Here is a 248468-nt window from a genome sequence, read left to right as displayed (position 1 = left end):
AACCATTTGCCTTTCACACCAGTGTTGGGGAAAGTTACTTTTAAAAGTAATGCATTACAATATTGCGTTACTCCCTAAAAAACTAATTGTGTTAGTTACTTTTTATGAAAAGTAATGTTACATTACTTTTGCATTACTTTTTCTCACCTGGGCTGGGCTTCCTTATTTTTTTAATAACAAGAAAAAAAGTTCTTCCTGGAAAAGGAAGTTCAACACTCTTATTTCTAAATCTAATATAAAGTAATTTTTGCTTATTAATATGGTTGAATTAGATCATGGAAGGTCAGCAGCAAAGACATTGGTTAATAAAGTGAGATTAAATACAAAGTATATCTGTGTAATTTAATATAGTTAATTATTACAGGTTTGTGTAAAATTCAGAGATTGTAATTTCACTGTTTTTATTAATTTTGAGGAATACTGAATGTTTTTGTGCAAGTGAGATGAGTAAATGCATGTCCACATTTAGTCTAGAACTACAATAACCATCATGTTCACACAGCGCACACAACACCTCTGCACTTTATTTCTCTCAACATGGGGACAGGAGAGCTGTCAGTCAATAAAGGTGAAAATATTACTTGTTACTTATTTGAAAAAGTAACTTGGATATTTTGTTGTAGAATGAAAAAGTTATGCGTTACTTTACTACTTACTTGAAAAAGTAATCTGATTACATAACTCAAGTTACTTGTAAAGCGTTACCCCCAATGCTGTTTCCCACATACAACAAAGACAGATAAATAATAACATGACAATGGCAAATATCCTCTTCAGCTGAGCTTCAATCAAATCTCAGGTAGACTTTTGACAGACATTAGAAACCATCATAACTGAAACCTATGAAACATCAAGGTCCCCAAAAACAGGATAAACTCAGCTGAAGTTTACTGTACTGTTAATGTAGTGATTGTGCTGAGCTGCTTGCTTCACTGAGATTGCTGGTGAAAAAAAATAAATAAAAAAATAAAGATTTTAGTAGATTTTATTCATGTACATTTATATACAATAAACTGCAATAAAGGTCACCGTGACTTCAGTGTTGATGATAATGTCTCTATAGTGGCTCCATTTTCACCAAAATTCATAGCTGCCAGTAAAATAAAACAGACAGTAACATACACATTGCTGCTGACACATCTGTTCAGAAGATTGACTAGTTCAAATAATATTACAGGTGCTGGTCATATAATTAGAATATCATCAAAAAGTTGATATATTTCACTGATTCCATTCAAAAAGTGAAACTTGTATATTATATTTCAAATGTTTATTTCTTTTAATTTTGATGATTATAACTGACAACTAAGGAAAATCCCAAATTCAGTATCTCAGAAAATTTGAATATTACTTAAGACCAATACAAAGAAAGGATTTTTAGAAATCTTGGCCAACTGAAAAGTATGAACATGAAAAGTATGAGCATGTACAGCACTCAATACTTAGTTGGGGCTCCTTTTGCCTGAATTACTGCTCACAGAGGTGATTGACATTTCACAACTGGCGCTTTATTCCTGATGAAACTCGTGTAACTGTCCGTTGCAAATGTTCACAGGTGTAAAGTCCAGGGGTCAGAAAGTAAAAGTCCTGACATATTTTTTATTCCACCCACTGAAGCGGTGTTAAAGTTAATGAGATAATTACGTGATAAATTGAGTGATGATTGACCATTACTGAAGACACCTGATGTTAACAAGCAGAATCACCAAAGGAGAAAATCACAATTTTTAAGCCACCATCGTGGAGATGAGTGTTTGCTTTAGTTGAGCTCTTGACCCTTGACTTTTTAACATTAGATTTTGTTTTGGCTGTTGTAACAGCCAGACAAACAAAGAAAAAAAAATGATTAGGTGGTGTTGGTTATGTTTTTACGTAGTAGTTATTTGACATGAATCACTGAGCTCATTTAGAGCCCAATCTCTGAGTTAGATTTACATTATTGATTACAGCAGCACTGTGATTATACAGCAGAAGATCAGCTTTTCAATATAATCCAAAGGATTTCACAAAGGCTGTTCTGAATAAATAAAAACAACAACTTTCTTTTAGGCACACACAGACATCAAGAATCAGCGTATGAATCTCAACAACGGCGACAAGCAACATATTCTGATAAACAGATCAACTCTGAACATTAGAAAAAAGCTACTAAAAAGTCACATAAAAACAGAAAAAAAAAAATAGTGACAATAAAGGAAATTACTAAGACAATTAAGCTCATAATTTATTCATGCAGCAATGCATGATTGGAGCCATGGATGAATTTTGATTGGTGGCTCCCAGAATGTACTGCAACATGCTTTATTATCCGCACCACTGTTGAGATTCACAGGCTGATTCTTGATGTCTGTGTCTCTAAATGAATGACTTTTTTTTTTTTTTTTTTTTTGGTCAGAACCCCACCTGGTCATTTTTTCTCTTTACTTGTCTGGCTGTTATAACTCAAATAACAGCCCAAACAAAATCTAATGTTAAAAAGTCAAGGGTCAAGAGCTCAATTAAAGCAAACACTCATCTCCACGATGGTGACTTAAAAATTGTGATTTTCTTCTTTGGTGATTCTGCTTGTTAACATCAGGTGTCTTCAATAATGGTCAATCATCACTCAATTTATCACTTAATTATCTCATTAACTTTAACACCGCTTCAGTGGGTGGAATAAAAAATATGGCAGGACTTTTACTTTCTGGCCCCTGGACTTTACACCTCTGAGAAAATGCCAGCATAGGCCGATGGATTTTACTTTCACTTTGATGGACACCTTCCTCGTTTCTCAATATGCGTTCTTGTGGAATTGTGAAACGTCATCAGTCGCTGCCCAAGTACTGTTCCAATTCAAAGGATGCGTTCGAAACCACATAATCCCTGAGTAGATACTTCATTTAAATAAGTACTAATGCTGTCTGCGTTCCAGACGAGGTTGGGCGTGGGAATATCCCAAATTAAAAATCCCACTTCAGACCTCACTGAATTCCAGTCACTCATACGTCAAGTTTACATGTTGTCCACATGATAACATGCATATCGTGTTTTTGTGTCAATTATTGCAAAATAGAATAAAAATAACATAAAATCGCTTTAAAAACAGCTGACAAAAAGCAAAAACGAAGGTAACATTACATGGACTTATGCTGCCTTCACACGCTCTCAAAATTGCACATTTTTGAATGCGATGAGCTTTTAATCACGACTTCAGAAGTGGGAATTATAAATTTCTGACAGGACTTGAAGGCAGCATAAATGTCTAATGTTAAAGTTTGTTTTTACGTTCATATTCATTGGAATCAGGACGCCCCGACATCTTGGAAGTGACGTCAATTAACGTGTCTCGCTGAGGTCAAGGTTGATCGATGTATGATGAAATCCGAGAATTTCTGAACCACACATAGGCTGCAACGTCATTGCACCTTTTGAGGTGCAGAAAGGTATTAAAGACATCGTTAAAATACTCCACGTGACTACAGTGGTTCAACCTTCATGTAATGTAGCGACGAGAATACTTTCAGAATACTTTGCGCTGTTCATGTGAGAACCACAACGCATGCGTGTGATGCTGATGCAGGAGCCAACCTATAGGCTTGTTCGAGATGCATCGGCGCTACACAGACCGATCAGCGCTGATGCATCTCGAACAATAATGAGATACCATTCTGATGTAGAACCGGGAACCTTTGTTCACTACATAAACAGCGTAGGAGACTGACAGCGTAAGAGAAGAAATTGTTGAATAAAGTCGTTATTTTTGTTTTGTTTTTGCGCACAAAAAGTATTCTTGTTGCTTCATAACATTAAGGTTGAACCACTGTAAGCACGTGGACTATTTTAAAGATGTCTGCACTACCTTTCTGGGCCTTGAAAGGTGCAATGACGTTGATGCCTGCAGTATGTGTTGTTCATAAACCCTCGGATTTCCTCAAAAAATCTTGTGTTCCGAAGATGAACGAAGGTCTTACGGGTTTGGAACTGTGTAAATAAATTATTTGTGCTAACTAACCAGATAGCATCAATGATCGAAATAATGTTGAATCAATGTTAATGTGTCAACGTTAACTGCATTGAATCAATGTCACTTTTGCACCTGCAATTAATGTTGAATCAATGTTAAAATTTCAACAAAAAATCAACGGTAATGGCATCGAATCAGGGTTTAAATTTGATGTTGGTTCACATCATGCTTACACTCTCAGAAAATGAAACACAACTACAAATGACTTAAAGCTACACAGCCTGAAATCAACTGAAGATAAAAGAAGACAATCAATCTCTCAAGATCTCAGCAGAAGTTCTTTTTGAGAATTAACAGAGGTTTAGATGTTGATGTTTTATTGAAAATGTTTGGTCACCAGTTTCCTTGGTCAGTGTTTCCTTGAGTTGGGCAGTTTGACATCCTTCATGCCGCAATGCATGCTGGGGGTCATGAGTTATGTACTATGGTGGCTCCCAGCATGCATTGCGGCATGAAGGATGTCACCATTGTTGAGATTCATATGCTGATTCTTGATGTCTGTGTGTCTAAAGTTTTTTTTTTTTTTTTTAAGTTGCACTTTAAAAGTGAAGATTCAGAATGTCTGATCTGTAGCTGGAAAATATCATTGGTGAATGTTACTTAATAAAAACAAATATGCACTTTTGCCTAGGAGAACAATTAGTAAATGACTTTGCTTTATGATGGTGAAATATATCACTCTATCATTTTGTTTCTGGTTTTCTTTACAACAAATGATGTGTTTTGATAAACACTATTACAAAGACCACAACCTCACACAAAAAGGCAAAAGTCAAACTGCCAACTAAAGGAACCACTGACCACCAAAATGGTGACCAAACATTTTCAATAAAACATCAAGCATAAACCCTGCCATTAAAAATTAACTCATAAACCGCTCATTAGCACAAAACTCTGAATATATACAAAAATAACTACATACGAACACACTATTTCAATTTCAGTGACGGCTGGTTTTCAGTGTCGGTTTTATTTGGTTGCAAGATTTCAATGAAAGTTCTTTTTTTTCCATTACGAGATTTCAATGACGATCAGCTTTGCTCCATTATGATATTTCAAGGATGGTCGGCTTCGTTTCTTTGCGAGATTTCAGTGACAGTCGGTTTTGTTCCGTTATGAGATTTCAACGACAGTTGGTTTTGTTTCGTTACGAGATTTCAAAGACGATTGGTTTTGTTTCATTGCAAAAATTCAGTGATGCTTGGTTTTGTTTTTTTACTAGATCTCAATGGTTGACGGTTTTGTTTTGTTATAAGATTTCAGTGACGATTGGTTCTGTTCCACTTCGAGATTTCATGGTCAGTTTGTTCAATTATGAGATCTCAATAACAGTTGGTTTTGTTCTGTTGATGTGCTGTATGGACTATTTTACACCAGGGTTACAGCCTTTATACAATACAGCGTATTACAGCTGTACTGGGGCATTGGGACCCACTTAAGCCACCGGTTGATCAGACCCATTGGCCTCCCTGACGGTTGGTTTTCAGTGTTGGTTTTATTTGGTTACAAGATTTCAATGACAGTTATTTTTTTCCATTACGAGATTTCAATGACGATCAGCTTTGCTCCATTATAAGATTAAGGATGGTTGGTTTTGTCTCTTTTCAAGATTTCAGTGACTGTCGGTTTTGTTCCATTATGAGATTTAGATGACAGTCGGTTTTGTTTCATTCCAAAATTTCAATGATGCTTGGTTTTGTTCCTTTACGAGATCTCAATGGTTGACGGTTTTGTTTTGTTATGAGATTTCAATGACGATTGGTTCTATTCCACTTCGAGATTTCAATGACAGTCGGTTTTGTTCCTTCATGAGATTTCAATGACAATGAAATTGTAAAAGTATTTTACAATATTAATGTTTTTCTGTATTTTTGATGTATTTAGAGTACTTCCAAGTAAGTTGTAAGAACAACATGAAGTATTTTATCATTTGTGATGTGAAACTAACTATTTACCTGCATAGTATGTGTGTAATGTAGGGATTATTTTTGCCCCAGGGTTACACCCTTTATTCAGTACAGTTTATGGTGACTCTACTGGGGCGTTGGGTAGTTTGTGCTGTATGGACTATTTTACACCAAGGTTACACCCTTTATACAGTACAGCATATTGCAACTGTTAGTACCCACTTAAGCCACAGGTTGATCAGACCCATTGGCCTCTCTAACACCTCTTCCAGCAGCTACCCAGTCTCCTAGAAGATCTCCCATCCAAATAGAGACTGAGCTCAACCCAGCTTCAGAGGATGTGCAAATGAAAGCTTCAGGTTGACCGCTGCAGAGCTTCTCAAACATCTTTCCAACCATAGACCCTCGTAGACATATAAATCTCAACAATGGTGACATGCTTAACGCCTCAATGCATTCTATAACAGACCATTTTTAAAAGAGAGATCTCAATAAGGTATGAGACTGTTATGAGATTTCAATGACGGTCAGTTTTATTCGGTTACAAGATTTCAATGATGTCTGTTTTATTTGGTTATGAGATTTCAATGACGGTCAGTTTTGCTGGCTTTTGATGTTGCAATGACGGTCGGTTTTGTTCCATTCTAAGATTTCAATGACGGTCGATTTTGTTCCTTTATAAGATTTCAATACCACTCTGTTTTGTTCCCTAATGAGATTTTAATGACGGTCGCCTTTGTTTCTTAACAAGATTTTAACGATTGTTGGTTTTGTTTTAATGATGGTCAGTTTTGTTCAGTTACGAGATCTCAATGATAGTCAGTTTTGTTCAATTGTGAGATTTCAATGAGAGTCAAGTCTGAAACAATTCAAGCTGTTGGTTTTGTTTTGTGACGAGATTTCAGTGACGATTGGTTTTCAGTGTCAGTTACGAGATTTCAAAGATGGTCGGTTTTCAGTGTCGGTTTTATTTGGTTACAAGATTTCAATGACAGTTATTTTTTTCCATTATGAGATTTCAATGACGATCAGCTTTGCTCCATTATGAGATTAAGGATGGTCGGTTTTGTTTCTTTGCAAGATTTCAGTAACGGTCGGTTTTGTTTCATTATGAGATTTCGATGACAGTCGGTTTTGTTTTCGTTTAGAGAGTTCAAAGACAATCGTTTTTGTTTCATTCCAAAATTTCAATGCTGCTTGGTTTTGTTTCTTTACTAGATCTCAATGACAGTCAATTTTGTTCCTTTACGAGATCTCAATGGTTTTGTTTTGTTATGAGATTTCAATGATGATTGGTTCTATTCCACTTCTAGATTTCAATGACGGTCGGTTTTGTTCCTTCATGAAATTTCATTGATGTTCGGTTTTGTTCGATTACGAGATCTCAATGACAGTCGGTTTTGTTCTGTTCTGAGATTTCAATGACAATGAAATTGTAATAATATTTCACAATATTAATGTTTTTCTGTATTTTTGATGTATTTAGAGTGCTTCCAAGTAAGTTGTAAGAACGACATAAAATATATCATTTGTGATGTGAAACTATTTTCTTGTATAGTATGTGTGTAATGTAGGGATTATTTTTGCCCCAGGGTTACACCCCTTATTTTCTGGGGTTTATTTTAACCCTTTATTCAGTACAGTTTATGGTGACTGTACTGGGGCGTTGGGCGGTATGTGATGTGTTGTATGGACTATTTTACACCAGGGTTACACCCTTTATACAGTACAGCTTATTGCGACTGTACTGGGGCATTAGGACCCACTTAAGCCACAGGTTGATCAGACCCATTGGCCTCTCTAACACCTCTTCCAGTAGCTACCCAGTCTCCTAGAAGGTCTCCCATCCAGATAGAGACTGAGCTCAACCCTGCTTACCTTCAGTGGGTGTGCAAGTGAAAGCTTCAGGTTGACCGCTGCAGGGCTTCTCAAACATCTTTCCAACCATAGACCCTCGTAGACATATAAATCTCAACAATGGTGACATGCTTAATGCCACAATGCATTCTATAACAGACTATTATTAAGAGAGAGATCTCAATACGGTATGAGACTGTTACGAGATTGCAATGACCATTGGTTTTGCTGGGTTATGAGTTTTCAATGACAGTCAATTTTGCTCCTTTATAAGATTTCAGTACCACTCTTTTTTGTTCCCTAATGAGATTTTAATGACGGTCGGCTTTGTTTCTTAACAAGATTTGAATGATTGTTGGTTTTGTTCTGTTACGAGATTTCTATGATGGTCAGTTTTGTTCAGTTACGAGATCTCAATGATGGTCAGTTTTGTTCAATTGTGAGATTTCAATGACAGTCAAGTCTGAAATGATTCAAGCTGTTGGTTTTGTTTTGTGACGAGATTTCAATGACGATTGGTTTTCAGTATCAGTTACGAGATTTCAAAGATGGTCGGTTTTCAGTGTCAGTTTTATTTGGTTACAAGATTTCAATGACGATTGGTTTTCAGTGTCGGTTTTATTTGGTTACAAGATTTCAATGAAAGTTATTTTTTTCCATTATGAGATTTCAATGACGATCAGCTTTGCTCCATTATGAGATTAAGGATGGTCGGTTTTGTTTCTTTGCAAGATTTCAGTAACGGTCGGTTTTGTTCCATTATGAGATTTCGATGACAGTCGGTTTTGTTTTCGTTTCGAGATTTCAAAGACGATTGGTTTTGTTTCATTCCAAAATTTCAATGCTGCTTGGTTTTGTTTCTTTAGATCTCAATGACAGTCAATTTTGTTCCGTTATGAGATTTCAATGACAATGAAAATATTTCACAATATTAATGTTTTTCTGTATTTTTTAATGTATTTAGAGTGCTTCCAAGTAAGTTGTAAGAACGACCTGAAGTATTATTATTGGTTTTGTTTTGTGACCATTTTAATGACGGTTGGTTTTCAGTGTCAGTTACAAGATTTCAATGGCGAGATTTCATTGTTTTATTCCTTTATGAGATTTCAGTAACAGTCAGTATTGTTTTGTTATGAGATTTCAAAGACGTTCAGTTTTGTTGCATTGCGAAATTTGTGAAAAAATGTTAGTCTGGTGTTAAATGTGAAATGTGAACTCCCCATGGAGTCTCTCCGCCCCCGACACTGACAAGGAACAACATCAGTTTTTGTTTGCAGATCTTTGCATAAACCACACAAAGACGTGTCAGAGTGTGAACACTTCAACAAGGTGAGGTGAATTAATTTTATAATGTGTTTAATAGCAGATATAGCTACTATTAAACCACAATTATTAACATTATAGCAGCATTGCATACCGCATTGTGAAAAACTTTTCTGTTTAAGTAGCCTACATAACACCAGTTATTTATTTTATTTATTTTATGTAATAATTGAACTGCATTACACAATTTTGAAAGTAAACAAAGAACAAGTATTTTAGACTAAAAGCATTGTTTTGCTTTATTGATTTTTGAATGCAGGTTATGCATTTGAATCCATTACCAAGTAATATGAATGGAAAAAAATTGGACAATCTGGTCTTGCTTGTTTTTATTTTTTACAAAATCTTGTCACTACAGAATAGATTAGTGGTTGATCTCACTCAACTCACTGTAAGTGTCTTGGAGGATCTTGGAGGCCTTTCTGTTGCTACAGAGATCTTTCTACTTTTAGTTCTGTGTAAGTGACCAGCAGATGTGTTTTACCCAAACTTTATGGTTCATCTTGTTCTTACATTTTTTCATGTGCATTTCTTTTCTGTAATTGTGTATTTCATTTAAAAAAATCACTACAAATCTTTCTTTAAACTACAAGTGCACTATTGTTGGAGTAAAACCTCTTCTATTCTTTATATTCTAAGAAAAAAAGGTATACAAAGGCTGTCACTTGCCCAGTGATAGCTTTTGTACCTTTTTTCTGAGAGTGAACTTTTTCTTTTTTTTTTCCCATCAGGATCATTATGAGAACCCTGTATAATTTGTCCAACCTGAGAGAGTCCAGGTTTGGTCAGCCGCATCCCAGACACGGTCTGAAGTTGCTGTGGTGGTTTGCTCATGATTGTGTTCAGATCGACTCCAATGGTCGTATGATTGCTCTGTGCAACCCTGAAAATGGAGCTTTTGGTTTCCACCGATTCTATAATTGGGACAAACTTCTTCCTTACTCTAATCTCCCGTACTATGAGGTGGGCAACCTGAGCACCACTAGCTCACTGCCACGGTATGTCACTGAGAAATACACAGGATGGTTAAGTGAAAGCAACACTGATCGCATCATTGTCTCCTTTGACTCAAGGTGGAACAGGTTTGACAGCATTTATGTGACACGACACTCAGATGTGGTGAACTTTGACCAGAATCACACTTACTGCATTAGCATTCATCTTCTGAAGGAAATGAAAGGGTTAAACCGTGCAGAATTCCTCAGAAAAACTATGAATGATCCAAATCCTAATCAGATATATTTCAATCACAATTCCAACATACACTCACAGTTGACAGCTTCACTTCAGTCGCTGCAGAGTCAAAGGTCACCAGACTCTTCCTGGAATGACTGCACTCTTTGTGCTTTTTTGCTTCTTGTGCTGGTCATTTTTGCCTTTTCATTTGTATTTTTCATGAAAAAATAGTTTGATTTACAACTGTTTGTCCAGCAAATTTTGAAAGCAATCATTAAAATGCACATAAATGCTTGTCTTTACATAGATTTACAATATGATGTTGAGCATTCCATGTTTCTTTTGAATGATCCTTGCAATGATGAAAACAAATAATTAAAATGTATAGGGAAGGACAAAATGTAAAACTTTAAGGTTTGATATTAATATCAATCTGAATATTCACTATAACTATGCATCCTCTCAATAGTTATACAGACATGGTTTATTGTAATTAAGCTTCTCTAGATCTGTGTTTAAATTTGTTGTGTGACTTATTTCATATATCCTGTGTAGTATCAAATCTCCAAAAACTAATTGATTGTATGTGTTTGTGTGATGAAATATAAATCTTAACTCATTTTAATATGAATAATAAGACAAGACTTAAGTTATAGTCTCAGACTGAAATGCATGTTTGAGCTGTTTTAACTGCACTGACATATCTTAAAATATGTCAGTGTCATTGATTTGTCTCAAGATGCACACCAGTAATGCTTTTTTTTTAGCATGTATATAAAAGCTACTTAAAGGCCTAATCCTGGCTTAGTCTAAGCTCTGTCTGTGAAATCGTGCCTATAACTGTTTGTCAAGATCAAGACCTCTGATATTGAGCAAAAATTACCATTGCAATATATATATATATTTTTTTTATTTATTTATTTTTTTACAGTGAATGAGCAAAAAGTCTGGAAATAAAAAGATTACTGCAACGGCAAAGTAAAGAGTAATGAAATCAAATATGATTCAAACTATGTCCAGTGTGTGTGTGTGTGTGTGTGTGTGTGTGTGTGTGTATGCAGAGTGTGTTTCCTCCCTTGAACACACTCACACTGCTGTCTGTCTGCTTCAGTTTCTGTTTCCTAGATAGTCAGCTGACCTCTCTCTCCCTCCCTCCCCATTGAACTACGGAAGAACTGAGGTGCTTATTATTTATTCATTTCTATGCTTCTGACTCACATTTGCATTTACTATTTAACCTCTGCTCACTGTGAATTGGTACACAAAACCTCCTCTTGGGGCTTGTTGTCACAAAAGACCAATATGTTTTAAATGAATTTAACTTTTTTGTTGTCCCAAAAGGACCATATTAAATTAGTTTCACTTTCTTCCTGGACAATAACCTGTTCAATAATTACAGTCATAACTTAAACTTTTACTTTTAACACTGGGAAAACAGAGAGAGAGAGAGAAAAAAAGCTGAATAAAAAACAACTGGAACTTTTTTCATTTCTGCAGTCTTTAACAATTACCTATTTTTTCATTCTGTTTATTTAGTAATTTAAAAGACTGGCCAATTATTTCTTTTTCAACTTTAGGTTGAAATTCACGAGTCTCAAGTTGAGTTTCACAGAAATGTTTCTCTAATCGTCCAAGTTTGTGTTTTTCACCGCCCACTAACAGACACATGAAGAAAAAAGTGAGCGCGTGAGCTGCACAGACGCAGATCTCCTCACAGCGCGTGAACAAGGTACAGTATGCTGTGTTCTGTTTGTCTGATTTGTATTGCTTTTTGTTACTGAGACCAACTTTAATTACATCATAGGATCATTTTACACAACGGATGTTGCCGTTATTAAACAACGCCAAACAGCTGTGCCGTCGAAAACTTTTGCGCCGAAATCCTCTCCGACTTGCAGTCTGTAGCCTATCGCAGATGGGCTGTAGCTACTGTGGGTGTGTGTTTAAAGAGAAATGAAACCTACTGTGTCCACTCGTTGGTCCAGTAAAACAGACTAGATTGAAACTGGCTGTTAAATAAAATAATAATATAATTAAATTTGGTCTTACTGGTTCTCCTTTTTGACTCATTTTATTTTGTTTACTTGTTTATTCATAATATACAGAATATAGTATACAGAACGATTCACAGTTGAGCTCAAGATCAGACTTTTGGAGGATCTGTGTTTGGTGCAGTTTAAATTTGTTTTACATTTTCATCTACCTGCACACTTGTTTAAGTGATCAATATCTGAAGATAGATAGATAGATAGATAGATACTCACAGAACACTTTTTAAATATGTGCCAAGTTAAAAGCAAATGAAAGAAATATTGCAATTTCAGTCTTCTTCAAGGAATTTGTGCACTGTAAAACTCAATAAGTTCAGAATACTCAAAACATTTGAGGAAACTTATTACCTCAAAACATTTAAGTTAACTAACTTAATTTTTTTGTGACAAGTGGGGCGGGGCTGAGAGCCGTGGAGGTGGAGCAAGGCCGGTGTGGTGCACAGGCATCTCTCGTTAACAAACACATCACTGGCATTCCTTCGCTCCCACAGTTCTCAGCCTCGCCCCGCTCAAGTACATATAGCTAATTTACATAAACATCACATTCAGATCTTGGTTAAATGTTAGTTAGCAAAAAACACATGCTATTATAACTATCAAAGAGACTGTCAATATATACTTGTATGTATGTAATCAAACAACATACAGTATATGTGGTCTTAAAAGTTTTGCAGCCCATCCTCAACCTAACCACACGGTCTACTCTTCACCAGAATGGTAACCCTACAAAACTAACATAACAGAATCCACTGTCAATCCCAACATAACACAACATTAAACACTAACTTATGTCTCCTTATGTTAATCTTATGCAAAAACACACAAAATAACACTTAATTTCAACATTTATACAGTCTGATGCAAAGCATGCTGGGAATTAGAAATCTGCTGCAACTCAACTCAATCATATTAAGTTAGTGCCATAGTGCCATGGGCAAAGCATGGGCAAAACAATTTAGTTTACTTGAAATATGTCAGTGCTGTGAACTCAAAAGTAAAAGAAAGTTTTAAATACTCATAACAGTTAATTTAACTGAATTAATTTGTTTAATTTAAGTTTGTCCTACTCAAACGAATTAAGTATTTTGAGCGTTAGGGTTTACAGTGTGGTCAATATGCACAATAATTGTTAACTGATTTATTTTAGTGCTCTATTATGGTCCCTCTGAATTATATTATATTATATTATATTATATTATATTATATTATATTATATTATATTATATTATAATATACATGTTTAATATATAAATAATATAAACATCTATAAAAATATTTTCATGAATACATCTTAATTTAATTATTTATAGTACATATTACACCACCATACTTGTAATAAATAGGCTATAGATAGTAGTATATATTCTAGATAAAGTCCAGGTAAATATTATTTTTACACTGTAGTACAGTCCTATTTACTACTTTTTTTCTGTCACTGTTTTCTAGACACAGAATGGTTCGACTGAGAACACTGAATGAACTGGCCCATCTGAGAGACACTGAGTTTGGTCAGCCGTATCCCAGACATGGTCTCATTCTGCTGTGGTGGTTTGCTGATGAATGTGTTGAAATTGATGAAGACGGTAATATGATTGCACGATGCGACCCCGAAGATAGAGATTTTGGTTTCCATCCGTTCCATAATTCAGAAGAACTTCTTCCTGATTCTGGCCTACCTTACTATGAATTGGGCAACCTGAGACATCCAGGCGCAATGCCTCATTATGTTACAAAGAATTACGAGCATGATGTGCCTGCGAGCAACGCAGATCGTATTGTTGTTTCAGTCAATTCAGACTGTAATGACAAATGGTTTGACAGGATTTACGTGACACATCACTTAGGGCAGGGGCGCTTCGATGAGAACTGCACCTTCCGCATCAGCCAAGGCCTCATTGAGATCATTCAAGGCATGGAATGGTCAGATTTCATTGGGGAAGTTAAGGTCAGGCAGCGCCGTAATCGGCGTGGTCGTCGTTGACCTTGTGTTATGTGTGTATGATTATCTATGCAGTCTGGATCCTACAGACACTCATAACTGAAATCAAACATTCCTGTTCATCCTAAATAAATGCCTTTTACAGCAAGCGTCTTCCTGGAATTTTCACAACCAATAACAAATTCATTAATTTGAATTGAGTATATTGATTTGGGTCATATAAATGGTTCATTTGTGCCATCACTTTGTGCCGGATGAGAAGCTTTATGATTCTTCATGTAGCTCTAATTAATAAGTTGCATTGTGTTCTGTCTGTTTACTTACATGTTTATTGTTTAATTAATTGTGTCTAATTTGCATTAAAAGAAATTGTTCACTCAAAAATGAAAAATCTGTCATAATTTACTGACTTTCAAAAACAAGCCAACCCAGAAAATATTCACTGCAGTAAAAAGAGTGACATTTAACATAACATTTAATATTAATACATAATAAGGTTAAATTGTATGACACTGTGGCTTGTGGGTTTATATCAGCTAGGTCACATGTTCATGTCTATCATCTCATGCTCATAGAGTGCTGCAGGAATCATGTATGTTTGTAGGCCCAAACCCAGAAATGAGTTAGCATTATAGCACCTCCGGTTCCATGAAGGACCTTCGTCCTGAAGTCAATGGGTTTTTAGTTAAATGCCTGAAATAAGGTTTGTGGTGAAAACAAGCTTAAGATATTTTCACGTTTAATCCTACAACATAATACCCTCTTGTGATTTTGTTAAAGCTTTTACTTGTCTTGATAAAGGTGGTTAATAACAAGTGTCTAAATGGGACTACAGAAGTTGTAGGGACATTAAACATTATCACACTGAACAGGTAAACTCATCGACTCACTATCCCGCTTTCACAGCCTCATTGTGTTTATAATTGCACTCAAGCAAACTTTTCTAACTCAAACTTTGAGGGAAAATATTTTTAAATAAATACTGAAAGAGCTGTCAGAAGCTTAATGATGGTCTAAGTCATTCGACCGTGGTCAGAATTATTGGCATCCTTGGTAAATATGATCAAAGATGACTATAAAAATAAATCTGCATTGTTTATCCTTTTGATCTTAAATTCATAAAATTAGCAAAATTCTAACCTTTCATTGAAGGAAAAGAATTGAAAGTGGGGAGGGAAATCACATTATGAAATAAATGTTTTTCTCCAAAACACGTTGGCCACAATTATTGGCACCCTTTTATTCAATACTTTTTGCAACCTCCTTTTGCCAAGATAACAGCTCTGAGTCTTCACCTATAATGCCTGATGAATTTGGAGAACACCTGACAATAGATTAGAGATCATTCCTTCATGCAGAATCTCTCCAGATCCTTCAGATTCCCAGCTCCATGTTGGTGCTTCTTCTCTTCAGTTCACTCATTTTCTATAGGGTTCAGGTCAGGGGACTGGGATGGCCATGGCAGAAGCTTCATTTTGTGCTCAGTGACACATTTTTGTGTTGGATTTGTTGTTTGTTTTGGATCATTGTCCTGATGGAAGATCCAACTGGATTTCTAGCCGTCAGGTTTTTATGTTTTATCTGTTGGTATTTGATAGAATCCATGATACCATGTATCTGAACAAGATGTCCAGGACCTCCAGCAGAAAAATAGGCCCACAGCTTTAAAGATCCAGCAGTATATTTAACCGTGGGCATGGGGTACTTTTTATCCATGTGTGCACCAAACCCATCTGGTGGGTTTGCTGCCAAAAAGCTCTTTTTTTTAGTATCATAATTAATTATAAATATTTGGATCAGTTAATAAAATTAACTTAATGTAATAAAATTAATATTACAATCAATTAACCTGTTTGGCCAATGAACACTCAGTGTTAATTGTTTATTAATTCTAAGAAATGTTCATTTCCAGGTTATGAGAAATAACAATCTTATGTACAGTACTGCTCAGAGCATGTAGTCAAGATCTGCATGAATAGGGACTCCAGTATGAGCATGAAACACGGACAACTTTACGTGTGACATGAACAAGACTTTATTAACTGGACTAAACACTTAACTACTCTAACATTCACACACATACATGCATAGTTTACCAAAAGAAAGAGAGAGCTGAAGCAGAGTACAGGAAAGCAAGAAGTTACAGCATTGTTTGAAATTCAGCAGATCAACAGCCTTGAGCAAACTATCAGTTTAGTTTTAACAGGCCCTTCTTTAAAAGAGGTAAGGATACTTAATGTATCAAATAATGAGACTAAGTTTGATACTTGCATGTCTCGCTCATTTGAATTAAAACTGTCCTGATGAAATCTTTGCTGATATTGTCTTGATGAAAGAGAACCAGTTGGATTCAGAGGATCTTTGGTGAATGGAAGGTCTAGGACGAAGCCTGGCACCCTGTGACATTCATCCACTTTCTCCTTGCTCATCTTGCCCTTCATGGCTACAGTGAAAGGAGTCTCTTCAAATAAAAATATTGAATACATTAGTACTCCACTAGGTGGCAACAAGTGACTGTTTAAAAATGATTTTTTCATTGAATCATTAATTCAAGAGTCGTTCAAAACGGTGGATCGTCCATTAACTAAATAAGTATTTATGAATAAAACCCTGAATTAATTAACTTTTAAAAAAGTGATTGAATGAATGATTCAAATTAATATAATTTTAAATAAACTACAACATGTTGTCCTGTAGCTGCCTGAATGTATTTAATTGTGATCACTATTTAAAAAAAAAAAAAAAAAATTAAACAAAACTGAATTATGTGGCTCTAATTTGAAGGTGAATGTCTTTGCTTCTGTGTTTTGTACCTGAGTGTGAGACGCTGCTATTGCTATTAGCTGTGTCTGGTGAGTTGTAACAGGACTCGCGGCTGGGAGAATTAAACACGGTGCATTCCCTCAGATTGATACCATGTTGAAGCAAATGTTCCATCATATTAGACGTACTTCCTCCCTTACACGAAATGTCTTTACTACATGTATTGCATTTGGCAATGCAATCATCCTTTTTCACAAAGTTTAACCAAACTTTCGAACGTTTCCTGCGGTCAGTCAGTGCCGATTGTAATGAACTGCGCATGTGCGTAATGAGATAAGGTCCTTGTCACAGGTCCTGGCAGATACAACTGTAAAATGCTCACTGCCGTTCGCCGTGTGTGAATGACAGGAATCGATAAACAGAATCGAAATGCGCATCATCATATCGAATCCCCGGTTCTTTGAAATTTGGAACCGGTTCTAAAATGGAACCAGTTCTTGATACCCAACCCTATGTCCGGGGCTCCATAATTTTTAATAAAGTTTGTGCGATTTCTGTCCCTCCATTGACATCTACGCTTCAAAAAGTTCATAAAGAGATCGTAAAAGTAATCCATATGAATTGAGAGGTTTAGTGTAAATTTTCTGAAGAGACTTGATTACTTTATATAATAAACAGATTTAATTTAGGCTTTTATTCACTTATAAACATTGAGCAGCGAAAATAAACAGACGCTCAACCGAACCTGCTTGACGCGCAAGAACAAACCTCATTGGTTCTTGCTGTAACTCAAACGTGCTGCGTAACACACAAGAATGAACCTCATTGTAATTTAATTTGTTCATCATATAAAGCGATCTAGTCTCTTCAGAAAATTTGGACTAAACCGCTCAGTTCATTTGGATTAGTTTTATGATCGCTTTATGAACTTTTTGAAGCGTCAAAGTGGTAGTTGCATAGCTGTTAATGGAGGGACAGAAATCTCTCAGATTTTATTAAAAAGATCTTCATTTGTGTTCTGAAGATGAACGAAAGGCTTATGGGTTTGGAACGACATGAGGGTGAGTAAATGATGACATAATTTTCATTTTTGGGTGAACTAACCCTTTAATGTAAATCCCCTCATGATCCGTCCCACTTGCTCTAGTGTGTTCCTGCATCAGTTTCTCTTTCCACACTGATGATCTTCTGTTCATCACTAAAGTTACAGACACACACATACAACCTGTAGGACAACTAGTGTGTGTTACTATAGAGTAGTTCTTTCATTAGTTCAGTGAACAGCAAACATCCATTGTTATAAATGACGCAGTCCGTGCCAAAGACAGCTGAAGTCCTTTATGCTATACATTCTAAAGCCTGTATTAGATTACAGTTAATCCCTCATTTACAGAGCATTGTTGTAACATTATATATATATATATATATGAAAAATTATGTATTAACAATTGATGTTTGGTGAGTTATTGACAAAATTCTGCTGGTTTTCATCTTTTAAAAAAGCCATATAACACGTATATGAATATAGAAAACATATAAAAGACACCTTTGATACATGGATGTCAAAGTTTATGGTTTTGAAAGGACACACCACAGTATTGTCAGTCTGTTTCATTGTGTTTTCCAGCTAATGAGCTGGAAATTTTCATTCTTCATCTTCATCTTCAAAAGACACCAGAACTTAAGACATCTGTGCAATAAGAGGTTTTCCCAACCAACAAACATATATATATATATATATATATATATATATATTTATGTATATATATATATATATATATATATATATATATAGGTACATCTACAGATTTGTTTAGATATACATACTATAGATATAGTTTCTACCTTGTTTGCAATTTCCGATACGGATAACCAAATACAATGAATTCTTTGTGTGTGTGTGTGTGTGTGTGTGTGTGTGTGTGTGTGTGTGTGTGTGTGTGTTTGACAGAGAGATTTGCATGTTTCAAAGGTGTCTTTTATATGTGTTCTATATTCATATACGTGTTATATGAGTTTTTTAAAAGATGAAAACCAGCAGAATTTTGTCAAAAACTCACCAAACATAAATTGTTAATACATTATATGTATATATATATATATATAATGTTACAACAATGCTCTGTAAATGAGGGATTAACTGTAATCTAATACAAGCTTTAGAATGTATAGCATAAAGGACTTCAGCTATCTTTGGCACGGACTGCATCATTTTTAACAATGGATGTTTGCTGTTCACTGAACTAATGAAAGAACTACTCTATAGTAACACACACTAGTTGTCCTACAGGTTGTATGTGTGTGTCTGTAACTTTAGTGATGAACAGAAGATCATCAGTGTGGAAAGAGAAACTGATGCAGGAACACACTAGAGCAAGTGGGACGGATCATGAGGGGATTTACATTAAAGGGTTAGTTCACCCAAAAATGAAAATTATGTCATCATTTACTCACCCTCATGTCGTTCCAAACCCATAAGCCTTTCGTTCATCTTCAGAACACAAATGAAGATCTTTTTAATAAAATCTGAGATATTTCTCTCCCACCATTAACAGCTACGCAACTACCACTTTGACGCTTCAAAAAGTTCATAAAGAGATCATAAAACTAATCCAAATGAATTGAGCGGCTTTTCTGAAGAGACTCGATCGCTTTATGCAACCGTCTCATTAGAAAAACATACCTGTGGCAACGTTTTTGCGAGTCGCAAAATACGTACCAAAACGTACATATCACTGCAGTTTCGATGTGAAATGTCCGCTGAGTGGCACTAAAAGCATGTTCATTTTTTTGCCGGAACAGATAAACGTGGTATGTTTTTAATCATGTAGTGACAACTTGCTGATCTAATGACTAGTTTTATACAAACAAGATTTTAAGTTTGTGTTGGAGCTTTTCTAGAAAAACAACAATAAAATCTTTAATCAGAAAAGCTGAGTGAGTTTTAAAACACACTATAAACTAAACACTTTAAAACTGCTGCAAAGATTACTCACACAATCAGCATATGAATCTCAACAATGGTGACATGCTTCATGCCACAATGCATTCTGGGTGCATCATGCAAAACTCATCCGTGGCCCCCAGAATGCTTTGCAGCATTAAGCATGTCACCCTTGTTGAGATTCATAGGCTGATTCTTGATGTCTGTGTGTGAGTAAATCTAACCATATTTTAAAGTGCTTAGTGTACAATCTGTTTTAAATGTTATTTAGGTTTTCTGATTCAAGCTGTGCTGGATCTTTACTAAAATCACAATAAAAGAAAGCTAGTAAAATATTGCTGGGTAATGGTTATGAAATTTCCAAGAAGACACTTGCTGTTGAAAGCATTTATTTAGGATGAACAGGAATGTTTGATTTCAACTTTGAGTGTCTGTAGGATACAGACTGCATAGATAATCACACACACATAACACAAGATCAACGACGACCACGCCGATTACGGAGCTACTAGATCTTAACCTCCCTAATGAAATCTGACCATTCCATGCTTTTAATTTTCCTAATGAGGCCTTGGCTGATGCGGAAGGTGCTGTTCTCATCGAAGCGCCCCTGCCCTAAGTGATGTGTCACGTAAATAGTGTCAAACCATTTGCCATTCCAGTCTGAATCGACTGAAACAACAATACGATCTGCATTGCTCTCACGCACATTGCGGTCGTAGTTCTTAGTGACTCGATGAGGCATTGTGCCTGGATGGTGCAGGTTGCCCATTTCATAGTAAGGTAGGTCAGAATCAGGAAGAATGCCTTCCTTGTTATGGAACGGATGGAAACCAAAGCTTTTATGTTCTGGGTCGCATCGTTGTGCAGTCATCCTGCCGTTGCCATCAATTTCAACACATTCATCAGCAAACCACCACAGCAGACTGAGACCATGTCTGGGATACGGCTGACCAAACTCAGTGTCTCTCAGATGGGCCAGTTCATTCAGTGTTCTCAGTCGAACCATTCTGTGTCTAGAAAACAGTGACAGAAAAAAAGTAATAAATAGGACTGTACTACAGTTGTAAAAATGATATTTACCTGGACTTTATCTGTAATATATATTACTATATATAGCCTATTACTTGTGTATATTACAAGTATGGTGGTGTAATATGCATATTTAATTTATTAAAATGTATTCTTAAAAGTAATATTTTTATAAATGTTTACATTATTTATATATTATATATTACATATAATAATATAATATAATACATATTTTTTTATTTAAAAGGGACCATAATAGAGCACTAAAATAAATCAGCTGTCATTCCCTTAATAATTCCTTAATAAATTCTTAATAATTTTCCTGCATATTGACCACAAACTTTAGTTCAAATTTTAAGTCCTTGAAGAACACTGAAATTAGATGTAATATTTCTTTAATTTGCTTTCAGCTCATATTTAAAATGTGTTCTGTGAGTATCTTCAGAATGTTTTTTTTTTTTTTTTTTTTTTTTTTACAGATATTGATCACTTAAACAAGTGTGCAGGGTACAGATGAAAATCAAAAACATGTTTAAACTGCAATTGCTCTGTACTGATATAGGAATTAGCCTAAATAAAACAAAATAAAAGGAGACAAAAACCAAATGTAATTATCTAGGTCTGTTTTATATTATATTATTTTAAATCTAGTCTGTTTTATTGGACCAACAAGTGGACACAGAGTAGGTTTCATTTCTCTTTAAACACACACCCACAGTACAGTAGGCTATACTGCATCTGTTTGGCGTTGTTTAATATAGCGTATTTAAACGGCACCATCTGGCGTAAAGTTTAAAATGAAGTTGGTCTTATTAACAAAAAGCAATACAGATCAGACAAATAGATTGAACAGAATACTGCACCTTGTTCACGCGCTGTGAGAAGATCTGCGTCGGTGCAGCTCACGCGCTCCTTTTATTCACCTTCATGTGTTAGTGGGCGGTGAAAAACACACGTAAAGAAACTAACTCTGGAATTTCATGGATGGGAGGATCAGAAAAACATATTTGTGGAACTAAATAACACAAACACATGAATGTCAACCTAAAACTGAACAAGAAATAACATGCTAGACTTTTAAATTAGCCTATAAAATTTTATTTAATGAAAATAGGCTATACATTACAGATGTTCTACACTGTTAGACCTTGCTGTAAAAAACATTCTGACAGTAACAAACCATTTTCCATTAAAACAGTAATATACTATAGAAAACAATGCATTCTAGATAATATTTGTCATTTTCGAGAAAGTAGCCTACAGGAATATACTGTGAGTTAACATCGCTCAAAGTCGACACTCAGAGGCTGTGTTCTAAATCACACCCTATACCCTCATTCACTACTCCCTACATTAGTTCACTAATATAGTCCACTTGACAGAGTGAATGAAAAGAAGAGAGTGAATTCAGACACTGATGAACACCTGATAAGCAGAATCACTGAAGGACAGAGAAACAAGAACAGAAAAAAGAGGAGATAAGCAGAAACACAAGAACTACAACTGACTTCAGCCACACTGAGTGTGAAACCAGTTCACAAACCAGTTTGATATTATTTCTTTCATACATGTACAGAAGTTCTTGTTGAGAATTAACAGATTTGGCTGTTGATGTTTTATTGAAAATAAGAATTTATTGAAGTTTGCAGTCACCATCGTGGTGACCAGTGTCTGCTTTAGCTGGGCTCTTGACTCTTTAACATTAGTTTTTTGTTTTTTTTTTGGCTGCTGTAATTGAGTGTTTATAAAACACATTTGTTATGGCAGGAAAAAGCTAACATGAAGTTGATCAGGTTTTTTGTCTGTTGTGAAGATGCTGTAATCATCTTGGACATATGTTCACTGATCTTTTTCTGTGTCTAGTCTTTGATTTAACCGGTATTTTATGTTTATATATAATACTATGTCTGTGATTCAACAGCTTAAGAACCAGCAACATTTCAGTAATCAGTTATTTAAAAGAATATTGAATTCATATATTGTATAAAATATTTTGAGCTCCTGCTAACCTTGGACAGCAGAGACATCAACAATCAGAATATGAATCTCAACAATGGTTCATGAAGCTTCGATGCTTTATGAATCTTTTGTTTCGAATCAGTGGTACAGAGCGTGTATCAAACTGCCAAAGTCACGTGATTTCAGTAAACGAGGTTTCATTATGTCATAAGTGTTTCGAAATTTCAATGGTTCACCACTGGGGGGCATGACTTTGGCAGTTTGATACACGAACCACTGAGTCGAAATAAAAAGATTCGTAAAGCTTTGACGCTTCATGAAGCAGTGTTTTAAAATCGGCCATCACTAGATATGGTTAAATAAAGTCATTATTTTGTTTTTTTGGCGAACAAAAAGTTTTCTCGCTGCTTCATAACATTCAGGTTGAACCACTGTAGTCACATGAACTGTTTTAAATATGTCTTTAGTAGCTTTCTGGGCACTGAAAGTGTTAATTGTCTTGTTGTTAATGGAGGACTCACTGAGCCATCGGACTTTATGAAAAATATCTTAATTTGTGTTCTGAAGATGAACAAAGGTCTTACGGATGCGGAACGACATGAAGGTGAGTAATTAATGACAGAATTTTCATTTTTGGGTGAACTAAGAAAGGCACTTTCAGTGTAAGGCACTATATTTATTTTGGATGACCAGGAATGTTTTATTTCAACTGAGTGTCTGAAGGATCCAGACAGATAAACACACATAACAAAAGCTCAAAGATGACCACGTCGATTATGGCACTTCCTGATCTTAACTTGTCTAATGAAATCTGACCATTCCATGCCTTGAATGATCTCAATGAGGCCTTGGCTGATGCGGAAGGTGCAGTTCTCATCGAAGCGCCCCTGCCCTAAGTGATGTGTCACGTAAATCCTGTCAAACCATTTGCCATTCCAGTCTGAATCGACTGAAACAACAATACGATCTGCGTTGCTCTCACGCACATCGTAGTCATAATTCCTAGTAACATAATGAGGCATTGCGCCTGGATGTCTCAGGTTGCCCAATTAATAGTAAGGTAGGCCAGAATCAGGAAGAAGTTCTTCTGAATTATGGAACGGATGGAAACCAAAATCTCTATATTCCGGGTCACATCGAGCAATCATATTACCGTCTTCATCAATTTAAAAAAAGTAAAACTAAAGCAGACTGCTTTCACCTGTATGGAAGCAACTGCGAGACAAAAAGTCAGAATGAGATAAAAAAAAAAGTTGCAATTGCTTCTTTTTTTTATTCCCTGGCAGTGGCTGAAACAAGCTTCCATTAGGGAGAGGTCAGCTGACTATGTAGGAAACAGAAACTGAAGCAGACAGACAGCAGTGGGCGTGTGTCTAAGATAATATGAGCAAACACACTATGCACTATGGAAATTCAACATTTTCCATAATCCCAATTGGTTTACAAATTATACAGATATAAGGAACATGTAACATACATGTATTTTAAAGCATGTTGTGAGATGGAGACCTATTAAATATGTTTGATTGAGTATTATAACATAAACGTATCAGTAAATATTGATCATTTATATGCATGTGCGTATATTCCCATCTCAGAAGTCTTGAACCTCATGACTGTCTAATAACTAAAAAACATTCAATAATATTATACATCTATTAAACTTATATCCAATTGGAGACAAGCTGCAACACCCAAATGCAAAATTAGCACAAAACAAACAAAAACAAAACCACCAGTGGATAAAAACTATATTTTCATGTTTTAAAACAAGACAATAATAATGAGCAACAGCACAATGACACACATCAGCACAGCACAACATTTTGCACAGACATTAGTGGATTGATATAACCTTTGACGCTGAAAGCGTTCAGTCTGCATTGACTGAGATGTATGAATGTAAAAAAGTTTAGAATCATTCAAGGTTTTTCTGAGGAACTCTTCACGGTTCAACTCTTTAATGGTCTTTATAAGATCAATGCTAATGCAGTAAGTGCGATTCTGGTCAAAATTTCTGATCTCCTCATCTGAGTGCTGTGTCACATAAATGCTGTCAAATCTCTTCAACCCTGAGTCAAAGGAAACAATGATGCGATCTTTGTTGCTGTCATCTAAATATCCAGTGTAATCCTCAGTGACATATTCAGGCAGAGGGCCAGTGGTGTTCAGGTTTCCCACCTCATAGTATAGGAGATTAGAGAAAGGAAGAAGTCTCTCCCTATTATGGAATAGACAAAAGCCAAAATCTTGACTTGCAGGGTTGCACTGAGCAATCATACGACCATTGGAGTCGATCTGAACACATTCATGAGCAAACACATTCATGAACACATTCATGAGCAAACCACCACAGCAAGTTCAGACCGTGTCTGGGAGGCGGCTGACCAAACCTGGACTCTCTCAGATCAGATAATTCATTCAGAGTTCTCATCATGTTTCTGACACTTCTGCTGAAGAAAAAGTATTGGTTTTACTTCAAGAATAGTGCACTTGTAATACAAAGAAATGTTATAATATGTTTTTAATATAAAATATAATATACAGAAAACCTGTAAAGTGTAAAACCAATAGAGAACATTCATTTAAAATCAGTTAATTTTATCATTAAAATCAGCAGAATTTGAACACTTGTTACTCATACAATTCTACAAATCCTCTGCTGTGTGTATGTTCATTTATTAAATATGTGTGCTAATTTAATAGTGTTTACAGCTATCAATTAGAATGTAGTACTCTCAGCACTGTTTAACTAATTGAAATATTTTCAATCAGCACAGTACATCCTGTTGGGTCCTACACCGACAAAAACTAAACAACATCCAGAGAGGAACTTCAGAATTTCACTTACACGGAACTACAAGCAGAAAGATTTCAGCACCAGTGGAAAGACTGATCCTCCAGGACTCTTGCAGTGAGATAAAGGGTTTATCTGTAGTGAGTCTATCTATTCTTTAATGTAAAAGTAAATGTCTGGAATCAATAAAAAGCACTAGATCACTGGGACCGACTGCCTCATTTTATGACATGACAACAATGGATGTTTGAATGTCACTGAACTAATGAAAGGATCTATTCTATATAGTATCACCCACTACAGTTGTTGTACAGGTTTTTATTTGTGTATATAGTGATGAACAGAAGTTCATAAACAAAAACAAAAAATGCAACTTGTTCAGTTTACTGAACCCTCTGGTTTTGTTCGGTCATTTTAGACCGAAAAAAATAAGTATTATACATTTTTAAAAATCGTATCTTCCTCGCAATGGTACAAAACTTGGTGACTTTTGCGGCCTTTGCTATGTGTTCACACAAACAAAATTGTGTACAATCTACAAATAAGCCACAATGCAGAAAAAAAGCACACAGCAGTGAAGGCGTGCAACTCTAAAATATCAAGATTGCAAAACAGACACACCTACTCTCGCATACACACACCTATGTTACGAGTGTAACAGAGCATAGGTTTGAGAATTTGTGAAATAAATTTAATAATGCACCCATAATGCAGAAAAAAGCACAGCAGTGAAGGGGTTAAACTCTAAAACATCCGAAACAGACACACACACACACACACACACACACACACACACACACACACACACAGTTTGAGACTGTCAAGCATTCCTGAGAATCAAGCATTCCTGTCATTTTTGGTACATTTTTATTTAATTTTGATGTTCAAATTAGGTTATGGGTAACAAAAAACCTTTCTCTCTCTTCTGGTTTGACTGTTATCATAATGCAGATGTTGGCAAAAACTAGTCTTTGATCACCTCTAAATATATATCCAAATGCAAAACCTAATAAAAGCGAAAACACTGTTCACAGTTACTAGGGAATAAATAGCCCATACAGGCATCTAGTGGCTATACCATAGTATTACAGATGATTTTCTTTATTTTTTCCACCAGGTGGCACTAATCTGCTTCCATTCAATGGATTTTAAGTATACCTTTGCTCCATTTTTAACTTAAATAATCTGTGTTAATTGAAAAAATATTATAATGTGAGAGGAACGTGTCCCTTAATATTCAGATAAGTGGTTGAATTTTTTTTTTTTTTGTGATAGTTTTTTAAGGTTGTACCTTTGATTCCCCTCAATCTTAAATATTTTTTCGTACATCTGCAGGAAATCATTAAAAGAATAAAGTGAAAACATGCAGTGCTCAACATCATATCTTAGATTTATAGAATGATAAAACATATTTCTCACAGATTATAAGTACATTTATTAATTTAGCAGACACTTTTATCCGAATAAGACATTTGGGTAACACTTTAGAATACTGTTTCTTACTTACTGCATAACTAATAAGGAATTACTGAAGAACTAATAGGTAATTCTTCATTAACACTTAAGTCACTACTGTTAACTACTAAGGAAGATGTGTTAACTAATCAGTATGTAATAGAATTTTATGATTTTGTTAAGTAACAGTTAGCTAATCAATAACTAATGAATTCTGAAGAACTACTATTAATTATCTACTGATTAATGTTCAAGAAAAATAACTATGAAGTAACTGCTATGCTGCTGCTGCTTTTATTGCTGCCGCTGTAGGTTATTGCTGCTGCTGCTGCTGCAGAGTAAGTACGGGACTTGCTACTGCTAACACATACACAACACACTGCTGTGAGCATGTAAGACATGCTGCTGCTGTACAATATTGCTTACATGAATTACCTGTAGCAGATCTATACAGGTGGAGCTGGGGAAGGTGGAGGGTTTGTAAAAGCACACTGCATTGCTAAGGCAAAGGTTGAATTAAAGGACCTATTAGCCTGCCCGTCTATAGTTTCATGCCAGAAAGTCTCATTATTATTATACACAAAAAGAAAATGAACAATAATGTGGAAATCACAGTACAGCATTCTGCACAGAAATTCTTAATGGATGAAGGTGACCTTTGACTCTGATAGGGTTCACTCTTCACTGACTGAGCTGCAGATGGAAACTGTGAGGGTCTGCAGTTCTGTCCTATAGTAATCTGATAAGAATCATTCAAAGTTTTCCTGAGGAATTCTTTCCGGCGTAACCTTCTAATGTCCTTTATGAGTTTAATGCTAATGCAGTAAGTGTGATTCCAGTCAAAGTTCGCCTGATCTGAATGCTGTGTCACATAAATCTTGCTGAATCGTTGAGTGGACCAATTTGAGTTAAATAAAACAATGATGCGATCTGTGTTGCTGTCATCTAAATATCCAGTGTAATCCTCAGTGACATAATGTGGCAGAGGGTCAGTGGTGTTCAGGTTTCCCACCTCATAGTATGGAAGATTAGAGTAAGGAAGAAGTCCATCAGCATTATAGAATCGACGAAAGCCAAAAGCTCCATTTTCAGGGTCGCAGCGAGCAATCATACGACCTCTGGAGTCGATCTGAACACAATCATGAGCAAACCACCACAGCAAGTTCAGACCGTGTCTGGGAGGCGGCTGACCAAACCTGGTCTCTCTCAGATCAGACAAATCATACAGGGTCCTCATGACAATTCTGCTGAAAAATAAAATGTGAAGAACAGGACAGGTTTTACTTCAACAATAGCGCACTTATCTATCTATAATTCAGTCGGCTGGTCTGTTTTCGTGGACTAACAAGTGGACACAGTAGGTTTCATTTCTCTTTAAACACACACCCACTCAACAGCCCATCTGGAATACAGATTGCAAAGCAGAGAGAATGTCAAAATAAAACTACGTTATACGTCAGAGCTATTTGGTGTAGTTTAAAAAAAAAAAAAAAAGGATATGTAAACAGCAACATCTGGTGTAAAGTTTAAAATGATCGTATATTATAAAAAGAAAAAGCAATCAAACAGAAAACAGAATACTGCACCTTGTTCACGCGCTGTGAGAAGACCCTTGTCTGTGCAGCTCACTTCTTCTTTTGCTCACTTCTTCTTTTTTGGGTGATTATCAAAGGAGGATCATGACACTAGAGACGCATGAATGCCAACCTAAAGTCGAATAAGAACGTCTGTCTTTGACAATACCTAGCCTATTAGGCTAATATAAAATTAAAATCTATAACTTTTACAGAAGTTAAAACGTTTGCTAATGTAGTATTTGGTTCTGCTTTTTTACTGTTGGATTTGTTTTGTTTTTTCTCAAAGTGTTATTAACAGATGGTTTTTGTTGTTATTGAAAGAGTGTTACTTTCTACAGCTGCGGAAGAACAGATGAATAACTGGGAAAGTGAAACCAAAGCAGACTGACCGTAGCGTTTCTGTGTAAGATGAGAAAAACACGTAGATATTAGTATATTCATAAAGACATTGTGTCATGCAATTTAACTAATATTAAATATAAACTGGTGTTTAAAATGACCATCTATGTCAGTATGTATCACACTATTTTACTAGAGGGGATATAATTAATTTAACACATAGGATATTGGCTTAGGTACAGATGAGTTTTTTGTATATCAGTTCACATTGAGAAGAGGTTAAAGATTACCTGCATGTATTTGTAGAATCAGTAATTCAGGGTAAAATGAGTCTGAGGTGAATAAATAATAAGCACCTTAGTTCTTACATAGTTCAACAGGAAGCGAGGGATAGGTCAGCTGACTATCTAGGAAACAGAAACTGAAGCAGACAGATGGTGGGCGTGTCTAAGATCATATGAGCAAACACACTCTGCATCAGACACACACACTGGACAAAGTCTGAATCATATTTGATTTCATTACTCTTTACTGTCCCATTACTTATTTTATTTTATTTTATGTCCAGGCTTATTGGGCATTCTCTGTAAAAATACAGCAATGGTAATTTTAGCTCAAAATCAGAGGTCTTGAGTTTCACAAATGTATCTAACAGTTAAAAACATACAACAATAATATTGTTAATTTGGGTGATCTTATTTCCTCACTGGTGAACTGGAACTGGAACGCCTGTTATTCATAAAATTCTACAGATCCCTTTCATGTTCACTTATTCAAATTTTTGGCTAATTTGATTAGGTTTTCAGCTGCCAATCAGAGTGTAGTACTCTCAGATCACATTCATGTGCTTGTTTAAAATCATTCAGCAGATTTTCTCTCAAAATCAGCAGAATATATTGGTCACTTACACAGAAATACAAGCAGAAAGATCTCTGTAGCAATAGAAAGACTGATCCTCAAAATCTGAGTTGAGTGAGATTTCTGTAAAAACAAGGAAATCCAGATCGGCTGTGCTATTCCATCTAATTTGATTCTAATTTGTGAATTATTTTTTGTAAATAAATAAATAAAGTCTCTTAATCTGTAACAATTCAGGGCTCACTGTGTCTCTGGTAATTTGAAAAAGATTGTTGTTATCCAGCAATTTCTTGCGTGTAGCAGCTTCACAGTGTCTCGTGTGGGGTCAAAGACGCTGCTAGATGTTTAGAGCATTCTTGTTTAGTTCATTCAAGATAATAAACCGACTCAACCCGAATGATCGATTTTTACATTTGTTAGAAGAAAATGTTGCTAACAAAACCTTTTTTATTGACCTACTTAGATTCTCAAGTGTTTGTCCAAAACTTGTTCAAATGTTGTCCCAACTATCCAAATTGAGTTTACATTCAACAATGTTGTGCCAGTTCCCAGCATGCATTGCAGCTTGAAAAAATTATGTGGTAACTATTATATAAAAATGATTATTGCTTTGCATTAACCGGCTTGATTTATGCTGCTGCTGTTGTCACTGTTATTTAGCTGTCATATGTTTCATAGTTCATATTTTTACTGAATTACAATGTTTGAGATTTGTGTTAACATGAGACATGTGATGAGGTATTTTTATTGCAGTTTTTGCAACTTATTTGCCTGGGTGAAATGGGTGTGCCTCCAGTTTTAAGAGGCAAATGATGTTCATGTCGTGAAGTTAACTTTGAGAATCAAACATGGAGATGAAGAAAACAAGGATTGTAGCTGCTTTCATTGCTAAACATTCTTTAGCTGTCTTGACAAGAAGTTTTAAATTCAAAAGACTACCTGTACTCATCAGATGAACAAAAGTTTTTAAGTTGACTTTAACTCGAGTGAATTAGTTGAGTTAACTTAAAAAGTTGAATGCGATAAGGTGCTTTATTTTTTTTAAGTTAGCTCAACTATTTTATTTACAGTGTACATTATTCAAATTACATAATTTGGACACAGTCATCTCTAATAACAGATTACTCTAAATTGTAATATGTATTGTGAAAAGCGCTATACAAATAAATGTGAATTGAATTGAACTGAATGGACGACTGTGTGAGAGAAAAAAACAATGATGAAATATTTAAAGATTTAAAATAGTAGTAAAACATTCAAGGAGCCAGTAATTAAAGAGCTACTCTATAGTAACACACATAGTTTGTTGCGTCTGTTGCTATAGAGATGAACAGAAGATCATCAGTGTGGAAAGAGAAACTGATGCAGGAACACACTAGAGCAGACAGGACAGTTCATGAGTTATATAATGTCTTACTCATATTCAGAGTTCATATAAAATATTCAATATATATGGGCTATTATTCACATTAAAATGTATTATGATTTATTAAGATTTATATTTAATGATATTACATGTATATTGATGGCACTTATGGCAAAGTAAAAGACAAGCTGAATAAAAAAACTAAATCACACAAACACAAGTCAATGGTTTTTGGAGTTTTAATACATTCTCTGTTTGTATATGTCAAAGAATAAGCACAACAAATATGAAACGAAATTACTATAAATCAGGACGTAACCGCCGAAGACATTGATTGGAGTGTGTCACGCATTATTTCATTTTATACAATAAAAAGACAATAGCAGCAATAATGAGCAACAGTAAAATCAAGACACAAATCAGCACACAGTAGCATTTCTTACTCAGACAGCAGGATTCACTCTGCACTGGCTGAGGTGTGCGTACGACTGTGGTGTCCGGTCTTGCTTGGGAATAGCCTCCGTTAATTATGTCTATGGCCAAATACTCTGGAAGATTGGGTGGTTTTGGAAGGATGGGTTCTCTGAGGAATTCCGTACGGCTCAAATCTTTAATGTCCTTCATGAGTTTGATGCTAATGCAGTAAGTGTGATTCTGGTCAAAATTCACCTGACCCGAGTGCTGTGTCACATAAACATTGTCAAATCTGTTCCACCTTGAGTTAAATAAAACAATGATGCGATCTTTGTTGCTGTTGTCTGAATGTCCCGTGTAATACTGAGTGACATAACGTGGCAGTGAGTGAGTGATGTGCAGGTTGCCGACTTCATAGTATGGTAGTTTAGTGTAAGGAAGAAGTCTCTCCCTATTATGGAATCGATGGAAGCCAAAAGCTCCATTTTCAGGGTCGCACTGAGCAATCATACGACCATTGGAGTCGATCAGAACGCATTCATGAGCAAACCACCACAGCAAGATCAGACCGTGTCTGGGAGGCGGCCGGCCAAACCTGGACTCTTTCAGATCAGACAAATCATACAGGGTCCTCATCATGTTCCTGACAATTCTGCTGAAAAAAATAAAATAAAATAGTGCACTTTTAATGCAATACATGTTATAATATTATGTTTTTTTAATATTAAATAATTGCAGAAAACACTGCAAAAGTAAAACCAAGAAGGAGCATAAATCATTTTGTCATCATTCAGGACTTCATTTAAATTAGTTAATTTCATCATTAGTTAAGTCTGCAGGATTGGAACGCCTGTTCTTCATAAAGTTCTGTAAATCCCCTGGGACCTCATTCATAAAACATGTCTATGCACAGATGTGAACTTAGAGTGTGCATTCACTAGAATCCATGTGTTCATTTTTATAAAAACAATCTTTGACGTGTAAAAAGGGCCACATCAGGGTCTTAGCAGATGTACGCACTTTTCCTTGTGGCAGGGTAGTGTCGGAGTACTGCAGGTAGGCTATTTGGAAATCTAAGCAATTCTTGCTGCTCGCCATTTGGACGTTGACCTTTGCTCTTTTATATGTTAATGACATTAGGGGGCATTTGCAAGTGGAAGATCTGAAACCATTTAGCTGTGCACAATTTCAAGATCATTTGGGATTTTTAAATTTCACTTTTGGAAAAGAGGCGTATGCACGTTTTTTGTGCCTACATTCGTTCTTTGAATCACATGTACGCACTTTTGAGAAAATGTAGGTTGGGTTCTACGCAACATTTTATAAATGAGGCTCTTACATTTTCATTTATTAAATATTTGGGCTGATGGTGATGGTGTTTTCAGCTACCAATAAGAGTGTAGTACTCTCAGCTCTGTTTAACAAATTTGAATCTATTCAGTTGTTAAGTCTGGCGTCACGCGGCAGCGCTTCTGGGTCCAAACGCTCTGTCTCATACCACAAGAAAACAACGAACGGTGCTAATATACACACATGATGTGGTGTAAAGCTACCAAAAAATTATAATCATAAGGTTTATCTCCACACCAATATCCCAGATGGCCAGACAGTGATTCATCTTATAAATTGTTAATATATTAATGTCTGTGATGCTGTAGACTGTAAGTATTTTAAATGTTTAACTTTTTAAAATGTTAAATGTTTAATATGAATAAATAGCGCTCATAAACGGCCGTCGAGATGGCATTCTCAATGAGTCGAGGCTTGGACCCAGAAACGGCATTCCTTGTGTCACGACTTAACAAGCGGATTCAGCAGAATTTCTCTCAAAAGTCTGTTTTGACAAAAACCAAACAGCAGCCCCACACAAACTGGCATATGTAGTTTAAGAGGACTGTCCATAGGCGTAATGGTTTTTATACTGTGCAAACTGTATATTACATCCCTAACCCTAAACTGAATTTCAAAAAAATGCAGTTTAGTATGTTTTTAAGCCATAAGGACACAGGAAGTGTCCTCTTAAACCGCCTTTGCCTTGTAATACACATGTAATTATACGCATTTGTGTCCTCAAAAACCACATGCCAGATCAAGAGGGACTGGCTAAAACACATTTACAGATACTGTTAACTTACAATGAGCTGAGAAAAACTGATCCTCCAAAATGACAAAATTATTGCAGTGAGATGAAGGGTTAATCTGATTCACTGATTCACCATATCTGTAAAAGTATAAACACAGATCAAAATCAATAACACACACACACACACACATATATATATATATATATATATATATATATATATATATATACACACTATATATAAAATATTAAAAAATAAACATAAAAAAATGATGCACCTTACCTTGTAGCAATAAGCCTTATTAGATCTTTGGCACTGACTGTCTCATTTATATGACATGACAACACTGCATAGAAACTACTCTATCGTAAGTAACAAACATTAGTTGTCATACAGGTTGTACTTGTGTTGCTGTTTTGATGAACAGAAACTTATCATGCAGAAAGCGAAACTTATGCAGAAACACATTAGGGACTGTTCATGAGGGGATTTACATTAAAGCTATTTTAGATTCAACTATAAATTCAACTATAATGTCTCACTCATATTCAGATTTCATATTAAAGTTTCACCTTCTGTCTGAAATATTTATCTACATCACTGTAATAAATCATCAAGAAAATCAAGTGATAAATATCCAAAGCTCAGCACCATATCTTAAGTTTATAGAACAAGCATATATTTATAATTATATTTAAACATACTTATCATAGATTATAATAATTTAACATCCAAATAAGCCATTTGTCCAAATGGACACAAGCTTCATAATTAAAAACAAACTGTGAAAACTATGGCTGTGTCCGAAATCACTCCTTATATCTCATTCACAATTCGCTGCATTACTTCATTAATATAGTGAGTGAATGAAAATGAGTGAGTGAATTCAGACACTGAGTGCACTGGAAGGGCTGCTGCTTTTGCATAGTTTTTTTTTTTTTTTTTTTTTTTTGCTTGCTGTTTAATTCCATTTGAAATTTAGCAAAATGGCAGCTCCTGTAGTAATTAAAATATTTATCTTGAATCGGTCATGGAAACTAGCATGTATAAACCTTATTGAACTATTTAATAATAAATTAAAAAGCAATTTATACTTGTAGAAAATGATATTATGCTGTAGCCACATTGGACCAGCGGTTTGGAAAATGGATGGATGGATGATTCAGCCGCAGGCTCCATTTGAAGGGCTGCAGCAAGCAATTATATGATCATTGGAGTCAATCTGAACACATTTATGAGCAAACCACCACAGCAAGATCAGACCGTGTCTGGGAGGCGGCTGACCAAACCTGGACTCTCTCAGATCAGACAAATTATACAGGGTTCTCATCATTCTTTCTGCTAAAAAAAGAAGTAAAGAACATGACTGGTTTTACTCTAACAATGGTGCACTTGAAGGCTAATGCAAAGAAGGATATTTTTAAAATCAAACAATTACAGAAAAACTGCAAAATGCAAAACCAAGAAGGAACGTGTAGTGAGAACTAAAACCAGCCGAACTTTAATTAAATCAGCTCATTTTCTCATGAACTCTGCATAATTATTCAATATGACTTTGATGGGAGTTTTCAGCTACCAACAAGAGTGTCTCAGCTCACGACTAACATATATAAAGCCATTCAGCAGACTTTCTCTCAAAATCAACAGAATAAAGTTTGTGTCCTAGACTATGAGCAAAACACATCTCCTGTCATTTATCACTCACACAGAAATATTTAAAAGACTAAACCTCTAAGAATATTGTTGACATGCAGAAAATTTTAAGTAAAAACAAAGAAGTCCAGATCGGCTGTGCTATTAGAGCTAAGTTGATTCTAATTCATCATTGATGTTTTTTTAAATAAATAAACATATAAGGTCTCTCAACAGGGAATACTCTCACCGTGTCTCGGATAATTCTGCATTTGAAAGGTTGTTGTATCCAGCAGTTTCTTACATGAAGCAGCTTCAGTGTGAGGTCAAAGACGCAAATCCTAATCTGGATTTGTAACTGCAAGCAATAATAATCAGCTATATGAATGCATAAAATGAATCCACCCTACCCTGCAGAAGTGATGGGAGTGTTTATATTCTGATAATGGCTTTTGAGGGTGGAGCAAAGATAGAAACTGAAACTGATGCTGCTCCATGCCACATAAGTGCATGAGCAGAAGAACAGGCAAATGAGTTACGTGGAATTAGTATAAAATTTGCATTTCAATATTTTCTGTTTGTCGCTTCCCTTTTAACACTAAAGTCATATTGTTTGATAAATCAGAAATACTCAATAAAGAATGAAAATCCTGTCAATCAGCCCCAGTCCCCCTCTCATTCTTCATAGGCATACCTATTTTCAAGAGCATCTGATATTACTGAAAGAGATGCATTTAAACAAACAAAAAAAGAAGTTAGAAGTATGAGTTTCCAACGTCATTTTATTTCAAACCAAGCCAGAGAAATCACATAGTATTTCATAGAAATGAAAGGAATTAGCAAATGAATCAAAATTTGTGATTATAACAGAAGACATAACATGATGATATCATAGTGACGGGAGAAGTGAGGCTTCAGCCCTCCCTGAACTATGGAGACAGAATCGTTACAATATTCTAGATAAATAGATTATGATCCACAAATAAATTTAAAGAGATTCACAAAAAATAATCATATGCACAAATAAATAGAATGACATCCACAAATATGTCAGGAATTTCACAAAAAAAAAAAAGAATCAAATTCACAAATAAATAAAATGAGATTCGCTAATAAAAAACATATTCACAAATATGTTCTGAATGAATGGAAAAAGTTGTATTCATTTGATTCTCAACTAAATTCTCTCGTTGTCTTTCTATTACTCACAACAATATTAACATTGATTCTTACAGTTGTACATTTGGTCCTTCTAAATCTTAAATATTTATTTACATCATTGCAACAATGTATTTTATTCTACATAATAATAAACATGTAAATGTATTTAAAATCTTTCATTCAAATAAGCAACTAATCCAAAGGAAACAAAATTCAGAATAACAAACAGCAGTGGATGAAAACTATTTCAGTTTAAACCATAAAAAGACACTAACAGCAACAATGAGAAACAGTAAAATCAAGACAAAAATCAGCACACAGCAGCATTTCTTACTCATACATCTAGTTTCACTCTGCACTGGCTGAGGTGTGCGTGACGGTCTTGCTTGAGCATTGGGCATTACATTGTTAGTCATGTCTATGGAACAATGTTCAGAAGGATTGGGTCGTTTTGGAAGGATGGGTTCTCTGAGGAAATCCTCACGGCTCAAATTTTTAATGTCATTCATGAGTTTGATGCTAATGCGGTAAGTGTGATTCTGATCAAATCTCACCTGATCTGAGTGCTGTGTCACATAAACACTGTCAAATCTGTTCCACCTTGAGTTAAATAAAACAATGATGCGATCAGTGTTGCTGTTGTCTATATATCCTGTGTAATACTGAGTGACGTACAGTGGCAGTGAGCCAGTGGTGTTCAGGTTGCCCACCTCATAGTATGGGAGGTTAGTGCGAGGAAGAAGTTTGTCCCAATTATAGAATCGGTGGAAGCCAAAAGCTCCATTTGCAGGGTCACAGCAAGCAATCATACGATCATAGTCAATCTGAACACATTCATGAGCAAACCACCACAGCAAGATCAGACCATGTCTGGGAGGTGGCCAACCATACCTGGTCTTTCTCAGATCAGATAATTCATCCAGAGTTCTCATCATGTTCCTGACAGTTCTGCTGAAAAAAATAAAATAAATAAAAGGTGCACTTGCAATGCAATAAATGTTATAATATTATGTTCCCTTTCGAATGGGAACTCACACTGCGTCTGACAAGACACCATGACCAGTGTCTGAAGCAAATATACAATCAAGACAACCATATTGTCCGGCGACAGCCTGTGACGTAATCACTGGTGTGACCGTGAGTATAAATGGGTTTAACAGGTAGCCCGAGTCACAGTGTCTTGTTCCCCTTCTCAGGGAACCATGGTTACATTTGTAACCTGAGACATTCCCTTTTGAATGGGAACTTGCACTGCGTCTGACAAGATACCCACTCCGTCATGCTGAAGAGAAGCACGCCCTATCGGCGGTGCTAAGCACTGAACAAGCTGAATGCCTGAGGAATACATCATCCTCTTCTTTGTCTTCAGAAGCCATTTGTTTGAAGCGTGTACAGTAAGCGACTTTCATTCTTTTGCTATGGAGTCTGGCGGTGCTAAAGCATTTAGGAAGTGTGTTGATCCATGTCCTCATTATTTGACACATGATGATACACAACCTTTGTGTTATGTGTTTGGGCGAAGAGCACGCACGCTCAGTCCTCGAAGGGGCTGTTTGCGTACATTGTGAGCGACTTCCTCTAAAGAATCTCCTCTCTTGTTTGTCCCTTGACTAGATTAGATCTGCCTTGGAGGCACGAAAAAGTGAGAGTCGCTCTTGGTAGACGTGCAATTCCTGTCTGGACATAATCACCCAACTCTCGTGAGCCATCCATTTCTTCCCAATCCACACGGAGATCAAAAAATCCTAGAAGAAGCCATATTCAGCCCGCAAACGTCGATTTCAGCATTCTGATTATGCGAATATCGAGGGGATGCTTGAGCGCATATACATGTTGACGCCTCCTATTGAAGAAAAGCTAGCGAGCTATCTCTCAAAAAGGGGAAACTTCGTCACTGCTCCTTAGAACAACATTTTATTTGAATGGCAAAGCATACATGGCAGCGGGTCAGGCTGAGGCTGCTTTGCACACCATGCTGGTGTTGCAAGCATACCAAGCTGATCTGCTGAGGGACCTGGACCAGGGTCAGGGTCTTACCTCTGATGCAGTGGCTGAGCTGCGCCACACCACAGATTTAGTTCTCGGGTCCTCTAAACAGACTGTTGTCGCGATTGGCAGGTCGATGGTGGCGATGGTGGCCACGGAGAGACATCTGTGGGTGAACCTTGCTTAAAATGCTGGGGCAACACAGCTTTTTCTGTGGCTGGTCCCACTTTATGGAACAAAGTGGGACCAAACCACATTAGGGTTACTTCTGCCTTATCTGCATTCAAATCTAGTCTTAAAACATATCTCTTTTCATTGGCTTTTAATACATTGTAATGTCTTGTTTTGTTCTTCTATGCTTTCTTTAATAAACTAAACTGAAACTGAACCTTGCTAGCATTCAGGAGAAAGAGAAGGGTTTCTCCTCAATGTGCCGGTTTCACCTTCTGAACTGTTCGACACATCCGCTGAGGCGGTGGTCGTTAAGTTTAAGGAGGCGAAGGCATGTACTGCAGCCTTTAAAAAAGTTCATACCGCGCCGACTTGGGTCCGTACCCAAGTGCAGGTTTTAGGGCCTGTTTACACCTGGTCACTTCATGCGTTTTCATTCGAGATGGATGTAAATCCAATTGCTCAAGCCACTTCAGGAGGTGGTCTGGGACACATTCCAGTCAAAACTGATAAAGTCTAAATGCATCTGGCTGTTGAAACCACATATGTAAATTTTACTCCTCCCAAAAATGCTAAAATTTAAAATTTGTGCGAGCGTGTTATAGGCTAAATAACATGTTATAGCCAGATATGACAGCGCTACTGCATCACCGCAGATGAGCAGCTGAGTATCTCTTCAGCAAGCCAACCCACAAACTGCCGCAAATGAAACTGAAAGTAAGTCGCAGATGTCAAAACACAGTCATCTTCATTAAAAGTACTGAGACTAAATGATCTTACCAGTGCTATTGCCACGTTCTCTCCTATTGCGGTCTTTGATTTTGAAATAAGCTGATGATCAATAAGAAGCAGCTCATATTTGTTGCTTTCGGTGATGTGAACTCCATTAAATCAGCATATAGCGCGGGAATTGAAAATCGGATTTATAACCGTTTCCCACATACATTTATGTGGGCAAGTGTAAATGGAATCTTAGGCTCATGACCAAAGACTGGGCCAAAAGGCTAGTGTTGCCACTCGCGCCCCTCCTCCTCTGAGGAGCAGAAGAAACACGATCTAAGGGAAGTGATTCAATCAAGATGCTCTCAGTGCTCTGGATTTGATGAGGTTAAATAACTTTTCCTCCTTCCCTTTGAGGGCTATAACATCTGCCCTCATTCTTCCTCAACCTAACATGAATGACGCACAAGAACAAACTTCTTCCGGAAGCTCATACATGCTGCGTAACACACGAGAATGAACCTCATTGGTTATGCAGCACGTTTGAGCTTCCGGAAGAGGTTTGTTCGGTTTGTTTGGTCTCATTTGAGGCTCATTTAAAGCCCCTATTGCTGTAATTAAGCTATCTTAGGTCAAGCATTATTTCGGGCTGCTACTCTTCTTGATTGAGGAGGTAGGAGCTTTAGAGCATTTCACTGTGGGGCTTATTGATGGTAGGCATCTGGTCTCCATCCATGTGTGTGTATTTTAGATTGAAGGACCCTATCAGGCCATCTTGAGATGCCCACAGGGGAAGCTGGTAGGTATTCCCTTCGCTTTAGAGGGTCATCATGTAGAATATTCCACTTCCCTAGAACCTTTTTTGGTCCTGGGTGTCCCCTTCGGGCCATGCAGGGTTTCTCCACTCAGAGGGTCGGTTTGCTGAGTCTCTGCTGTCCAGGACTTCCATCTCTAGATTCCGGTTTGGTAATGCCTGTTACTGTTGCAACACTCTCTCATCAGAAGCTAAGAAACAAATAGGTTGTTGACTGAGCATGCCACTGCAGTAGGGTTATTGTAAGCCCAGCTGTATTCCCTTAAAGGTATCTATTTGTAGGACAAATGATCCCAAGCCTTAAACTCTACAGCTGGGCCATTCTTCTCATTTTACCTGCGGGAGTTTCCTGTCTAGGGTTTGTAGTTTGGGCTATGGCTGTAGAGAATAAAAGTCACAAGCAGCTGCTGGTGTGACCTCAGGGGATTCTGACCCTGACTTATGAGTCAGGACGTACAGCTTATTCAGTGCTTAGCACTGCCGATAGGGCACACTTCCCCTTAGCATGGCGGAGTGGGTATTTGTACCCCCTAGCATCTTGTCAGATGCAGTGCGAGTTCCCATTCGAAAGGGAGCGTCTCGGGTTACAAATGTAACCATGGTTCCCTGAGAAGGGGAACAAGACACTGCATCTCACTGCCATGCTTCGGGCTACCTGTTATGTCTTCTTCAGACGAAGAAGTGGATGACATATCCTCAGGCACCCCTTTATACTCACGGTCGCACCAGTGATTAAGTCACAGCCTGTCGCCGGCAAATATGATTGTTGTGTTTGTATTTGTTTCAGACACCGGTCACAGTAAGGCTTTCCCCCTAGTTTCTTGTCAGATGCAGTGTCTCGTTCACCTTATAAGATGTTTTTTAATATAAAATGTACAATTACAGGAAATACTGCAAAATGTAAAACCAAGAAGGAACATAAATCAGTTCATCATCATTCAGGATTTCATGTAAATTAGTTAATTTCATCATTAGTTAAGTCTGCAGAACTGGAACGCCTGTTCTTCATAAAGTTCTGTAAATCTCCTGCTGTTTACATGTTCATTTATTAAATATTTGGGCTAATGGTGATGGTGTTTTCAGCTACCAATAAGAGTATAGTACTCTCAGCTCTATATATTTAACAAATTTGAATCTATTTAGCAGAATTTCTTTCAAAAGTAGCACATCAAAGTCTGTTTTGACCAAAACCAAACAGCAGCCCCAAGAGGAACTGGCTAAAACACATTTACAGATACTGATTACTTACAAAACACTGAGAAAAACTGATCCTCCAAAATTATTGCAGTGAGATGAAGGATTAATCTGTAGTGCACTGATCTACCATATCTGTAAAAGCATAAGCAATAAGCAAAATCAAGCAAATGCAAAATCAATAAAAAGTGTGCACGTGCGCACACACACAGATATGTACTGTATGTAAAGTATATATGAACATATTAAAAAAATGATACACCTTACCTTGTAGTGAAACACCTTATTTAGATCTTTGGCACTGACTGTCTCACTTATATGACATGTCAACAAGACATATTTGCTGATGTCACTGAACTAGTGACAGGAACTACTCTATAGCAAGTAACAAACATTAGTTGTCCCACAGGTTGTACGTGTGTTTCAGGTGGAAAGCAAAACTTATGCAGAAACACATTAGGGACTGTTCATGATGGGATTTACATTAAAGCTACTTTAGATTCAACTATGTCTTACTCATATTCAGATATCATATATTCATTTTATTATTCATTTTATTATGTTATTCATAACTTTTATCAACAACATGAGATGTGATTTATATTTATGATATTATTAAACATAGCCTTAGCACTGTTTTTTTTTTTTTAAATGATCAGCTCCCTCGAGCTGAAATATTTATCTACATAATTGTAATAAATCAGTAAAAGAATCAAGTGATAAACATGGAAAACTCAACATCATATCTTACATTTATAGAATGATGAGCATATATTTATAATTATATTTAAACATACTTTTCATAGATTACAATAATTTAGCATCCAAATAAGCCATTTGTCCAAATGGAGACAAGCTGCAATACACAGCTTCATAATTAAAAACAAACAAAACAAACAGCGTGAAAACTATATTTTAATTATTAAAAGCAAAGAAAACAGCACAAAATGAGCAATCATGCACAAATCAGGACAGTGTAGAATTTTGCACAGACAGCCACAGTTTATGGATGTGACCTTTGACTCTGATAAGGTTCACTCTCCACTGACTGAGCTGGAAATGGAAACTTCTATAGTAATGTAATATGATAAGAATCGTTCAAAGTTTTCCTGAGGAATTTTTTAACTCTTTAATGTTCTTCACTAATGAAGTAGGTGCAATTCTGGTCAAAGTCTACCTGACCTGAGTGCTGTATCACATAAATCCTGTCAAATCGTGGAGTGGAACAGCTTGATTTAAATAAAACAATGATGCAAAATCAGCAGAATAAAGTTTGTTGGGTCCTAGACTATGAGCAAAACACATCTGCAGACACTGATCACTACACAATAACAGAAAGACTGAACCTCTAAGAATATTGTTGTGAGTTGAGTGAGATGAGCGGTTAATCTGCGAGTTTGAATAAAATTTTAAGTAAAAACAAAGAAGTCCAGATCGGCTGTGCTATTGGAGCTAAGTTGATTCTAATTCATTATTGATGTTTTTTAAATAAATAAATAAGGTCTCTCAACAGAGACTATTTAATGCTCTCACCGTGTCTAGGATAATTCTGCATTTGAAAAAGGTTGTTGTATCCAGCAGTTCCTTACATGTAGCAGCTTCAGTGTCTCGAGTGAGGTCAAAGACGCTATATAGACGCTCCTGTTTTGTAACTGTAAAGCAATAATAATCAGCTACATGAACACATAAAATGAATCCACCCTATGCGCTGCAGAAGTGATGGGAGTGTTCATATTCTGATAATGGCTGTTGTGGGTGGAGCAAAGATCTGCAAACAGAAACTGATGCTGCTCCATGCCACATATTTGCATGAGCAGAAGAACAGGCAAATGTGAGTTGAAAGTGGAATTAGTTTGGTATTGTTACAGTTCCCGTCAGTTTTGGACTCCATCTCCCATAATCCTCCCTGGCCCTCACCTGCACTCACTCCACCACTCTGTTATCATCCGCACCTGCAAGCCATTTACACTTCATCACAGCAGTACATGAACACACTACTCACCTCCCTCAGTTGTCCATTCTCGTTTACACGAAGGACTCCTAATGCTTACCTCTAAAGCTCCTGCAATTCTTACCGTCTCAACTCAAGCGTGTTTCCCTTATCCTCCTGTTCTTGTCTGTGTGTGAGTTTACCTATCATCATGATTCATTCATCCAGCACTTCAACCAGCAACTATCCACGATCCACAACCCTGCAAAGCAAAGGACAGTATCATTATTCCTATTATCACTTATCAAAGACTGCATCTGCTTTTCACTCACCTGCTTCACTGTCATTTACTGCTGTCAGTCAATAAACTACCACCTACTTGCATTCCTGTTGTCTCCGACCCTTCTGTCTGTAACAGGTATACAATTTTCATTTTAATATTTTCTGTTTGTTGCTTGCCTTTTAACACTAAAATCATACTTTTTGATAAATCAGAAATACTCAATAAAGAATGAAAATTCTGTCAATCAGCCCCAGTCCCCCTCTCATTCTTCATAGGCATACCTATTTTCAAGAGCATCTGATATTACTGAAAGAGATGCATTTACACAAACAAAAAAAGAAGTTAGAAGTATGAGTTCCCAACGTCATTTTTATTTCAAAACCAAGCCAGAGAAATCACATAGTATTTCATAGAAATTAAAGGAAATCAGCAAATGAATCAATTTGTGATTATAACAGAAGACATAACATGATAATATCATAGTGACGGGAGAAGTGAGGCTTCAGCCCTCCCTGAACTATGGAGATAGAATCGTTCCAATATTCCAGATAAATAGATTATGATCCACAAATATGTCAGGAATTTCACAAAAATGAATTAAATTCACAAATAAATAAAATTAGATTTTCTAATAAATCAAAAATACAGAAAAACTTTAATATTGTGAAATATTATTACAATTTAAAATAATGGTTTTCTATTTTAATATACTTTAAAATATTATTTATTTCTGTGATGCAAAGCTGAATTTTAATAAGCCATTAGTCTTCAGTGTCACATGATCCTTCAGAAATCATTCTAATATACTGATTTATTATCAGTGTTGGAAACAGTTGTGCTGCTTAATATTTTTTGGAACCTGTGATACTTTTTTCAGGATTCATTGATGAATAAAAGGTTAAAAAAAACAAAACAGAAAAGTCTTTTCTAACAATATAAGCCTTTACTATCGCTTCTTATCAGGAAAAAAAAAATGTAAAAAAAATTTAATTTTGCTTTCAAAAAAGAAAGAAAAAAATGACTGACCCCAAACTTTTGAACAGTAGTGAATATTGTTACTATTTTGTAACAATGTTTCTATTTTGGAAAGATTATTATTGTTACAAAATATTTATAACCGCAGAAAGATTTCAATACACACCATGTTTTAAAACCTGTGCAGTCAGACCCACTCCAAGCAGGACTCGAACCCGGGTCGCTGGCATGGGAGCACAGGCGTAATTTGCGGGTGGGATGGGTGGAATATGTCCCCACCACTTTTTGCCAGGGTCGATATTGTCCCCACCACTTTTTGAAACATCCCCCTCTAGTTGATTAGCAAATCATTTGTTTGTTTTAAATGATAGGTGATCTGGCGCTGGGATGTGTTGTTTTTGAAAACAGCTGTTATCAGTGGTGCAAACAGTGTTCTCTTGGCGCTCGTGCACACTGTGGAATAAACATATGGCAAGACTTTTACTTTCTGACCCCTGGACGTTACACCTCTAGCTGTGTCCCAATTCAGGGGCTGCACAATTCGAAGTGCATGAAAGGGGTGGGGCCTTTGAAGTGGAGGAAGGTCTAACTGAGGTGCAGGGTTGCCAGGGCTGTGCAACAAAACCATCCCAAAAGTAATGTAATCACGGCAACGGTATAAAAGTAGCTCAATTTCAGACTTGGCAACAATGAGCCGAGTGTCGTTACATGGCCTAGCAGCTGTGTGACAGCTGACAGTGGATGTTTGTGTGTGCATTTTAAAAAGGGAAAGGGATGCAGAAACGTTTTATGACTTTCTATTAGGTTTTGTGCTTCAATGCTTCAATGCCGGCGCCGTCGGGACACCAGACTATATAAACAGGTAAAATATGTATGGTTAAATTGTGTAATGTCAGTTATATATCGTTAGCAACTACTAGTTAACCTTGTTTATTTCTTATGTTAAATGTAACGTTAACTGTGAAAATATATTTTCACATTTATACATTTACTCTGTATTTAAAGGTGCAATATGTAAGAATTTTGCAGTAAAATATCCAAAAACCACTAGGCCAGTGTTATATATTTTGTTCACTTGAGTACTTACAATATCCCAAGTGTTTCCAACTATTTGTAAATCGTGAGAAAATTGCAATTTTAACCAAGGCTCTGGGACGTGTGAGGAGTCGCCTGTCAATTGCGTCATACCCGCGTTACCCTCGGTTTCCGGTTTTATTTTGTAGAAACCATGGAAACGCCAAAGACGCTTTAATATTTACATGTTTTAATAGGTAAGGGAACAACTGTTTTGATGTATTTATAGACAGAAAAACTAATTATTGTTATATAGCTCAACACGTTTAGTCTTATTGTTTAAATCTAATTTTCTTGATTTTTTGTGAGTACCATGCTTTACCATGCCTCAGAGAAAAACACTATGTTGTGAAGTAGCTAACATAGCATAATCAGATACGGCTTTATTTTTAGTAACAGTAATACAGCATTTTCTCCATCATACAATATGTTTTAAAATTAATTCCATGCCATTTATCAACACAAGCCATCCAGCATTTAATATGATATTCTAAAATCGATCTATCTTACTGCAGTGTGTAACAAGTGTCTCACAGCAGCCACCGAGCGAACGCACAGAGTAACATAATAACATCATTTTCAACACACTGAAATGTATCTAATATGATAAACAGAGCTGCGTTACCTCATACTCATGACCAGAAAAGCGGAAGCGGCGCCGGCGACTGTGACATAAGAAAAGTTCCACTGCTCACGGCATGTGTTGTGCAATCGCTCCAGCGGCCTCGTTCAGCTCCCACAACACTCGGTCCTGCTCTGCTTCATACTACAGTAACATTAATAATCACATCCATGAACATGATTTCTTCCCAAGTCCTATCCCAATTATTTTCCACCAGCTTGTGAGTTGAAGACCACATGTCCTAAGATTCCGCCCTCAAACTTGGCATCATCAAGCTACGCCTTTGTTTTGAATAGGCCTCTAGCGACCTCTAGCGGACAGAAAATTTTACATATTGCACCTTTAAGTCTAAATTTAGAGCACAGGACTTAATATTTAACTTTTTATGAAAAAAACTATTTATGAAAAACTGACGTTTTGGACATCATGGATATTACAGTTTGATTTAGATATTACATATTGGTGAAAAAATATGAACAGTATATAATAGAAACACTAAACATGTTTAGTCCCAGACTAAAATGCATGTTTGAGTTGTTTTAACTAAAAGAAACTTGCACTGACATATCCTAAAATATACCTGCTGAGCATGACTATTTGTAACAGGCAAGATAATTGCAAAGCTAAGTTACCCAAGACAAAATTTGAATGGACCACAGAACTGTTTTGCATGTTGAAATATTGTATGGTTTGATTTGAGTATGTGAGTTAATTTCTTTTATTCTTCCTTCTTTCTGAAAATATCTCAGTGACATGGCAGCCGTCGATTGAGTCAGCCCTGCAAACCTGTTGGTAGACAACACAGTGGACAGTGGAAATATGCACTCAAACACTCTGGAAACCATCCCAGGTGATGTCCCACCAGCAGAGAGGCCTTACCAGGGTCTCTAATGTGGAGCCCATCCAGGTCCAGCAGCTTCACCAGGGTCTCCCTGCTCAGCTGAATGAAAGTGTACACAAAAATGTTTTGTTCTGTTTTATATACTGTTAATTAAAAATGTTATGTTGTTTTTCTGGTGTTAAACTTAAGTTATGTTGTAAATAGTTGTAAAAGGTACTTTAAGTAATGTATAGAACAATGTATTTTAATGTAAAAACATTTAATTTACATGATGAAAAAATGACTGTATGGAAGAATGTTTCATGTAAAAATTATAAGTTGCATAAAAAAATAAACAATGTACAGAACACTTTACTTTTATTTACACATGTGAACATACATAAAACATTTTACAGAAATTACTCTGGCTCATGTGCAAATAAATTAGATTACAAAAATAAATAATGTATACAACTTATGCATTTCATTTTTAACGTACATCACAAAAATAAGCTGTAGAGAAATTAGGCTGTTTCTTTGAAAGTGACTTTTTTTTTTTTTTAAATGTATATTGACAAATTTCAATGTACCCATTTTTTGCACTGTTTTCTCTTCTTGAGAAAACTGGAAAAAAAAGTGTGTTTGCATCACCGTGGTGCGATGAGGGCCGACGTAATTCGAAAGTGACTTTAAATGCACTGGCTGCGTCCGAAACCTACTACTCAGTGAGTAGGTACTTAATTTCAATAAGTACTTACTGTACCTTTATCTTTGAAAATTGTTATATGCTCTTATTGCAGAAATGTCTTGCGTACTGGTGTCTTTTAAAGATGAGGAGAATGAAAAGCTCATTAGCCTGAAAACAAACCGAACCAGATTGACAATGTCGTGGGTGTGTTCTTTAAAGACAATCAAATTTGTCATCCCTGCTTAGGTGGCAAGGCAAAGTCTGTTTTTGTCAGCCCAACTTCTTTGATGTAATATAGTGAGTGGAATAAGTTTTCTTTCTCTTTGTATTTTATATCAATATAAGATTATCCAAATCAATGTGATAAACATGTTAGAACAAAAGTAGTTACATTATATATATATATATATATACACACACACACACCAAATTTTGATGCATCTCTTAATGGAAATAACATCACAACATTTATTTCCATCAAGAGGTGCATCAATTTTTGGTCAAGATCTTGTATTGACAATGCAAGAGGTGAACGCTCTGTAAAGTCTCCTCCAGCACATCCCAAAGACTTTCAATGAATTTAAGGTCTGGACTCCCAACCATTCTTTCACACTTGGACATCCTGGAATAATGATGTGATGTGTCATGCCATGATGTGTCATGATGTGTCTTCCTACATGGTTGTTTAACCCCTTAACTGTCACGGTCCCCCTGGCGGGTAGGCCCCACATGGGTTATCCCAGATCTCTGTCTCTATCTCTTAGGTCCACACTCTTCAGTGTGCACACTACATGCTGTTAAATGTAACACTGAATCAGTGTTGGAGTTAATGAGATAATTAGGTGATAAGGAGCAGAATCCCCGAAGGACAGAGGAACAACATGAAGTACGACTTACAACTTTCTTCAGCCATAGTCTTAGATGAACTGAAGATAAAATACATTAAATCTCTGAAGATCTGATTAAACAACTCCACAAACAGCATTACCAGCTTCATTTATTACTAACCAGACTGACTTTATTTCTGACATACATCTACAAAAGTTGTTATTGAGAATTAAGAGAGGTTTAGATGTTGATGAGTTTTTGAAAATAATAGTTTCGTTTGATGTCACCATTATTGAGGTCAGTGTTTGCTTGACTTTTGGTGAAAATGGGCAAGCAAAAAGATACCTACCAAAAGTGGTGCAAGGAAGGACAACAGGTGAACCGGCATCAGGGTCATGGGCACCCAAGGCTCTTTTATCCACATGGGGAGTGAAGGTTAGCCCTTCTGGTCCAATCACACAGAAGAGCTACTGTAGCTCAAACTGCTGAAAAAATTAATGCTGCCCATTAAAGGTGTCAGAACACACAGTACATTACAGTTTGCTGCGTATGCCCATGATGTGCCCATGATGACCTGTGTACATCTCCAAAGTGCCTACAATGGGCATGCGAGCATCAGAACTGGACCGTGGAGCAATGGAAGAAGGTTGTGAATGAGTCACATTTAATGTGATTGGATGGTTGGGTGCGTGTGTTTGCTCCGTTAACCTGGGGAACAGATGGCAGCAGGATGCACTGTGGGAAGAAGGCAGGTGGAGGCAGTGTGATGCTCTGTTTGGACCTGGTATTCATTCCCTAATGGCAATGGCCTCTTTCAGAAAAATAATGCCCTTACAGAAAAAAACACATGAATTTCCCATGTTTTCCACATATGCAAAGTTCTTTCATAGATGGCACAGGCTAATTGGTTCATTACTCTGCTTGCAATCACATTCTCTATAGGGCACAGCTGATTGTTTCCTGCTGTATCAGTAGCCAATCAGCTCGCTGCTCAACCTACAAATACTTGGTCGGCATTTGCTGTAGCAGTTGCAGCTCGCTTTCAGAAACCCTCCATCTTCCCCAGCTCCACCTGTATGGATCTGCTACGGGTAATTCATGTATGCTATATTATACAGTAGCAGAAAGTCTTATACTTGCTCACAGCAGCGTGTTGTGTATGTATAGGTAGCAGCAAGTCTCGTACTTGCTCTTCAGCAGCAGCAATAACCAACAGCATCAGGAATAACAGCAGCAGTGTAGCAGACACCAAGACCAAACATATCAACATTGTTATAATCCATTTCCACGCCATACACTCCGAGAGCTGTCATGACAGAAGTGAAATTCATGTGTTTTTTCTGTAAGGGTACACTCTGCCACACTGCAAAAATTGTTCAGGAATGGTTTGAGGAACATGATGAAGAGTGCAAGGTGTTGCCCTGGCCTTTAAATTCCCCAGATCTCAATCCGATTGAGTATGGGATGTGCTGGACCAATAAATCCTCACAACTTGCAGGACTTAAAAGATCTGCTACTAATGTTTTGGTGACAGGACACCTTCAGAGGTCTTGTAGAGTCCATGCCTCAACGCGTGAGGAGGACCTACACAATATTTAGGCAGGTGGCTGATCAGGGTATATAGAGAATGTTACAACAAAGCACTGTAAATGAGAAATGAACTATCATCTAATATATTACAGATGTTCTAGACTATACAAATGTAGCATAAAGGTCTTAACTACATCATTGATAAAAAATTATATTTGCTGATTTTATTCTGAACTAATTAAAGGAACTACTCTGGTAACACCCTAGTTGTCAGGTTGTACGTGTATGTCTGTTGCTGTTAAGGTGATGATACATGGGGCAACTTTTTGAGCAACGTTGCTTAGGCACTTTCCCATTGAGAATGAGCAACAAATTTCTATCTGGACACTTTAGATCGGTGGTGGGCAATTTTTTTGAAATCGTCCAATCAGAATGCTGACAGCCAATCATGTGACCGGCTTGGACATTTCAGAAAAAAACTCAAACAAGTTGGTGGGCTCTCACCTGCAGTGGAGCGAAGAAAACGTGCGTGAACATATCTTTTTATGCTGGTAAGTTGTCATGTGTCAACCCAAAACAGGGAATTTATCTTATTTAATGCTTAAAATACCAACATATGTCCAATTGAATGTACCTAGGCTGTAATATAGCCATCAAATGTTTTCAGTTATTTTTAGTTCTCCCTTTTCCCATTACAAATCAGATCAGAAAGGCATTTATATTTAATAAAAATAAAGAAAATATTTGAAAAGTTGACATAAAGTGCCTAACAATAAAGTATTTATTGGGTTGTCAATAGATTTGCTTCTCTGTGATTAGTTGCTGCCAACTGTCCGTTACCCTAATTAGTTGCCCTGTGCCTCACCAGGTTGCCCGTTGACGGCAACATTTCTCAGCAAAATTGCTCAAAAAGTTGTCCCGTGTATCATCACCTTTAGTCTACTGCAGAATGAGTGCAATTATTGGGTTTATAAAGCCAATTATAAACCCAACATCCACACTGTTATACAATGTAATCCTATTATATTGAATGTATGTAGTATTGAATGTTATATTAATAACTATAAATTGAAATCACTGTTTTTACTGCAGTGAAAATGTTCAGATTTGACTTATTTTTGAAAGTTTGGTGAGGGTAAGTAAATGATGAGAGAATTTTCATTTCTGAATGAACAATTCCTTTATTGCATTGAAAATAGACAGAGTTAATTAAAAATAGAACCCAATGCATCTTAATAATCCTGAGTAACGACACAAATGATCCATTGACATGATCCAAATCTATTTACTCATTTTAAAACAATTAGTTTGCTATTATAGGTTATTAAAAGTCCAGGAAGGCACTTGCAGTGTAAGGCACTACATTTATTTTGGATGAACAGGAATGTTTGATTTCAAACATTAGTGTCTGTAGGATCCAGACAGATAAACACACATAACACAAGCTCAATGACGATGACGACGAGTACGGCGCTTCCTGATCTTAACTTGTCTGATGAAATCTGACCATTCCATGCCTTGAATGATCTCAATGAGGCCTTGGCTGATGCGGAAGGTGCTGTTCTCATCGAAGCGCCCCTGCCCTAAGTGATGTGTCACGTAAATCCTGTCAAACCATCTGCCATTCCAGTCTGAATTGACTGAAACAACAATACGATCTGAGTTGCTTGCATGTACGTCGCTGTTGTAATTCTTATTGACTTGATGAGGCAGGTCGTCCCGATAGTGCAGGTTGCCCACTTCATAGTACAGTAAGTCAGTATCAGGAAGAAGTTCTTCTGCGTTATGGAACAGGTGGAAGCCAAAATCTCCATCTTCAGGGTCGCATCGTGCAATCATATTGCCGTCTTCATCAATTTCAACACATTCATCAGCAAACCACCACAGCAGACTGAGACCATGTCTGGGATACGGCTGACCAAACTTGGTCTCTCTCAGATGGGCCAGTTCATTCAGTGTTCTCACTCGGGTCATTCTCTAGAAATAAAAGAGTAATAAGGAATGGACTACAGTGTAAAAATTACATTACAAAAATTTGCAGCCTGGACTTTATCATACTATGAGAAGACACTGACACGAAATGAAAATTTCATTTGCTTTCAGCTTGGCACATAATTAAAAATGAGTTCAGTATAACTTTTTTCTATCTTCAGATATTGATCACTTAAGCAAGTGTGCAGGGTAGAGATAAAAATGTAAAACAGAGTCTGACGGTGAGTTCAACTGTTAGTGAATTGCTTCATATTGATTTTTATTAAAAAATAATAATAAGAGGCAAAACCATGAAACAGCAGAACTAGTTCTCATTTTAAATCAGTTTATCTGAACTGTAAAATCATAAAAATGATTAAACTAATTAACAGCACCCTAAAGCCAGGAGAGACTAGGCTCAATTATTTATTTGTTTGTTTGTTTGTTTAACAGCCAGTTTCAATATAGTCTGTTTTTGTGGACTAAATTGACACAGTAGGTTTCATTTCTCTTTAAACACAAACCCACCTCGACCGTCCATCTGGGATACCGATTGCAAGTGAGAGATGATTTCCACTCAATAGAGTTTTTTTTTTTTTTTTTTTTTTTTTTTTTACGTCAAAGCTGTTGTAATAAAGCATATATAAACAGCAATATCTGGTCTAAGGTTCAAAATGGTCCCATGATAGGCATATAAACAAGCATTCAAACAGAACACAGCATACTGTACCTTGTTCACGCGCTGTGAGGAGATCTGCGTCTGTGCAGCTCACGCGCTCACTTTATTCTTCATGTGTCTGTTAGTGGGCGGTGAAAAACACAAACTATCCGACACTAACACTGGACTTCCTTGGATGAATATCAAGGGAGGATCGGGTTTTTTTTTTTTTTTTTTTTTTTGTGGAACTAAACTACACTAGACTCATGAATCTCCACCTAAAAATGAATAAGAAATAACAGGCCATGTCCTTTAAATTAGCAATTAGCAAAATTAGCAATTAAATGAAAATAAGCTAGCTATATAATTGTTACAGAATTTAAAACGGGTACTATTTCTTTGATTCAGTTTTTAGTATTTTTTTTTTTTTTTTTTTTTTCTCACCGTGTTAAGATGTTTTTTGTCTTTATTGAAGGAATGTTTTTTACAGCTGCGGAAGAACAGATGAATAACTGGGAAAGTGAAACTAAAGCACACTGACAGTTGGGTGTGTCTATTGATGAGAGATGAGAAAACACTTAGATATTATTAGTAGCCTGTATTCATAAGGGCATAGCGTCATGCAATATGATTAAATGTCGCACTGTTTTTCTAGGCTATAGGTATATTTTGAAGTCAGTTTCTGTATTAGACACTGTGACTACAAAAAGTTACATTTTTAACTTTCAAAAGATATTTCATTGATTTAACACAAATTGGCCGTCTGTGACAACATGCCCCAAGAGTAAAGAGGAGTTTTGTGTACCAGTTCACAGTGAGCAGAGGTTAAATAATAATTGCATGTCTTGCAAAAACGTAATTGCAAAAATAGAGTCACTCAGGTGTGAATAAATAATAAGAACCTAGTTCTTCCAGTTTAACAGGGAGAAAGTATGGAAGTTTGTTTCCGCCATGCAGGGATGGATGGATGGATGGATGGATGGATGGATGGATAGATAGATAATTTGCAAAAAATTAGAAGGTCTTCAACTAGATCTTTGGCACAGACTGCCTCAATTTTGTGACATGACAACAATATGTTTGCTGATGTCACTGAACTAATGAAAGGAAGTTTTTCATTTTATTATATATTATTCTTAACATTTATTATCAACATTGGATGACAACATTTCACCTTGTGTCTCCCACAATCTTAAATATTTGTCTATATCATTGCAATAAATCATTAAAAGAATACAGTGATAAACACACAGTTCTCAACATCATGTCTTAAATTTACAGAAAAGCAAACAATACATTTATATTAAAACACATTTATCTTAGATTATATGTACATTTATTCATTTAGCAGATACTTTTATCCAAATAAGACATTTGTGATCATAAAATGAAACAGAACATGAATAATAGCTACAGGAGAACTGCGGCTTTTTGAAATATCCATTGCACTGAACTATTGATGGCACTCGTGGCAAAGTAATAGACATTTTTGCATTGTTAAATTAAAAAAAAATAAATCACACAAACACAAGTCAATGGTTTTGGGAGTTTTAATAGTTCACAAATTCATTTTTCTCTCAACATTCTCTGTTTGTATTTATGTCAAAAAATAAGCACAACAAATATGAAACGAAAGTACTATAAATCAGGAAGTAACCACCGAAGACATTGATTGAGTGTATCACGCAATATTCAGATTAATATCAATATTAAGATTGATTCTTATAGTTTTACATTTGGTCCTTCTAAATCTTGAATATTTATTTACATCATTGCAACATTGTATTTTGTATAATAATAAACATGTAAATATATTTAATTTCTTTCATTCAAATAAGCAACTAATCCAAAGAAAGCAAAATGCAACAGCTTCAGAATGAGCTAGAATAACAAACAGCAGTGGATGAAAACTATTTCAGTTTAAACCATAAAAAGACAATAGCAGCAACAATGAACAACAGTACAATCGAGACACAAAATTTACTCATACATCTAGTTTCACTCTGCACTGGCTGAGGTGTGCGTGACGGTCTTGCTTGAGCATTGGGCATTACATTGTTAGTCATGTCTATGGAGCAATGTTCAGAAGGATTGGGTGGTTTTGGAAGGATGGGTTTTCTGAGGAAATCCTTACGGCTCAAATTTTTAATGTCCTTTATGAGTTTGATGCTAATGCGGTAAGTGTGATTCTGGTCAAACTTCACAAGATCTGAGTGCTGTGTCACATAAACACTGTCAAATCTGTTCCACCTTGAGTTAAATAAAACAATGATGCGATCAGTGTTGCTGTTGTCTATATATCCTGTGTAATACTGAGTGACGTACAGTGGCAGTGAGCCAGTGGTGTTCAGGTTTCCCACCTCATAGTATGGGAGGTTAGTGCGAGGAAGAAGTTTGTCCCAATTGTAGAATCGGTGGAAGCCAAAAGCTTCATTTGCAGGGTTGCAGCGAGCAATCATACGATCATAGTCAATCTGAACACATTCATGAGCAAACCACCACAGCAAGATCAGACCATGTCTGGGAGGTGGCCAACCATACCTGGTCTTTCTCAGATCAGATAATTCATCCAGAGTTCTCGTCATGTTCCTGACAGTTCTGCTGAAAATAAATAAATAAATAAATAAATAGTGTTCTTGTAATGCAATAAATGTTATTATATTATATTTCCTTTCGAATGGGAACTCGCACTGCATCTGACAAGACACTACGGGGAACGCCTTACTGTGACCAGTGTCTGAAGCAAATTCTCGTTATTTAACACCTGATGATACACTCGTGTTTCATGTTTGGGGCGAAGAGTACGCACGCTTAGTCCTCGAAGGGGCTGTTTGAGTACATTGTGAGCGACTTCCTCTGAAAAAGCTCCACTCTTGTTTGTCCCTCGGCTAGATTAGATCTGCCTTGGAGGCGCGAAAAAGTGAGAGTCGCTCTTGGTAGACTAGACGAGCAATTCCTGTCTGGACATAATCACCCAACTCCTGTGAGCCATCCATTTCTTCCTGATCACCACATGGAGATTGATGAATCCTGGAAGAGACAGCATTCAGCCCGTATCCATCGATTTCAGTATTCTAATTATGCGAGGGGATTATCGAGGGGATGCGTGAGCGAGGATGCCTCCTATTGAAGAAATGCTCACAAACTATCTCTCAAAGAAAGAAATGTCATCACTGAAAGCAAAGCTCTGACCTTGCCATCCAAGCCCCTTAGAACAACATTTTGTTTGAACACCATGCCGGTGTTGCAAGCATACCAAGCCGATCTGCTGAGGGACCTGGACCAGGATCTTTCCCCTGATGCAGTGGCTGAGCTGTGCCGCACCACGGATCTAGTTCTTGGGGCCTCTAAACAGACTGCTGCCACGATTGGCAGGTTGATGGAGAAACCTGGGTGAACCTCACTTAAAGTGCTGGGGCAACAGAGCTTTTCTTAAATCAGCAATTACAGAAAAAAAAAGTATTTTAAACCACTTTAATGCTGTTATTTTTCTGTTATTAAAACAGACATGTTGGTCTGCTTTATCAGTGTAGAAATGTTTTCTGAAAACATTTGCAATTGCTGATAAAGAAGCAACTGAACAAAAGTCAAGGGTCAAGAACTCAACTACAGCAAACACTGATCTCCATGATGGTGATCTCAAACGAAACATTTTCAATAAGACATCAACATCTAAACCTCTGTTAATTCTCAATAAGAGCTTCTGTAGACGTGTGACAGAAATAAAGTCAGTCTGGTTAGTAATAAGTGAAGCTGGTAATGCTGTTTGTGGAGTTGTTTAATCAGATCTTCAGAGATTTAATGTCTTTTTTATCTTCACTTCATCTAAGGCTGTGGTTTTCAGTGCTTTCAGTGCTTGTTCACAGCAGGTGTTTGAATGATTGAAAGAATGTTTCAGGAACATCATACTAACCTTTAAATAACATTCTACTAACATTAAGAAAACTGGACAATTTTCATGTTCTTAGAATGTTACAAATAAACGTTCCTAGAATGTTGAATTTTAAATCAAAATTAAGTTGAAAGAACGTTTGAGGAACATTATACCTTATAAAAAAAAAACGTTCCTCTAACGTCAAGAAAACTGGACGTTTTTTACGTTCCCAGAACCAACACTGAATATTTAGAGAACGTTCTTATAACAAAATTCTGTTAGCTTGGTATCTATCTATCTATCTATCTATCTATCTATCTATCTATCTATCTATCTATCTATCGGCTGCTCTGTTTTTGTGGACTAACAAGTGGACACAGTAGGTTTCATTTCTCTTTAAACAAACACCCACTCAACAGCCCATCTGGGTTATAGATTGCAACGCTATTTGGTGTAGTTTAAAAAAAAAGGATATGTAAACAGCAACATCTGGTATAAAGTTTAAAATGATTGTATATTATAAAAAGAAAAAGCAATCAAACAGAAAACAGAATACTGCACCTTGTTCACACGCTGTGAGAAGACCCTTGTCTGTGCAGCTCACGCGCTCACTTCTTCATTTGTGTGTTAGTGGGCAGTGAAAACACACATGAACACTGGACTTTTTTGGATGATTATCAAGGGAGGATCAGAAAAACATTTCTGTTGAACTAAACTACACTAGAGACGCACGAATGCCAACCTTAAGTTGAATAAGAACGTCTGTCTTTGACAATACCTAGCCTATTAGGCTAATATAAAATTAAAATCTATAACTTTTACAGAAATTAAAACGTTTGCTAATGTATTTGGTCCTGCTTTTACTATTGGATTTGTTTTGTTTTTTCTCAAAGTGTTATTAACAGATGGTTTTTGTTGTTATTGAAAGAGTGTTACTTTCTACAGCTGCGGAAGAACAGATGAATAACTGGGAAAGTGAAACTAAAGCAGACTGACCGTAGCGTGTCTGTGTAAGATGAGAAAAACACGTAGATATTAGTATATTCATAAAGACATCGTGTCATGCAATTTAACTAAAATTAAATATAAATTGGTGTTTAAAATTACCATGTAGCCTATGTGTCTGTCACACTCTTTTACTCCAAATATTTAGACTTATTTTTGAAAGTCGGTTTCTGTAATGGGACAGTAAAGAGTAATTCAGTGTAAAATGAGTCTGAGGTGAATAAATAATAAACAGGGAGAGGTCAGCTGACTATCTAGGAAACAGAAACTGAAGCAGACAGACAGCAGTGGGCGTGTCTAAGATAAAATGCACTAGAAACACACACTGGGCAAAGTCTGAATCATATTTGATTTCATTACTCTTTACTGTCCCATTACTTATTTTATTTTATTTTATGTCCAGGCTTATTGGGCATTCTCTGTAAAAATACAGCAATGGTAATTTTAGCTCAAAATCAGAGGTCTTGAGTTTCACAAATGTATCTAACAGTTAAAAACATACAACAATAATGTCATTTTGACACATATATTGAATTGATATCCAATGTGCTGTTCATCTTTGAATATTCACACATTTTAATTTGCAAAAAATTAGAAGGTCTTCAACTAGATCTTTGGCACAGACTGCCTCAATTTTGTGACATGACAACAATATGTTTGCTGATGTCACTGATCTAATGAAAGGAAGTTTTTGATTTTATTATATATTATTCTTAACATTTATTATCAACATCGGATGAGATTTCACCTTGTGTCTCCCACAATCCTAAATATTTGTTTATATCATGCAATAAATCATTAAAAGAATACAGTGATACAGTGATGTCTTAAATTTACATAATAGCAAACAATACATTTATATTAAAACACATTTATCTTAGATTATATGTACATTTATTCATTTAGCAGATACTTTTATCCAAATAAGACATTTGTCCAAAGAAGACAAGCTGCAATACACCATTTCAAAAAAAAAAAAAAAAAACATGCAGCAGTGGATAAAAACTATATTTTCAATTTTAAAAGCAAGACGAAAACTGTAAAAATGAACAATAACATCAGCATTTTGCAGCATTTTGAACAGGTGTCATTCTCAGTGGATGGATGTGACCTTTCACTCTGATCGAGTTCATTCTTTGACTGAGCTGCAGATGGAAACTGTGAGGGTCTGCAGTTCTGTTCTATAGTAATCTGATAAGAATCGTTCAAAGTTTTCCTGAGGAATTCTTTCCGGCGTAACCTTCTAATGTCCTTCATGAGTTTAATGCTAATGCAGTAGGTGCGATTCCAGTCAAAGTTCACCTGACCTGAGTGCTGTGTCACATAAACGCAGTCAAATCTGTTCCACCTTGAGTTAAATAAAACAATGATGCGATCTTTGTTGCTGTTGTCTGAATATCCTGTGTAATCCTCAGTGACATAATGTGGCAGTGAGCCAGTGGTGTTCAGGTTTCCCACCTCATAGTATGGGAGATTAGAGTAAGGAAGAAGTCCATCAGCATTATAGAATCGGTGGAAGCCAAAAGCTCCATTTTCAGGGTCGCACTGAGCAATCATACGACCATTGGAGTCGATCTGAACACATTTATGAGCAAACCACCACAGCAACTTCAGACCATGTCTGGGAGGCGGCTGACCAAACCTGGACTCTCTCAGATCAGACAAATTATACAGGGTCCTCATCACGTTCCTGACAATTCTGCTGAAAAATAAAAGTAAAGAACACGACTGGTTTTACTTCAACAATAGTGCACTTGTAATGCAAAGGAATATATTTTTAATATCAAACATAAAATTACAGAAAAACTACAAAAAGCAAACCAAGAAGGATCATAACAAGCACTAAAACCAGCCGAACTTCAGTTGAATCCTCTTATTTCCTTACTGGTAAACTCTGCAGAATTGGAACGCCTGTTATTCATTAAATTCTACAGATCTGATACCCTTTTTATGTTCACTTATTAAATATTTGGGCTAATTTGACGAGGTTTTCAGATGCCAATCAGAGTGTAGTACTCTCAGATCACATTCATGTGCTCAAAATCAGCAGAATAAATATTGGTCACTTACACAGAAATACAAGCAGAAAGATCTCTGTAGTGATAGAAAGACTGAAAAACTCTTGCATTGAGTTGAATGAGATTTCTGTAAAAATAAGGAAATCCAGATCGGCTGTGCTATTCCAGCTAATTTGAATCAAATTCATGAATTATTTTTATAAACAAAAAAACAAACAAAGTCTCTCGACCTGTGACAATTCAGTGCTCTCACTGTGTCTCTGGTAATTTGAAAAAGGTTGTTGTTATCCAGCAGTTCCTTGCATGTAGCAGCTTCACAGTGTCTCGTTTGAGGTCAAAGACGCTGCTATATAGACGCTCATAACCTGGTTTTAATAATAAATCAATAAAATTCAGCTACATGAACACATAAAATGAATCCACCTGACCCTGCAGAAGTGATAGGAGCATTCCTATTCTGATAATGTCTTTTGTGGGTTGAGCAAACAGACCTGCAAACAGAAACTGATGCTGCTCCATGTCGGATATTTGCATGATATTTAATATAACGCTATGACACGAGTTTTATAGCCTTCAGTTATAATAGACATATTGTACCCATCACAGAAAGCGTTCTACATTTTTAATAAAACATTGTTTAGTATGTTTTTAAGCCATTTTAATTATGAGGAATTACTGTCCTTATAAACCACATTTACATTGTAACACCAGAGTAATATCCATGCCATTATACAAATTTATGTCCTCATAAATCATATAAACACACACACACAGAAATCTCAAACGGGTCTCATTAGTTTGGTTTAAAATGTACATTTTAATCTTTTGTTTGATGTTTCCCTCAGACAGACAGCCTAAACATCACTTTATTTAGTGACATTGAATGTCTGTTTTATTTTACCTATAAAAACTTGCTTTTAATTGCACATAGTTTAGTTTTTGTTTTTTTTTTCAACAAAGAACAAAAATTGTGCCAACCAGCGCCAGTCTCCCTCACATTCATTTGTTTTCAGTGGCATCTGATATGATATAGGCCTACTGAAAGAGAAGATTCATTTACACAAACAATAAGAAACAACAGTTCAGAGAATCAATGTCCTATATAATAGAAAAGAAAGAAAACCAGCAAACAACTCAAAATTTGTGATCATAAAATGAAACAGAACATGAATAATAGCTACAGGAGAACTGCGGCTTTTTGAAATATCCATTGCACTGAACTATTGATGGCACTCGTGGCAAAGTAATAGACATTTTTGCATTGTTAAATTAAAAAAACTAAATCACACAAACACAACTCAATGGTTTTGGGAGTTTTCATAGTACACAAATTCATTTTTCTCTCAACATTCTCTGTTTGTATTTATGTCAAAAAATAAGCACAACAAATATTAAACGAAATTACTATAAATCAGGAAGTAACCACCGAAGACATTGATTGGAGTGTATCACGCAATATTCAGATTAATATCAATATTAAGATTGATTCTTATAGTTTTACATTTGGTCCTTCTAAGTCTTGAATATTTATTTACATCATTGCAACATTATATTTTATATAATAATAAACATGTAAATATATTTAATTTCTTTAATTCAAATAAGCAACTAATCCAAAGGAAGCAAAATGCAACAGCTTCAGAATGAGCTAGAATAACAAACAGCAGTGGAGGAAAACTATTTCAGTTTAAACCATAAAAAGACAATAGCAGCAACAATGAACAACAGTACAATCGAGACACAAATCAGCATACAGCAGCATTTACTCAGACCGCTGGATTCACTCTGCACTGGCTGAGGTGTGCGTGACGGTCTTGCTTGAGCATTGGGCATTACATTGTTAGTCATGTCTATGGAACAATGTTCAGAAGGATTGGGTGGTTTTGGAAGGATGGGTTTTCTGAGGAAATCCTCACGGCTCAAATTTTTAATCTCCTTCATGAGTTTGATGCTAATGCGGTAAGTGTGATTCTGGTCAAACTTCACCTGATCTGAGTGCTGTGTCACATAAACGCAGTCAAATCTGTTCCACCTTGAGTTAAATAAAACAATGATGCGATCAGTGTTGCTGTTGTCTATATATCCTGTGTAATACTGAGTGACGTACGCGACAATCATATTAGCAGGTCTTCTTTGTCTTCAGGAGATTTTTGTTTGAAGCATGTACAGTAAGTGACTTTAATTATTTTGCTGTGGAGTTTTGCGGTGCTAAAGCATTTAGAAAGTGTCCTCGTTATTTAAGCTAAAAGCCTATATGAAATGCCATAGAGGTAACATGAATGTTCAGACGCTTTGCATCACAGAAATACATTATATTTTAAAGTATATTAAAATAGAAACCCATTTTTTTAAATTGTAATAATATTTCACAGTATTGCTGTTTTTTCTGCCTGTTTGATATACAGCATGATGAGCATGAGACTTCTTTTAAAAACATTATAATAGTAATGTGTCCAATCTTTTGACTGGTACTGTCATTTAAACTATAATAGGCCTATACAAATTTTTCTTCACATGATGTGCAATAATACGTGCATGCATGAGATCACAAAAATCATGTTTTTTTTTTGTCAAAAGTGGACATTATATTAACTTTAATACAATGACTGACGGAAAGGGCTCATTATGCGGGTCATTATGCAGGTCATTATGCGGGTCTTTATCTTCTCAGGTGTGAATCACAGCATTATTCATGAAGATTCACGCCTCCATGCATACTGTGTTTCTTGACAAAAAGTGTCTTACAAAATTTAAATCTCTATATTGTTTTATATGAATGAGTAGGCAGGATAATTTTTACATCATTTTGAAGCAAAAATTCTAGTCTACAACCTCCAATACCCAGAAGTCTTGTGAACACATATATAATATTTGTTTTTGTTTTTTTGGCCTTATTTCAGTGACTTAAGTTTTTTGTTTTTTCAATAACCACGCATAAACTTTATTCCTTCAAAAATACAAACATGTACATACATGTTGCTCACATATTATGGTAGCCTAGTTCGTGCTGAATACAGTGTAATGACACCTTTTCCATTAATATGTTTATGAACAACTGAAAAAAGCACAAATGTCAGGGCATGTCAAAACTTCTCCAGGGCCCCAAATCAGCCTCAGACCCCAGAGGGTTAACAATTGATGATACACTCATGTTTAGATTAGACCTGCCTTGCAGGCGCGAAAAAGTGAGAGTCGCTCATGGTAGACTAGACGAGCAATTTCTGTCTGGACATAATCACCCAACTCCTGTGAGTCTTCCATTTCTTCCTGATCTCCACATGGAGATTGAAAAATCTTGGAAGAAACTGTATTCAGCCCGCATCCATCGATTTCAGCATTCTAATTATGTTTGTTGCTCACAGACTATCTCTTAAAGAGGGAAACATCATCACTTAAAGCAAGGCTCTGACCTTGCCATCCAAGCCCCTTAAAACAACATTTTGTTTGAACACCATGCAGGTGTTGCAAGCATACAAGCCAATCTGCTGAGGGACCTGGACCAGGGTCTTTCCCCTGATGCAGTGGCTGAGCTGTGCCACACCACGGATCTAGTTCTCGGGACCTCTAAACAGACTGCTGCCACGATTGGCAGGTCGATGGTGGCGATGGAGAGACATCTGTGGAACATCCTTCCAAACCGCATTAGGGTTACTTCTGCCTTATCTTCATTCAAATCTAGTCTTAAAACAAATCTCTTTTCATTGGCTTTTAATACATTGTAATGTCTTGTTTTGTTATTCTCTGCTTCCTTTTATCTGTTATCCTATGGTCTTTTTATTTTTGTATGGTACAGCACTTTGGTCAGCCTTGTTGCTTTTTTTAAATGTGCTTTAGAAATAAACTAAACTGAACTAAAACTGAAACTGAACCTGGCTTCCTTCCTAATCATATGAATCAAGCGGTTTAGTCCAAATTTTCTGAAGAGACTCGATCACTTTATATGACGAACAGATTTAATTTAGACTTTTACTCTCACGTAAACATTGATCAGCGAACATAAACAGAAGCTCAACCTAACATGAATGATGTACAAAAACCTTCCAGAAGCTCAAACTTAACCAGTGAGTTTCATTCTCGGGTGTTACGCAGCACGTTTGAGCTTCATTTCGGTTGAGCTTCTACTTTTGCTCGCTGAAGATGAACGAAAGTCTTACAAGTTTCTCACCGTGAGGCGTTTCCCCTAGTGTCTTGTCAGATGCAGAGTGAATTCCCCTTCTCAGGGAACCATGGTTACATTTGTAACCTGAGACATTTTTTAATATAAAGTGTACAATTACTCATTAGTTAAGTCTGCAGAATTGGAACGCCTGTTCTTCATAAAGTTCTGTAAATCCCCTGTTGTTTACATGTTAATTTATTAACTATTTAGACTCATGGTGATGGTGTTTTCAGCTACCAGTAACAGTGTAGTTCTCTCAGCTCTATATATTTAACAAATTTCAATCTCTTCAGCAGATTTTCTTTCAAAAGCTGCACAGCAAAGTCTGTTTTGACCAAAACCAAACAGCAGCCCCAAGAGAGACTGGCTAAAACACATTTACAGATACTGATTACTTACAAAACACCGAGAAAAACTGATCCTCCAAAATTATTGAAGTGAGATGAAGGGTTAATCTGTAGTGCACTGATCTACCATATCTGTAAAAGCATAAACACAATTCAAAATCAATAAAAAAAATATGTACTGTATATAAAATATATATAAACACATTTAAAAAAAGATACGTCTTACCTTGTAATGATACACCTTACTTAGATCTTTGGCACTGACTGCCTCATTTATATGACATGAAAACAAGGCATATTTGCTGATGTAATTGAACTAGTGAGAGGAACTACTCTATAGTAAGTAACAAACATTAGTTGTCCCACAGGTTTTACATGTGTTTCTGTTTTGATGAACAGAAACTCATCATGCGGAAAGCGAAACTTATGCAGAAACACATTAGGGACTGTTCATGATGGGATTTACTTACTTTAGATTCAACTACACTTTTTCAGATTTCATATCATATGTACATTTTATTATACATTATTCATAACTTTTATCAACAACATGGGATGCGATTTATAGTTATATATACATGATATATTAAACAGCCTAAGCACTGTTTGTTTTTTAAATGATAGAGTGTTGAAGTTTAACCTTCTGTCTCCCTCGAGCTGAAATATTTATCTACATAATTGTAATAAATCATTAAAGGAATCAAGTGATAAACATGCAAAACTCAACATCAGGATAAGATATAATTATAAATATATGCTCATCAATTCTATAAATGTAAGATGCATTTATAGAATTGATGAGCATATATTTATAATTATATTTAAACATACTTATCATTGATTATATTCATTTAGCATCCAAATAAGCCATCTGTCAAAATGGAGACAAGCTGCAATACAACTAAAAACAAACAAAACAAACAGCATGACATCTATATTTGAATTATTAAAAGCAAGAAGGAAACAGCAAAAAATGAACAATAATGTATAAATCAGCACAGTGCAGAATTTTTTCACAGTCGCAGTGGATGGATGTGACCTTTGACTCTGATAGTGTTCACTCTCCACTGACTGAGTTGAGTGAGATTGACTTAATCGGTGAATTTGAATAAAATTTAAAATAAAAACAAAGAAGTCTATTTGAAGTCTAATCGGCTGTGCTATTAGAGCTAAGTTGATTCTGGTTCATTATTTATGTTTTTTAAATAAATAGTCTCTCAACAGGTAATGCTCTCACCGTGTCTCTGATAATTATCCAGCAGTTCCTTACATGTAGCAGCTTCAGTGTCTCGAGTGAGGTCAAAGACCCTATATAGACGCTCCTGTTTTGTAACTGTAAAGCAATAATAATCAGCTATATGAACGCATAAAATAAATCCACCTTATAACCTGCAGAAGTGATGGGAGTGTTCATATTCTGATAATGGCTTTTGTGGGTGGAGCAAAGATAGAAACTGAAACCGATGCTGCTCCATGCCACATAAGTGCATGATGATCTAGCAGAATAGGCGAGTTAACTGGAATTAGTTTGGTATACAATTTGCATTTTAATCTTTTCTGTTTGTTGCTTCCCTTTTAACACTAAAATCATATTGTTTGATAAATCAGAAATACTCAATAAAGAATGAAAATTCTGTCAATCAGCCCCAGTCCCCCTCTCATGTAGGCATAGCACCTGTTTTCAAGGGCATCTGATATTACTGAAAGAGATGCAAAGAGTTCAGTGTCCTTGGAGAATTATGTATTTTGCCTTTGATAGGGATGACCAACAATTGGCACAATTTGGCAGGTTTCCACAATTAGAGAAAGAGCCAAGAATAGAAGGACTTAATAAATCTTACCAAAGAGTGAAGTCACTTGGGTATTGTGAAATAGCATACTTTTATGGACTTTTTTTCATGACTGTTCCTCAATAATTCAGGTTGCCTACCTCATAGTATGGGAGATTTTAAATGGGCACAGTGTGTTTATTCTGTTTTGATACAGATACAGATAAAGTAGCACAGTAGATTACATTTATATGAATGCATTAGTGTGAGAGCGATTGCGTGTGTGAATTAATTCTTCCTAGTCTCTCTACTAATAGTGAAGCTGTGGGTTTTAGTTAAGAAATATATGCTAGAACCTTTTAGTTTCTAAGCCATTTTATTGATAAATCACAGAACAGTGTTGACAATACATTTCTGTGCTAATGAATGATTCTGTGAGCGCGCGCGATCTGCATGTGATGTACGCGCTACTGTCTGTATGTGTGTGTGTGCATTACAGTGCAGCAGCGCATTAGTTTAGAATAGCGATTAACTTACGTCTACATTACAATAAGCTGTTTAAGCATGCATTTACCCAATCAATATTAAGCATCCAGATGGTATAATCAAACATATCTTGTGTGCTCTCTGAATATGCATTTATTTGTCATTTACTGTTGGATATGGAGTGTAGCCTACTTGGAGATTTCTTATCCTGCTGCGCCCTCTATAGACCAGCAACTAGTCGACGTCAAGTTTAAAGCGTCATGGCAGAGCATTAAAGTCGACTAGTCAATTGACTATATGCACGGTTACTTCCTGGTTGTCGTTAAGCCAGCTTGGGCATTTCCGGTGAACTTTCATTCTGTACTCGCTGTATATTGACACAAAACCATCAGTGGTTGACTTTTTAATGTTGTATTCATATTTTAATACAGTTATCACATTTACCTAATTTGCCAATAATCCGGTTTTATTGATTGCAATAAAGACTAAGCTAATGGGACTGTTTAAGAAATGCCATGTCTGTAATTAGACAAGCACACGCATTTTTTTCCAGCACTTAAAATGTTATTTTTAATGTGATGACCACAAACATTATTTGTTCATCCTTCTGAGATTGTCCCCATTTTAAAACCGAACGTTTCAAAATGTAGAAAATATTTGATAGAAAACACTTATTTAAAAATAAAAAAAGACATTAATTAGCACTATAACCAGCAGGTGGCGGCAGAATAGCATTTATTAGCACATAAATTAGCCATTTCCTTTAATAGTTTTTCACTTAGTTTCACTTTTGAATAAATATTAAACATTATAAAATAACTAGGTTTAAAAATATATTTTGTCAAGGTGAAGTATGAAGCACTCACAAAATCTCATGAAAAACAAAAACTTTTTTTGTGAATGAATTACATAGAAAGCGAGCACCGCGCTTTCCCTTTATAATCAAAGCAGCTGTCAGTCAGTGCACCGCAAGCGCAATGATTTTGGCACAACTTGTGAAAACTCAAATTTTATTCAATGAATCTATCTATAGTGCACAATAAATATTTAATTTTTGATGCTTTTTTCACACGAAAGAAATTGAATTTAGCTGAGGAGAAATACTGAGGTACGTCTTTATTTATTTATTTTTTTTATGTTGTCTTACGTTTGAATAACTAAATTAATGCTATGCCTGCCTATTTAAGTGACTATATTCTGATTATAAAAGGAGTATTACACTATTGATGCTCAACACAACATGCAGCAAGTGACATTTCACCAGAAGTTTTCCAGCTGGCTTATATTATTAAGGAAGTTCTAAAGAACGCTCCTTGCATATAGTCAATTAGTCTATGCAACCCCTAATCTATAGTAACACACATTAGTTGTCCACCAGGTTGTTCATGTGTGTCTGTTGCTATAGGGATGACCAGAAGCTCATCAGTGTGGAAAGAGAAACTGATGCAGGAACACACTAGAGCAGGCGGGACAGTTCATGAGTTGTATGTCTTACTCATATTCAGAGTTCATATTAAATATTTAATAGTATGATACACATTAAAACATATTATAATTTATTAAGATTTATGGTTCATGATATTAAATGTATATTGATGGCACTAATGGCAAAGTAATAGACAAGTTTACATTGCTGAATAAAAAAACTAAATCACACAAACACAAGTCAATGGTTTTTGGAGTTTTAATACATTCTCTGTTTGTATATGTCAAAGAATAAGCACAACAAATATGAAACGAAATTAAATCAAGACATAACCACAGAAGACATTGATTGGAGTGTGTCACCCAATATTCAGATTAATATCAATATTAAGATTGATTCTTATAGTTTTACATTTGGCCCTTCTAAATCTTGAATAACCATTAAAAAGAATGCAGTGATAAACATGCAATGCTCAACACTGTATTTTATTCTGTATAATAAACATGTAAATGTATTTAATTCCTTTCATTCCAGTAAGCAACTGACCAAAAGGAAACAAACTGCAACATGCAGCTTCAAAATGAGCTAGAACAACATACAGCATGGCTAGAATAGTTACCAGCAGTGGATGAAAACTATTTCATTTTTCACAATGAAAAGTAAACAATAGCAGCAATAATGAGCAACAGGACAATGACACAAATCAGCACATGGCAGCATTTCTTACTCAGACAGCTGGTTTCATTCTGCACTGGCATGTCTATATATACTGAAGGATTCATGGGTTCTCTGAGGAAATCCTCACGGCTCAAATTTTTAATGGCTTTCATGAGATGAGAGCTAATGCGGTAAGTGTGATTCTGGTCAAATCTAACCTGATCTGAGTGCTGTGTCACATAAACACTGTCAAATCTCTTCAACCCTGAGTTAAAGGAAACAATGATGCGATCAGTGTTGCTGTCATCTAAATATCCAGTGTAATCCTCAGTGACATAATTTGGCAGTGTGTCAGTGTCCCCCAGGTTGCCGACTTCATAGTATGGGAAGTCATTGTAAGGAAGAAGTCTCTCCCTATTATGGAATCGATGGAAGCCAAAAGCTCCATTTTCAGGGTCGCACTGAGCAATCATACGACCATTGGAGTCGATCTGAACACATTTATGAGCAAACCACCACAGCAAGTTCAGACCGTGTCTGGGAGGCGGCCGGCCAAACCTGGACTCTTTCAGATCAGACAAATCATACAGGGTTCTTGTCATGTCCATAATAATTCTGTTGGAAAAAACAGTGCACTTGTAATGCAATAAGTGTTATAATATTGTGTTTTTTATATATATAAAATATTAATAAATTCAATAAAAATAAAAAACATAAATCAGTTTGACTTCATTTAAATCAGTTATTTTCATCAAGTCTGCAGAACTGGAACGCCTGTTCTTCATAAAGTTCTGTAAATCTCCTGCTGTTTACATGTTCATTTATTAAATATTTGGGCTAATGGTGATGGTGTTTTCAGCTACCAATAAGAGTATAGTACTCTCAGCTCTATATATTTAACAAATTTGAATCTATTCAGCAGAATTTCTTTCAAAAGTAGCACATCAAAGTCTGTTTTGACCAAAACCAAACAGCAGCCCCAAGAGAGACTGGCTAAAACACATTTACAGATACTGATTACTTACAAAACACTGAGAAAAACTGATCCTCCAAAATTATTGCAGTGAGATGAAGGGTTAATCTGTAGTGCACTGATCTACCATATCTGTAAAAGCATAAACACAGTTCAAAATCAATTAAAAGCACACACGTGTATATATACATATATATATATATGTGTGTGTGTGTGTGTGTGTGTGTACTGCAAGTAAAGTATACATAAACACATTAAAAAAGATACGTCTTACCTTGTAGTGAAACACCTTATTTAGATATTTGGCACTGACTGCCTCATTTATATGACATGAAAACACTGCGTATTTGCTGATGTCACTGAACTAGTGACAGGAACTACTCTATAGTAAGTAACAAACATTAGTTATCCCACAGGTTTTTACATGCGTTTCTGTTTTGATGAACAGAAACTCAGAAAAGAAAAAAATAATTCGAAATAATTCGGAAAGAAAAACTTATGCAGAAACACATTAGGGACTGTTCATGATGGGATTTACATTAAAGCTACTTTAGATTCAACTGTAATGTCTCACTCATATTCAGATTTCATATTAAAGTTTCATCATGTCTCCCTCGAGCTAAAATATTTATCTACATCATTGTAATCAAGTGATAAACATGCAAAGCTCAACAACATCATATCTTAAATTTATAGAATTTGAGCATATATTTATAATTATATTTAAACATACTTATCATTGATTATGTTCATTTAGCATCCAAATAAGCCATTTGTCCAAATAGAGACAAGCTGCAATACAATTAAAAACAAACAAAACAAACAGCATGAAAACTATATTTTAATTATTAAAAGCAAAGAAGAAAACAACAAAAATGAGCATTAGCACAGTGCAGAATTTTTTCACAGTCGCAGTGGATGAATGTGACCTTTGACTCTGATAAGGTTCACTCTTCACTGACTGAGCTGGAAATGGAAACTGAGCATCTGCAGTTCTGTTCTACAGTAATCTGATAAGAATCATTCATAGGTTCTCTGAGGAATTTTTCCTGGTTTAACTCTTTAAGTGTGATTCCAGTCAAAGTTCACCTGATCTGAGTGCTGTGCCACATAAAGCCTGTTGAATCGTGGAGCTGACCAGCTTGGTTTAAATAAAACAATGATGCGATCAGTATTGCTGTCGTCTAAATATCCTGTGTAATCCTCAGTGACATATTCAGGCAGTGAGTCAGTTGATGTTCAGGTTTCCCACCTCATAGTATGGGAGATTAGTGTCAAGAAGAGGTCCATCCATATTATGGAATCGATTAAAGCCAAAAGCTCCACTTGCAGGGTCCCACTGTGCAGTCCATTAAAGTCAATCTGAACACATTCATGAGCAAACCACCACAGCAAGATCAGACCGTGTCTGGGAGGCGGCTGACCAAACCTGGTCTCTCTCAGATCAGACAATTCATTTAGGGTTCTCATCATATTCCTGGTTATTCTCTTGTAAAAATGTAAAAAACACGACTGATTTTACTCTAACAATGGTGCACTTGTAATGAAAAGAAGGATATTTTTTTATTATCAAACTTACAGAAAAACTGCAAAATGCAATAAAATTTTAAGTAAAAACAAAGAATTCCAGATTGTCTATTACAGCTGATTTGATTGAAATTCATAATTTATGTTTTTAAATAAATAAAAGGTCTCTCAACAGAGACTATTTAATGCTCTCACCGTGTCTCTGATAATTCTGCATTTGAAAAAGATTGTTGTATCCAGCAGTTCCTTACATGTAGCAGCTTGTGTCAAAGACGTTATATAGATGCTCTTAATCTGGTTTTGTAACTGTAAATAATAGCAGTAATATATAGCAATAATAATCAGCTAGATGAACACATAAAACAAATCCACCCTACCCTGCAGAAGTGATGGGAGGGTATTTATACTCTAATAATGCCTTTTGTGGGTGGAGCAAAGATCTGCAAACAGGAACTGATGCTGCTCCATGCACATAATTGCATGACAATAGCCGAAGAACTATGACAGGCAAATGTGAGTTGTGAAATTAGTTTGGTATCAAATTTCATTTTAATCTTTTCTGTTTGTTGCTTCCCTTTTAACACTAAAATCATATTGTTTGATAAATCAGAAATACTCAATAAAGAATGAAAATTCTGTCAATCAGCCCCAGTCCCCCTCACATGTAGCACCTGTTTTCAAGGGCATCTGATAGCTATTACTGAAAGAGATGCATTTACACAAAAAAAAAAAAAAAAAAAGAACAGTTTGAAGTATGAGTTTCCAAAGTCATTTTATTTCAAACCAAGACAGAGAAATCACATATTGAATAGAAATGAAAGGAAAACAGCAAATGAATAAATATGTGTGATTATAAACATGAAATAACATAATAGTGACGGGAGAAGTAAGGCTTCGATTCAACTGAACCAATTGAACTGAACCAAATGAATCTTCGGGCGCTCGAAACTCTGCACGCTGACGACATCAGTTGGTTAAAGTCCTGTAAATGCATTCTAATCAACTTACATGGTAAAAATGACTCGAGATTCACTGACAACCACACGTTTAATACATTTAATACCACCCCATCCTCACAGCACTTACATTTCAAAACAGTAGGATACAACGAAGCCTCGTTTGCTGAAATCACGTGACTTGGACAGGTACGTGCTTCGATTCACACAATCGATTCATAAAGGCGCGATTTCCCGCACATCACTAATGAATATTTTAATCAGTTTAATGTAAAAGATTATATTAAAAATATTTCTATAATAAAATGAGAGTAGATGAATGGCAGGCTCTTTATATTTAAAGAATGGCACACCAGGAGTCGTTGTTAGACGGCGTCTCGTAACTCTGACTCTGTAGTCTGACATGTTCCTCTCGGGTGTTGGTGACCACAGAGAGATACTGATCTCGACTCATGTTCTGGATGATCTGGAGGAGGCCCTGACTCACGCGGTAGGTTTTGCTGCTGTCGAATCGTTTCAGGTCGCTGTGTTCAGTCACATACACCCTGTTGAAGCTGCCATTTTCGTCCAGACGCACAATAATGCGATCCTTGTTACTGTCAAGAATAGGCCTACTGCGGTTGTATTTTGCCGTGACATAATCTGGGAGCTGCTCTGCTCCTGGATAATTCAGGTTGCCCACCTCATAGTATGGGAGATTCTGAATGGGCACAATGTGATCCTCTTCTTCAATTCTGTTGTGGTACTTGTGAAAGCCAAAGTTTCCATTCTGAGGCCTGAACCAGGGGACAATTTCACCATTGCTTAAGTCTATATAGTCATGAGCAAACCAGTACAACAGGTCCAGGCCATGTCTCGGCCACGGCTGACCGAAGCCGGAGCATTTCAGCAGGGGCAGTTCATTCAGGGTGCTCACCACCATGATGGACGACTGTGTGAGAGAGAGAGAGCCAATGATGAAATATTTAAAGATTTAAAATGATAGTAAAACACAAGGAGCCAGTAATTAAAAAAAAAAAAAAAAAAAAAAATCAGTGCCTAAGCATAAAAACATTGGACTTTTTCATGTAAAGTTAAAATCTAAAAGTGCATTTTAGATGCTGTAATTGGTCACCATTTTTATTTTCCACCACTTTTAAATCAACCTTTTTGGCTTTTTTCATTTCACTGTTATGACCATTGTACAATTCAATACAATGCATTACTAAGAAATTAATTACTGTAATTTAATTACTTTCCCCTTGAAAAAGTAAGGGATTACTCTTAATTTTTCTGTAGCTTAATTTAATTACAGTTATTTCTGATGTAATTGCATTAAATACTATATAGACTATAGAACAAATGTAAAACAATAGTGGATTTAACATCAGAATTTCATCTGATGTTAAAATGTATGTTTTTAATGTAACCTTCTCCCTTGAAATACTTTGGTTAGTTCAAGAATAATTTATGCAATTTTGTATTTATTTAAAATTAAAAAGCAGTTCAAGCCTATCCTTGTATTGTTCATCTGGTCTGATATGAGATTGAGAAAGTAATTAGCAACAATCTAATTACACCGTTGAAGATGAAATTAGTAGCTATTATTAGTAGTACTTAGTATTAGTAGCTACAATTTAGTGTATTACATATATATATATATATATATATATAAAATTCAATACAATGTATAATACAATTATACAAAACCATATGAAATTGTTTTCAACAGTGCAAACATAAGACCATAAAATTGAGATATTGAGAACATTCAAAATACTCATTCTCTATCATATATTTTTTTTTCTTTATCAAAGGCCAGTGAGAGCATGATGCCAACTACCTATCCCATATCCCACTGCTTCTCAGTATCTCCCTAAAGCATTGGAAGAGAAGCACATGGGTTTTAAGCAACACAAGCATTTAAAATACTGTCTTTATGGACAACACAAGTATCTTAACTTGTATACCTTGTATGGTGAAGATCCTCCAAGTTTCTTGCAGTGATCTGGTTATTGATCTGTAGTGAGTGAAGTTCACCGTCTCACCGAACAGCAGAGGAAGATGCTGCAGCTCATTTTAAAATGATCCCTTCAGGACACGCCCCCTTTGAAAAGCTCAGAGCTGGGAAATAGAAACTTAACCTGTGTACTAGTTTTCAGATCCCTGAATAATGCAGTGTCGGTCTTATTAACTAAACCAAACTATTAAAACACATTTACATTAATTGACAAAATAACTAAAATAATACATATAGCCTATATAGAAAACATTATAATATACATTATTTATATTTATATTCTACAGTAATTTGATTAAAATTACTAAAACAAAACAAAATAAATAAAACAGACAAAAACACAAGAAATTTACTAAAATGAAAATACTAATTTAAAAACAAACATAGGCCTATGTGATGTGTTTAAGCTTGTTCCTAAAAAGATAAAAAAAAAAAAAAAAAAAAAAAATTAAGTTCAAATCTAATTCAAAATATATTATTAGAACTAAAGTAATAATAATAACTTGTGTGCATTGAGTTAAATGTTATAAACTTTTTGTCAGTAGTAGGTATTACGACTTAAAACATTTACACAAAGAAACCGGTCAAATTTAACAGGGTAAATGTGCAATACATGATTAAAAGAAGACAATCATATCCATCAATTTAAGCATTTTACCATGACACATTTCATTGACTGTGATGGGCAAGTGTATTTTACTCATTTACTGCTCTGATATGATTTATATCAACAGATTAAAAATGTATTTTACACTAATGAGGAGTTCAGAGTTAAAAAATTCCAAAACTAAAGGGCATTGAACACACTTTGACCAATGAATTTCAAAGACTTTTCCAGACTTTCACAATTAATTAAAATTCATTTTATAGAGAATATGGGCGGTTTGTATGTCTAGCAGTTTTACATACAGTACTAATCCTTGAAATTAACTGATTTAAATAATACTTCTTAGTGTACACATTTCTCAAGACTTAAAAAAAAAAAAAAAAAAAATCCAACTGAGGAGTATCTAGCAATATTTAGCCAATGAAACAATTTGGAGCAAAAAAAAAAAAAAAAAAAAAAATTCCATGACTATAAAATCACATGAGAATCCTGCTTCTTGTAAAAAGGGTGGCGGTCCTCCAGAGCAGAAGGCAGGAAACCGAAACTTACCCACCAACTGCAATTCCATTCATTATCTCTAAGAAAAATACACAAAATATGTAAAGTGTGACACTTCATAATGACAGGCGTGACAGACTGTTGTGTGTTTGACCGTTTCCTTTTCAAACCAGCTTTTATTATTATCATCATCATCATCTGCACCATGACGACAGTCAAGAGCAATTCTGTGCCGTAACACAATGATCAGAGGCCAAGAGAGGGACAACACAAACAGGACAAACAAGAATGAAAACCAGCGGTAGTAAGGAAAAACTTGAGAAATGACGGTCAATGAAAATAAATCAAATGATGACAGTTGTACAAATAAAAAGAGACTGCAAACAAAGAAAACTGTAATGATTACAAACAGCAGTATAACTGAATTCACGGCCGTTTTAACGGAATAGGACAATGATGGGATAGATGTACATATATATAAAATTTCCATTAGTCTGGATCCATTAAAGGACAATAATCAAAACACATCTTTGCTATGGGAGAAAACAGATGTGTCATCGCTTCCCATATCAAAAAGACAAAAAAAACCAAACAAAAAACAGATAAAAAGTCCAAATAATTGTGTTGAACCCTCAAACTACATCAAAATTACCATCATAATTATAACTCTAGCTGTCAGTTTCAGCATTAGAAGAATTGGTATTATTAGTATGAATATTTTACTTCAGTAATTGATATATATACACAAATATCGGCAATGTTTTTGCATTGCTGTATTCTTGCTTTTTTCCCCACGCATGTGTTTTAAGTACACTTGAAAATAAAATGTGAGTTTTCTTTTTTGTTTCACTGGAATATACAACAAACCCCAAATACGTTACTCATGATCACACACACACACACACACACACATACACAGAGTAGTTTGAGAGTTCTCCCTTGACCTCACATGCCCATTTGAATACACTCAGTCTCACACACACTTGAGCGCCTCAGTTTGTGGACACCGCAGAACCATAAAGCATCTGTGACCAGGCTAAAGGAGAACATTAACAAACAGGTTGTTCCTTTGGTGTCTCGTGCTCTACACATCACTTGTCGGTTTCAAACACTGAAACTAAAACCAAGCAGTGCAACGTGTTCCTCTGGCTACATTGATGCTTTCCTGAAAAGACCAGCACAATCCCTCGTGAGGATCAGCAGATATGCTGTTCTGTAGGTTATGGACAATTCTTTAGTCAGTTTAAGTGATTTTAGTGGGTGTTAGAGTATCAGAATGAGGCTGACACGGTCCTCTCAGCTTCTAATGAGGACATTACAAGTGTGATTGGTTTCAAAGGAATAGTTCATGCAAAAATGATGAAAATTGTGCCATTATCTACTCGCCCTCGGGTTGTTCAAATACACATATTGAGTTTTTCTGTAGAACAGCTGTCAAAAGGACCAAAATAACGACTCAAAAGCACCATAAAAGTGATGCATACGACTTATATTTCATTATTTCAAATAATACGATAGCTTATTGTGAGGAAAGACTGAAATTTACATTGCTATTCAATGATAATCTTCACATGTGCCAAAGCTCATTTTAAAAAAAAAGGTGCGATTTGATGGTCATTGACTCCAAAACCACTGGTTCTTGCGTCGTAATTAGTGTGCCAGTCGAAATTCCTTGCATCGTATAGATTCAGAAGACTTGGAATATATAGCGTCACAGACTCCTTTCATGATACTTCTATCATGTGTTTTTTGGTGCTTGACAAAAGAGCTGCAATAGCAATGAGGCTGTGAGTAAGCAATGACAGATCTTTCATATTAATGCGAACTACTTCTTTAAAATCCACAAACCAAGGCGAGCTCTTAAACTACGTCTCTCACGCAAACAAAGAGCACTACAGCGCTTCTCTAAACTCAATCACACATTCGCTAAGTCACACACACATACACAAGAGCAAACAGGCCTCCATATCCCCGGGATGTTTAAGAAGGTGACGTCCACAGCCTGAGGAAGACGTGTGGAGCAGGAAAGGGATTCAGAAGGATGTTTTTCTAACGCTAGCGTCTACTGAACCATGAACCCTATGCTTTAATAACCCCGTGAGCACGAGGAATAGAGAGCGACACACAGTGGACGGTGGTGGGAGAACATTCCCGAACCATTTCGATGTCCCTTTAATGTCCACTGATTAGAGCACGGCTGGCAAGAGTGAGAACGTGTATCTTGATATACTACGATAGGAAAGAGAGAATGGGGGAGCTGACTGAGCTTTCGTTTGATTTGTTTTTTCTGGACAAGGGGAAAGTGAGGGTGTTGTGGGGCATGTGCGTGATTCGGATCAGAAGATATCCGGGCAGGAGTCCCAGCTGCCCTGCTCCTTGGCCTCCCAATATCCCCCTCTGTAGATGTGTGTGGGCTCTCCTGTCGCCGGGTCGACACGTCGCTCGAACCACATCGCCTTGTAGTTGTCCTGATGACCGCCTGATTGAACACGGACATACAAAAGCAAACAAACAGTCACTTAATTAAAGAATAGTATGTACAAGAGGGTACAATTAACTCAACAGAGCCTTTGCAGTCTTTTCTACAGAACAGACGACTAATATGGCTTGTTTTCATTGAGCGGAATGGTTCAGTACAGTGCGGTATGCAATTTTTGCCACTTCCATTGTCAGAAGTTGTGAATGGTACCCTAATTCTGAACCGTACCCTACTACTTTTTTGGGACCCTTCCATTGGGGTACCTAGCACAATAGTACCAGTACCAAAAGGGTGGAGCTACACTCACTGCAGAACGTTGATTGGTTGACAGAGGATCGTCATGTGCGCATGCTACAAAGGGAATAACAATACCGTAAACACAACAATAACAATACCGCAACACAATGTGTATTTTTCGGCTGTTTTTCTTTGCGGCCTTCAGCCTTTGCTCAAACAAAGCTGCTGCATGTCCTCCATTGTTTATTGTCACTTTCTTCTTCACGCAAGAATGACGTTGATCGCTACTTTCTGGCATACCCCACACCTTATCAAGTAAGGGGGTACGGTTGGCAGTGGAAACGCAAGCCGGACCAAGGTTTACCATCCCGAATCATACTGAACTGAACTGAGCCGTGCCACTTGGTGGAAACGAGCCATTAGGTACTATTTCAAATGTAGCCAGGAACTTATAAGACAAACGTTGACTAAACTATCAAATCTAAACTTACACAATCACCTACAATCTCTGATTCAACACATTTCGCACTCTATGTTAACATAACAGGCTGATAAACAGGAGCTAAGAAAAGCACATGGTCAACATAAGAGAAAAAATAAAAATGCGAATAGGGAAACAAATACTGGTAGAGTTTAGAGGTGGGCGGTATGACCTACATTTTATATCACGGTCCAAGTTATATAGTACAATTTTATATTATAGCAAGTGTAGGATATATAACAATGAAGATTTTTTATTTTTTTTTTGATAGACATTGCACGCAAAAATGTTCTATATATTACATAATGTAGTAATGCTCATTTCTGCACAATCCCATAAATAAAGTAAAAAATTAAATTAAAAAAAAAATGCATAGTGTATATAAATATACACACTATGTGTATGTTTATATTAGTGCTGTCAATATTAACGTTAATGCATGCGATTAATTTTTTCAATTTAACGGGTTAGAAACGCAATAAATTTTCTGTCATCCTTTAGCTTGCATTATATTATATGATCACGCTATCATTCATTCAAGTGCTATTAAACCATTCAAGCACAATAAGACGCAAAAAAAAGAACTTAAAAAAAAAGAACTTAGTATTGGTGCGCTTCTGTGAATCTCCTGTCTGTGTGACAGTCACACACGAATCGAGTGCACAGAAAGCCACTTCAGACTGCTCGCTGGCCGCATTGAGCTCTCTTTCGCATGTGAATGGATAAAAACACAACAACATTATGTCAAAATGCCTGTTTTGCTGAGTATTCTCATTAAGCAGTCTTAAAATGAGTTAAATAAAGTCTTAAATGAACACAAAGGATTGTGAGAAAATAGGATTCAGATCTGCGTCATGTGTGACAGGTCTTAAAGTGACAGCAGCCTAATAAACCAGCTACAGCCTGCCATTAATGTTAATCAAAGAACAAAAGAAAAAGGAAATCAATCACTGCTCTTAACTGAATAACTTTTGTAGCTTTAATAAAAATGAATACAAATCTAAATCAATAATCTAAATTATACAGTTAAGACTATGAAGTGTTTGATAACTTTCTGGATATTTTCTACCTGTTAGATCAAATATTTAAAATATATTGTCTTTATGTTGTTTTTACATTAATTTGGAGATTAAAATTATTATATATAATTAATATATATAAAAATCAATTAAAAACTTCAATGTTAGGTGTGATTAATTGCGATTAATTACAGAAAAATTAGTCATTAGTCTATTATTAGACTAATTGCAATTAGTCATTGCAATTAGTCATTTTTTTAATCGATTGACAGCACTAGTTTTATACACACACATATTATATATATATATATATATATATATATATATATATATATATATATATATATATATATATATATATATATATATATACACATATATACACACACACACACATCTTTTTACTTAACATTTTATAATATATTTTACAAATAATATTTGTCTATATAAATCACAAATATAAATTAATCTGTTGTTACAGGTGTGCATATATTGGAAACAATCTACATGAAGCAAAAAACAAACATAATGTCTGCACACTGATATAACTGCTGCATTAAAAAAAACTGGTTTATTGCAATGTTTCGACCATCAGGTCTTCGTCAGGCACACCTGGTCGAAACGTTGCAATAATCTATTTTTATGGAGCAGTTATATCAGTGTGCAGACACCAAGGTTGTTTTTTTGCTTCAGTTTGTCTTCTCTGTCCTGCACCTGAGCCCTGTTTGGATTTGAGGAATGTGCGCACCTCTTTTGTATTTTCAATCATCTACATGCTCACACTTGAGAGTGGCATGACGTGTCAAAATTAAATGGTTAAACTACAGTTTTCTGCTTGATCACACTGCCCAGCTCTATTAAAGGTGTGAGATGGAGGGGCTGGAAGGGTTTTGGGTGGATGTTACTTGCTTTTGACCGGAGCTCCAAAAGGACCCTCCACTAGAGCGAGACAGAGCACAAAGTGAGACAGTGCTCACAAATTCACAAGTCAAAGTCTGACCACACAACTGCCATTTTATAATGTTGTGTGATAATATGGGTGGGTGGGTAATGTGTGCAGTTTCATGAGATAATACAGTTTATCAGTGTATAAACCTTGTAATTGCAACAGTTAAAAGGATAATATGAATATATTAACACAAATTGTAGATCTTGTGTTGTGTTGTTAAAAAAAGAAGACTTAATTCTAATGGTCATGAAGAAATACTGGTAGAGTTAAGAAGAACTAAAGTAAAGTACTAAATCATGAATGTTTTTGGTGCCAATTTTTCCCTTCTTATATCTGCTTAAAATTTTAAATAAATGTATGATCTGACCCCTTTAAACATGCAGCTCTAACAGCCGTAAACAGTCTGGCTTTGTAACGATCTACGTGAACTGTGTGGTACTTGCTTGAGTACTCCGGTGGATGTGAGCCGTGCAGTGTTTCAGCTGAAGATGCACAGAGTTGAAGATGGAGGGATGCAGGCAAAGAGAAGAGGAGTGAGAGACAGGTTAGCATGCACCGGAGGAGTGAACTGAAGAAATGAAAGACTAATGGGGAATGGACTTCAACAATGACACTCTAAAAAATATTGGGTTATTTTTTCTACCCAAATCCTGGGTTGAGTCTTTTGGGTCATTTTTTTAGGGGGGTTATTTTTCCAGTGTTTGAGTAGTTTTTGTGTAACCCAGATCCTGGGTCAGACATAAAAACCCAGGGGTTGAGTTATTTATCGCAGGCTTTTTACGACCTCTTCAGGAGAGAGCAGAGAAGCTCCGTCAAATTGGTGAATGCCTTCGGTAAAATACAGGTTTAAGTACATTTGATTTTATCTAAAAATTCCATTATTGCTCTGTATATCCTTTAATTTTATGCAAAGCAACATACAGGGGCGCGATGTGAGTCACAGTGATTGAAACGCCTGATGCCTTGCATAAAATTTTATGATTTTATTCAAAAAGATACAGAATATAAATACTTAGGATGTTAAAATATGTTCTCAGAGTTGTACATTGATTATTTATGGACAGGTTATGGAGTCAGTCACAGCGTTTTTCAGCTACGAGTGAAACACAGGTGGCGGTCTGAAGTTAGAGCAGTTCCCCTGCCGAACACGAGCCATCTCCTGCACAAGAACCAGTGCCATTACGGTGGAAACGGGTTAACAGAGACTGGTCGATTGCACTTGAATTACTTCTAAATGTTTCATTTTTACTTCTAATATTTGTTAAACAAGCTTAAATGTAGGCAACGTATTAAAAACAATATAAATATGCTATACTATAAAATATGATTGAAAATAAAGGAATTATCATGCAAACCAGAGGTTGTGTGGAGTATTTAAAGTTTATAATCCGTAAACATTCATTCATATATGAAGGGGGGGAAAAAAGGTAGTGTTATAGTAAAAACGAATCAACCCATTATGCTGGGTTAAATAAACAACCCAATTTGCTGGGTAAAATGAACCCAACATGTGTTCTGTCCTGTATTTACCCAGCCCTTGGGTTGTTTTTAACCCAGTGTTTTTTAGAGTGTAGTCTCTGTCTATATAGTGCTGCAATTTATGCATTCACATTGCCCACTAGTCAAAGTTAAATGTATGCATCATGGAACTGATTTGAAATGCTTGTTTAAAGACCTATCATGCCCTTTTACAAAGTCTTGATTTTGTTGTTGGGCTCTATTAGAATAAGTTTTCATGCTTGAATGTTCAAAAAACATTATTTTTTCACATTTTTCACATTGTTGCAGCTCATCTCATCCAGTAACGCTCTGTTTAGTTCCTGTCTATATAAACCCCCTCCTTCTGAAAAACTCAATGTGCTCTGATTGGTGGGCTGGACCAGTGTGTTGTGATTGGTCAACCACTTCGAGTGTGTATGGGAAATGTCACGCCCTTACCATAACCGCAAGTTTCAACACACTACTAACTAACTCAAACAGGCCTCGCTCCTTTCTTTTGTGTATGCCTTAGGCGGGAATTATTTAAGTGAGACTACAATGGAGGTGTTTCAGGGAGTTTAGACACAGTGTTACTGATATAGAGAATAACTCCCTTTGGAGTGACTTTGTGCTTTGTAACTTTTCAGACCTTTTTCATGAGCAACACACTAAAGAAAGATGAACATGCCAAAAAGCATAATAGGTCCTCTTTAAATATGCATGATGCAAGGAGAATTCAAATAAAACTAAGTAATCAAACTAATTGTGAAAACAGCCTAAAACAGACTAAATGACACTGTGCAGCAATGGTTTGTGTTGATTCTGCTACTTGCTTGAGAGCGAAAGATCGGAGGAAGTTTCATCCGTGTCAGCTGATGGAGGGATAGACAGATGGAAAATGAAGATGATTGGATGATAAACGTGAGAAACAGTGATTAGGGAAAGGGATGGGATGGTACTTGCTTTTGTAAGTGGTCTCAGAGGGCTCACTGGCAATCTCGACTTCTTCAGCTGATCAGAGTTGAGAGACGAGCAGCCAAAAATTAAAAGTGGGGATGCAAATTAAGACAAAAACAAAAAAAGAAAGAATACAATGAGTGAATGGCATAATGGAGGCGTGGAAAGTGCTCCTATTAAAGGGATAGTTCACCAAAAATAAAAATCCTGTCATCATTTACTCACCTTCTTCGCTCCATACCTCGTATGACTTTTTCTTTTATACGTGGTACATAAAAAGTGGAATTTTAAAGAAAAAAATGTGTTACAAAACTAGTTTACTGGACATTTTTCGTAAATTAAAAAATGGTTAATTACAATAAAATAATCGTTAACTGAAATTTTATTTCAGCTAAATTTTATTTAGTTTAATTCGAAGTACTAAAATTGCAAAAAATGTACTAAAATTAACCAATTTAACTTACTAAAATGGAAAATAAAGATAAAAATTCATTTTAAATAATATATATAAAATAATAATAATAATAATAATAAAAACTAATTCAAAATATTACTGCAATGCAATAATAGTATATTACTGCTACTAAAATAATGCTGTTTGGAGCTCAACAGCCTGAGTCCCTTTCTTTGATTATATGGAAAAGCTCTACGGAAGGAAAAAAAAAAAAAAAGTCATACGAATTTGGAACAAGATGACAAAATGCTCATTTTTAGGTGAACTATTACTTTAATAATATGCAAATAAGCACTACTACATTGTGTGTTTGTGTGAGATGTGAGAAAATTCAGAAGGCGACAATTAAAAAGAGAAAAGATAAAGGGAAAACGAAGTAGAACAGGAGTACTTGCTTTTTAGAGGCGAGTCAGATATGGAGTCCTCAATGAGAGCTTGAGGGAAAGACAGAGACAGACACACGGGAGTGAACGAGAGACGCCGAGAAGGCGGAAGAAAGGAGGAGAGACGTGTAGAAGGACAAATAAAAGGTCACTTTACCCCCATCTGCTGGCTCCTTACCCTCTTCCGTAGGGCTGGCGGTGCGGTTGGCCTCTCGTTCTCTTTCTCGGCGGGCGGTGCGCTGCTTCTCCTCCAGTCTTTGTTTCTCAGCGTTGGCCTCCTCCCAGCGGCCCTGCTCCATCAGACGCTGGTCCGGCCGCCTCCTGCTGTCTGTGGGAGCAACGCCCTCCTCTGGCTCGTTCAATGTCAACGCCAGTGTTGAGAAGTAGTACATGTTTTCAGCGCCATCCCTGTATACACAGTAGAGAGAGAGGGCAGAAAAATGCAGAATTCAGCTGAATTCAGTCTTGAGCATCACAACTTCATGTGTCAAAAAGCATCAACTAAATACTAAGCCAAGGTTGTAACTACTCATAAATATTAATTAGGCAAAGGTGACATTACTTCATAACCTTCCTTGGAAGTCTGGTCATGTATTCTAATTAATATTCATTAATTAAAGGAATATTCCATGTTTAATACAAGTTAAGCAACTGACAGCAAGTGATAGCATTTGTGGCGTAATGTTGATCACCACAAAAAAACACTTTAAAGCAGAAATGTGAAGCTTATAATTTTATAAAATCACTTGAATAATCAAGCATGTGATCAAAACAAGAATCAAATCCGGTTTATTCCCCAGAATGTGACTATATATTAATAATAATAATATTAATAATAATAATTCATTATTTATTCATAATATTTTTATTTTATTATTTACTACTGTTACTACTGCAATAATATTGTATTATAAAATAAAAACAGTATTTAATATTATTTTTCAGTATTTCAATAGTATTGAGAAGAAGAAGAAGCAAAAGAAGAAGAAAAGTTGCACAATTCTGGAAAAACTGAGAATGACTTTTTTGTTTAAAATAGAGATCACGATTCTGAAGACAATTAAACAAAATAAAAATGTACTAGAGGTTCTGACAAAATGTTAATTGCTGCAGTCAATTTAAAAATATAGGAAATATCTCATTTTTGAATGAATTGAATTGATATTTTTTAAACCAGTTTGAATGAATGATTCAATGACACTCATAAAGACTTCACTTGTATTTCATTACTGTATGAATCAGTGTTTTTGAATGAATCTTTTGAATGCTTCAATGACAAATACATTTTTGTAACAGTCACTTGTCGCCACCTACTGGTGTAACGAGTGATTAATTCTTCTGTAAAAATGTGCATTAAAAAAAACTTCACTCAGATAAGTGATTTCACAATAAAATCATGTTAACTTTTTCCTTTACATCTTGTGGCTATACTTTTGAAACATTAATTTAATGTTTATCAATCAGCCCCATTCACTTCCATCATTAGTGCCTCACTGTAACACAGATTATTGCTTTTTTTTTTTTAAGGAAATGAGGAACAAATGCTGTTAATTGAGCACAACAGAATATTCTTTTAATTGTATGTGTTTGGGAATATCTTACGGCAGTGGAGTCTTCCTCCACAGCTCTTTGGCTTTGAGAGTCTGATAGACGGTTTTCTGTCGTCCGTCGGCGCCGTTCTCCCCCCCTCTGCTGCTCTGCATCACACGAGAGCATTCCATCTTCTCGTCCCATGTCCCAGAGAGAACATAGTGCGCTTTCCCATCTTTATCCGTCACAACCCCTGTGACCTACAAAGAGAGGCATTGCATAAGAAGGAAGTGAAAGCAGACATCAAATAGAGAAGGATGGAACAGTCCAAAAAAAAAAAAAAAAAAAAAAAACATGAAAATGTTCAGAGGGTGACGAATGAAAGGGGACAAAACTGACACGTCTGCATTCTGGGAAAAAGAAGTCAGTGGAACAGTTGCTGACTCACCTTTCTGGCCACGTCTCTGGAGAAGTAGCTGTACGGGGCGAATTTGAGATGACAGCGGTCGCCTGTTCTGTGGTTCACAACGTCTATTTCTCCTGACTGAATTGAGAGAAAGACACAACTGAGCTGTTGTATGAAATGAAATGCCAAACTATAGACAATGCAATTTAACGGCAACATTTGTATAATAAAACATTTAAATGCACAAAAAAAAAAAAAAAAAAAAAACAGGGTGGCCAGTGGCTGAAAATTATGATTTATATACATAATATAAATTACAGATGTAAAATTGCTGAAATGAAGACAAAAAACAAAAACAAAAAAACAATGAATTAAAAAGTACAATTATCAACTGACAAGACCATCAGTTGATTTTGTAACAGACACAAATCAGCCCGGCAGTCACTGATGCTGAGAATATGAAAATATATATGCCTAATTAAGTAGACTGTGTTCTCAACCTGATCTATCCAGAGTTTCCCGACAATGATATTGTGCACTGTGGTTGTGACTTTCTTCCAGGTGTAGTGATTGTTACTCTTCTCAAAGATACAATGAATAGAACCTGGAGAAACACACAAGCAATTCAAAATGAGCTCACAAACTCTTGCTTGAAGACATATATGCAAGCATAAAACATTCAAATATCCATCTTTTCATATGAACAAAGAATCATTGACTCATTAACCACAGTATAGCAACGTAGTATTGTGTAACACTATTGTGACACTTTGCATTTGTCAAATGTTAGTGGAACATGTTCATAGTTAATGTGATTAAACTTGTGTCCCAAATGGCCACTATACACTATGCACTTATATACTATGCACTTTGTACTCAACCATATAGTGTATACATTTTATAAGGTTATTTTGTCATTCATCATCAGAGTCTGTCAGCCCGTCCCCATCCGCGTCATAATTAAAACTGATAGTTGAGTGTATGAAGTGGCCAACATTCCACACTTCAATTTTTCGGGTTAATTAAGTGGGTCATCCGGGTATTTAAAATGTACTTTTTGTATTTTGAATTTAGTGTGAACATAGGGGTGGGCGATATGATCAAAATCTTATATCACGATATGAGTAATTTTATTTTACGATAGTTATTTTTGATTTAAATAAGGTAATTATGATAGGAACATTTTGATGCCATTGAAGTTTCATAATTTTTGTCCAATTTCAATATCACAAAAAACTAATACTAGCCTAAGTGATTTTTTTAAACTCTCAAGCTTACTGAAGACAAGTAAACAGTCTGATAAAATAAGAAAAACTTCTAGCACTAGAAATAAAAAAATACTACATAAGTTATATAAATTAAATGTACAAAAAACACTGCACAGTGTTCACCGTGTAAATTAGATTAGAAATTTATTCTTATTAAGTCACAATTATGATTCAGTCAGGAGCAGGGAATGATTTTCTCTTTGTCTTCTGTTGTTTGATTAACATTAATGACACAGGCAGCAGCAGGTTTATTAGGCTGCTGTCACTTTAAGGTCGAATGCACTGATACATACGTATTTTCTTTCTTAACTATTTACATCCACTTAAGACATAAATGACTGTTTATGAGGATACTCGCAAAGATGGACATTTTTACACAAGTGTGTGTATTTAACCGTTCAAGCCCAATAAGTTGGCAAAAAGAACTAAGTTCAGTACTCACACGCTCTAGGACTCTCAGACAGTGCTCAGTAACCGAACGGAGTTCACTATCACCGCTTTCTGTGCTTCAACGGATTAAAATCACTTGTTTTTAAATGGCAATGCTTAAAAACATATGCAGATAATACGCTTCCGTGACCACGATAGAGACGTAGTCCAAAATCTCTACCAGTTGCCAAATTTCTACCGGGTAATCGTGTCTACCGGTATATCACACACCCCTATGTGAACACTATTTATACTACAAAACGTCATTGATTAGTGCATAATTAAGTGAACTGGGACGTACCCTTAAGTGTCCTCTCTACATTACATTTCTAATGCTTTTCTTTTTTGCATTACACTTCCTGTTTTATAATATGTTTGTTTTTAAGAAAAGGAACTAGTGAGAAAAAAATCTTCTCTGTTAAATGAAAGCTGCACATGCTACTTTAAAACGAACATGGTGATAAGGTCCAAAATAGAATAAATAGTTACCCAGGGGCATTATGGAGAGATATTTGCCCCTGAACTTGCTGGCCAAGGCAATCTCCTGTCTCAGGGTCCAGCCTCGTTCGGAGATTGCGTGATGAGCCGCAGCCGGAGGGTGATGGCTTACCTGAGGAGAGAGACAGGATGAAGAACGGGTTAAGTTTCAAACACAACTCGCTTCATTTCAATAAGCTGGATAAACAAAGGCTGATGTCCTCTCACCTGCTCACAGAGGGACCTGTAGCCGCTCTCCTGGACACGGTCCAGCTCAAACGTCTCTCCCAGCAGAGGGTTGAAGGGTTTGCCCGTGCGGTGAACTGTAGTGGAGTATGAGGAAACGGTAAAAGCTGCCACGTAGCACATCTGCTCCAGAGAGTTCTGGCACTTGGCCGCCCGGTCCAGCAGTTCGTAATACTCGAGATCCTCTGAGAGACGCTGCAGCATGGACAGGGGCTCGTTGAAGTTTACCTGGGAAAAAAACGGATGCGTTGAAAGCAAAGCCATTAATCTGGGCTGTTCGGGATTCTCATAAAGACACCGATGAGCGTACAGGCATTGGGATTTTGGAGAGTTCTTTTCCGATACAGTTCTTCATAATGCTCCACAGATTGAGAGAGTAATTCGGTTTATCTGGGATTCGGGTCCGTCTTTTCCTCACAGGCACCACTTCCTGGGACTGCGGAGACTCGGGATTGGATGCCAGAGACTGCTCGTCTAGCTGTGAGAGATGAAAAAAAATGTGTTCAAACATGAACTTTAGACGTCAAAGGCTGTTTTCCTCCACCTATTTTTATGCGAATTTTAGGATATTGCATAAAAAAATGCTGGATGGAAACACCAAGATGTGCATTAATTCTAAAAATATGCATAAAAAAAAACGAACTCAATTGAGGCAGATATTTTTTTTATCCGATAAGAAGACATGCATAAACCACAATGGAAACACATTTACAGAATAAATCCCTTGATGTGCAACAAAAAAACTCACGTGACTTTGCCTCAACAGAGGATGTGATTGGATTAGGGCTGTCACTAACGATTATTTTGGTAATTGGTCAATTATTTTGATGACTGATCAAGTAATCAGATTTTTTTTTGTGGTAATTAAAATAGACCTAAAGCAAACAGCAGCCTGCAGAGGGCGCCAATGACCTGGTGATTGTTGTTGTTACACTTCCAGCATGATCAAATCCTTGTTTAATACTTCCACGCATGTAAATGATAACAGTTCAAGTGGATCTGCATTTACTGTGAACGGAGCCGCTCTGAGAGGCACGTAACCTACACGCATGTAATATTAAACCTGCCAGGAATATATTTTTTCAACTGAATCGCAGCCTTTGTGAATTCACAATAGCACTATGCTCTAGTATGATTTTTAAATGGTTTTAATATATCATGCAGCCTTTGAAAGTGATCTAATCATGCAGTTCATGGATCCTCGTCCGTGGTATGCGCCACTTCCCGTATTTTGCTGGTCACTCAACATGAGTAAATTGCAAACGAGGATTTTTTAAAATAGACAGCCCTAGATTGGATTACTGGACTAACCAGCGAACCAATTTCATTGCACAGCATCTCAAATGTTGCCAAAGTCTGTCATCAAAATGATTTAGTATAATTACCTGCCAGAACTGTCGCACATGATTGAGTTCCTAAACATCAGGCATCGCCCCCGAACGAAAGATAACATGTTGTGTTTCGTTCATTTATGACATACAAATAAGGAGCCACAGTGGCTTCCCCAAATGCAGCAACTTTTTTTATTACAGATATTTTTCGCCAATTTCCCAGGAAGTGAAGATTTTGTTCTGTTGAACACATGGGACGGAAATGGTTGTTTATTCGCAAATGTTTTATGCGATATTCCAATTTTGCGCATAAGTTAAAATCACAACTTTGGATGGAAACATAGCAACTATGGGTTTTTTTATATCTAAACCGCACATTAAATCGAATTTTGTTCACACATACATAAACGCTATAAACATAGCGCCTTACCGATGTCGTCCCGTCGTCCATTCCCAGCTCGCTACTGATTCCGCTGACATTGCTGCCAGATCTCCTGAGAGAAATGGAAATGAGAGAGTATGAGAGAGCCAGAGAGTGTGAGAGAGAGGAGGAAGGGGAAGGGAAGGCAGAGGACACACACTTAGGTCCAGTAACACTTATATGAGAAGTGAGTTAAGGGTCAGAGAGGGATGAGAGTAAACGACAAGAGCGAGGGAGTAAACAAAGACCTGTGATATTTGGGGTCTGCTGGAACAGTGATAAACTCTTGAACATCCTCGCAAGCATCGAAGAATTCGTTCTCCTCGTCCTCGTCACTGGCGTCGCCCTTTCCTGCAACTGAGCCTACAGGATGAAGAAAGCAGGAAGTATAAGATATACAGGTAATCTGTATGTCATATCCAAATGTTTAGCTAGAGTTCTTAAATATAGAAATGGGTGTTAGAGTTCCCAGGATTTCATCTTTCTGGGTGATATATAAAACATTCAATACTGCAATACTTCAAGCATTGCAAAGGTTACACTGTGAATTTTAATTGGCCAATACGTTTCTTAAAGACTAGAAAAAGGCATTTGAATCAGTTCTAATTGTAAATTATTAAATGTTAAAAAAATTTCAAAAATTTGATTCAGTGACTCATTTGTATCACCCAAACATTTTTCAGTTATTAAAATGTTTTAGTAAAATAGATATACACTATACACAATATCTTACCAAAAGTTTGGAGTCCGTAAGATTATTTTTTAGAAGAACTGAATATTTTTATTCAGCAAGGATGCCTTAAATTATGGAAGCTTGTTTCCACTACTTAATAAAAAAAAATAAAAAAGATAATTGCGACTTTTTTTTCCTTCTTCTTGCAATTCTGACTTTTTTCTCAGAATTGCAAGATATAAACTTGAAATTGCATGATATAAACAGTTAAAAACAGTTATAAAATGTTTCTCGCAATTCTGACTTTTTTCTCAGAATTTTGAGTTTATATCACGCAATTCTGACTTTTTTCATGCAATTCTGACTTTACAACTCGCAATTCTGACTTGATATCATGCAATTCTGTGAAAAAAGTCAGAATTGTGAAATAAAGTCACAATTACCTTTTTTTTTAATTCATGGCGGAAACAAGCTTACATATTAAATTGATCATGTGACAATATAGACATTTATAATGTTACAAAAGATTTCTATTTCATATAAATGCTGTTGTTTTGAACTTTCTATTCATCAATATTGAAAAAAAATCAGTTCCACAAAAATATGAGGCAGCACAACTGCTTTCAACATTGATAATAATCAGAAATGTTTCTTGATCAGCAAATCATCATATTAGAATGATTTCTGAAGGATCATGTGACACTTGAGTAATGATGCTGAAAATTCAGCTTTGATCACAGGAATAAATTACATTTTAACGTATATTTGAAATTGTACCATTATGTCACAATGTTAATGTTTTTATTTTTTGTTAATGTCTGTATTTATGTTAATGTCTGTATTTTTGAATGAAAGGATGAATGACTGAATGAAAGGATGAATGACTGAATGAAAGGATGAATGACTGAATGAAAGGATGACTGAATGACTGACTGAATGACTGACTGAATGACTGAACGAACGAACGAACGAACGAACGAACGAACGAACGAAGGCGGAATTTATATAGAAAAGATCAAATAAAAGCAGCCTTGGTGAGCAGAAGAGACTTCTTTCAGAAAACATCTGACCCCAAACTTCTGAGCAATAGTGTATATTTAGGTAAATATTGCTGTTAATTATCATATAGTTCTATATTTGTGCAAATAAATGAAAAAGATGAAATATTATTCTTCCATGTGTTAATTTACTGAAAACAGTGTGTGTTGTGAGGCAGACTCAAACTGACTTGTGAATCAATCTGACTGATTCATTCAAAAGGATTTGCTCATAAGGGTCATTCGTTTTGGAGTCGGACATCACTAGGTGTCTTCTCATTGTTGTGTGCAACTAGTGAAGACAATGCATTAGAAAGCTGTGTTTATATATTAGTCTATATATTATTTTGTGGCGCCCAGTGTTTCTGTGTCAGTGACTCTGTACCTTTGCTGTCTATGGCAGGGTTGCTCTGGGAAGGAGGCAGTACAGTCGCTCCTCTGAAGGCTCTCTCCAGATGGTTGTGTTGTTTGGCGAGCTGCTCCAGTGTTTCCTCCAGTCGGACTCTCTGCTCTCTCTCGGCCTGCAGGGCTTTCTGCCAGCGCTTACTGTGAGCTTGAGCCAACGCCAGGAAGTCCCGGCAGGCCTGGGTATCAGATCGTTAGAGAATCATTAAGAATACGTTTAACAAAGTGGTTTCTGTGTGTGAAACAGACAACCACAAGTGAATGTTGAAGTGAACGGCTTTTATCCCAAAAGCAAATAAACTGCCTGGCTGTCTTACGTTGATCATGGCGTTGGAGGTGATACGGAAGAGCGTGGCTCGCTCTGTAACCTGCCGAATCTTTTCACTTGTCTGTCCTTCCAGCCGAACTCCCTCCAGCTCAGACAAGGACCTGAAAGTAGACATATGAATCAACAAATTGGACAGCAAATAGACACTTTATATGAGCACAAATCTGAGTGGGGGGAAAAAATCATTTTTGTTATTTGAAAAATTAAAGCTGAAATAAAATCATATACATATATATGTGTGTGTGTGTGTGTGTGTGTGTGTCAATTTATTTTTGAATTATTTCTATACTTATTATATAACTGAATAATAGTCAAGTGTGTCCAAAAAGAGAAAGACAGACTGACCGCTGAAGTGCAGAGCCGTGTTTGGCGATGAGGTCGTTGCAGGTGCTCAGATCCTCCACTTTGCTGCCCAGGGTCCGGAGAGTGGACTGCACCTCTGAGTTCCGTGAGCCTCCGCCTTGTCCTGAGGCAGGAGGAGTGGACTCGTCCCCAGAGTCATCTGCAGAGAAAGAGAAAGAGGAACAAAAACTGAAACGTCTTCCACCCCAAACAGTATGAGTGTGCAATGTCGTGCTATTCTCAAATGCGGTTTCCTGCTCCATTCCCAGTGTTAGTAGGGGGCGTGACTAACCCGATTCAGCCTGCATGCGGAAAGCTTTGGCTTTGGCCAGCTCCAGTGCTGTGATCCACCGCTGCCGCTCCACTTCTGAGCTGGCCTTCAGGTGATACGTCTGCGTGCCGCCATTAGAGATGACGAAATTGCACGAGTCCTCCACCGTGATATTGGCTGTGGCCAGGTTTATGGTGCCCCGACACGTGTGACCCATCTCCGCCTGGGTCCTGGAAGAGCAAAAGAGATGGAGATAAGATGACGTGTTCAAGATGAAACACTTCAGTTGGTCATAGTTATATCCAATTTTAGATTTAAACATGGTTTACATGACATTCAGATGGCCCCAGGTATGCCAGAATAACATGCAATGTGTTTATACTTGATAATGATAGTCAAAGTCTGGTTCTGTGAGGCTAGAGGAGAATTCATCAGGCTCTCTTTAAACTCCACAAGCAAAAACTTGAACAAAAGCTTCCTGACAGCTGTTTTTCAGCATCTGATGCAATATTCATGAATCAGCACTGAAAGGCAAGCATTCGAGAAATGGCTTCAGCTAGAGTTTCTTTCACTCTTGTGCATTTATGTGACAGAAGATACGTTACTACTGCTATCGCAGTATCTGATATCAGATTGTATATATATAAAGTATATATATATATATATATATATTACACGTTTATTGCAAAATATTCAATAAACTCAATTCATATTCATAATGAGACAAGTTGTTTGAGACTGAAAATATACAAATAAAAGCTAATTCAAAACTGTAATAAATACAAGAATCTTATACAAGCAGGGCTTGACATGAACACCCACCAATCCGCCAAATGCGGGTGGATTTCAGCAGCGGCGTGTAACGCAGACACTCCTACTAGCCACTTTGACGGGTTGAATTTTATATACAGTGGGTACGGAAAGTATTCAGACCATCATTAATGTACACACAGCACCCCATATTGACAGAAAAACACAGAATTGTTGACATTTTTGCAGATTTATTAAAAAAGAAAAACTGAAATATCACATGGTCCTAAGTATTCAGACCCTTTGCTGTGACACTCATATATTTAACTCAGGTGCTGTCCATTTCTTCTGATCATCCTTGAGATGGTTCTACACCTTCATTTGAGTCCAGCTGTGTTTGATTATACTGATTGGACTTGATTAGGAAAGCCACACACCTGTCTATATAAGACCTTACAGCTCACAGTGCATGTCAGAGCAAATGAGAATCATGAGGTCAAAGGAACTGCCTGAAGAGCTCAGAGACAGAATTGTGGCAAGGCACAGAACTGGCCAAGGTTACAAAAAAAATTCTGCTGCACTTAAGGTTCCTAAGAGCACAGTGGCCTCCATAATCCTTAATGGAAGACATTTGGGACGACCAGAGCCCTTCCTAGAGCTGGCCGTCCGGCCAAACTGAGCTATCGGGGGAGAAGAGCCTTGGTGAGAGAGGTAAAGAAGAACCTAAAGATCACTGTGGCTGAGCTCCAGAGATGCAGTCGGGAGATGGAAGAAAGTTGTAGAAAGTCAACCATCACTGCAGCCCTCCACCAGTCGGGACTTTATGGCAGAGTGGCCCGACAGAAGCCTCTCCTCAGTGCAAGACACATGAAAGCCCGCATGGAGTTTGCTAAGATGATGAGAAATAAGATTCTCTGGTCTGATGAGACCAAGATAGAACTTTTTGGCCTTAATTCTAAGCGGTATGTGTGGAGAAAACCAGGCACTGCTCATCACCTGTCCAATACAGTCCCAACAGTGAAGCATGGTGGTGGCAGCATCATGCTGTGGGGGTGTTTTTCAGCTGCAGGGACAGGACGACTGGTTGCAATCGAGGGAAAGATGAATGCGGCCAAGTACAGGGATATCCTGGACGAAAACCTTCTCCAGAGTGCTCAGGACCTCAGACTGGGCCGAAGGTTTACCTTCCAACAAGACAATGATCCTAAGCACACAGCTAAAATAACGAAGGAGTGGCTTCACAACAACTCCGTGACTGTTCTTGAATGGCCCAGCCAGAGCCCTGACTTAAACCCAACTGAGCATCTCTGGAGAGACCTAAAAATGGCTGTCCACCAACGTTTACCATCCAACCTGACAGAACTGGAGAGGATCTGCAAGGAGGAATGGCAGAGGATCCCCAAATCAGGGTGTGAAAAACTTGTTGCATCTTTCCCAAAAAAGACTCATGGCTGTATTAGATCAAAAGGGTGCTTCTACTAAATACTGAGCAAAGGGTCTGAATACTTAGGACCATGTGATATTTCAGTTTTTCTTTTTTAATAAATCTGCAAAAATGTCAACAATTCTGTGTTTTTCTGTCAATATGGGGTGCTGTGTATACATTAATGAGAAAAAAAAAAAAGAACTTAAATGATTTTAGCAAATGGCTGCAATATAACAAAGAGTAAAAAAATTTAAGGGGGTCTGAATACATTCCGTACCCACTATATAATATATACATTTTTCAATTGCAGTCTTTTAGAAAGGCATCTGAAATTATAAACTGTGTGCAATGTAGTGTTGTCAAAAATATTGATTTTTTCTATACATAGATACGGAAATATCTGAAACACTTACAATACTCATTTTCCACAGAATAGATACACGATACCAGCTGCGCTTTCTCTCTCTCATCTCTCCGACAGCGAGTCAACACACAAACCCACCTCCCCTCACTCACTTGTTTCATTTGCTCTGGATGAATACTGGTGGTGTTAGAGGGCTTGAATTTCGGGGTGGGGTTGCATTATTTTACTCATTCCTGCAGATTTTGTTCTCACACCCAAATTGTGCGCACAAAGCCGCCTCTCAGTACTAAATTGAGTTCTTTTCTGCTGCTTATTGCGTTTAAACAGTCAAATACACACAAAATAATGTCAAAATGCCAGTCTTGGTGAGTATTCACGTAAACAAAGTCAGTTATATTTTAAATGAACATAAACAGTTGCAAAAGAAAACACATGTGTAACAGTATAATGGATCCATGCGTCAGGTCTCAAAGTAACAGCAGCCTAATATACCTGCTGCCAAATTATGAGATATTAAAAATATTTATATGGCAAATTTTCCCCATGGTATCGATGTCAAAATTGTGGCCAGTGAAAATGCTGAGTGGCTTGTAACTTTGGAAAACCACTAGCCACAGTGGCTGGTGAGCAAAAAAGTTAATGTCAACCCTTGTATACAAGTAATCTTAAAATAACACCGTTGTGTTGTATAAAAGTAGAGGTAATCCTGGTAAGCAGTGCATATGTAAACAGCACCAAATATATCACATATAAATAAAGTTTCCATCTTCACTGTAATTTGCCAACACTGATGAATCACCAGTTCTCAGGATTTTCCATACCCGGCAGAAAGAAATAAGAAAAGATCAGTTTGAACGATCTATGATATGGCACAAGACCGATGCCAGGTGATTTAACAGAGCCACAACAGTCCAGAGCCTGTACATTGAAATCTCTAACTCGCCCTCTACATTTCCTGATGAATCTCACAAACAAACACACACACACACACACACACACACACACACACAATGAGAGTGACGAGAAACTGTTGATGACTGCCTGCAGGACCAGAGGAAGTGCTGAAATCAAGCCTTAAGTAGAGCGTGTGATCCTCCTGAACAGAGATGACCTGTTAAGACAGTCACGTGACCCAAACTCATTCAGCCAATCAAAATGGTCATGTGGAGGTGGAAAAGACAATGTGCACTTGTGCCTTTTATTTACACTGTAATGCTACAGTCAGACTTCCCACACCATTTGACTCATGGATTTCCATGACTTTACCAGTTATGGAAAAACTATTTAGTCTTTGCAATCACAAAAAAACTATTTCTAGCTGATGAAACAAACGTGTGGTGAACAGCTATAACAATGTATGTTTACTATAGAAATCAGAACCTGACATTGGAGACAGTGCTTAATACCAAAACATTTTGGTAACTGTATTACACAGAATGAGTGGGAAGTTTCCACTGTATTTTGAAAGAGTTATTTTGTGCAAATATTTTACATTTAATGACATCACACAATATATGTAATGCGCTTCTGGGTTTATCAGACAAGCATCTGTTATATTAGTCAAGGAAAATATGTAGGTTCTTTTTGAACAACAGACAAAATCAGTTTCAATTCAGCATTTAATTTGATGCACATGTAACAGATTTTAAGACATTTAAATGCAACATTTAGAAAGTGTGCAATATGCTTTTTAACTGCTTAAATACTCATTTATTTTACACTGTAAGCATTTGAGATTTATTAAAAGTTACTTACTACATTAAAAATAAATCAAATTTAATAAGAATTGCCTGGCTTTTATTTACATTACTGTACAAAAAGACTAGGATTTTTTTCTAATATGCTGATTTGCTGCTCATGAAACATTATTATCAATACTGAAAACAGTTGTGCTGCTTCAATTTTTTGTGCAAACTGTGATACTTTTTTCAGGATTCTTTGATGGATAGAAAATTCAGAAGAAAAGCATTTATTTGAAATAGAAATGTCTTTGTCGTCACTCAATTTAATGCATTCTTGCTGAATAAAAGTATTAATTTCTTTCTTTAATAAAAAAGTCTGGCCACAAACTTTTGAACGATACTGTATCCATTCACAAAGAGCCAAAAAAGCATCACAGTTGTGAAATCGGATGATTCAGTGCCACACACAGCACTTTTAGTCATTTTCAGCTCGATCTGAATGAAGCACTATTGTAAAACAGACCTTTTTTATTTGCTTTGGCGTGGCTTTAACACAGTATTCATTTAATGACATTTACATTCCGTATTCATGTACAAATACAACATAATAAGGAAAGCAAAAATAGTCCACATACACTCATTAGCCAACTGTTGAGGCAATGGACCTTGTTGTGTTATCGTATATTTACAGAGTTAGACATCAGGCGATGAAGGGTGGATTTTAAAGAATGTGTTATCCTCTCATCTCAAACTGTTGAACAAACAGTGAGGATCGCACGAGCAAACAGACACACATGTGGGCGCTCCTGCACGCTCTCACATGCAGTATTAATAATTGACAGAGCCCAATGAGATGAATGCAGCTTCACCAGCAGATCAACTCAAATCTAATTACGTAAAATGGCATCATCTTACAGACAGACAGCCGAAGGTGCTGAGTTTTTTTTTTTTGCCCGTTTAGCATCCACATGTCCAATCGCTTCAAAGTCGTATGACTTGAGACATCATTAATTCAGCACAAACAATATGGGACGGGTTATGTGCAGAAGCTTAAAGAGGACCTATTATGCTTTCTTACATGTTCAACTTTCTTTAGTGTGTTGCTGTTTGAGCATGAAAAAGGTCTGCTAGGTTACAAAGCACAAAGTCACTCCAGCGGGAGTTATTCTCTATGTCAGTAACACTGTTTCTCAACTCCCTGAAAAGCCTCCATTGTAGTCTTGGGGGGGGGGGGGGGGGGCCTGGTTGAGTTAGTTAGTAGTGTGTTGAAACTGCCAGTTATGGTAAAGGGCGTGACATTTCCGAAACACACTTGAAGTGGTTGACTAATCACAACACACTGGTCCAGCTGACCAATCAGAGCACATTGCGATTTTAGAAGGAGGGGCTTCATAGAGACAGGAACTAAACAGAGCGTTACTGACAGACTGGGAAGAGAGGAGCTGCAACAATGTCAAAAATAAGGTGTTGTTTGAACATTCAAGCATGAAAACCTATTCTAGTAAAAAATCAAAGATTGGTAAAAGAGCATAATAGGTCCTATTTAATACTCAGGGTTTGTGGTTTGTATGAGCAATAGCAATGCTTACCATACCAAGAATATCAAGTAATTTCACTATCTAAATCTTTGCACCTTATCAGATATTTGTGAAAGGCCAAAGAACACTTGACAGCATCACAAAGGGTTCATTAGGCCATCAAATGTTCCTATCAGCCATTGCGAGACCTGTTGTCTGACAGAAACGATACCTGATAACATTTTTTTTTCTGTCTATAGAGGTTGATAATAAACAACAATAACACGTCACAAACTCACCTGTAGTAAGACAGCAAGCCATTGCTCAGGACGAACCATCGCCTTTGGTATCCCTTGATGTAATTAGTCCATTTAAAGAGCCAGCCTTTATAGGTGTCTCCAGGGGCCGGGATGGGCGCTTTGGGCTCCGACATCACGACAGCCCGTGGCTTCACAGTGTCTGACGGGGGTCTGGGTGAACACAAAGGGTTAAATGGTTTACTTGTGTGATTCACACCATGATGGACAAACTCACTGACTTTCTTGCCAGAGCACCTGAAATGTTTACAACATACACACCTAGGTTGTGTTGTTCCCCGCCTAGACAGCATTTTTGTGCTGCCTAAAGGGTTCCCAGCACCGTAAGTTTTGAAACATATCCCAAATCTCGCCAAATAAAGGCTGAAACGTGTGTTATACTTTAGTGGATATCATGTCAGTGAGCTCGATTCGCCTACGTGTCACTCAGTGACCCTACTTAATTTCATTTATAGACACGAATTAAAACAAAACCCCCTAAACAACAGCGTTTATGACCGTCATAAATAAAAACAAACATATCTCGGGAGAGTTTAAACTTTTAGACAAATGAGGCCTGTATGTAGGAGTCATTCACATACAACTACGAGTTCAAACGACCTTTAAATGACAAGTCTGTTAACACCACTTTGAAATACAATACAAACACTGTAAATGTTTTAATAAAAACAGTTTGTTAATACGCATGTGCATAAATGTAAACGTAAAATGACTTTGACGGCTAATTCAGCTAACGGCTAATAAAACTGACGCGCTATCGCGAGACATGAACGCGTACAGTCAAAAACACAAATATATCCATAAATGAAACACTTACGTGATGATAAATCAACTATCAACCACTCAAATGCGCGTTTATCCTCTAAAAGACCTGTAATAATGTTAGCGTGCGGGGGAATGTTTGTTAAACTGAAGCTAACTAGCCTGTGCTAACCTTCAAGCTCTGTATAATGACAGAAATCCCGTCAATTAATGCATAACACCAGATAAAACCTCTGGAAAACAACCGAAAACAACCGAAAACAACATGACAAGACAGGGAGATGTAAAAAGCCCAGTGTTGACATGATTTAAAGTGTGTTAGTGCAGGCCAGCTCTTACCTGATCTCTCAATGATCCCCTCTGAAGAAGGAAGTCAGTGACATGAGATCACAGGAGTGAGTTACTCACACAACTCGCATAAAAGTCACATTATCGCATCTTTCCCAGTTCGCACAATACAGATACCGTCCTGATTTTGGTCAACACACGCGTAGAAATGATTTGACTTACTCGTTAATGACATTTTAGTTAAAACTGATTTGTTTTTAATGAGTAAATGTGGTAAATAGTAGCCTAATAAAGCTGCCAGAGTTACAGGGATTTTACAAAAAGTTGATTGTGGTAAATTAACTGTCATGCACGAACCTCGAGTGGTTCATTGTTTTTATCCTACAAACACTAATATGAAAACACAAATGTTCAATAATAAACACCTAATTACATGTATTATTCATAATAACCGGAATAAACAGCTCTTCCAAGTAATTTAGTTCATTACCAAGCAACGTAACACCTTTTTCCCTCTTCAAATAACAGACATTGTTATTGTTAAACACAAATACGCGTTCACTGAAAGACAAAATAAATAAATATGAACAAATTAAAAACGTACAAATAATAAATACTGAACTATTTAAAAGCAAAACCTTAGGTTAATCAGTATTTATTGCAAGTAATTTTAAGGGTTTTAAGACATTCCTTTTTTTTAGCTACTTTAAGGATTGAATTAAAATTTATGCTACAAAACTTTTAGAAATTGTAACAAATCCACAATTGTGGTAATAAAACGTATATAGGCTATATTCAAAACTACACAAAAGTTCTATATCTTTTTGTTTTGCATAAAAAATTTGATATTCAAAAGCAAATGTTACATTCTTTTAACTATCCATTCATACATTGTCCCAAAAGTGCATAAAAATAATACAATTGTTGAAAAGATATTCCTGAGATTCAAATCTGATAATTAAAGCAATAAGCTAATATGTTTCATTAATCATTCGGTTTCAGTCATTTTGTTTTGACTTGCCCACTGTAAATTAATGCAAATTTATAAACAATAAACAATGTAGCCTAAAATGTTACGGTGAAAACGTGTTAACTGTAAGATACTTTATATATATATATATATATATATATATATATATATATATATATATATATATATATATAATAAAACCATATAACCTTATTTGTTTTAGTTTGGTTAAAGAATATTTATCCTCAAACTACACAAATCTTTCTCGTCTATTGTAATGTGAGGTCCTAGCGCCGTTCGACCGGTAGGTGTCAGTATGTGCGCGTCTGCGTGTTTGTTGATGTCCATGAAGAAGATTGTGTGCGTCATGTGCTGCAGAGTGCAGTTCTCAGTGTTTTGTTTTCAACTATAACACTTTCTACTGTAGATATATTACACCAGCAGCAGGGTAAGTGAATATATGTGGCGTTTAGAGAAGCACTTTAGTCAGAGTATGCTGGAAATTCACAAATCAGCCCATAATATTCTATTATGTGTGTTATAAAGTATTATATCAACATGTTTTCAGGGAGATGCCACTGTGCTTACTAGTAAGTGAAGATGATCCACATAAACCCATTCAGCTTCCTCATCAACAAGCTGTGACTTTGGGTCGAGGACCAGAAACTAAGATAAAAGACAAAAAGTGCTCAAGAGAACAAGGTAGTGTACCATATGAGTCAGTGTAAAGAAAAGAGAAGCAGGATTTATTTATTTGATGTTTTTCTTGCAGTTGAATTCAGAGCTGATTGCAACAGAGGATTTGTCTCTGTTAAACAGGTATGATAAATATTATAATATGTAATATATTATAGTATAATAGATATTATAATAATACATGTTTGAACCACTTGTTGCTTTTTTAACAGTTGGGTGTGAATCCTACAAATGTGGACAATGTGGTTGTGGGCAGAGGAAATCAGGTATCATCAAAACAGCAGCTTTGTTAGCTTGTGTTAAATCAGTTATTTTGTCAGCATCTAGCTTAGTGTGTCCATAAATGCCCGGTTCTCTTGTAATTGAGGCTGTATTGCACAGGTTACTGGTCTTAACATCCTACAAAACACATGTCGCCCACCTCTACAACCAGGTGACCATAAAGCCGGGCCAGAGACTTTACATGGTCAACCAGATGTATCCATATACAGTGAAGTTCACCGAGCAGACGTTCACACCCAGATCCGCTGCAGAGGGGAGCAAAGCCTCCAAAAGATCCCATCAGATGAGCTGTGAGGGGAATGGAGAGAAGATCAAGAGCCCTGCAAAAACAACATCAACATCCTCCTCCCGTACATCAGACACTTCACCTCCACCGAAAAAGACACCGCCGCCTGGACCTGATAAATCAGTGAATTTTTTTTTTTTGTTTCTAAGGGGCATGATTTTGCAATAATTAGCAATAAAATCCAAATATATGATATTTTACACTTGTAATTAAGGATTTTTAGGCAGTAGTTTTATAATGTCACTGATACTTTTTCCTATTTTCAGACACTTTTTACTTTAAAGCCAAGTTTCCAAGTTGGCTGGAGAAACGGTTTATTGAAGTTTTTCTTTTTTAAATGCTGACCTCTTTTACAAGAGCTCAGTTACAAGTTCTGACTTTGGATTGAAACACTGCAAACATTCTTGTTTCCCAGGAATCTGCTGGCCATTGGAGCCAAGGGCTTAAAGTGTCGATGCAGGACCCCAAGATGCAGGTATGAGTTGTGCATTTCTATTGAAACTTATATTGATGAATTATATATAAATCTGTGTTCATGCTGCCACGCTCAGCCAGAGAGAGCAGTTTTGAACCACACAGTAGTTATTTCTGTTACAAAGATTCAAATTATCACAGAAGTTTAAAGTTTGGATATAAACACTGATGTCCACTGTAGTGATTTGAAACTAACTTGGCGCTTCAAATAACGGTCGTATCAATTTCATCTTACCCCACTAGGTGGCGACAAGTGATTGTTAAAAATGTATTTGTCATTGAATCAGTCATTCAAAAGATTCGTTCAAAAACACAGATTCATCCAGTAATGAAACAAGTATTTATTAATGGGTCAATGAAATTTAAAAAAGTATTAAATCAAATTAATTAAACATTTTTCCAGCAATTAATATTTTGTCAAAACCTCTAGTAAATTACGTTTTGTTTAGTTTTATATTCAGAATCATGGGAGAATCGTGATCTCTATTTGAAACAAAAAAAAAAAAAAAAAAAAAAAATCGCAATTCTCATTTTTAATATATATATTAGTATTCACCCTTTATTCCATTGTAATGTAAGCATATCATAGTTGTGCTTGGAGTCAATTGTTTTATTTGTGATAACGCAATGAAATTGTGTGGCCAGACTGTCATACAAAGAAATTATGAACACATGCAAAAACAAGAGAGAACCAATTAAATATTAATAACTGATTATGTTGTAGTTAATGAATGCTTTTTCTTGTGAGCTTATTGTTTTTCTATGCATTTTTTGCATAGTAAAACAAAACCTCTAACTGTAGTTTGCCAAATAATTTTGTCACATAAATACCTTAACCAAGTTTAGTGTTTTGTTTTTCCCTCATATTTAAAATATAAAAAATATTTTCCTCATATACGATGGTTTGTAGGGTCATTAAAGACAACATATCCCCTCTGGATATATATATGAAATCAAGTGACAGTGAAGACTTGCATATTTTTACAAAAGGTACAAATGCTGTTATTTTGAACTTTCTCTTCATCAAAGAATTCTGAAAAAAATGATTTCCACAAAAATATGAAGAAGCACAACTGTTTTCAACATTGATAATAATAAGAAATGTTTCTTGAGCATCAAATAATCATATTAGATGATTTCTGAAGGATCATGTGACACTGAAGACTGGATTAATAATGCGGAAAATTCAGCATTTGATCACAGGAATGAATTACATTTTACAATATATTCACATAGAAAAGTTATTTTAACAATATTACTGTTTTTACTGTATTTCTGATAAAATAAATGCAGTCTTGGTGAACACGAGACTTCTTTCAAAAACATTAAAAAAAAAATTTTTTTTTTAAATCTTACCGACCCAGTAGTGTGTATGTGTATTAAACCATAACAGCTATAATCCATTGTCCTCAGGTGTACAAAGATGATACGGTGGTGGTCATCAAGGACAAGTACCCAAAGGCGCGTTACCATTGGCTGGTTTTGCCATGGGACTCGATCTCCAGTCTGAAGGCTCTGCGGTCGGAGCACGTGGACCTGCTGAAGCACATGCAGCGTGTGGGAGATCAGATGGTGCAGCAGTGCCGTGACGCCCACAAACTGCGCTTCCGTCTGGGATATCACGCCGTCCCCAGCATGAGGTACACACGTCTGCACCCTGATTATTGTGTGGGGAGGACGGGGATTGTCATGAATTAAATGTTTGTTTCCTCTTAGTCACGTCCACTTGCATGTAATCAGCCAAGACTTCGACTCGCCATGTTTGAAGAACAAGAAGCACTGGAACTCCTTCACCACTGACTATTTTGTTGAATCTCAAGGTGAGTGGAAGGAAAACAAATGATGCAATGTTTGTGCATGATTACTAGCATTCATCTTCCCGCAGATGTCGTTACGATGCTGGAGCGTGATGGGAAAGTGACTGTGAAGGACGGCGCTAGTGAACTACTGAAGCTGCCTCTGCGATGTCACGCGTGTCATAAAGAGCAGCCGACGATTCCCAAACTAAAAGAACATCTCAAAACTCACATGCCTGCTTAAAAGACACTACAGCTCCCGTACGGGACAGTCACAGTTATTTTGTCTTGTTAAAAGTTTGTCAAAATTACAGTTCATTTTGCAAACAGCCCTTTAATAAATTTAATTTGTTCTGTATTTTCATTCAGACCTCACTTTCATTGTGAACATTCATACAATAATGAATCAATAACATTTTGCAAGTCTCTTTGGTTTTTATTGAATGGAGTGTCTAAACATGGTAGTTAAAAGTAAATTGTCTTCTTTCACACTAAAGCACTTGATGGAAGCTGCGGTGTGTAATTTTGGCATCAAATGGAATTGCACATATAACTCTTTTCAAGTAATTCATTGATTGCTGGGATAAAGAAGCTGTCCGGTTCAACCGGCCAATGTTGCCGAATCAGGCTCCTCAAACAAACAGACTGCAGTTCCATTTGGTGTTTGTTGCTATTGGTGTATAAATTACACACTTTAGCTAATTGGCACGAGGGAAATGACAATCATTGTTATGCTGTTGATTTAGAAGTTGAGAGTCTCGTATAATATATTTGCTTGTAACATAATGCTGCACAAAATAAAACAGTGCAAATATAAGCTGGAACTACTCTATTATATAATATTAAAATAGGACACTGGAGGACCGACTCTGAACCTCAAACGATCTGAAACTACTTGAGAAGATCCAATATTATTGCTTGCATAGAAAAACATCGACAGTTTAAGCTTCTGCAGACAGTAGTGTATTTCACATCTGTTACGGAAGTGCATCTTTCAAAGTCAAATGATATAAACAAGATAAAATACAAAAAGCACCTTTTAGCTAGATAACTAGGATTTTACAGACTAAAACCCTTAAATTATTTGCTTTATTTTAAACCAAAATATCTAGAATACTAATGCGGCTATTGCTAGGTGATAACTTCTGTATCAAATTTAATCTTAATAAAACAAATAAAAATGTAGGCAAGTTTTTTGAAAGGAAATTTAGGAGCAGAAATATTAGCGTGCAGACGACATCTTCCAGCTTGTCGTGTTGATTCTTGTGCATGTACGCAGCTCACTGTCCTAGAGCTTTTCTAATGTAAAATGCCCTTTAAGTTGTGATGACAGATGTCTGTCACATTATAATCCCTGAAGAGAAGCTTTTGTGCATCTCAATAGCACTTTTTTGGAGTGTCGGATGATGTAACACCACGCAGGTTTTCATCAAGCCAGTGTACCTCCAGTCTGAAACATAAGAAATGATAAGTAAATGAATAGAGCGCAACAGAGCCTGTCCACATTTTCAGTGCCATTGGCTCCGGATATGTTATTTCCATTCACTTTTCTCATGGAGATTTTAAAAAAGTCTTTTCTTAAAAATTTTAAGCCATGACTATGAGGTGAATCATGTCATTACAAAGTTTGATCTGAAGCAAAAAAGTACTTGAAAATCAGATAAAAAGACAAAAGGTACCATATTGTGTACTTAACGGCTTTAAAAAAAGAAGGAGCTACAATCCCATGAAGCATTGCGAATGACAAATAAAATGGAGAAATATAAAACTATTAAAGTTGTCGATTATATCTATAGAAACAATATATTTTAAGTTTATTGCAAAATATGCATTTACTTACACAAATATTTAAGTATTTTAACAGCAGACAGAACATTTTCGGTACTTCATTGGAGGAAACCAACGCTGCGTCCGAAATCGAATACTTCCCTACCATATAGTATGCGAAAAACAGTATGCCAAAAGAGTAGTATGTCCGAATACATAGTATTCAAAAAACAGTAGGCGAACCTACTACTACTACTACTATCTAATAAGACCTACTACTTCCAGCGAGATTCTGAAGTGCACATTTGATGGACACTTTACTATCCCATGAGGCCACGGGAGAGGATTTATGGATTGCAGGAAAGCTGACGCTGGTAGGTCACATGACAGTAACAACATGGCGGATGTAGTACATCCAAATTTCATTTATACTACTTATATACATACTTCATATAACATACTTTTTTTTAACAGTCACAAAGTAAGTTTAAATTCAAATGTAGCACCTACTCAGACAATATGCGACTGTATGCAAGTGTGCCACACATGTCCTGAAAAGTGAAGCCAAAACATTTCGATCGCCCCCTGGTGGCTAGCTGCAATATAGGTCATAAACCATGCCTTCTCCATATAATTAAATGGGACGCGAGTCAAATACAATTACACTTTAATTTTTTTTGTTTCTGTCATTTTAGGTAGTTCTCATCACGCTGACGTATGTTCACGTGTTCGTTTTCCCAATAAGGTTTTAGTTGTAAGGTCATGATTGACAGCTGTGCTTGCGATTGACGGCAGGATCACTACTGCACAGATTTGGCTCCAAATTACATAATCACTGCACAATGTCAACAGCCATTTCTGGGATTTTGGCTTCATTTTTCTATGGTGGAAGGAAGTAGAGACACATCATCCATCTTACAGTCTATGGTGGAAACTTTCAGATTGTACGGTTTTCTGTACAGCATCATGGGTAATGTATTTTTCCACGGCAAATTCGGTTGTTAAACACAATCATTTTAAAGATAAGTAGAGTTAATGCAAACAGATAGCTTTAACTGAAGCATATACCATTGATTAACATCCTCGGAGCTCACAGTAGGTCTGCCTTTAAAATGTAAAAGTTATCGTTAAAATTCATTTTCCCTATGAAGAAAATGATTGGAGTTTTTAATTTGGGAACCCAACTGTTACACTCTAAAAAACAAACATATTTAATCTTGTGCTTGTATTGTTTATGCATTAACACTCTTGTGTAACTAATGCTGCATTTCACCCACTCAGAAAACTGGAATTTCCAACTTCCTACTAGGAAAAGTGCAATAAAAGACTTGAAACTTGTGCAAAATCAATGGAACATGTTCCTAAATGGAACGTGGCATTAAAAAGGTGTTTATGCCAAAAAAAAAAAAACTGATCAATTGAAAATAAAACAATATTAAACTCACCATTGATTTCATTTCCCGACTGTCTCCTTCTGCTTTGCTGTACTTCTCTGTCGCTTTCCTGGCGTTCTCTACAAACTCCTACATGAACGATCGCAAAGAGACACCAAGAGCATGTTTAATCTGCTATACAACAACACAAGGCTATTATAAATGACTTTTGGTTGGGCTTAATTGATCTTGAGGTCTGAGAAAATGAATAGGGGAAAGCTCTCACCATAAGGGTCTTGTCCATGTAGTACTCCCTGCCCGGGCTGCCATCGTTGTACTTGGTGTCGATGGCGAAGCAGAGGAAGAGTACGTCTACTACGATCTCATAGATGGAGAGGAAACAGTGGGCCACCAGGAAGGCGAACACACACACGATGATGAGCGGCAGCACCCAGACGGTGTACTCGCGCTGATAGTTCAACGAAAGGACGCCCGCAAACGCCGTGCATGACACGATCAACACCTGCAGACACAAGAAACACAAAGGAAAAAAATTTAAACCACCAATCAAAACAAGTTTTATTGCTTATAGCTTAGCAATCTTTAGCACATAAATCATACCACAACACTTTGTGACTGAATACCTCAGATCAAAAAGATTAAATATGATTTTGTTAACTGAAATTAAGCTGAAATAAAAAAATAAACAACAAAAAAATTCAAAATAGTTAAAAAATTAATGCTGCCTTGTCAACTTACTGAAATAAAAAGCTGAGTACTAAAATTAAAACTGAAATAAAAACAAATATATATGTATATATTAATAAATACTATAAAAGTATAAAATACCTTTCCCAAAAACAGGACAAAGTCCCCGACACTGTTGATAGCTGCCACACGGAGAGCATTTTCCACAAGGATGAGGAAAGCATCTCGTGCAGATGTGCAGAAGTTGGTGCTGTTAATGGCCGTTGCCGTATATGCGTTCTGAAGAAAAGCCACACGATTAATGCATCAAATTAACATGAATTAATTCATCTTTCTGCAAAATATGCATATGCAATGCTCACCAAGTTCAGGTAAGTGAGGCACTTTTCTAGACACCATAGACAGCAGATACACGCCTTCAGCATGCAGCGGGCACAGGCGTTTTCCTGCAGGAACAACATTTTATTCATTTTACCATTCAAAGTTTTGGATCAATTTCTTTTTTGAAGAAATTAATACTTTTATTCAGCAAAGAAGCATTAAACTTGTCAAAAATGACAGTCAAGACATTATAATGTTACTTGTTATGTTATGTCAAATAAATCTGTTCTTTTGAACTTTCTTTTCATCAAATAATCCTGAAAAAAATATGAAGCAGCACAACTATTTTCAACATTGATAACAACAACAACAACAAATGGGAGCATCAATTCATCATATCAGAATGATTTCTGAAGGATCCTGTGACACTGAAGACTGGAGTAATGATGCTGAAAATTCAGCTTTAATCACAGGAATAAATAACATTTTAAAATATATTCAAATAGAAATCAGTCATTTTAAATTGCCACAATATTTCACAATATTACCGTTGTAAAGGCACACTGTGTAACTTTTGGCCCTCTAGCGGTTAAAAAACAAAACTGCATGCATTTTGCAGAAGAACGTTGTTTTTCTGCAAAAACTTACTTTTCCTTTGAGCTGACTGTGGATGTAGGTGAGGATGAGGCGAGGAATCTCCACTAGAGTGATGATGAAGGCTCCTTTAGCTACGGTACCCAAATGATAGCGCATCAGACGCAGGACAGACGACACTATGGGCGTGAAGGGCAGCTGAGACTTATCTCTACAAGAAAAACAGAGAAGAAAAATAAATAAATAAATAAAATAATAATAATTCACAACGATTGCCCTGAATAGACAAAGTGGAAGCATCACAAATAAAGTGTCTTAACTTTTTCTAAATGACTTTGACCTCTGACCTGGTGAAGTAGTATGTGACCACAGCGCCAGCTATGGTCATCTGCTGACAGGCGAGGATGAACTCACTGATCCAGATGAGACCCACGGCGTGGTACCACACCATGTACTGCAGCGGCCCGTCCATATGAAACTCCACCAGACCCGTCTGGTTATTCTTCACTGGACTTCCTGTGGGGAAAAAAAATCATGTCATGATAGTTTACATACATGACAGTTTTGTACAGAAACCTGAAATTCTGTTCTAGTGAAACACTGATATATAATAACACTAAAATCAGTGGATTAGGACTAGGCAATATATTGAATATTTATGACACATTTATGATGATTTTCCTTCTGAAATAACAACAAGCACATTGTAAATATAGCTATCATTATAGTGATCAAGTTTTCTAGATGCCATATATGAGAATTTTTTTGTATGTATGACTCGTAATTGCGAAAGTCAGAATTGCAGGATATAAAATTGCAACTGCGAATAAAAAAAGTCAGAATTGCGAGTTTCTGACTTTATAACTCGCAATTACGAGTTTATATCTCGCAATTATGAGAGAAAAAAATCAGAACCAGTGTTACTTTAACACTAAGTAGAGAGGGACCATATGTAATCTGAGCAGAGTTGATTTTGCTGTGTATAATCACGCAGTTAGCTAACAATGTAATAATTTAGGCAATTTAATTTAGTCACTGTTAGCAAATTAATTTAAGGTAGAAACAAATGAGCTAATGGAAGTAATGAATACATGTTAACAATAATTAGGATATATAGCAATATTTGGAATGTGCGAGCTGATCCAGAGTTTGTGTCATTTTTGATTCATTTCACTGAATCAGATCAAACTGTCAGTTCTCATAAAGTGAATCAAAAAGGATTTTTTTTGCATCAGCAAATATATTTTCATGCACTAATGTAACAATAATATAAATTATAAATTAAATAATAAATATAAAATAGGTCCACGAGCCGGGACTCGAACTCGGGTCACCAAAAGCGCAACATGTCGGCGCGCTGCCCACAAAGCTATCGGCGTTGACAATTATTTCCATGAACCAATGTAACAATGTAATAAATAGCAATATGATAGATTTATTTTCATTTTTGAGTTGTGATGCAAACAAATATACAAAAATAATTTTATGTATATGTGCAAAAATGCCTTGATTATCACAAAAACTACATTTTTTCCACGTTTCAGTTCTGTCTTTAAACATTTTGAATGTTCTTCACTGGAACAGAAACTTAACTATCGAGTTGAATATATCTGAAAATATATATACACCCAAGCTATATCGTCCAGCCCTGCGATCGACTAACTGAAGCTCCGCCCACCCCAGACCTTCATTTGTTCGTGCTGACGAACCTGCGGTTCCGAGGAAGAGGAGCACGGTGATCCAGTAAACCCAGAAGAGCATGAGCGTGAGGAAGGTCCAGAAAGGCTGCAGGGCTAGCAGGGGCAGATGGGTGAACACTTTCCCAGCCACATGGAACAGAGCGATAGTGAGTGCCACACGCTTCCTCATGAAGAACATCAGCAGGAGCAGAATCACCTGAGGTATACAGTGCATATTAAATATTTGCATTTGGCAGTCATACAGTAGCTTGCGATTCCAGGCGTAGCCCCAGTTCATACCGTGAAAACAGTGGCAGCGATGGCGTAGATGAGCAGGGCTTGTTGGTTGTCTTTGGCCACCTCCAGTTCATGAGCCGGTAGAGTGGCATTCACTGCTTTCCTTTGATCCACGTACAGCCACCACAAAATACCAGCTCCACCTGCCACAAACACAGCGACTTTCAGCTAGTGACAGTCAGTGCTGGTCATTTAATTTATTCCAATATGATACTAAGGCCTTACCAATTGACCCGACCACCACAACAGCTGTAAGAATCCAGACCAAAAGCACGGATATGTAGCGGATCACAACCATCAGAATCAGAGACAGAACTGCAGAAGAAAGCAAAGGAAAACATAATGGTGCTTTAATTCTCACTTTTTAACTGACACTTCTTGTGCAAATCTGAGGTATCATACTTGACTTAAGACGGTCACACTTTACAATCAGGTCTTATTAGTTAACATTAGTTAGAGCATTAACTAACAATGAGAAACAGTATTTATTCACCTTTGTAAATGTTAGTTATTAAAAATACATCTGTTCATTGTTAGTTCATATTAAAGGTGCAATGTGTAATTGATCTATTGACAGAAATGCAGTATAATATACATAACTATTTTCAGTGGTGTATAAAGACCTTACATTATGAACCGTTACATTTTTATTAACTTAGAATGAGCCATTTCTATCTACATACACCGCGGGTCCCCTTACATGTTAAGTCACCATTTTGCACATGTTTCTACAGTAGCCCTAAACGGACAAACTGCTCTACAGAGCGCGTTTGCTTGACTGGCTACTCTCTGCTGTCCCAGACGATGACATCTTTGTCCTGTGTTGGCCACCGTAGCTTCTCTATATTGCAATTCTCAAACACACTGCCCCTAAAATTTACACACTGCACCTTTAACTCAGGTCCATTAAATAACAGATACAACATTTGATTTTAATAATGTATTAGTAAATGTTAAAAATGAACAGTATCTAAGATGAATAAATTTCATTGTTAGTTCATGTTACCTATTGCAAAGTGTTATCACTACAGCAAATTTTTAAAACAAATTTTCATTGCTTGAAATTAAACATACAAAAAAGTACTAATTGCCAAGGAAACATTTCTCCTTTTCATTTAGTTTAACTTTAATGTATTAAAATTACGGAAGAGGATTAGGGCCAAGCAATAATAAAAAAAATAAAACCATCTCAAGATTAAAGTCATTATAATGCGAGATTAAACTCGATAAATTTCGAGAAAAAGTCAAAATAAACTGTCAAGAATAACTTAATTAAATTTTGAGAATAAAGTCATTATATTTAGAGAAAAAAAGCTGAAATAAAATTGAGAATAAACATTAAATTGAGAATAAAGTCAATGCGTTTCGAAAAAAAAAAATTGCAAGCGGCTGGGTCCAGTCCAATTTGCGCAATGTAGCTTGCAAATTCTCTTTAAAGTTCGTACATTATTCGGTTATAATTAGCTGAAGTATGATAGTATTTTTTTGTTATTAAAAGAAAGCCTAAAATATAGCTTGACTAAGTGATCCAACTCTGTCATCAGTACGCAATGAAATTGACACTGACGGAATGCGTTTCTTCTCAAAAAAAAAATTTTTTTCTCGAAACACAACTTTATTCTCGAAATGTAATGATTTTATTCTCAACTTTGTATTTTGACTTTTTTTCTTGAAATTTAACCAGTTTAATCTCGAGATGGTTTAATTTTTTTTATAATTGCTTGGCCCTAATCCTCTTCCATATAAAATAACTAAAACTGAAATAAAAATTAAAGAAAATATATAGACATTTAATAAAAAATAAAAAATAAAAACTAATAAAAATGGCAAAAACATACAACAAAATTACTAAAACTAAAATTAAAATAAAAACTAAATTCAAAATATCAATAAAAACTATAATAATATCTCAATTAGTGTTGGGGAAAGTTACTTTTAAAAGTAATGTGTTACAGTATTGTGTTACTCCCTAAAAAAGTAACTAATTGCTTTACTTAGTTACTTTTCATGAAAAGTAATGCATTACATCACTTTTGCGTTACTTTTTCTCACCTGGGCTGGCTTGTTTGTTTTTTAATAGCAAAAAAAAAAAGTTTCGTAACTTTTCAAGTTACTAGTTACTTGAAAAAAGTAATCTGATTACGTAACTCATGTTACTTGTAATCGTTACCCCCAACACTAATCGCAGTGATAATAAAATAACACTGATGCAAACCAGGTTTTATATTTATGAAAATATGCTTCATAAGTGTTCAGGAGTGGTTTGACAGTCAGCTTTGTTACAGTCTAATCGAATGCGCTCACCGAGGGCTAGCAGACACAGGCCCATGATGATCTCTTTGGATGTCATCACTCCAGCGATGACCCGGTGCACCACGCTGTTGTCGCTGACGAAAGTGATGAATGCCTCCGCAAACTCGGCAAAGCAGGAAATGTCAACGGGCATACAGCGGTGAAACACTGGTAAAGATGCGCTGCACCAAGAAATGACAAATAATGAGGTTCCATAAAATATCAACCTAACGTTTTCTGTATGTATAAGCAGTAGTCTTTAAGACCTCATGAAATCACAAGATGAAGTTTCATTTGCTGTGTTGACATAATAGGTATCGCTGTTAACATTCATGTATCTATTATCGTTTTAAATTCCTAATTTTCATGCACTAAGTTTCTACCTTCGATGGACAGGAAGTGTTGGACATTTTGTAGCTCTATTAGGGTGAGATGAATATGTGTCTGGTTGTAAGTCATAGGTGCATAAATCAGATCCTAGAGACGATAATATGGAAAAACAAAACATTTGGTATAAATCACCATTTACATTTCATCATATTCAACTACATACGACAGCACTGAGCTCACCATTAACGGTTGAGAACTTTGTGAGATCCTCGTAAGACTGCAGCTCAGTCTCTGGGCACTTTGAGACGCACAAAGCCACGGATTTAATCTTCCTTTTCATTAAGTCGATCTTGCAGGGATCCAGGAAAAACACATACCTGTGACAAAACCATTGAAAGAAATTATCATTCTATCTTCCTGATGCACTTGTATTTACTGCAGTTATTGATTGCATATGGGATCAGGTGATCAATGAATCAAGAGATCTACAGATTTCTGTTTCAGCTTCGCTCAATACTTATTTTCACACACTTTCTGGAGGTGTGGTCCCAGCCGCTGAGCTCTATTTCTGGGATTTTGGCATTCTTCTGACCGCAGGTGTTCCCGTAGCTGTCGTACCCTGATATGAGTCTTGAGGCGGCCCCTGTTGCTATGGCGAAGCCACAGATGCAGAGCTGCGATAGAAACACAAGATGACAATAATGGGACACAACCAATAGCAGAAATGAAATGTCTATAGGTGTTCCCCCCAGAACTGACTATCAGGTGTATTATTTACCTATACGAGGGTATTTTTTCCATATAAAAACAGACAGCATACTTAAATTGAACCAATTAATTAATTTCATTTAAACAGTGTTTGTGGTAACACCAAGAGTGCCACACGAGTCCTGAAAAGTGAAACCAAAGGATCTCGATCGCCCCAAGGTGGCTGGATGCAGTATAGATCATAAACCCCGCCCTCTCCATGTACTGTAATAAACGTGAGACAAACTAAACAGTCAAATTACACGTAAAATATTTTTTCTTCCAAAGATGGTTTCTGTCATTTTTGGCAGTTTTTAATCACGCTCATGTTAAAGTGTTCGTTCTTTAAATAAGTTTGTTTTAAGTCAATTTTCATTTGATGCTATAAAAACGCAAGTTTTGACGTCATGATTGGCAGCTGAGATTACAGCTTCTCTGAGCGAAGTAGTCACTGAGGCGCCAACTGACTTTTCTCTGGATCTTCGGGAGGAGATTGGAGCTTCAACTTTAATTTCTACATTTTCACAACTGTTTATTTCACAGCGACATAATGTCGTTCTGCAGTATTAACCGATTTTGCGGGAGTGTGGGCGGGACCTTGATATCGCGGCTCCACTTTGTGCTCACTGCTGCGCAAACTCAGGCTCCAAGTTCACTATGCGCAGACTCGAGACTCAAGATGTCAGCGCCATATTGACACACTGGCAGCTTCAGTTACTACAATGGAAGAGAGTGAAGGTGCGTCGTCCATCTTTTTTTTACAGTCTATGGGTAACACATAGTAATAAGCAAGAATGACTTTAGTTAAACATCACATCTGTGCTTCATTTTTTTTGTTTTTATTGCTTTAGTAAGAGTGTTGAACTTTCTTCTCCTGCGTCCTATTCTTCTGCGATCCAGAACGACAGCACAACTGAAAGGTTTGTTTGAGCTGCGCCCTCTACTGTACAGGAGTGAATTAGCTTTTTCTTCAGCCTGAGGCTTATTCATTTCACTTTTGGTGTGAAAGCGCCTTTACATTTGCCAAAAATAAAAAAATTTTTGTTATTAAAAAACAAACAAGCACAGCTCAGGTGAGTAAACAGTAATGCAAAAGAAATGTAATGCATTACTTTCCATAAAAAATAACTACGTAACACAATTAGTTATTTTTTTTAGGGAGTAACGCAATATTGTAACGCACTTTTAAAAGTAACTTTCCCCAACATTGCTATCATCTATATTAACAAAATAACATGAAACAGCAACAACAGCAATAATAATAATAATCGATACATTTAATAATTATAAATAATAATAATAATAATTTTATACTTAACAATTAATTTTTTTCTTGTATTTTTGTGTCCAGTATTTTATTTATATTTTTAAATATATGAATTATATTTCTTTTTATTAATTTCATAAGACCTATTGATCATATCTGTTCTCTTACCATGCCGATATTGAAGAGGATGAACAGGAGCAGCCATGGGATATCTGTGCACTTCCTCTGCTCTAAGGGTTTCCAGTCGCGTGTCTTCTGCAAAGAGGAAGTTGACATCGTTGACATGACGCACACAGAAAAATAGCAATGTGAAAATGTAAATAAATACACAAAATATGCAAATAAAAACATTAAAGACACTGTGACCAGCAGTGTTATTTTAGTATTATGTATATACTATTATAGAATTTCATATTTTGTATTAGCAAAAAAATTATATATTTTTAGTATTATATTTTAACTTCCAATATCAAGTTTAAGTAATTTTGTAATGTGCTTTTTTCATTTTATTGTTCTATTTCAGCTTATTATATTTGTTACCAAAATGCCAAGGCAACTAATTTTCAATTTAAGTTTTTCATCTAATGTTCACTAAAACAACAAAAAGATTTTTAACAATTTTAGATTTAGTTAACAATAACAACACTGGTGACCAGTCGAAGGTTCCTAAAATATAAGCTTCTCATTTAATCCAAAAATATTAATCTCGGAAAAACATAAAAAAAGAAAAGTTCAACTACGTAGACTCAAATTAGTTGATTTTAGATTTTAGGCAAATATAGCATAGATAAAACAAAATTAAGGCAGATCAGTGAATGAATGGGACTGTCTGAACACCCCGCCTCGTTTTCAGTCAAACCCGGAAATGAGCTTTACACTGTTGACAAACAAAGCTCTGACCCTTGATTTATCATTATTTTGATGCAATGTAGGCTACTGGGTCCAAATAGATCTCTAGCCTATATAAAGTCTACAGACCTTCTCTTTTACAAAACTCCATTTACAAGATATTTGCATATAAGTGATCGTAATATGTAATACGTTTGCACTCGTAACTTCTTGCCATGCATGTGGTCGTTTAACTCCAGAAAGTTTCCAGATGTGAATCTGCATGCATTTACACGATGTTTTGCTTCATGATCTCTTACCTGTGTGCTGCCGCAGCATCCCATAATTCCTGAGTTGATGAGAATCACAAACAGAAACACACATGAAACAGTGTAAATCAGGGAGTCGCCAGCGCGAGATCAGCGTGTCCTGCAGCAATTTCAGGCGAATGAAGTGTAAAAGTTGCACATTGGTAATAAATACGTATAAATGCCCTTGGAAACAAAACTCGTCCAATATAGCAATCACACATGAATTATATAAAACACACGCAAGTCGCTGATGTTAGTAAATGGATTAGGATGTGTTTTTTCAGGATCTGACGTCCTGTAATTCTCCCTTGTGAATTCCGTGACAAGGTGAAGGCGGAGCTGTCCTGTCCTTCTCCTCCTCCTCCTTTTCCTCTGTCACACTGGAAAACATTGAACTAAGATCAGATATTTCACACTCCAGTTCCCGAGCTGCTGGACTCTGGCTCTCCATAATCGAATCTAGATTAATATTATGACAGGCACACATGTTTCACGTTTGTTATGCTAGTTATGTCATTGAACTAGCGATGTTTGATTCGCGAACGAATTGTTCTTTTTTATAATGATTCGGTTGATGATTCACAAAGAATCATTCGATAGCAGGACTGAACCGGTGTTCAGTGTAGTGCATTACTAAGTAATTAATTATTGTAATTTCATTATTTTTCCCTTAAAGAAGTAAAGTAGGCTAATGAATTACTCTTAATTTTTCTGTAATTTAATTACAGTTACTTCTGATTTAATTGCATTAAATACTGTTTAGACATTGAACAATTCTAAAACAATAGTGGATTTAATAACAAAAAATGTATGTTTTTAATATAACCCTCTCCCTTGAAATGCTTTGGTTAGTTCATTAATAATTTATGCAATTTTATATTATTTATTTGATAGAATTAAAAGTAGCTATAAGCGAGTAATTAATTACTTTTTTAGAGTAACTTACCCAACACAGATTCTTACTAGTATCATAACATAGGCCTACACTTTTTTTAAGTGATCATTTAATTTCGAACAATATTTGACAGTATGTTGTTAACAGCATTGGGAGTAATTATATAATATGTGATTTATATAGTTTACATTATGTAATATATGATTATTACTAACGTTGCAAATAATAGTTACAACTTGACGTGAACAACTTAACGTGATCTAATAACCTATCCGACAACATAAAATACAAATTTGAAAAATTAAAATATTGTGGAGGAGAATACTTTTGAGTACTACCTAGAAAGAATTTGTGAATCTGGTCTGTCAAGAGATTCATTAAAACGAGCCGCCCAAATGAATCGATTCATATTGAATCGAACTTCTAGCTCGTTTACTGTGATTTTAGCACCATCTAGCGGAAAGAACGAAGTAGTGCGAAAAGTTTGCAGTGTCCGCGACTATTTTATGGTCTCGTTGTGGAGGTCCGGTCCAGGACATGTTTTAGACACAAAGCTTGCGTCACATCAGAAGGCTGAAGAGTTATTTTTGATATCTGAAGCTACAGATTGTTGTGCTGAAGTCTATTATGATTGTTTGTCCTTCATGGTGGGGGTTAGAATCTAAACAACTTTGTAAGGCAAACCAAACGTCAAACAGAAGCTAAAGTGGAGATGCCGGGGATTGAACCCGGGGCCTCATACATGCAAAGCATGCGCTCTACCACTGAGCTACATCCCCGTTGGGACGTTATAACTGATTTAGGCGAATAGTTGATCCACTGCAGCACTCTATTAGCAAAGTAACCCAAATACCCCAAATCATGCTGTCCCCTCCACTCAAACTGTGTTTGGGTGGATGGGACAAAAATAAAAACAACCACATTCTGAAAATAGAGATGATATTAACACAATTTTGTTGCAGTAGTACATCATTTTTTTTATTTCCATCAAAGGTTTGTGCAATATAGTAGCTATGACAATTTTATGACCTTATTATGAAAACTAGCTAAATGCATTTCAGGGTGAACTTCCTGTTTGATGCCTCCCCACCCACCTATACATGCATATATGAAAAAACTTTAAAAAAATTGGACTTTGGCTCAAAACCTTATTGTTACTGAGCCTGACTGCATCATTTGCTCATATTATGTGTGTACCAGTTATTCAGAACTATCTTGAAGTGTATGACAAACCACAAATGTTCATACCATTGCAGTTACCATGATATATTCTGCTTCCTGCTATCTACAATTCAGAAGTGTGATATTGTTGATACTAGGCTACCTGACAAATTACAAAGCGAAAGAGAAACTTTATTTGGGAAAGTACCCATGTTCCAAAACATAAATTGATTCTTGCCAAACACACGATTTACAAGAACTGAGAGCTCATTACTGCCACCAAACTAACCAAACGATGTGTTCACGTGACTGGACTGTCCTGCTGTGAGATAAGGAAGAGGACTGGAAAGCACGGTCTTTTGTCTCACCTTCTGTGGCTTCGCAAGCTCTTCCTGGTAAATTCCCACAGAATACAAGACAAAACAGTATAACATTTTTGTACCATCAGTCAGGTTCAATAATCTTCTCATACATTATCAACTCTAAACAAGATTGATTTTGGTTTCATTTGGTTTGTTTACGTTTACTTTTACTCACATGGAAAAGGCTGGTTGTATTGTTGTTTAATAGATTTAGAAACAAAATGTTGTTACTGAATGTGTGAACTGTAAATATCTTACAGTTGTACAGAAACAATGTGGTATTTGTCGTGGATTTATACTGCAGGCTACAATTCTCATTCTTTATTTTTTATGTAGGATGTAGGAGTATCGTAAGCTTAGACGCCTCTCTCAGTTCAAACAAATATGGCTGTGCAACAAACTCAAGCTCCTCTTATCTTAAATCAAAATCCTCCAACATTTCTCTTTAAAAATTCTTGTTTTAGACTTCTAATCCGTGACCGGTGTTTTGTTTTGCTCTATCCTCTGCACTTCTGCTTTCATAATTATGTCATGCGTTGGATCAAAGGACACTCTTCCGCTGGAGCTAGACTCGTGAACGGCCGTTACCGGAAGCCAGTTATTATAGTTTATAAACGTATAAATATTGATATTGAATACAAAAACCCATCGCTTCGCTTCAGAAGGCCATTATTAACCCCCTGGAGCCATATGGATTACTTTTATGATGGATGGGTGCGCTTTTTGGGGCTTCAAAATCTAGGATTCACTCCCATTATAAAGCTTGGAAGAGCCAGGATATTTTTAATATAACTCTGATTGTGTTTGTCTGAAAGAAGACAGTCATATACACCTAGGATGGATTGAGGATGAGTAAATCATAGGATAATTTTTATTTTTGGATGAACTATACTATCCCTTTAATCCTGTTTTTATAAGCTTTTAAGTATCTTCTGCCTTGTCAACTCCTCTTGCATTCCAGTATTTGATCCACATCCTGTTATTGCTATTTTTTCCATTTCTTTTATCATATCCTTTCTCTCGTTTTCATATTTCCTGCAAATAACAACCACATGTTCTGTTTCTGATATTTGACAATGGTCACAAAAGCCAGTTGGATGCTTCCCTGTAATGTGAAGTTTACCATTCAATTTATGTCCCTTGATATAATGTCTGTTTTTTTTGTTTGTTTGTTTGTTTGTTTTTAAAAAAAAAAAGCATGTTTGGCTATTTTACAGTCTCACCTTGTTTGAAATTCAGTCATCATAGCTATTTTCTCCAAAAAATTAGCCTCTAAATGACCATTGTTCCATATACAGATATGCAAAGTCAAGGCTGTAGGGCAGTACTTTGGCTTAGACTGAAAATGAAACTTTTATTAGGTGTACAACCTTCTGTGTTCTGGCTTCACAAGCTCTTCCTGGTTAATTGTTACATAACACAAGACAAAAAAGTATAACTCAGTCAGGTCCAATAACAGCTTAACTAAAACAGCCTGCTCATACATAATCACAACTCAAAACACACGTTTGCTTTCAGTTTTATTAGTTTGTTTGCTTTTACTTTCATTTGCATGGACTAGGCTGGTTGTATTGTTATTTAGAAGCAACACAAAAAAAAAAAAAACATTTTACACAGCTTTGTACTGAAAGTTTTAACTATAAATATTTTAGTTATACAGTAACAATTTAGCATGGATTTATCTGTGCGTTTCTCATTCTTTATTTTTGCTATTTTTCAAATTTATGTTAAGAGTAAATTGATCAAAACAATGAAATTACAGCGTGCAGAAGACATGACAGTGTCATTTACGCATAATTCAAGTATAAAGTAGGTCAAAAGTTTATTAGTATCTTACATCATTAGATGCAATTTCAGTAAAATGTGTCTTTGACTGATATACTGTATGACACATGGCACATTATAATATAAGAATAATAGTGAATAATAATGTGAATTAAAAGTAAACAGAAATGAGAAGACAAGAAAAGTCTTTTTTTAACCTCCATGGCATTTCTGGTAGGTGATGAACGTGGCTCCAGGTTTCACTTGGAGCTCAGACATTGTCTTGTGCTGCTGAACCGGTTTGCCATTGTAGAGCAGATTCACACAGCCTCCGAGTTCTGGTTTCCGCTTCAGGGCCTTCTGCTGCAGCTTCCCGATAGTATCGGTGCTCCTCACGGTCACAGAAACCTTGATTCCTTTAGAGCCATTAAAGATATTCACAAGAAGGCGTTCAGGACCTGGTGAAACCGGTCCTTGAGCCTGGAGAACGGTGTGAGTGGACTTTTTCAACGGCTCATGGTAGGGAACAGGCACCGTGTCTTTGGGGTCTCCTTTCACACACTGCGTGGGTCCCAATGCTACAGGCTGAAAAAGATTGAATCAGGATATTAAGAAAATGTTTGCATGGCACCTTATGACAATAAAGGTTTTTCACAAGAATTCATCATAAGAATCTTTTGATATAGTAACTTACAGTATGAAAGTTTTGAAATATATTTTTTTTTAAAGAAGTGCCTTGCGTGCTGGGTTATGCTAACTAAGGCTGTGTTTATTTGATCAATAATACAAAAAGTAATATTGTGAAATATTATTACAATTTTAAATAACTGTTTTCTATGTGAATACATTTTAAAATGTCTACAAAACATTCTCAAGAAACATTTCTTATTATCAGCGTTGAAAACTGTTGCGCTGCTTCATATTTTTGTGGAAACAATGATATTTGGGTAAGATTTTAAAAATAGAGAAATTAATTCTTTTATTCATTAAGGATGCATTAAATTCATCAAAAGTGACAGTGAAGACATTTACTTTTACAAAAGATTTCTATTTGAAATAAATGCTGTTCATTGACCTTTCTTTTCATCAAAGAATCATGAAAAGAGTATCACCATTTCAACAAACATATGAAGCAGCACAACTGTTTTCAACTGTATATATACAGTATATATTAACAAAATAGATTTAAAACCATCTTACCGGTGCTGGGTAAACGTCTGTAGTCATGCTGCCTTGAGTTGCTTTCATCCACAGTAATGTTGTCTGGTGCTGCCACTGTATTTATGGTCAAGTTTTGGAATGTACCTATCTTCACAGCAGAGCTTGTTGACAATACATGCCCAACCCCGCAAACAGCAACCACCACACGACTTACAGGAAATGCCTGCCAAAAATTCATTTGCTTTTCTTTTATGTGCTGTACTTCATTTGTGTTATATCTGGTGATTCAGTTGATAACTAAACACTAAACTCAGCTGATATTTATTCATAATACTGTACATATGTTCATAATCTGTAAATGTTTGTTATGACTAAACCTGTCTTTATACTTTTTTATATATATATATATATATATATATATATATTTTTTTTTTTATTCTTAAATTTGTATTACTGTTTTATTTGTATTTGCATATGTGCACTGGAAGCTTCAGTACCAAGAAAAAATCCTTGCGTGCAAACACACTTGGCGATTAAAGCTCTTCCTGATTTTGATTAAGGATCTACATGACAGCTGATACATGAATTTCAGTTTCACTGAGATTATAATATCACTGTTGTGAATGACAGCCCATGTCCTACAGGAAGAAGTTCCCTTGCTGACTGTGGAGTTTTGGGGGGCAAATGACTTTTTTTTCCCCTTCATAACTCACAGAATAGCTACCAGTCTACCTTCCATCTTTTAGTAAGAAACATTCATGTCCCGCAACCCTATGGCAAGCAATTAGGAAAAATGGATAGATGGACATTTGTATGTGCAAAAAAAATAAAAATAAAATAACTGTTTAATAACTGTACCGTTAATAAACTCATAAAACTAAACATAATGGCAAAAAAGAGGATATAGTTAAGATTCTGCTCTTTTTCTTGCTGATACTGATCATGTGACTCTTATACAGACGGTATACAGATGTCCTGCTTCCATTGAAGCTCATGATGCTCTTCATAATAAAATAGCATTGAAAAAATAAAGAATGCATAATACAATTTATTACCAGTGGTTGAAAAGTATTTTTTATTAAACTAGAAGTCAAATTTACATAAGAAAAGTGCAAATTTACAGTTCATTTAAAAATACATTTTGATGACATTTTAATTTGAGTATTTTCCTTCGTCACAAACTCTTTCGGTTGAATTCTTAAAGAACTTAAAGTATAACAAGAAAGAAAAAAGTACATCTTTGTTCCATCAGGTTAAACAAAACACTTAAAACACAATTAATATTCATGTCTTCTTGCAGCTTCGACTTCTGTTAAATTTGTTTCACTTTTATTTACGTTCGTATCAACAGGGCTTGTTGCGTTAATGATGATTAAACTGCGTCATGTACATTCAAACCTTCGATTGATGTATGACATCATATCAGCTAACGGTAAAGAATCTAAAAGTTTGTGAATAAAGTACATTTACAGTGAGATTTAAGAATAAAGTACAGATAAACAGAGGAAAAAAAATGTGATGTGTCTACATCCTGGTTAACCTCCGTGGCATTTCTGGTAGGTGATGAACGTGGCTCCAGGCTTCACTTGAAGCTCCGACAGCGTCTGGTGCAGCTGAACCGGTTTGCCATTGTAGATCAGATTCAGGTTCGCTCCGAGTTCTGGTTTCAGCTTCAGGGCCTCCTGCTGCAGTTTCCCGATAGTATCGATACTCTCCACGGTCACAGGAACCTTGACTCCTTTAGAGACATTAAAGATATTCACAAGAAGGCATTCAGGACCTGGTGACACCGGCTCTTGAACCTGGAGAAAGGTGTGAGTGGACTTTTTCAACGGCTCATGGTAGGGAACAGGCACCGTGTCTTTGGGGTCTCCTTTCACACACTGCCTGGGTCCCAATACTACAGGCTGAAAAAGATTGAATCAGGATATTAAGAAAATGTAGGGCACCTTATGACAATAAAGGATTTTCACAAGTATTCATCATAAGAATTTTTTTGATACAGTACCTTTATACAGTCAGAAATATTATAATTTATTCTGTTTTCTATGTGAATACATTTCTCTAAAAATAGAGAAATTAATTCTTTTATTCATTAAGGATGCATTAAATTCATCAAAAGTGACAGTGAAGACATTTATACTTTTACAAAAGATTTCTGTTTAAATAAATGCTGTCCATTGAACTTTCTATTCATCAAAGAATCATGAAAAGAGTATCACTATTTCAACAATCATATGAAGCAGCACAACTGTTTTCAACTGTATATATACAGTATATATTAACAAAATGGATTTAAAACCATCTTACCGGTGCTGGGTACCAGGATCTTGCCAGGTCTGTAGTCATGCTGCCTTGAGTTTTTTTCATCCACAGTAATGTTGTCTGGTACTGTTACTGTATTTATAGTCAAGTTTTGGAATGTATCTTCACAATACAAGCCCAACCCCGTAAACACCAACCAACACGTGACTTGCAAGAACTGCCTGCCAAAAATTCAAGTATGCCATTACAGATTAAAGGGGAATCACCTAACCATTCTAAAAAAAAATTGTATTTTGTTTTGCTTTCATATACAGGTGCTGGTCATATAATTAGAATATCATCAAAAAGTTGATTTATTTCACTAATTCTATTCAAAAAGTGAAACTTATATATTATATTCATTCATTACACACAGACTGATATATTTCAAATGTTTATTTCTTTTAATTTTGATGATTATAACTGACAACTAAGGAAAATCCCAAATTTAGTATCTCAGAAAATTAGAATATTACTTAAGACCAATACAAAGAAAGGATTTTTAGAAATCTTGGCCAACTAAAAAGTATGAACATGAAAAGTATGAGCATGTACAGCACTCAATACTTAGTTGGGGCTCCTTTTGCCTGAATTACTGGAGCAATGCGGCGTGGCATGGAGTCGATCAGTCTGTGGCACTGCTCAGGTGTTATAAGAGCCCAGGTTGCTCTGATAGTGGCCTTCAGCTCTTCTGCATTGTTGGGTCTGGCATATCGCATCTTCCTCTTCACAATACCCCATAGATTTTCTATGGGGTTAAGGTCAGGCAAGTTTGCTGGCCAATTAAGAACAGGGATACCATGGTCCTTAAACCAGGTACTGGTAGCTTTGGCACTGTGTGCAGGTGCCAAGTCCTGTTGGAAAATGAAATCTGCATCTCCATAAAGTTGGTCAGCAGCAGGAAGCATGAAGTGCTCTAAAACTTCCTGGTATACGGCTGCGTTGACCTTGGACCTCAGAAAACACAGTGAACCAACACCAGTAGATGACATGGTATCCCAAACTATCACTGACTGTGGAAACTTTACACTGGACCTCAAGCAATGTGGATTGTGTGCCTCTCCTCTCTTCCTCCAGACTCTGGGACCCTGATTTCCAAAGGAAATGCAAAATTTACTTTCATCAGAGAACATAACTTTGGACCACTCAGCAGCAGTCCAGTCCTTTTTGTCTTTAGCCCGGGCGAGACGCTTGTCTGTTTTTCAAGAGTGGCTTGACACAAGGAATGCGACAGCTGAAACCCATGTCTTGCATACATCTGTGCGTAGTGGTTCTTGAAGCACTGACTCCAGCTGCAGTCCACTCTTTGTGAATCTCCCCCACATTTTTGAATGGGTTTTGTTTCACAATCCTCTCCAGGGTGCGGTTATCCCTATTGCTTGTACACTTTTTTCTACCACATCTTTTCCTTCCTTTCCTTTTGTGTCTTGCCCTCCTTGTGCAAGGTGTCAATGGGCGTCTTTTGGACAACTGTCAAGTCAGCAGTCTTCCCCATGATTGTGTAGCCTACAGAACTAGACTGAGAGACCATTTAAAGGCCTTTGCAGGTGTTTTGAGTTAATTAGCTGATTAGAGTGTGGCACCAGGTGTCTTCAATATTGAACCTTTTCACAATATTCTAATTTTCTGAGATACTGAATTTGGGATTTTCCTTAGGTTGTCAGTTATAATCATCAAAATTAAAAGAAATAAACATTTGAAATATATCAGTCTGTGTGTAATGAATGAATATGATATACAAGTTTCACTTTTTGAATGGAACTGGTGAAATAAATTAACTTTTTGATGATATTCTAATTATATGACCAGCACCTGTATGTGCTGTAGTTCATTTGTGTTATATCTGGTGATTCATTTGATCACTTAATAAACTCAGCTGATATTTATTCATATTATTCATTATACTGTACATATGTTCATAACCTGTAAATGTTTATTATGACTAAACTTCTCTGTATACTTTTATATATATCTATTTTTTTTATTATTTTATTCTTAAATTTTTATTATTTGTATTTGTATATGTGCACTGGAAGCTTTTGTGTGCAAACACACTTGGCAATAAAGCTCTTTCTGATTCTGATTAAGGATCTACATGACAGCTGATACATGAATTTCAGTTTCACTGAGATTATAATATCACTGTTGTGAATGACAGCCCATGTCCTACAGGAAGATGTTCCCTTGCTGACCATTGAGTTTTGGGGATAATAGGGGCAAATGACAATTTTTTTCTTCCTTCATAACTCACAGAATAGCTACCAGTCTACCTTCCATCTTTTAGTAAGAAACATTTATGTCCTGCAACCCTATGGCAAGCGATTTGGAAAAATGGATAGATGGACATTTGTATGTGCAAAAAAAATAACTGTTTAATAACTGTACCGTTAATAAACTCATAAAACTAAACATAATTACATAAAAAGAAGAAATAGTTAAGATTCTGCTTTTGGTGATACTGATCATGTGACTGTACAGACGGTCAGATGTTCCTGCTTCCACTTAAGCTCAAGATGGTCTTAAAAAATAATATTGAAAAAGAAAAGAATGCATAATACAATTCATTATTAGTGGTTTTTATTAAAAAAGAAGTCGAATTTACATAATAAAAGTGCAAATTTACAGCTCATTTAACAATAAATTATGATGACATTTTAATATGATCCCTTTGTTTCTTCTTCATAAACTCTTTCTGATGAATTCTTAAAGAATTTAAAAGTATAAAAACAAAAAAAAAAAAGTACATCTGTGTTCCATCAGGTTAAACAAAACACTTAAAACACTTTTCTCTCTGTACATGCTGCCTCTGGGCTCTATTCTACGAAGACATGGTGTGTCTTTTCATTTCTACGCAGATGACACTCAAATCTATCTTTCAGTCAAGAAAAAAAAACTCCACTGCGATCACTTCTCTTCCCCAATGTTTGGAGGAGGTTAAATTATGGCTAGCCCAAAATTTCCTCTTCTTAAACGAGGACAAGACCGAGGTAATTGTTTTTGGTCCAAATGAGAACTCTCAGTGTATAAGCCCTGAGCTAGAATGTTTATCCGTTTTTAGATCCTCACGGGTGCATAACCTAGGTATTATTATTGACCAGCATTTAAAATTTGATAGACATATCTCCTCTGTTATTGGATCCAGTTTTTATCAGCTTCGTTTACTGTCTAAAATTAAAAACTTTCTCACTCCAAAAACTCTAGAAATGGCTGTTCATGCGTTTGTTACGTCGCGTCTAGATTACTGCAATTCTTTAAATCTCAAATTGCGCGACTTCAGCTTGTCCAAAATGCTGCAGCCAGACTCCTTTTAAAGTGTCGTAAACATGAACACATCACTCCAATTCTTGCGTGCATTTGTGGTGGCAGGGCCTCGACTCTGGAATACCCTGCCCTAAGAGATTAAACTGTCCCCTTCCTTGTCTACCTTTAAGTCCTTGCTAAAAACTTTTTTATTTTCCTTAGTGTATTGACTACTGTGATATGTTAAATTTTTAAATGGGTGGTTTTAAATTTTTCTCTGATCTATTTTCCGTGTATGTGTAACATTCTTGCTCTTCTGTAAAGCACTTCGGTCAGCCTGGGGGCTGTTGTAAATGTGCTATACAAATAAAATTGAAATTGAATTGAAATTAATAAACAGAGATGCGAAGAGAAAAAGTGTTGTGTCAGCATCCTTGTTAACTTCCGTGACATTTCTGGTAGGTGATGAACGTGGCTCCAGGCTTCACTTGAAGCTCCAACAGCGTCTGGTGCAGCTGAACCGGTTTGCCATTGTAGACCAGATTCGGGATTGCTCTGAGTTCTGGTTTCCACTGCAGGGCCTTCTTCTGCAGCTTCCCGATAGTATCGGTGCTCCTCACCATCACAGGAACCTTCATTCCATCAGAGCCATTAAAGATATTCACAAGAAGGCGTTCAGGACCTGGTGACACCGGCCCTTGAGCCTGGAGAACGGTGTGAGTGGACTTTTTCAACGGCTCATGGTAGGGAACGGGCACCGTGTCTTTGGGGTCTCCTTTCACACACTGCCTGGGTCCACATGCTACAGGCTGAGGATTGAGGTACTGAGGCTGAAAGAGAACCAACACATCCGTGAGTTTATCGCAATAAAACAAAATACAAGGCTGGACAAAGTGACAATTACAACACTTTCATGTTAATAACGCTATTAATAATTGTGGTAAATGATTGTATATTTTTACATTGCTCCTCCCTTCTGCTGGATTCTTTGGCGCTCTACAGCCCTGGGCAGCATGACCCACGACTCCACATCTGAAGCAGTGTTCACATCGATCCTCTTCACCTCTCTCCTGACACGCTCTGCATCCCTTTCTGCAGCTGGATCTTCCCCTTGCCATATGTTCAGGAGGGTTGTTTTGGCTTTTCCTGAGTTCTGCAACTTCCTCTCTCAGGAGTTTAACCATCTCATAGAACTCTGTTTCTCTCCGCTCCTCCACTGCTGGTGTCTCTCTGTTTTTTCGCCTGACAATATCACTTGACTGCTCCTTAACCAACACCTTGGCAGTCATTTCAGAGACTTCAGGGGCAAGGCAAGTAAATGGTTGCTGTTCTAGGGACCGATTTTGTTCCTCATCCTCTTTTCCTTTTATTTTTACCATTTTATCTCTCATCTCAGTATTTTGTGTGTGCAGTTTTAAGTGACTTTGCTGTAAATCTGTCTCATTCACAGTATACTTTTCAGCCCGTGAAATGCCTGTCGCATTTTTATTACTGCCGCCGTCATTTTCATCGTCTTCTCTCTCTCCCTGCGTCTCCATGAACGTCAACATTGACAACAGAAAATGCTTTGCTACGTCTTCTTCCTCGCATTCAATCACAGCATCGATCGACTCAGTTACTCTCTTGATAAGTGCGCGCTGAGTAGGGGCGTCTTCGAGAGAGATTTTGTTACAATCACATACCTCTTTCACTTGATCAAGCCGCAACAGCCACAGTCTCTCTATTACACTTTTGGCCAGGGCTTTTAGATCCATCTCGCGCTGATATTCACCCGCCGAGAATCTCCGCTTTCTCTCTGGCTTGCTCTTTCTCTCTCTCGCACTTCAAATCCCAGTGGTGCCTCCAAGTTTGTTTCATGCCGAAATCAGTGAAGTTCCAGGCGTGCTTAGTTTGATGGGTTCGTTTAATGTTGTTCACTGCTTACATTTATTCGCAGTAGGCTACACCAAATCTCTGGGTGCCTTTTTTAACCATCGCAAAACTAATTCTTTCGCTTGTCTTTATCTCCTTCACGCCCGCACCTTTGTGCCGCGGATGCCCTCTCCTGTAAGATCACTAAAACAACATGCCTGCTTGAGCATTACTCACATTAAGCAGGATTTTATGCATTTGCACCAACATTTTTAACCCCAGTCATAAATTTAGAAAACATAACTATCAAAATGAACTATACAAAATAAAATAAAGACATATATGGGGCCGGGGGCTGCATTTATTTGATCAAAAATACAAAAAGTAATATTGTGAAATATTATTACAATTTTAAATAACTGTTTTCTATGTGAATACATTTTAAAATTTCTACTATGCTGATTTGATGCTCAAGAAACATTTCTTTTTATTATCAGCGTTGAAAACGGTTGAGCTGCTTCTTATTTTTGTGGACACAATGATATTTGGGTACGATTTTAAAAATAGATAAATTAAGCTTCAGCTTCAGGGCCTCCTGCTGCAGTTTCCCGATAGTATCGATACTCTCCACGGTCACAGGAACCTTGACTCCTTTAGAGACATTAAAGATATTCACAAGAAGGCGTTCAGGACCTGGTCTTACCAGTGCTGGGTAAACGTCTGTAGTCATGCTGCCTTGAGTTTCTTTCATCCACAGTAATGTTGTCTGGTGCTGCTACTGTATTTATGGTCAAGTTTTGGAATGTACCTTCACAATACATGCCCAGCCCCGTAAACACCAACCAACACGTGACTTACAGGAACTGCTTGCCAAAAATTCAAGTATGCCATTACAGAGAAAAGGGGAATCACCTAACCATTCTAAAAAAATTTTTTGTTTTGCTTTCGTCTATGTGCTGTAGTTCATTTGTGTTATATCTGATGATTCATTTGATCACTAAACAATAAACTCAGCTGATATTTATTCATATTATTCATTATACTGTACATATGTTCATAACCTGTAAATGTTTATCATGACTAAACCTGTCTGTATACTTTTATATATAGATATTTTTTATTTTATTCTTAAATTTTTATTATTTGCATTTGTACATGTGCACTGGAAGCTTTTGCGTGCAAACACACTTGGCGATTAAAGCTCTTTCTGATTCTGATTAAGGATCTACATGACAGCATGAATTTCAGTTTCACTGAGATTATAATATCACTGTTGTGAATGACAGCCCATGTCCTACAGGAAGATGTTCTGCTCTTTTTCTTGCTGATACTGATCATGTGACTCTTATACAGACGGTCAGATGTCCTGCTTCCATTGAAGCTCATGATGCTCTTCATAATAAAATAGCATTGAAAAAATAAAGAATGCATAATACAATTATTACCAGTGGTTGAAAAGTATTTTTATTAAACTAGAAGTGAAATTTACATAAGAAAAGTGCAAATTTACAGCTCATTTAAAAATACATTTTGATGACATTTTAATTTGAGTATTTTCCTCTTCAGTTTTCCTATTCAAACTCTTTCGGTTGAATTCTTAAAGAACTTAAAGTATAACAAGAAAGAAAAAAGTACATCTTTGTTCCATCAGGTTAAACAAAACACTTAGAACACAATTAATATTAATGTCTTCTTGCAGCTTCGACTTCTGTTAAATTTGTTTCACTTTTATTTACGTTCGTATCAACAGGGCTTGTTGCGTTAATGATGATTAAACTGCGTCATGTACATTCAAACCTTCGATTGATGTATGACATCATATCAGCTAACGGTAAAGAATCTAAAAGTTTGTGAATAAAGTACATTTACAGTGAGATTTAAGAATAAAGTACAGATAAACAGAGATGCGAAGAGAAAAAGTGTTGTGTCAGCATCTTTGTTAACCTCCGCGACATTTCTGGTAGGTGATGAACGTGGCTCCAGGCTTCACTTGAAGCTCCGACAGCGTCTGGTGCAGCTGAACCGGTTTGCCATTGTAGACCAGATTCGGGATTGCTCCGAGTTCTGGTTTCAGCTTCAGGGCCTCCTGCTGCAGCTTCCCGATAGTATCGGTGCTCCTCACCATCACAGGAACCTTCTTTCCATCAGAGCCATTAAAGATATTCACAAGAAGGCGTTCAGGACCTGGTGACACCGGCCCTTGAACCTGGAGAACGGTGTGAGTGGACTTTTTCAACGGCTCATGGTAGGGAACGGGCACCGTGTCTTTGGGGTCTCCTTTCACACACTGCCTGGGTCCACATGCTACAGGCTGAGGATTGAGGTTCCGAGGCTGAAAGAGAAGCAACACATCCGTGAGTTTATTGCAATAAAACAAAATACAAGGCTAGACAAAGTGACAAATACAGCACTTTCATGTTAATAATGCTATTAATAATTGTGGTAAATGATTGTATTTTAAAATGTATTTAAAATAGTCTTACAGTTGCTGCAATACAAGTTGTAGCCATGCTGCTTGTCTGCTTCTTGGTGTTTATTATTACTGCAAGATCATTTTATAGACAAAAAGATGGAAAGCACCTTTTTTAAACTCCACCCTCAATCACCTCATATGACTTGGCTGTTTCCTTCTTCCTAGTTCATCTCAGATCACTGGAGGTAATTGTATAATTCAATGGAGGCACAAGGTTAAAAATAGACAAGTTATGACTATCAAAATGTATTATTATTCTTATTTTGAATACTACATATTTATATCACCAGTCCTAAACATTTTATTTTCACCTTCTAGGACTACGAGCAGTAGCACAACATACTGTTTGAGACTCAAAAGTACCGATCACTCCACCTTATCATGAAAAAGCACCAAGATACTGAAAGTGGAAGCATCTTGGCTAGATAAACATTGCCACAACAAAACATATCGAACCATTAAAAAAAGTGGAAAGTACCATGTTTTTTTTAATGCAAGTCATTTTGAAAATGAAACCTCTTTCTACTCTACTATAAAACAATAAATATAAAACCATTGAACATGTATGATCCCAGAAGATATTGATTGAAGATCGATATTTGGATTGTTTTTTCATCTGACAATCACATAAACAGCGATGGGAAACAGGTGTCAATGAAATCAAAACATTTATTTGCATTTCAATTTGCTGTACAAATATTACATCAAACCCAGAGATTTGAAGCAGATACACAACACAAACCTCTCAGTGATATACAAAGCCCTCTCTGAGTCACAGATATAAAATCATTACATTTCTATAGTTTTATAGTATTAAGGTCCTCATGCCAGTTCATGGTGGTACAGACTGGCACTAAACGTTTGTATCAACAGCATGTTTAGGTATACTGAGATTCTCGTATACCCCTCCCTCATAAACCCTCTACAAGCTGCTGTTTGTTTTCCCTGCGCCCTTCTTGACACTAGGTGGTGTTTTCTGCACCATTGACAGCGTGTCTCTTTTCTCAATCTTCCTCAGCTGTTTCTTCTTCATTCTCTTGATCTTTGCTGTATTCTTAATCTGAAAGTAGAGCAGTAAAGAGTTGTTTAAAAAGACAACCAAAGAATAATGTGACAGAAAAACTGTGAGAAACATCTGAATTCTGGTGCAAAGTGACATTCTGCATTTACCACTTGAACAATTTCCGCTTTTCTCTCATTTTCTGCTCGTCTTCTCAGATTTTCTGCTCTCCTCTTCTTCTTGTCCTGCAAGAAAAATAAATAAATACAGAAAAAGCACATATGACCAATGTTTACTATGATTTCTGTTTTTAACTTCAAAGCTTATATCAGCCTGAAACTTCGTGACGTTTTCCACAGGTGACAATGCCACCTTATTTCTCAGAAATTAACACTTTTATTCAGCAAGGATGCATTAAATTGAGTAAGTGACAGTAAAGACATTTATAATGTTGTAAAAAAAATCTATTTCAAATAAATTGTTTTTTTTTTTAAACTTTCTACTCATCAAAGAATCCTGAAAAAAATGTATCACAGTAGTGTCATAAAAGTATTAAACATTATAAAAATAACATTAATAATAAAAAATGTTTCTTGAGCAGCAAATCAGCACATTAGAATGATTTGGGATGCAATTGGGATGCACCTCTAGACTTTGTTTCAAAAACATGACAACATTCAATTCAATTCATACATAATAAGATATATATAGATATATATAAGTTTTGGGGCAGAAACTTACCTCTTTTTCTTTAGCCTGCTCATCTTTCAGCTGCTGGTGGTACTGCTTCACCAGCTGCTTCTCTCTCTTGGCCTCCATCTTTTTTTCCCATGAAGTACGCAGAGGTTTGTCTCTCAACAGAGCAGAGAACCTACAAAACAAAGTCAGGAGCACTGAGCACGTCTGATAGAAACAAATGTACTAGCAAACAAACAAAGATACAGTACTTAGGTAAAATGTTTACGTACCAAATTCTTACTTTGGATTAACAGACATAAGAACATGAATGAAACACGGATACAAAAACTTAGAAAGTAAACAAACCATGAGATATCAGACCAGATATCTGACAGTAACACGAAACATAGTGTTTATAAAGTGTTATTCACCTTTGCTTCTTTCGGTCTTTCCATACTCTTCCAGACTTGGGTTTCCCAAAAGGCACAGTCTTAGTTTTCTTCTCGCTGGATTCTGAGTGAGTCCTTTTTTTGGCCCTTTTCTCGGGGTCTGTAGGACCTATGGACCCTGTCTCCGTGTTATTTACCACGTTCTCCTTCTCGCTGGTCTGGTCTGCAGTGTCCGGCACTGACTCTTGACTGACATCTGCTGCTACAGTTTCATCTGGACATACTGTTACTGTATCTGTCACTGGGCTGCACTGATCACCTTTAGTATCTGCTGTACATTCATCTGGTGGTGACTCCTGCCGAGACTCGATGCTTTCTGCCGGATCTTCTCGGACAACAGACTTTCTGGTCCGGCGGACGGGAGTTTTGGCCGCGGGTGTCCGTAATCTGCGACCACTCCGTGTGCGACTCACAATGGGAGAATCCGCTTCGTTATCGGAACCTTCAGCCTCCATAACACCGTCTGTTTTCTTGTTTCTGGACGCAGACATCATTAGCGTTGTGTCAATGAATACAATATAAATATATTTAAACAGTAATAAAATCCACACATGTGCGGAAACACACGTGTATCCCTACTGTGTTTCTCCGAGAGACGAAGAAAAAAAAGTGTCAAGAATCATTTAGAAGTAATCGATATCACTCCCTAGTGGTTGGGAGGGCAACTAGTGCTAGGAAATCCGAATCATTTCCGCAAGTCGGTTCTTGAACCGGTTCAAAGATCCAGACCAGTGATTTTGCGTTATCACTTGGTCGCTGCAAAACACTCCAGTAAATATATAGTAATTAAAGTAGTATGTAGTAAAGGTTTATAAAGTTTATAAAGTTCACTTTGTCACAATATTAAAATTAATTTGTTACGACTTGAATCTTTTCTCACAAGTTAGCTACATTGGCATTTTTATTTTATTTTATTTTATTGGATTACTTAGTAAGTAGCCACTAGTAACGTAAAATAAATACTAATTAGGTTTTAAATATTAAGTTAAAACGTTTAGTAACACAAACGTTACAGTAAACGGGTTTCTATTAATAAGGGTGTTTATTGTAATTGTCAAGTTCAGTTTTTCACAGCTACTAAAACTCATTTGTGACGACTACAATTTCTTAACTCACTAAGGGGAACATTTCATTTTTCATTTTATTATTATTGAAAAATAATTAATAAATACAATAAATACATATAATAAATTAACCGTTTCACTGATTCAGTTCGATTTTTGAACGAATCGTTCAGACCTGCTCTGTGTGTTCAACTACTAGTTCATAAAAAAGATCCGACTCCAGAGAACGATTCATTCACGAGTCGGACATCGCTAGTAGTAACCAAAATAAATGGCATTTGACTTCCGCACCGCTGCTAACTGCTGATTTAAACACCATGACGGCGGGTGTCGGACTGATGTGTGTTCTTTTCCTGGCCCTTCCATCGGTCACGGCAAGTATTAACTTTGTCTAACGTTATTTGTTTTAAAAGAATCATTTAAACCAACAATACAGCTTGGTTAACGTTACTAGTGTGCAGATGTTCTCCCAATCACTTGAAATAGTGACTTGCACATGTACCGTCTGAGAAAAGTGTCATACTTTAAAGTTTTTGCTATTCAGACACTGTTTATAGAGGAATATTTCTCCTTTAAGAGATTTGGTCGCACTTTTGCTCTGATGTTGTTATGATAATGACATACTAAATAAAGCGGATCTCTGCACCTGACAAGTGCGAGATGTCATGACTCTTGCGTCTTGTGATATGTCATGTGAGCACATCATGTCATGTCAGTCATCAAACATAAATGCCTATGATACTGTTATTTAAAGAGATAGTTCACAAAAATCACAATTCTCCTGTCCTCATTTACTCTCCCTCATGTCGTTCCATATTAATCTTTTAACACAGAGAGGATTTCTAAACAACTGCTCTTTTCCATACTATGAAAGTGAATGGGAATTGGGGTTGTTGTTTGTCTGTTAACAAAAAAGATGTCAATAATAATTGGCCACAAGACACACGTGAACCATCCTAGACATCAAACCTGGCATGGTTAATGTGGTATTCTGTGGTCATATATTCTTCCTTATTAATGTCATTTTTAGTTGGGTAAACTGTTCCTTTCCTCTGTATCTTCTTCCTTTCTGTAGTATGCTTCAGCACCCAGTTTCTCTGTGGATTACAATCAAAACTGCTTCCTTAAAGATGGAGAGCCATTTCGCTACATCTCGGGCAGCATCCACTACAGCAGGATTCCCAGAGTCTATTGGAAGGACAGGCTACTCAAGATGTACATGGCTGGTCTGAACGCCATCCAGACGTAAGAGGAACTGACAGTGACTAAGTATCAGTCATATGCAATGTTTTGTATTCTCACAGTCAAGCAAAAGCCTGGAAAAGTCATGGAAATTAATAAAATCTCATGGAAATTCAAAAATGATTATACTTTTTTTCTGAGCTATGAAATGTTATTGTTGAAAAATTGCGTATTGCAAGTACAATCTTTATGAAATGATTTTATAATATGTACTAATCATTGGAATTTCTTTGGCCATTTGTATTCCACTCATTCTGTCTCAGATTTCCCTAATGGCCAGATTCATCCACAGGTATGTGCCATGGAACTTCCATGAGCCGGTGCCTGGTCAGTACGACTTTACCGGAGATGGGGATCTAGAGCACTTCCTGCAGCTGTGCCAAGACATCGGCCTGCTGGTCATCATGAGACCAGGCCCCTACATCTGTGCAGAGTGGGATATGGTAAGAAAAGACAGAGATGCACCTAAAGGAGCCGTCACACTACACTTTTCGTTGCATTGACTTCCATTCATACACAAACGCATGCTCATGTGAAAAGTTTTGCATTTCGCTGCATTTCAAAGTTCAAGTTTGGTGAACTCTTGAGCTGTGAATTCGCATCACGTGAAGATGTGTGACCAGTAGAAGATCGACACATCACGGCGTGACCTCTTCTTTGAATTAAAAGAATGATATTTTTGCAGTAATTTCGAGTAGATTGTATATTTTTCACATTTTGAGTATATTTGTTATATGTTGAATTCATGTTCATAAGAAACATCATATCTGACCGTTGCTGTGTCCAAAGAATTTTTGCATGCCCAAAATCTAGTGTGACCGCATCTTAAATCAGGGCTTTTCAAACTGGGGCCCACAAGAGAGTGCTAGGAGGTCTGAGGAAAAAACAATTTAAAAATTAATTAATTAATTACTTAATGCTTTTGATTAGTGCTGTCAATCGATTAAAAAAATTAACTCGATTAATCACAATTTTTTTTCTTTGATTAATCGCAATTAAAAACACTTAAAGGGTTAGTTACTCACCCTCATGCCGTTCCACACCCGTAAGACCTTCGTTCATCTTCGGAACGCAAATTAAGATATTTTTGTTGAAATCCGATGGCTCAGTGAGGCCTGCATAGCCAGCCATGACATTTCCTCTCTTAAGATCCATTAATGTACTAAAAACATATTTAAATCAGTTTATGTGAGTACAGTGGTTCAGTATTAATATTATAAAGCGACGAGAATATTTTTGGTGCGCCAAAAAAACTAAATAACGACTAATATAGTGATGGCCGACTTCAAAACACTGCTTCAGGAAGCTTCGGAGTGTTATGAATCAGCATGTCGAATCATGATTCGGATCGCGTGTCAAACCGCCAAACTGCTGAAATCACGTGACTTTGGCGCTCCGAACCGCTGATTCGACACAAAAGATTCATAACGCTCCAAAGCTTCATGAAGCAGTGTTTTGAAATCGGCTATCAATATATAAGTCGTTATTTTGTTTTTTTTGGCGCACCAAAAATATTCTCGTCGCTTTATAATATTATTATTGAACCACTGTACTCGCATGAACTGATTTAAATATGTTTTAGCTTTTTTTTTTAATGTATTATACAGTTGTGCATAATTAAAATAATTTAAAAAGAAACCGAATATGCGATGGAGTGTAAATGACTGACTTTTCTGACTTCAGCTGGCTCACTGTTTCTTGTTTTAGGGGGGTTTGCCTGCCTGGCTGTTGAAGAAGAAAGACATTGTGCTGCGATCATCTGATCCAGGTAATAACATGAGTTATTGATTAACCTTAGATTGGAAAAAATGCAGTTGAATAAGTGAAATGTATAGCTTGTAAGCTGCAATGAAGTTCTTTATATTGCTCTAGACTACCTTGCAGCAGTGCATAGGTGGATGGATAAGTTGTTGCCCATCATAAAACGTTACCTGTACCAGAACGGCGGACCCATCATTACTGTGCAAGTAAGATAGTTTATATATATATATATATAAGGTATTTTGCTGTATTTTGGATCAAATAAATGAAGCCTTGGTGAGCAGAAGAGACTTCTTTTAAAAACATTAAAAAATCTTACCATTCAAACTCTTCTGACCAGTAGTGTATATAACTGAATAAATAAATAAATAAAAGTAAATATAAATAAGTAATGCGTAAATTATATTATTTATTTTTTTGTGTATTTTCACCCTCTTAATCTATTTCAGGACAAACAAGTATGTAAATGTGTGAAATGTATAAAAGTTTCATTTTCAAACACAAGCACATCTTACATGTATGAATGTGATTGCTTTCCTACGCAGGTAGAGAACGAATACGGCAGTTACTTTGCCTGTGATTTTAATTACATGCGGAATCTCAGCCAGCTGTTCCGCTCTCATCTGGGAGAGGAGGTGGTCCTGTTCACCACTGATGGAGCAGGCGTGGGTTATCTCAAGTGTGGATCCCTCCAGGGCATCTACGCCACTGTTGACTTCGGCCCAGGTCTGCACAGCCTATATATCACCTTCATAAATATCCTATATATCACCTATATTTATAGCTATATGTTACCTAAATGTTGCCTTAGCAACTAACTGAAATAAAATAAGTTTCATGGTTTTTTTTTTTAATATTTTATTTCACTTCAGGGTTTTTTTTTCTTCATTTCTTAGCATTGCTCGTTGTAAATTTTATTGTATTTTTGTGCAGGTTCAAATGTTACCGCTGCGTTTAAAGCTCAGAGACATGCAGAGCCACGTGGGCCTTTGGTACGAACCAGTTGTGAATATAAAAACACTGGAAAGCAAAGCTACACTAAACTATATTATCCCCCGGTTTCACAGACAAGGCTTAAGCTAGTCCTAGACTAAAATACATGTTTGAGCTTTTTTAACTGAATGTAACTCGCACTGACAGATCTTAAAATATGTCAGTGCCATTGTTTTGTCTCAAGATGCACACCAGTAATGTTTTTTTCTAGTGAACGTTAATAAAAGCTACTTAAATATCTTAATTGAACTAATCCTGGCTTAGGCTAAGCCCTGTATGTGAAACCAGGCCTTCATGTCACAATTCTAGAAAGGTGTTCTGGAAAATGGAAGTGAAACCAGTTTTTTTGCAGGTGAACTCTGAGTTCTACACAGGCTGGCTGGACCACTGGGGCCAGAAACACTCTGTTGTGAACACAGCGGCTGTGGTCAAGAGCCTCAATGAAATCCTGGAAGTGGGAGCCAATGTCAACTTGTGAGTTGGTCATCCATAACAACTGAATATCGGTTTTGCACTAAAAACTGACTTTTGAAAGGAATGCATTGATTTTTGTTTTATTTTATTTTTTTGATTAGTCAGAATTGTATCATTTATTACTATTTTTGTGATTGTTTTCAAGATATATGTTCATCGGTGGAACTAACTTTGGTTATTGGAATGGTAGGTCTTGGAGATTTGTACCTCAAAAGGCCAAGAATAAGTTATGTGTCTCGATTCATGTTTTCCTTTGATTTTATCACATTATAGGCGCCAACTCTCCTTATGGTCCTCAGCCAACCAGCTACGACTATGACGCCCCGCTTACAGAAGCTGGAGACCTCACAGAGAAGTATTACGCCATAAGAGAAGTCATCAAAATGGTAAAGATTTAGCTATTTCTCAAAAGAATTATGATTTTCAATGGAGAAATGCAATGGTCAGTAATCGTGCAAATTGATCTGACTGGTTGTTTTTTTTTGTTTTTTGTTTTTGGATACAGTACAAAGAGATACCAGAAGGGCTGCTGCCTCCATCAACACCTAAATTTGCATATGGACAAGTGCAAATGAAGAAGGTAAATAATTTTTGCATCTTTGCCTGTCTACTGTTGTAATATGATTTATATTTTGAGTTTCTGTTTTATTTAAAGAGGTCATATTATGCCCTTTAACAAAGTCTTGGTTTTGTGTTTTGGGCTCTACTAGAATAGGTTTTCATGCTTGAATGTTCAAAAAACACTTTTTTTTTTTTACATATTTGACATTGTTGCAGCACCTGTCTTTCCAGTCTGTCAGTAACGCTCTGTTTAGTTCCTGTCTTTATGAAGCCCCTCCTTCAGAAAAGCACAATGTGCTCTGATTGGTCGGCTGGAGCAGTGTGTTGTGATTGGTTAAAGTGATTCAAGCATGTTTGGGGAATGTCACACCCCTTACCATAACACACGACTAACTAACTCAACCAGGCCTCACTCCTTTTTTTGCGTTCCTGGAAGAAAACTCAAGACTACAATGGAGGCGTTTCAGGGAGTGGAGAAACAGTGTTACTGATATAAAGAATAACTCCCGCTGGAGTGACTTTGTGCTTTGTAACTTTGGAGATCTTTTTCATGCTCAAACAGCAACACACTAAAGAAAGTTGAACATGTAAAAAAAAGCATTATAGGTCCTCTTTATTTATTGTGTCTGTATAGCACTTATGTTTTGAAGTGAATGAAGACCAATGAATGAAGTGTGGATGATCTCTTTGTCCTTGCAGCTCAAGACCGTGTCGGAGTCTTTGGATGTATTATCTTTCTCTGGCCCTGTAAAAACTCTTTACCCACTAACATTTACTGAAATGGATCAGGTATGCCTGTGTCTCATCTTAATCTTTATTCAGTAAATGTGAAGTTCTGTTTGGTAATGTTAGTTATTTTAATGTTCCCTCTGCTTTATCTCAGTCAGTGTCCATGCAGATGATTTTTATGAACTGTATTGCTTTATGTCTTATCTGTTCAATGATTATGGATGTCTCATTATCTCGTCAGGCATTTGGCTTTATGCTGTATCAAACGGTGTTACCTGTTAACTGTGTGAAGCCCACCCCGCTGTCATCCCCTCTTAACGGAGTCCATGATCGGGCATATATATCCATTGATGGTGTAAGCAGCACTGTTTTCCTCTGTTGATTGTTATATGTCTGAGTTACTTGTAATCATAATGGCTGTGATGGTCAAAAGGCTCTAACACAGTTTGCATAAAACAGCATTTTATACACTGCCAAGAAATTAATACTTTTATTCAGCAAGGACACATTAAATTGATCAAAAGTGACAGTAAGACATTTATAATGTTACAGAACATTTCTATTTCAAATAAATGCTGTTCTTGTGAACTTTCTATTCATCAAATCCAGAAACAAATGCACGTGTAACTACATCACTTTAAAATAAAGTGTTACCAAATGCATTACTGTTTCTACAAGAATATGAAGCATCACAACTGTTTTCAAACATTGATAATAATAAGAAATGTTTCTTGAGCATCAAATCATCGTATTAGAATGATTTCTAAAGGATCATGTGACACTGAAGACTGGAGTAATGATGCTGAAAATTTAGCTTTGATCACAGGAATACAATAATTAAAAATTATTTAAAATTATAATAATAATTTCACAATATTGTTTTTACTGTATTTTTGATCAAATAAATGCAGCTTTGGTGGGCAGAAGAGACTTCTTTCAAAATCATTCAAAAATCTTACTGACCCCAAACTTTTGAACAGTAGTGTAACTGTTAAATTTCATTCTGCGCTTCTTAAATCATTTCATTGTTTAGGTTTCTGCTGGTATTTTGGAGCGGAACAAGGCACTGACCATCAATATAACGGGAAAAGCTGGCAGCCGTGTGGACATCCTGGTGGAGAACATGGGCAGAATCAACTACGGCAGAGAAATTAATGACTTCAAGGCAACCAAAACTTAATTAACCACTTCCCATTTCACTAATTCTCAGCAAGTCCCTTAGCCTATTTTAACCTGAGTTGTTATATCCTTTCTAAATAATCAGAATTAAGGCTTGTTAACACCAAGGATGATAACTACAAAGATGTAGTTCTAAAAATCGTTCTCAATATTAAAGAATAACAGTTCACACCACAGCTATAATGATAACGGCACAGAAGAAACAATTTAGTTGGAATCAACTTTAGAACTATTTAATCCAGTTGATGAACGATAAAAACATTGACAGCCAAACAGAATCCATCCTGCTGTAACGAGCCTGAGCATTTAAAGTGACAGACAAGTATGCACTTAAGCCCTGGGTATACTTAGTTTTTTATGTGCACAGCCTTGCAAAGTATACTTCATTCGACCTGTACGTGTACACAGTATGCAGTTTTGAGCAATATCTCGCCACGAGGTACAACCCATGTAAACATCTTTGTATTCTTTAATGCTGGAGTTGTACAAATGAGGGTACTTTCTAACCTCTTTGCACAATCTCTCATCTATGTAGGCCTCCATCGTCGCTGTAGCTTGCATGCGTTCCGTTCTGTTGTTTATGCAGGGTTTTTTCAACTACCTTGTGAATCGACGTCCCCAGGGCACGATTGCCACCTTGTTACGTCACACACACTGTATGCTTAAAAAGTGTATACTTTGGGCTTTAGAATAAACAGAACAATATCGTCTGCTGATGTGGACGCTAATATAGTTATCGTTCTTGGTGTGAACGGCCCTTTACAGTTTTCCTGTAGCTGACAATCTACAACCTCATAAATCCCACAGAAAAATTCTGACTCATTTTCTCTCTCTGTCCCTCAGGGTCTGGTGTTTAATCTGACTCTGGGTGCTGATATTCTGGGTAACTGGACGGTGTACTCTCTGAGTATAGATGAAGCAGTGCGTAAGGGTCTGCTGTCGGCATCAAGCAGATCCATCTCCTCGACCTCCACCGGTTTCACCACCACACCTCCTCCTGCTCTTTCACCTCCAACCTTCTACGCTGGCAGCTTTCTCATCCCTGACGGCATTCCTGACCTCCCTCAGGACACATACATCCAGTTTCCCAACTGGAGGAAGGTAGGACTCTTAACCGATGCTGTTGGTTTTAATGAGATCCATTTACAAATGTGAAGAAATTAGTGCTGGTGAAAATATAAAGGATCATAAAACGCTTTTTTATTCCAGGGTCAAGTGTGGATTAACGGTTTTAATGTGGGCCGGTACTGGCCTTCCCGTGGGCCACAGGTGACCCTCTTTGTCCCAGCCAATCTCCTCAGCACCTCCGTCCAAAACAACATAACCGTTCTGGAGCTGGAGGCAGCACCGTGCTCCTCAGGTTCCTGCGTGGTGGAGTTCACTGATACTCCAGTCATAAACTCCACAGTCAAGACAACCAGCCAGTATACGAGACAGCTGTTCAAAAAACAAGACCTCTTATGAATCCATAGAATATTTCATTTGCGTAACACATTTTACTGATCTGAATATCTGAAAGGATATGCCATGTGTCAGCTCTATATGATCACTGTGAATGTACAGTACTATCTTGCCAATTCTCAGGTGTCAAATGCAAGAATGAGCTGTGTGATCTTAATTTGAGTGAACCAGATCCTCTCAAGATGATGTAAACATTATTTTTTACTGTGGATACTTACTTTTATTTTGCACTTTCCATTGTTTTACATAATACTAGAAATCTTAGTTTTTATTTGGACTAATTTGCTACATTGTGTAGTCAAGCCTTAATTGCATATAAGTGATTTTATTTTTGCACCACATGTTGACTTATGCTTTGTAATGTGTCACTATGAAATTATGTTGAATGGTTTTATGACTTTTAATTGATTAATTGTTGAAGCCTTACAGAAATCCATTGTTGTGTGTAAATAAATACATTTGTATGTAAAATAAACTGGACTATTGTATTCACGCAGCCTTTATATGTGAGATACATATGTTTTCACACTTGGTTTGTTTCAAGGGTCTGGAAGTGAGGTGGTTTACCATAATTTTGTTTTTTATGTGAACTTATGCTGATTCTGCAAAAGGCAAACTTCTTTTTTTTTTTTTGCATTCGCTCGGGCATGCTGGATATCAGCTTATGGGCCAAACCTTGGCTGATGGCGATCCTTTTTTTGATTTATTAAAAAATTCTGATTTTGGCTGCCTCTGAAATGGATCAAACAATAGATATCAAAGTCCCTTCATATATAAAGTCTTTGTAGATATTACCTGAGAAGTTCAAGTAAATTCGCTAGAAATCCGCGCGCGTTCAAGGATGTGCGTTTATTGCATGGACGCCTGCAGAATTTCATCTGAAGGTATGCACAAAGGGTTTTTTATTTAACACTAAAAAGTTAAATAAGCATATATAACCTAACTATTACGCACCTTTCGGACCATCAGTGAGAGCAACGGTACCGCAGAACCAGTGTAGACTACTCTATCTCGTTTTAAACGTTTTTAAATATGAAAACCCCAAAAAGCAACGAAATTGTCAAACATCCATTTAGCGCATGTTCACAGAGGAAAACAACTGAAAAACAGCGCTGCATGAATGCGAGTGGATTCAGAGTTTCAGACCGTTTTGCAAACGCGTTTTACCAATTAATTATTTAGAATATAATTTAACCGTCAAAAATATATGTGCGCAGTGCAGCACAGCTGTTATATACGAAGCGAAGCAAACTTTTTTTCTTAAGGCATCTTTACACAGCCGATTTAGGCTGCTCTAAAGCGGGTATGTAACTGTGCGGATGGATCTTGTTCTTTCTATCTAAAAAAAAAAAAGAGGGAGATTATCTTACTGCTCAAAAAAACATTCAGGCTTAAGAGAAATAACCAGGTTAGATGGAAAGGATCTCAAGCCGAATAGCTAAAGACGTTACTGTAGATAGCAATAAACTCAATTAGCAATAACAGGTTATTGATACAGTACTCAGACCGTCTGTATTCGTGATGTGCACTACTGCTGCTCGTGCTCCGGTGCGCGCGCATTCGTAATCGTAACCGGAAAAGGAGTCTTCATCAGTGCGCAGGGTGTGTGTAATATGGTAAGTGACAATCGCAAGCAGCTTTTATTGGTTTAAACAAAAGCTTTCGGGTGTTTTTGTTCTAAATAGGACGATTCATCAGTGTTAAAAAAAAATACAGAACACTTAAAATTTACATAGGTTGTTTTTTTATTCGTCAAAGTCTCGAGTATATCGCTAAAAACACACACTAGCCTGTTAGCTTTCATGCTAGTCAACGTCAAGCAGCGTTAGTGTATGACATATTGAGCATTAGGCTATTATGTAAAAAATATTTTAAATATCGAATGTCCTTTGTGCATTTAAATGCTTCCTGGATTATTTTATTATCTAGTTTTATGAATAATAAAGCACATCGACCAGGTAAAGAGCATTTTCACATAAGGAGTTTGACTTTTGTTTACTTTTATTCCTTTTCATTTAAAAAAAAAATATTTTATTAGACACAACTCCATGTTAAGGGGTTTATCAAAATATATGCTTTTTAACAAATTCGTAAATAATATATGCGTGAATGTTAAAGATGACCAGAACAATAAAAAGATTTTAAAATATTATATATGTTATAAAGTTTTGTTGTTATATCACTTGAAATTAAAAGTCGCTGTCTGCCAACAAGTAAAGTGACTAACCACAGTTTACTTTGTTGTTATGGGAAGTTTAGTGGCTTTATATCTGAAATAGATTATAGTACAATAACAAGTACAGTTTATTTCACAGACTTAACCCATACAATAGACAGTTGTGGTTATGAATATCTAGCTACTTGACTAAGTGTTTCAAAACTGGGAGTGTCTTTGGCAAACCTTAGCAAATCCAACGACTTATTCCTCCTTAAAAGCTCTCGGTGTATTACCTTGGTATCTTGTAAACATGACTTTGTTTGAATTCTTTGTGGTTTAATCACACTCCTCTCCGTTTCAGATGATACACTTCTTTGGATTTCAAGAGGGATCACGTCCATGGAGATGAGATCTGACTTTCTGCAATGGATATCATAGGAAGATGAAAAAAAAACACCAAATGATTTGATCGTTCTCTTCACACTCATCTGCTAAAGAGTTAATTGTTGGCCATCTTAAAGTGTTTTATATTACATCCTCGAAACCATGGTGGACAACCGCTATGCCACAGCGCTGGTCATCGGCTCTGTGCTGAGCCTGCTTGCCACTGTCTATCTCTCTGTTGCCATGGGAACACAGCACTGGTACCAGTACCACAGTCAGCCGGCCAGCAACGATGCCAACAACGGCACAGATCTGCTGGCTCTGCAGCAGGGCTTTGAGGACGTGGATGAGAGAATCTACAGTGACGCTCTCTTTCAGCTGAATGGCACGCTGGGTCTCTGGTGGCGCTGCATTCTCGTGCCTAAAGACTCTCACTGGTTTAAAGAGCAAAGTAAGGAGAGGATGATCGAATTTGTAATTCATTATTTAGTATTAATTATTATTGTTAGCTGTACATAAGGTTAAAAACTGATGCCAACTACCTTTTCTCGCTCTCTGCTTCCTTCTTTTCCAGATCCGACAATGGTGACTAAATGTCACACCTTTACTTTGGCCCAGCAGTGGGAATCCAAATTCAAACATCCTGGAAATATTAATAGCGGAGAAGATCTGCTGCGTACCTGTAAGTCCTGACTCAATATATTGCCCAGTCTCAGTTTAGTTTTTAATGTTCATTTCATTCACTATTAATTGTTTATTTTCCAGACACAGTCCTAATGTGTGTGTGTTTTTTTTTTTTTTTTTTTTTTTTTTTTTTTTTATATAAAGTAAACTGAAAGTCTTTCATATGTAGCAGGGCTCGACAAAAAGGACTGCCTAAAGGCCCGGTGTCAGTGTGAAAGATTCTCAGGACAGTTGACAGAATTGTCATTTGCCCGATTGGGCCAGTGATGTGTCGTCACAAAAGTTAATAATTTGCACGTTTTTAAGTCTTGCCAATTTAAACATTCAAGTGATTTTTAACTATTCAGATTCAAGTGCAACAAGATGCGAAAGAAAACTTAGAGTTAGTTCACCCAAAAATGAAAATTCTGTCATTAATCACTCACCCTCATGTCGTTCCAAACCTTTTATTAATCTTCTGAACACAAAATAAGATATTTTTAATGAAATCTGAGATTTCTGTCCCTCCATAGACAGCTACGCAACTACCACTTTGACGTTTTAAAAAGTTCATAAAGAGATTGTTAAACTAATCCATATGAATTGAGCGGTTTAGTCCAAATTTTCTGAAGAGACTTTATCGCTTTATATGATGAACAGATTGAATTTAGGCTTTTATTCACATATAAACATTGATCAGCGAACATAAACAGAAGTTCAGCCTAACCTGCTTGACACTCGAGAGCAAACCTCTTGCGAAAGCTCATTGGTTCTCGCACGTCAAGCGAACATTAGAGGTGTGAATCTTCACTTGCCTCATGATTCGATTCGATTCGATTACGAGGGTAACAATTTGATTACAAAACGATTCTCGATGCATCACGATGTATCGTTTCCATCAATTCTTTTCTTAATAACATTACTATATTAATAATCACAATATAGCTATTTTTTGTTATTTTATCATTTTTATTAAAGGGTACATAACACACAAAGTTTCCACCAATCTCATGTTCATCTTGAGTACCTGTAGAGTAGAATTGCATCTTTCATATCTATGAAAAGTCTGTAGTTTTATCATACTTATAAAAGATAGATACGCTGTACCGACTCTTTCCGTAAAAAGCAGAGCTCATGGAGGTGTGCCGTGGGCAGTGCTGAAGAGTAGCGATCGTCTGCAAGCTGTGACGACATTATAAATAAAAAGGGAACAAAAACGTTTGTGTTGTTTTCATTATATGCACTTGGGCGCCGATTGCCAACAAAACACAGACATTTGATGCAGTTTTGTGATTTATAGCTGGGACTCCGTCTCAACTGATCTGCAAATTCAGCATCAAACTGGGACTTGCTTACAAAACATTTGTCACCAAAATTCCTGGAACAAACAAACATATGTGCACAACTCCGTTGCTGCCCCGGAAAAACAAACTGCATCCACTGTTCCCTTAACGCTAGGTTCTTTGGGAAGCTGAAAAAGGTTATCTTTCCCTCACAACCAAAAACACACTTCTTTGGTGACATTGTTGAAAAATCTCTTTGCTTAAAAATCTCTAGGGCCCCCCTTTAAAATAAGAACAAAGCTGCAAATAAACAATAGAACAAATATAATTTTAGAAAGAAACAAATTAAATGATCAGTGCTTTACTTTTTTCATTTTACATCTAAACAGAAGCATTCAAGTAAGAAAACAAATAATCAAATGTAAAAATCACTGCATAGTCTTTAGTGTATTTATTACAAATAAATTGATTATTATTAAAACTACAAAAGTAGTTTAATCAAGAGCAGTGAGTGATTCCCTCTTTTATTTGATTAACATTAATGAGACAAGATGGCCTGTATATTAAAACCTACTGTATCAGAATCTAATATAATGTTGCATATCAGATGATTTTCCTCAACAGTTAACCAAATGTTCACTTAAGACATAACAGATTATGTTTGCGTGAATACTCAAGACAGATATTTTGAAATACTGTAATTCTGTGTATATCGGGATCGTGCGCTGTCTGAAAGGCGTGTTTGTGCAGGCTTCAGATGTGTCAATCAGCGCGAGTAAGATCATTTTCATGGCTTATCGCTCTTAAAGGGTTAGTTCACCCAAAAATGAAAATTCTGTCATTAATCACTAACCCTCATGTCGTTCCACACCCATAAGACCTTCGTTCATCTTCAGAACACAAATTAAGATATTTTTGATAAAATCCGATGGCTCAGTGAGGCCTCCATTGCCAGCAAGATAATTAACACTTTCAGATGCCCAGAAAGCTGCTAAAGACATATTTAAAACAGTTCATGTGACTACAGTGGTTCAACCTTAATGTTATAAAGCGATGAGAATACTTTTTGTGTGCCAAAAAAACAAAATAATGACTTTATTCAACAATATCTAGTGATGGGCGATTTCAAAACACTGCTTCATGAAGCTTCGAAGCTTTACAAATCTTTTGTTTCGAATCAGTTGTTCAAAGCGTGCATCAAACTGCCAAAGTCACGTGATTTCAGTAAACAAGGCTTTGTTTTTGAAATTTCAATGGTTCACTTTGGCAGTTTGATACATGCTCCAAACCACTGATTTGAAACAAAAGATTCATAAGGCTTGGGTCTTATTGTCTTACAGGGTGTGGAATGACATGAGAATGAGTAATTAATGACAGAATTTTCATTTTTGGGTGAATTAACCCTTTAATAACTTTCAACATCAAGCGCATCCGCACTTTACTTTCTCATTCCTGCATGTTCCTTTCGAAACCAAAACCAAAAGTGCTTTGCTTCCGATGGACATACTTAAATTTATTATTATATAATGAGTGTTCTTTATTTAGCCTTCAATAAAACAGTGCATTAATATGTATGATAGGCCTTTGTAATTACATTTTTATAAAATCGAATCCTTTGTTTTAATGCATCGATGCAGAATCGTTCACATCAGCATCACGATGCATCATAAAAACGATTATATTCCACAGCTCTGGCAAACATGCTTGAGCTTCTGTTTACCACGTTTACTATTGATGAATGTCAACGGTAAACATGTCATTGACCTGATTCACCTGACAAGGTGAACTACTAGTTAGTTAGTTACTAGTTTTTGCTGTGGTATCGAAAATGGAATCATAGATGTTTGTTTGTTTGTGTTGTGTGTGTCCTCAGACCTGTGGAAGTTTCAGTTCCTGTTGCCGCTGGTCTCTGTTGGGCTGGTGTTTCTCGCGGCATTGATTGGAGTGTGCGCCTGTCTTTGCCGCAGTGTCACTCCCACCCTTTTCGTAGGGCTGCTGCATCTGGTGGCCGGTAAGACAGCTGTACATTGTGGATAATGGGGATAATCGCAGCTAATAAGCATTTTCCACAGCAACAAAGAAAGCATTACATTTTAACACATATTTTGCTCCCAGGCCTGTGTTCCCTGGCCACCGTATGCTGTTTCCTCACGGGTGTCCGTCTGCTACATGACATATCAGACCTGCCAGAGGGCATGGCCTCCTCTCTGGGCTGGTCCTTGTTTTTGGCCGTGGTCTCATCTCCGCTGCACATCATGGCTGCTGCGCTGTTCATATGGGCTGCGAGGAGTCACCGCCAACACTACACTCGAATGACAGCCTACAGGGTTGCCTAAGAAACAGAGGACTGACTATAGAGTTGCTCTGATAGAAAGCACACAGCTGTGTTTGCTTCAGCAACTGCTTTTGCCACTAACCCAGCTGTTATTTGCAAAAGTTATGAAGGAAACAGTCAGAACACACTGCCCAAAGTTAGTAGCGCCGTCCACTCATAGCACTCTCCTGTGAATATTTCTTGAAGGATCTTCCTACTATATAACTGCCTTTTTAACCACTCTGTTAGCATCTTCGCTGTTTAAGATGAGAAACTAAACCTCTCTACCACAGCCAATCAGACTCTTGCATCTATAAACAGTAACACTATACAGTGGTTCCTCAGGGTGTCACTGTTTGTTTAGTCACATTTTACCTGTTGACTAAACTTATTTTGATGTGTTTAGTTTCATATTCACCTTGTGTTTTAAAAAACACCTGTGTTTTTATTCAGCCTGAGTTGTAGCTACTCGGTGACATCGTGAAGAGAGCGCTTTGCAATCCCAAGATGCAGCAGGGTTTTGCCTTGGCCCGAAAGATTGTTTGCATCTGTCATAAGCAGTAACCACTTGAGCCTTTTGTTTTTTCCTGAACGTTTGTTGTGCTTATTTATTATTTTTTTCTTGTGCTTTTCAAAACTGTTTACCATATAGTTTCTCTTTGAGAATGTATTACATCATGTACATTACACTTGTTTAGTAACTTTGTTTAGAATCCAGTTATAATGTTTTGTGATGGTTCAGGTAGCCATTTAAAACCATCTCAGCTGTGGTTTATATACTTACTTGTACTTCATTTGAAGCGTTTAGCTGGTGCACAGTGTCTGATTTTCACCATAATGTTCGACACAGTTTGCTGATTTTATAAGACGTTTTGGACTGCGTCGAGTGATTTGACAACAAAATTAAGCTAAAATTAGCAAAAGACACTCAAAAAAAACATTGGCAAAATTAGTGCAAAGGTAACATTTGAATTTTTTGTCAAATGATGTGGGCAAGTGTCTTGAAACATTCAGTTACTGTTGTTGTTCATCACGTATAATATGCACACTTGAGATCGTATTGTAAAATATTACAAGCAACTGACGGTAAAAATCACACCGTGTACATCCAGCTTCATTTGATTTCATTGTGCCATGCGGTTTATTCTGTGTTGTAATATTTGAGATCATGTTCTGTTTAAGTGAGTTTGCTTTTTGTTTTGTCTTTTTATTCCAAGCCTATGAGAGGCTTGATTTTCTCAAAGCGATCAGGTTGAGAGCAACAGCATATGAGCAATACAGTCAAGAGGATACCTCACACTCCACAGCCCACTGTGACATCATCATCATCATGATGGTGTCCCAAATACTTCAGACGGTTTTGCCTTTTTTATACAGTTTTGTAAGCATTCCTGTTAAATGAACATTTTGCTGGTCACAATAAATATCTTTTCATCCAAAATTTTGTTGCTCATGTTTTTAGCTGTAGATCAAAATTAGCTATTTATTGTCATATAAATATCATATTGTACAAATAAGTACATAATGTATACCTGAGTGACTAAAAAATTGTTAAAATCATTTGAGACATTCTGTGTTGTGAAATCATCTGATTGATGTTAGATAGTTTGGTAATCATACAGTTTTTTCCTCTTCAGTGTTTCTGCACTTGCACCGTTGGAATCGTCAGCGTCAACTTTTTTGCCAAGTGAAAAGCGATTCCCTTTTCATAGTAAGCACACTCATTGATAAAGAAAGGATGAAGTGGCTCTTCGTCTTCATACTTCACAGTTTCTCCAGAAAATGACAAAAACAAAGGGTCACCCCGCTTGAGGAGACAGAAATCTCTGTCCTAGAAAAAAAGATAATGAAAAGAAATATTATTTTGCATAAAGAAAATTAAGTATTTTTAAGCCCAGATTATTTGCATTGTGACATTCTGTAATTTACAAAGCATGTTTGTACATACACATCTTACATTTTTCTCATTTTATATGATTCCCATAAAAATATTACAATACAGTCATTTTTAAAGTTTAGATAAGCATAAAGTCAGTACAACAAACAATACCATGATGAATTAATACTTTACCATTTTAATAATTTATCTTTTTTTCAGATTACAGTAGGGGTGTAACAATATATCGCAATACAAAAATGCAAAAATATGTATCGTGGATAGTGACAATATCTATTATGTGTAGTTCATCCAAAATTAAAATTACTGTGTGAGAAAAAATTAAAGTTTATAGAGTTTTGTGTCATTACTACTACGTTAAACTACTATATATATAATGTTGAATATAATGTGTAATGTTTGTGAGTCCTGATAATGCCAAATGTCTTGTGTTACCAGTAAAAAGTGGCCTAAATTATTTTAAATATATCTAGTCAGTGACAGAGTGCAAGCATATTCGTCTTAAAAATAATTCTGTATTTTCAGCTTCAGAATCATGGATATTTTTAACCTGGTCTCAAAATTGTCCTGTGCATTGGGTTACCAGCACCAAGTCCAAACCTATTCATTTCCACCCCCAGTGTAATACCAAAATAATAAAATGTAATAAATTTTTTGTTAACCTTTTACCATACGTCTTGGAGTATTACAATAATATTGTTTTGTGAGTTCAGTAATGTGATATGTATCGAATTGTGACATGAGGGTATCGTTACACCCCTAGATTACAGTAATTAGAATGAGATTTTTTTCTCCTTTAAGAAAAAAAGGGTTAAAAAAATAATGGCCCTAAAATAAGCTTCATTTTTTTATGACCTGGGCATGTTCATGAGATTCAAAACAATTTTGCTGATTCTGTGTGTTAATATAATAAAACAGCAGAACGATCGGCACCTGCAGCTGAGGATGAATAGCAGCTGTGAGAGTCCGAGTCTCGGGATCTCTGGGATAATCAATACTTTTGATAAACTTGAAGGCTTCCATATCTCCACCTTCAAATACTGTTCCTGAAAGCAACATAAAACACACTTACTGATACAGTATTGCAGAAAATACACAAGTAAGCCACATTTGCTTAGGTCTTACAGTACCTGAGTTGAATTTGTGGATCCAGTCGATTGTCAAGTCGACAGCCTCTTTCATAATGAAATAGATGTCAGCCCTGACGACACCATGCGGCTGCGGCCCGACCTCTATTGCTACAGAAACACAAGTCATGATTCTCGTCATCTGAGTGTGCATTTGTGCTTGAGTACTCAAAAGAAATGCACGGAGAAAACTTACAAAAGCCATGCTTGGATACAGACTCCAAGGAATATGCATCACTAATCGGGACATCCAGTACCAGAACTCTCACTGGCACTTTGGTTATCTTAGTCTTAAATGTGCACATGACAACACACAACATCAAAACACACATGCACAGACACGGAAAACTATTCTACTCTTGGAATTTTACACACATTTAAAATGGCACATAAACAAAAATCCAGAGTTGCGTCCCAAATGACGCACTATACACTATGCACTTATACACTATGTACTTATGCACTATGTACTCATCCGTGTAGTGTGTGAATTGTATAAGGTTATTTTGTCATTTAACAATGGAGTCTGATCCTCCCTCCCCCTCCACAATGTAATTAAAGCTGCGACAGTTGAGTGCATGAAGTGTCCAACATTTCACACTTCGTTTTTTCCGTTAATTTAGTGCATCATCCAGGTATTTAAAGTGTACTTTTTCTTTTTGGAATTTTCAGTGTGAACACACTACTTGCACTATTTATACTTAAAAATGTCATGGAATAGTGCATAAGTACGCGAATTGGGACGCACCTCAGGTCTGTGGTTCTTAACTGGTTTTACTTCAGGACCCAGATTTTACATTGACTATCAAGTATCTATTTTGCTGTCCTAGCTATGCATGATTATATGGCTAGCTGCATTTTATTTTTTTTGCATTTATCATTGCTTTTCCTCTGCTGTCTGATCACACCTGTGACCCGATTTTGGGTCACAACAACACACCAGCTGAGAACAACTGACCTGGTTTACAGTATGGAGTTTATTGAAGCACACTGTGACGCTCTTGCCTGTAAGTATTTGCAGATGTGCAGGGTCACCCAGTCACTGGATGTGTAATGGATGAGTGTGAGGCCCATGTTAGATGTGGTGTTGTGGAGGTCACAGATCATGTCTATTGCATCAGCAGATCCCTTCAGTCCCAGCTGATTGTTCAGTTCCTGAGCGCGGTGAACTTCATATTGGCTGCTGTCTGTCGTAGGTGAACTTTAAGAAACAGAGGATAGATTTAAAAAGTAACATATTTGCATGTAATATATTTACTTTCTTTGCAATAGGCCTGTTGTAACCCCTAATGTTGTCATTAATAAAGCAATCAAGTTATCATAACATTACTTAAAATACCATGTTTTGGCATCATAACTCAAACAAGCATGTTTATAATTAACTTATTTGACAGCAAAACCTTTACTACTTAAAATTAGAATGTATTAAATTATTCGCTCTTTCTATGATTTGATTGGTCATGCTTGAAGAAGTTCGGCCTGACAACCGCGCTGATTGGTAGATAATAACACAAGGCGGTAAATATTTTGTCTTTGAAAATTTCCCAACGGCTGTGCCTGTGAGAACTCATCGTCGTGACGATGAAAGTATTGGGAGTAGGAGGATAACATTAAATAGGTAGGTAAACGTTAAAATATGTATACTTTTCTTAATCTACGTTTTTATTGTAACATTATTTTCGAGTATCAACACGGTCGAGCAGGCGTCCAATTTCCCGGTCAAACCTTGCCCTAAGCTTTCGACAAATTAAAAAAGCTGTTAAAACTAGAATATATTTGATAGAAGTTTAGCTATGAAATGTAAGGGAGCAAACCTTATTAAAGCTGTTGGTGTGAAGCTATAACTTGTTTTAATTATTATTTTACTTGTTCAATATAATTAAATGCATCAATAAAAATTAGAAAATTTGAGGTAACGTTAAGTCTAACTTTACTTGCCTTAGTTATCTGTACTTACATATTTAGGTTAATAAAAATGCAGACCACTTTATATGAACTTGAAACAAATTAAATTGAGGGAATGAGTTTTGCTTTTTTCGAAGAAAAAAAAAAACTCCAAAATTGAGAAAAAGTATATAAAAATAGTCCATTCCAGGACTGTGTACTACATTCTAAATCTTATTGTCACTCATGTGAGAAACAGAAATATACATTATTATTCAGCGCAACTCTTGTTTTCTGCCCTATAGCTCTCTTGGCCTGTACACAATACAGAATAACTTGTTTCCAAACTATTCACTATTAGATTTAAATCTTAAATTTCATATAATTTCATTTTTTGAAAATGAAAGAATGAGACAGATTTGATTAACCTACATTTCATTGAGATTAAACAAAACAGTCCATGCTGCAGTTCCTCATCTCACCTCAGCGTGGCTCTGCTGAAGCAGCGATTCATATCCGTGTCAATATATCTTCTGCACTCTTTCACAGCCCGTGGGTTTGACAGCACAGTTGTTACGAGAATCGGCCACGCGCCGTCTCCCTTCTCTTTCCTCTGTCGCTCCATCTCCTGCACCAGATACACACCTGACAGCTCGTTGCCATGGGTACCACCACATACGGCTAAACGACCCAGTGCTGGCAGGAACGCCGATGCCATCTACAACAGAAAAGTAATAACATTATTATTTTGAGTTAAATGTGTCTTCTTGAAGAATTGTTAAATCATGAGCCCTTTCAGTGATTTAATACTGATAATACTGGCCTTCACATGTCACTTCACATATTGCATTTACAATGTTGTTCTTGGAAGACACACCGTACTAAACTGATTTTTATTACGTCTTAAATATTTTTGATGCAAATCGAGCATTCAAAATAATCTGCAATGGGTGAGAAAGAGGTGTGACCAGTACAAATTGAGTTCTATGGCTACAGTTAACTAAAATGTAGTAATTTGACTTCCATTGTAAGTTGCATTACCTTAAACCTCTTCTTTGTTTTTACAAGCTGAACACTTTCTGTGCCACAAATGCAGTGCAAAGAGCTTAACCTATTTTGATTCAAACTGACAATATCATGTCATTATGTTGTTAACAATTTTAAGTTGTAGATAATTTGTAAAACTGCTTAGAGAGTTAATAGACTACAAGACAATCATTAATAATCCCACAACAGAGGTCAACAGAACAGGGCTCTCTTTGGGGAAGAGAAAGCATGACACAGAAAGTCACACATTGACTATTTTGCACAGACAACAGTGAAAATTGCACTGTTAATGAAAACTAAAGAAAATCGCTGGGCTTGAGAAAAACAATTATTTACTGAAAGTTCAGAAAAACAGGGTAAATGTAAATAAAAGAGTGGCGGCAGTGTTATAACTAAAGCCATAAAGAACGTGTTACTTGAATCAAAATAAATGCTTAACTGAAATAAAATAATATATATAAATACTTGTTTTATTTTAACTAGTTGCCAAGGCGACATGTCTCATTTTAGTTTAGTTTAACTTGAAGTATTAAAATAGCTAAAATGAAATGTATACATTTATAAAATGGATAGTTCCGGCCCTTGATTCTGATTGGTTGAGCCGTGTTCGAAGCCATTGTAAAATTCCCGAAAACATACAGCTGACCGCACTACATAAGTATCGCTGCGCCACTGAATGTGTATGTTACTGCGTCTGTCTTAGCAACCACTCTTAGCAATGTAAACATATATTTATTCTCTATTGATTTTGTTCACTGAAGCTTACTGCATTATATAGAAGAGTATTGTGAGAGAGATATCGAGTGACCGAATGTATTACCTGTAGGCTATTCAGATTTAGCATTTTCCTTCAGGTCAGTCCTATGTTCATAATGAAAAATCCGTTTGAATGTCCGCTGCGATTTAACATTTAATGGGTTTTCACGCGCCCTGCTGACACTGACAGCGCTAGTCAAAGCATTTGTCATTTGCGTCTTATTCCATGTTCACAACGAGTTTCAGTATAAAAGTCTTCGCAACTGAGTGACTCGCTCATAAAGACAATCTTTGTCGCCATCTAATGGCGTAATAAATGTAACTTCTGTTGCTGTTCACGGTCAGGGACTATTTTTTCCAGCGGAAGGAAGGCTTTTAATAATTTTACTTCATGAAAGTTGCATTGATACATATTTTTTGGCTTTAATAGTTGTACTGTGTAGTAACCGTTTTATAAAAGCAATAAGCCCCGTGAAGCCGTGGTTTACAGTGAATTTATAACAGCTATAAATTCACTGTATTCACCTGTTATAAATTCACTGTAAACCACAGCTTCACAGGGCTTATTGCTTTAATATAAAATAATAATAAAAATTACAAAAACACAACAAAATTACTAAAAAAAAAAATAAAAAATAAAATGACACTGCGTAGAGGTGGAAGTGTTTATAGAAAATGTTCCTCATTTGGATTAATCTGAAAAATATTCCACATGGAAAAACTTTACGCATTCCAAATATACTTGTCTGATAAACTAAGACAGAAGACGTGCAAGTCACTGCTTTCTTTAGTAGACAGTTGGCATGTCTTTGATCACATAACTCAAATCAGCTAGAGTCTTTCCTAGAATTCCATGTAAACTGTAGTGTGGCAGTTTCCAATAAAGTTACTGGCCAACTAGCAGTGACAGCTGTATTTATTACGCCAATGTTTATCCATGTGTATACCTTTAAGAACATGTGCGCATGGTATTAGTTCATTAAGCTCCAATGCTAGAGTGACTTTCGCTCTTTGCTTCAGAATGAAGTATTCTGTTGCTCTGTTAAACAACGTGCATTTATCGAAGACCATTACAAGCTGTCTCACGTTTCTACAACAACATGCAACATATCAGAGCAAAACTACAAAAGGAAAAACTCCTACCGTTATTTTTAAGATAGAAGTAATGTTGTTTCACTCCTTCCTTCAAATGTTTTCCCTCTAATCGTCTTACTGAGTGAAGTTGCACAAGGCATCAGAGACCTTTGGACACATACGGTGAGGTGTGACAGGGCATGCGTGCTGACACATAGTTAGCAAGTACAGGACTAATCTAGCCGCAGGGGATGCACCTACACACACACACACACACACACACACACATACACAGACCCATGAACAGTTTAAGACATTCTTCCACAGTTGCTCAAACACAGTAAAGTAACATTCAAAGCCATTATTTACCTCCTCCCCTGCCTCGCCTTCAGTCACCAGTGCTGGATCATCTTTCACACATGATGTTACATCAACTCTCTTCTACTAGCCAAGAAGCTCCCGCATGAAGCCTGTGTTTTGCTGACTCATGCATGTACTAAAAAGAGAGTGTGTGGAGGAAAAGCAAGAGGGGGAGGAGAAACATGACAAATGAGAGGACTGCAGAACTTATAGACTATTACCTAAACATTACGACTGTGCATGACAGAGAAAGGCGGAGAAGCATTTCGTAAACAAACCAGTATTTCCTGTCACAGTTTCCTCCTATTTCCCTAGTGCATGAACAGCTGCTGTTGCAGATGCTAAAAATCCAGCTCTTATGACTCAACAGAATGAGATCAATAAAAAATATAGAGGCAAGCAGCCCAGGCAAGTCAGTATCCAAGCACATGTGGAAAAACTGACCAAAATTAACTACTTTTGAAAGAATCAGTCCTGTGATATGCTTGTGTCAGACTTTAACTTCTTTGTTCAGAGTTGCCCTATTATGATCGTGTTACCTTATAATGCCACCTAGCATTGAAAATTCAGAAAATGTTGCAGGTTTTCTCATAATGTTCTGTTGTCCATGTGTATCAAGTTTTGTGAAAGATGGTACACAACCAATTTCATGCAAATCGGACCAACTGCTTAGGACGAGCTTAAAAATGTAGGCTTTTCAGAAAATTTGAATGGTGGATTAATTTTAAATATAAATATAATACTGTTAGAAGTTTAAAGTAAGCATTCATAAAACACATTTTGATATCATGCATGGTTGCAGGGTTATTAGAAAAAATGTAAAGTTGCTTATACTACCACTTTGTAACCGCTTTTGACAAAATTTTGTACAGATACTCATTTTCACATGAGCTGCATCCGAAAACTTAAAAAAATGCTGCCTTTGGAGGATGCATTCCAAGGTAGGAAGGCATCCGAATCCAGTGTTAGCTTCACTTCCTGTCTCCTGAGATACCTTCATCTGATCGATTTTTGAAGGCAGCATTGATGTATCCTTCACTGCCTTTGATATCCCACAATCCTGTGCTTTCTATTCTGTGACAATTGAGCTAAAAAAATAAAGATGGCATCTGAAAGTTGCTGGTCAGTTTGTGTGTAAATGTACGTTTTTGACAAACGTTTTCTACTTCTGATGTTATTGCTAGATTACAATACTACTATTGTAGTAATTAAATATTTGCTTAGTTCTCACCAAAGCTCGATCTGTTTGCTGTAGATCGTTGAACGGTTACGCTGCCTCAGAAATCTGTCCAGAATCGTGATGTGAGTTGCCTTTATGCGCAAAAGCTGCCTGCAAAGTCATTGCCTATAAGGCAACGAGGCAACAAGTTAGCTACCTAAGTTTTCGGGCGCAACCATTAGGTAAGCCAATCAATTTTGATGTTATTAGCTGCTGAAACTTGATTGGCTACTCTTTAACTTGTCTGAGTGATAGGAATCCACCAAAGAAGATGCATACCAATTTTAAACCTCATTGATTACACAGTGACAGCTTTATTAAGGATTTTCAGTTCTAGAGCAATTTTTACTTGACTTGGTGTGCATCCTCAGATGTCCTGTGGTCTATGTGTATCAGGTTTCATTAAGTTTAGGCATTACGTTTAGGAGATATTGGTACATTTGTGAAAAACGACACTAGACTATTTCATTCGCACGCAAAACTCTTTTGGTAACTTTTTGCCCGCACCAAAAAACAGCCTATAAGGAGTTCAAAAAAGTAGTTTTTTTTTTAAATCAGTAAATGTTTTATAAATGTTATTTCATATCCAAGGATTCAGATCCAAGGATGATTCTGGGGGAAAAAATAGATTCTAACCCATGTGGTTCCGGAGTTAAAAGAATACACAAAGGACCTTATTATACCACAGCCTAGTGTCCGACAGATGTGTGTTCACTTGCCATCCTATTTTGGTGTCTCTGTGACGTACAGTCTCTGATGCTCAAACATATTTAGTGCAAAATAAGGAGAAAAAAAAAGAGAGGCAAATCCTACAAATACAGTAGGTTTACAGCAATTCTTTCGAGGACCCCTAATAAGCACATTTCGTCTGAAATATAGACACAAAATGTTTGTCTGCAGTGATCTGTAAAAACATGACCCAAGAAAACATAAATGATCCTTAAAATGAAACAAAAATATGTAATATGCAAAATTATTAACATGACAAACTTCCATGTTTGTAGTCAACATATAGTAAACAGAAAATTAAGCCCAACCCCCCCAAGCAAAACTCTGTTGCGTAGAGGTAAGAAAGCTGCTGCCATAGTTGTTCCATTTTTACCATAATGCTGTTTAAAGAGTAGAACGGAGTACAATACAATCCCAGGTAACGCGAAGAATGCGGAAACATTGTTAATTTACATATACTACTGCCATTATTGGCCAAACGCACTTGCATAACGATCTAAAACTATTTGGATTTGTTCGGACTGCTCTGTCAACTGAATCATCTGAATTTTTACCAATAAGAACCTACCCTTCAAGTATACTTAAACTATACACTATTATACACTAAAAAGTGGGCCAATTTAGTCCCAAGTAGTATTAAAAAAGTACACTTACAAGTATACTACTAGTAAATTGATATTAGTATACTTTAAAATATACTTAAAAATTAACTTTACTTAAGTATACTTAATAAAATGAACTTGAAGTATACTTATTTTTTGTAAGGGATATTGTAAAAGCCATAGATGAATTTGTGCTAAAAAAAATGTAATTTATGATTGAACGCATGGCTATGCGAAGAACGAAGATATGCATTTTCTCCTTCCTTTTACAAAACGGACAAGTCTGTTTTGCTGTGTAAGCATGATTTTACAATTATTTGCAATTTTCCTAAGTTTAGTAGCAGATGAAAATTAGCATTTAATTTTCATAAAGCTACAAAAAATCATTCATCATTTTAAAATCATTTGAGACATTCTGTGTTGTGAAATCATCTGATTGATGTTAGATAGTTTGGTAATCATACAGTTTTTTCCTCTTCAGTGTTTCTGCACTTGCACCGTTGGAATAGTCAGTGTCAACTTTTTTGCCAAGTGAAAAGCGATTCCCTTTTCATAGTAAGCACACTCATTGATAAAGAAAGGATGAAGTGGCTCTTCTTCTTCATACTTCACAGTTTCTCCAGAAAATGACAAAAACAAAGGGTCACCCTGCTTGAGGAGACAGAAATCTCTGTCCTAGAGAAAAATATAATGAAAATAAATTTTTCGATCAGTTTCACATAAAATGACTGTCACATTTTACCCTCTTTTTACTCTACATTTTACCCCCCCCCCCCCCAAAAGACCTATATATATTGCATTATTTTACCTATTTAATAATTATATTGATATTACACCCATTAAGATATTGATCCATTGATCTATAAAGCACATTTGCATATAGACATCATCCTATTTATAATTCAAATACTGCAATATAATGATTTTTTTCAATCTAACTCAGCATAAAGGCAGTACAAAAAATACTACCATGATGAATAAACACTTTACCATTTTAAAGGGAACCCCGGGTATTAAGATTTGGCTTAATATAACGTAAATGATGTCTCTTACTGAAATATGTAATAGAAAACCCATGTACGTTATTTAAAAAATCCATGACATATTTTGGACAATGGGGGGGGCGCCATTTTGTTTAGGTGCACAGTGCATTCTACGTCGATGACATCAAATGGTTGCATTCGGTGAGCTACTGACGCTACCCTGTTGCTATTTTTACCACAACACAACTCGGAATATAATATACAATGCCACATTGTGCAGCTTTTGGTTGTAATTTTCAGTCGAAGGGCAACAAGAAAAGTCTTCACTGCTTTACTAGCGATAAGAGTAGAAAAGAATGGGAAGTTGTGAAGAATGTTCTCTCCACTTTAGCTCTGATGCCTTTGAGGTTTTTAGTAGACCACAGCTACTGAAAGAGCTTAGAGTTGGCGATGGATATAAGTTTAGGCTTTAACCAAATGCCGCGCCTGTTGTGGAGCCTGACGAGGGCAACCCATAACACATCTCGATTGAGACTGCCTCAAAGCTCATGTGTGCTGTGATGCACGGGATATCTGTGATTGCATACAACAGCAGCATCTTCTCAGCACGTTTAACTGTGTAATGCATTCAGGTGACATATCAGATGATTTTTGAAGTCAGACGCTTCAGACGCGCGTCAAATTTGCTCTATTCACGCGTTTAAACAAAGTGTGTTCAGACGCGAATTTGCGTCATGGGAGGGGCTTCTGCCTGGCGTGCTACCTGTGCTACCCAGTGTATTTGCCGGCCTCCTTGCTAGATAATGGTGGATATGAATGTTGCTGAGAGAGTGGGTTGGCTTTATTTACTCCGGAAAGCCCATCAGCGGCGTCGGTGGGCTCGCCGTGTCTGGGTTCACAAGATTATCCAGAGACGCTTCCAGTTTGGTGAGTTTCACCATTTACTCCTGGAGCTGCGTCTGGATGACGGCTGCTTTCAGCGGTACTTCCGTCTGTCTCGGTCCCAGTTTGATGACCTGTTGGCCCGCATTGGTGCGCGGATTTCGTACCAGGACACCAACTACAGGCGCTCAATTCCAGCTGCAGAGCGCCTGTCCATCTGTCTTCGGTCAGTAAATACTAATATATTCTGTTCTGGTTGGATTAATTAGCATTTGTCTACAACATGAGGTGATCCGAGCCTATTTTAAGCATTAACCTATTACCGTTACCATTACCTATTACCGATATATAGGGGAGAGTGGGGTAAATTGAGCCATTTTTTGCTCAAGTGGTCTTTGTGCCAAGCCAATAGAAATCAGATGTACAATGACAATATCTTTACGCATTTAAGAATGTTTCCTATCAGATGAAACTATTAGAATTTATCTCTGACATAGATTTTGAAAACTAGGGGCTCTCAAAAATAAGTGGTCATGTGTCTCAACATGCCCCAAGTATCTTACTAATCAATCTTACCCCACTTTCCCCTATATATATATATATATATATATGCACTTTGATCTGTAATCAATAGATTTGTGTTTTGTTATGAAGTTGACTGTCTAATATAATTTATTTTGCAAAAGTTTGTGATTTCATGTCCAGGTACTATCCATCCTATCTGTAATCAATATGCATGTACTAGTAAATTATTGTTCAAGAGCGCTCTATAGTGGTTTTAGTGTGCCATCTATAAACTGTTTTGCTGCTGTAGCAAACAAATCTCAGCATATGGTAAAGTAAAACATTAAGGGTTAGTCCATATAATTATTATTTAGTACTATATAAGTACAAGTACATTTATAGTATTTATAACTGTTTTTTCAGGTTTCTTGCCACTGGGGACTCATTCAGGACCATCGCCAGCAGCTTCTGGGTTGGTGTTTCCACAGTCTGCAGCATCATCCCCGACGTGGTCACTGCCATCTGGGACTGCCTGGTGGGGGAGTTTATGGCTGTGCCCTCCACAGATGACTGGAGGTCCATTGTGGAGGACTTCCATCAGCGGTGGAACTTCCCGCTCTGCTGTGGAGCACTGGACGGCAAACACGTCGTTCTAAAGGCACCCCCCCAACTCAGGATCCCAGTTCCACAACTATAAGGGAACTTTTTCTATAGTTCTCCTTGCGGTTTTGGATGCACACAGTCGCTTCCGGGTGATTGATGTTGGGGGATACGGCAGGACGAGCGATGGTGGGATACTGGCCAACTCCGCCTTTGGTCAGGCGCTTCGTAGTGGCACACTCCATCTGCCACCTGACCATCCAATACCCGGAGTGGACCACAGAGGACCCCAGCCCCATGTCTTTGTTGCAGATGAGGCCTTCCTTCTGCGAAGAAACCTGATGCGGCCATTCCCTGGGCGTGTCCTTCCCAGAGAGAAGCGCATCTTCAACTACCGCCTCTCCCGAGCCCGGCTGGTGGTGGAGGATGCCATTGGGATGCTGTCTGCGCAGTGGAGGCCGTACCGCCACCTGATTGAGGTCCACCCTGAAGTTGCGGAGAAATGTGTGAAGGCGACATGTGTTCTCCACAATTTTATAAGGTCCTCAGCAGCGAGACAGGCACCTGCAGTGAGGGAGGTTGTGCAGTGAGGGAGGTTGTGTTGTCCACAACAGTTGATAAGGTGAAGTCTCGATAAAAATATGTTGACACATCATAGATCTCAGGGTGGCCACACACAGCGACTATCAATTTGTCCTCCATCTTTGTTCTGTTCTCCACCGCTGATCACATCATAAATACGCAACTACCAAAGCAGAGTCCCTGATTGGTTAAAGCGCTGCGAATATTCGCCAAAGTTCAGATTTTTCAACTTGGGGGTCTAGGGCGTCAGATGCTTGATTCGCACGTCAGACGCGTGAACACTCAATTCGCGCGTCAATGGCCGATTCGCGCCACAGGACATCTAGACGCGCGTTTACATGTAAATCAGACGCCCCAGACGCGTTCGGTGTGAACACAACATTATCGCTAGGAAAGCAGTGAAGACTTGCATCGCTTCTCTCGTTGCCCTTCGACTGAAAATTACAACCAAAAGCTGCACAATGTGGCAATGTATATTATATTCCGAGTTGTGTTGCGGTAAAAATAGCAACAGGGTAGCGTCAGTAGCTCACCGAGTGCAACCATTTGACGTCATTGACGTAGAATGCACTGTGCACCTAAACAAAATGGTGCCCCCCCATTGTCCAAAATATGTAATGGATTTTTTAAATAACGTAAATCTTTCATGGGTCTTCTACTACATATTTAAGTAAGAGACATCATTTATGTTATATTAAGCCATACAAGTCTTAAAACCCAGGGTCCCCTCTTTTTTTCAGATTACAGTAATTAGAATGAGATTTTTTTTCTCCTTTACTCTAAGAAAAAAGGGTTTAAAAAATAATGGCCCTAAAATAAGCTTTTTTTTATGACCTGGGCATGTTCATTGATTCACAACAATTTTGCTGATTTTGTGTGTAAATATAATAAAACAGCAGAACGATCGGCACCTGCAGCTGAGGATGAATAGCAGCTGTGAGAGTCCGAGTCTCGGGATCTCTGGGATAATCAATACTTTTGATAAACTTGAAGGCTTCCATATCTCCACCTTCAAATACTGTTCCTGAAAGCAACATAAAACACACTTACTAATGTAGTATTGCAGAAAATACACAAGTAAGCCACATTTGCTTAGGTCTTACAGTACCTGAGTTAAATTTGTGGATCCAGTCGATTGTCAAGTCGACAGCCTCTTTCATAATGAAATAGATGTCAGCCCTGACGACACCATGCGGCTGCGGCCCGACCTCTATTGCTACAGAAACACAAGTCATGATTCTTGTCATCTGAGCATGCATTTGTGCTTCATTACTCAAAAAAAATGCACTGAGATGATCACCATCACTTACTAATGCCATGCTTGGATACAGACTCCAAGTTATATGCATCACTAATCTGGAAATCCAGTACCAGAACTCTCACAGGCACTTTGGTTATCTTAGTCTTAAATGTGCACATGACAACACACAACATCAAAACACACATGCACAGACAGGAAAAACCTACTCCTCATTGAATATGGTTGTACACACATTTGAAATGGGCGATTAACAACAACCTAGGTCTGTGTTTCTTAGCTGGTTTTGCTAGAATATTTATTTTTCTATCCCAACCATGCATGATTATATGGTTAAGTTGTGATAAATGCTCTTTTTTTGTATTTATTATTGTTTTTTCTCTTGCTGTCTGACCAATTTTAGGTCACAACAACCCACCAAGAACAACTGACCTGGTTTACAGCATGGAGTTTATTGAGGCACACTGTGACGCTCTTGCCTGTAAGTATTTGCAGATGTGCAGTGTCAACCAGTCACTGGATGTGTAATGGATGAGTGTGAGGCCCATGTTAGATGTGGTGTTATGGAGGTCACAGATCATGTCTATTGCATCTGCAGACTCCTTCGGTCCCAGCAGATTGTTCAGTTCCTGAGCGCGTCGGACTTCATATGGGCTGCTGTCTGTAATAGGAGAACTTTGAGAGAGGTGAAAGTAGATTAACATATTTGCATGTATAAATATATATTGCTTGACTCTCTCTTGAGGGATGAGAATCGAGCATCTTCACCTTGTTGCTCGTGGTTTGGGTCCTGAGGCACTGCGGGATCGATTGTGGGGATTATAGGCAGAGCGTGTGGAGGAGTCTGATGTGAGTTTTTTTCCATTTCCGGCTACCCCTGCTAGCTCTTTTGCTATCATGTTGGTTCAGGAAGCCGCCCTGTGGCTGCTTCCAACCTGGCTGAGAACATTTTAATGTGGTGTGTCTAGTTCTCAGGAATTTGATGCATAGAGAGGGTCGAGGTGGGTGTTATTAATAATCTGCTGCCCCGCATAGCCTTTTGTTCCTCCCAGATTTCCACAATGAGGTGTCAAGAGCAATTGTTGTTCAGCATGTTCCTCTGTGGCAGGGGTGTCCAATCCTGCTCCTGGAGGGTCACTGTTCTGCAGAGTTCAGCTCCAACCCCAGTTAAACACACCTGAACTAATCAAGGTCTTACTAGTCAACTAGAAACTTCCAGGCAAGTGTGTTGGAGCTGGTTGGAGCTAAACTCTGCAGGACAGTAGCCCTCCAGGAGTAGGATTGGACACCCCTACTCTAGGGCTTAGGTTCAGAGGATGGACTCATGTTAAAGGTGCCGTAGAACGTGTTTTCAAAAGATGTAATATAAGTCTCAGGTGTCCCCTGAATGTGTCTGTGAAGTTTCAGCTCAAAATACCCCATAGATTTTTTTTAATTCATTTTTTTAACTGCCTATTTTGGGGCATCATTAAATATGCGCCGATTCAGGCTGCGGCCCCTTTAAATTCTCATGCTCCCCGCCCCCGGAGCTCGCGCTTGCTTTAAACAGCATAAACAAAGTTCACACAGCTAATATAACCCTCAAAATGGATCTTTACAAAGTGTTCGTCATGCAGCATGTCTAATCGCGTAAGTACAGTGTTTATTTGGATGTTTACATTTGATTCTGAATGAATTTGATGGTGTTCCGTGGCTAAAGCTAACTTTACACACTGTTGGAGAGATTTATAAAGAATGAAGTTGTGTTTATGAATTATACAGACTGCAAGTGTTTAAAAAATGAAAATAACGACAGTCTTGTCTCCGTGAATACAGTAAGAAACGATGGTAACTTTAACCACATTTAACAGTACATTAGCAACATGCTAACGAAACATTTAGAAAGACAATTTACAAATATCACTAAAAATATCATGATATCATGGATCATGTCAGTTATTATTGCTCCATCTGCCATTTTTCACTATTGTCCTTGCTTGCTTACCTAGTCTGATGATTCAGCTGTGCACAGATCCAGACGTTAATACTGGCTGCCCTTGTCTAATGCCTTGAACATGAGCTGGCATATGCAAATATTGGGGGCATACATATTAATGATCCCGACTGTTACATAACAGTCGGTGTTATGTTGAGATTCGCCTGTTCTTCGGAGGTCTTTTAAACAAATGAGATTTATGTAAGAAGGAGGAAACAATGGTGTTTGAGACTCACTGTATGTCATTTCCATGTACTGAACTCTTGTTATTCAACTATGCCGAGGTAAATTCAATTTTTGATTCTAGGGCACCTTTAAGTGAAAGTCATGGTGAGATGAGGCGCTTTCTTATCTGGTCCAGAGCAATGCTGTTTTTCAGCATGTTCCTCTAGGGCTTAGGTCCAGAGGATGGACTGATGTTAACTGAAAGTCGCAGTGAGATGAAGCGATCCACTTTCTTGTCTGGTCCAGAGCAATGCTGTTTTCAGCTTGTTCATTTGATGTAAGGTCTGCTGATGGTATCTGAAGGTGTTATTTGCAGTGAGATGATGCGACCCCTTCACTTTATAGGATGCCCTCCCTCCAGCATAGCTGGGGGTTTTAGGCAGAATGTGGCTGCTAGGATGAGGAAGATTGATGGATTTAAAAGCTGGTGTTTTTATAACACTTCCATCAGTTCCCCCTCCAGCATATTCAGTTGGGAGGTGTCGTGTAAACATTTTCACTATGTTGGCATGCTTCCTAAAAGTTCGAGGATGGGCAGATTGACACAATCTAGTGGATTTTTTAAAAATCCCAAATAAAAGATATCATTGGCAGCCCCCTCCAGAGTAGAGGGTGATAGTGCAGTATAGCAAGCTTCCTTGGTGAACTTGCGGCGATACTTGTGGTCTGTTGGGTTGAGATTGACCCTCCCCAGTTCAGTGACTGGGAGTTCCATGAAAAGGGAACATCTTAGGGTTATGTATGTAACCCGGTTCCCTGAGAAGGGAATGAGACACTGCGTTGTGTTGCCATGCTTTGGGCATGCCTGCGTGTCTTCCTTCAGACAATTCAAATCTGATGACGTGTAATGCAGGCACCCTTTTATAGTTCAGGTGCTCCATGTGACCTCATCGGATTGTCGTCGGCCAATAAGACTGACACAGTGCCTCATTCCCTTCTCAGGGAACCAGGTTACATACGCAAACCTAAGACTTTTTCCCAGTCATCTCAATGGTAAAAAAAATTACACAATTTGAATTTACCTGAATTCAAACTACAGTTCTGAGAATTAAGAGGTGTAGTGTCTGGAGCGATCAAACACAATTGTAAAAGTCAATCACCCATGCAGGCTCCGTAATGTCTGGGTTCCCCACTGAGCGCTATCACCCCTTCTGCACCATTTGCTCTCCACATACATTTCAAAGACTCTGAGGAGACAGGCCACTAGAATCATACATTGTCTATAAAAATGGATTATTTTCCATTAATTCATTGACAACTTTGTCTAAATGAATGATCATGCATCTCCCCAGTACATTTTGTGCATTATATCTGTTTGTATATTGTTCTATTGTATATTGTAAAGTCTTATAAATGCATGTGATGATACTTTTTGATATTGTAGTCCAGCTAGGTGGTGTTTAATATCAAATTACTCCTTGTTTGACTTACATTTCGATGGACATCACAATATCATAGAATGCATTGTATGTTTGTTATACTTATCAGAGTATAAATGGACACAAACCTACTAGTTAACTCCCCCCATGCAAATGAACTCACTTTCAAACAAAGGAATCTCCCGCCAGAGAATTGCACCTTTCTCATTGGTCAAGCCAAGACGGAGGGGCGTAAAGTTTCTGTAGAAGTTAAATAGCTCTGAGCAGATCGCTGAGTGCTTCTGGCTCTTCTCTTTTTTCCTGTGGATACTACGGATTGCGTCACGTGAGACCCCACCCGGCCCCCGAGCTGGGCTGGCAGGCCTCACTCACTTTATGCAGATCACACTGCCATGCACAGTTGCCTCGACCACAAAAGAGTCAAATTAACAGCGCAAAGTTTGTCGTTATTTTCTTTATTCAACGCAGAAGATATTGATTACAACTTCCACACCAGCGGACTGAACCATCAAGGATTTCTCCTGAGCCTGCAGATCCAGACAGCTAAAGCATTTGCAAGTATCATTTCACCACTAAATGGCGATTTAGTATTAAGATTTTGAACCCCTTTGTTAACAAAGGTGCTTTATAGTATTGATGCCCAAGAGGTGTTTCAAAGATGGACTTTGGTTAATTTGATTAACTCAAATATTTATAATTAATTATAACGAGTTATGATTAATTATTCATAATTCTTTTGAGCTAATTTGCTACAGAGGGAAATGTGAAAAACTATTGCATTGGGGGAAAAAAATCTGAAAATAAAAATTTATTTTCTTTAAGCATAATGTAATTTCTATTTTCTAATTATAACAAGCTTTTTTTTTTTTTTTACTAGAGATTAACCCACATAGAAAACTATAGTCCATGTTGTAGTTCCTCATCTCACCTCAGCGTGGCTCTGCTAAAGCAGCGATTCATATCCGTGTCAATATATCTTCTGCACTCTTTCACAGCCCGTGGGTTTGACAGCACAGTTGTTACGGGAATCGGCCACGCACTGTCTCCCTTCTCTTTCCTCTGTCGCTCCATCTCCTGCACCAGATACACACCTGACAGCTCGTTGCCATGGGTACCACCACATATGGCCAAACGACCCAGTGCTGGCAGGAACGCCGATGCCATCTACAACAGAAAAGTAATAACATTCTTATTTTGAGCTTTCAAATGCCACATCAAAATGTAAATGTGTGTCTTGAAGAATTATTGTATAATGACCACATTTAGCAATTTGTGTATTGATTCATATTGCATAGGGACATTGTACAAAACGTATTTTTTATTATTATTCTTAATTATTTATGAATGATTCATAAAATTGCATTTGCATAAGATCTACTGAAAAGGGTGAGAACAGGCGGAAATTGTGGGGCGGGGCAGGAGGAGGTTGTCCCCTCCAATATAATACAGAGCCGCAGGTTGCGTTTTATTTTTTGGGGCTACTTTTATAATTTACCGTGGCCGCCGAAATGTTTACCTGTAGACAAAGAAAATGAAAAAGGATGCTTTTACTAATGTGCATTATTCTTGTTATGATACCTTGCAACCTAAGGACGTAAGAGAGTTGGTACGTTTGATGTCACAAACTATAACATGAGTTTCACCCACAGCAGAGATTTCAAGGCTTTCACACAGTAGAAATGAACGCGACAACAACCAAAGCATGTTGCTTATAAGTTTGCATGTTCTGCGTGTCTCTGTTTGAATGAATGGCATTGTTTCGTCTACTACACAAACTCAAACACACCTGACGCTTACTGTTATGTGAACTTAAGAGCTTTCTTCACAATTTCATTTGGAAAAACACAACAAACCGCCAAGAGAAAAGTGCGATTCAACCAACACGGCGATAAGCGGCAGGTTGTGTATGAACTGTTATTAGGCTAATATTGTAGATCTACCGTTGTGTTGGGTTTTGCTCAATATAATGTTAAGTGGCAGATCAGTGGGCTTGCTGAAGTTAACTATAGTGAGAAATGTTCTCTAACCCAGATGAGACCTAAAATACTATGTGGAGGACACAAGAATTTAATAATTATATTATGACCGCATGGTGAACCTATGAACCTAACTCGTACTTAAACAACTGTCGCTTTGTGTTGTTGGCCAGATAAAATGAGAGAGAAGAAAAATTGACATTTTGGCTGTATTATTTGTGCCCCCTTCAAAAATTGCTCTTGAAAAAAATTTCTGTTTATTGTCGCCCTCCAACTATTAGTTGAAATTTATGTCCCTGGGTGAGAAGGAGGTGTGGGCAAATGCCATTCAAATGCAAAGTATAAATGCAGTCTATAGAGCTTAATCTGTACTGAACACTGTTTTATTCCACTCAATTTTTATTGAAACTCACTAAATCATATCATTATGTAGTTGACTGATGACTCATAGTTGGAGATGATTTGTAGAGCAGATGAGAGAGTTAATAGACTACAAAACCATCATTAATAATCCAATGGTGGTGGGCAAAAGAACAATGGTTTCTTTGAGAAAGAGAATGACTTGTTTTGTGTTACTATTTTGCATGGCTGACACAACAGGCAACACTGAAAATGCACTGTTAATGAGAACAAAAGACAATTGTTAGGCTTAAGAAAAGAGGCAACAGTGTTTGAAAAATGTTCCTCATATTGGATGAATGTGTATCGTCACAAGCTGCTTTCTTTAGTATATGGTTACGAGAATCATTCCTAGAATTCCTTTCAAAATTAGTGGAGTACCTTATTAAGTCAATTTTTACTTCCATTTGGCAAGTGTTTATTCATGTGTGTCGGGCGTTTCCTCCGAGGAGGCAAGGGAGGCATTACAATATTAAATATTACAATTTATCGATATTAAAAAAATAAAACAACGAAAATGTTACAAAATTTGACGTTATAAAGTGTAAAAGTCACTCGTTTTTCTGAAGAAACACTGTCAAACAGTGACACCCGTAGGTGAAGTTACAGCGGGGAGTCTGCGTCTCTTGTGCCTCCCTTTAGCACAGAAATAAAGCAGAGCCCGTATAGCATGCGGTGGCTTTAGTGGGAGGTAATTAAGAATTAACTTAACCAGGAAAATTGTGTAAATGGGACATAAATGAGGACGTTGCCTCCTCATTTTAAAACACCACCGCACACCACTGATGTGTGTATACCTTTAAGAACATGTGCGCATGGTATTAGTTTGTTAAGCTCCTTTGCTAGAGGGAGTTTTGCTGTTTTCCTTCAGAATGAAGTATTCTGTTGCTCTGTTAAACAACGCACATTTATCAAAGACCATTACAAGCTGTCTCACATTTCTACAACAACATGCAACATATCAGAGCAAAAGCTACCAAAGTGAAAGGAAAACCTGTTGTTTCTAAGACAGAAGTAATGTTGTTTCACACTTTCCCTCTAATCGGCTAACTGAAGTTGTGAAGTGGGTCCTTTGGACACAAACAGTGAGGTGTGACAGGGCATGCAAAACATACAAAACAGTTATTTACCTCTTCCTTCTCTACCTCGTCTTCCGTCACAAGCCCTGGATCATCTTTCACACATGATGATGATGTCACAGAAACACTCTTCCACTGACCAGGGAGCTCCCGCATGAAGCCCGTGTTTTGCTGACTCATGCATGTGCTTAAAAGAGAGTGTGTGGAGGAAAAGCAAGAGGGGGAGGAGAAACATGACAAACTAGAGGACTGCAGAACTTATAGACTATTACCTAAACATTACGACTGTGCGTAATGACAGAGAAAGGTAGGGAAGCATTTCCAGTATTTCCTGTCAGTTTCTTTCTTCTTCCTTAGGGCACTAACAGTAGTTGTGTGGGAGAAAATGTAACGGTCAATGCGAAAACCCAGCTCTCACAATAAGATTAATAAAAAGCATAAATTTAACAGATGTGTACAAAATATTTGATCTTGTCCAAAATCTCTCTTCTTCCTAATTGCAATGGTCCATGTTCAGTGTCAAGTTGTTTGTCACACCATCACTTTGATCAGTGGTTCTCAACTGTCTTCGCTTCAGGAACCAGTAACAAAAATATTCTTAAAATTGACACTGCAAAAACCAAACAATGTGCAAAATTATTAACATGACATAGGCTCAATGGGGAAATTGACAATTTTGTAAATGCATAAACAGCAGTTTGAGCCTTACATTTAAAACAAACTCTGAGACAAATATTGTGTCAGCCTAATGATAGCCATATTGTCATGTCGCAGATAAATTTATGCCAAAATAATGTGTAATTGGCCATATTTTTTATATTGGGTTAAACTTCCTTTAGGATACACTGCAACTCAATGTTTATTTTAGCTAGCATACTCTGCTGCCATCTTCTGGAAAGTAGATTATATTGTATGTTCAGTCCTATCAATAATCATTACAAACGTATAAGCAGCAGTCATTGCGCCAATTCTTCCCCCTCCACAACTTCAATTACTATTAACTTTTATGACTTAATGGGCAGGTGAACTTGTGAAGTGATGTTAATGAATTCTCATACATGATTATGCTTTAAAGTATTTTGTCCTGATTCACACAGCAATCAAATTCTCACCCATCTCTCCCATAATGGGTATGTTGTTGACTCAAACTAGTTAAAAGATATTGACTAAAAAATATATTTTAGAGCAGTTCAGTCTCTTGTTCAATCAGCTTATCACAATGACACATGAGAGCAAAGGAGCTTCTGTTTTTTTTTTTCAACCATTTTCTCTTTCAATCTCAGCAGCAGTACCACTCGAACTGGCAACCGCACTCAGTCAATATGATTGAAAGGGGTAATTTACGTGACCTAGGGTTGATTTAAAAATACCCCAGAAATTAAAGATGTGAGATTGCAGAGAGCTTGAATGAAATCAGGTAGTCCTTTGGGGTTTGGTTCTTCTCTTGTTGAAGCCAGAGAAAGCACTCTTTAAACTAGCTGTGTGCACAATGGATGCAATCAGAGATAGAAGCAATCTCTGTTCTGAAGAGTTAGACATTTGGACCCTGCTGAGAGCTTCGGCAATAAGAGTGCTGTGAAGACAGATGCGGTACTGGTGACATGTTGTGGAGTTTCAGTCGAGACACACAGGATTCGTCTCATTAAATACAGCCTTTTTGAAGCTTTTCTCTGAGCACCATGAGGCAATTTTCTCTCTTCATTCTCTGTCATTGTATGTTTTTAACCTGTGGATCTCAAAGGGTTCTCCTTCAGAAACCAGATTGAATGTTGGACAAAGTGACGATTAATACATTATATAAAAACAATTTAGTAAGAAGATAAGATTAACCTTATTTTTTTATTAAATTAATAGTAACTATTCCTTTCATTTATTTCGTACTTTTCTGGTATTCCACTCAAATCTCTTTATAGTGTGTCTGGAAATCTGTTCAATCACCACCCATGTCCAGCAGCCACCAGGACGTCCTCCACACCAGCTATCAGTGTAGTGAAGATGGGGCTGATTAGGACACAATGACGGAAAAAAGCCAAATTTGAAACACCCAAGAATTTTTAATGACCACACAGAGTCAGTTTAGGGAAGGACAGTGCGTTTTAATAGTAGCCTTTAATGTCTCGTTCATTATACTGATTCATTAAAACCAATGCAGGCCCCCTGTTGGCCTCACCAACACCTCTTCCAGCAGCAACCTTTGTTTTCCTCAGGAGGTCTCACTGCAGAATGATAGCTTATGGCAGAAGTGAAAATGAAGAGGAAAATTGATAAATATATGTTTTCTTTTACCTTGCAATTTAATTCATGGTTTTTGAGTATGAAGGCATGTCACGCAACTTGTCCATGTTGGTATCTGGTATTTAGACTATAGCTTCTACCAAGCAACAAATGAATTTGCACTAAAATACAGTTTAATTGGATGCTCACCCTTTGACTTTTATTTTGCTATCGTTGTCATGCCTGCCAACTGGAGTGCCTGTGATAGCCACCAAAGGGCATTCCTCCTGTGTCCTTTACCGTTTCATGAACTACATTTCCCATAACCCTTTGCCAGGACTCATTATGTGCTGATTACTTCCACCTGTTTGTCATTATCTCGTTTATTGTTTGCCTATTTAAGCCCTGTGTGTTGATTTGCTTGTTTTGAAGTCTTGTGTTTTGGTTTTGCCTTTCTCCCTGGTTTCCTGCATTTCCCTTCTTGCCTGTGTTTTTCTGCCCTGTTGTCTTTTTGGATTATCTGCTGTGTTTTGTCCTATTGCTTGTTTTATGGATTATGTTTCTGGATTGCACCAATAAAAGCTGCATTTGGACTCTCAACCTGTGTGTCTCTGAGTAAGTCGTGACAATCTTAATGAGCACAATTACATGTAATTTATTTGCATTTTGGACTGTTTTCCCCTGCTGACCAGATGCTAACCGATGCATTTTTGAACCACACTAGGGCTGCACAATTTGGGGAAAAAATCCAACTGCCATTGTTCTGGGGGGGAAATAATAATAATAATAATTAATTGCGATTTAAAGTGTGATTTTAAAAAATTTCAAATTGCTGTGCTTGTTTGTAAGCCTGCACAATTTGGCCAAAAAAATTGTTACATATCAATATGAGTATAAAATAATAATAATTATTATTTTTATATAAAATATTAAATAAAATAATTCACTGTAAAATAAAAAAACGAGTATTTTAAAAATTACATAATTTCAAAATAATTTTATTTTAATTTTTAAAATTACAATACTAATATTTCTGTCTGTCTTAATTCATCTTGAAAACATCAAGGTGTTATTTTGGCGGAGAAGCGCAGCTTCTCTTTTGTTGACAATAGCAGGTGTATAAGCGCATCTCATTACAAGTTTGGGAAGATGGTTGGCGCATATTGTGTTCCCAAATGCACATTATAAGTGACATAAACTCAAGATGAGTTCACGTGGAGCAGCATTTACTGCGAACTATGGACGCTTGTTTTCGCTACTGATTAAAAAAAAAAAAAAAAAAAAAAAGGTAATTGCAACTTCTCACAATTCTGAAATTTTTTTCTTGCAATTGCGAGTTTACATCTCGAAATTTTGACTTTTTTTCTCAGAATTGTGTGATATAAAGTTGCAATTGCGTGTTGTAAAGTCAGAATTTCTCAAAATTGCTAGTTTATATCACGCAATTCTGAGAAAAAGTCAGAATTGCAAGATATAAACAATATCACGCAATTCTGACTTTATAAAATGCAATTTCGAGTTATAAAGTCAGATTTGTGAGATATGAACTGTCAGTCTTTTTTTTCCTCAGAATTGGATTTTATAACTAGCAATTGCAAGTTTATATCTCACAATTCTGAGAAAAGAAGTCAGGATTGTGAGATATAAACTCGTAATTTCGAGAAAAAAGTCAGAATTGTGAGAAAAAAGTCAATATGTTTGCAAATGTGAGTTTATATCACGCAATTCTGACTATAACTTTCAATCGCGAGTTTATATCAATTCTGAATTTTTCTCAGAATTCTGACATTTTTCTTGAAACTGCGAGTTTATTTCTCGCATTTCTGACTTCTTTTCCTAGAATTGTGGGATATAAACTTGCAATTGCGAGTTATAAGATCCAATTCCGAGGAAAAAAAGACTTTTTTCCTCAGAATTGCGAGTTTACATCTCACAATTATGACAAAAGAAGTCAGAATTGCAAGATATAAACTCAAAATTGTGAGATAAAAAGTCACAATTATCTTTTAAATTGTTTTCGCTTTCGTGGCGGGAACAAGCTTCCATAGTGAGACATATTGCGATTTCGGTTTTATTTTGATCAACTGTGCAGCTCTAAATGCAATTGAGAATTCACATTTTAAACATTCACCTGTTGATTGGTGATTCCCCATCAGAGTCCATTTGCAAAAAAACACCCTAATACACGCACTTGCATTGTGCCGTTTGTCATTATTCCCCCTTGTGAAGTAAAGGAAGCAACTGTTGATCTGATTCATTAAGTGTGCTTCAATCAGAGTTTAATCCCTTTTAATTGGGAAAGCTTCTCCCCAGGCACTGACAGAGAGTGTGAAAGTTGAACTCCTCCAACAGGCGTCAATGGAGGTTGCCAGATCTGCATAAAAGGGCAGCTTCTTCCCGGAGAGCTCAAACACCTGCGGAAGCATCAAAGGATTAAATAAATGGTCGAAGATGAAAGGTACAAAACCACCTGAACCCTGGGTGCGTGGTGAGATGCATAACATGGCCTTTCTGTGGTTAGAACACACACAGACAAACACAGGCATGAGTAAACACACGTGCACAAACATCCACACGCACCTACCATATAGAAAACACAGAGAGTATGCTTGTAACTGATTTCTGTGAAGCACACAATATACAAGGTTGAAGGTCATGTCTGTCAAACTCCATAACAGACAAAATATATCATAAAAGAACTCCGTATGAGTCATGCACATATCTCAAAAGAAAATGAATCTTTATTCACATGATATTCCTCTCCACCAAAGCTCTCCATGTTAATCTGTTCCTGTAAGACTATTATTACATTTCTTTTATTTTATATCTTGACAGACCTGTTCTTGTTTGGAAGAGTTGCATGAAGATTCTTCAAAGCTTGATGTGAAGATGCATAAATAATGACAGAATGTTTTTGATCTCTTTTTGCCATGCAACCAAAGGGATTGACAATGATATTTGAATGTTGCACTGTTGCACAAGATGTTCTTGCGCTGAATTTAAATTTGCATCACACTAAGATATTTTGCGTCATCTGTCAGCTCAGAGACAAAGATGTGGAAAACGTTATGGAATGTTGTGACAACTCATGGACCATGAATATTGCTCATTTGAGAAGAAGTAAAACAGACAACATGGCTTCTAAAAAGTTGAAACCCACTGACACTTCACTGCCTGCCATTTTAGAATGGACTTCAAAGACTGTGAATTAATGTAGGGAGGCGTTACAGAGCAATTCTACTGCCAGTTACAGTTTATAGCAGCTAGACATCGACACGCTTCACTTCCTTCATCCTTTCAGTCAGATTAAGATGAACATCAAAAGACTATAAATCAGTCATTTACTATTAAATCATAATCTTTACCAATTAAACATTGGCTTAATAACATTTTAATAATGTCTTCAATGAATGCTTGACTGGTATAAGACAATATGTACGAATATTTGGCATATGTAAATTTATTGTAATGAGGACGGGCTCCAGCTGAGTCTGGTTCAATCAAGGTTTTTTCTCCCTTAAAATTTTTTTTTTCCTTGCCATAATTATATTTGGCTCATTCACAATTAAAAAATAATTTTCTGTAAAGCTGCTTTGAAAATGTGTTTATGTGAAAGTGAAATAAAGTAGGCTACTTGTTTTGTGGTGGTCAATAACAATGCTAATCTTTACAATGCTAAACTTTCTTTTGCTTTTAAACGCTTATTTCAATACCCAAACCAATATGCAACAAAAAGAGGTTTTTAAAACATTGTTAATATGAATTCCATGTGGAATTTTATAAATTCCAAATGTGTTTGCAAAGACATTTCTGTGAATTCATTAATGACCGAATAATGTCATCAGGGTGTAATTTGTCTTTATGGTAACCGTATTTCCACCAAAATACTGTAGTTATTTACTACCATAACATAGTTAGTGGTTATGTTATTTTTTATTTTATTTTTTAGATATGGTTAGATGTTCCATTTCTAGTGGCAGCTGGTTTTACGTGGTTTCTCATTGGAACAAGATGGTCATTTATGGTCCTGTTTAGAGCTGGAAGACCACCTTTTCACTCTAAAAAATAATGTGTTGGCTCCAAAGTTATGACTTAAGTTATGACAACTTTGAGTGAATTTACATTCAACCAACAGCTTTACAAATCTTTTGTTTCGAATCAGTGGTTCTGAACCACTGATTTGAAACAAAAGATTCGTAAAGCTTCAAAGCATCATGAAGCAATGTTTTGAAATCACCCATCCCTAGATATGGTGAATAAAGTCATTATTTTGGGGGTTTTTTGGCGCACAAAAAGTATTCTCGTCACTTCATAACATTAAGGTTAAACCACTGTAGTCACATGAACTGTTTTAAATGTGTCTTTAGTAGCTTTCTCTGCATTTGAAAGTGTGAATGTAAAACTTTTAATGCGTTTTGGCTGTTCATTTACATTTCAACAACGTTTTGGGTGCCTGAAAAGCAAGCTTTTGAAAACGGGTTCCAAAGTGCAAGCATATCGTTGTCATGTAAATGTACCCTTAATGAACAAGTAAGATTGTCACTTGCATTAGCGCAATCGTTGGTTATAGAGTCAATAGTGTTTAACCTCATGTATCTACTCTTAAGCACAATGGTAACACAAAATCTTCAATATAACAGAAACTATTTTAAATGTCAAACATAAGAGCATTAAACACTAACAGGTCTTTCCCTTCACTAAAAACAAAAATAAATGAACACTTAATTTCAACATTTATTCTCCTTATCCAGTCCTATGCAAAGCATGGTGGGAACAAGAAATCCACTGCCTAATTCCCGAAGTTATCAAGGCAATTTTATTAAGTTACTACAACCTAATTTTAAAAAAAAAAAATGACAACGCAGAAATTTGAGTTTCAATTACAGACAAAATATTATTTAATGATCAACATTATTATGTCAACAGGACTCTACAAAATAATGTTTGCAACTTAAAAGGTTTAATTAAAACAATAAATTAGAATTTTTTAACTTGCAACCATGCATTTATTTAAGTTGTGGTAACAGGCCCCCTGAATTACTTTTTAGAGTGCTGGACTAGGATCCAGCAGGACCATAGATTAAATAATAATAATAATAATAATATCTATATACCTTTTATAAAGAAAGCTGCTTTAAAGATTTTTTTATTATTATTTAAATTGCAGTAAACACATATAAATGTATATTTTATGTAAATTCGCCGCTGAAGTGAAATGCAATGCCTCATTTGTTTATCACTTTTCAAACTGCTTTAAAGAATTTTTTTTTTTTTTTTTTTTTTTTTTTTTTTTTACCTCAGTTTCAGTAAACATATATCGATGTATATTTTACGTAAATTCGTCGCTGAAATGAAATGCAATGCTTCATTTTGTTCAGAAGTCATTTTAAAAATAGGCATTTCCGATGCATTTAGCAGGGCTCTGGCATCACAAACCTCACAGGCTGAGGCGATAAAGCATTTATCAGTTCCAAATCTCTTAAAACTATCCCACTTTTGCATGTTTCTCTATTCATTTGAGCAGCAGCATGTGGCAGGAGCAGCAGCATCTCCAGACGTATGTCATATGAGACATGACTGCGCGTCACCGCTATTTTGGACACTTTGGATGGAGTGCAGGAGGATGCGCACGAGGACGCGCCAGATCTATACTTGATAGAGGAATAAATATATGTCTCAGACTAAAGTCTAACTGTTTAAGAAGGATATCGCATTAAGTTTATCATGGCTGGTCCTCAGAGTGGCTCAAACGTAACGCGTAATTTCACGAATCAGTTCGTGCAGCCGCCGTGGCGTGTCGCGGTCTGGTCGGTCGCGTACAGCTCCGTGCTCGCGGTTGCCGTGTTCGGAAACCTCATCGTTATTTGGATAATTTTGGCTCATAAACGGATGCGCACCGTTACCAATTATTTCTTGCTCAACCTGGCGTTCTCCGACGCCTCGATGGCCGCCTTCAACACGCTCATCAACTTCATTTACGCCACGCACGGAGAGTGGTACTTTGGAGAGGTCTACTGCAAGTTCCACAACTTCTTTCCCGTGACCGCCGTGTTTGCCAGCATTTACTCCATGACAGCGATTGCAGTCGACAGGTAAAACTGTTTATGATCAGTTATAACATTCTGATCATACAGTAGCTATTCATCATTCACAAAAACTTAAGATGAGGTAATTGATTCAGGGTTCCCATGGAAATTTAAGGCTTTCAGAAGTCATTAAAAGAATCTTTAAAAAGTGATGTCATATAAGAACCATTTTTGGTTCCCTAAAGAACATTTCAATGAAGAGTTCTTGAAAGAACCATTTTATTTCTTAGTGTAAAGAACATTTTTCCACTATAAAGAACCTTTTGTGGAATAGAAAGGTTCTACAGATGTTAAAGGTTCTACATGGAACCATCGATGCCAATAAAGAACCGTTATTTTTAAGGGTGTAGAGCAAAATTAAAATGTCTATGCACATTTTCCAGACTGCTCTTTATGCTCTTCTTATGTCTCAGGTCTCTTCTATCATTTTGTTTGAAATGAACAACAGAAAAAAATAATCTGAGAACTATTGAATACTGTATTCAGGTCCAGTTAATCTGTATAAAATCAGTATAAAAATGTGTTAAAATGTGTGTGGGAAAGAGATTGAGATGATGTTATGAGTGCAACAAAAATGGAAACATATAAGGCTTGAAAATGCTCTTAAAAGTCATAAAGTGAGATTTTTAGTAGATAAAATTATTTTGCAAATCTATCTATCATTAAAGAAATAATCAATATATCGTTCACAATACCATATTTTTTTAGCTGTTCGGTATTTCGTATGAATGCTGTATATAAAAGGTATGAACCAGCCTCTGTAAAATGGTTTACAAAATGGTAATCAAATCAGTTACATGTCAAGTGCTATTGTGGCAAGGAGTTTACAATGATTGGATATTGAATCTTTAGCACTAGGAACTATGACAACCCAACCTCACTCTAAAAAATGCTGGGTTAAAAACAACCCAAGTTGGGTTGAAAATGGACAAACCCAGCGACTGGGTTGTTTTAAACCAACAGTTGGGTTAATGTTTGGCCAACCTGCTGGACAGTTTTATTTAACCCAACTACTGTTTAAAAATTACTATATGGCTGGCTTAAAATGAACCCAAAATAGGTTGGAAATTAAAAATCAGACACATAATTACTAGAGGCAACAATAATAATCAAAAGGTGAACGTTTATTAATAAGCAATTTAATAAATGTTTATTTCCAACATACTTTGGGTTCATTTTAAGCAAACAATACAGCAATTTTTACACAATAGTAGAGTTAAATAAAACTGCCCAGCAGCTTGGGCAAACCCAATTGCTGGGTTTGTCCATTTTCAACCCAACTTGGGTTGTTTTTAACCCATGCAGCGTTTTTTAGAGTGCTATCTGGCTCATGCGTTTTACCTGACATCACCCTTCTTTTTGTGAGAGTTTTTTTAAAAAGGAATTCATATCAAGTAATCATTAAAGTCTAGAAAAGTAATGGGAAGAAGGTGTGAGAACCCTGTGGATTAGTGATGAAAAATTGGCCTGTTGAACAGCACAAAGAGAGGGTTTTAAGGACAACCAGTGCAGGCTTCTTTCTTTCTCTTCCAGTTGTATATTTACAGAATTACGCAGATTACAGCTGATACAATAATGTACATATCCTTGTGCAAGCAAAATTCATAGCATCCAGTTAGTCATGAATGCATCTAATGAGATGAGATCTTTGATACTGATCTGCATGATCCAGGGCATAGGGGGGCTTTTCCTTCATTAAAAGATTACAAGCTCAGTCTGTGGCTGTGTAGGAGCCAGAGAACATCAGTTCATCTTAACTCTATGTAATCTTTCAGCACACGCAAATGTGTTCATGTCCATATGCCGGCTCGACGTTTTGTACCTATTATCAAAAGGTTATCCATTAGACAGGGTAGTGTATGATTCAAATTCCTGAATTTGAATTGAGGTATAGCAAACAGAATCCAAAATTCAAGTTTAATTAAAATAGTTTTTAATAATGCATTTCATTTTTCAACATGAATTACCTATTAATGTCATGATACACACAAACATAAGATAATATTAATTATCAGTGTTGGGAATTCCACCTACCGACATTTGTGTATATTAATTTATGCATATTTCATAAGATTTACAAAAAATGTGCATTTCATTAGTGTTAATTCATTAGTGTGAATGCTCTAATTTAGTTCATTGTGATGAAGTCAAACAGCATAAAGCAGGCTTATTATGTTATCTTTTTTAGTTTGTTTTAAGTTTAAAATCTGCATGAAATGGAAGTTTTGCTAGACTTTTCTTCCCTATTGTGATGTATATCCAAATGAAGCAGCTTCTTGAAGAAAAAATGTAGGGCGGGACTTGATTTTGTCCTTGGGAATTGATTGGATGGTTGTGGTTTGCTGTTGGTGGATCTCGTGTGAGTGACAGGTTGCCCCGCCCTCGCGCCAGTAAACACATCATCAGAGATGAACTGCAAGAGGAAGGGGAAGTTATTTTGATTAAAGATTATGAGGCATGTGAATTTAAAAAAATAATGATGTGCACAGATAAATCATTGAAAATAAATACTGCAATATTCCATAAAAAATAAGAATTGCCCATTTTTATTTCATGGTGTCTTTAAGGCAAGAAACCACAGGTGAAAAGGGTGAAATATTTATCACCATACTTTCCCAGATGATTGATTACATTCAGAATTGCAAAAATAATTACAAGTTTTTTTTAATTTTTTTTATTTATTTATGCAAATGATGGATTATATGATACATTTCCAGGACAGAAATCTTGGATAAAGCCAGGTTCAAAATTCTTGTCTCATTTTGTTGACATATTGGAATTGGATTTTGCATATCTCTTTTCATCACTCAGGTTAGACGCCATTTTGAATTTAACACAGATGAAAACGAGGCTGTGAGGAATTGAAGTACAGTCTTTACAGTGGCATGCACTGTATAAAGGTCTTAGGTCATGTAATTTTCACAACTTTCAGCTTTTAACTGTTTTATGGAGTTTAACCACTTTGACTATTTTTTTTTTTTTCGGAAAAAGACGTCTTGTCAGCCGAACAGTTGGCATGTTAAACAACCAGTGTTGGGAAAATTACTTTTAAAAGTAATGCACTACAATATTGCGTTGCTCCCTAAAAAAGTAACTAATTGCAGTACATTACTACGTTACATTACTTTTGCATTACTTTTTCTCACCTGGGCTGGGTTTGATTGTTTGTTTTTTTAATAACAACAAAAAAGTTCTATTTTCTGGCAAACATTAAGGCCCTTTCACAACAAAAGTGAAAATGAATAAGCTTCAGGCTGAAGGAAAAGCTAATTCACTCCTGTACAGTAGAGGGCGCAGCTCAAATAAACCTTTCACCTGTGCTGCCATTCTGGATTAAAGAAGAATAGGATACAGGAGAAGGAAGTTCAACACTCTTATTTCTAAATCTAATCTAAAGTAATTTTTGCTTATGAGTATGGTTGAATTAGATCATTGAAGGTCAGCAGCAAAGACATTGGTTAATAAAGTGAGATTAAATACATAAAGTATATCTGTGTAATTTAATATAATTAATTATTACAGGTTTGCATAAAATTCTGAGATACATTCCACTGTTTTTATTCATTTTGAGGAATACTGAAAGTTTTCGTTCAAGTGAGATGAGTAAATGCATGTTCACATTTAGTCTAGAACTACAATAACCATCATGTTCACACAGCGCACACAACACCTCTGCACTTTATTTCTCTCAACATGGGGACAGGAGAGCTGTCAATCAATAAATGTGAAAAAGTAACTTGCGGTACTTATTTGAAAAAGTAACTTAGATATTTTGTGGTAAATTGAAAAAGTAATGCGTTACTTTACTAGTTACTTGAAAAAGTAATCTGATTACATAACTCAAGTTACTTGTAATGAGTTACCCTCAACACTGTACACAACAGTACAATCCATTGAATGTACTGTATTCTATCAACATGGCGCTACCCTGACTAACATCTATAAATCAGAAAATACTGTTAAAAGCCAGAAAAAACACCATGTTTTTCTTTGTGCAGGTACATGGCCATTATTCACCCTTTGAAGCCTCGTCTGTCAGCCACCGCTACTAAAGTGGTGATTCTCTGTATTTGGGCCTTGGCGGTGATTTTGGCTTTCCCGCTGTGTTTCTACTCTACCACGAGAACTATGCCTCGCAGAACCGTCTGCTACGTTGCCTGGCCGAAACCTGCTGAGGATTCATTCATGTAAGAGATTTATTTGTTCCAAACGAAAGTTCCCAATCAATCACTAATGAGGTGGATTTCACTCAGCCTTAGAACTGCACGTGTTGACAGTGAGACGATGATTTGGCAATGCCTGATTGGCTTTTCTTCTGCTTGATTGTAATTTCTGTACAGCCTTCACTTCTCAGGCTCTGCTTCCACTCTTCAAACATTGGTAATGCTCTTCCTGGCGTTACATTTCCTGCTATCTTTACACAAAGTGCCATCTGCCAGTGAGGCGAGAAACACTGATAACCAAACACATTACCTATTTACCAGTGGCCAAATGGTGTGTGAGAAGTGTAAACAGTCATTCTGACTCACAATCTAAATTTGTTGTCTAAATATCCAACCCGAGCATTAGGTACTTGGTTTTATCATTTGGTGAGCATAACAGCCACTTGTTTTTCACAATGACTTCCTCTCCTCTCACCTGTGCAGGTATCATATCATAGTAACGGTGCTGGTGTACATGCTGCCCCTAGTGGTGATGGGTATCACCTACACTATAGTCGGGGTGACACTTTGGGGAGGAGAGATTCCTGGAGATTCATCGGACAATTATGTTGGACAACTGCGTGCTAAAAGGAAGGTAAGAGGACGTAAAATTTGTCCCATGGTTTTGGGGTCTTGGCAACCACTCTTAGCAACGTAAACTGTTTGTTCTCAATTGATATTGTTCATTGAAGCTTACTGTATTATGCAGAAGAGTATTGTGAGAAAGAGATCGAGTTTATTACCTGCATTCAGATTTAGCATTTTCCTTCAGGTCAGTCCTATGTTCATAATAAAAATCTGTTTAAATGTCCGCTGCAATATCTTGTCCTTTTAACAGTTAAGGGGTTTTCCCGTGTCTAACAGCGCTAGTCAAAGCATTTGTCAGTTGCGTCTTGTTTAGTGTTCACAACAATTCAGTCTTTTCAATGTAAAAGTCTTCGCTACTGACTGACACACTCATAAAGACAGTCTTTGCCGCCATCTAATGGCATAATAATGTAACTTCTGTTGCTGTTCACGGTCAGGGACGATATTTTCCGGCGGAAGGAAAGCTTTTAGTGAAAGTTTACCTCATGAAAGTTGCATTGATAAATATTTTTGGCTTTAATATTTGTATTGTGTGGTAACCGTTTTATAAAAGCAATAAGGTTCACCTCAAATTCACCTCAGATATTCAAAATAAATACAAAGGAAACAAGAATGTTCAAACTGTCGACTCATTGTGAACAGACAAGTGTATTCTATGACAAAAATTGTTTAATAATGTTAAAATTATGTAATATTCATGAATTTGATTATGTACTTATCCATTTTGTTGTGAGTGCTTGCAGATAGAGACATGCATAAAGCATAGGCGGGGTGGCATATATTTTCAACTCTGCCATTTTTCTCTTTTTTTGTCAAAAAACGGAAATGCCACTTTTTTGGGCGATAATTCATTTCCGTGCATCCCTACTAATGAGAGTTAGTATGCCATATAGTTGCAAAGTTACTATAGTATGTCTAGTGTGGACTATTGAAATAAAGTGTAACCAAAATGAATTTCAAGTCTTAAAAATCGTTCAGAGTGAAAGTATTTGTCAGATCGGTGAAGAAAGTTACGCTACACTGCACGTAAAAACCGAATGATTTCTCTCTCATATAATCTCTCTGTCCTCAGTATGACTGTCAGAATGAGGTGACTAAAGGACAGTATTAAAGAAATGAACCCATGCATTTGAAAATCATAGAAATTAATCTATGTATTTATTGTTACCTGTACTGATGGTATGTACTGTATTGTTATATCTATTTGAGATTTTTCCACAGATTAAGGTCATGTCTGGTTTATCTCGCCGGGCAGCTCTGAGCTTTTTGTGAGCCTCAGCGTTCAGGCTTGCACACGTGGAACAATGATAGGTCCCTCTCAGGGATGAATCTAGGACAATTCATCTCATATTGTGCTAAAATGGTTCATATTAATGACTGTGATCTTCCTATGTAATCCAGTACTTTTGTTTTTGATGCAGAGATTACCGAAACATTTCAAATATAACCCTGGGATTATGCTGGCTTAAAGCACTTGTATTCTCACCTTTACAAAACCTCACTTCCCGAAGCCCATTCATTCTTGTGAAGAACGTGCTGATTGGCTGGAATTTAATGGAAAGGATTCCAGTAGGTTTCGCAGGGCGTGTGAACACTTTCTCAGAGTCTTGATGCGGAAAAAGTGGATGAATAGAATGTTTTTTTCTACCAAGTTTTGATAAACCAAGCAAAATTGCAGAAAGTGGGGACAAATGGAAAAAAAGATTTCAGTGACCTAAAGGTGGGTAGATGATGACAAAATTTTCTATATAAAGAATATAATCTGCAGAAGGTGCGACTCACAAATTTGAAGTTATGATAAATGCATCAGTTTTTACAAAACGTTAGATCTAATCCAGGGTACTCTGTATTTTCAGCTTTCCCTTTGCAGAATGTCATTAATGCTGTTGTAAGGTGAGAAAATCAGCACAGCCTCACCACAATGAGTAGGTAAAATTTAGCTGTAAGCTCCTGACAGGTCATGTTCACCTGCCCTGCTGAAAGACATTGCGCTTTCACACTGATTGAAGACCATTTATATGCTTCCCTTGAAAACTTTAGCTAAACCTGTGTCAAACTGGCATAAAAAGGGCAGGTTCTCTGACACTTCTGCCATCGGATCTGCTGGTAGGGTTACGTCATACCTAACCTTTCTCTGCTTTGTGTAACTGTCAATCAGCAATTATTCGCAAGGCTCCACTGCGTCCCATTACTCATTAAACTACAGTAGGGTCTCTACAGGGTACAAGACTTTTGTCGCCTCTTTACAGACAAGGTGCAAATGAAAGTGTTCGTTGATTGATGATGGACGGCGTTTCTTTGTCTTTTCCAACAGGTCCTGTGTCAAATTATGCGCAAATTAATGAGACTTTGTGAGTGGCTTTTCATACTAAATTGAGCAGAGGACCTTGGATCTTAGAGAATGAAGGATGGTTGTATGTTGTTTTCAGAAGCGATGGAAAAATGGCTAGAAAATGTTAACATTAACAATGGAGGTGCCAGTTTATTTAGTTTTAAAAAAACAAAGCGGAAAGATATGAATTGCAGGCAAGGGCAAGTGTTTGATGCAGTCCAAACCTTCAGCCATAGCATGAGATCTTTATTCTCCATTGTGTTGTTTAGTCTCAGCCTCAGACGTCAAACTCACACCGTTCATTGACCATCTGATGCTTATTACACATCAATCGCCAAGCGCTATCAATAATTTGACTGGCTGGTACTATGATATCTCTGACTATAGTCCACCTGAAAACAAAGTTTGGTTTATCTGGTTGATACACTATAAAAAGTAATACACTCTATCTACTTAATAAAATTGTGGCAACAGATTACAAGCAATATTATTAATTAAATTCAACATATAAGAATTGAGTTAGAATTAATCAAATTAATTCCTTAAAAGTCAACCATTTAAAATGTGTAAAATTTGCAAACACCGTTGCAAAAACTACAAACTGACATAAAAAGCAAAGAGTGAAACTGCCTAACTAACCGAAACACTGATCACCATAATGGTTGAACATTTTCAATAAAATCAACATTAACATCTAAACCTCTGTTGAATCATGTGTTTCTCTTTCCTTCAGTGATTCTACTTGTTATCATCATCTTCAATGTTGACAATAAAAATTAAAGAGTTCTTAATTCATCTTTGACGTCTGTCTGTTATTCAGATATTTTTGTTTAAATTTTACTTGTTTTAAATGGTTGACATTTAAGGAATTAATTTCATTAATTCTAACTCAATTCTATTTGTTGAATTTAATTAATAATATTGCTTGTAATCTGTTGCCAAAATTTTATGGAGTAGATATAGCGTTTTACTTTTTACAGTGTACAATAAGCTCTAATCACTGAATTTGTAAAAACCATCAAATCCTTGCAAGATTTTAGCATTAGCAAATAAATTAGATATGGTATATTCTGCTTTCTGAATGACACTACTAGTCAAAGGTTTAGGGTCCATCCAGTTTAACAAAAGTGACAGTAAAGATTTTTACAATGTTATAAAAGATTTCTATTTCAAATAAATGCTGTTCTTTTGAACTTTTTATTCATCAAAGAATCCTCAAACAAGTATCACAGTTTCCAAAAACATTAAGCAGTACAACTGTTTTCAACATTAATAATAATCAGAAATGTTTCTTGAGCAGCAAATCTCAACTTATGTTTTTAGTGGAAATTTAGCTAGCTATAATAATTAGCTAATTCAACGAATGCTAATTGATAATATTAGCATAGCATAGAAATTGCTGAAAGAGTATGACAATACAGAACATTTATGAAATATATGTTTCTCAAACTAAGCCCATGCTCCACTCATCACCATGATGGTAACCCCTTAAAAAAACCCACATAACAGAAACTCTTCTAAATTAGCATGGCTAAACATTAAACACTACTAAATCTCCCACTTAACATTAATCTTGCACAAAAAACATTATATAACACTTAATTTTAGCATTTATTCTCCCTTTCGAGTGTCATGGAAAAGCATGCTGGGAAATAGCCCAGTTTTAGGTAAATTTATGTTTGTCTAATTTAAAAGAAATTAGTATATAAAACTCAAAACAATGAAACAATTTAGATTACTTAAAATGTGTCAGTTTCGTGAACTCAAAAGAAAAAGAAAGTTCTAAATACTCATGAAAGTTAATTTGATTGAAGTAAATTGTTTAAAGGGTCCGTTCACCCAAAAATGAAAATTCTGTCATTAATTACTCACCCTCAAGTCGTTCCACACCCTTAAGACCTTCGTTCATCTTCAGAACACAAATTAAGATATTTTTTATGAAATCTTTTGTTTCAAATCTTTTGTATCAAATCAGTGGTTCGGAGCACCAAAGTCACGTGATTTCAGTAAACAAGGTTTCATTTATGCGATCTGAACCACTGATTTGAAACAAAAGATTTGTAAAGCTTTGAAGCTTCATGAAGCAGTGTTTTGAAATCGCCATCGCTAGATATTGTTGAAAAGTACCTTTCTGGCTCTTGAGAGGTTCAGTGACATTGCTGGCAAAAGTGAGCCATCTGATTTCAGATTTGTGTTCTGAAGATGAACGAAGGTCTTATGGGTTTGGAACGACATGAGGGTGAGTAATAAATGACAGAATTTTCATTTTTGGGTGAACTATAACCCTTTAAGTTGAGTTTTCCCTACTCAAACCAATTAATTATTTTGAGTATTAGGGTTTACAGTGTTGGTGAACATAAGAAACTCAAAAACATTAAAATAAGTTATCTCAAACTTTTGACCGATAGTGCATATGCAGACAACACTGCTGAGCAAATAGATTTTCAATATCATAAACGGTGCTTTAAAAAAAACAAACAGAGGTTAGTCACTTCACATTTTGGTCAGACAGTCTCTTCCTGCATAAAAAGTGTGTACTTTGTATAATGTGCTGCAACGAGGGCCAGATGCTGCTAGTCAGAAGTCCGGCTGTGCGAAATGTGAGGCTGTTTAGTATAACAAGAACAAATGACTACTGGACACCAGAACAATATGTTCCTTTCTGAAAACCTGATGCCAGTGATATCAAATCAAAGCACAAAATTGCCCTTTGGTGATATTTTTATTAGAAATATGCAATTATGTACTACTTTTCGGCACACTGCAATTTCCTCCTCTTTTGGGATAAAAATTGAGCTTGACTCATGCCTGATGACCGGTGTAAAAGCTTTCAGTGTGGATCCAAATCACTAGCAGTCACATTTCTTCTAGTTATTCATTATCTGTTTTCAGGTTTGAGTTTTTGTTCACTGAACAATGGCAGCAGATGGCTTTGAGTCGGCAGATGGAGTTCTTACATGAGCTGAGCCGTGGCTTTCCCTGATGCTGTTTTGTTCCAGGACACAAGAAGCCAAAAAAAAAAACCTCTTGTTTTGCTTGCATATGCTTCATGTTGAGACTTTAGATAATCTTTTTCTCTCTCTCCTCAGGTGGTGAAGATGATGATTGTGGTGGTGGTGACTTTTGCCCTCTGCTGGTTGCCCTATCACATCTATTTCATTGTGACGGGCTTAAACAAGCGCTTGAACAAGTGGAAGTCCATCCAGCAGGTCTATCTGTCTGTGTTGTGGTTGGCCATGAGCTCCACCATGTACAACCCCATTATTTACTGCTGTCTGAATGGCAGGTAATGAAACACTCATATACAAATATACAGTCAGGGTGTAAAATTAACTGTTTGTCATTTCTGCTGAGAAAATTGAGAAAAATTTCTAGCCAGAAAGGCTTTTCACCTGCTTAATAAATGCAATTTGCATTATTTTTTATTTGAAAATAGAGATTTTCAAGAAAAACATTATATAATATCTTTTGAGGTCTAAAAATTAGGTAAATACAACCTCAGATGAACAACAACACATGACATATCACACTGTCATTATTTATTTAACAAAAATAAAGCCAAAATGGAAAAGCCATGGGTGACAAAATAAGAGTACCCTATGATTCAATTGCTTGTAGAACCACTTTTAGCAGCAATAACTTGAAGTAATCATTTTCTGTCTGACTTTATCAGTCTCTCACATCATTCTGGAGGCCCACTCTTCTGTACAACGTTGCTTCAGTTTATTGAGGTTTGTGGGCATTTGTCTATGCACAGCTCTCACCACAGCTTTTCAGTCGGGTTGAGGTCTGGACTTCACTGGGCCACTGCAACACCTTGATTCTTTTCTTTTTCAGCCATTCTGTTGTAGATTTGCTGGTGATCTTCAGATCATTGTCCAGTTGCATGATCCAATTTTGGCCAAGCTTTAGCTGTCGGAGGGTTGGCATCACATTTGACTCTAGCATATTTATTTAAACAGAGGAGTTTATGGTTGTCTCAATGACTGTGAGATGCCCCATTCCTGTGGCTGCAAAACAAGCCCAAAATCATCACCCCTCCACCAGCATGCTCGACTTTTGTTATGAGGTGTTTGTTCTGATATGCTGTGTTTAGTTTTCACCAAACTTGGCGCTGTGCATTATGGACAAACATCTCCACATTGGTCTCGTCTGTCCAAAGGACTTTGTTCCAGAAGTCTTATGGTTTGATCAGATGCAACTTTGTAAACCTAAGCCGTGCTGCCATGTTTTTTTAGAGAGAAGAAGATTTCTCCTGGCAATCCTTCCAAACATGCCATACTTGTCCCGTCTTTTTCTAATTGTACTGCCATGAACTTTATCATTAACTGAGGTCTGTAGAGTCTGAGGTGTAGTTCTTGGGTTGTCTGCAATTTCTCAGAGCATTACACGGTCTGGTCTTAGGGTGAATTTGCTGGGACGTCCACTCCTGGGAAGATTGGTGTCTATTTTGAATGTTTTCCACTTGTAGAATGATGGACTTCAGATTCTTTGTAAATGGTCTTGTAACCCGTCCTAGATTGACAGGCATCATTGATGATTGCTGATGTCTTTCCTCCTTGGCATTGTGTTAACACACACCTGAAGGCTCTAGACCAGCAAACTGCCAAAACAAGGCATTTGATTATCAGCACCTGACTGAAACTTACCCTCTTAATTCCCATGGAAACAGTAAGGGTGTTCTTAGTTTGTCACACATGGCTTCTGGCCTAGTTTTTGTTAAATAAATAATGACACAGTGTAATATGTCATTTGTTGTTCATCTGAGGTTGTATTTACCTAAATTTAAGACCTGCCAAGGACCAGATGATTTTTTTATTATGTCCGATGCATAAAACCATAGAATTCAATAGGGTGTCCTTTATTTTTCACATGACTTTATATATATATACACACAGAGGGGTTGGACAAGCAAACTGAAATATATAGCAAACCTGATTTTAGACCACAATAATTTATTAGTATGGTGTAGTAGAGCCTCCTTTGTGGCCAACACATTATCAGTTCATCTTGGGAATGACAGATACAAGTCAGTCAGAGGTATTTTGAGCTGTTCCTGTTCCAGATCAGTGGTCAGGTCATTTTGTGATGCTGGTGGAGGAAAACGTTTTCTGACTTGCTCCTCCAAAATACGTCAAAGTGGCTCAAAAATATTTAAATCTGGTGACTGTGCAGGCCATGAGAGATATTCAACTTCCCTTTCACGTTCATCAAACCATTCTATCTTGCTGTGTGTATTGATGCATTATAACGGCACCCCCTTCAGGGTACAATGTTTGAACTATTAGGTGTACATGGTCCTCCAGAATGGTTCAGTGGTCCTTGCCAGTGACGCGCACATCAAGCACAGCAGGGAATGACATGATATTGTGGCCCAAATCATCATTGATCCACTGCCGTGCTTCACTCTGGGCAGCAACAATTTGTCCTTTTTTTGAACTCTGATATGTCTTCCATTATGTTGTGTGTATTGCAATATTTTATGTACAGCTGTACTATTGCTCTGCTAATTCAACCTTCACACTCTGCTTTAACTGATGGAATGTAAAATCAGTGAAGATTGGCCACCAGACCACATATATAGGCGTGAAACCTCCAACACTATATTGGCCAATCCCTGTATGTCTATATATAAAACTTACAGTTCTTAATTTACTTGCAAGTTAATATAAAACTAATAATCAATTTAAAAAAAATAATAAAATAAAAACATTTTACATTAAAATAAACAAATATATAAATTATATATATAATGAAATAATTTTTTTTTTAAATTAAAAATATTGTATATATATTTTTAACATATTTGAATATAAAAAAGTATGGGTTCTACTTAAACTACACTATCTTTCAGTTCTTTATATATATAATTTAGATGCTGAAAATATTATGAAGTAATTATAATAATTATATTAATGCAATTTCAATGAAAAAAAAAAATATTTTTTTCCAAACCTCCAGGTTTAGGGCCGGCTTCAAAAGGGCCTTCAGGTGGTGTCCCTTCATCCATGTATCAAGCTACGATGAGCTAGAGCTCCGTCCCACCCGTCTCCATCCACGTAACCAGAGCAGCATGTGCACCCTGTCACGGATCGACACCAGCGTCCACGGCGATGACCCCTGCCGCAGCAACCGAAAGAGCACCAAGTCCCAGTGTCAGGTCGAGGTCAAAGACGAAAACACGGCAGCTACTAAACTCTGTCTTCACAGAGAGCCAATGTTTGCCAGCGAGCAGCTCAGCTGAAGGGCCCGACGTGCATCTGATCGTGCTCTATTATAGTCATACTAACTAAATAAAACGTGTATAATAAATGAGACACATTTCTGAGCATGCAGTGAGAGAGCAAATGCCCTCAAATCTGCAGTATGATGAAGTAATACTGCCTCCAAGTGGTGAATTCTGAACGTTTTCAGTGTAGTCCAGCTTACTACTGCATGCTGCCTAGTATATACTGCATACTGCCTTCAATTTTTTTAAAATAGAACATTAGTACACATTATGCAATGATAAACATAAAAAATAATATACTACACTAAAGGTTCATGACCTCATCACGTTGTATGATCATCCTGGAAATAAAGCTGTTATTTGCTAAATTTGATGCTGAAAAAATGATGCTGAAATTCATTATGCTTCTGGTTCGTTCATCTCAGTAGAAATGAAGAGTCAAATCAAGCATACCTAGCTCAGTGCTCTGTTGTGAACTGCACATTTTGATCTTAATATTACATGCATATCGAAATGTAATATTGTGCATACTGAACATAGGCAGCGCTTGTCCCTCTGTACTGAAGTATATCTTAGTCTAAACTGAGAGACTGACTTCAAAAGTGTAACTGAATGTAAAACTAAATAACATATTCTGAGTCAACAATCTTTGAGCCAGGTTGTATGATGAATCAGATGAAGCAAAGTCATGAAGCTATGTCAGAAAATAAGTTATTTGTGAATTTCATAAAACCATTCTCACATACATTGGTGCACAAAACTGTTTCGTGAATAAGATCCAATGAATGTACATAACAGACTACAATAACTTGACTATACAGTTTATTTTTGTGTCTTGTTCACGTTTGATATGTTATATACTATATTTATGATGTAGTGTTTACACCACTGATAATGTGCTTATGATTTTTATTGTAAATAATGTGCAAAGTAAACTTTTTATCAGTCAATCGAAAATCACAGTCCTAAAAAATTAATATAGTAAAACTGCTGTCACGTTTAAATACATTGATGATGTTTTTTTTTAGCTTTTACGCCTGCTTTGTTGTAATGATTTGATCTCAACTAAAGATATTGTGTGCAAAACGAATAATGTTGTTATGGTCACATTGTTTGATGTTGAGTGTGAACAACAAAGATTTATTAAAGTGAACAACAGAAATGATGACAACGTTCTTTATTATAATAATAAACAATATTTTACTTGTTCAGAACAATGAAACACCATGATAGATGGCTGATTTGAAGCTTCAGCGAACAAACTCTACCAGACAAAATGGTAAGATAGTCATTGTTAAGTAGGAATAAATTTATTTGCAGTATGAACAATAAGTGTGTTATCTGTAGATCTTTAATTTGGGCTCATGCATTGTTTGTGTCTGGTTGCTGGACCATGCTGCTATACTGGATCCAGGGTTGCCAGGTATTCACAACAAAACCCGCCCAATTGCTATTAAAACTAGCCCAATCGCGTTTCAGGGGGGCTCCCCCGATAAAAATCGCGTTCCGGGGGGTAAAATCCACGTTTTTTTCGGGGTTCCCCTAGTAAAATTCGGACATGAAAAAACAACCCGCGGCAACAATGTAAAAGTAGCCCAATTCTGCGGGAAAACCGCGGACTTGGCAACACTGATTGGATCACTAACCTTGGTGCAGTCACGTGTAATTCCGAACCGTTTTCTTTAGAAAATCAGGTGTGAAATGACTAAAATTGAGTATTTAACTATTTTGAAAACTACTACATGAATGAAAGCAAGTGCAATGCACATTCATTTTCATTTTTTAATGCACTTGACTAGCCTATATAACGCATGTTTTTTTTTTATCATGTGTAGGTCAGTGCAACCACTAGATGGCGCCATTGCTTATGGTTTTAGTTAGGGGAGGAATCCGTGCTGGTGAAAGCCAATTGAAGGTTAGAAAAACATTCCAGGACACATTGTTCCCACCGCAGCTTAAATCTAGAAATTGTATATGTTCAGTTTTGAAAGAAACGTCCATTTCTTTCTGTAAACTCTAAAAGCAATCCGCGACAGATAAGAAATTCAAAGTTATTTTGTCTTTTTTTTTTTCTCCAAGAGGAGAATTTGAAGGAGAGAGTTGTTCAGCATTAAAAAGCTATTCTTAAATAGGCTATAGGCCTAACAAAAATGCATAATGTTAGACTTTGTGATTGCAACATTTATTCTCATATCTCTTTGTTAGTATGATGCATAAAGCCTCTTTCACATGACTTCCTGTTTATGACATCCCTTACCCAGAATATCTCCCTTCCAACTCCCTGTTGAATAGACCACAGCCCAGCTATTGACGTGTGTGCCGGTAAAGACAGGAAGAACGACCCTTACTGCAACTGGGCATAGAAAAAAAAAAAAAAAAAGCATGTTCTGTACGTAGACTGTTATGTGTATTAGCCATACTTATGTTATGTATGTATAATACCCATACTTGACATATGGAAACATTAAAACTATCCTTGAAAGCAAAAAATTACAATTTTTGTCTGGTCCCTCACAAATGCTACACGTGACTTTGTAGTAAAACCCTTCATTGAAGATTTGGAGGTTATCTACTGTAAGTAAAGTGGAAGCTACCAAGTTTGGGGTGACCGTCTCTCACGTGTGCACACACACGCTCTGTATCATCCAACCACACGCATCCATCCATCCAAACACAGATCACTTATAGTGCAGCGTCACACTCCCTTTACACAACTCTCTGCTCACACAGACCGTCTGAAAGGGTATCGATTTATGAGTTATTCTGGTCTCATCTCACTCACCTCCGAGGTCTCAGCAAGGTCAGTAGTAATGTTCTGATGAGTCAACAGCTTCCTCTTCATTTGAACAACAATGCCAGGTCAAATATTGCCAGATGTGATCACATAATCTTAGGATGTCATGTTCGTTTTGTGAAAAGACGTTATAAAGAATATATAATAATATCCAAGGCTCTTATGTGAATAATACAAAAATAAAAAAGGTATTTTCTTCTCAGAATTGCGTGATATAAAATCGCACTTGCGAGTTATAAAGTCAGAATTGTGAGATATACCCCGGTTTCACAGACAAGGCTTAAGCTAGTCTTAGACTAAAATGCACGTTTGAGCTGTTTTAACTGAAAGCAACTTGTACTGACATATCTTAAAATATTTATCAAGATGGACACAAGTAGCCTAATGTTTTTTTTTTTTTTTCAAGTGTACGTGTTGCACCCCTTGAAAAGGGGGAAAATATATTAATAAAAGAAGAGACACGGACTCTGCTGCTGTCTGCGTGCTGAGCTGTATTGGCTGTGTATTTTCTTTCTTTCAGCATATAAATTGAGTGCACACAAGACATTGATTTCCAGGTATAAAACATCACATTAATATCCAGACTAGAATAGAAATGCAGATGTATCACAGTCAGTATTACACTGTAGTTTAAATACATTTTTTTGGTTACATTTTCATAACTTTCACTTTTATAATTGTTATATAATTAATAACCCTAAACCTACATTTCTAAACATTCAGTCCTCTTTATCCATTTTTATGACTTATTTGAAACTAAAATAAAATAACTATTTGAACAATATTTCAGTAGCCCATTATCAATCAAAGAGTTAACCATGAAATACAAAAATAACATGGACTACATCCAAAATATTATATACTCTCAACCATTTCCACTTACAAATTATGTTTTCACATTACAACTTAGGTATGGTTAGCAAGTTAATTCCTCGTGGTTAGCATAGTAAACATGACAATCAAACCATTAAACCTCACATTTTAAGCACGTTCAAAAATAAACAGCATTACAAACTACTGTGCAATATTAACTTATGACAAGGAAGGCATTAATAAAAATTCCATACCTTGAAAAGGGGGAAAATATATTAATAAAAGAAGAGACACGGACTCGTGCTGCTGTCTACATGCTGAGCTATATCGGCTGTTGACGCACGGCATAGTTCGTGTCAGCTACTCCGGCAGCCTTTGTGTTCCCCCTACTGGGCACTCCTTGAATTACATCTAATTTTTTTAGTTAACCAACAGAATTAGAACAATAATAAACATCACGTGAATTAATCATTTTGACTTAGCACTCTTTATGTTGCAGTTAACTTAAACTGATAATAGTTAATCATATTAATCTTTTTTTTTTTTTTTTTTTTTTTTTAAACCACTACATACGTTTATAAAAGCTACTTAAATATCCTAATTGAACTAAGGCCTAATCCTGGCTTAGGCTAAACCCTGTCTGTGAAAGCGGGCCATAACGTCGCAATTGGGTGTTATAAAGTCAGAACTGTGAGATACAAAAAGTCAGTCTTTTTTCCTCAGAACATTGCAAGTTTATATCTCACAATTCTGAGAAAAGCAGTCAGAATCGCAATTGTGAGTTTATAACGTGCAATTCTGACTTTATTTCTCGCAATTGTGAGTGAAAAAAGTCAGAATTGTGAGATAAAAAGTCAGTTCCCTTTTTTTTTAGTGGCAAAAACAAGTTTTCATAGAATACTGCATTCTGTTTCTGTGCTGAAAACTCTTCACAATGTTAAGACTCTTACATATTTATTTATTCAGATAATTTATAGGAAAAAAAGCTTGAATATGGGCTTTATTTGAGAATTTTATGTTATTATTACAGTAAACACTGTCATTTCTGTACAAGTTCTGTACCTTTGAATCTACTGCATATCTGACCAAGCCTAAGCTCATCCCTGTATAATTGTCTCTTGATCACCAACTGCATATTTCACAGTTGATCATATATTAATTATTGTTTTCAATAAGTTAAGCCCTAAGAGACCTGCAACTGTGACAAAGTTGAGAAAAACTGTAACAAGACAATAGCTGGCTTGAATCACAAAAAGCCTTTGTGAGAACCCATATTACATCTCAGCTGGAGTTTGGCAAACCCATGGGAGACTCTCAGATTTACAGTCTGATCAGCCCAAAACTGAACTTCTGAGCCTCACTTCTATGATATCTAATCTAATAGAGCAAATGACTGTAGAAACATTCATGCAATAGTGCTGACAGGATCATGCTTTGGGAATTTTTCTCTGCAGAAACAAGAGGGATAGAAGGAAAAAGTACAAAACGTACTGACAAGAAACCTCCCTGAAGAGATGCTTCAGTCTGCGTGAGCACTGGAACTGGGAAGAGGATTTTTATTCAGCTCACAACAGGACAATAACCAGAGAACAGTGACAGTCTTAAACCCAAAAAGATGAATGTCCTGGAAAGACCCAGTTCAAGTCCAGACTGTAATTCAACTGAGCGTCTGTGGAATGACATAAGTTGCAATTCACATTCAGTTCCCATTCATTCTGATGGAGCTTGAGAAATGCCGGACTGGACAAAAATTCCAATGTCAAGACGTGCAATGCTGATGAAGACTTACGCAAGCAAAATGAAACTACTGGCAAAGGTGGTCCTACAAACTCATGGGACTCCCAGGATATCGCATACAGAGCAGTTGCAACCTTTTAAGACTATTTACCACATGTTAAATGCTAGTATCACTACATGTTTGACTTAAATGTAAAACCCACACAAACAGATGGTGAACCTTGTGGCATCACAAAAAACATGTACACGAGGGAATCAAAGGTTCAAGAGAGAATGTATGTTCAGCAGTGTTTATCTGGTTTGAGCAATACGCAAACTGACATGTTGATGAGATTCACGTGAAATGAGATTCACGTGAAATGATGCTTACGCATAGATTTCATGGAAAAATCTCACGTGGAATTTTGGAAACCACACATATATGAACCACGAGTTTCCCAAAATGCCATGTAATATATATATCGGATAATTATATGACAAACGTTCCATCATACAAGATTTTGTTTGTTTATATTTGCCAATTAAATACATAAAGGCACCATAAAATTGTGAGTTTTGTGGCTTTTAGTTCTTGCTTAATGAATGCTTGCAAGTTCAGAAAGTATTGCATGAATAATAGCCCATTATTTAGGTACAGGATAATATTCTTATTCATAAATCAAAAGCAATGCAGACGACTGCTAATAAGCCTTACTGTATCTCTCTCTATAAACAATAAGTTGGCAGCAGATGTTTTTTGCATGCGGTCAGCACTTTTCCGTCGCTGTCGAGGGGCCCTAAACCGCACCTCCTGCTTGAAAAAAATGCACTGATGATGTTCACAAAAAGCCGAGCAGGACAATCACATGTTTGGATGACAGGGTGTTCTCCACAGCTGTTTTCCCTATGAATGTCCCTCTCTGTCTGACACCAGCTGAGGCTTTCAGGACAGAGGCGAGGCCTGAAGAGAGAGCACACATGTCACATACAGGCTATCAGACTAACTTATAGCTGAAGTCACTGTTTTGAAGTCACTTTCTGTTATCATTTTAATTAAATATGGCAATGTAGTGCAGTTATAAGAGGGAATGTGGTGTTATGAGCTAAAATGAAAGGTTTGCAAGTGGAAAAATGAAAATAACCACTGCCAGGTTGCACAAGTTGTTATTGATCTTTTTGCATAATAGTACTCAAATAATTTGTATTGGTATAAAATACACACATAGTAAAAATATGGTATATAAAGGCCAGATTAATGCTGCCTTCACTTGCTCCCTGAATTATCGTAAATGTAAGTTTCTTAGGTAAAAATTGGACATGAACGCCCTCCCATTTCGATGAGCTTGTAATCACGACTTCAGAAGTGGGAATTATCAAATTTCCAAGAGCACGTGAAGGCAGCATAAGGTACAGTACCATGAAATATCATTCTCATTATTTATTTGGCTTTATTTTACCGTTTCTTTATTTTATGAAAAGCACAAGCACTTTCCTAGCAAACTATTTTATGAAGAGGTTTAAGGGTACGTTTACACAACACTGATGTACTAAAAACAGAAAGGTTTTTCCTTTGCGTTTTTTGCATACTGACGACAACGTTGTCAAAAGGATCCCGTTCACACGGACCTTCAAAAACGGCTAAAAACGCTGTATTATTCATGCCAGGCCAGTAGTTGGCGATGTCACTTTGTAAAGAAACACTACTTGTCTATAGACTGGACACATAATAAGCATGTACGTGATGTCACAGTTTTCACAAATTCAGGTTTTTGTAGTTTACATGGAGATGATAACGGCGTCGTTTTCAAAAACTTTCACTTTGAAACATGTTTTCAAAATTTGCATTTTCAGGCCCCCAAAATGCTGTTGTTGTGTCAATGAATGGCCAAAACGCATAGAAAGTTTTATGTTTTTAGTTAAAAACGATGTTGTATAAATGGCCCCTTAAATTTTATAAAACAGCAGATATAATTTTTTCCCAAACTTATTATTGTGACAGGCCTTCGCCAGTCTCTCCCTCTCCCATGCTCCTGTTTATTAGGGGCCATTTAAGCGAAAGCGTTTTCAACTAAAAACAGAAAACTTTTTATGCGTTTTGGCTGCTCATTAACACAACAATAGAGTTTTGGGGGCCTTAAAACGCAACATTTTCAAAATGGTACCGTTGATCCTTTGAGTTTTAGAGTTCTAATCATTTTCTTTAAAGGATTTTTTCACTCCAGAATTAATATTTCCTGATAATTCACCCACCCCCATGTCATCCAAGATGTTTATGTCTTTCTCTCTTCAGTTGAAAAGAAATGAAGGTTTTTGAGGAAAACATTCCAGGATTTTTCTCCATATACCGTGACCTTTCCAACGTGATTACGTAATGCGTGAAGTTGTGGACACGGATCATAGAGCAGTGCAAGATGAGCATTTGTGGTTAAAAGTATATCATTTTTATTTTTTTTTAGAAAATGACCGAGTTGTAACTCGTGGCGAGAGATTGCTCAAAACTGTGCATGCGTCGAACGCCTGTGTATGCCTACAAGTCGAATGAAGTATGCTTTGCAAGGCTGTGCGTTCGACTGTGTGTGTACACTAGTGTACATGTAAAAAAAAAAATAGTATACCCTGGGCTTTACTCACCCCCTGGCCTAAACCTCACTCCCATCTGGGTCACAGCACCAATGTAACCCTGGTTTTACTCACACTGCTGTGGGCGGGATTTGAACCGGCGTTGGCAACTTACAGTCATGGGAGGCAGGTGCGCTAACAAGGACACTAAAGACCGCAGCCTCTAGCGTCAGTCACTAGCAAAGTCCCTGTAAGACAAGTCATTTCACTCGGCGGCCATCTTTGAAACGCCTCTCAGGCATTCAAGTGCAGCTCCTATCTCTTTGAATGTGGAAACAACAAATCCTCCAAAGCTGTTTGCCAAGCTTTTGATTTAATTTCATATTTGAGATCACCAATGAAATCTGACAACAACTGTCTCATAAATTTTGTTTCTAAATGCTCGAATTATGACAAAAAACGGTGTTTTTCAGGCTGGATCAAGCCAATGCGCATGCGCAGTCCCAAATGCACGTCTCGCATCTCATTTCAGAGGCGCGAGTCTTACTGTTTCTATAGAAACCGGAGCTTCTAAACGTCCGCTGCAGTGATGCGATGACTTTACCAATCGGCGATTGGCTCTTATTTAGAAGGCAGGACTTATTCCGCCATATTGCGCGTTGCACTTTCTCCCATTCAAAACAATACGATTGATGCGTCTTGTGTTATTCTATAGTCTTTGGTCGCTAGTGTGCCTCTTGAGGCCGGAGGAGTGAGGTTTACCCACACAGCTCTTACTAACTAGCTTCTGTTAAACTCAACACAATAATAAAATTAACATTTGTTGTTTTTCTGTGTAACTGTATGGCATCCTATATCATGATAGATAGAGGATGTAATATTTTCAGCATTATCTGCAAAAGTTCTCCCTCCAACTTGTTGTATTAACTGGCCTGGCTTCAAACCAGTGGCTTATCAGAAAGTAGCTACTTGTTTCATGAATGCATAGCTGTAAAGAGCATTACGGCTAATGACCATGTAAACGCAGCAGTCGAGAAGGTTCACCGCGAGTGACGTCACGTTCCCTTTCACCCAGTTTCTGCTGCTCGCGCTCTGAGGCGAGGTTACTATCGGTCATTGCAGCACTGCAGAGCGCTGGAAGTCCTTGTTCTCTTTAAACCTGCGTCTATCTACGCGGTATTACACTCATAATGTCGTTAAACGTGCGGTTTATACATTTAATTTACTTGATAGTTACACTTGGTTTGATGTGTTGGCCAATGGTATAGCCTATGTTTAGCTAATCGAGTTCAGCAGGCTATCGCGCCAAGGCAAGTCAATGAATGAATAGATTTCGGTAAAGAAAAAATGTATAAAGAAAATGTATAACACGTCAATACGTTTTTTTCTAAAGTAACATTTTATGCTGCCCCCGTATTCGGAACTATATTTATCCAGCACCCCCTCCCCCTTCGCGGGGTTACTGTCGGACAAACCGACTCTTTGTGCTCAGCTGCTGAGAGGAGCCTGAAAATAAGTGAACATTTGCTTCCTTGGCAAAATATTGTATGACTACGCATACAATTCCATCATTTTAAAGCACGTTAGATGGCTAAATCTGGGAAAAACCCGCCGCACAAATGCTTTTTTCACCGAGTACGAGCGACTTTGAGGAGATCATGAGAGCGATATACATTTTTAAAATCTAATGATTGTGTCTCGTTCGCCTTTTAACAGAGATTATTATGGTGTGGCAAACGTATTCTGAGTATGTCATAGTGTTTCTGCGTTTAGACCCCCACTTTTTCGTCTCGGGTATCATAACAAACATTTATTAATGACACCACAGTGAACTGTTTTTCTTAGCAAAAGTCACCAGAAAAGCACGTTTTTTTACTTTAAACGTTATAAGCAATGGATCAGTTCGCATGCAAAGGCAACATTTTGCTGCTGTGGAATATTATATTTATCAAAACAGAGGCGCGTGCTCTTAAAAGGGCAACAGCTCTTCACGCTGGGAAGTGTGTCAGTGCCATATAAACTAACTGAAGCTGTAATCAGTTCATCCTCTCGTTATATATCAGTTGATAAGTAACTTATGTTAAGTGCTGTGGCATTGCTTGACAACAAACAGGTGATGATTAAACCTTATAAAACACTGGTAGTACCATGGTACAATTATGGTATTGGATGGTAATACCATGATATGGAAATAAAATGTGTATATGATCAGAAAAGCACCATGGTTCTTTTTTCAATTACATGATGGTGAGTAAATGATAACAAAACTTTTAGGATGAACTACTCCTTTAAGTCTTACCAAAGTCACATGTTTATTAAGTTTACCACAGTCTCAATATGGAACTTCCTCTCTCAGCTCAACCTGGTTGTGGTTTCTTTTGCAAAGAGTTTTCACATGCAATGTTGAGATGCTTTGTTTATCTCTGCTCACTGTCGTTCTCTGTGTCAACCTCGCCGTGTCATCCCTGAGGCTCAACTCCACAATACTGGCAGAGGATACTGGGGCAGGAGGGCAGCATTATTCACTTGGCAGCCTCACAGCCTTCATAAACACAAAGAGATGATCGGCCTGAAAAACAGGATGAAAGTGCTGATCACATGACCAAAAGTACAAAAGCCACAATGTTACATTCTGTCAGTTCAAATCAAAATCATTGTGTTCTTTTTGACTGTGGTTAGAAACAGATGGGTCAGATTCTGCTTTTCTGAACGATGTTTGATTCACAATGTCACTGAATATCTTTGCTTATGGTAGCTGACATGAAATACTTTTGGGCAGTTGACATGTCCTGCAGCATGACATGCTGTACTCCATTTTACACTGTTTTAAAGTGCATTTTGCAGTTATTTAAATTTGTAATGCATGCAGCTATTATGACGTCATGGACTACATTGAATAAGTGTATTTTTAAAAATTCATTCATCAAATTGCAGGATCTTTTAAAAAAAAGAAGAGGGATTAAAAATTGTGAAAAAGTTATAAGACCTCATTGCATTCACATAAATTTTATTCTAAAATCTTAAAGGATTAGTTCACTTTCAAATGAAAATTAGCCCAAGCTTTACTCACCCTCAAGATATCCTAGGTGTATATGACTTTCTTCTTTCTGATGAACACAATCGGGGAAATATTAATAAATATCCTGATGCATTCAAGCTTTATAATGGCAGTGAACGGGATCAACGAGTATGAGCTGAAGAAAGTGCATCCATCATAAACGGCTCTGGGGGGTTAATAAAGGCCTTCAGAAGTGAATTGATGCGTATGTGTAAAAAAATATCCATATTTAATAAGTTACAAAGTAAAATATCTAGCTTCCGCCAGACCGCCTTCTGTATTCAGTGTACGAAGAAAGTGTAAAACTCTCGCAGTTCAAAAGGCTTACGCTACGTCCTACGCCTTCCCTAAGGATTAGTTCACTTTCAAATGAAAATTAGCCCAAGCTTTACTCACCCTCAAGCCATCCTAGGTGTATATGATTTTTTTCTTTCTGATTAACACAATCAGATATAAATAAATATCCTGACGCATCCAAGCTTTATAATGGCAGTGAACGGGACCCACGAGTATGAGCTGAAGAAAGTGTCTCCATCCACATCCATTCATCATAAACGTGTACTCCTCACGGCTCCGAGGGGTTAATAAAGGCCTTCTGAAGTGAAGCGATGTGTTTGTGTAAAAAAAAAAAAAAAAAAATCTATATTTAACAAGTTATGAAGTAAAATATATAGCTTTTGCCAAACCGCCTTCTGTATTCAAGTTATGAAGAAAGTGTAAACTGGTGTCACATCAGTTAAGCTTTTTCCGTAAGTTGAATAGGGAAGGACGTAGCATAAGCATTTTGAACTGCGAAAGGTGTTACACTTTCTACGTATGTTGAATACGGAAGGCGGTCTGGCGGAAGCTAGATATTTTACTTCATAACTTGTTAAATATGGAAAACTTGTTAATTGGCAAAACCTGTTATTTTTTTTTACACAAACGCATCATTTCACTTCAGAAGGCCTTTATTAACCCATTGAATTCAGGTGTTCCAATCACTTCCATGGCCACAGGTGTATAAAATCAAGCACCTAAGCATGCAGACTGCTTCTACAAACATTTGTGAAAGAATGGGTCGCTCTCAGGAGCTCAGTGAATTCAAGCGCGGTACCGTGATAGGTTGCCACCAGTGCATTCGTGAAATTTCCTCACTACTAAATGTTCCATGGTCAACTGTTAGTGGTATCATAACAAAATGGAAGCAATTGGGAACAACAGCAACTCAGCCACAAACTGGTAGGCCACGTAAAATCACAGAGCGGGGTCAGCGCACGCTGAGGCGCACAGTGCGCAGAAGTCGCCAACTTTCTGCAGAGTCAATAGCTACAGACCTCCAAACTTCGTGTGGCCTTCAGATTAGCTCAAGAACAGTGTGTAGAGAGCTTCATGGAATGGGTTTCCATGGCCGAGCAGCTGCATCCAAGCCTTACATCACCAAGTGCAATTGAAAGTGTCGGATGCAGTGGTGTAAAGCACGCCGCCACTGGACTCTAGAGCAGTGGAGACGTGTTCTCTGGAGTGACGAATCACGCTTCTCTGTCTGGCAATCCGATGGACGAGTCTGGGTTTGGCGGTTGCCAGGAGAACGGTGCTTGCCTGACTGCATTGTGCCAAGTGTAAAGTTTGGTGGAGGGAGGATTATGGTGTGGGGTTGTTTTTCAGGGGTTGGGCTTGGCCCCTTAGTTCCAGTGAAAGGAACTCTTAATGCTTCAGCATACCAAGACATTTTGGACAATTTCATGCTCCCAACTTTGTGGGAACAGTTTGGGGATGGCCCCTTCCTGTTCCAACATGACTACGCACCAGTGCACAAAGCAAGGTCCATAAAGACATGGATGAGCGAGTTTGGTGTGGAGGAACTTGACTGGCCTGCACAGAGTCCTGACCTCACCCCGGTAGAACACCTTTGGGATGAATTAGAGCGGAGACTGCGAGCCAGGCCTTCTCGCCAACATCACTGCCTGACCTCACAAATGCACTTCTTGAAGAATGGTCAAAAATTCCCATAAACACACTCCTAAACCTTGTGGAAAGCCTTCCCAGAAGAGTTGAGGCTATTATAGCTGCAAAGGGTGGGCCAACTCCATATCATACCCTACGTATTAAGAATGGGATGTCATTAAAGTTAATTTGCACGTAAAGGCAGGCGTCCCAAAACTTTTGGCAATATAGTGTAACTCCGATTGTGTTCATCAGAAAGAAAGTCATATACATCTAGGATGGCTTGAGGGTGAGTAAAGCTTGGAGTAATTTTCATTTGAATGTGAACTAATCCTTTTAAAGGCAAAAAAAACGTCCCATGTGTGATGCGTTCATTAGCTACACAAATGCATGTCATTAATGGGTAACTTCACAGTTATCTGGACCAGTGATGCAGAAAGTACAGAGAACAGAATGCACTTCCTGTATCATCTGAATTTTAAAAATAATAATACAACTTGATATTGTCTGCAAAGATTCTGCATAAAAAAACAAGAAGTTGTTGTAGACTTTAAACCGTCATTGTGCATACTTCTGCCATCTGTGCTATGCTAACTTAGAACTATTCCTTATATTTTGCATGATAGATGGATTTCTAGGACACTTTATCAATTAAATTATAAGCTAGTGCTATCTGTCTTGCTCAGTATCTTCATTCAAGGCCCACGCGGCTGGTTGTGTCTAAGTGTTTTACAGCCTGCCTTCATTTCTCAGAGGTCCTGATGACCTGGAGAGAAGATCTTTTTTTCTCTCCAATCCGTTTTATTCCTATGAGATTGATATGTGTGCAGAAACAAAACTTAAGTTAGTTGATATTTTCGTTTTGGTTTGTTCTGCCCGAAAAAAACTGACTTACATTTAATCTAGTTTGCAGTCACTTAGACACCAACTTGGTCAGGATGTGAGACCAACTTAAACCAGCAAACTATCTAAAGATTGTTCAGCAGAGATGTAAGATTATGAAATGTTACATGTGCTGAAAAGTAAGAATTGACAATCACTTTGACATTTACCAAAGTGCCAGTTAACCCTACCGCTGCGCATCCCAATTTCAGTGATATCTGCAAAATAATAAAATTAATATTAAATTTATAACATTTGTAGTATAAAATTAGCTACAACGCATGTAAATACAAGTAAAAACGAATTTTGCGCAATTTCACGTTGCCCTTTTAAGAGCTGTTTTGGGTCCGCACGTGCTTTCCATATATGGAGGCTCGAACACAAACAGCAGCGCTTTTGACCGACAGTAACCTCGCGCATCGCTCTCGCTATAAAAGGATGGAGGAGAGGAAAAAGGTTCGTCCATAAGAGCACAAAATACCACCACTAGCTACAGTATCGCTTTGAGAGCGTTACAACAGCTGTTTCTCCTCTCGACTCAAAGGGAATTACAGCTTATATGAAATAAGGAATAGCCTAATCATTTCGGAGCAAGAACTAACGGTGAGTAAAATGTTGAGTTTCCTTCTTTTTTGAGCAGTGAGCTCATTTTTTTTTTTTCCCACTAAATCATAGATAAATATTTTTGCTTAAACGTGCTAATTCTGTCATCAGAAACACGCTGTTGTTGTTTGCACAAATTGCGTTTTTTTATCGTAAACATTTGGTGAGTTGTGATGCATTGAAAGCTCCGTGGCAGTCGTTTAAAAACTGCTGAAAACTGATTACAGTTGTCATGTTTTATTGTTGAATAATCGTGACACATAAACATTTGTATATTTTAACCCGCTACTTCTTTAATCAGAATCGCGCCGTTGTTATTTTTCTTCAAAACTTACACGATGGTGTCTTTTGTCGTAAACACTTGATGAGTTATGATGTATCAGATGCTTCGTGGCAGTTATTTATGTTGAAAAGCTCTGTATGATTGACTATCATTTTCATTTGTATGCTATTGGGATAAAATGACAACTTGAAAGGACAGTTGAACAAAGAAGACTGCAAGTGGTCGCGTGTCGCTTCAGCATCTGCTCGTAACCGAGTCTGCGCGAAATGACCGAGAGTAACCTTTCCTCTGCGGAACAATGAAAAGCTCGCTGAGCTCCTCAACTCTTCTGCATCTTTAAAACATTATGATTATAAACACCTGTGGTGGTAAAACGGCAGTTAAGGTCTATAGTTCGGTGTATTATAAAATGTCTTTAAGTATTTTGCTCTACAAAAGTAATTCGTGGCAAAGATTGTGTAAACAAATGTATATGTGCGGGCTGCTCCGTCGAACTATTCTTACTCTTACATCATCTTTATATTACATATTTTAAGTCAGTCGTGATGGACAGGATTTATTTATCTGGCAAAATGAGCACAAAACAACTGGTATTTGGTGTATATGTGCAAGAATTTGTATAGACTTGTCAGAGTATGACCCGAGAGAAGCGATATGATGAAGAAAATGGTAAACAAGGAGAAAAATAAGAATATGGACGCGTCCACTAGGGACGCTCTTTGTGATGTTATGTATGAAAAGCACAAGCATAAGAATCACATTACCTAAAACAGATCCATATAAGCACAAACGGTACAAAAACGAAAGATGTAAAACACATAGGCTACTAATGAATGATACAAGTTTTTGGACAGAGACGGCAAATATAGGTAATGATACAAAATGCATCATGTTTTTAGAAACGTGATATTTATACTAAAGTTGCTTTATGCTTTTTTTTTTTACCAAATGCAACAAAATGGCTTCTTGCATGCTGGTCATGCCACACTGTCTTTTATTTGGTGGACAAAAGTTTTAAACATTAATCAAATGTATACACATCAAAATTACTTTTAAATCAGATATTTAAAACAATCACAGACAAGGCTTAAGTCTAGTCCCAGACTAAAATGTATGTTTGAGCTGTTTTAACTGAAAGCAGCTTGCTCTGATATGTCCGTGCCATTGTTTTGCCTCAAGATGCACACCGGTAATGTTTTTTTCCTAAGGAACGTTTATTAAAGCTACTTAAATGTCCTAACTGAACTACGACCTAATCCTGGCTTAATCTAAGCCTGTCTGTAAAACCAAGCCTTAGCGTAGTATATTAGTAGTTGTAGTATTTTTGAATAACTTAATAGGTGCAAAGAAAAAAATCATGTCATTCACTCTAATATAGCCTGCTTGACTCATTTGGTTAGGATTGATAACCATTAAATTTAATTTAATTGGAAAATGCATTACTAGACAATTTAATCAAAACACCAGCAGGACATCATGCTATATTTATAAATTAGTTCGTTATGAAACATACTAACCCACATACTGACACTGTTCTGTTTCCTCTCACTGCTTATAGTTTTCTGATAGCAAATTAATGTGTCTAACAGATAAGATGAATGACTTGAAGATAAGCTACTGTGTGCCAATGCCAAAACATTGTGTTTGAATTATTATTTTACCTTGCTAGCTTAAAGTAGGCATGAAACTGAAGTTGTGATAGTCTTTTCTTCCCTATTGTGACATATATATCTGAGTGAAACGGCTTCTCAAACAAGAAAAAAAATGTAGGCGGAACTAATGGAGTCACAATTAACAAAGCATACTGACAATTATCATCTAACATGATGGCAAATAGTCTTTCCAAATTATGTAAATCAATTTTTACACAGTAAATTTAACAGGTGGTCACCTTAGGTGGGACTTGATTGAATGGTTGTGATTTGCTATTGCTTGTGAGTGACAGGTTGTCATTAAAAACATCATCAGAGAAGAGACATGAGATTCTTTACCTCTATTTGAGTGTTCCATATAGACGATCACGGTTGAAATAATTGAGCTTGGCAACATTAGCTTTACATCCCTTTCTTTGCTTCTTATTGTGTTGACAGTTGCGAGAGGCGGCGCGGACAGTGTGGAGCCGTGGCAAGATGGCTTTCTCCACTCAGTTGGGGTTACTGTTGTGGAAGAACTTCACTTACCGACGGAGACAGACTGTAAGTTCATACCAAATGCATTGAGATTTTAACACATCACTTACCACTAATCAATCAATTATCAAAAGTACCAATAAAACTAACAATCAAAATGCATTTCATATGCAGCAAAACGAATGCCTGTTGTAACATATGGAGTCCCTAGGCTCCCATTTTTCTGTTGGTGACATCTGTGAGGTTCTGGAGGTCACCAACCCCCGTATTGACAGGATTGAATAAATACATAAATAAGAAGACAAACTAATTGGGATTTGTGTATAAACATTTTATTGTGTAGCGTTTTAAAAGTTGCTGTTGAAGAAACTCTCACTTGTTTGTGAGGTAGTTGTCGTTTATGCACTTATCAACTTTTCCTTAAAGAAGTCCAGTAAGAGAATGTACCTCAAAAAGCTGATTAAATGATCATGATATTGGTACGGACAGTACATACATGTACTTGGCACTGAATGTATGAACAGGAGGTTCAGATGCTTTGTCAGCAGGAAACCCAACAACCGTCATGATAAACAGGATTTTCTTGACTTCGCTAGAATAGTTTAATCAGGACCTGTGGATAGAAAAGAAGAAGTTGTGCTGATGAATTCAGGTTAAAGTTCATTAGGGTGGAACCAAAGCAATCCAGGAGTTTGAACAAATGAGTAAATATCACACTATTGTGTCTTTTCTTTTCCAGATTCAGCTGCTGATTGAGATAATATGGCCGCTCTTCATCTTTTTCATCTTGATATCTGTCCGACTCTATTATCCTCCCTATGAGCAACATGAATGTAAGTGACTTAAGATGGGCCAACAAACAAACAAACAAACAAACATTTATTTTGCTTTTAAATTGTTGTTTTTTTTTTTTTTTTACAACCACAGAATAAATGCAAATGCATTGAATGAGATTTGAGCTTAGGTTAGATAGTGTTTTTCTTGCCCAAAACAGCAAATTATGAATCTGTTTAAATAAACTAAATTACAAAGAAGATAAAAACCAACTGTGAAGCTTATTTTACTTTATGTATAATATTTACTTTAAAAATGCAGAAGGTTTGCACTGTCAATTTAAAATTATCCTAAATACATTTGATTTAATGTCTTATGTCACTGTGTCTTACTTCATTCGTGTGTCAATATTTGCTCCTCTTTGGAAATCACACTGTTCCCAGGGGAGGTCAAGGACAGCAAAACAGCTCCAAGAACCGCATGAAATTTGATCTCACAAGATCTCTGAAACACAGTTTTCTTGCAGTGTCAGTTCCTGTACTTTGAACTAAAATAATTAAATGTTAACTATTTTCGAGTTAGTTAAAAACCTGTAAATGAAGACCAAAAGAATAGGAAGAAGAAAAATTATAGTATATCTGGTTTCTGAAAACATACCTTTCAAACAAAAGGGAAAGAATTTCTGCAGGGATATTTTCAGGAATTATGTCATGAAGAGCAAACTGTAATGTTGTCCATGCGCATATTGTGAAATACTTAAACTTTTCATCCCACAAACTCTATTTAGAAGTAATATGACAATACTTTTGAAAGGAATCAGTTAAAAGCCATCTTGATGATATCCAAAAAATCCTTTAAAGTTAACATGACATATCTAGTTCAGTCATGAAACTCTAGATGGCACATACTGATAGGTCCTTTACATGCGATCTGCAAGCAATCACATCATTATCACATGACACAAGCTGATTGGCCTCTGCTGATCCTGAAGCCAATGAGATTGCTTGCTCAACATTTAAATAGTCTGGTTCAGTGTTCACCGAAAAACTGGTCCTACAGTGCGTTGTCAGAGTTCCTCTGAACCCCTCCACCTCCCCAGCTCCACCTGCCTAGATCTGCTACAGGATTCATGTATGTCTATTTATGCAGCAGCAGCATATCTTACATGCTCACAGCAACATGTCCGTGTATCTATTAGCAGTACAAGTCCATACTTGATCTGCAGCAGCAGCAGCAGATCTAGTCCACCAAGACCAAATACATTAACATCGCCATATTCGTCAACATGCTAAAACTATTTCTAGAGTTGTCATGATTGAAATAAAAATAATACTTTACTTTATTAATGCACATTTATGGTCATTGTGCATGATTAATCTGTGCACGTTACTCCAAATAAAATAAACTACATTTTATTGCATTAAATACTTCAGATTACAGAAATATAATTTGTTGTTGTAAATCTGATTGCTTTGTCCTTCTCTTCCCAGGCCACTTTCCCAATAAGGCCATGCCCTCTGCGGGGACTTTACCATGGGTGCAGGGCATCATCTGCAATGCAAACAACCCTTGCTTTCGCTACCCCACCCCTGGAGAGACGCCCGGAGTGGTGGGCAACTTCAATGACTCCATGTAAGTATATCAAGCTTTGGGTCTGCATTGAATTTTACAGAATATATATAATTTATATGTGCTATTTTTAAAATGAAACACTTTACAACAAGTTACCCTCATTTGTGTGTCATTGTCATCATTTACAGAATCTCCCGACTGTTTATCGATGCCAAGAAAATTCTCCTCTACAGCCAACACGACAAGAGCTTTGAAGGTTTCAAAGGACTCGTACGGGCCTTGAGAAAACTGCAGAGGAAAACTGAAGGTCAGGCACTTTTAAACACCTATAAAGATGAGCTTTCATAAAATATGTACACTATCCTTCAAAAGTTTGGGATTGGTGTTCACCAAGGCTGCATTTATTTGATCAGAAATGCAGTAAAAACAGTAATATTGTGAAATATTATTACAATTTAAAGTATTAATTTCTTTAAAAAATCTTACTGATCCCAAACTTTCGATAACTAGTGTATGTTTCCAAAAACAGCATTGTTATTGCTTCAGTTTGTTGTTAGGACTAAGTATTGTACTAAAAGAATTTACACTCCTATATGCTTCAGTATTGGTTGATAACTAGCCGGGGTGGTGTGTGGTGAAGTTTAAGTAGTGCGTTTCAACATCCTGATTCCCAACGGGCATTGGTGTACCCAATGAAATGGAAACACCAGAGGGATTTATGTGTCTGTTTCCTTGTCAGACATCCGGCTTAGGTGTGGTTCCTCAATTTAGGTTCAGGGTTGAACCTTAGCATAGCTCTTCAAATAGGAAACATGTCCTGTTTTAGATGTTTGAAGAGTAAAAAAATGGTCACAATCTGCTCATTTTTTTCTCTTGCTTAAAAGATATAGTGATAAGGGTGTTTCAGGTGGTTGCTTTGTGGCCTTGTATAGTAAGTATAATTATTATATTCTGTTCCGATTCTATGGGATTTTTTTTAGCCAATTTTCGAGGTTTTTCAATGAACACTTGCAGAAGCGATACTTGCAAAACTAATATTTACAATACACTTGCTTATAAATTGAAGTTTGTGTTCCTTATGTAGACTGATAACTCACTGTAATTATTGTTGAGAAAGGCTTGTGGGAGTTGCATCTACTCACAGTTGACAGCATTTAATTAATGTTCCCGGAGGGGCTGCTGTTTGCATCTGGGGCTTGAGGAATAGGATGCTTGCTTTGCCCACCGTGGATTAGCAAGCCTCAAGAGCCAGTGGTTAAACATGATCATTTTATGCCGCAGAGACACTCACATGTGCTCTTTTTGAGGTTCTAGAACATTCCACTGAAGGAAACTGAGGTATGATAATGCATCCCATCTGATCAAATCTGCTCTGAGGTTTTGTAAGGGAGGGTTAAACTGTTTGAGGTGATGCTATAGCAAAGAAAAATCAAATGAAATCTCTTTGATATCGCAGTTGTTTCTTCTAGATGAGTTATGCATTAAATGGAGACTTTTGATAAGATCTCCTAATTCTCTGATTTTTCCTCTGAGGAAAAATGTAGTGAATGTGTCTCAATGCTGTTGATGGAGCACATTTTACAAGAAAATACCGTTTCAGTCTTTCTACTTAATTATTTCATGCTTAATTCAGTGTTACTTTATAATTATTTCTTAAATTTACTAGCAATTTCTGAGTGAAAATTCTATTAAAGTAATTCCCACAACAATTTTTATTCAGCAAATGAGTTTCAAAACTGCTTCTCAGCTTTTGCCAGATCTCAAATGATCTGAGGTTTATTTGTGTTATAACTCTATACTCTTACTGTATGTCAGTAATTATCACTTTTGTAGCTGTTTTTGCTTTACTTTATTGATGTGAAACATATAAAATGTCCAAGCTGTTCACATTAAAAAGCATTTTTGTTTTGAATATGGACAAACACAAATTCTATTCCATGCGCCCCCTGAAATCTTTTATAGCTCATTTCCGCAAAAATGTCCTGAATAGCAACAATAAGAACATGTGAAAAGTGTTCTGTGGTGATTTCAGAGAACTGGCTGAGGAATGACCTTTAGTAACCCCAGAGGAAAGAGACTGACTCAAACCAGTTCATACTGATGACTCTTCCGGAATGTTCTGACACGCAACACAATAAGTGCTATGAAGAACACTGCTGTAGTCACTTTCTGGCTTTTGTTTTCCCTCCATCCTTTACTGTGGACATCTTGCATGATGAACTGGGAATTGAGAGCTAAATGGACATTTCTCTCGTGACCTAACGCAATGCCTCGACTGCATTACCTCACTCGCTTTATCATTGAGTTGGGAATTACAGTAGAGTCATACTTATCATAATGTTCTGAACGACACCCTTTGTTAAAAATAATAATATTCAAGATACAGTTGTGAATGTGAATCACTGCTTTATGTAATGAATTCCATTAAAAACAGCAATTTGACCCGTGTTAGTCAGCATGTCTCTGATATGACGTTATCAAACTCAAGTATATAAATTATATATAACCTTGCATACATAATTGATTTATGTATATTTAAATAATTAAATAAAATATTTATGTGATTATTTTATTAAATCTACAAACAGCTTGTATAATATATACAGTCAAACCAAAATTTATTCAGACACCTTGAACATTTCATTAATTAATACAGTTTATTCACTATAGTTTAAAAAAATGGTAATAAAATATGACAAGATTCCAGAGTTAAACTGTGTCAGAAAAAATTAATCTTAATTATATCAGATAACACTTAAGCAAAACATGGTCAGGTCAAAGTGTCTGAATAATTTTTGGTCCCAAATTTTTATCAATTTTACTGGTAGTCCACTGTATGAAGAATGTTTTGGTATAATATGTCACACTTTTTATTTTATTTTGCTATCCTCACTTACATAAATGAACTATAGTGTCCTGCACCCACTAGTAAAATATATAAAAAATGTCTGAATAATTTTTGGTTTGACTGTATATATATATATATATATATATATATATATATATATATATATATATATTATCATGCTGACTAATATATATTTCAAAGTGTTTTGTTGAATTCAATATTTTATTGCATTCCTTGTATATGGTATTTTTAATATTTTTAGTTTTAAAAGGTTTTCTTTTTCTCTTAGGTTTCAAACTGAAAGACTTCCTCCATGATAATGAAACGTTGTCTGAGTTTCTCGAGAAAAATGCTACCCTGCCCAAGCATGCTGTGAGACAGATAGTGGAGGCTAACGTCAACTTGGAGAAGGTAAATGAATTGGGCAACATTCATGAGCTGTTTAAAAATCCTTCAACAACCAAAACATAAAAAAAGGCTTTGAATCAACAGACATCAAGTACTTTTTTTTTTAATGACTTTGTTTATTGTCTTTAGTTACCTTCACTTAACATATTTTACCCTTTGTCTGGTGTAGTCATTAACTGGCAGTCTGTCATGTATCCTGAGACTGTTACGTAACATCTCTGGCTCGTACAGATATGAAGCGATCTGTTTTTCAAAGCCTCGTACATGCGTTCGTACGCTCTCACATGCAGATGACCTTGGTGTGTTGGGATAGGACTCGTTCGGACAGTCCCGGGCAGATGCTGCACATGACGGATCTCCTGCACAGCTGTACTGAGAGAGCTGTGCATGTGCTCCTGTGTGCTGGGGTGGGGGGGAAGGTTGAGTCACATGACTGTTGCCCAGCAGAGCTACGGCCACAGAGCAATTCCTGGAAAACTGAGGCAGGGCGAGCGATTCTTAACACCTCTGACAGATGTGCTGCAAGATAGAGAGCACTTTAAAAATAACATGTTTTTTATCATTTAAAACAAGCTTTTTTCATGCTATCTTTCTTTAAATAGTAATAAAAATAACTAATATATATATATATATAATATGTTTCTTAATCCTCAAATCATCATATTAGAATAATTTCTGAAGGATCATGTGACACTGAAGACTGAAGAAGTAATGATGCTGAAAATTCAGCTTTGAACACAGGAATAAATTACATTTTACAATATATTAAAATAGAAAACATATTAAATAGTAATAACATTACTGTTTTTACTGTATATTTGATCAAATAAATGCAGCCTTGGTGAGCAGAAAAGACTTCTTTCAATAACATCAGAAATGTTAGTGTATATGCATATAAGAATCTGAGATAGTTGTCTGAGGTCATACCTTAAGAGCTTCCCAAATTAGACTTTAATCATCTTCTAAGCACATCCTGATTGAATTATTGTGTGTAACAAGGCTCTGAGTGACAGAGCAGAAAGGGAGTCAAGATCTTACAGAAAAGTAAAGAACAAGGCTTTCACAAAAGAAAGAGCCTGTAATTATGTGATCACACAATGTTGTTTCTTACAATCATTTGCACCCACTCTCTAGAGATCTGCAGACTTAAAAGTGTCGTTTGAATACCAGATCTCTTCATGACAATAGAGCTGAACCGAACAGAACTTCTTTTAAACAGATTTCCCAAACAGTTTGTCCCATCTGCCATTGGTCAAAGAAACAGGTAGTCCCGCCTCAAACTCACGCCATTGGTTGAGCGAGAGAGGTTTGCTTCATCGGTTATATTCTGTAACTACACCAAAATGGAGGCTTAAAGCATCTTCAATTCTACTTGAAATACACTTTCATTCATGTTATGTATTCATATTCATATGGTATCTTCTTCGTTGCACACTTGCACTTCAACCTCACAAATACGAGCATTTACATTCATAATAGCTTGATCTAGTCTTTTGACCTTTTTCTAAAGCTCTTGTGGAAAGTATTATCATCAAACAACTGTTCAAGGTGAAGGATTGTCATTTAGGATCAGTGTTTTACTGATTGTGATCAAATTTTTTGACTGTAAGATTGAAAACACTGATCGCAGAGAGTTTGTTTATTTAGTTTTGTTTGCTATTTGTGATCTACAGGTGCTTATTAAAGGGTTCGGAGTTCATCTTAGAGACCTGTGCAATTCCACGTCTCTGGAGGAATTCGTGACCATTGCCGATAAGGACGTGTCTCAGCTGACGCAAAACATCATCTGTCAATCACCTGCTGAATGGCTGAACAACGCAGAGAGCCACTTCCTGTCCAACTTGGACTTCCTGAAGCCAATACGGGTAAGTTAAATAATAACGTTCATTGGACAGAGTCTTATTTAGGTAATTCATTGATGTTGCAAAAACTAGAATACAAGAATAGACAAATGTTCAGATGTTAATGATTGCTTGAGTGTTTTCTGTCCATATAAAGTTGCCTACTGGACTTCAATAAACGCTACAATAAGCACAGGAATTTGCTAGTTCAATAAACCAATTACACACAATTTAGGGCAAGTGTATATTCTTGTAATTTGGACCCAGTGAACTTTGTCAGTTCTTCAAGCTTAACAAAATAACATTGTGGTCACATAATGGTCAATTTACATAATTTGTTTATGAATCAGAATAATTATTTGAGCACATTTGTGCATGAAAAGGGAGCTGCAGGGCCCGTTAGCCAGGAATTTTCACATATTGTTGTCTTTGTTTATGTTCGCTTTAGACTGAATGTTTTCTTTGTTTTTGAGTAATGAGATTTCAAGATGCCAGGTCACTACTATATTTGCACAGCAATTTAGTTACGCAAGCAAGGGGACAATGAGATCTTTGACATTTTTCCTCTAAATCATGACAGTATAGCCTAGAGTTGCCACTGTATGTGGATCACACGCTAAATTACGTTGTCTTGTTAACAGCTTAAAACCCGAACGTCTTCACATGTACTTTACTGTAAAAATACACTGAAGAAAACACAATGCTACAGTAAAAACCACAGTAAAAAACACAGGAAAAAAATGTCATGTTGCTTTCTATTTAACCACTTATATTATTATGATGGTTATAAGGGCATTTTAAAGGTAAAAACTGATTTTTGGTAGTTGGTATATTAACATAATGGGCCCTATTTTAACGATCTAAGCGCATGGTCTAAAACCAGGTTTCAGTTGGTCAATGGCGCAGTCTATTTCAGTTGCCTCAAAATAGCAACACGCCAACAATGCACCTGAAGAGAAACATTGTCACAGTATTATTTTATTGTGAAATTCTGGCAGCCACCACAGTAAAGATCGTAATTTTAACTGTAAAAAAATGTAAAAATGCTATGGTAAAAACCTGTTAATTGGTTAACTGTAAGTCCCCTTACTCTATATGGTGGAAAAACTGTCATTTAATAATTTTAAAGTAAAAATACTACTTAGATGTACAGTTTTTGGAGTATAATTTACAGTGAAAAACCATAAATTGACATTCCCAGAATTATCTATGTTGCGGCTCAAATTTGATGTTTTTCATTGAAATAAATATGTTTGGTAACACTTTTAGGGTTTTAGTTACATATTACATGTACTTGCTATAGTCATAACAGTAAATTTACAAATTACATGCAACTAACTCTAAACCAAACCCTAATCCCAATCCTATAGTAAGTACATGTTAATTAATATCACTCAGTGCTTAAATGTTTAAAAACACTGTAACAAGTACACCTTAAAATAAAGTGAAACCATTTGTTTCTTCTTAGTTTTTTTTGTTATCAGTTATGTACATTAGGGTTTTATGTTGCATCTTGTTTTTTGCATTATTGAAGTTACCATGATGGTGTTTTGTATTTGTGTGCATGACACTGTCTGCATCTTTTATATATTAGTATTTACTTCAGCTTATGAAAAAGCTACTTTGATTTATCATGTGTCTTTCTGTGCTTTTAAAGTGGTTGTCAGTATATTATAAAGGTAAAAAACAGATTTAGTCATTTTGAGTATTAAATTTACTGTATAAAACCATATATTTCATTAACTGAAATAATGTTAAGTTAAATCTGGAAAACTTATAATGATGTTTTTTTGGTTGTTTTTACAATAAATTTCACAGGATCATTTTATGGTAAAATGTGTACAGTGTGATTCCATCAAGCTAATAATGTCTTTTTTGCTTATGTTTTGGTCATGCAGAAAGATGTCAAGTCCGATCCAAAGATTATCCAGGATGTGTCCATAGCAACAGACAGCCTGCTGGAGAGTTTGGGAGCATTAGCGGTGGAGGTAAGCACCCCCTAAAATATCCCTCACCCCAACTCTGGAGACCGAACTAGACACCAGAGTGAAGTGTTTAATTCCCATTCCAGCTTCCCAAATGATCTTATCCCGTATTAGACCAGTGGATCTGGATTAGTCACAAAACACAAATGGAAAAACAAGTCAAAATACTGATTAAAAATCAGTCTTGCTATAATGCTATAAGAATCAACTAATGTTTAAATGGCAATTCTGATTATATAACCGGTTTTTGATGTCTGATATTCCAATATGCTAGTCTTAGAAAAGCAACATTCAAACATTTTTTGCTTTGCATTGGGACAAATGATAATCATTAAGCTTGTTGCATTGCCCCAAATCAGTATATAACAAGACACAAGACAAAGTTCTGTTAATAAATAGCTTTTTCGGTTAGCATCCCAAACCTCTCTGTCCCTTTGAAACCAAGGAGCTGACGCATGACATTTTAGCTGTACACAGCCAACTCTCATATATTTGGTGTGCAGCGTTTAGAAACCAAACCTAAGTGTTAAGTGTGTTAGCAGCAGTAGATTGGCCCATCACAAGACTCCTGGTTCCTGCCAGCGCTGGACAAAAGTGCCGAGGTCGACAAATGTTAACTTGCCTTTAGAAAGAAACATGGACACGTTTTTTCTTTCTCTTCTGTTTCCACCTCATCACACAGGCCATTTGTTCACAGGGAATGTGTCTTACAAGCAATCTCTTTCCAGTTAGGCATAGTTTTATCATTTTAAACAGAAACAGAAATTGAGTCGACGCCAACGCTGCTCTGACCAGCATTAGTTCCTCTTTGTTCTCACGAGCTGTAGACATGGAATCTGAACTCCAGTAACCCTCACTTAAGCCACCGGCAGAGAGGTTACTCCAGGTCGTGCTTTATTTCTCCAGTTACCCTGCCCTGTTTGCATGTCTGTCTGGCCTCCAGGGCTTCCTCAGACACCTCATGATTACAGGTGACAGATATAACAATAGGGCTCTTCTATGGCTAGCAATCGCATGCAGAAGAGAAGAAATTGAGGAATACTTCCCTAATGAGACCCTGGATGATGTGGGCGAAGTGACTGTGAGCTCATCCTTTCAGTGAAAATGTAATTTTTTTTTATTTTCTGTTTTCATTTTAAGTTTTTATTTATAGTAATTTTATTTCAGTTTTAGATTTAGTTATTTAATATTTCAAGTTAAACTAAATGAAAACAAGAACAACTAACTGAAATAAAATAAATTAAAAGTTTTATTTGTTTTGTTTTTTTTAAGTAACACAAATAAAGCTGAAATCAAAATGGAGAATTCTTAATTTTTTATGGAATATTGCAGTATTTATTATAAATGATTTATCCGTGCCCATCATTATAAACCTTTGCCCTCACAATCTTTAATCAAAATAACCTCCCCTCACGACATCTCTTCTCTGATGATGTGTTTACTGGCATGAGTAAACACATATATTTGTTCTCGTTCCAGAAGCCGTCTGATATACCTCACAATAGGGAAGAAAAGTCTATCGCAACATACGTTTCATGCTGATTTTAATTGTTTAAGTTGTAGTTTTAACAACTATAATCCTGTTACAGGATGTCAATGTCTAAAAGAACTTAGGTTTTTGATTCCTATTGGCTGAGTTCATTCCCTGTTGAAGTAAACGGAAAATTGTGGATGAGCATATTAACTCAGCAGTAAAGCTCTTTGTGTGTTCACTTCTCAGATGTGTTGATGGTGATTTTAGGAAATGCACATGACAAAAGTGTTTACAGCCCTGTGAATCATATTGACTCATCATTTTCAAACCTGACTGACTATAACCCATCTACGCAAACGTTCAAACAAACGCTTATGTAATGCGTGAAACCATCCATTTATTTCAGAATGAAAACACTCTCATTAGCAACATACCATAATTCTCAGAACCCATTTTCTTCCACATGCATCAATTAATGTGATGGATATGGCAGAAAGTAGGTTATCGTGGTCTTTTGTCCTCTTGAGTTGTCTTCCGGTTTCATCAGGAGAATGACCGATAGTAACCTTGTCCCCGGCAGGCATGCGTGAACATGTCACAGCAGCGCCTCTGTTCAGCTTGCTGTCAGGCAAGTGGCGCAAGATACTGTTTTCATAAACTCCCTTTCATTTCTCTCCAAGCACTGGATGACCCTAAAAACACTTACATTTATCCTCTAATTTTATGCTTTTGTTCAGTTTTTCTCTCAGTACATATTTAACTGTCATTATTTACTTACCTTCATGGTGCTAAAAACCTGTATTTTTGTATTTAGCTTTGTTCGTGGAACCCAGAATGAGAATTTTTAATAAATATTCATGAAACTTTTTTACAGTCTGTATAGTGACTGTAAAGCTCAAGTTTCATTAAAAGTGGTCCATGTACAGTATTCCAAGTTATATGATGGAACAGACTGAAACATAAGTCATTGTTCACTGAAAGTGAATGCAAATAAGAACATTATCAATGAATAACACCTTACATTGGGTTTGTTCCTCACACAAGGCTCTTGTATGGCTTTACAAGACTGGAAGTATCATGCAAATTTCTCTTCTTGTATTTCACATTGAAAAAAAACAACATATATCATGACATATGGGTTAGGAAATAATGACAGAATAACAATAAACAAGAACGATTGCGCAATTAAGACCTCCAGAAGCATGACCTTAAGACCTAGAAATAAGCATGTATCTGCATTATTATTACCTTTGGGTTTAGTCACCATCAGTAACACCCTTCAGCTGACAGTGACAACACTTCATAACAATCACGCCCTGTGACGCATAGAGGTATAATGTCCAAATGCAGGCCGGCACGTGAACTACACACTTCAAGACTCAAAAACAAGACACTGAGGTTGCTTTCGTTTGGATTAGATGAACAAGATCATGTAATGGGACAGCAAGTGTTTGCAATTAATATTAGTCTCTTTCCCGAAGCAGTTGTAACATTGAATGACGTACTTTGAATAAACACAGTCATTATATGACATCCGGTGTGCCTGTATGTTTGCATTTGTTTTCCTGTCATAAAACAAACCGTTTCAAACAAGTCTTTAGCATAAACAAACGTTTTGTGACGTTCGACAAGCTCTTCACTTACTTGATAATCTGTTGTGTTGTGAGGAAAGATGCATTTTCAGTGTGATTAATAATATTAGCTGTTTTTCTGATAGACTGTATGGCCTTCAAAACCTTCAAACTTCAAGCTTTAAAACTATTTCAAACTACTTCAAACTGAAAACCTTCAAACTTCAAGCTTTAAAACTATTTCAAACTACTTCAAACTTTCTGGCTTTCAAAGTTTGTTTACAAACTTTACTATTTAGTTTGAAATCGTAATAATACCTCACAATATTACTGTTTTTACTGTATTTTTGATCAAACAACTGCTGGTGAGCAGAAGAGACTTTCCGACCCCAAACTTTTGAACGCTAGTGTAAACAAATATAGATTTTGTACTGAAAATGACTCTTAAGTGATAAAGCTTGTGTCATTTTTTTTTTCTCAGCTTGTGAGTATGAAGAGCTGGCGGGACATGCGCAACGAGATCCTGTATCTGACGGGCAACAGCACACAGTCCCCCAACCACATGTACCAGGCCGTATCCCGCATCGTCTGCGGCCACCCGGAGGGCGGAGGCCTGAAGATCAAGTCCCTTAACTGGTATGAGGATAACAACTACAAGGCTCTGTTCGGCAACTACGGCAACGACAATGACAGCGAGCCCGTTTCTGCTTACGACAACTCCTCTAGTGAGTGAAGTCCTATTTCTCTCTTTTCCCTCATTTGCGAATGCAAAATATGTCATGTACCCTGCTAAACTGTTTTAAAAACTTGTCATCTCTCCATTAGCGCCCTACTGCAACAACGTGATGAAGGGCCTGGAGTCGAGTCCCATATCGCGCATGATTTGGAGGGCTCTGAAGCCGCTGCTCATGGGAAAGATCTTGTACACCCCAGACACTCCTGCCACCCAGAGGATCATACACGAGGTCAGGAGAACACTAATCAGTAGCATTGCCATTGAGGAGCATTACAAAAGCTCATTACTGTATGTTTAACTAGTGTTGACCAGGTTTCTGTGAGTCAAAGATTTGAACACACATACTCATTCTGTATTATTTCTATTTACAATATTTTATTCTAATCATCAGATCATGTCATGATGATAGTAGTCATCAGAACTAATGTTATTTTATTATTATCATTATTATTATTATTATTATTATTTATATATTAGTGCTGTCAAATCAATTAATCGCTATTAATCACATCAAACATAAAAGATTATATATATATATTTATATATGCGTGTGTATGTATTGTATGTATGTATGTATGTATATACACACACATATATATATTTACAACCTTTTATGTTAGATGAGATTAATTGCGATTAATCAATTGACAGCACTATTATATACTATTATAGTATTTATTAATGTGTTGAATTAGATTTTTTATATTTTTTTATTTTTTATTTTTTGCTTTAATTTATTTTTATTTCTGTTATTCTTAGTAAGTTTAGTACTTCAACTTTAACTTATTTTAGTTCGATTAGTTGCCAAGTCAACATTTTGAATTTTCAATTTGAGTTTTTCATTGAATTTTTATATATTATTTTGATTTTATTTTAATTAACAAATGCAAAAATATTTAATAGATTTCCCTAAAAAGGTTCTCATGTATTCTCGACACTTGTTGATGATTTTTACTGTACAGTATTTCAAAATAAACTTTTAAATGATTAATTCTTAAACTTAATTTCATATAATATGTAGACACAATTTATATTCATCTACAAAGACAATTTTAAGTATTAAAGCAGAAACCTGTAGATCAAGGTTTTGAATATCACAAGAAATATAAATTCAGACAGCTATGTCCATATTTGAACAATAATATTCTGAAGTATATACAATGTGTTTTATATATTTTGTATGATATATCATTCCATCAATCCCCAGCAGTACCTTACAGTCCTCCAGCTGAAAGGCCTGGGTCTAGAGGACCATCCTAACTGTATCTCTATTTCTCTCAGGTCAATAAGACGTTTCAAGAGTTCGGCGTGCTCAGGGACCTTGGGGGCATGTGGGAAGAAATGAGACCGAAACTCTGGAATTTTATGGAGAACAGTGAGGAGATGGACCTAGTGCGGGTGCGTCACACACACACTCATCTTTCTGAACACTAATATCCCTTCTGAAACAAAAGACACTGTTAGTCTGTCAGTCACTTGATTTTTCACATGATTTTGTGCTGGGAGTAGCTCAAATTGTGAATTTCACACTGCCACCTTTTGGACGTAAGCGGTACTGCATTTTAACCTAACTACTGAACTCACATGGCACACAACGTGTGGTGCTCTGTAGGATGCATACTTATTAGTGGAGATCTTCAAACCCTTGGAGTATTCTAAGGACCTATTTGTGCCTAAACGAATGAAAAAGTGTTACGTTAGGTGTTTTGCTGTCATAGGCACAAAATGCATGACTCCATGTCATATTTCTATGTGCATGACTTTCATGCAAGGTCATGCTAAAAAAAATTACATTAAAATAGATCAATTAAAAAATAAAAATGAGATTAAAATAAGTAAATAAATAATACATCTAACAATACAGTACAATAATGATTAGAGAACTTTTTTCCAAATAATATTTTAGACATTTTTATAATCTTTATAATATAAATTTTTAACAGTATATAGTATACGGGTGTAAGTGTGTGTGATACAATAATAATAATTAAAAAAAAGATAGTTTTATTAACATTTTGTTTTTTTGTGTACGTTTATTGATGCACTAGATTAAAATAAATAAATAAAAATAAATAAATAAATATTTTCCAAATATTTTAGACATCTTTATGATATAAAGTATACATACAGTTATGTGATAAAATGTTTAAAAAATATTATTATATCGTAGTTTTGTTAGTAGTTTTTTACATTTATTGATGCACTAAGTTATAGTACCAGAAGCAATGTTTTCGTATGTAACGATTAACTGAATGTCATTTTTCCTAAACAGACTCTCCTCCAGAACAACGCTAGCGCTCGCTTCTTTAATGCCAAGCTGAACGGGACAGACTGGCGCGTGGAGGATGTGTCCAGCTTCTTGTCCAAGGCTTCAGAAGACACACGTCCTCATGGGATGGCGTACACGTGGAGAGAGGCGTTCAACGAGATGGATCAAGCCATCCAAACCATCTCTCAGTTCATGGAGGTGCGGATATACGCCCGTCTTCATTACATAAACCAAACTCCGCTCATCCATCTAGGAATTTTTAATGTTGACTTAAAAGTGGCTTGATCTCATTATATTTGACTTGACTGAAGGGCATGGATTACATCTAGTCCTTTTAAATGGCATCAGCAGTATTATGTGGGCGTCTTGTGATCTCTGCTAATCAATTTAATGGTTCTAAGAAAAGTGAATCCACATTTTAAGTGCCTGTCTTATTTTTCTGGGTCAGTGTGTCGTCCTGTCAGATAGAAACAGTTCTCAGTTCTCCACTAAATTACAGTAACAAATCAATTATGCTGCACTCCAACAGAAAACCACCAAAACGGGTCATTCCAGTTCAAAGTCGGCTGGATTGACAGATTATTTTGTGATTTATTGATTATCAGAATTTTTGATTGACAGAATTGAGAATCATAGGGTCAACCTGACTCTGAATTCTTCCTGATAAACTTTTCATTTTCCTCCCCTAAAGTGTGTGAACTTGGATAAGTTGGAGCCGGTGGCTAACGAGGAACGTTTGGTAAACAAGTCCATGCGTCTGCTGGACGATCGCAAGTTCTGGGCTGGAATAGTGTTTCCTGACATGCAGTCCAACACGTCTGATCTGCCGCCCAACATCAACTACAAGATACGCATGGACATTGATAATGTGGAGCGCACTAACAAGATCAAGGATGGGTATGATAAGCTACTTTTTTCTAATTATGCGACAAATTTGTCCGTACAGCTTCTGGATGGAGAAAATGAACAGGATTTGTACTTGTCATTGAGAGCTAACGCTTGTGTTTGCTGTAGATATTGGGATCCCGGTCCTCGAGCGGACCCGTTTGAGGATCTGCGGTACATCTGGGGCGGCTTCTCCTACCTGCAGGATGTGATTGAACACGGAATCATACGAGCTCTGACGGGCAGCAAGGAGAAAACTGGAGTTTACATCCAGCAGATGCCTTATCCCTGCTATGTGGACGATGTGTAAGACATCTTGTTGCAGTCTTTAAATTAAATTAATACTCTGTACATTCATGATCAGGTTTCATTCTCAGGTTCAGACAAAAACAAGCGAGGGACCCCATCTGTAAAGTTTTATGTATTGTCGTGCATAAAGACCAAATTTATACTGTGGAAAAACTAATTATATAAATATGCATAAAATTTTATTTGAAAAATATTTAGTTCCTATTACATTAAATTATTTTTAGTATTGTTAGCTGTATTATTTATTTATTTATTTTTACTATTTAATTATAAATTTTAATTTTTTTTATTTATTTATTTAAATCTATTTTTTATATATTTAAATCTAATTTTTATATTATAATCTAATTTTTATTATTTGTTTATTTAAATCTAATTTTATTATTTATTTATATATTATGATCAATTTTTATTATTTGTTTTTATTAATTTAAATCTAATTTTTATTATTTGTTTATTTATTCTTTTAAATCTAATTATGTATTATTTATTGATTGATTTGTTTATATTTTAAATAATTTTATTTATTTTAATCTATTTTTTATTATTTTATTTTATTTAAATTTTTTATTATTTATTTTTGATCTAATTTTTATTCATTTTAAAGGCAGCTGACTACTAAGTTATCAAACCAACCGAAATGTTACCTCATAAGTGACCAATTTGGTGTGCCATACATTTGATTTCAGTAGAGAATGTGATACTATAATCATAAAAACACTAATATTGTCAAAAGAATGGTGAATTATTCACTACATTGAGCTTATTTCAGTGCATTATGATGCTGTTTTTTTATGGAAGCTTGTTTCCGCCACTAAATAAAAAAATTAAAAAGGTAATTGCGACTTTATATCTCACAATTCTAACTCTTTAACTCTGAGTTTAAATCTCGCAATTCTGAGAACAAAAAGATGCAAAATTGCAAGAAAGAAAATTCAGAATTGTTAAATAAAAAGTCGCAATTATGTTTTTTACTTTATTTATTTGCCCTAAATGAGGTATCTTAGCAGACATCTTTTGGAACAGCCACTGTTTGTGTGGGTTGTTTTGTCATGCTGAAGGTGTAACCCATCCTGTCTCCTCTGTCCTAGTTTCCTGCGGGTAATGAGCCGCTCCATGCCTCTGTTCATGACTCTGGCCTGGATGTACTCGGTGGCCATCATCATCAAGGGTGTGGTGTACGAGAAGGAAGCACGGCTCAAGGAGACCATGAGGATTATGGGTTTGGATAATGGCATCTTGTGGCTGAGCTGGTTCATCAGTAGTCTCATACCACTGCTCATCAGCGCTGCCCTACTGGTGCTCATCCTGAAGGTGTGTATTGCTCAGTTTGTCTATAAAAATATAACTCTAACAACAATTTAGCGTGGTTTTGTTTGTCATTGTCTGCTCAGATGGGTAATCTCCTGCCGTACAGCGACCCTGGAGTAGTCTATTTGTTCCTGGCCTCCTTTGCCGTAGTGACCATCATGCAGTGTTTCTTGATCAGCACGCTTTTCTCCCGCGCTAACCTCGCCGCGGCCTGTGGGGGCATCATATACTTCACCCTCTACCTTCCCTATGTGCTCTGCGTGGCCTGGCAGGATTACGTGGGCTTTGGTGCCAAAGTAGTAGTGGTGAGTGTGAATTATGTGAATGTTATTCATCTGCTTAGCAATGACCAGGGGTTTTCAATTATTTTTTGATGCCATGGACCCACAAATGTGATCATCTTCATGCAAGGCATCTATAGTTTCTTGTATAAGAACCCAATATACACTGTGAAAAATTAATATTATAAAGATGTCTAGATCTTGAAAATATTTATTTTAGTTTTTTTTACTCATAGTACTGTACTGATGTACTTTGTATTTATTTATTTTAATCTAATTTTTATTTATTTATTTACTTGTTTATTTAAGAAACCAATTCTTACATATTTATTTTAATAACATTTTTATTTATTATTTTTTATATATATATATATATATATATATATTTATTTACTTATTTATTATAATAACATTTTTATTTATTTATTTGTTTACTTATTTTAGCCTAATTTTTCTTTACTTATTTATTTTAATCTATTTATTTAATTTTTTAAAATTAAAATATTTCTTTTCTATTCAGTTAAATTAAATAAATTTTCTACTCATTATAATACTGTACTGTTAGATGTATTCTTTATTTACTTATTTATTTTAATGTATTATTTATTTTAATCTATTTTTATTTATTTATTTACTTGTTTATTCTAATTCTTATTCTTATCTAATTCTTATTTATTTTAAACTAATTTTTCTTTACTCATTTTAATAAATTTTTTATTTGAATTAAATTTTTATTTACTTATTTATTTTAATATATTTATTTAAATTAAGTACATTTTCTACTCATTATAATACTGTACTGTTAGATGTCATTTTTATTTATTTTCATCTTTTTATTATTATTATTTTACATTTTTTAAACCCCTGCCCTGTGCTATTTATGTGTGTTGGACATCACATATTGAAGGCCTCTGTCTCTCTTTCCTCAGAGCCTCTTGTCTCCAGTGGCGTTCGGCTTTGGCTGCGAGTACTTTGCTCTGTTCGAGGAGCAGGGTGTGGGCATACAGTGGAGTAACCTGCTCTCCAGCCCAATGCAGGAGGACAGCTACAATCTCACCACTTCCATCTCACTCATGCTCTTCGACTCTGTGCTGTATGCCATCATGACCTGGTACATTGAAGCTGTGTTTCCAGGTAAGTGGCATTTGGTGAAGATGAAATTCATGCTTGCAAGACATTAGATGGCTTTGTGAGGTTTCTCATGGTGTAAAAACGTCATTCTCACAGGCCAATATGGCATCCCACGTCCCTGGTACTTCCCGTTCACCAAGTCCTACTGGTGTGGAGAGAAATGTGGTTGGGTTACAGCAGCGCCGACCAACAAGAAAGAAAATGCTGAAGGTAAACCAAAAATCTAACATACTGTATATATAGGTTCTGTTTGGTAAAAGAAAAATCATTTTTTTGGTTGCGTTCATTATTTTGACAGTACTGAGAAGAATATGTTGAGTGTAAAGACTCAAAGAAGCCATTTGATTTATCTTCTAGCTGTATGCATTGAAGAGGAACCAGCCCACCTGGATCCAGGTGTTTACATCGAGAACCTGGTGAAGGTCTACAACAACGGCAAACTGGCAGTGGATGGTTTGACTCTAGGTTTTTATGAGGGTCAGATCACCTCCTTCCTGGGTCACAATGGCGCTGGAAAAACCACAACCATGTAAGACAATTCAACACAAGATCTTAACAACATTTGATGCTAATAATATACTGATGTTAATAAGATAAGCTCAATATTTCTTGCTTTCTTAGGTCTATCCTCACTGGCCTGTTCCCACCCACCTCAGGCACTGCTTACATCCAAGGCAAAGACATCCGCACCGATCTGAACGCTATACGTCAAAACTTGGGCGTGTGTCCACAGCATAACGTCCTCTTTAGCATGTACGTTGTCACCAGAAACACATTTTAGAAGCTTAGTTGTTATGTGTATGTCAAAATTATATCTTACTAGCTCTAGATCTAGACCGTGTTCTTCTCTATGTCATCCAGGCTCACCGTGGAGGAACACATCTGGTTTTATGCACGTCTGAAGGGTTTGCCTGAGGAGAAGGTGCAGTCGGAGATGGAGCAGATTGTGATGGACCTCGGCCTGCCTCATAAACGCAAATCTCGCACCAACCAGCTCTCGGGTATGGAAATTAGATTATGCAACAGCAGAGATTTTGCTGTACCATTTATATAATTTTTTTAGTGTTTCCCTTTATGCAAATGCTTATGTTGTGACTAGGATGAAACATTAACTGAACTAACCGTTATGGTCTTTATAGGAGGAATGCAGAGGAAGTTATCAGTAGCGCTGGCGTTTGTTGGAGGGTCAAAGGTTGTGATCCTGGATGAACCGACTGCTGGAGTTGATCCTTACGCTCGCCGTGGCATCTGGGATCTGCTGCTGAAGTATCGTCCAGGTATAGGCGGATTCTGTCTAAGCCAATATTGTCGTGTTGCTCTTCCTGAAATGTTCCATTAAGCCGTATCGTTTTACCTTCAGGTCGCACGATCATCCTGTCCACCCACCACATGGACGAAGCTGATATCCTGGGGGATCGTATTGCCATCATCTCCCATGGGAAGCTGTGCTGTGTGGGTTCCTCTCTGTTCCTCAAGACCCAGCTGGGAACGGGATACTACCTGACGCTGGTGAAGAAAGACTTTGATCTCTCTGCAAGTTCCTGCCGCACTTCCAGCAGCACCGTCTCCTATTCTAAAGGAAGTCTCAAGAAGGTAGGGATGATGTTTAATATGCATTTTGGCAGATGTGGAGTGGGTAATCTTCATATTTATATTACTCAGCCTATCTGAAGTTTCCTTGGTGCCATATTTTGTGATTTTCTTTGTCTCTGTAGGAGGACAGTGTATCTGAGAGTAGCTCTGATGCTGGGCTGGGCAGCGACCATGAAAGCGAAACCACCACCATAGGTATATGGCTGGGTTATTATTGTTAACTACTAGGGATGTGTCCAAAGCCGAATACCTTATTCGGAATGGCACGGATAATGAATAATCACTCAATGATGATAAAATATATTTTAATGCTTTTTCTTGGGAAAACGCAAACGTTTCCGAGCAAACACAAAAGGAAATCTCCTTACATCTTATATTTTTTCCTTCATCATGTCCCTTTAATGCGATATAATTATTATCCATGCCTTTCCAAGGTATTTGGCTTCAGGCACATCCCTGTCAACTACAACTAAAACTATTAAACACATTTTTGTTGTTTTGAAATAAAGCTGAAATATACTAAAGTAGGAATATTAATTGGAAAACTTAAACTAAGGAAAAATTAGAAATGCCGCTTTGGCAGCTAACTGAAATACGTTTAAGCTAAATCACTAAAATTACTAACAAAAATAGATCAAAACTGAACTAAAAATTAAAAGTGAAATGAAGATAAATTAAAACTAAATAGTAATATTTAAAAAAAAAAAAAAACTAATAAAAATGACAAAAGCACATTAAAAAATTAATGAAAATTAATGAACTGAAAATATAAAGATCAAAAACTAATATAATAAATAAGTAGTATATAGATAATAAATAATTAATATACTAAAAAAAAAATAACTCTGGTATATAGAGTTAATAAACTTTTAAAGGGATAGATCACCCAAAAATGAAAGTTCTTTCATTATTTACCCTCATGTTGTTCTAAAACTCATCAGTTTCTAGTCATACATGTGTTTTGAATGCTCTCTCATCTCTTTCCACATTCCAGATGTCTCCCTGATCTCCAATGTGATTTTCAAGCACGTCCCTACAGCCAGACTAGTTGAAGATATGGGTCATGAGATCATGTACGTTCTGCCTTACGAATCTGCCAAAGCCGGGCAATTCGTGGAGCTCTTCCATGAGATTGACGACCGGCTCACTGACCTCGGCATTTCCAGCTATGGCATCTCTGACACCACACTGGAAGAGGTAACATTACTGAATAAATGAAATATCTCCTTATTTAATTCCATTCTTTCCATGCCAGAATGTGAATATACTTAATTTGTGTTTGTGATTATTTTGAGCAGATTTTCCTCAAAGTGGCAGAAGACAGTGGTGTTGATGCTGTAGTGTCAGGTAAAACTGAACTCATTTTACTTTCATTGTTGTCAATTCTACATGTAAACCAATAGTGTAGTACATGGATATCAGTGAACACGTGAGTTACTGTGTTTTTCCCATTATGTTGTCGATCAGATGGAACTCTACCTGCACGCAGGAACCGCAGACACGCTTTTGGTGACCATCAGAGCTGCCTGAAGCCTTTTACTGAAGACGACTTTGATTTCAATGACTCAGAAGGTGATCCAGGTACTTACTTTACCCATCCTTCATCCATCCCACTTATTTTGAATATATTTTGAGTTCTGAACCTTCATCTCATGTGGTCAAGATTAGATAAAGCCAGTTTTTATATATATATACATATATATATATATATATATATATATATATATATATATATATATATATATAATTAAATATAACTATATTTTTTAACTATATATTGTTGTACTAATGCATAAGAATGAAAATACAACCATATTCCTTGTACTTATTTACTGGAAGATATGTCATGTGGAAAACAATTTTTTTTGTAACCTTTTGCACCTGCAGAATCACGTGAGACGGACTGGTTGGGCGGCGCTGATGGTAAAGGTTCATACCAGGTGAAGGGCTGGAGTCTGAAGAGACAGCAGTTTGTGGCTTTGCTCTGGAAACGCTTCCTGTATGCCCGACGTTCCCGGAAAGGTTTCTTTGCTCAGGTATGTTCTTCATGTAATATTTTCTATTAAGATTTTCCTGTGCTGTCTGTTTGCAATTCCTAATTATGTCCTTAAAAATTGCATCATTCCAGATCGTTCTTCCTGCTGTGTTCGTGTGCATCGCCCTGGTTTTCAGTCTCATTGTCCCTCCTTTTGGAAAGTATCCTAGTCTCGCTCTGGAGCCCAGCATGTATGAGGAGCAGTTCTCCTTCTTCAGGTACGTGCAACCACCCACACACTTGAGTCTGTGATTTAATTTCCATGATTCTTTGAGAGTCTAATGATTGCTTTCTCACTACAGCAATGATGCACCAGAGGACAGGCATACGAACGGGTTACTTGAAGCTCTGATGGACAGTCCGGCCTACAACGAACACTGCACAGATCAGCAGAACGATGTGTGAGTCCTCAAACCTTTTCCTCATATCACTTTGTTGTAGTCCAAATTAAAAAGACCAGCTTTTAAAACTATTACTATAATTCCTATAATTAAAATCCCTGTTCTTTATTCCAGTTGTTTATATATAGAGGTATATAAATTTGATTATCCAACAAGTTAAAAAATGTGTGGATCTTTGAGAAAAATAATTATAATTTAATGCAAGTGCAATTATTAAATTTTTATTTTTTATATTTTTGTGAAATAGCAGCAAATCATGTCCAGTTAAAGATGGAGAGTGGGTGGTTCCAGAGATTCCCGAGACCGTTCAGGACATTTTCCTAAAAGGGAACTGGAGTATGGAAAACCCATCGCCTCTGTGCGAGTGCAGTTGCGATGGAAGGAAAAAGATGCTTCCGGAGTGTCCGCCAGGAGCAGGAGGTCTGCCACCCCCTCAGGTAGACATATTCACCAAATATTGCATTTCTTCAATAATGCTATTACTTTTTATTATACGTTTTAATGACAGCACAACAATGTGTTCATTGGCTTTGTCTTCTGCTTTTCCTTAGATTAAAGTCACCGCTGCTGAAACCTTACAGAATCTGACAGGCAGAAACATTTCAGACTACTTGGTGAAAACATACGCACAGATTATTGGGAAAAGGTGGGTTAAGCAAATCCAGAAGTAAAGATTTGTTTGAGGTTCCTGGTTTTCATTCTCATGGCAATGCTTTAACTCTGTCTTGCTTTGTCTGTTCAGCTTGAAGAACAAGCTCTGGGTCAACGAATTCAGGTATGCTTATCACATTTGTTATTGATGAGGAAAATAACAATAATGCAGTGGAAGATTTGGACCTCAACTCTCTTTCCCATTGGCTGTCTTACAGATATGGTGGATTCTCATTAGGTGCCAGAAGCTCACAGGCCCTCCCCGCTGGCGATGAGGTCGCCGATGCCATCGCTCACATTCGTAAAAGCTTCAGTCTTCAAACGGTACGTCTAACTTTGTTAGCTCAAATTTACGATGTTTGAACATCAGCTAGGGCCCATAAACTTGGAGGCAGTTGTTGCACAATGTTTGGGATTTACCTGCGTTAACCCTGCATTTGTTTTGCAACCCATAGGGTACAGCAGCTGACCGCTTTCTGGGAAGCCTGTCGACTTTTATCCAAGGTCTTGATACCAAGAACAATGTAAAGGTGTGTACACTGCATTCTGGCTGGATGTATTTGTCTGACCATACAGACATAGATGAGTCTGGATGAAAACTTGCACTCTTTATACATGTTAGGAATCTATATATTCGAGTGCTTGATTGTGTAAACATATCTTGGCATGGTTCATTTGTCAATAGAATTACTGGAGTTTTAACACATTGTTAACAGTATTAACAGTATTTATGCACAGCTTTAGTTATTGTCCAATAGAACATCGGCTAAACATAAGGTGCTGTTATATAAATTGTTATCGTAAGGTACTTATGTCCTTATTTTATGTTTTGTAATGACTAATATTATTGATATTTTATATATATATAAATAATACTAATATATATATATATATATATATATATATATATATATATATATATTGTTGTATATGTAAATAGTTGTTATTGGAAGTTATGTACTTCATGTAGGTCTTTATTAGATAATATAGATATTATTAGATTTTAATAGATGTTAATATAAATTCATTAATAGATGTTTTATAGCAAAAAATCCAAGTGGTTGAGACTGACATATTGCAGGCCAGTGTTATCTATTTTTGTAGATGGAACAGTCTATTATTATGCCGGAGCTCATGAACACTGATTGCACAATGTCAAGGAGCTTTAAGGGCTTTTGTTGCGCTATAAAAGCAAGAAGAGTGACATGATTGTGTCCTATTCCAGATCTGGTTCAATAATAAGGGTTGGCACAGTATTGGAGCGTTCCTCAGTGTCATGAACAATGCCGTCCTGCGTGCTAATCTGCCCCCCGGCCAGGAGCGGTCCAAATTCGGCATCAAAGCTTTCAACCATCCACTCAACCTCACCAAAGAGCAGCTCTCACAGGTGGCGCTGTAAGTAACCATGACAGCCGTTCACACACTCAAATCCATGTACCTAAACAGTCTTGATCTCTGACCTTTGATCCCATCGACTTCCTAGAATGACAACCTCAGTCGACGTGCTGGTGTCCATCTGCGTCATATTCGCCATGTCCTTCGTCCCGGCTAGCTTTGTGGTGTTCCTCATCCAGGAGAGAGTGAATAAAGCCAAACACATGCAGTTCATCAGCGGAGTGCAGCCCTTCCTCTACTGGCTAGCCAACTTTGTTTGGGACATGGTGAGTATTTTGTAATGTAAAATGGTAAAATCTTACTCTAAATGTGTCTATCTATTCACATGGCTTTTGACTGATTGGATCTTTGTTCTTTAGTGCAACTACATTGTCCCGGCGACCCTTGTCATCATTATCTTCCTCTGTTTCCAACAAGAGGCCTATGTGTCCTCCACCAATCTTCCTGTTCTCGCCCTCCTGCTGTTGCTCTATGGGTAAGATGGGCCACAAATTGCCTTACTATCTAGTATACACTACCGTTGAAAAGTTTGGTGTCAGTAAGGCTTTTTCTTAGAAAGATATTAATGCATTAAATTGATCAAAAATGAAATTTATAGTGTTGCAAAAGATTTCTATTTTCATGTGACACTGAAGACTGGAGTAATGATGCTGAAAATTCAGCTTTGATCACAGGAAAAAAAATACATTTTAAATTAAATTCAAATAGAAAACAGTTATTATAAATTGTAATAATCTTACAGTATTTTTTTGCAGCCTTTGAATAGCAGTGTATGCCAGATTTTTATAGATATAGACATGTGACATCTCCAAAAATATGTCACTTAAATGAAAGTTTTGTCCATTTTTTTTGTGTCCATCTAGGTGGTCCATAACACCCCTGATGTACCCGGCGTCATTCTTCTTTAAGATTCCCAGTACAGCATATGTGGTTTTGACCAGCGTTAACATCCTCATTGGGATAAATGGCAGCGTATCCACATTTGTCCTGGAGCTTTTCGGCAGCAATGTAAGTTCATATTTCTACGCTGTGCTTGATTTATATATCTAATAACTAATGTGATCTAATTTTGATGTCAAATTAGAAAAGAAGCCCTAAACTGACTGTGGATGTTTCTTCTTATTTTTATTTCAGGAGATTGGAGGCATCAACAACATCTTGAAGAACGTGTTCCTGATCTTCCCTCACTTCTGTCTCGGTAGAGGTCTCATTGACATGGTGAAGAACCAAGCTATGGCTGACGCCCTGGAGAGATTTGGTGTGTACCATTCTCACAAATACATTATCCTAATTATTTTTTTAAAATCTTATAGTAAAACGTTCTTTTTAAGAATGTCCATTTAGAATTGCTGCACTAACCGAACAGATGTAGGCCCAGCTAACAGGGAGCGTTCTCAGAACGTTCTGGCAAGATTCTCTGAAAGTTCTAAACCAACATTCTTCCAGTAACTCTAATAGAATGTTCATTCAAAGTTATCTGGACTTTAATAATATTCTCGGTTACACTTTATTTTACAGTACATGTACTTACAGTGTACTTAAGAAAGTACTGGGTAATATAAGGTAAACTACATGGGTTAAGGTTAGGTTTAGGGGTAGGTTCAGGGTTTGCATATAGTTATAACCTAGTTATTGTAATTGCTATAATAAGTACATAGTATGTACATGCAAAACAGGACTGTAAAATAAAGTGTTACCATGTTCTCAAAACGTTATCACAAAAACATTCTTCATGGAATGTTTTTTCAGAAACATTTTTGTTGGATGTTTGTCGTTTTTTAAATGTTACTACTTGTTTCAGAGTGTTCAGAGAGCATTCAAAAGTAACATTCCCATAATGTTTGCAAAATGATCAAATGGAATGTTCCCTTAACATTCACATAACAAAAAAAAAAAAAAAAAGTATTTAAAACATTTAAGAAAAAAATTGACTTTTTGAATGTTGAAAGAGAGCATTCAGAAATAACATTTTCATTCACTTAATGGAAATGTTAGAAAAACATTTTTAGAACATATTTTTGTTAGCTTGGGGTTTAGTGGAGTTGAAAGTGTTTTCTCCCAGATATTGTTTAAATAATTACTCATGTTGGTTTGGTTTGGGCCCAGGTCAAAGTGACATCTTGTTGTGGACATAACATGTCCTGGATTATTTCCATGGAAAAGCATAAGCATCACAGCTGCTCAAATATAAACAAAATCTCATTCTAAGAAACATCAGGGTCGAATGAAATGAAATGTAGTTTGTAGACCTTGGCTCATTTCCAAAACCTAGTAAGCTGCCTACTAAGCTGCTTTTTTTTTTTTTTTTTTTTTTTTTTTTTTTTTTTTTTTTAAAGCAGCATCAAATGTGTACTTCACGGAGAAGGTAGTCCCACAATGCACTGCTACTAGCTGAGTGAAAAAAATATATAAATATAATTTATTCAGTAGTGAAAAGCATTGATAAAATAGTTTATTCTAATTAAACAATGATTGAAAATTGCTCAACCCAGTATTTGTGTGTACAGTGTATTTTGCCGCAACATGTTAAATCAATTCTGGGTCTGCTTCTTCTGACATGATGTTTCTGAATGTTTTCAGGTGAAAATCGATTCCGCTCTCCTCTGGCGTGGGACATGGTGGGCAAGAATCTCTTTGCTATGGCCATAGAGGGCGTGATTTTCTTCTGCATCACTGTCCTTATCCAGTACCGTTTCTGCATCAAGGCTAGGTAACAATACTTTCATAACCTCACTGTGTCATGCAATTTTAAATATATGTAAAATCTGTTTTAATGCATGCAATAAATGTTCTGTTTTGCTATTAATAGGCCGGTTAGCACTAAGCTGAAGCCCATCGGAGAGGAGGATGAGGATGTGGCCAGAGAGAGGCAGAGGATTCTGGGTGGAGGAGGACATACTGATATTCTGGAGCTCAAACAGCTCACCAAGGTGAGCAACATCTCACACTATTTAGCTGCAGTTTTGGGAAAATGTTGCAATTTTGAGTTATTTTATGTTAAATAATTAAAATTGTAATTATATATGTAATTACATCTATCTATCTGTCTATAGGTGGCTCAAGCAAGCTTTTGTCATAATAATTATTGCATCAGTATTGTTGTTCAGTTAAAATAATAATATTATAATAATAATATTGCTCATTCTGCAGGTGTATAAGAGGAAGCAGAAGCCAGCTGTGGACAGACTGTGTGTGGGAATCCCACCAGGAGAGGTGAGATCATCTGTCTGTCTTCTTAGTAAATAAACAACAGTTTTTAGTTTAGTTAGGCTCGTCTTGTATGATTAGAATAAACCGATGGCGAACAGGGTTTAGATAATATTATGTTCTTTCATCAGTGTTTTGGGTTGCTCGGTGTGAACGGAGCTGGAAAGACAAGCACCTTCAAAATGCTCACAGGAGATTCAGTTGTCACTAGTGGAGAGGCCTACTTGGCAGGAAAAAGGTAAATAAATTAAAATACTAGTGATTTAATGCTTTTGAATAATATTAATATTACATTTTTTGTGACTTTGAGGTTGTCAATATGCTATTCTCGAAACAAATAACGCTAACATTATTTCCATCATGCATCGTATTTACATAACATTTCAAAAATGTGTTTAAGTGACTCTTTATATAATAATACCAATCTCTTGGCTTGTTTTCTGCAGTGTGCTGACAGAGATTGATGAAGTGCATCAGAATATGGGCTACTGTCCACAGTTTGATGCCATTAATGACCTGCTGACTGGCCGAGAACATCTGGAGTTTTATGCCATCCTGCGGGGTGTCCCCGAAAAAGAAGTGTGCGAGGTCAGTTTTTAGCTGAGAGGGAAAGTCGAAGTATTGTGTATTGCGTTGCAGCTGATTATCGAGGGATCTGATTGGTTGTTTTTTATTGCAGGTGGCGGATTGGGGCATTCGTAAACTGGGCCTGATGAAGTATGTAGACAAAGCGGCAGGAAGCTACAGCGGGGGAAACATGAGGAAGCTTTCCACTGCAATGGCGCTCATTGGAGGACCGCCAGTGGTGTTCTTGGTGAGAGTGCAAATAATAAACTACCCAACTTTGTGTTTGTTTAAACCAGTGGTTTTCAGCTAGTGCATCATACACCAAAAATATGTCATAGGTCTGTATTGATCATGGAGAACAGGGGAAAACAATGCTACATGCAAATAATAAAATGCAATTGTTCATAGAAAATATAGCAAAATAAATAAAAGCTAAATAAAATAAAAAATGATATTAGCAGCATTTAAATGGAAGAAAAAAATCTGCAATTGTGCATATATAGCAAAATAATTAAAGGTTAAATAAATAAAAATAAAAAGCTAAATAATGTTAAAGGGATAGTTCACCCAAAAATGAAAATTTTGTCATTAATTACTCAATCTCATGTCGTTCCACACCCATATTCTGTCATTAATTACTGGTAAGATATTTTTGATAAAATCTGATGGCTCAATGAGGCCTCTACTGCCAGCAAGATAATTAACACTTTCAGTGCCCAGAAAGCTACTAAAGACATATTTAAAACAGTTCATGTGACTACAGTGGTTCAACCTTAATGTTATGAAGTGACGAGAATACATTTTGTGCACCAAAAAAAACAAAATAGCGACTTCATTCAACAATATCTAGTGATGGGCGATTTCAAAACACTGCTTCATGAAGCTTCGAAGCTTTATGAATCTTTTGTTTCGAATCAGTGGTTTGGAGCGTGAAATTCACGTGATTTCAGTAAACGAGGTTTTGTTACGTCATAAGTGTTTCGAAATTTCAATGGTTCACGTGACTTTGGCAGTTTGATACATGCTCCGAACCACCGATTCAAAACAAAAGATTCATAAAGCTTCGAAGGGAAAATATACAATTGTGCAGAGTATTCATAGTATAGCAAAATAAGTAAAAAATAAAAGCTAAATAATATCAACATTTAAAAGGAAGGAAAATATGCAGTTGCACATAGTTATTAAAGTGTAGCGAAATATATAAAAGCTAAATAAATAAAAAAAATTATATTAGCAACATTTAAAAGGAAGGAATAAATGTGCAATTGTACAAAGTTATCAGAGTATAGCAAAATATATAAAAGCTAAATAAAATTTAAAAGCTAAATATGATCATTTAAAAAATTAATAATAATAATAAAAAAAAACTAGCTCTTCACATAAAACAAGGATAATTAATTTGTTATATGCCAAACACAATTTGTTTTATGAGGTGAATTTTTGGCTGCCAAGAGCATGAAACTATCAAATTGGACCAAAACCAGAGCAAACCCTGTGCACAGTTAATATACTGAAAACAAAACAGTCATAATATACCACATTACCAACCAAAAACCATTTTCTTACTCTAAAAAACCCAAAAAACCTTGCATACGGGTGTGTATAGGTCATCTGCATTTCAAGAAAAGATCTTTTGACATTCATTCCAGTTTAGATCAGTGCTGTTGTGTAACAGTCCTCAGATTGGTCACTTGGCAAACCTCTTTTTCCCAGAACAAAAGCAATACCCACGCGGCCTTTGGCTCTTGCCACATTTTTAATACGCTGTGAAGTGTTTAATTCCCAAGGAACCAGGTTACACTTAACATTTCTAACAAGGCAGTGCAGCGCTCTACTTTTCTCAGGAATCAGGAAACATGATCACGCTCTTCCCTCTCTTTATGGTGTTTTGCTTGTGTTTCCTGCTGAATTTGTGGGCGACGGTTAACCTGGCTGTCGCTGTTGTTACAGGACGAACCCACCACTGGGATGGACCCCAAAGCCCGGCGAGCCCTGTGGAACTGCATCCTCAGCATCATTAAAGAGGGACGCTCGGTCGTTCTGACCTCACACAGGTGAGAAAGGAAGAGAAGCATTAGGGGTGTCCAACCCTAAAAAGCATAATGACTTATTTACATGACTTTGCTGTTTCTTCTGCAGTATGGAGGAGTGTGAAGCTCTCTGCACTCGTATGGCCATCATGGTGAACGGCAGGTTCCGATGCCTGGGCAGTGTGCAGCACTTAAAGAACAGGTTGGAAGTTACCTGACAAAATAATTTTGATTCATTCTAGAAAATCGATGGGTTTACTGACCGCTTTGCTCCTGCTCCAGGTTTGGTGACGGGTACACCATCATCCTGCGGGTGGCGGGAGCCGATCCGCAGCTGGAGCCGGTGATGGAGTTCATCGAGCGGGAGCTGCCGGGCAGCACCCTGAAGGAGAAGCACAGAAACATGCTCCAGTACCAGCTGCCCTCGTCACTGACCTCCCTCGCCCGCATCTTCAGCATCCTCTCCAAGAACAAAGAGCAGCTCCACATCGAGGACTACTCCGTTACACAGACCACTTTAGACCAAGTAAGAACGCTTCAAGATTGTTTGTTTATGGGATATTCGATGCCATATAGATAAAAAACAGCACTTTTGCAATACACGAATTGCAAAATTATTTGCTGACTATACTACCCTGCAAAAAAAGTTATTTAAAAGAAATTAAGCACCACAATTCTAGAGCATCTCCTACATGAATCCTCCTACATGCGACCCGTGGCCCGTTTTGAACTAAACTGCCAGTGTGTAAGCACCCTAATACTTTTATTTAGCTAGGATGCATTCAGTTTATCAGAAGTGACTGTAAAGACATTTATAATGTTACAAAGTTCAGAATATTGCTGTTCTTCTGAACTTTGTTCTTCAAAGAATCTTGAAAAAAGTATCACGGTTTCCACAAAAACATGAAGCATCACAACTGTTTTCCACATGTTTCTTGAGCATCAAATCAATAAGAATGATTTGTGAAGGATCATGTGACACTGAAGACTGGAGTAATGATGCTGAAAATTAAGCTTTGATAACAGGAATAAATTACATTTTACAATATATTCACATAGAAAACAGACATTTAAAACTATAAGAATATTTCAGAATATTTCTGTTTTTACTGTATTTTTGATCAAATAAATGCAGCCTTGGTAAACATAAGAGAATTCTTTTGAAAAAACATTTTAAAAAATGTTTGACCCCAAACTTTTAAATAGTAGTGTAAATCAGAGAACAAAAACAGAAAAGAATATAATGCCTCAAAATTAAAAAATTAAAAACACAAAATCCGTTGTGACTTATTATATATTTTTGTGTTCTCATTTCAGGTATTTGTTAATTTTGCTAAGGACCAAACTGACGAGGACCACTTAAAAGACATTTCCAGTCAGAAAAACGATGCCGTTGTGGACATTTCTCAACTGAACGCCTTCATCATAGACCAGAAGGCCAAAGAGTCAGTGGTGTGATCCGTCATTCAACGGATACAAAAATCCACCTTTGAGGGACTAGAGTGTCATTTGTTTTTGTACTACTTTTTAGTTTTTTTGTTGTATTTCAGCTGTGTGTGTGCTCACATGTGGGCACTGGACCTGAAACACACTACTGAAACAAATCAATGCAAATCAATGCAAAAAAAGAGAAAGAAATTCGAGTAGAACGCCGATGACAGTGAGGCTGAGCCTGGTGCTCGTCGCCTCGTCACGGTGAATGCAGGGAAACTTGAAGCTGTTCGCTCCACTAGCGGTGAATGTTTGATTGACAAGACGTCTGCGGAGTTTCCATCGAAAACATCAATCAGACACTGCCAACGAGATGTCTAATTCAGGGCCGAATTCATCTCCTCATTTAGTACAGGATTCAAGCTTTGCATTTCAGCAACTCTTCTTGATCTTTGTACTTTATTTTTTAGATATGCATTTTAAAACTATACTTAAATGATATTTTGATGCAACGATGTGCAATGTTTTCAAAAGTATTTGAAAGTGTGGTGCCTTGAAACAACTCTCCGCTAATGGACTAGAAACGACACCAGGAGCGTCGAGCACACACTTAGCTACGATGGATTTTGCGTCTACTGTAAAGACGGAGGGGATGACTTTGGAAGTGTATTGCATGCTTTACATGGATGCCGTGTTTAGGACACCATTGTAAGCTCAAGCATGTTCTAGCTTCGTTATCCTGAAGTATTTCTGTGTGGGTATCTATGGATGGTCGATGATCTCAAGGAGAGTTTCGGTGGGACTTCACTGGGAGATCCATAATTGTTTTTGTGTTCAAAACGGAGGGAAGTTCATATTGTGAAACTGTACAGAAGCAAATCATGTCTGTGCCAAAACAGGTCAAGTGGTTTAAAATATTTCCAAATGAACGTATTATAAAGCAAACAAGTTGTCGGTGTTGGATATTATGCTAGTGGCCCTCAACAGGCTACTAAATGTTACATTTTTGTTGTTGTCTACACCGTGTGATTTGAAACAAGAGTTTCATTGTACAATAGGGCCTTAAAAAACAAGAGCTACATGTTTTCATGGAAATTACATTTATAGGCCGTTGGTACAGGAGTTAATTACTCAGGACGTGCCTCTTTATTCTGTGTAAATGCTTTAGTTTACTGTAGCATACCACTTTTACGATCTCGACCAATGCTCTCCATGGCACCGTTGTTGTACGCCTATAGCGTGAAGTGACCAAAAGCAATGAGGTGCTACCGGTTGAGTTTAATTTCCAAATCCAAGAGGTGCTCTTTAGTCAAACACGCTCAGAAATTAAGCAATCCCTACTGCACATTAGTGGAAGAAGAAGGAAAAAAGTATTGTCTTTGGTCCAAAACTGAAGCACTTTATAATAGTCAATGTTAAACTGGTCTTGATATTCAAAATTCACAACCAGGATGTTTTGTGTTTAACAAAAGATTAATCTGCAATTTCAGATGTCCCACCATGGCCATTATTTTCTGTGTTACAATGTATGTGTTTACATTTTAAATATTAAAAAGCTATTTCAGTCACTCTTGTGTCCTTTTTTTGGTTTGCTTTGTTCAAGTGCCATGTGTAATTTCTGAACTCCAAGTGGCAGTCAAAAAGAATAGGAATAAATAAATAATAGTGAAGAAAAGTAAGTCAGAGCAAAGTTTGTTTGCTAGCTTGCCTTAAAGTGTACCTGTATTTGTATAGTATGTACTTGATTTATATACATTAATAATATTAAATAAAATTTCAAACACTTGTTAAATGGCTAAAAGCATTAGAGTAAATGTTGATAATTTTCAGAAATTTAAGTACTGAAGGTCTAATACTACCGCCACAATTATTAATATTAGGTTATAAAGGACAGACAGACTGACGGTTAACTGGTTGACGTAGGAAAAAAAAAGACATTTCAATCTGAATTAGATCACCTCCATCCATTCAACCATCCGTCCATTCTCTCTTTCCTAATCCCTGCCCTTTAAAGTCTTGTCAATGTCAGTAACGCCAAATACCCAATGTGATTGACAGGTAAAGACTAAAGGGCCGTTTATGACACCGTTTTCAACTGAAAACGGAAAACTATTTATGTGTTTTGGCCGTTCATTTATACAACAATGGCGTTTTGGTGGCCTGAAAACGCAAACTTGTGAAAACGGGTTTCAAAGTGCAAGTTTTTGAAAACGGTCTCCGTGTAAACAACAAAAAGATTTGATTTTGGTTGTCATTTGTTGAAATAAATACAAAAATACAGCGTGTCGTGTCTGTCCCCTGAATGTGACCCTCCGATTCTCCTTCTTGGCCATATGGGAAAGTGAATATTTACAAATACAACATTAAAACTAAAGTTACATTTACACGCTTCCAACAAATAAATGGATCGACTTCTGTCAGCTTGTTTAACATATTTATTTTATTTGGACATTTTCTACCATACGATGGCTAAAGCAGCAGCGCGTGAGTTCTCACGATAACCACAACATTGTGAATGTAATTCTACAAAACTGAAGTGAAAATACCAAATTATCATTCAATAGGATAAAATATCTTCTCTTCCTTGCAAACGATAGCATGAAGAATGTGAATATTTAACCAAGTCAAAAACAAAAGGTAAGCAGGTATCCATATTCATTTCAGTATCAGCAGACGCAAAACGCTATAAAAGGCGACAACTTTTAAAGTTAAAAAATGAAATAAGTTATAAAAAACGGTATAAGTTATGTAAACGATATAAACACCTTCTGGGTTCTCGATTTTAACGATTTGAGCAACTATAAACGACGCAAAACATACGAATTTTGAGTTTTTGATAGGATTCCTATATAGAAAAAAATCACTCCTTGCCCTCCAGACTCATTCGCGCTGTTGCAATGACGTGATGTGCAAACAACCTATTGCTACTCAAATTTGCGTTTCAGGAGGGGTCCCCCTTTAAAAATCGCGTTCCGGGGTAAAATCCGCTTTTTGGCTGGGTTGCCCTTGGTGAAAATTGCATTTCAGGGGTTAAATCATGTTATTTGGGTTCAACCCGCGGATATGCAGAGTTGTAGACAGACAGCCACCGAGCGCCAAAAACAAACAACAGCCGCCTTTTACATCTCCTCTTGAACCAAAACAAGCTTATGCTGCGTTCACATGTAACTGTAATTGTGGGATGGCAACCCGTGATGTTCTATCCGGAGCTGTACAAGTTATGCGTTTCTATGTCAACACTATCAACGCTGAAATGAATCTGCAGCAGTCAGGTGATAACAACTAGAGCTCTGTAAGTTGTTTACGTTCATTATTACTGTAATGGAATGTGGTTTCAGACGTTAGGTGATGCAATGAGATCCAGGCAGTCGAAGAAGTTGATGAGAAATTATTTATTTATTAAAGAGGAAAATTAAATATGGAAGAAAATGAATAATCAATAATGAATAAATAATAATTAAATTTAATAGCTGAGTACAGCGCTGATACAAAAGACCAAAGACCAGCAATCAGAAGTCAACATCTAATTCTGAGATTCTGAGTTCTGAGTATAACAATCTTTGTCAGAAGATATCAAAAAAGGTTGGCGCAAAGAGCAAGAAGTCAGGAGCAGAAGAAGTGAAACTAACACAGAACGATGTTAATATATACCTGAACCAGAGGAAAACTTATATCCCACCTAAAGGTCTGTTTGGACAGATAAGAAAGGTCAGACTAAACTCTCTGTTGTGTCAGTGATATATCTTCCTGCTGTAAGATTCGTGACTGGTCCCATGACGGTTAAAACTAACCAGAAAGACAAAAATAACCACCCAAGATGTGGGTTGAACACCTTTTTGTAAGCAAAAAGCTTGCACATTTTAAATATCAAGTCTTGCGTTGTGCAAAATATTATTTGCAGGAAATGTACATCAAGTTCAAATGAGCAACAAATTCTGAGAACATCGTCACTTCTGCAGTACATGGCAGGCATCCAATATCTAACCACAAATGAGTACAAAATATCTTGTCACACTGGAACATTTGAAGAACTATTGAATAGGCTACAGTAAGCAAACTCTCCAACAGTAATACCTTGAGAAGTTGAGTATATGATGAAGATTAATATATTACATTGATATATGAATTCGGAGATAATATTGATAAATCATAAGCCATAAGTGATTACATCACATAAAAAATGAATAAAAGGCATGAATATGAATATTGGATACACAATGAGGTAATTTAAAGCCGTCTAAACCTGCAAAATGTTTTGTTTTAGATTTACTAGCAAT

General features: G+C 36.6%; 12 protein-coding genes, 8 long non-coding RNA genes and 1 other non-coding gene across 41 annotated transcripts; 7 read left to right on the top strand and 14 right to left on the bottom strand.

Moving 5' to 3' along the window:
- Positions 1–9030: 9030 nt before the first annotated feature.
- On the top strand, positions 9031–14650 carry LOC127518475 (uncharacterized). 4 transcript variants are annotated; one of them, XR_007931577.1, is made up of 5 exons: positions 9031–9099; positions 9452–9551; positions 9825–10091; positions 11932–11998; positions 13767–14650. It is a non-coding gene; the product is annotated as an uncharacterized LOC127518475 (long non-coding RNA). The 4 variants fall into 4 exon arrangements; XR_007931571.1 differs by lacking the exons at positions 9031–9099; positions 9452–9551; positions 9825–10091 and adding an exon at positions 11360–11449; XR_007931576.1 differs by lacking the exons at positions 9031–9099; positions 9452–9551; positions 9825–10091 and adding an exon at positions 11433–11449 and having other exon boundaries at positions 11847–11998.
- A 1626-nt stretch (positions 14651–16276) lies between these two features.
- On the bottom strand, positions 16277–17936 carry LOC127518486 (uncharacterized). The gene is made up of 2 exons (XR_007931578.1): positions 17073–17936; positions 16277–16720 (listed from the first exon to the last, which is right to left on the bottom strand). It is a non-coding gene; the product is annotated as an uncharacterized LOC127518486 (long non-coding RNA).
- A 6274-nt stretch (positions 17937–24210) lies between these two features.
- LOC127516729 (uncharacterized) lies at positions 24211–27747 on the bottom strand. Its single transcript, XR_007931065.1, has 2 exons — positions 25809–27747; positions 24211–25410 (listed from the first exon to the last, which is right to left on the bottom strand). It is a non-coding gene; the product is annotated as an uncharacterized LOC127516729 (long non-coding RNA).
- A 1050-nt stretch (positions 27748–28797) lies between these two features.
- On the bottom strand, positions 28798–35922 carry LOC127516713 (uncharacterized). 2 transcript variants are annotated; one of them, XR_007931053.1, is made up of 5 exons: positions 35730–35922; positions 34130–35188; positions 33899–33984; positions 29416–32418; positions 28798–29185 (listed from the first exon to the last, which is right to left on the bottom strand). It is a non-coding gene; the product is annotated as an uncharacterized LOC127516713 (long non-coding RNA). The 2 variants fall into 2 exon arrangements; XR_007931052.1 differs by having other exon boundaries at positions 34130–35918.
- A 327-nt stretch (positions 35923–36249) lies between these two features.
- Positions 36250–65694, bottom strand: LOC127516722 (uncharacterized). 2 transcript variants are annotated; one of them, XR_007931064.1, is made up of 3 exons: positions 64534–65694; positions 41581–41660; positions 36250–37591 (listed from the first exon to the last, which is right to left on the bottom strand). It is a non-coding gene; the product is annotated as an uncharacterized LOC127516722 (long non-coding RNA). The 2 variants fall into 2 exon arrangements; XR_007931060.1 differs by having other exon boundaries at positions 36250–37588.
- A 2752-nt stretch (positions 65695–68446) lies between these two features.
- LOC127516716 (uncharacterized) lies at positions 68447–71334 on the bottom strand. Of its 2 annotated transcripts, XR_007931057.1 has the most exons (5): positions 70708–71334; positions 70352–70410; positions 69893–70000; positions 69671–69750; positions 68447–69260 (listed from the first exon to the last, which is right to left on the bottom strand). It is a non-coding gene; the product is annotated as an uncharacterized LOC127516716 (long non-coding RNA). The 2 variants fall into 2 exon arrangements; XR_007931058.1 differs by lacking the exon at positions 69893–70000.
- Positions 71335–71900: 566 nt separating this feature from the next.
- On the bottom strand, positions 71901–74241 carry LOC127516698 (uncharacterized). The gene is made up of 2 exons (XM_051901531.1): positions 74051–74241; positions 71901–73032 (listed from the first exon to the last, which is right to left on the bottom strand). The coding sequence occupies exon 2, from the start codon at positions 73021–73023 to the stop codon at positions 72439–72441; it is 585 nt and encodes a 194-aa protein (XP_051757491.1). The 5' UTR covers positions 73024–73032; positions 74051–74241; the 3' UTR covers positions 71901–72438.
- A 1105-nt stretch (positions 74242–75346) lies between these two features.
- On the bottom strand, positions 75347–99171 carry osbp (oxysterol binding protein). 6 transcript variants are annotated; one of them, XM_051901477.1, is made up of 21 exons: positions 99125–99171; positions 98846–99016; positions 92829–93037; positions 92540–92696; positions 92184–92295; positions 91847–92045; positions 90000–90114; positions 89761–89824; positions 88310–88477; positions 87982–88227; positions 87766–87886; positions 86080–86183; positions 85622–85717; positions 85246–85433; positions 83801–84051; positions 83656–83694; positions 82813–82860; positions 82683–82721; positions 80814–80852; positions 80331–80360; positions 75347–77684 (listed from the first exon to the last, which is right to left on the bottom strand). In XM_051901477.1, exons 1-21 carry the CDS (start codon positions 99154–99156, stop codon positions 77542–77544), a joined length of 2571 nt encoding a protein of 856 aa, XP_051757437.1. In that variant the 5' UTR covers positions 99157–99171; the 3' UTR covers positions 75347–77541. The 6 variants fall into 6 exon arrangements, with proteins under 6 accessions (XP_051757437.1, XP_051757446.1, XP_051757454.1 ...); XM_051901486.1 differs by having other exon boundaries at positions 83822–84051; XM_051901494.1 differs by lacking the exon at positions 83656–83694 and having other exon boundaries at positions 89761–89821.
- A 2006-nt stretch (positions 99172–101177) lies between these two features.
- aptx (aprataxin) lies at positions 101178–104781 on the top strand. 2 transcript variants are annotated; one of them, XM_051899720.1, is made up of 9 exons: positions 101178–101331; positions 101452–101585; positions 101656–101702; positions 101792–101845; positions 102013–102270; positions 102563–102622; positions 104035–104261; positions 104338–104441; positions 104507–104781. In XM_051899720.1, exons 2-9 carry the CDS (start codon positions 101456–101458, stop codon positions 104659–104661), a joined length of 1035 nt encoding a protein of 344 aa, XP_051755680.1. In that variant the 5' UTR covers positions 101178–101331; positions 101452–101455; the 3' UTR covers positions 104662–104781. The 2 variants fall into 2 exon arrangements, with proteins under 2 accessions (XP_051755680.1, XP_051755691.1); XM_051899731.1 differs by lacking the exon at positions 101178–101331 and having other exon boundaries at positions 101456–101585; positions 101961–102270.
- Positions 104782–104832: 51 nt separating this feature from the next.
- slc44a1a (solute carrier family 44 member 1a) lies at positions 104833–117445 on the bottom strand. Its single transcript, XM_051899706.1, has 16 exons — positions 116941–117445; positions 115961–116047; positions 114310–114452; positions 114019–114155; positions 113832–113925; positions 113461–113630; positions 111382–111471; positions 111160–111299; positions 110890–111076; positions 109528–109696; positions 109235–109391; positions 108628–108711; positions 108407–108544; positions 107844–108080; positions 107630–107707; positions 104833–105867 (listed from the first exon to the last, which is right to left on the bottom strand). Exons 1-16 carry the CDS (start codon positions 116962–116964, stop codon positions 105847–105849), a joined length of 1956 nt encoding a protein of 651 aa, XP_051755666.1. The 5' UTR covers positions 116965–117445; the 3' UTR covers positions 104833–105846.
- A 1088-nt stretch (positions 117446–118533) lies between these two features.
- trnaa-ugc (transfer RNA alanine (anticodon UGC)) lies at positions 118534–118605 on the bottom strand. The gene has a single exon. It is a non-coding gene; the product is annotated as a tRNA-Ala (tRNA).
- Positions 118606–120852: 2247 nt separating this feature from the next.
- LOC127522993 (uncharacterized) lies at positions 120853–124753 on the bottom strand. The gene is made up of 3 exons (XR_007932806.1): positions 124585–124753; positions 122314–124181; positions 120853–121698 (listed from the first exon to the last, which is right to left on the bottom strand). It is a non-coding gene; the product is annotated as an uncharacterized LOC127522993 (long non-coding RNA).
- LOC127523036 (uncharacterized) lies at positions 123328–131515 on the top strand. The gene is made up of 2 exons (XR_007932811.1): positions 123328–123526; positions 131321–131515. It is a non-coding gene; the product is annotated as an uncharacterized LOC127523036 (long non-coding RNA).
- On the bottom strand, positions 127139–132362 carry LOC127522707 (uncharacterized). Of its 4 annotated transcripts, none has more exons than XM_051913214.1 (3): positions 132153–132362; positions 131854–132001; positions 127139–128500 (listed from the first exon to the last, which is right to left on the bottom strand). In XM_051913214.1, the coding sequence occupies exons 1-3, from the start codon at positions 132177–132179 to the stop codon at positions 128256–128258; spliced, it is 420 nt and encodes a 139-aa protein (XP_051769174.1). In that variant the 5' UTR covers positions 132180–132362; the 3' UTR covers positions 127139–128255. The 4 variants fall into 4 exon arrangements, with proteins under 4 accessions (XP_051769174.1, XP_051769027.1, XP_051769095.1 ...); XM_051913067.1 differs by lacking the exons at positions 131854–132001; positions 132153–132362 and adding exons at positions 128781–129873; positions 130373–130523 and having other exon boundaries at positions 127139–128648; XM_051913135.1 differs by lacking the exons at positions 131854–132001; positions 132153–132362 and adding an exon at positions 130373–130523 and having other exon boundaries at positions 127139–128648.
- A 431-nt stretch (positions 132363–132793) lies between these two features.
- ccdc86 (coiled-coil domain containing 86) lies at positions 132794–134907 on the bottom strand. Its single transcript, XM_051913323.1, has 4 exons — positions 134252–134907; positions 133884–134013; positions 133313–133387; positions 132794–133202 (listed from the first exon to the last, which is right to left on the bottom strand). The coding sequence occupies exons 1-4, from the start codon at positions 134761–134763 to the stop codon at positions 133065–133067; spliced, it is 855 nt and encodes a 284-aa protein (XP_051769283.1). The 5' UTR covers positions 134764–134907; the 3' UTR covers positions 132794–133064.
- Positions 134908–135538: 631 nt separating this feature from the next.
- On the top strand, positions 135539–144225 carry glb1 (galactosidase, beta 1). Its single transcript, XM_051912869.1, has 16 exons — positions 135539–135707; positions 136409–136578; positions 136868–137018; positions 138283–138343; positions 138448–138542; positions 138882–139062; positions 139270–139328; positions 139682–139803; positions 139949–139989; positions 140077–140189; positions 140309–140383; positions 141064–141153; positions 141335–141448; positions 142127–142258; positions 143116–143373; positions 143482–144225. Exons 1-16 carry the CDS (start codon positions 135651–135653, stop codon positions 143734–143736), a joined length of 1974 nt encoding a protein of 657 aa, XP_051768829.1. The 5' UTR covers positions 135539–135650; the 3' UTR covers positions 143737–144225.
- A 917-nt stretch (positions 144226–145142) lies between these two features.
- On the top strand, positions 145143–151976 carry cldnd1b (claudin domain containing 1b). Of its 2 annotated transcripts, none has more exons than XM_051889984.1 (5): positions 145143–145349; positions 146253–146726; positions 146850–146957; positions 150095–150232; positions 150337–151976. In XM_051889984.1, exons 2-5 carry the CDS (start codon positions 146438–146440, stop codon positions 150555–150557), a joined length of 756 nt encoding a protein of 251 aa, XP_051745944.1. In that variant the 5' UTR covers positions 145143–145349; positions 146253–146437; the 3' UTR covers positions 150558–151976. The 2 variants fall into 2 exon arrangements, with proteins under 2 accessions (XP_051745944.1, XP_051745951.1); XM_051889991.1 differs by lacking the exon at positions 145143–145349 and adding an exon at positions 145408–145691.
- Positions 151649–181709, bottom strand: LOC127510448 (N-acyl-aromatic-L-amino acid amidohydrolase (carboxylate-forming) B). The gene is made up of 7 exons (XM_051889974.1): positions 181703–181709; positions 155926–156161; positions 154565–154760; positions 153756–153849; positions 153563–153670; positions 153366–153478; positions 151649–152366 (listed from the first exon to the last, which is right to left on the bottom strand). Exons 2-7 carry the CDS (start codon positions 156159–156161, stop codon positions 152169–152171), a joined length of 945 nt encoding a protein of 314 aa, XP_051745934.1. The 5' UTR covers positions 181703–181709; the 3' UTR covers positions 151649–152168.
- LOC127510440 (N-acyl-aromatic-L-amino acid amidohydrolase (carboxylate-forming) B-like) lies at positions 158390–174997 on the bottom strand. Of its 3 annotated transcripts, none has more exons than XR_007929642.1 (8): positions 173124–174997; positions 170547–170782; positions 166519–166714; positions 166092–166185; positions 165890–165997; positions 165693–165805; positions 158690–158816; positions 158390–158577 (listed from the first exon to the last, which is right to left on the bottom strand). XR_007929642.1 is itself a non-coding variant. In XM_051889952.1 (7 exons), exons 1-7 carry the CDS (start codon positions 173250–173252, stop codon positions 161708–161710), a joined length of 1074 nt encoding a protein of 357 aa, XP_051745912.1. In that variant the 5' UTR covers positions 173253–174997; the 3' UTR covers positions 160846–161707. The 3 variants fall into 3 exon arrangements, 1 of the variants encoding a protein (XP_051745912.1); XR_007929643.1 differs by having other exon boundaries at positions 158390–158488; XM_051889952.1 differs by lacking the exons at positions 158390–158577; positions 158690–158816 and adding an exon at positions 160846–161905.
- Positions 180320–195885, top strand: tacr3l (tachykinin receptor 3-like). The gene is made up of 5 exons (XM_051889945.1): positions 180320–181378; positions 185371–185559; positions 186019–186169; positions 191584–191780; positions 194456–195885. Exons 1-5 carry the CDS (start codon positions 181011–181013, stop codon positions 194736–194738), a joined length of 1188 nt encoding a protein of 395 aa, XP_051745905.1. The 5' UTR covers positions 180320–181010; the 3' UTR covers positions 194739–195885.
- A 12958-nt stretch (positions 195886–208843) lies between these two features.
- On the top strand, positions 208844–245759 carry abca1a (ATP-binding cassette, sub-family A (ABC1), member 1A). Of its 3 annotated transcripts, none has more exons than XM_051890173.1 (50): positions 208844–209074; positions 211448–211552; positions 212226–212319; positions 213751–213892; positions 214021–214139; positions 216970–217091; positions 218762–218953; positions 220828–220917; positions 224441–224684; positions 224785–224924; positions 225977–226093; positions 226968–227162; positions 227656–227861; positions 227979–228155; positions 229250–229472; positions 229553–229774; positions 230680–230884; positions 230978–231091; positions 231239–231410; positions 231503–231634; positions 231743–231882; positions 232021–232158; positions 232242–232474; positions 232597–232669; positions 233469–233671; positions 233773–233821; positions 233942–234055; positions 234362–234510; positions 234603–234727; positions 234812–234910; positions 235158–235347; positions 235462–235556; positions 235653–235685; positions 235780–235885; positions 236017–236091; positions 236787–236956; positions 237045–237222; positions 237316–237431; positions 237820–237964; positions 238091–238214; positions 239537–239666; positions 239766–239886; positions 240107–240169; positions 240295–240401; positions 240610–240751; positions 240843–240977; positions 242681–242784; positions 242870–242962; positions 243043–243286; positions 244078–245759. In XM_051890173.1, the coding sequence occupies exons 2-50, from the start codon at positions 211487–211489 to the stop codon at positions 244216–244218; spliced, it is 6807 nt and encodes a 2268-aa protein (XP_051746133.1). In that variant the 5' UTR covers positions 208844–209074; positions 211448–211486; the 3' UTR covers positions 244219–245759. The 3 variants fall into 3 exon arrangements, with proteins under 3 accessions (XP_051746133.1, XP_051746154.1, XP_051746144.1); XM_051890194.1 differs by having other exon boundaries at positions 208882–209074; positions 233942–234046; XM_051890184.1 differs by having other exon boundaries at positions 208882–209074; positions 235161–235347.
- Positions 245760–248468: the final 2709 nt, after the last annotated feature.

The sequence above is a fragment of the Ctenopharyngodon idella genome, chromosome 1, assembly GCF_019924925.1.
Source record: "Ctenopharyngodon idella isolate HZGC_01 chromosome 1, HZGC01, whole genome shotgun sequence".
NCBI lineage: Eukaryota > Metazoa > Chordata > Actinopteri > Cypriniformes > Xenocyprididae > Ctenopharyngodon > Ctenopharyngodon idella.
The sequence above is the reverse complement of the archived record's forward strand: the minus strand, read 5'-3'. Positions and strand labels throughout refer to the sequence as shown.

Bases quoted from the DNA above. Each gene is read 5' to 3' on its own strand.
- LOC127516698 (XM_051901531.1), bottom strand. From the start codon at position 73,023: ATGGTGGTGAGCACCCTGAATGAACTGCCCCTGCTGAAATGCTCCGGC.
- osbp (XM_051901477.1), bottom strand. From the start codon at position 99,156: ATGCTGTCTAGGCGGGGAACAACACAACCTAG. The intron at 92,046-92,183 runs GTAAGACAGCCA...TCTGATACCCAG, and splicing joins CCTCCAACGCCATGATCAAC to GCCTGCCGGGACTTCCTGGC. The intron at 80,853-82,682 runs GCAAGTAGCAGA...GTGCATCTTCAG, and splicing joins CTCCGATCTTTCGCTCTCAA to CTGAAACACTGCACGGCTCA.
- aptx (XM_051899720.1), top strand. From the start codon at position 101,456: ATGCCACTGTGCTTACTAGTAAGTGAAGATGATCCACATAAACCCATT. The intron at 101,703-101,791 runs GTATGATAAATA...CTTTTTTAACAG, and splicing joins GATTTGTCTCTGTTAAACAG to TTGGGTGTGAATCCTACAAA. The intron at 104,442-104,506 runs GTGAGTGGAAGG...ATCTTCCCGCAG, and splicing joins CTATTTTGTTGAATCTCAAG to ATGTCGTTACGATGCTGGAG.
- slc44a1a (XM_051899706.1), bottom strand. From the start codon at position 116,964: ATGGGATGCTGCGGCAGCACACAG. The intron at 111,300-111,381 runs GTAAGGCCTTAG...TGTTTGTGGCAG, and splicing joins TGTGGTGGTCGGGTCAATTG to GTGGAGCTGGTATTTTGTGG. The intron at 108,712-109,234 runs GTAAGTTTTTGC...TTGTTCCTGCAG, and splicing joins ACAGTCAGCTCAAAGGAAAA to GAAAACGCCTGTGCCCGCTG.
- LOC127522707 (XM_051913067.1), bottom strand. From the start codon at position 129,572: ATGGATCTAAAAGCCCTGGCCAAAAGTGTAATAGAGAGACTGTGGCTG. The intron at 128,649-128,780 runs GTAAAAATATAC...GTTCTCTTTCAG, and splicing joins CAGCAGAAGGGAGGAGCAAT to CCTCAGTACCTCAATCCTCA.
- ccdc86 (XM_051913323.1), bottom strand. From the start codon at position 134,763: ATGATGTCTGCGTCCAGAAACAAGAAAACAGACGGTGTTATGGAGGCT. The intron at 134,014-134,251 runs GTGAATAACACT...TTTGTTTTGTAG, and splicing joins AAAGACCGAAAGAAGCAAAG to GTTCTCTGCTCTGTTGAGAG. The intron at 133,203-133,312 runs GTAAATGCAGAA...CTCTACTTTCAG, and splicing joins AAGCGGAAATTGTTCAAGTG to ATTAAGAATACAGCAAAGAT.
- glb1 (XM_051912869.1), top strand. From the start codon at position 135,651: ATGACGGCGGGTGTCGGACTGATGTGTGTTCTTTTCCTGGCCCTTCCA. The intron at 140,190-140,308 runs GTAAAGATTTAG...TTTTGGATACAG, and splicing joins TAAGAGAAGTCATCAAAATG to TACAAAGAGATACCAGAAGG. The intron at 141,154-141,334 runs GTATGCCTGTGT...TTATCTCGTCAG, and splicing joins CATTTACTGAAATGGATCAG to GCATTTGGCTTTATGCTGTA.
- cldnd1b (XM_051889984.1), top strand. From the start codon at position 146,438: ATGGTGGACAACCGCTATGCCACAGCGCTGGTCATCGGCTCTGTGCTG. The intron at 146,727-146,849 runs GTAAGGAGAGGA...CTTCTTTTCCAG, and splicing joins TCACTGGTTTAAAGAGCAAA to ATCCGACAATGGTGACTAAA. The intron at 150,233-150,336 runs GTAAGACAGCTG...TTTTGCTCCCAG, and splicing joins GCTGCTGCATCTGGTGGCCG to GCCTGTGTTCCCTGGCCACC.
- LOC127510448 (XM_051889974.1), bottom strand. From the start codon at position 156,161: ATGGCATCGGCGTTCCTGCCAGCACTGGGTCGTTTAGCCGTATGTGGT. The intron at 154,761-155,925 runs GTGAGATGAGGA...TGTTTCTTAAAG, and splicing joins TTCAGCAGAGCCACGCTGAG to TTCACCTACGACAGACAGCA. The intron at 153,850-154,564 runs GCAAGAGCGTCA...TGCACATTTAAG, and splicing joins ACATCTGCAAATACTTACAG to ACTAAGATAACCAAAGTGCC.
- LOC127510440 (XM_051889952.1), bottom strand. From the start codon at position 173,252: ATGAGTCAGCAAAACACGGGCTTCATGCGGGAGCTCCCTGGTCAGTGG. The intron at 166,186-166,518 runs GCAAGAGCGTCA...TGCACATTTAAG, and splicing joins ACATCTGCAAATACTTACAG to ACTAAGATAACCAAAGTGCC. The intron at 165,998-166,091 runs GTAAGTGATGGT...GTGTTTCTGTAG, and splicing joins TGTATCCAAGCATGGCATTA to CAATAGAGGTCGGGCCGCAG.
- tacr3l (XM_051889945.1), top strand. From the start codon at position 181,011: ATGGCTGGTCCTCAGAGTGGCTCAAACGTAACGCGTAATTTCACGAAT. The intron at 181,379-185,370 runs GTAAAACTGTTT...TTCTTTGTGCAG, and splicing joins ACAGCGATTGCAGTCGACAG to GTACATGGCCATTATTCACC. The intron at 185,560-186,018 runs GTAAGAGATTTA...TCACCTGTGCAG, and splicing joins CCTGCTGAGGATTCATTCAT to GTATCATATCATAGTAACGG.
- abca1a (XM_051890173.1), top strand. From the start codon at position 211,487: ATGGCTTTCTCCACTCAGTTGGGGTTACTGTTGTGGAAGAACTTCACT. The intron at 213,893-214,020 runs GTAAGTATATCA...CATCATTTACAG, and splicing joins GGCAACTTCAATGACTCCAT to AATCTCCCGACTGTTTATCG. The intron at 235,348-235,461 runs GTAGACATATTC...GCTTTTCCTTAG, and splicing joins GAGGTCTGCCACCCCCTCAG to ATTAAAGTCACCGCTGCTGA.